The 286,092-nt window shown below is 44.3% G+C and overlaps 7 protein-coding genes and 6 long non-coding RNA genes across 96 annotated transcripts in view; 11 read left to right on the forward strand and 2 right to left on the reverse strand.

Moving 5' to 3' along the window:
* Window positions 1-6,605, forward strand: part of eeig1b (estrogen-induced osteoclastogenesis regulator 1b) — a 75,011-nt gene extending 68,406 nt beyond the window's left edge. For 3 of the 50 annotated variants that reach the window (XM_035775593.2, XM_052525308.1, XM_035775594.2), the window contains 6 exons: window positions 668-792; window positions 942-1,011; window positions 1,137-5,191; window positions 5,244-5,351; window positions 5,386-5,527; window positions 5,596-6,605. In XM_035775593.2, the coding sequence (XP_035631486.1) occupies window positions 668-792; window positions 942-1,011; window positions 1,137-1,182 (241 nt within the window). In that variant the 3' untranslated portion in view covers window positions 1,183-5,191; window positions 5,244-5,351; window positions 5,386-5,527; window positions 5,596-6,605. Of the gene's footprint in view, window positions 1-667; window positions 793-941; window positions 1,012-1,136; window positions 5,192-5,243 lie in introns of all 50 variants that reach the window. The other 47 variants (XM_052525322.1, XM_052525330.1, XM_052525314.1 and 44 more) reach the window with 47 other exon arrangements.
* Window positions 6,606-20,009: 13,404 nt separating this feature from the next.
* Window positions 20,010-44,725, forward strand: LOC118387347 (uncharacterized). Of its 7 annotated transcripts, XM_035775597.2 has the most exons (21): window positions 20,018-20,308; window positions 23,098-23,140; window positions 25,857-26,278; window positions 26,659-28,414; window positions 28,634-28,912; window positions 29,024-29,458; window positions 29,598-30,047; window positions 30,139-30,744; window positions 30,851-31,105; window positions 31,208-31,453; window positions 31,581-31,838; window positions 32,573-32,872; window positions 33,626-33,895; window positions 33,993-34,076; window positions 37,045-37,189; window positions 37,403-37,464; window positions 38,261-38,472; window positions 38,560-38,810; window positions 43,027-43,146; window positions 43,280-43,436; window positions 43,596-44,725. In XM_035775597.2, exons 3-21 carry the CDS (start codon window positions 25,909-25,911, stop codon window positions 43,922-43,924), a joined length of 6,585 nt encoding a protein of 2,194 aa, XP_035631490.1. In that variant the 5' UTR covers window positions 20,018-20,308; window positions 23,098-23,140; window positions 25,857-25,908; the 3' UTR covers window positions 43,925-44,725. The 7 variants fall into 7 exon arrangements, with proteins under 7 accessions (XP_052381266.1, XP_035631490.1, XP_035631489.1 ...); XM_035775596.2 differs by lacking the exon at window positions 23,098-23,140; XM_035775599.2 differs by lacking the exon at window positions 23,098-23,140 and having other exon boundaries at window positions 33,716-33,895.
* A 6,064-nt stretch (window positions 44,726-50,789) lies between these two features.
* On the forward strand, window positions 50,790-57,073 carry dpm2 (dolichyl-phosphate mannosyltransferase subunit 2, regulatory). 3 transcript variants are annotated; one of them, XM_035775609.2, is made up of 4 exons: window positions 50,790-51,200; window positions 52,349-52,438; window positions 53,691-53,793; window positions 55,506-57,073. In XM_035775609.2, the coding sequence occupies exons 1-4, from the start codon at window positions 51,198-51,200 to the stop codon at window positions 55,556-55,558; spliced, it is 249 nt and encodes an 82-aa protein (XP_035631502.1). In that variant the 5' UTR covers window positions 50,790-51,197; the 3' UTR covers window positions 55,559-57,073. The 3 variants fall into 3 exon arrangements, with proteins under 3 accessions (XP_035631502.1, XP_035631500.1, XP_035631501.1); XM_035775607.1 differs by lacking the exon at window positions 50,790-51,200 and adding an exon at window positions 51,212-51,513; XM_035775608.2 differs by lacking the exon at window positions 50,790-51,200 and adding an exon at window positions 51,568-52,240.
* A 136-nt stretch (window positions 57,074-57,209) lies between these two features.
* Window positions 57,210-76,458, forward strand: pip5kl1 (phosphatidylinositol-4-phosphate 5-kinase-like 1). Of its 2 annotated transcripts, XR_008142807.1 has the most exons (11): window positions 57,210-57,485; window positions 59,733-59,933; window positions 62,649-62,699; window positions 62,942-63,096; window positions 64,280-64,404; window positions 64,508-64,542; window positions 64,632-64,687; window positions 64,797-64,909; window positions 65,144-65,306; window positions 65,546-67,001; window positions 76,028-76,458. XR_008142807.1 is itself a non-coding variant. In XM_035775606.2 (10 exons), exons 1-10 carry the CDS (start codon window positions 57,471-57,473, stop codon window positions 66,006-66,008), a joined length of 1,377 nt encoding a protein of 458 aa, XP_035631499.1. In that variant the 5' UTR covers window positions 57,210-57,470; the 3' UTR covers window positions 66,009-68,077. The 2 variants fall into 2 exon arrangements, 1 of the variants encoding a protein (XP_035631499.1); XM_035775606.2 differs by lacking the exon at window positions 76,028-76,458 and having other exon boundaries at window positions 65,546-68,077.
* Window positions 76,459-79,699: 3,241 nt separating this feature from the next.
* LOC118387351 (endophilin-B2) lies at window positions 79,700-168,073 on the forward strand. Of its 9 annotated transcripts, XM_052525356.1 has the most exons (12): window positions 79,700-79,838; window positions 84,877-85,018; window positions 89,616-89,744; window positions 95,592-95,725; window positions 103,388-103,480; window positions 105,425-105,487; window positions 107,781-107,855; window positions 109,753-109,776; window positions 115,113-115,202; window positions 115,864-115,964; window positions 116,088-116,102; window positions 122,797-124,597. In XM_052525356.1, the coding sequence occupies exons 1-12, from the start codon at window positions 79,776-79,778 to the stop codon at window positions 123,113-123,115; spliced, it is 1,248 nt and encodes a 415-aa protein (XP_052381316.1). In that variant the 5' UTR covers window positions 79,700-79,775; the 3' UTR covers window positions 123,116-124,597. The 9 variants fall into 9 exon arrangements, with proteins under 9 accessions (XP_052381316.1, XP_052381318.1, XP_052381319.1 ...); XM_052525358.1 differs by lacking the exon at window positions 109,753-109,776 and having other exon boundaries at window positions 79,704-79,838; XM_052525359.1 differs by lacking the exon at window positions 107,781-107,855 and having other exon boundaries at window positions 79,705-79,838.
* LOC127931751 (uncharacterized) lies at window positions 126,401-130,113 on the forward strand. Of its 2 annotated transcripts, none has more exons than XR_008142823.1 (3): window positions 126,401-126,637; window positions 128,532-128,595; window positions 129,739-130,113. It is a non-coding gene; the product is annotated as an uncharacterized LOC127931751 (long non-coding RNA). The 2 variants fall into 2 exon arrangements; XR_008142824.1 differs by lacking the exon at window positions 129,739-130,113 and adding an exon at window positions 129,343-129,438.
* LOC127931753 (uncharacterized) lies at window positions 128,933-129,342 on the forward strand. Its single transcript, XR_008142825.1, has 3 exons — window positions 128,933-128,977; window positions 129,047-129,156; window positions 129,317-129,342. It is a non-coding gene; the product is annotated as an uncharacterized LOC127931753 (long non-coding RNA).
* LOC127931748 (uncharacterized) lies at window positions 131,672-140,228 on the forward strand. 2 transcript variants are annotated; one of them, XR_008142809.1, is made up of 5 exons: window positions 131,672-131,696; window positions 132,640-132,725; window positions 135,876-136,031; window positions 137,521-137,568; window positions 139,906-140,228. It is a non-coding gene; the product is annotated as an uncharacterized LOC127931748 (long non-coding RNA). The 2 variants fall into 2 exon arrangements; XR_008142810.1 differs by lacking the exons at window positions 131,672-131,696; window positions 132,640-132,725; window positions 135,876-136,031 and adding an exon at window positions 136,334-136,405.
* LOC127931749 (uncharacterized) lies at window positions 140,407-154,393 on the forward strand. 9 transcript variants are annotated; one of them, XR_008142811.1, is made up of 7 exons: window positions 140,407-140,581; window positions 140,934-141,031; window positions 143,569-143,676; window positions 152,504-152,591; window positions 153,022-153,065; window positions 153,152-153,257; window positions 153,917-154,393. It is a non-coding gene; the product is annotated as an uncharacterized LOC127931749 (long non-coding RNA). The 9 variants fall into 9 exon arrangements; XR_008142812.1 differs by having other exon boundaries at window positions 140,934-141,013; window positions 143,547-143,676; XR_008142813.1 differs by having other exon boundaries at window positions 140,934-140,977; window positions 143,547-143,676.
* On the forward strand, window positions 154,825-157,747 carry LOC127931750 (uncharacterized). 3 transcript variants are annotated; one of them, XR_008142821.1, is made up of 4 exons: window positions 154,825-155,005; window positions 155,048-155,101; window positions 155,150-155,269; window positions 155,314-157,747. It is a non-coding gene; the product is annotated as an uncharacterized LOC127931750 (long non-coding RNA). The 3 variants fall into 3 exon arrangements; XR_008142822.1 differs by having other exon boundaries at window positions 155,174-155,319; XR_008142820.1 differs by lacking the exon at window positions 155,314-157,747 and having other exon boundaries at window positions 155,150-155,301.
* An 11,184-nt stretch (window positions 168,074-179,257) lies between the features above and the next one.
* Window positions 179,258-181,883, reverse strand: LOC118387970 (lymphotoxin-alpha). Its single transcript, XM_035776832.2, has 4 exons — window positions 181,381-181,883; window positions 181,209-181,251; window positions 181,035-181,076; window positions 179,258-180,588 (listed from the first exon to the last, which is right to left on the reverse strand). Exons 1-4 carry the CDS (start codon window positions 181,585-181,587, stop codon window positions 180,158-180,160), a joined length of 723 nt encoding a protein of 240 aa, XP_035632725.1. The 5' UTR covers window positions 181,588-181,883; the 3' UTR covers window positions 179,258-180,157.
* Window positions 181,884-183,786: 1,903 nt separating this feature from the next.
* On the reverse strand, window positions 183,787-189,781 carry LOC127931754 (uncharacterized). The gene is made up of 2 exons (XR_008142826.1): window positions 185,438-189,781; window positions 183,787-185,224 (listed from the first exon to the last, which is right to left on the reverse strand). It is a non-coding gene; the product is annotated as an uncharacterized LOC127931754 (long non-coding RNA).
* A 26,858-nt stretch (window positions 189,782-216,639) lies between these two features.
* cdk5rap2 (CDK5 regulatory subunit associated protein 2) overlaps window positions 216,640-286,092 on the forward strand; it is a 72,741-nt gene continuing 3,288 nt past the window's right edge. For 2 of the 6 annotated variants that reach the window (XM_052525302.1, XM_052525299.1), the window contains exons 1-47: window positions 219,531-219,601; window positions 223,350-223,414; window positions 224,626-224,690; window positions 225,833-225,943; window positions 233,370-233,446; window positions 233,968-234,091; window positions 234,403-234,575; window positions 234,946-235,153; window positions 240,117-240,251; window positions 246,139-246,258; window positions 246,457-246,549; window positions 246,887-247,105; window positions 247,983-248,153; window positions 249,169-249,279; window positions 249,527-249,664; window positions 249,942-250,121; window positions 250,413-250,607; window positions 250,745-250,936; window positions 251,241-251,373; window positions 251,525-251,667; window positions 251,825-251,941; window positions 252,304-252,447; window positions 252,903-253,015; window positions 253,413-253,555; window positions 257,144-257,293; window positions 257,545-257,651; window positions 257,893-258,012; window positions 259,442-259,546; window positions 259,770-259,993; window positions 260,109-260,544; window positions 260,643-262,290; window positions 262,868-262,981; window positions 263,704-263,852; window positions 264,014-264,408; window positions 264,728-264,960; window positions 266,906-266,957; window positions 268,059-268,255; window positions 269,590-269,985; window positions 270,128-270,253; window positions 270,388-270,501; window positions 270,628-270,817; window positions 279,958-280,079; window positions 280,169-280,381; window positions 281,580-281,642; window positions 283,691-283,965; window positions 284,171-284,314; window positions 284,971-285,109. In XM_052525302.1, coding sequence (XP_052381262.1) covers window positions 219,546-219,601; window positions 223,350-223,414; window positions 224,626-224,690; window positions 225,833-225,943; window positions 233,370-233,446; window positions 233,968-234,091; window positions 234,403-234,575; window positions 234,946-235,153; window positions 240,117-240,251; window positions 246,139-246,258; window positions 246,457-246,549; window positions 246,887-247,105; window positions 247,983-248,153; window positions 249,169-249,279; window positions 249,527-249,664; window positions 249,942-250,121; window positions 250,413-250,607; window positions 250,745-250,936; window positions 251,241-251,373; window positions 251,525-251,667; window positions 251,825-251,941; window positions 252,304-252,447; window positions 252,903-253,015; window positions 253,413-253,555; window positions 257,144-257,293; window positions 257,545-257,651; window positions 257,893-258,012; window positions 259,442-259,546; window positions 259,770-259,993; window positions 260,109-260,544; window positions 260,643-262,290; window positions 262,868-262,981; window positions 263,704-263,852; window positions 264,014-264,408; window positions 264,728-264,960; window positions 266,906-266,957; window positions 268,059-268,255; window positions 269,590-269,985; window positions 270,128-270,253; window positions 270,388-270,501; window positions 270,628-270,817; window positions 279,958-280,079; window positions 280,169-280,381; window positions 281,580-281,642; window positions 283,691-283,965; window positions 284,171-284,314; window positions 284,971-285,109 — 8,938 coding nt within the window. In that variant the 5' untranslated portion in view covers window positions 219,531-219,545. Of the gene's footprint in view, window positions 216,813-219,530; window positions 219,602-221,351; window positions 221,460-223,349; window positions 223,415-224,625; window positions 224,691-225,832; window positions 225,944-233,369; window positions 233,447-233,967; window positions 234,092-234,402; window positions 234,576-234,945; window positions 235,154-240,116; window positions 240,252-246,138; window positions 246,259-246,456; window positions 246,550-246,886; window positions 247,106-247,982; window positions 248,154-249,168; window positions 249,280-249,526; window positions 249,665-249,941; window positions 250,122-250,412; window positions 250,608-250,744; window positions 250,937-251,240; window positions 251,374-251,524; window positions 251,668-251,824; window positions 251,942-252,303; window positions 252,448-252,902; window positions 253,016-253,412; window positions 253,556-257,143; window positions 257,294-257,544; window positions 257,652-257,892; window positions 258,013-259,441; window positions 259,547-259,769; window positions 259,994-260,108; window positions 260,545-260,642; window positions 262,291-262,867; window positions 262,982-263,703; window positions 263,853-264,013; window positions 264,409-264,727; window positions 264,961-266,905; window positions 266,958-268,058; window positions 268,256-269,589; window positions 269,986-270,127; window positions 270,254-270,387; window positions 270,502-270,627; window positions 270,818-279,957; window positions 280,080-280,168; window positions 280,382-281,579; window positions 281,643-283,690; window positions 283,966-284,170; window positions 284,315-284,970; window positions 285,110-286,092 lie in introns of those variants that run through there. The other 4 variants (XM_052525304.1, XM_052525300.1, XM_052525305.1 and 1 more) reach the window with 4 other exon arrangements.

The raw sequence follows: 286,092 nt of genomic DNA on the forward strand, positions 1-286,092 counted from the left end.
GCTACTTTGAAGAATCTAAAATCTATTTAGATTTGTTTAACACTTTTTGGGTTACTACATGATTCCATATGTGTTATTTCATAATGTTGATGTCTTCACTGTTATTCTACAATGTAGAAAATAGTACAAATTAAGAAATTACCCTGGAATAAGTAGGTGTGTCCAAACTTTTGACTGGTACTGTATACACACACACACACACACACACACACACACACACACACACACACACACACACACACACACACACACACACACACACACACACACACACATATATTTGTATTTCTTTGTCATGACATTTATTCCCAAAAATCTAAATTGTTGCTGGGCCAAAACCCCTGAATATAAAGAAAGGAAAAGCATGCAGACAGTAGACGCTACTCAGAAGTGCTTTATTCCTGCACCTCAACCAATGACTTTTTGGCAGTAATATATTGAACACCGTTTTGGTTGTACCGTGTCAAAAAAAGGTACACGTCAAATATGGAGACAAGTATGACCTGATTAGCATTCAATAGTTATAGCCTTGGTGAGACGTTCAGCACAATCACTGACGGCTGAGATAACAAACATCTGACCGAGGCTAACTGCATCACAGTCAACAACCTTTGAAAATAGCATCAATCAGATGTTGTCGGGTTAACCCTGTCATGTGACATGCCAGGAGGAAGAAGGACACGGTTGAGAGTCAACCCACCTGGGTGGATGATACCCGCATCGACGCCGACGACATCGTGGACAAGATTATCCAGAGCCAGAACTTTGCAGATGTCAGCAGCCATGAAGAAGGTAAGGGTAGGAAGAAGGTTGTGTTGATGGAACAGTGAGCATGACCACACAGTGATAATGTTTTGCTTCTCTCTCATCTCCTCACTGTTTTCTCCTCTACCTATTCTCTCCCTCTCTTTTTTGTCTTTAATTCTTGCTTCCATATACAGACAGCAACCTCAGATTGTTTGTCAGCAAAGATGGGACTACAGCCCTAAGTGGGTTACAACTGGGGAACAAGTGAGTTTGTGCATGCCAGAATGTCTGTGTACAGTATGTTATTACATGATCAAAAATATAATTTATGATGGTAGTGAAATAAATAAATAAATGAATCCCTTCCTCTTCTTCTGTGTTTGCTGTAGGGTGACTGCTGGCGTCTTTGAGCCAGTGGTGATCGAGAGCCACTAGCGATGAGTGTGTGTGTGTTCACACAAATGCACATACCCCTGTCTTTTGAGTTACACCACTTCAACAAACACCACTAAACTACATATGTAACCATTTAATGAGATATTGACGGTGATGGTGGTGGGAGGTGTAATTTATGAATAATCCATTCATGTAGAAAAGTTTTTATATTCATGCTTTCATCTGGGGGACCATAAGTGTAAAGTGTGCCAACTACTTGATAGAGAGAGAAATGGGAAACCATTGCACCGTGGGAGTTGTAGTGAAACACTGAAAATCAGGAAAAAGCTTGCCACACAAGTTGCGTTGGAGGCAAATGTGGCTGCCTCAAAAAGTTGGAATGTTATGATTTACCCTGTTTGTATCATTTTTGAACAACGTTTGTGTATGATAATGGTTGGGGATACATTTAGTTATTCAAATAACAAATATAAATTCAAATGAGGGGAGATTACTTTATCAAAGAAAGACTTGGTTACAAACTACTAAATAGAGAAATTGAACAGGCCATTTGAACTAGGCTTGAATGGGTGGTTTTCAATGTGAAATGTTCTATATTTGATGACCCCTTGCAATCCCCCAATTTCAGAAACCGTACCAGACCTGGGGTCAAAATTACGGTATAGCCCAAAGAACCCATGTTATACAATAAAATTATATATACATTATAGAATATATTATAAATGACAGAATGTTTTAGAATATAGGCTTATATATAATATGATCATAGATCATGTTGAAATACGGACCTCAGAAAGAGAAACGAGTGCACATATGGCTGGCCATATGCAACTGTACATACGGCATGGTCAATGATTCATCCATTACTCTAGTCTAGGTAAATGCAGGCAGGATTGGTAATCAATTACTGTGGTATAGGTAAATTCAGGAAGGATTGGTAATCAATTACTGTGGTATAGGTAAATGCAGGAAGGATTGGTAATTGATTACTGTAGTCTAGATAAATGCAGGCAGGATTGGTAATCGAGTACTGGAGTCTAGGTAAATGCAGGCAGGATTGGTAATCGATTACTGTAGACTAAGCCCTTGATCCTCTCCTCTTTACATCCGTAATGTGAGACACTATCCTCAAGCTCACCAGCTGGCTTGGTGACTATACCGTAAGTGGAAAAGTTGGAAAATCAGAGGGGGACATTTCTGTCCTTGTTGTTGTCTGTCTGTCTGTCTGTCTGTCTGTCTGTCTGTCTGTCTGTCTGTCTGTCTCAGTAGTTTTGTCCCTTGACTGTCGCTCATTTGTCCTGTATGTCAGACCCAATTATTTTTTTGTGTGTCTGTCTGTCTGTCTGTCTCAGTAGTTTTGTCCCTTGACTGTCGCTCATTTGTCCTGTATGTCAGACCCAATTATTTTTTTGTGTGTCTGTCTGTCTGTCTGTCTCAGTAGTTTTGTCCCTCGACTTTCGCTCATTTGTCCTGTATGTCAGACCCAATTATTTTGTGTCACCATGCCCATGACATCCCTCCAATTAAGTTTCTGGGAGAAAAAAAAAATCTTCTTGATCTGCAAGGAAGCCCTTTTGTATTTGTGTTCTCAACAAATCAATGCTTACAGTGAGATTCAAAAAGGAAACTCGACTGCATATTATTTCAAATATGCTTTCTCAATGCAAGCCAGGTCACTGATTTTGATTGAGTGGGGGCCCTTAAATGGTTTGGTTACTGAAGTGGGTTACTAAAGATGGCTGGCTAACTTAGTAATCCTTCTTTGTGAAATACCTTCTATGTGGGCTTGGCTCGAACTGTCCAACTGTTGCCCTTCCACTAAGCCTCAATATCACCAGTCGTTATCAAGCGTAATGAACTGACAATTGAATAAGGGCTCTAATGATAAAACTGACAGTGGTATCTGGTCATCTTCATTTAATTGAACAAGCTATTCTATTTGCAGGGGAGAAATGTAATTTTATTTCTGTCGCCCCCGGATTTTGATCCCGTTAGAAGAACATTGCATTGTGATTATGGTGTTGTCAGAGCCAATCAGAGCTAACAATGGAGGATTTTGAGTAGAAACTCCGCTCTCATCCCCAAATGACAATGGCCTCTTGTATGTGTGTTTGTGCCTGCGCATATCTTTTTTAGGGAGGGAGTGGAAAAGAGGAAATGTCCATGTGTGTGTGTGTGTACTTCTGTGTGTGTGTGTACTTCTGTGTGTGTGTCTATGTGTGTGTCTGTGTGTGTGTCTGTGTGTGTGTCTGTGTGTGTGTGTGTCTGTGCGTGTGTCTGTGTGTGTGTCTGTGCGTGTGTCTGTGCGTGTGTCTGTGTGTGTGTCTGTGTGTGTGTCTGTGTGTGTGTCTGTGCGTGTGTCTGTGTGTGTGTCTGTGTGTGTGTCTGTGCGTGTGTCTGTGTGTGTGTCTGTGTGTGTGTCTGTGTGTGTGTCTGTGTGTGTGTCTGTGTGTGTGTCTGTGCGTGTGTCTGTGTGTGTGTCTGTGTGTGTGTCTGTGCGTGTGTCTGTGCGTGTGTCTGTGCGTGTTTCTGTGCGTGTTTCTGTGTGTGTGTCTGTGTGTGTGTCTGTGCGTGTGTCTGTGTGTGTGTCTGTCTTACTTATCGCCCTTAGTCTGTTCATTTGAAATGTATTTTAAAGGAAAAGTGCAATATGGGCTTTCATCTACACACCTGTAGCTTCAACATAGCTTCCTAACAAGGATGTTGTTTTTTACAACAGACATAAGGTGTCCCAAATGGCACCTTATTCCCTACATAGTGAACTACTTTTGAACACAGCCCTGTATAGAGAATAGTGATATTTGGGACACAGACATTCACAGCATACTGAGAGTTGACATTCAGAGGCGCAGAGAAAAATGTCTCCTGACTGGCCCTTTAAAAAGTAAATTGGGCTGTGTGTGCTGTTGCAATGTGCTTTTTTGTGTGTATTTCACTCTCCACCTTGTGTCATTGTCATTGTAGATGCTGTGTGCATACTGTATGTGAAAAAAAAGAAACAATGAATGCATAAACTTTAACTTCACTGACGTGCATACACATGCATGGGGAAATGTTGACAGGTTTTCTTAGCTTCATGTGTATGTGTCAAGCTGATATGGACCATTCAACTCTATTTCATCAACTTTGATTATACAAGCCCTCTGTAACACAGTGAATCTGTATTTTAGCGTGAGCTTCTTTTACAACGAAACCAATTGATTTCTTTCATTACACTGTTACACTGTCTATCTCGTAGTAGTGTAGTCCCAAGCATTTTATTCATGGTAATGGTTATAATGGCAAACACTTGATTCATATTTGACTTGTTTTAACTTTTACCAGCTGGCTGGTTTATTTGTTCTATGCAGCAGAGATGTATTGGTAAACCTGTACCTGTGCTCTACTTTGAAACATTGAAAAATCAAGTATACAAAAAAAATATATACACTAAAGAGTTGTAATAATTGGTTATTTCTGATTCCCCTGCTACTGTTTTTATTTTTACAAGAGGGCTCATTGTATATTTCTTAAATTGTTTGGGTTCTGTTTTCCTACATTCTTGACTATTTGTAACCTGTGATTCTTCTAACAAACGAGTTGAACCAATATGTTAACATGAGGTTCTGCTGTCATGAATGGAGCGCTAAGGATTTTCTGCTGCTTATTTGAAATGTGAATTAATCAACACATCACTATGGAGGGTGAGGTTTCTCTGATGCAACACATCACTATGGAGGGTGAGGTTTCTCTGATGCAACACATCACTATGGAGGGTGAGGTTTCTCTGATGCAACACATCACTATGGAGGGTGAGGTTTCTCTGATGCAACACATCACTATGGAGGGTGAGGTTTCTCTGATGCAACACATCACTATGGAGGGTGAGGTTTCTCTGATGCAACACATCACTATGGAGGGTGAGGTTTCTCTGATGCAACACATCACTATGGAGGGTGAGGTTTCTCTGATGCAACACATCACTATGGAGGGTGAGGTTTCTCTGATGCAACACATCACTATGGAGGGTGAGGTTTCTCTGATGCAACACATCACTATGGAGGGTGAGGTTTCTCTGATGCAACACATCACTGATGCAACACATCACTATGGAGGGTGAGGTTTCTCTGATGCAACACATCACTATGGAGGGTGAGGTTTCTCTGATGCAACACATCACTATGGAGGGTGAGGTTTCTCTGATGCAACACATCACTATGGAGGGTGAGGTTTCTGATGCAACACATCACTATGGAGGGTGAGGTTTCTCTGATGCAACACATCACTATGGAGGGTGAGGTTTCTGATGCAACACATCACTATGGAGGGTGAGGTTTCTCTGATGCAACACATCACTATGGAGGGTGAGGTTTCTCTGATGCAACACATCACTATGGAGGGTGAGGTTTCTGATGCAACACATCACTATGGAGGGTGAGGTTTCTGATGCAACACATCACTATGGAGGGTGAGGTTTCTCTGATGCAACACATCACTATGGAGGGTGAGGTTTCTCTGATGCAACACATCACTATGGAGGGTGAGGTTTCTGATGCAACACATCACTATGGAGGGTGAGGTTTCTGATGCAACACATCACTATGGAGGGTGAGGTTTCTCTGATGCAACACATCACTATGGAGGGTGAGGTTTCTGATGCAACATATCATCAGATATTTGTCATCGCTTTTCAGCCACTATATCACCTACATTTTGTGGGTTGAAGAACTTGGTAGGTAAGAGGATGGCAGTCAAGACAGATTGCTCTCTGAAAGACCGAGTACTGTAAATCACTTTCATTGTTCAATCAGATATTAAAAATCAATAATTTCTTTGAATATCATCATTTGCAAACTCACATGGACCTTTCCTAAGGCTAATCAGCTCAGTAGGTAGGGGAACCAGAATTTAATGGGGACCAGATATACCATTCCTCTGTCTGAACCTTGGCTGGTATGATATTCATGATAACAGCACTTAGGTCTGGACTACTAACTTAACATAACATTTTATCTATTTCAATTATTTATCCTCTATTTCTTTTATTTTTGTTCATCTTTGTAAAGGGATTTTAAAACTATGCACACGAGTCCAAGACTCTCTGAGAGGTCCACCCAAACTCATGACCTTAAGAATTATAATATTAATAATAAGAGATGTATATGATTTAAAAAGTCAACAGTTAATGAATTTATATCAATAGACGACTATTGAAATTACTATTTTTCTGATTTTCCAGAATTATTTAGACATTTATTGTAAACACACACACAGGTATTGCTCCAAAGTTTATCTTTTTTTTTTCTCCTAAAATGCATTTATTCTATCACATTCAACTCACATGTGGAGGGATACTGTGACATGATGAATTGGAACTATATCTGTACACACATTGTAATGTTTCCTATTCAAGATGGTAAATGTCTATTTGAACAATTTAAATATTTTTGGGAAATAAAGCTGTTGTTGGGTATCTAAAAAAACTTGTTGGCTGATTTATTACACATTCATAATACAATGTACCTCTCAATTTCATATATGAGGCCATACAGTAACTCCATAATGATCATGCTGTTACTTTGACTCCATCTTGTAGTGGAATTATGTCTGAGTTACAAGTATACAGTATCTCCAAGACACAACAATCACTTACATGTGATTAAGCAATGAATCATCTAGCTGGTACCACTATCATTCACATTTACCAAGGAACATGTTGCAATAGTAATTTCAACTAAGCTTCCGGAGGACCTATAATCCTTTCACTCCCTCCTCTCTACCTTCTGTTCCTCTGTATTTTCTGCTAAAGACATTTTCTATCGCTCTAAATTTCAAGCTTCTCCCTCTAACCCTAGGAGTCTCTTTTCCACCTTCTCCTTCCTCCTTAATCATCCACATATTCTCACTACTGGTGCCCCCCAGGGCTAGGTTCTAGGTCCTCTCCTCTTCTCTCTAAACACCAAGTCACTTGGCTCCGAAATATATTCTCACATGGTGTCTCCTATCATTGGTATGCGGATGACACTCAAATACTTTTCTCCATCCCCCCTTCTGACACCCAGGTGGCGACACGACATCTCCACTTGGATGTCGGCCCACCACCTCAAGCTCAACCTCGGCAAGACGGAGCTGCTCTTCCTCCTGGGGAAGACCTTCCCGCTCTAAGACCTCTCCATCACGGTTGACTCCACGGTGTCCCCTCCCAGAGTGAAAATAACCTTGGTGTGACCCTGGACCCTGCCGTTCTCTGCAAACATTAAAGCCGTGACTTTCTCCTGCAGATACATACTCTACAACATCCGTAGAGTACGACCCTACCTAACACAGGAAGCGGCGCAGGTCCTAATCCATGCACTTGTAATTGCCCATCTGGGTTACGACAACTCACTGTTGGCTGGGCTCTTCGCATGTGCCATCAAACCCATGCAATTTATCGAGAATGTTGCAGCCCACCTGGTGTTCAGCCTTTCCAAGTTCTCCCATGTCATCTCGCTCCTCCGCACACTCCACTGGCTTCCAGTCGAAGCTTGCATCCACTACAAGACCATGGTACTTGCCTACGGAGCAGCAAGAGCAACTGCTCCTCATTACCTTCATGCTATGTTCAAACCCTACACCCCAAACTGAGTACTCTGTCCTGCTACCACTTGGCCCTCCCACCCCTATGGAAGGACAGCTCCCACTCAACCCAGTCAAAGCGCTTCGTTGTCCTGGCACCACAATGGTGGAATCAGTTCCCCCTTAAGATAGGACAGCAGAGTCCCAGCCCATCTTCTAAAAACATCTTAAACCCTACTTCTTCAAAGAGTATCTTAAATAATCCCACAGCAACCCCCCCTCGCACCCCCTCCTCACCTCACCCCCATTTTTTTAAGCAGAACATTTTTATTTTGTGAACTAACACTCGCACTTGACTCTTTTCCTTCTTACTTGCTCAATTTGCTGATAGCTATGTTGAGGAAAAATTTACTTACCATGACTGTGATATGTGGGTTACATTTTTTGACCCCTTTTTCTCGCAAATTTCATGGTATCCAATTGATAGTTACAGTCTTGTCTCATCGCTGCAACTCCCGTACGGAATCAGGAGAGGCGAAGGTCGAGAGCCGTGCGTCCTCCAAAACACAACCAAGCCGCACTGCTTCTTGACACAATGCCTGCTTAACCTGGAAGCCAGCCACACCAATGTGTCGGAGGAAACACATACCTAGCTATCTTTATATGAATGCACTAACTATAAGTCGCTCTGGATAAGAGCGTCTGCTAAACAACTTAAATGTAAAGTGTTCATGTTTAGGTGGCATGGTATTGCTCTACTATGGCTGGTTAAATCGATGCCAATTTGAAAATGCAATGTTATATTGAAAGGCGAAATTGCATTTATATTTTCATATCATTGCGCATTTAATCCGATAAACCATGGTTTGTACCTTTGCTGGCTTTTTGACTCCCCCATAAGCTATGGTGTGCAGGTACAGTATGTCTATTGCACTTTGCTGGCTCTTTGGCACTCCAATAAACTATTGTGTGCAAGTACCGCAATTGCACCACGTCAGTATACATTTATTTTCCTAGATGCTTCTCTTGTGATATTTTGTGGTTGGCCTCCCCCACATTGCCTTTACATTTCAATCGCACTGTTAAACTGAACCTCTGCGATTCAGATTGATTAGAGCCCTTCATCTCAGTTTAAGGAACTGTATTGTGGTCATCCATGGCTTCCTGTTTCACTGGGGTATAAAAATTAGGTAACACGCATGTACAATCCATTTGTCATCCATTACCACGGGGAAAGGCAAAAATCTTTCAAACAAAGAGACAAATTGTTGTTGACCTTCATAAAAATCCGGCAATGGTGTCAAGGGTGTGCGTACTGGTAGCGGAGTCAGGTGCAGGAGAGCAGAGAGTTGTGAACAGGTGCACACTTTATATAGGCAGGAGAAACCAACAGACGGACACCACTGCGTCAAAACCTCCAGCCAATTGGCAAAAGTGCAAAACGAGCAAACAGTCACAATAATTATGTTCAAACAAATAAACATACCTCGTGACAAAACACGGAATAATATGAACACCAGTCTGGTGAGTCAAACATGACACGTAACACAAACAATATCACACAAAGACATGAGGGGGAACAGAGGAATAAATACATGCAGTGTGATTGGGAAATGCAATCCAGGTGTGCAAAACAAGACAACACAAATGGATCAATGAAAAATGGAGCGGCGATGGCTCGAAAGCCGGTGACGTCGACCGCCGAAGGCCGGCAGATAAAGGAGAGGAGCCAACTCCGGCAGAAGTCGTGACAAATGGGTTACAAAACAATAGCTAAAAAACAAAATACCACTTACCACTATTAGGGCAATATGATGGCACCTCGTCTCAAACTCCTACAAAACATTGAGGTTTCTACTTTTTCTAGTGTTCTCTCATTTTCTTACTCAGTTGTTTCGTGCATTACTTCATACACCCAGGAAAAGATGTTGGAATATGAAGCACTGGGTGCTCACCGTCCACCCGGCCTTCTCGGGCTGCCTCGGAGAGAGAAAAAGGAGACACCGACAGAGTAGCAGACGTGTCGGGGTCTTAGTGAGATTAAGACGCTGGGCGACCTGTCCTTCATTACCGAGAATACTACTCGCCAATGTTCAATCATTAATTAATAAACTTGATGAACTCAGAGTGAGGATCTCCTTCCAGAGGGACATTGGATTCTGCAACATACTTCTGAGACTTGGCTTTCCTCTGAACATTCAGTGGGTTTTACAGTTTTTCTAGCGGATAGGAAGCAGGCTCTCTGGCAAGAACAAAGGCGAGGGGCTCTGCTTTATGACCAACAACGTGTGGTGCTATGGGGTTAACGCACAGGAACTTGCGAGCTTCTGCTCTCCTGACTTGGAATACTTGATTCAGAGTGTTTAATAGTCACATGTATAGGGTTGCAGGTGTGATAGCACCACAGACAGATCTCCCACCAAGTAAAATCGGGGGCCGAACCAGCGACCTCTCGGCCACCAGCCCAAGCTCCTAACTGCCAGGCCAGCAACCTCCAAGATCCCCCTCACAGTTCCCCAGAGAGCTGCTTCTCAACCATCCAAGACTCCCCCACAGTCCCCCCCCTGAAAAAACTCCCCCTCCACTCCACTCCACTCCACTCCCCGTCCCCAAACCCCACGGAAGACGTGTGTAAGTCATTCAAATGTATTAACCCTCGCACATCCTCATCGATGGGGCTGCTGTGGAGACGGTCAAAAATGTTTTTTTACATTTTTTACATTTTAGCAAATGTATTGAAAGTGAAATACAGAAATATCTTATTTACATAAGTATTCACACCCCTGAGTCAATACTTTTTAGAAGCACCTTTGGCAGCGATTACAGCTGTGAGTCTTTCTAGGTATTTCTCTAAGAGCTTCCCACACCTGGATTGTGAAACATTTGCCCATTATTCTTTTCAAAATTAATCAAGCTCTGTCAAATTGGTTGTTGATCATTGCTAGACAACCATTTTCAGGTCTTGCCATAGATTTTCAAGTAGATTTAAGTCAAAACTGTAATGTACCACTCAGGGACATTTACTGTGTTCTTGGCAAGCAACTCCAGTGTAGCTTTGGCCTTGTGTTTTAGGTTATTGTCCTGCTGAAAGGTGAATTCATCTCCCAGTGTCTGGTGGAAAGCAGACAACCAGGTTTTCCTCTAGGATTTTGCCTGTGCTTAGCTCCCTTCCGTTTCTTTTTTATCCAGAAAAGCATACCCGTAGCATGATGCAGCCACCACTATGCTTGACAATATAGAGAGCGGTACTCAGTAATGTGTTATATTTTCCCCAAAAAGTTTGTTTTACCGCATTTTTTGCAGTATTACTGTAGTGCCTTGTGGCAAACAGGAAGCATGTTTTGGAATATTTTTATTCTTTACAGTCTTCCTTCTTTTCACTTTGTGGAGTAACTACAATGTTGTTGATCCATCCTCAGTTGCTTTCTCCTATCACAGTCATTAAACACGACCAATAGGCAACCTTCTTTGCGAGGCATTGGAAAACCTCCCTGGTCTTCTCCTGGTTTTTGCCCCATGTGACGTATTTGGCTTTCCCATTTAATCTACAGTAATGGGAAGATATGACAAAAGTCCTTCCAACAAAAGCCTACATGTGTCAGCCTTCCAACCAGGGCCAGACAGCTCATTAGGCAGCCGGTTATGGCGACAGAACGAAAAGGGCGGCATTTTCAGAGCTAAACTGACCAATTTGTATTTATTTAACTTGGCAACTTAGTTAAGAACAAATTCTTATTTAAAATGACGGCCTAACCCGGCCAAACCCTAACCCGGATGACGCTGAGCCAATTGGGCGCTGCCCCAAGCTTGGCCAGTTGTGATACAGCCTGGAATTGAACCAGGGTCTGTAGTGATACCTCTAGCACTAAGATGCAGTGCCTTAGCCCGCTGCACCACTTGGGTGCCCAAGACACACTTCCAACAGCACATTAAACCTCACATAATTTTGCCCAAAAACAATGACAAATTCTCTCAACCAGTGGCATATGGGCTTTTTAGGTGAGCGCTGATGCCACCCTATGATAAGCAGTGACCACTTTGTCATAGGCAGGGATGCAATATATTTATCTTGTCCATTCCCAGTGTGCCTCTCCAGGGTGCTGTTGGAGAGACGTCACTGCTGAGCTCCACCAACATTTCGTCCAAAAATGTATCTAACATAAATAATGTAGCAGATATAGGATAAGGTAGAATGAGTATGTGGCCTTTTCTGTAGCCTACAGGCTGGAGATAAAATGTATGACAATGTAATGAGATGGAAACTTTTTAAATCCTACAGGATTCTCTGATCAAATGGCCTAACCTATATGTCGCCAAATTAAAAAAAAGATGCGCTGAAATGTTAACATATCCTAAAATTAGGACAGGTCAAAATATAATGGACAATATGGAATGGACAATCAGGCTACTCACAACTGCTGTCCAGGAGTTTCATCCCAAGGGCAACATTTTAATGATCAGTGGTTTCAAGTTTGTATCCGTACATTTTTCACGAGCTGATCATAGTGAAAAATAAAATAATTCTGCTTTTCCCGCTGTGTAAACACATTGCAAATAGGCTCAGGATAACTCTGATATTCAGACCTTAAATAGCTAAATTGATAAGTCACAGGAATCAGGACTAATAAAGTCAATGCTTCACAAACTGGTGGGCCTGTGGGCCTACCACATGAACATTGACACCAATAATCAACTAATCATGATCTTCAGTTTAGAATGCAATTAGTTTCATCAGCTGTGTTAACTAGGGATGGGGAAGTGTGACACCACACTGGAGTTGCCTATCCCTGCTGTACCTCAGTAAGCACGTCAGCTGTGTTAACTAGGGATGGGGAAAGTGTGACACCACACTGGAGTTGCCTATCCCTGCTGTACCTCAGTAAGCACGTCAGCTGTGTTAACTAGGGATGGGGAAAGTGTGACACCACACTGGAGTTGCCTATCCCTGCTGTACCTCAGTAAGCACGTCAGCTGTGTTAACTAGGGATGGGGAAAGTGTGACACCACACTGGAGTTGCCTATCCCTGCTGTACCTCAGTAAGCACGTCAGCTGTGTTAACTAGGGATGGGGGAAAGTGTGACACCACACTGGAGTTGCCTATCCCTGCTGTACCTCAGTAAGCACGTCAGCTGTGTTAACTAGGGATGGGGGAAAGTGTGACACCACACTGGAGTTGCCTATCCCTGCTGTACCTCAGTAAGCACGTCAGCTGTGTTAACTAGGGATGGGGGAAAGTGTGACACCACACTGGAGTTGCCTATCCCTGCTGTACCTCAGTAAGCACGGACCGATGCTGGTACCTTTTGGATGTCTTTTTTGGTGCAGTCCTGACCAGCCTTGATTTCCACATCCACGGAGGTTGTTTTTTGGTCCGATCTGGACCAAGTCTGAACCAATCATAGACATCTATGTTTGGTTCAGATTTTGTCCGGTCTGGACTAGCCTTGATTTGACCCAAACATTAACGTCTAGGAATTTTTTCAACTTTCATTCCGAAACAAAAACTAAACTGATTTCAACGTCTGAAAAAAACATACACCTATTTTCCCCTTTCATTCAGAACCTAAATTTAACCTAACTTTTACATCTGGAAAAAAATGCTATTTTTTTACATCTTTCAACGTAATTTTGCTTACTGGGACTATTCTTGTAGGGGCAGCAATTTTTTGGTCTAGCCTAGGGCGGCAGAACGGCCCAGTCCTGCTTCCAACCTAGTGTCACGTTCGTCGTAACAAGGAGACCAAGGCGCAGCGTGATATGAATACATCTTCTTTTAATAAACGAAGAACACTTAACTATACAAAACGAACGTGACTCTATACAACACGAGTGCTGAAACAGGCACATAGACAATAACTCACCAAATACCCAAGGAATATGGCTACCTAAATATGGTCCCCAATCAGAGACAACGATAAACAGCTGCCTCTGATTGAGAACCAATCTAGGCAACACAGACTAGAAACAACCCCATAAACATACAAGAACCCAGGACAGGACAAAAACACATCACACTCGTCACACCCTGACCTAACCAAAATAATAAAGAAAACAAAGAATATTAAGGTCAGGGAGTGACAGTAACCCATACATATATGGGAGGGTCTGGGTGGGCATCTAACCTTGGAGGTTTCGGTTCTGGACACCGCCCCCCTTCTTTACACTGAGGGCTGGGGACCGTCGCTGGAGACCCCGGGCTGGGGACCGTCGTGGGAGGTTCCGGACTGTAGCCTGTCGTGGGAGGTTCCGGACTATGGCCCATCATGGGAGGTTCCGGTCAGGGTACTGTCGCCGGACGCTCTGGACTGGGTACTGTCGCCGGACGCTCTGGACTGGCGAGGCACACTGTAGGCCTAGTGCGTGGTGCCGGCACTGGTGGTACCGGGCTGGGGACACGCACCTCATGGCGAGTGCGGGGAGGAGGAACAGGGAGTACTGGACCCTGGAAGCACACTGAAGGCCTGGTGCCGGAACTGGTGGTACCGGGCTGGGGACACGCACCTCAGGGCGAGTGTGGGGAAGAGGAACAGGGTGTACTGGACTGTGGAGGTGCACTGGAGGTCTGGAGTGTAGAGCTGACACAACCCGCCCTGGCTGAATGTTTATTTTCGCCCTGCATTTGCTGGCACAGAACGCACTGTGAAGAAACTTAACAAACTATACAAAACGAACGTGACGCTATGAAATACGAGTGCTGAAACAGGCAACTACACATGGACAATAACCCACCAAAAACCCAAGGAATATGGCTACCTAAATATGGTCCCCAATCAGAAACAACGATAAACAGCTGCCTATGATTGAGAACCAATCTAGGCAACCATAGACAAACACCTAGACTTGAAACAACCCCATAAACATACAAAAACCCTAGACAGCACAAAAACACATATATCACCCTCGTCACACCGTGACCTAACCAAAATAATAAAGAAAACAAAGAATACTATGGTCAGGGCGTGACACCTAGGCTATCTGAGATAATCTAAAGAAGTTTCAGGGCTTCCAACTTTTGACAAAGGTTTGGAGTGAGATTTGCTATGTGAATTTCATTGCTCAATGGCACAACCCCTAGACGGGGTTCTGGGTGTCCTCTCCCAGGAAAACTGTACTGTTTTAAAGCTCATTTCCTGCAATTCTACATATTCTGACATGGTTTAAGCCTATGACCAGGGTGGAAAATAAAAAAATAAAATCCAGAGGTCAGGTGTATTTAGGACGACTGTTACTTTGAGTATGCTAATATTTGTACTCTACATATTTTTTTGGGGGGTGGTTTGAAACTTCCTTCAGACAGTAATTAAATGAGCTGGGGAGACAGGAAAATGGGAGAAACAGTAGAATGCAGGGATTGATCCCTGGTGAAAAGCTGTATGTGACAGGGAGTGTTACCACTACACCAAAGCTCTGCACAAGAATGACTGATATTAACAATTGATGGCATTGGGTAACCAAATCATATTCTCCTCAATATTCAGTTGAGTTATGCCTACTAGTTGAAGATCCTTGCCATCATATTACTCTACAGAGACTAAATATTATGCATTTGTGAGTTGTGAGTCTCCCTAAAATGTTGAAAATGATATTTGATTCCTGGAGCATTTAATATCCAAAGCTTATTTCTATGACTTATTCTAAACTGTCCATGAATGGCTGAAATAATACATAGCCTCATATAATATATTTTGTAAATACATAGTAGGCATATCAGATTTTAAATATGTGAATTCACTGGCAACATTGGAAAGAAGTGGAATAATAAAACAAGTGTGGGGAATAACAGTAGTGTAGCTGACAAGCACAGTAATTACCCTATATTGTTACCCTATAGAATCCCCCATTGTTAAGAATGAGAATTGTTCCACTGATCAGACTAAATCAAGCAAGTAAATCAAGCAAAGCCCCATTTACTACCCACCACTGCAACCTGTATGCTCTCCTTGGCTGGCCCTCGCTTCATATTCATCGCCAAACCCACTGGCTCCAGGGCATCTATAAGTCTTTGCTAGGTAAACCCCCACCTTATCTCAGCTCACTGGTCACCATAGCAGCACCATAGCAGCAACCAGTTCTCTGCTGCCAATGACTGGAACGAATTGCAAAAATCACTGAAGCTGGAAACTTATATCTCCCTCTCTAACTTTAAGCATCAGCTGTCAGAGCTGCTTACCGATCACTGGACCTGTACAAAGCCAATCTGTAAATAGCACACCCAACTACCTCATCCCCATATTGTTATTTATCTTCTTGCTCTTTTGCACTCCAGTATCTCTAGTTGCATATCATCATCTGCACATCTATCACTCCAGTGTTAATGCTCAATTGTAATTATTTTGCCTCTATGGCCTATTTATTGCCTACCTCCCTACATTTGCACACACTTTGTGCAAATGTAGAAACTCCAGTTAATAGTCCTGCACCCAAAAAGACACAGAAAGAATTGTCTTTGCGCGAACTACAGGTCAACATAATCTATGCTGTCTCTGCAAAGATAAACTAAAGAGCCAATGGTCTGGAGAAAATGATACACGAAAACACTATTGTTTTTGTTGACCTCGAGACCTCTTTGACTCATGCACATGAGTATCGAAGAGCGTAAACATGCAAACACTGAAACCTCTGATAAATGCACTACACAGGATAAGACCTCCGGAGGAACATCTGGCAGAACGCCCAAAATATGTTTTTTAAATTAAAATAGGAGACAGAGACAGTCACATGTAGGAACCAAATCATGTCTATGTACAGTAGGTTTAGCTAGCAGTAAGGAACACTCTTTTGGAGCTCACTTCAGACCGGTACTTATGCATCTAAGCTTAACTGTGACCTCTCCAGCTTGCTGACAATAAAGAGTGATTCATTCGATATCGACTTTGAGTGTCCTGTGTAAGATTTTCCACAACACATTCATATGGCTGACTATAAGAATGTGCAAAAATGATAAGAAATGCTCTGGTGGTTATTGGAAATTAAATATCTCATTGTTATTGCATGATGATTTATAAAATGTGATTAAGAATATAATTTATGTTTACAGGAATTGAACTACCTCTAATGCAGAATATGGGAAATATTGGGAACTGCTAAGATTTTAAATCCGCTCAGCCTGTATTACTTATGGAAAAGGGCTTGCTGGGGTTTGAGGTAGCTGATATCTCTGAGAAAATTGTTGATATCACAGAGATTGAGCATCATGATCTTAATGATAAAGCTAAATTGAATGATTTACAGAATCAACTAGATACATTTTATGAGAAAATGGCTAGAAGAGCCTTCATAAGATCCAGAAAACAATGTCTTGAAAAAAGCGAAAAGAACAGTAGATACTTTTTTAATTTGGAAAAGAGGAGAGGGGAACTCAACACACTTCGGAAGCTTAAGATTAATGGGGTAACCTCTGAGGATAGAGAGTTGTTATCAGACTTTACCAACAAGTTTTATGAGAATCTTTACTCCTTAGATAACAGTTTGAGTGACTAATGATCTCCTTGATTCTATAGAGAATGTTAACTCGATTAGGAAAGAGTTCAGTCGGTCTTGTTGTCAAGATTTATCCATTATGGACATCCAATATGGGGTTGCTTAATTAAAAAATAACTAATTTACAGGTTGTGATAGATTAACCTCTGTATTTTACAAAACCTCTGAAGAAATAGCAACATGTTTACTTGAAACCTTTAAGCAGGCTATAAAGAAGGGAGAACTACCTGCCTCTCTGGAGGAAGGGGTTATTACTCTTATACCTAAACCAAACAAGGATCTCTTAATTATTGATAATTGCCATCCAATCACACTCCTAAATAATGACTAGAAAATTATAGCCTCAATCTTTGCGAAAAGGTTAAAGACGTGCTTGAATGATCTGGTTGATGAATTTCAATCAAAGTTATGAAAGGGCACAATACATCTAATAATCTGAGGCTGGTGTTAGATTTGGTTGAGTATTGTGATCTATTGGATGACTTCTCTGTTATCTTATTTCTGGATTTTCAGAAAGCGTTTGATACCTTAAGTCACAATTTTATCTTTGATCGTCTTACGCATTTGAAGTGTGCTAGTTTTTTGTTGATGATGCTATTAGAACTCTGTATAATGGTGGCAATAGCTGAATCAAACTCTCATGGAATATCCTCAAGGTTTAACATTTACAAAGGAATACGACAAGGTTGTCCAATTCCACCTTATATTTTTGTTAGTAGCTCAAATCTTATGCTCCTTAGTTTATCAAAGTCAATTTGAAGGCATTACATTCCAGGCCAGAGAGAACAAGATATCCCAACTGGCGGATGACACCTCACTCTCTTTGAAAAATGTGTCACAAACTAGATTAGCATTGGATATTGTGAAGCAGTTCTCCAAAATCTCAGGTTTGCTATTAAATCTTTCCAAATGTGAGATGTTTGTTCTGAAAGGAGCTGTCAATCCATCAGATTGTAACATCTCTGATAAATATACTGTAACCTACCTCAGTGTAAAGATCACCAAAAATGTTAAGGCTCTGAATGATCTTCATTTGAATCCTGTAACTGAATCTACAAATCTATCAAAAATAAATTATCCTCATGGTTAGGGAGGGATTTTATCCTAAGCTGAGGGGCTATCGATTGACACTCAAATCCACTTGTTGTACCTTAGATAGGCCATTGTACAACTTCATATGGAAAAACAAGCCACATAAGATAAAAATAGATGTTATCATCAACAGGGTTTGTGATGGCGGTCTAAATGTCTTAGACTTCAATCTCTTTTATCAGATATCAAAAGTCACCTGGGTTAAAAGGCACTTTAAAAAATCCTCGTAGTTTCTGGAATATTATACCTCATTTTGTTTTTCAGAAGCTCGGAGGGCTTAATTTTTTACTACAATGTCCCTATATTGTGGGTAAACTTCCTGTGAAATTGGCGGCTTTTCACAAGCAGGCTTTAATGTGCTGGCCTTTGCTGTATAAACACAACTTTCACCTCATAAATGATTTTATGGAATAATGGGTCAATATTACATAGAAACAAGATGTTATTTTACCGTAACTGGTTCTCGAAAAACATTGTCATTGTCAGATAATTAGTTAATATTTGTGTAAATCTATTGATGTGGAGAGAATTTATGTAAAGTTACAACTTTGAGGTTTCAAGCAGGGACAATTATACCTAGTGAGAAAATCTTTACTTCAGAATAATGCTTATTTTGGAACATCTCCTATTGTAAGTGATATCCAGGTGAATGGCATAGGTTTACTAGATAAGAAATTCAACAATTGTTTAGTAAGGGATATTTTCTACAGAAATTCTATTCCTTCTGCTATATTTTTTTGGGCATCATCGTTTGATGTAAACTGGCGCCGTGCTTGGCTCACTCCACACACATTTATGGTGACCAATAAAGTAAAGGAGATCTCCTTTAAGATTATCCATAGATTCTACTAGTGTAATAGTTTGATTTCTAAATATATACCTGATGTTAACATAGAATACAGTTTTTGTGAACTAGAAACAGAATCTATTGAACACTTACTCTGTAATTGTTTACATAGTGAGCTGTTCTGGACTGATGTAAAACTATATATTGTCAAGAAAATGCATACAACCATTGAAATATCTAAGTTTGACATATTATTTTACTACACTGATTCCACAATTGAATGTCAGTATGTGATAAATCTCTTTATTTTATTAGGAAAACACAAATCAAAATGTATGTAGAAAAAGTCCCTTTAATTTTTTTTTTATTCTGATTTGAAAAACGATTTAGAATCATTAAAACGTATACAAAAAATGTATTCACTACATGTCTATTTTTTTCACTTTTTTTTTATTTTTAAATTTCACCTTTATTTAACCAGGTAGGCTAGTTGAGAACAAGTTCTCATTTACAACTGCGACCTAGCCAAGATAAAAGAAAGCAGTGCCACACAAACAACACAGAGTTACACATGGAATAACAAACATATAGTCAATAATACAGTAGAAGAAGTCTATATACAGTGTGTGCAAATGAGGTAAGATAAGGGAGGTAAGGCAATGAATAGGCCATAGTGGCTAAATAATTACAATATAGCAATTAAACACTGGAGTGATACATGTGCAAAAGATGAGTGTGCAAGTAGAGATACTGGGGAGCAAAGGAGCTAAATAAATCAAGTAAATTTGATATGATATAATGTGGATTTGTATTATTCTTATGTTTTTGTCTTCCATATTTCTTTGTGTAATTCCTCTGTTTTTCGTGTTTTTTACGTGTTACTGTTAAATAAAAAATATACAACATTTAAAAAATGCCGCTCTAATCTTAAGGGGCGTTTCTTTAAAATACGTGGTGGCACGACTGGCCAATGACAGACCCTGATGTTAAATACAGGCGAAGATGTTCCGATTTCAGAACGATTTAGAGCACAGTTGAAAAGTTAATACGCGGACTATAATGGACTAATTAGACAAATTAAAGCAGTAATTTTCAATGCGTGAGATAAAACGTGTGTCTCCCGGCCAATGCTTGAGAGTTGGCAGCTCGGGGGAAGGCTAGGGCTACAGTAACATAACCTATACGGAGGCTATGATATCTCAAGTAGTGGCACTCATAAAAATAGCTTTACACTGAATTCTGATGACAGGACAACCTGAGCATAAAAGGTAGGCAAGATCTATCATTGATACCTAGCTAAGTTGTTTTCAGCCGATTTACAGTAATGTCAACGCCATCACTTTTATTTTATATTCCGTGAACTGATGGAGATGAAATGGTTGAACTTGGTTTGTAGTTTCATTCTAAGAGAGCAAGGGGGATTTACTTGAAAGACGTGTAGCCAAGCAACGTTACTGTTAGGGGCTCTCATTTCACTCTAATGGATTGATTTCATATCGAGGTAAATCGCGTGCATAAGAGTTTGCACTCGACTCAAAGTCCTGATATTACCAGCTAATATGTTTGACATGCCTTAATAGTGAGAAAAAACCATGGCGGTTAGTCAACCTAAAAGGGAAACTGAAAACCGGTTTGAACATTGCACGCCCGACGTTAGTTGTGGGGAAGTGGGCATGGTTTCTAACCCAGGGGCCTCTGAAAACCCGCCAAGGGCTGACAACTATCTCAAGTTTTTGTGACACAAGAGAGGAGTTGCAACATTTATCCAATAACCCCCCTCCCCCATAAAGTTATGAGTTTATTAAAAAGTAATATCGACGTCATTTTTAATTACGTAGACTAAGAAGCAAAATTCAGTTTAATGTCAAAATAATAATTATTCCAGATCATTTTCCATCAATGGATTTCGATTTGACTTGTTTTGACAGCTATGATTAAGTAAAAGGCCCTAGGAATTGTGGTATATGGCTTTTAAATCCATTTGCCAGCTCCAGGTAGGCTACACAAGTGGCACAAATTTATTTGCAATGACTCCAGTGATATCGATATTTATATCGATATTTCAATATATTTATTGTATCAAATTGTAGGTTACAGTAGCCTGCCATGGCATAGAAATTAATAGCCTACTTGATGGCCAATATATGCAAATGTAGCCTATTATTCTCCACATTTAATGTAATTTTCAATGTGGACTTTTTCCCATAACACAAGCACGCGAGGGAGTTCCATAACTTCAATTTCAAATTTCTACTCGCGATGCGCTCTAGACCTTAGAACTGAGTATAAGTAAAACCCTTTCCTTGACACTGTTATCCATGAGAAAAGTCGAAATTAGAATGCAGTTCACTTCAAACCACCTCAGAGAGAATTTATCTAACGAGCTGTAGTGCGCCTAAAGTCGTTTTCCAATGCTTTGTCACCGTTATCAGTTCTAGCGCGTTAATGTTTTATGACCATTCTAAATAGACTACCTACAACTGGTAAAAAGTTGTCACGACGTGCGTGCTGCTCTGCGACACAGCTACCTACCTCTGCTGTAGCACTCGTTCAACCAGTGCTCTCAACGCACACACACCCCTCCGGCCCTCATCCTCTCCACCATTCAATTCAAATGGCTTTATTTAAAGCAACTGAAAATGTAATAAACAAAATTGAAATAAACAATATAAAATTAACAGTAAACATTACAACCACGAGTTTCAAAGGAATAGATATATTTCAAATGTCATATTATGGCATTCACTCACCTACTTGTTCACTCACAGCCTGTTCAATTCCTGATAAGCAGCAGTAGGTCATGGTGATATATATTACTATTGTAGCTGGAAATGGCAGAAAAAAATGGATATCTACATAGGCGTACAGAGGCCCATTATCAGCAACCATCGCTCCTGTGTTTCAATGGCACATTGTGTTAACTAATCCAAGTTGAGCATTTTCAAAGGCTAATTGATCATTAGAAAACCCTTTTGCAATTATGTTAGCACAGCTGAAAAATGTTGGGCTGATTTTAAAAAAGCAATAAAACTGGCCTTTAGACTAGTTGGGTATCTGGAGCATCAACATTAGTGGGTTCGATTACAGGCTCAAAATGGACAGAAACAAATAACTTTCTTCTGAAACTCGTCAGACTATTCTTGTTCTGAGAAATGAAGGCTATTCCATGGGATAAATTGCCAAGAAACTGAAGATCTCATACAACGCTTTGTACTATTCCCTTCACATAACAACGCAAACTGGCTCTAACCAGAATAGAAAGTGAGCAAGAGATATGAGCAAGAGGACAAGTACTGAGCAAGAGGACAAGTACATTAGTGTCTAGTTTGAGAAACAGACGCCTCACAAGTCCTCAACTGGCAGCTTCATTAAATAGTACCGGCAAAACTCCGGTCTCAATGTCAAAAGTGAAGAGGCGACTCCGGGATGCTGGCCTTCTAGGCATTCTTTTAAAGGTCAATACTCAAAACTTGATTACTTGGTTTGAAGTTGCTTAGAGATTATTTGGACATGAAATTCAGAGTATGCAACCTGGGGGACATTGAATTAAATTGTGTTTTGGTTAGAAAATGCTAATGTTAATGGTTGGTGGCAGTGTCAATAAACTTTGATCAGTGCGGAGAACAAATTTGCCTGACCAGTCTGAAGTGTCTCCACTCCAATCATGAGGGGGGATTCTTTACAAACGTGCATCCAATCGCCTTAGTCCGAGACCCTTACTAAACCAAACTCCAATCTGCAGCGGGAACAAAATGAGGATCTCTCCCGGGTGATGCCACAGTTAAAATGCTTGTGATGTACAACTGCAAATCAAATTTGATTGGTCACATACACATGGTTAATAGATGTTAATGCGAGTGTAGCAAAATGTTTGTGCTTCTAGTTCCGACCATGCAGTCGGAACATATTTGCAAACAACAGCTGGTGCACGAAATCTAAGGAAGTCTCTAGATTTTGCTCGCCTGAAGTAGAGTATATTGTAATAAACTGCAGGCCACACTACTTGCCTAGAGAGTTCTCAGCTATACTTTTCGTGGCTGTTTATTTTCCACCACAGACAGATGCTGGCACTAAGACCGCTGAGACTTCAATATTCCAAGGTAAGAGGTTTTAGGTTGTAGTTAATATAGTATTTATAGGACTATTTCTCTCTATACCATTTGTATTTCATATACATTTGACTATTGGATGTTCTTATAGGCACTATAGTATTGCCAGTGTAACAGTATAGCTTCCGTCCCTCTCCTCGTCCCTAACTTGGCTCGAACCAGGAACACATTGACAACAGCCACACTCGAAGCAGCGTTACCCATGCAGAGCAAGGGGAACAACCACTCCAAGTCTCAGAGCGAGTGACGTTTGAAACGCTATTAGTGCGCACCCCACTAACTAGCTAGCCATTTCACATCGGTTACACCAGCCATTAGGCTAATAGGCTTGAAGTCATAAACAGCGCTGTGCATGCGAAGAGCTGCTGGCAAAACGCACAAAAGTGCTGTTAGAATGAATGCTTACGAGCCTGCTGCTGCCTACCATCACTCAGTCAGACTGCTCTATCAAATCATAGACTTAATTATAACATAATAACACACAGAAATACGAGCCTTTGGCATTAATATGGTCAAACTATCATTTTGAAAACAAAACTTTATTATTTCAGTGAAATACGGGACCGTTCGGTATTTTATCTAAAGGGTGGCATCCCTAAGTCTAAATATTCTTGTTACATTACACAACCTTCAATGTTATGTCATAATTATGTACAATTCGGGCAAATTAGTTCGCAATGAGCCAGGCGGCCCAAACTGTTGCATATACCCTGACTCTGCGTGCAATGAACGCAAAAAACACTAGTAATATCATCAACCATGTGTAGTTATAACTAGTGATTATGATTGATTGTTTTTTATAAGATAAGTTTAATGCAAACTAGCAACTTACCATGGCTTACTGCATTTGCATAACAGGCAGTCTCCTCGTGGAGTGCAACGAGAGGCAGGTGGTTATAGCGTTGGACTAGTTAACTGTAAGGTTGCAAGATTGGTTCCCCCGAGCTGACAAGGTTAAACTCTGTCGTTCTGCCCCTGAACAAGGCAGTTAACCCACTCTCCCTAGGCCGTCATTGAAAATAAGGATGTGTTTATAACTGACTTGCCTAGTTAAATAAAGGCATAAAAAATATTTCAAAAATCGGCCCCCAAAAATACCCATTTTCGATTGTTATGAAAATTTGATTTCGACCCTAATTAATCGGCCATTCCGATTAATCAGTCGACCTCTAATACATACAATGTCTCTATTCTCTCAAGGCTTAAATATCCTTCTGTCTCCCCGTCATCTACACTGATTGAAGTGGTTTTAACAGGTGACATCAATACGGATTCATAGGTTTCACCTGGATTCACCTGGTCAGACAATGTCATGGAAGAGTAGGTCTTCTTAACCTTTTGGGGATAGGGGGCAGCATTTTCACTTTTGGATGAATAGCGTGCCCAGAGTGAACTGCCTCTTACTCTGTCCCAGATGCTAATATATGCATATTATTATTAGTATTGGATAGAAAACACTCTGAAGTTTCTAAAACTGTTTGAATGATCTCTGTGAGTATAACAGAACTCATATGGCAGGCAAAAACCTGAGAAAAAAATCCAACCAGGAAGTGGGAAATCTGAGGTTTGTAGTTTTTCAACTCAGCCCCCATTGAAGATACAGTGGGATATTGGTTATGTTTCACTTCCCAAGGCTTCCACTAGATGTCAACAGTATTTAGAACCTATTTTGAGGATTCTACTCTTAAGGGGCTCATAAGAGCTCTTTGAGTGAGTGGTCTGGCAGAGTGCCACAGCCTCAGTCTGGCGCGCTCACGTGAAAGGTAGCTACGTTCCACTTAATTTGCATAGACAAAGGAATTGTCCGGTTGGAACATTAATGAAGTTGTATGTTAAAAACATCCTAAAGATTGATTCCATACTTAGTTTGGCATGTTTCTACGGGCTGTAACGGAACTTTTTGAACTTTTCGTCCAACGTTTGGCGCGACCTGAACACGCTTTTGGATTTGTTTACCAAATACCCTAACAAAAGAAGATATTTGGACATAACTGATGGACATTATTGAACAAATCAAACATTTATAGTGGAACTGGGATTCCTGGGAGTGCATTGATGAAGATCATCAAAGGTAAGTGAATATTTAAAATGCTATTTCTGAGTAATGTTGACTACCCAATATGGCGGGTATCTTTTTGGCAGCTTTGTTGTCTAAAGGCTGTACTCAGATTATTGCATGGTTTGCTTTCTCCGAAATCTGACACAGCGGTTGCATTAAGGAGAAGTTTATCTAAAGTTCCATGTATAATAGTTGTATCTTTATCAATGTTTATTATGAGTATTTCTGTAAATTGATGTGGCTCTCTGCACAATCACTGCATGCTTTAGAACTACTGAACGTAACGCGCCAATGTAAACTCTGATTTTTTTATATAAATATGAACTTTATCAAACAAAACATACATGTATTGTGTAACATGAAGTCCTATGAGTGTCATCTGTTGAAGATCATCAAAGGTTAGTGATTCATTTTATCTCTATTTCTGCTTTTTGTGACTACTCTCTGGCTGGGAAAATGGCTGTGTTTATCTGTGGCTTGGTGGTGACCTAACATAATCGTTTGTGGTGCTTTCGCTGTAAATCCTTTTTAAAATTAGACACTGCGGCTGGATTAACAAGGATTTTTTTTAAATGGTGTAAAATACTTGTATGCTTGAGGAATTTTAATGTAGCTTCATAATATTATGTCTGACACTGTATTTTACAGGTACGAAGGCAGACAAAGTTTACAGATATGAAGCTGTAAGGGAACCCACAACATGGCAAGCACACAGCAGTCTGCTTTTGAGTATGTCCAAAATGGCAGAGCTCTTCTTGAGGGTCACCTCCAGAAACCCTCCTTGGTCGTTGATGAGTTGCGAAAGAATAACATCTTCAGCGAAAAACAAGTTAGAGAAATTAAATCCCATAAAAAGAGGTCTGTCAAAACCAGAAAGATGCTGGACATGATTATCAAGAAAGGGGAATATGCCAGTTATGAACTGTTAAAAATATTGTACAACACAAGGAACCAAACCTTACCAAAAACAAACCCTACCCAGAATCAACCTCGCCACCCAGATTTACATCAATGGATCAGCTGCTTTTCGTTTACAGATGACCCAGATTTACAGAGTGGCCTCGTCTCTGGTACGTAACGTGGTCCAGCTGCTAGTATACGACAATAGAGTTGAGATTACAGGGTAGGTTAGCATGTCTTGGGGTATGATCTTTGACCCTCTAACTTTCACACATCATTATTCACGATTAATTCAGGATTATCCATAGTCATGGTAGCATCCACATTAATGTAGAAGTGTTTAGAAACATTCTATTCTTATTTACAATAAGTGATTCCAAAATGACACAATACATAGTTTACCATTCATTTCATTCAAATAATCTGAAACACAACCAAAACAAACTGCAAATGCATCCAACAAGTTTGTAGCATCACAAGGTTGAAGTAGTCATTGTATGGAAAATGTAAGGAAATGTTTTCTCATTATTCTTGTCTGTTTTCTCTCCAGAATCAGGGCCTTGTGAGAGGTACAAAAGGCAGCTGCGAACAAAAGCTGTTGAGTTTCTTCACGCAAAATGGGACCAGCACATGCATTTCCTCAAAGACAAGGCAAAATGCAAACCCTTTACTTACATTCCTGTCGTTTTGGACACCGACTCGAGTGAGCTGTCCAAAACTAAAAGCAAGTACAAAAAAGCACGCTCTAAGAAACTTAAGACTTACATTCCAAGAGACAAGGGAAAACTGTCCCCTGGTCACTTACTGGAAAGCAGTGAGAAAAAGATTCTACTTGTTGGTAAACCTGGCATTGGAAAGACAACTGTTGTCCAGCAAGTTTTAAATATCTGGGCAGAGAATGAGAATCCTCAAGAGAGTTACATGTTCTACTTTGATGAGCCTTCGATGAGATCAATGTCTCACTCTTCACAGCCCTCATCCTTGAGGTCTCTGCTGTTTGAAAGATACCTTAAGCCAGAGGAAGGCACAGAGGATGTGGTGCTGTGTGATATTCAAAATAATTCAGAAAATGTTATCTTTGTGTTTGATGGGATCATGGATGTGATTGGCAACCCCGTGCTAAATAACATTTTGGCAAAAGAACTTCTGTGTGATGCCAAGATTCTGACCACGTGCAGACCAGAGGCAGAAGACTGCGATTTTTTATCTGACTGGCCGTCTTACAGAGTGGAGGTCCAAGGATTCAACAATGAGTCCATCCATGCTTACTTAAAGTGGATGTTAGGCACTGAGGATGACTATGTTTGTAGTGTTGCGAGCAACGATGCACTATTCAGTCTATGCCATGTCCCAATGTACGCTTTCATAGTGACTGCTTGTATTTCATTTAGTCCCTGTGAGGCTAAAAACCACCCATGCACCATAACAGAAATGTATGTGCGGATCTTTCGTCATTGCATGAAAAGACATGGTGACCAAAATGTTGAGTATCTGGATAAGTACATTCATGACAATATGGGGAACATCAAGGTTCTAGCTATAAACTCTTTCCAAGCATTACTTGCGAAAACCGTAAACTTGACAGAAATGGATTGCAAGGACAACAGTGTTCAACATGCGTTCTTGACGTCCAGTTCAGCAAAGGAATCGTCAACTGGCCATTCGTTTGCTTTTCTCCACAACACGATGCAGGAGTTTTGGGCTGCTCTTTTTCTGTTGATGACACCTGGAAACATCACCTCCGTCCTTCAACAGTGTCAGACAGAAGAAGGAAAGTACTTGAAGTACATTGTGTCCTTCCTCTGTGGACTCTTGTCCAGTGACATTGCTGAATTGATTAACTGTGTAGTGCCAGAGGACCAGATAAGGGAAATATCTTACATATACCTTGAGAAAGTCATAGACACCTTCCTCGGGCCTGCAATACTACAGCGACATGATGAGTCCCATACCTTCCTCGGGCCTGCAATACTACAGGGACATGATGAGTCCCATACCTTCCTCGGGCCTGCAATACTACAGGGACATGATGAGTCCCATACCGACTTGGATGCTGATCTCCTCTTCGTTTGCCAGTGCTTGTATGAGCACCAGTCACCCGAAGCCTGTTCACTCCTTCTACAAAAAGTGGAGTATGAGCTTGATCTCAGTGGACAATATCTCGATCCTCAACAGTGCTGTGCTGTGTCATATGTGATCAACCAGTCCACAAACAAGAATGTCTGTCTGTACCTGATTGACTGCACTTTCTCTGATCCAGGATTGAGGCTGATTCTGGGCTCTTTGAAAAATCTTCAATGTCTCAGGTGAGTCTGTCAGTGATCGTTTCCACTATGCTTGTAGCTTTGGAAGTGCTCTCAGCTCTGGCTGGAAGAGTTTAGACAGTATATTCACACTAATTGGTAAGATATTGTATCAATACTTTAACAGATTCTGAAAGTATCACATTGACATGGTACATAACATGGTTTGAACACTATCATCTTGCCTTTAGATAATTACAGTAACATAACTTGTGTTAATAGATTGGATCCCACTACACGATGTCAGGTGTGGAAAGCTGCTCTTCACTCAGGGAACCCGAGTGACTCTGAAGGCTTGCTAAGACTGTGTGAATATGAAATTCACTTAAGGGTCATGGAGAAACAGGACCAAAAGGTATGGGAGAGAGTGGGAGAGGTCCTGAAGCACAAGAGACCAGAGAAGGTCAAACTCTGTCTACATTTGGTTGACAACTCACTGCATGCAGCTAATTCCTTGGGAAAGAGCATATTTGACCATTTGCCAAACGTTGAGGCTATCAGGTGGGTACATTAAATGTACTGGAGGGTCATTATGTAGGTTGTTTATTATGTAGCTGAGCTCAAACATCATTATGATAACTGTATAACCATTGTATAAAACCATTATTTTAGGTTTGTTGAACCTGTTGATCTGAGACGATCATTAGTGGCATGGACAATGGAGGTGAGGTCATTCCAGCAGGATATCTTGCTGCACGGGGCTCTGTACCAGATGGAGACAGGACTGAAACGGGTAGAGGACCTGCAAGCAGTGCTTTGTCTGGCTAGCACATATTCTTTAGAGGAACAGAGCAAATTCATTTTGAGTTTGTACCAACATATAGGAAAATATGAGAATGATGAAGGTGTAGCAGTTCTACCAACATTGCAGCCAGTTTTCAAGTCATTTCCTGCAGTCTGGTACATACACTTTGCTGATACGAAGGCCTCTGTCCTCCTTGATGTGATGAAACTCCAAAACGTGAAGAAACCAGTGGAGCTGTGGTGGTCAAATGATGAATGTGACATGAGCCTCATTCATTGTTTGCCTTATATTTCACAGCTAAGGCAAGTTATGTTTTGTTATTTGTCTGATTGAAACCCATTTTGTTTATGCGATTTACAGGGTAACACTTTTCATTGTCTATAGCTTTAGCATAAAGGTCCTAATGGAGTGTGGTCATTAAAAAAAGTTCTCTATGAACAGGTTCAATGACTGCATTCTGATCCAGTATGATGACACTAAAGGAACCATTGAAGGCCTTTTGAAACTATTCTGTTTTGCAAAGCAGCGTCAGCTTGAGACAGGAGAGGAGACACTGAGGATGCTGTCGACGGTATGCAGCTACTCAAACTTCCCTTTTGCGAGTGATAACAAAGACGAACAGAGTGATTTTCTGCTAGATTTATACTCCTCTGCAAAGTCGTTTGAACTTGAATTGGAGGGCCAAATTCTCCCATCATTGTTGACAGTCTTTCAGTCAGCTCAGCCTGCAGCCTGGGTCCTTGACCTCGGTACAGACAAGGCCCCCATCCTACTTGAGGTGCTGAAACTCCAAACAGAGAAGAAACCAGTTAGACTGAAGGGCTGGCTAGAAACTGATAAAAGCAAAATAGAGAGTTTTCTTCGGTGCGTACCATATATTTCACAACTGAGGTAGGTCGATGGTCAGTCCCTTTCAAACACATACAGTAGGTGATAATAGTTGTTCCACCCTTTCATGGCCTAACACATTGTTTTCTGGCAGGATTATTCCTCAAGATGAGAGTGATACAGAGGTGAAGATGCCTACACTGACTTCTGAGCAACTAAAGAGATTCTTCCTTTTGCACCTGCTTGATCATGGAGATCTGGACAACACTGAGACAGGACAGAGCTCTGTTGAGGAACTGTTGTCAGTTCTTGGGTTTGCTCATTCAGACGACTCTCCAGAAAGGTGCTTGTTTCTGTTAGATCTGTTCTCACATGGGAAAGACTATGAGACTCAAACAGGCAGAAAAGTTTGTCACGCATTACTTCCTGTTTATCGGTCAGCCCCTGCAGTCTGGTCCATAGACCTCTCGGAGAGAAAGGGCTCTCTAAGCTGTGATGACCAGTTCCAGCTGTCTCTGTGGGGTGCACTCCCTGTCGGCTCAGAATGGGATGCACAGCTAGCCTCCTCACTCCTCCAGGCCCTAGACTACACCATCACATTGTCAGGGTGGTTGCCCACTGTAACCTGCAAGGCAGTAGGTGCAGTCCTAGGCCAATCTGCCCCTGGAGAAAAACTCAACGTCAGTCTCATCCCAGATAGTATCTCATTCCAAGGAGCTGCATTACTCTTCAAACAAGTGAAAGAGTTTCACAAACTTAAGTATGATTTTGATAGTGGTATTTTAATGTAGAATGGTGGGGGTAAAAAAAAGCATTTTGATCATGATTTGCAGAATAAGTCCTCTTTTTTTTGTATTGACTTCCAGGGTAAACGAAATGTCAACAGCAAAGCTGGCCAGATTGGCAAGGTCAATGACATGCCGAAGACCAATGGTCGTTGAGGAGCTGACTCTTGTCTTGTCTAGGCCAATTCCAAAAGAAGGGGTGCAGTGTAGAGTGCTCAGTGGTTTAGCTTTACTCCTTAGAGTTTGGACTGTAAGGATCTTAAATCTGATAGACTGTCCAATCCAGGGTTTCCTTCTCACTACCTTGTTGTGTCATCAGGGTCCACTCACTATCAGGCAAGTTTCTAGATCTTCTTCACACTTGAAAAAAGATGGACTTTTGTTTTGTGAGGTGTGCTATTGTTTTGAAAGATGGATTTGTGTATGTTTCCATGACAGACTGAGTAAGGAGACTCGGCAGCAGCTGGCTGTTGTGGTGTATGAGGCTCAGGATGAGGAACTGACCAAATGCTTTCTGGAAAAGTCGGGTAGTGATCTGTCTAACTGTACACTGGACTGGGATGTGCTTCACTACCTGCTGAAGACCACCACACAACCCATCACCATCAACCCCAGGAGGAGCAGAATCAGAGACCAATACATACCTTATCTCCTCCCTTTGCTGAAGAATGTTCACTTTCAAAGGTCTGGGTGACACAAGATATTGATTTCTAGTTCATATTGAATATGTTGCATGATTCCAACAATTAAAATGTTGTTTTCCTGTTATAGTAATTATATCACTTGGTACCGTATTCCTTTGTGTCTGCAGGACAAGCTCCCACTTTGAGAGGACAGCTCTGAGAGAAATACATGAGCAACGTGCTGGTCACTTGGTGAACAGTTTAGTGAAGTCATCAGATGACTGGATCGACCTGAACAACCTGGTTTTGAACCATGATGACTGTGAAGCGCTTCGTTTTGCCCTGCACTACAGTGACGGTGTCAAACTCAACTTGTTGTTGACCATCCTTCCAAAGGAGGAAATGGAGAGCATTCTGACTCTTCTACACAGAGTCTCTGAGCTCAGGTCACTGTCCAATTGTCTATCAGCATCCCTTACCTTGAATGTGACTTTTACTTGATTGAAGTTTGTGTTTTTGGGTAGGAGCGACGTGAACAGACTACCTGGTCGCACACCCATTTGCATTATATTATGTTTTTTTGTGTTCCTTTAATTTATATGAAATGTTACAAATGGTCCTGTGGTGTTGGAATAGCGGTCTTACAGTTTCATACGTCTTGGCGGCATTTGATGCTAATTTTAGCTAGCAGGTTAGCTTAACATCACTATCAGCGCCATGAGACAAATCCCTGCCGGCCAAGCCCTCCCTAACCCGGAAGACGCTGGGCCAATTGTGCGTCGCCCCATGGACCTCCCGGTCGCGGCCGGCTGCGACGGAGCCTGGGCTCGAACCCAGAGTCTCTGGTGGCACAGTGCCTTAGAGCACTGCACCACCCGGGAGGCCCTGCTAGCAGGTTAGCTTAACATGGTTAGGGTTAGCTAACATGCTTGTAAAACGCTATGGTTGTGGTTAGCTAAAGTTCCTAATTAGCTAAGATGCTAAAGTTGTCCCCAACGCAATTCAAACATGCAACTTTCGTTTCTGTCTGAAGTAACCAGACCATTTGCAACATATCATAGGTATTGGCTGTAACCCCCACCAAAAAAAATTGTATTATCCTTTGTGTAGTCGGAGAGACCAAGCTGTAGTAGAATACTGTTCCAATGTACTTGTCCACCAATTTCTGCTTACCTTGCAGGGTCGAAAGGAAACTATTGCTGGAGCTGCTCCATACCTGTGCAGGATTGAGAAGGAGAAGAGGAGTGGCACCTGCACTCCTGACACTGCTGCATCACAAACTGGACCTCTCCTGCTCCTCTGCCATGGACCTGTTTGGGCAGGAGAAGACTGTTTTGAGCCTCAGTTTTGGAGACTGTAGGGTAATCTCCGCGGCCATCCAGGAAGCTGATGGTGACACAGAGCTGATCCTACACGACTGCCATGTTGAGGATGAAGGAATAGAGGAGCTGTTTCATGTTTTGCACAGGATTCATATGAGGTGAGATGCCTGTCTTAAGAAAGATTCCTTGTTTTAACATTTGTCTGACTACTTATAATGTCCTCTCCTGAATCCAACGTTTACTCCTGCAGTAAAATGGCAATTGCACACAACCATTCTGTGATCTTGTGAATTTTACATTTGAACATCCAGTAGGCTAATGACATTGTTTGACTTTGTCGTGGAATTTTCCTCTATTTACCAAATCATGAGAGCAAACCACACACAAGTCAGAGTTAGTTATCACAAAGTCCATCTTTAATTATATGAGCTCTATCACAACCCTGTGACTCTCAGATCAATTCAGTGTCTATCAATGAATTCTCTGAGAGTCCCTCACACATTGTTCCTGAGATCCTTTATAGCAAAGACACACACAGCCAGGCAGCATAGGCATAAATTATCATTCAGCTTTGTCTCCTAAACTATGCTCTCTTCTCAAACTCAGAACCATAAACAAATCCTCCATATCAACAGGCATATATGAAATCCATCCTATCTTGACAAGATCAGAGACACACTGACTGGCACACAGACATTGTGGAGCCAAGAGATACACGCTTGACCTCTCACCTCTCTCCGGCCCAAGCAACTTAGTCTTGACATAGAACAGATACTGCAACCCCGCCACAGTATTATACAAAAATAACATTCTGATGAGAAGTAACTTACAAACATATGATGAATATAAAACATCTTACCTATGTTACCAACCAATTCTGATTATTCCCCAACAACTTTGTTACACAATAGCTTTGGAAAACCTCTTCTGCTGCAACTCCTGCACTTGATATTTGTGGAAGATTGCGACAGGTCAGTGAGGCTTGCTTCATTACTCTCCAGAGCCCTAGAAAAGAAGGTGGACCTCAGTCATAGCCCTTTAAACTCGAGGGCCTGTTCAACACTTGCCTTGGTTCTAGAACACTCGGAAGGGCTTTCCGAGCTGGACCTCAGTGACTGCCACCTCACTGACACACAACTGGACGTGCTGCTCCCACATCTGCACAAAGTTCAAGTCCTGAAGTAAGGACAATATCAAGTGGAATGTCCATTGAACAGCAATAACTATTGCAGATTGCACTTTTAAGACCGTAAAACTACATTATGTTCTCTCTTTCAGTCTTTGCAATAATGAAATCACCGACAAAGGTGCTGTGAAACTTAACCTATACATGATCGGCAATAGCTTCACAGAAACTGTATGGTGAGTAAAACATTCTTGCTTGTTGTTGTAACATAGCAGCATTAGCTAGATAGTTAGCAACTATTAAAAAGTTGGATAGCTAGCCTGCTAACGTAACTGTTAGCTAGCTAGCTAACTTAGCATTATAGCTAGGTAGCATAGAAACCACAACAACCAAACTCTCCGAATGGCTCGGGAGGAAGGCAGAGTCATAGACAACGGTTCAGTACCGAAGTGCATCTTAATCATTTTTTGGGATGTTGATGTTTCTGTCAGAACATTCCCAGAGTGGCCCGACACTCCTCCATAGCTGATACTAAGTGATCATTTACACTTTCAGGTTGGGCTGTTTGTTTTGGATCGCTTTTGAAACCTCTGAAAATGTCCAGAGAAAGGAAATATGCAATTTGTTGACAACATAGTAGACTTATTTATTAACCTTTATGTAAATAGGGAGTCACGTTGAGAACTATTTTACAAGAGTCCTGTTTATGTATATAAATAAAACACAACAGCCCTACATACTCATTACAAATAAAACACACTATAATAAAACACATAATACACAAGATTAAACATATTTAAGAAAAGCAATCATATTCTGTAACATAAGTCTCCAATCAAAGGGGCAAAATAACTAAAAGCAGATTTTCCCAATTCTGTGGAGACCAAAGGATTTCCAGAGTTATCCATCCCTGAGACCGGGTTTGCTCATTTATACGTCTCAATGAAGTAATGTACAGAGGAAGTTTCTGCAAGACTGCTATGTAAGTAAATAAGAGTGCAGCTCTCTTCTTACAAACAGAGGTCCATCCCACATGTTTGTAAAGAATACAATTGTAATGAATTTCCTCCTCTTCTTCCGAAGAGGAGAGGCGAAACGGATCAGAGGACCAATACGCGGCGTGGTAATTGTCCATGGTTCTTTTTAATACGTTAAGGTACACATGAACAACTCACTACAAAAAAACAAGAAATGTGAAAACTCAAAACAGTCCTATCTGGTGCAAAGACAGAGACAGGAACAATCACCCACAAACACATAGTGAAACCCAGGCTACCTAAGTATGATTCTCAATCAAAGACAACTAATGACACCTGCCTCTGATTGAGAACTATACTAGGCCGAAACATAGAAATACCCAAAACATAGAAAAACAAACATAGACTGCCCACCCAACTCACGCCCTGACCATACTAACTAAATACAAAACACAGGAAATAAAGGTCAGAACGTGACAACAATGACTAGTCCTAAAACCATCTCCAGTGATAAAACGTATTGCTGAATGGAATACTGAGTCCAATGTCATCCTAGTCTATTACAGGGAGAAGCGTTGTTTGAACAATCTTCCTTCTATTTTCAGAATTGAAGCAGGATTTATTTCTATATAAAAAAACAATCGTCGATCTCCGCTCCTTTGTCAAGTTTTCAATGCGTGTTTCAATAGACAACTTGTCATCAATCCAGATACCCAAGTACTTATAGTGAGAACCCTGCTCCATTTGGAGTGCAAATATGCAAGTCCTTAAGGTCAACATTAGGAGACCTAGAGAACAGCATAAACTTGGTTTAATTTGCATTTAACACAAATGTAAGATCAGTAAGTGATTTTTGGAATGAGTCAATCATACTGAATGTCACGAATGGCCTGCTGCACTAAAGAGGCACAGGGATAAATAACTGTAATCTGCGTAAAGGTGAATGTTACAGGTGTTAACAGTATTTCCAATGTAATTTATACACAATGTGAACAACAATGACCCCAAAGTCGAACACTGGGGTACCCCTTTAAGCACTTCAAGAAATGTGGATTTAACCCAGTCTATCATAATAGCGAGGGAGGCTGTCACTAAGATAATTGAAATCACAAACGGGCATCAGTGCCAAGGTATAACACAGACAACTTACTCAATAAGATAGAATGATCGAAGTAGCACAATTCATTTTAGCATCCAAAGCATTGACAGTATCATTTACAACGGATGTGGTTACAGTAATAGTACTGTGCCCTGATCTAAATCCTGATTGATGTACATTCAAAAAAAGAACAAAGTTGCAACCTTGATATGAAAACCTTGATATGGGACGATAGTTGTCAAGATCACAACAAGCCCTTATGCAATGGCAGCACATAAGTTGATTTCCACACTTGAGGAATATTTCCTCAATAATGTTAAATTAAAGATGTGGGTTATTGAGCCCACAATGAGGGACGCTGTACACTTGAGCAGACCCTTTAGCCAAATGGTCGGCCCCTGTAGATTTATTTCATGTCGAATGCCAACAACCCATCAAGGACTTCATTGTCTGAATTGCTGAAAGGAAAAACCCTGACCGACATTTTCAAAATGATTCAGTAAAATTCCCCCATCAACATCCAGTACATTGTCATACTGAGTAGGTTTTTGAATTCTGTCAGAGCCTGCAGAAATAAAATGTTGATTTAAATTAATTAACGCTACCAGTTATCAGTAATAGGGCCAGACTCTACATTCATTTGTAAGGGAAGAGTAGAAATACCACACTTTAATGATTTCAGTTTTCTAGAATTTATATGGATTTCCAGTACATGTACAGTCAGCTAGAGTGTTAATATAATAATAGCATCTCTATTGCGTATGAATTCAGATAATTCAGGTGTGAACCAAAGGCTCGATCTATTTTGAACTCTCCGTTTTTTAAAACGGGCATGCTTATCTGAAATGTTGTTAAAAACAGTAATAAATTGATTTAGAGCCAATTCAGAATGGATCCACATTCACAAATGCGAGTGAATAAAAAAGTTATTTTCAACTCTGTTTTTCTGTTTGCAGCGGGCCTTTTCATAGGGAATGGTCAGAGACACTCTCATATTGTAACATCATCAAACGTTTGACAATAAAGGAGCTAACATTGCATCCATTCTAAAAGTTGGTTGAATTCTCTAAATCTATGGCTCTGCCTGCCTCCACAACTGTCACAATGTAGAATCATTCCTCTCCACAGGCTCTCCAGCAACATGATTACTGAGTTTGACATCTTATTGGCGGACAACCGCTACAAACTGTGGCCAGGTCATGTGGAGCCTGGGTGGCACGATCAGCGCGTTACTTCCCTGGGATCTACCGCTGTGACAAATGAGACCTCTAAAGTATTTTCAATAGTAGAGTTATTGATTTAAATTGAACAGCACAAGCTGTGTTTTCACAAAATGATTTTGGTGTAAAATAGTCCATATGACATGTTTCTCAATTATTGCCCGTGATGTGATTGCCATATAAATAACTTTTTTCAATGGATTTTTTCACTTAGACATAATGTGTTTTGCATATGCTAACCTCACTGTTGTCTTCCACTTGTGTAGAAAAAACCCCTCATTGAAGAATTTGATCCTGACAAAACACTAACAGACAAGATTACCTACAGGTAACTACTTTGGGTTTAATGATCCATTACAGCTATGTTTTTAGGCTTTGCGTATTCATGTTTTATTTCCAATCACAGCCCAAACATTGCTGAAGCAAGCCTATGTTCGGGATCAAATTTATTGGAGGTAGTGAGTTAGTGCATTTGAAATTGTCTGTCTGGTTGTATGCTGGAGGACTTCTTAGTCATGTTTGCAGTCAAAACTGAATGAATCATGCCACAAGACTGGCAGTTTCTAAATCAAGTGTTAACTCCCATGCATCCAGGACTTGCTGCAGTGCAAATCAAACACACTTCTGAAAGCATTATCTGGAAACCCACTCTTTGCAATTGCTTAAATACCAGCCTATGTTTTACCCCTGTTTACTAATCAATGGCCGTGGTCTGGGAGCTAGAATTGGATTTATGTATACCCTGCCAATGCAGATACAAAAAAAGAGTAATGAGAGCAAACTTCAATACAGAAAACTTAGCAAACAAGGCATTTGTGGTAATTAAGTGCATGGAGGCTGCCATCTTAAGGCACGTCCCTCATTGGTTACTCTTAGACTTGCCCCACATCTATTTTATTCTCCCTCCATTTCATGGGGGTGGCAGGTAGCCTAGCGGTTAGAGCGTTGGGCCAGTAAAGATTGCTAGATCGAATCCCCGAGCTAACAATGTAAAACAATCTGTCATTCTGCCCCTGAACAAGGTAGTTGATCCACTGTTCCTAGGCTGTCATTGTAAATAAGAATTCGTTCTTAACTGACTTGTCTAGTTAGATAAGAATAAAATACATCATGGTGCTCCCCAGGTTCCAGTGTGGGTCTCGTGGCAGGTTTCAGTGCAGAGCTACAGGGCTGGTTTTTGGGATGAGGGGGGCAGGAATTGTGGAGTACAGTGTGGTCCACTGGGACAGGGATATCCTTGCAAACACCAGCTATGAGCCTGCAGGCCCCCTGTTTCAACTCAGGAGTCCAGAGGGACATATGTACCAACTACATCTACCTCACTGCGAGGTTAAGGGTGAGTGAATTGTTGTTGTCTTCACCAATCTGCATTGAAACACCACACATTATGAAAAATTGGTTTCATGCATTTCATCTCTCCCAGTGTCTGCAGCTGAGAACCTTCTTGTGGCCCACATATGCAGAAAGAACAGGGAGTTCTTAATACCCAAGGTGACACACTCACACGTGATTGTAAGCATTAGTGGGCTTTCAAATTATGGAAAAGCTCGTAAAAAACAATCCAACAGCAACCGTATCCAAGGACAGGTGCTACTGTTCCTTGAGCCTGAAGCAACTCCAGAAGAGCAACGGCTCTGGGTGTTCCTGCTGCCCCGAGACATGCCGCCAGACCAGGTACGTCCAAGTCCCTGAAAATGAACTTCTCCCTTTTCAAATATTTTGTCAACTTATGAATAACTGGTTAGTTACCTGGGTCTGGTTTCCCAAAATGATCTAAATAAAGGGAAATAAAAAAATATATATATATACTTCATATTCATCATCTCCAGCACCATCCCAACATCAACATACTGTATGTGAAAATGGAGTGTTTTGTATTAAAAAAAGAGAGAAAGATTGTGCTTCCAATGACGACATCAATCAATTAGTAGGAAATGCCTACTCACTTAGAGAGGGAGGGAGGTTTAGAGATGGAGGCCATCCGTATTCTCTGATACAGAGTAGAATTAATGGTTCCTTCTATCAAGGCAAGTTGCCCAGATTCCCAGGCAGCAAAACATCCCCAAACCATCACACTACCAGCACCACCATGCTTGACCTTTGACATGAGGTTCTGACTGTGGAATGCAGTGTTTGGTGTTCTCCAGGCATAATGGGATGTCGTCCAGAAAAGTGGGCTCCAGGCCATCCGTCTGAGCTGAAGCTGGGACTTGCAGCAAGAAAATGATCCAAAACACACAATCAAGTTGACATGAAAATGGCTAAAAAGCAACATATTTGAGGGCTTGAAATGACCTAGTCAAAGTCCAGACCTAATCCCAATGGAGATGTTGAGGCAGGACTTGAAACAAGCGGTTCATGCTTGAAAACCCACAAATGTGGTAGAGTTATAGAAGTTGTGCATGGAAGAGTGGGCCAGAATTCCTCCTCAGAGATGTGAGAGACTGATCAACAACTACATGAAGTGTTTAGTTGAAGTCAATGCAGCTAACGGTTACAATTTTAATCCATCTGGGTACAAACTGTCAACATCACACGATGCACACTGACGATTATTATACATATTTTTTGCAAATATTTACTTCATAAGCTTTTCATGGTAAGGTTGAACACTTGTTGTATTTGGCACGTGACAAACATTTTTTGGTCATTGGAAACACTTATCTTCCACAAGCTTTTTTACTACAAAACAAAAACGTGCATTTTTCACATACAGTGGCAAGAAAGAGTATGTGAACCCTTTGAAAATACCTGGATTTCTGCATAAATTGGTCATAAAATGTCATTTATTTATTGAACGCACTGTGTAAACATTCACAGTGCAGGGTGGGGAAAGTATGTGAACCCTTGGATTTAATAACTGTTTGACCCTCCTTTTGCAGCAATAACCAAATGTTTTCTGTAGTTGCGGATCAGACCTGCACAACAGTCAGGAGGAATTTTGGACCATTCCTCTTTACAAAACTGTTTCAGTTCAGCAATATTCTTGGGATGTCTGGTGTGAACTGTTCTCTTGAGGTCAAGCCACAGCATCTCATTCGGGTTGAGGTCAGGACTCTGACTGGGCCACTCCAGAAGGCATATTTTCTTCTGTTCTTCTGTTCTGTTTTGTTTTGGGTCGTTGTGCATCACCCAACTTCTGTTGAGCTTCAATTGGCAGACAGATAGCCTAACATTCTCCTGCAAAATGTCTTGATAAACTTGGGAATTCATTTTTCCGTCGATGATAGCAAGCTGTCCAGGCCCAGAGGTTGCAAAGCAGCCTCAAACCATGACGCTCCTGCCACCATAGTTTACAGTTGGGATGAGGTTTTGATGGTGTGCTGTGCCTTTTTTTTCTCCACACATAGTGTTGTGTGTTCCTTCCAAACAATTCGACTGTAGTTTCTTCTGTCCACAGAATATTTTGCCAGTAGCGTGGTGGAGCACTTTTGCAAACTTCAGACGTGCAGCAATGTTTTTTTTGGACAGCAGTGGCTTCTTCTGTGGTGTCCTCCCATGAACACTATCCTTGTTAGTCTTTTACGTATCGTAGACTCGTCAACAGAGATGTTAGCATCCTCCAGAGATTTCTGTAAGTCTTTAGCTGACACTAGGATTCTTCTTAACCTCATTGAGCATTATGCGCTGTGCTCTTGCAGTCATCTTTGCAGGACGGCCACTCCTAGGGAGAGTAGCAACAGTACTGAACTTTCTCATTTATAGACAATTTGTCTTACCGTGGACTGATGAACATCAAGGCTTTTAGAGATACTTTTGTAATCCTTTCCAGCTTGATGAAAGTCAACTATTCTTAATCTTTGTTCGAGGCATGGTTCACATCAGGCAATGCTTCTTGTGAATAGCAAAATCAAATTGTGTGAGTGTTTTTATAGGGCAAGGCAGCTCTAACCAACATCTCCAATCTTGCCTCATTGATTGGACTCCAGGTTAGCTGACTCCTGACTCCAATTAGCTTTTGGAGAAGTCATTAGCCTAGGGGTTCATATACTTTTTCAAACCTACACTGCGAATGTTTAAATGAAGTATTCAATTTAGATAAGGAAAAATACAATAATTTGCGTTATTAGTTTAAACACACTATGTTTGTCTATTGTTGTGACTTAGATAAAGATTTGATGACCAATTTATGCATAAATCCAGGTAATTCCAAAGAGTTCACATACTTTTTCTTGCCACTGTATGTTGGGGTGGTGCTGGAGATGAAGTTTCCCTTTACGGCTAAAGGGAACCTTTGTAGGAGCATCGTTATATCTCTGAGCTGTTTCCCGAAACCATCGTTACTAAAGTTGCACTTGAAAACACTTGTTATTTACAGACCGCCTCAGACCACTGGTAGAACAGCTAAGTGCATCGTTAGATGCTACCCCATGTTGCGCAACATTTCTATGGGCTATGCAATTGCATAAGAAAACAGAGTTTTGATTGCCTCTTAAAAAGAGGAGTATCCCATCAGCTTTCTATAGGCTAGGCCTACACTATTTATTTATTCATCAACTTTCCTAATATTAAGCACAATGCTTCACTTTACAACAGGAGTATAGCCTACCTGGCTAGCATGGAAATGAACCACGGGAAAAGCATCCTCCATTTGCTATTTGCTATTTTTTTCTTCTGTTTTTCCCCTGTTCCAAGACAGGTGCATGATAATGGACGGCCACTTTGGCCGCAAAAGGCATGGATTTTTAGTGGGCATTATGGCCACACAAGGCAGATGCCGGCGGGAAATTTGAGGGACTGATGCTTGTCAAGTGCTTGTCAAATTGTGAACGAGAGACTGATGAAGTGTGTGCAGTGTGCAACTTTTTTCAAATCATCATTTGATTCTATCTAGGAGCTGAGCCGTCATCAGTATTGTGGAATAATTATACATTGAAGGTAAGATTTGAATGGAGAAAGCTGATCCGAGAGTAGCGCTCCCTTTCTTTCGATCCTATCAGTATCGACAAATGCTCAAACGACGCACTTAGTGACCGTTCTCTCTACGTGGTGTTTTGGGAAACACGTGACATCTCCAGCCGTTACAGGAACGTTAAAATACTTGTGAGCTTAAGGTCCTTCACTAAAGGGAAACCGGGCCCAGATCCTTACAATTTATATTAATGTGTAACTCGACTTAAAGTTACGAGTCAGTGATGCACAAAGTAAACTGCAATATCGGGCCGATTTCCGCAACAACTAAGAATGTGAATCGCGAGGCTACACTTCTCTGCTGTTCTGGTCCTGCAGATATCGGGCGTCTTCCTCTGCCCATGCGTTGCTGATGCATGCCAGATCTTACGCCTGGATAGGTATTTTACGTATCAGCTAACCACATCATGTTATAGCAATCTGGTGCCCAATGGCACGGTCGGCGACATGGAACACAACCATTGGTTGATGCATGTAACATCTGAGCAGGGAAACACGACCATCATGTTGCAGCAGTGTAAAGTGCACATGGGATATTTTTTTCTACTTCAACGTATTGGATCAACCTCATCTGCAGAATCTGCAGTTCATCCTTATGCTCGTTGCAACATCATATCGCTGAGTCTGTTTAAATTGTAACATGAGGGAGAAAAAATAGAATAACTAAGCCTTGTGAATTCCAAACCAGCGCCTTGCCTCTTGCCCCTACCAACTCACTCGGAGTTCCCTCCATTTTCAAGTGTAGCTGACAAAACTAAGAGGGTGACTTCCAGAGTGGCAAGAGGATCCAATTACGGGTCTTAGCCCCTCCCACCCTCTCTAATGTTCACTCCTTCAGCATTTGGACACTTGTGCATATGATGGAGGCGCATGTGAACGTGCAAATCGAGGGGCGAGGGGGAAGATGAAAGGCCTGGTTTGGGATTCAGCATTTCTAAACCCTATTTTATCTGTCTGAGTCAAAATATTTTTCTCACAGGTGGAAAATCAGCACAAAGAGTTCACATTCATTAAGACCAGCTCATCCTGTATGCTGACACCCACAGCCAAATATAGTGTGACTTCTGACCTCAAACAAGGCTTTCTTGTTCAACCCAAAGTAAGTGGAACAGAAAACCAGAGACATCTTGCTCATAATGTCACATGTTATTCTGCCTTCCATTAGGACTAACCATTTGTACATCTCTCGATCTCTCCTTTTCCCTCACATGTTCCATCACTTACTCTTTCAGAAATACACTTTGCACATTGCACATTGCACATACCAACACGCCACCTTTGAGGTCTTCTTGAACCGTAGTATCACAGAACTCAAAATGAAAATTCTGGAGACAAAGCTAAAGACGAGGAAACGCTGGTGTCGCCGAGTGATTCTCAACACACCACGGGGTAATCGTTTCCTTCTTACCAACCAGTCAGACAGGATATTTGCTTTATCATACACACAGATTTAATTTTAAACCTGTACTGTTATCCTACATTACATTCAATCTGATAACATGGTTATCTCATCTGTCTGCTGCATTAAATCAATTCCTGGCCACACAGGTCTCACCATATCTCCTCCCCTACTTTCATCAGATAATGCTGCTAAGATAAAAAGATTCAATGAGCAGCAGTGGATAAAGAACCTGTGTGACATACTGAGAGAACTGTCAAAGGACGAAATTAAGAAGCTTAAGTCAATGATGAGGAATAAGGAACAAAAGCCAATCCCCAAGAGTGCTCTGGAGGGACGAAAAAGCCCTGAGGAGCTTGCAGAGCTGATGGTGGAGACCTGGGGAATGCATGACTCCATCAAGGCCACCAAAGAGTTCATGGAGAGACTGCCACGCAATGACGATCGAGTGACCTCCTTGCTGCAGCCATTCTTGTAGCATTTTGGCAAAGGGTGGGAGATGATGGAAGTGTGGTGGCTACCTGCAAAAAACTATGGGAGTATGCTTTTACAAGGTCCAAAACTCAGGGAAAATCAAATCCATTGAAATTGATATAATGAACAGAGCATTTAGAGAACAAATATATTGTATTGCAGTTATCTTTAATTTTGTAAACTTTTTGGGGAAAAAATCAAGTTCAGTTGAACAATATATTTTGAGTTTTTATGTATATTTCTATATTTTAAAACTTTTTTTTAATCACTGAAATATGTACAGTATGACCAACGACAACTTTGTAGTTCAATGTATATTTATATTTGTAAACTTTTTTTTCAACCATCAGAATAATATGTAAAGTATGACCAATTACTTTTTATACCTGTTTGAATCTTGGTGTTGTCTCATCCACACATTCGGATAAAACCATGAATCTAATCCATGGCCAATTATTGTTCTACCCTTTCACTGTCATAACGGTGCAAATCTTTGCCGCAAATCCTAAAACTAGTATGTATGATTATTGCTATCCTCATTTCATCAGGAAAGACAAAAATGCCAAAACCCTCATCATTAGTGTACTTGCTGTTATTCCCTCTTAATAGTCACAGTTTGCATCACATAGTAACCAATTCTTGATATTAACCAATCGCCTACACTGTTGTGCTTGTTTTTAATTTTTTTTATTAAATGTGCTTTTCTATGCAATAAAGATTAGGGTACAAACTGAGCAATGACCTACAATATTGGTAGGCCTAAACCTAATATTTTGTTGATTAAATACATTATTTAGATTGTAAATTGCATTATTGAACTCTTCTTATACAATAAACAGCAGTCAACAGACTGCACTAGCCCAATAGCAGCTAGCGAGCTGCAATCCTGATGAGCTTCTCCTGGCTAACGTCCCTGTCCCGAAGCAAGCACCAACTAGCCTGGAGCTAGCCTATGCTAGGCCTATCTCCCCGCAAGCTGAAGAGGTCCATCAGCCACTCCTTGGGCTACAATACATATTTTGCCTGGACCCCTTTTCTTGCCGATATGGAACCCCACCGATCCATCACGACTGGACTACCGACGTAAACCGCCCAAGGGGTGTCCCCTGATGCCCATCTGCTAGCCATCTAGAGCATACTGGACTGTTAGCTGAGGTAGTCCATCAGTCGCTTTCTTGGGCTACTATATCGATTTTGACAATTGGCCTGGACACTTTTACTACACAGACCCCTGCTGATCCATCACGACTGGTTTGCCGACGTAATCCGCACAAGGGTGCTACAACAGACTTCGTCCATCGTGACATCCCTCTAAAGCCCTTCTGCTAGCCTGCTAGCCCCGGCCTGGTAGCTGTCTGAATCGCCATGGCTCCAGCCCGTCCAGCTACTCATTGGACCCTATGATCACTCGGCTACGCATGCCTCTCCCTAATGTCAATATGCCTTGTCCATTCCTGTTTTGGTTCGTGATTATTGTCTTATTTCACTGTAGAGCCTCCAGCCCTGCTTAATATGCCTCAGCTAACCCTCTTGTCCCACCTCCCACACATTCGGTGACCTCACCTAGTTTAATTGATGTCTCTAGAGACTATACCTCTCTCATCATCACTCAATGCCTAGGTTTACCTCCACTGTATTCACATCCCACCATACCTTTGTCTGTACATTATGCATTGAATCTATTCTACCGCGCCCAGAAACATGCTCCTTTTACTCTCTGTTCCGAACATACTAGACGACCAGTTCTTATAGCCCTTAGCCGTACCCTTATCCTACTCTTCTGCACCTCTGGTGATGTAGAGGTTAATCCAGGCCTTGCAGTGCCCAGCTCCTATCCCATTCCCCAGGCACTATCATTTGTTGACTTCTGTAACCAAAAAAGCCTTGGTTTCATGCATGTTAACATTAGAAGCCTCCTCCCTAAATTTGTTTTATTCACTGCTTTAGCACATTCTGCCAACCCGGATTTCCTAGCCGTGTCTGAATCCTGGCTTAGGAAGGCCACAAAAAACCCTGAAATGTACATCCCTAACTATAACATTTTACAAAAAGATAGAACTGCCAAAGGGGGCGGAGTTGCAATCTACTGCAGAGATAGCCTGCAGAGTTCTGTCTTACTATCCAGGTCTGTGCCAAAACAATTTGAGCTTCGACTTTTAAAAATCCTCCTTTCCAGAAACAAGTCTCTCACCATTGCAGCTTGCTATAGACCACCTTTTGCCTCCAGCTGTGCCCTGAACACCATATGTGAATTGATTGCCCTCATCTACCTTCAGAGCTCGCGCTGTTAGGTGACCTAAACTGGGACATGCTTAACACCCCGGCCATCCTACAATCTAAGCTTGATGCCCTCAATCTCACACAAATTATCAATGAACCCACCAGGTACCACCCCAAATCTGTAAACACAGGCACCCTCATAGATACCAACCTGCCCTCCAAATACACCTCTGCTGTCTTCTCCGTAATGGGTCTGCGGTCAAACGACCACCACTCATCACTGTCAAACGCTGCCTAAAACACTTCAACGAGCAGGCCTTTCTAATCGACCTGGCCCGGGTATCCTGGAAGGATATTGACCTCATTCTGTCAGTAGAAGATGCCTGGTTATTATTTTAAAAGTGCTTTCCTCACAATCTTAGATAGGCATGCCCCGTTCAAAAAATGTTGAACCAGGAACAGATATAACCCTTGGTTCACTCCAGACCTGACTGCCCTTGACCAGCACAAAAACATCCTGTGGCGTACGGCATTAGCATCGAATAGCCCCCGCGATATGCAACTTTTCAGGGAAGTTAGGAACCAATATACACAGTGAGTTAGGCTAGCTTCTTCAAACAGAAATTTGCATCCTGCAGCACAAACTCCAAAAAGTTCTGGGACACTGTAAAGTCCATGGAGAATAAGAGCACCTCCTCCCAGCTGCTCACTGCACTGAGGTTAGGAAACACTGTCGCCACTGATAAATTCACAATATTTGAGTATTTCAATAAGCATTTTACCATGCTCTCCACCTGGCCACCCCTAACCTGGTCAACAGCCCTGCACCCCCCACAGCATCTTGCCCAAGCCTCCCCCATTTCTCCTTCACCCAAATCCAGATTGCTGATGTTCTGAAAGAGCTGCAAAATCTGGACCCCTACAAATCAGCAGGGCTAGATAATCTGGACCCTCTCTTTCTAAAATTTGCTGCTGAAATTGTTGCAACCCCTATTATTAGCCCGTTCAACCTCTCTTTCGTATCGTCTGAGATCCCTCTTCAAAGGGGGAGACACTCTAGACCCAAACTGCTACAGACCTATATCTATCCTACTCTGCCTTTCTAAGGTCTTCGAAAGCCAAGCTAACAAACAGATCACAGTCCATTTCGAATCCTACCGTACTTTCTCCGCTATGCAATCTGGTTTCCGAGCTGGTCATGGGTGCACCTCAGCCACGGTTAAGGTCCTAAACGATATCATAACCACCATTGATAAGAGACAATACTGTGTAGCTGTATTCATCACCATGGCCAAGACTTTCGACTCTGTCAATCACCACATACTTATCGGCAGACTCAACAGCCTTGGTTTCTCAAATGACTGCCTCGCCTGGTTCACCAGATACTTCTCAGACAGAGTTCAGTGTGTCAAATCGAAGGGCCTGTTGTCCGGACCTTGTGTAGTCTCTATGGGGGTGCCACACGGTTCAATTCTCAGGCAGACTTTTTTCTCTGTATACATCAATGATGCTCTTGCTGCTGGTGATTCTCTGATCCACCTCTATGCAGATGACACCATTCTGTAGACTTCTGGCCCTTCTTTGGACACTGTGTTAACTAACCTCCAGACGAGCTTCAATGCCATACAACTCTCCTTCCGTGGCCTCCAACTGCTCTTAAATGCAAGTACCAACTAAATGCATGCTCTTCAACCGATCACTGCCCGCACCTGCCCGCCCGTCCAGCATCACTACTCTGGACGGTTCTGACTTAGAATATTTGGACAACTACAAATACCTAGGTGTTTGGGTAGACTGTAAACTCTCCTTCCAGACTCACATTAAGCATCTCCAATCCAAAATTAAATTGAATAGAATCGGCTTCCCATTTCGCAACAAGGCATCCTTCACTCATGCTGCCAAACATACCCTCGTAAAACTGACTATCCTGCCGATCCTTGACTTCGGCGATGTCATTTACAAAATAGCCTCCAACACTCTACTCAGCAAATTGTATGCAGTTGTCGTGCCTTTACTATCATTAACTGAAGACTTAGTTTTTATCAAAGATTCTCTGTAATTATTATTACGCGATTTAACTGATTAATCATGTAACTGTAATTAACTAGGAAGTCGGGGCACCAAGGAAAATATTCAGATTACAAAGTTATAATTTTCCTAATATAACTTTTCAGCTATTTTCATATCTGATCAATGAATTCTTCTTTACCTCACGTTAGTCTCATTCCAAATGTCATAAATTGTTGGTTATCTGCACGAAACCAGTCTTCACTATGAGTCATCCATACATCAATTGTCTTAAATAATTTATTTATTAACTAACTAAACAATCACAGAAGTGCACAAACAAACAAAGTAAATATGGTTACAAGAAATGATAGGGGAATGTGTCCTCGTGGGCTAAACCGGCATGGTGGCTTATTAGACAAAAGGGGAGTGGGGGTCGACTGAGATGACAACACACAGTTGATAATTATAACAATTTAAATGCTAATCCTTTGCACATGAACGCCCACTCATTCGGGAACAATTGCAATCAATATATATATTTACGCTCAGTGTGTCGTCGGGGTCTCTGTTGAAAAGTTTGTTTCTGTTGGAGAGTTTGTCCGCCCTCTCTGTCGTGGTTAGAATGGATAGTTCAGAGTGACATTCATTCATGTCGTTATGGATAGATGTTTCGGCGGTTGTCGGTCTTTGCGTTCAATGATACCGACTTCCTAGCTGCAGACTAGTAATTAATATCAGACTTGTTTTTATTCTGTCGGTATCGATAGTCTAAGAGTTTAACCACGTGGGATGGTTAAAAGATTCAGCAGTCTGGTCTCAAACATTGGCCCTCTCGTTATACAACAATTAGATGTAAGCCTCATATCTGAGGCTATTATATAAACAGCGTTATGGTAATGTGGCCGTATTGTCTCCCATGAGTTTCACAATATTGTACCAAATGGACCAGTTCGTAGCTGGATTCTTCACCGATCTTTTATACCTTCACCAGAACATAAATGTTGCTCGGACAACAAGTTCTGTGAGGTGGAAGAAATTCCTTTGTTCTCTATGAAAATTCACTCTGTCTCTATACTGTGGCCATGAGGAGATCATCTCCAGGAAGTTACGACCTCTCTCTGACCACAGCAGCCTGGGTGTAGGAGATAGGGGGATGGGGCTTGCTGTACCCAAAGAGGGCAATGTCATGACAGTCTATCACAGTGCCATCCGTTTTGTCACCAAAGCCCCATATACTACCCATCACTGCGACCTGTATGCTCTCGTTGGATGGCCCTCGCTTTATATTCAAACCCACTGGCTCCAGGTCATCTATAAGTCTTTGCTAGGTAAAGCCCCGCCTTATCTCAGCTCACTGGTCACCATTGCAGCACCCACCCGTAGCACACTCTCCATCAGGTATATTTCACTGGTCACCCCCAGAGCCAATTTCTACTTTGGCCGCCTTTCCTTCCAGTTCTCTGCTGCCAATGACTGGAACTAATTGTAAAAATCACTGAAGCTGGAGACTCATATCTCCCTCACTAACTTTAAGCACCAGCTGTCAGAGCAGCTCACAGATCACCACACCTGTACATAGCCCATCCAACTACCTCATCCCCATACGGTTATTTATTTTTGCTCCTTTGCACCCCCGTATCTCTACTTGCACATTCATCTTCTGCACATCTATCACTCCAGTGCTTAATTGCTAAATTGTAATTATTTAGCCACTATGTCCTATTTATTGCCTTACCTCCCTTATCTTACCTCATTTGCACACACAGTATATAGACTTTTTATCTATTGTTTTATTGACTGTATGTTTGTTTATTCCATGTGTAACTGTGTTTTTGTTGTTTGTGTTGCACTGCTTTGCTTTTTCTTGACCAGGTCGCAGTTGTAAATGAGAACTTGTTCTCAACTAGCCTACCTGGTTAAATAAAGATGAAATAAAAAATAAATAAAATAGGTTTGATATTGTCATTGACAAACTGAAGAACAGTAAGCCTAGCAATATATGTAGCTAGCATGTTTAATAATAAAATGATAAAATTAGAAGATAATTGACTTCAATTGTATTTATTTATGGCAAGGTGATCTGGTCTGCTTGGCTAGCGAGGAGAACCTTTGTGGTCAGTGTTGCCAACTAATTTTCAGGGGAGGTTGCTAGAGGCAGGTCGATTTGTTGCGAAATGACATGATATCATTGCGTAATAACGTAAAACTGCGTTATTACTTATACACAATAACGTTACTCAAATTGACTGGCCATCTCGGTGAAAAATATGATTTGACATTTGTTAGTTTAGATTTGTTTGTTTATCACATTTTTATTTGTAAAAGTAATAAATGCAACACATTTTATATGATCAGATATTTTTATTTTTAAACACGACACTTAATTATTGAACGATTACATTTTACTTTTCTTTTTATCTAGTAAACCTACACATTCTGAACAATTATAGTTTTAAGCAGTGTATTGGTAGTTAGTTATCATGCCTGGCTGCAAAAGTGCATTGTGAGTGACGTCAGCAGCAGACGCTCAGCTCGTGCACAGGCAGCTGCAGTCAGCCAACAATGATTTGCAATTTGCAGAAATTGCTGCTGGCTGTGCACGAGCTGAGCGCCTGCTGTTGAGGTCACAACGCACTTTTGCAGCTGGGCACGTGTATTGTGACCGAGTGTGTGACAAGAGAAAATATTGCTTGTGTAATTTAGAGGGAAAATGCGTGCATTTTAGCGTTTAAGTCACTTTTCAAAAGTTACAAATACATTTTTAAAAGTAGTTACATTTGTTGCTAGGTGCCGTTATAAAAAAAAGTTGCAAGGGTAGTCTGAAAAGTTGCTAAATCTAGCAAGAAAATTGCTAAATTGGCATCACTGTTTGTGGTAGTCTAAACAGAATCCTTGCGACGTCCAAAAGACGTGACCGCGTTGAATTTAAACGATTTGAGTAGGGTTTAGGCGAGGGTGTGGACAGACCGTTTACCTATTTTCTTCATCATCCGGGTCACGCTCGCAGTTTGCGGATGTGATTCAAACGCGGAAACAACACGTTAGAAATGGTAAAAGATAATTGCCAGGGCTACTAGCCATTTTGTAATATAACCTGTATAGTGTTACTATTTATTTTATAGCCACAAGATCATTTAAATGTCTACGGAATAGCTGATACAATTTCGTTAGGGAATCTACAGACTAAGTGAAAGCCAGAAGAGTTGCACGAACTCGCAAGCTTGCTAGATACTAACATTACTTAACTAGCTATAATCCCTCATGTCTGTATGGTAGTTACAGACAGCTAGCGATCACACTATCGTCGTTTTAATGTGTCGTGCATGGTTCATTTTATCACCCAGACGGATTATGAAAGGAAACGTAACTACCTTGCCTGACTATCCAACCAGGCTGACCTATAATGCTGTTCTTGTAATAGCTAGCCTATAGAACCCCACAGTCTCATAATACCCATAAAACCTAGCGGTCAAACAGGGAAATGGTTCCAATTTTCCACCATTCATTGTTTCCCATAGGGTATTTTAGAAACACTTAAAATAAGGGCTGTGTTTAATCTAGGCATCCCCTGGCGTGACGTTTAGATAACCATGTAAATCTCTCAGACAAGGTGATTTGTCAATATATTCAGCTCTACTTTGATTCAAAAATGCTAATTAGCATCAAAATAGACATCATGCAATGTTACAAAAAACTCCTGCATGACATCTTTAGCTGGCACCTTTGCTAACAGGTACATTTTAAAGAAATGTCATTACTACATTTAGCCAACATTAGATAGTTAATCCAGAGATTCTTACCTTTGCCTCGATTCGGCAGTCTCCAGATCATCATGGCATTTGTGGTTCATTATGATAGCCACATTAGCAGCTATTTAGCGTTTCTTTTGTTAGGGGTAAATACTGGCGAATATATTTATAAAAGTCACTTTGTCCAAGAGAGATTTACACGGTTATCAAAACATCACGCCAGGGTAAGCATACACAAAACGCAGCCCCTATATTAAGTGTTTAGAAAATTCCCTATAGGACAGGTGAACGGCTGAAAAATGATTGGAACCATTTCCCTGTTTGACTGCACACTTTTATGGGTATTATGACTCATATGGTGGTACTTTATTATTATCTCAATAATAGCGTAATACAGTATTTTCTCAGTTTAACCTCACACTCATACATTTTGTCTTAATTTCTTGCAGGCATCAGGGACAGATCGAGCAGTTGGCATGGGCCTGGTTGGCTTCAGCCTCCTATTATTTACATACTACACAATCTGGGTCATCATACTGGTAGGTCACAGGAGGTTGGTAGTACCTTAATTGGGGAGCATGGGCTCGTGGTAACGGCTGGAGTGGAATGGTATCGAACATGTGTAACTGTTTTTTTTTGTTGCACTGCATTGCTTTATCTTGGCCAGGATGCAGTTGTAAATGAGAACTTGTTCTCAACTGGCCAAATAAAGGTGAACATTTTTTTTACATGGGGGCTTGATGCCATTCCATTTGTGCCGTTCCAGACATGAGCTGTGCTCCCCTCAGCAGCCCCCTGTGTGGTAGTTATAGCCTAGCTACAGATTGTTATACCAGATAATGTGATTTAACTAAAGATTTTTTATGTCCTTTACTGGGAGTTACAGGATAGGTACTGTTTGGTGTAGAACAGAGAATTTTCGACCAACCTTTGTGATACTGGCGTCATTCTCCTGTTTCCACAAATCAACGATTAAGACAGTATTGCTAAGGTTGGTCGAAAATTCTTTGTCCTACACCAAACAGTATCTATCCTGTAACTCCCAAGTAATGGATACCAAAAATATTTGGTTAAATCACATTATCTGGTATAACAATCTGTAGCTAGGTATAGCCTAGAACTGCTTGCTATTCTGGTCCAAAATTGGTTTGTGCTGTCTTGCCAACGGGTCCATCCATTTGAATTCAATCATCTTTTGACGGCACGCCTTTTGATTAGAAAAATATTTGCCCATTGTAGAAGTGCTCAGAAAGCTACTTTTTGGGCCTGAATGCCAAAACATTAAAGAAATAAAGATGCTGAAAGTTGACCCATTTTGCATACACCACCATACCATGAGACATACATGTCTTCATCACTGGAAAAGACAAACGGTTGAGATTGATATCATTTAAAAGCATACAAACAGAGTTAGCAAACTATTTTATCATTTGAGATTTTTTAAATTTAAATTTAAAAGAACATGTTTTAACGGAAATGATCTAAAAACACCAACTCATTTGTTGTAGTTTAGGCCCTATTTTACGTCATCTAACTTTATTGTGTTGTGCCGGCCATCGGTTCAGACACAACATGCTCTTGAAAACAGGGTGGGTGTCATGTTTTAGCTGATATATTTACTAAAATGGGAATGAACTTTCAAATGGTACTAGAAAGATCGTTGGAGGTCCACACATTCGAGAATGTTGACTTTGCATTGTAATTTGCAAGTTAAATTCGTTGCCAGAAATCCAATAGAAGATTATGTATTGTTTGTGTCTACTAACTCGTGGGATATTGTACCTTTTCCAGCCCTTCGTGGACAACGATCATGTGGTCCACCAGTATTTCCTTCCACGGGAGTACTCTATCATTCTACCTGGGATTGCAGCATTGATACTGCTGCTCTGTGTAGGTGAGTTCTTGAATGCTACATTAGATGGGTTCTAATCTAGTGTTTTGCTCCCTTGCCTGTTCCCTACTCTCGGCCTGTCCATCTAAAAGGACTGGACATACATAGGATATAACGCATTCTGGTTGTTCACAAGGACCTCCCTGAGCTAGGTGCAGCTGAGGTGACCATCTGATGGTCTACAAATCACAGAACAGCCTAACTGGGCATGAACAGATCCATATGCAATACACCCAAATTGGTGAATATGTGGCACCTACAATGGTGGCCAAATATATTGGTAGCCTTGCACTTTTCTTAAATAATTCCCCATTTCTTCTAAAATAAGTTGAACTTGGAAGATAAAAAACATTGTCTCCACACGTTGTTATTGGATTGTCACATGGCAGAACCATTTTTTGGGGGGGAACTTATAAGTTTACAATGTTTAATTAAGAAAATTTAAACAAATGGCATGGACACAATTTTTGGCACCCATGAGCTAATATTTGGTTAAACATCCTTTTGCGAAGATAACAACAAAACAAAGTATTTTAGCCATCTATGAGCTTGCTATACCTTTCTACTGGGAATTTGGCCACCTTTTTTAGCTGCAAATGACTCCAATTCTTCAATGTTTTGAATGTTGCCTTCCACCAACTGCTGTTTTCAGATTTCCCCAAAGGTTTTTGATGGGATCCAGATCTGGATTCCTCGCTGGCCACTCCAGAACATTTTTGAATGCTTATTTGGTTATTGGTAAACATAGTGCTGATGTATTGCCAAATTTTGTTTCATTGGTCTACAGAACATTTCCCCAGGATTTAGGCATGTTTAGATGGGATTTTACAAAGTTCAAATGGTCTTTCTTGTCTCTTTCACCATTGGAGTCTTCCTATGTTTACCAATGACCAAATTAAGCATTCAAAGAAAAGACCAACCTCCCTACAATCAAACATGGGGGAGGTTCACTAATGCTTTGAATGCTTTGCTTTGATGCCTCTGGTACTAGGGGCCTTGAACGTGTGCAAGACATAATGAAAACAGCAGATTATCAAAGTGTTTTGGAGTGCATTGTTCAACCCAGTGTCTAAAAACTGGGTTTCTGTTGAAGGTCGTGGGTCTTCCAGCAGGACAACAACTCAAACACACATACATTTTTTTTAAGCCCCCAGGAATGGTTCAATAATAAACACTGGACTGTTCTGGAGTGGGCAGCGACTGCTCCAGATCTGAATCCCATCCAAAACCAATTTATTTTATATAAGGGAAAGGGAGATACCTAGTCAGTTGTACAACTGAATGCCTTCAAATGAAATGTGTCTTCCACATTTAACCCAACCCCTCTGAATCAGAGAGATGCAGGGGGCTGCCTTAATCAACATCCATGTCTTCGGCACCCAGTGAACAGTGGGTTAATTGCCTTGCTCAGGGGCAGAATGACTGATTTTTACCTTGTCAGCTCAGGGTATATGCCATTTGTTTACATTTTCTTAGTTAACATTCCCCTCCCAAAGAAATGTTGATTCTGCAATGTTGACAATAGAACAAAGGTGTGGAGACCAAACTTTATTTTTTAAATTCAACTTATTTTAGAAGAAATGGGGAATTAATTAAGAAAAGTGCAAGAGTGCCAATATATTTGGCCACCACTGTAGTTCAGTCTGGTCTTGATGAGAACAGTGACCTTATTCTTCTCGTTTTAAGAGTAACCACAGATATTCTCCTCTCCTCAGGTACCTTCATTGGCGTGGTCACCAGGAAGAACCGCAAGCCTAAGGTGGACTAAGAGGGATGGTGTCACAGAGACTCTGTCAGACGGGTCAGGATGTAGCGCTAGTAGTTATGCTAACAGTAGCTTCACTAGAACCTCCCTGGTCCAGCGTCTTGCCTTACATTCCGTTGGGAGAAATCAAAAATAAAGTCTGGCTTCTCTCTGATGAAAACATCTAATGACTGAAAGACATAAGACAAGACTTGAAGAGCTGCTGTATACCAACACCTATCCCTTCTCCTTATTCAGACCCACAACCTTGTGGTTGGCAATGCATGTCATCGGGCAAGTCAGAAGTCTTTTTTTTTTGGGTTGCCAAAAGATTACGATCACTTCCCTGAAAATGTAAATGAGTTCTTTACACACAAACTGCCATTTATGGCCTGCCTGTCACCTACACATAGGGAAGGAATCAGATCAGTACTGGAATTCTTTGTGTTTTGGTTGTTATCAGTAAAAACATTAATAGCAGGCTCAACTTGCCCGACTGTCATAAATGCCATAAATTGTTTGTCTTTTGTGTAAACAATGGGAATGAACCAGGATGATCAGCTTTAGGCTACTGGAATTCTTTTCAGTTTGATTTCTATATGTATTTATTTTTCATTACATGCCCATTGGGGCAAACTCAGAGCAGGCCAAACTTGTGCAACTGCTCACTTCACTTGACCCAGGCAATAGGGCAACCCTTAATGTCAATCCCTGCATGGCTGCAGATGCTATATTTATCCTTAAGGAGCATTGTCACTTTGCCAGGGATACAAAATTCAAAAGGCATGCAGGTGCATGCAGGTGCATGGCAACAATTGAACAAGATGAAGGAAAAAGGAAACTGCACACTGCTCTTGATAGTATCACCAATCTTTAATAAGCTTACACGTGAGGCCTTCTTCAGAGCTTTTTGAATTTTTTTGAAATGTGAACTCTTATGTAAACCTAGCCCCACCCACATCTGTTCCACACATCGAAGGGGATTGGGGGCAAAGGAAAAAAAGGGATGAAATCGATGTGTCAGTATTCACTTTCACTGTATGTGGTCAGCCCTAGATAAAAACCTGGCTTCATAATGTGGAGAAGAATTAGATTAGCTGATTTTGTGGAGTACTATATCAGATTCGATCAAAGTTTCACTGGCGTCCCATTTCACCACATTTTGAATGTCTTTTCAGGCACTGTTTTAAGACTTAAATATTTATTTTGAGTTCTTAGTTGCTAAGAATGACCAACGTCAATTGTTTAGTTAGTAACTGTCGTCTTCACGGACTGAAAGGGCCCAATTGATATCCAAGCATATTTATTATGTCCACACAAGCACTTGGTATTTTAAATAATCATTGTGGCAAATTAGGAAATCTGTCATTCTTTTAAATGCCATTAAGTGCTTGGCTAGTGCAAGTACAATATAACTTAGCATCTGATATGATGGACGATTTTCTAAAGTCTGTTGAGCAAAACAAGGTCTAAACATGTGGATGGTGTATAGGGTTAAAGGTCCTCTGTATTCACAAAATAAAATGTTTATATTGATAATTCTCGCACAATTCATTCAGGATTTCAATGTTTAGAATGTGGTCTATTATTGAGAATTGATTCAAATAATCATGATTTATTGTGTAGACTATACATCTACGATTTAGGTCATTTCATTGATCACATCAAACTATTCCTCGTAAAATGTGTCATATATGGCGTTTTTTATCATCTGTGTGCCCGCGTTATTTTCAGGTCACAGACATGAGCAAATGCTTTGTGAAAGGAGATTTCTGGTGCAGCTTGTTGGGGGTTCCGCGCAGTGTCATTATAGCCACATCCCCGCTTGCGCGCATTCATTGAATGAACGGATTGCTATGTCAATCGTGGATAGGAGGAATGCGCTGATCTCGGGAACTATAGAGCAGACACGGGAGGACCTGAATTAGTGGCATCGATGAGCCAAACTGAGGCAAGAATCTTCATATTTTGGAATATCTATTACTAATGTTAACGCAAATATTATTTTAATATTGAATGTTTTGTTAGGATATGCTTTTGACTATATGGACGTAGCCTACTGTAGTTTTTTAAGTCGTGCTAAATTTACCGGTAGGTATCCCATGCGCGCAATGACAGGCAGCGGATAGACGACAGAAGGATGTATCCGAATTGTGTGTGAAAAGTTTAATTTAGGCAGGAAAGAATAACACCATATTCAAACCATCCGGCCAACATTATCAGAAATGGTTGGCTGTATCACCGTTATGCGCATGCAATAACCCTTTTTAGCCTATTGTTTTATTGTATGGCTAGTCAAAATCAAATCAAATTTTATTTGTCACATACACATGGTTAGCAGATGTTAATGCGAGTGTAGCGAAATGCTTGTGCTCCTATAATATCCCATATATTATTGTATACCCTACACATGTATAGAGTATTACTATATGGCAAAAGGTGTAGGCCTACTTTATTATGCTGGTATACTGCTGTGGGTGTGGTGTCAACTCTGTTCCACTGGTCAGTGGGTCAATATAGAGCAGTGCAGATACTCAAATTGGATGGAGTCCTCTTTCAAAGATTCTGCATGTTGATAAAAACAACATATTTTGTACCCTATATTTTATCAATGGTTTATCCTTGATACATCATGATTTAACATAATAAAACTACTAATTAAATGGTTATTTTGCTAATAGATGCTTGAAGCTGGGTACTCTCCAAAACAAGGACCTCATTAGTTACAGCCACTGTGCTTGAACAGATAAAGTGCCCCTAGGGCTTGCAGGGGCGCATTGAGAGCAACAGCTTCATCTAGGCCCTAGGGACTTGAACAGACTTGTTCCTCTCCTGCGTGTTGTCAAGGAGACAGCTGGTTGATCCATGATCACTGATGGTTCATATTTACATACCCCATGTGGGGGAAGGAGGGATACACTAGCAGGGCTGGAATGGCCATCTGTCATTTTGGGAAATGCCAGATGGGCTGGTTCATTTTTAGCCCAGTGGGCCTGTCTAACTCAGATTTTTTGTGCAAAATCATCTATTAATAATGTGGGCCTCAGAGAAAATATGGCCTGGTGTAGGGGCCTTGAGGAAAATAATATAATAATAATAATAATAATATATGCCATTTAGCAGACGCTTTTATCCAAAGCGACTTACAGTCATGTGTGCATACATTCTACGTATGGGTGGTCCCGGGAATCGAACCCACTACCCTGGCGTTACAAGCGCCATGCTCTACCAACTGAGCTACAGAAGGACCACAAATTGGGCCAGTGTGGGAACCTCAAGGAAAAGAAAGGGCAGGTGTGTTAGACATGTCAGGGCTGATTTCCGGTCCCAGTCTGCCCCTGTACACTAGCCTATATTGACAGTCCTTAGTGATTTCTGGTCTCAGTCTGCCCCTGTACACTAGCCTACAGTATTTTCACAGTGATTTCTGGTTCCAGTCCGCCCCTTTACACTAGCCTATATTCACACTCCTTAATTATTTGGCTAATAATGGGGGCCTCAAGGAAAAAAATGGCCTGGTGTAGGAGCCTCGAGGAAGAAAATGGACCAGTGTAGGGGCCTTGAGGAAAAAAATGGGCCAGTGTTGGAGCCTTGAGGAAAAAAATGGGCCAGTGTTGGAGCCTCAAGGAAAAGAAGGGGCAGGTGTGCTAGAAATGTCAGGGCTGATTTCTGGTCCCAGTCTGTCCCTGTACACTAGCCTATATTCACAGTCCTTAGTGATTGCTGGTCCCAGTCCGCCCCTCTACACTAGCCTATATTCACAGTCCTTAGTTACCCTCTCCTCGCTTGTTCCTAACAGGAAAGGCTTCTGTGGTCAAATGTATGTGGCCTGTTCGATTTCACTGTCAGTTAATATCAGGCCAATAAAAGCTCTCCATTCTCTGAGGCCTATAGAGCCATTGCACTTTTGTTGCAGTGGTCACTTTCTGCATGCCACAGGCAGCCCAGGTCTCTCTACGACACAACTTATTTTCAACCTCTGGTTTGCCCAGAAATGAGTTACCTCACGTCAATCGATAGGAAGACCAACTTGCGTGGTCCAACTGGTCTTACCTGCGTAGTTGTCTTTTTTTGTAAATGGCATTACATTTTAATGGAGACAAACATCCCTTTTAGTGATGTGGCATTTTGTAGAGATGGTTGCAAGTGCTGGTGCTTGAGCACTCATTCTGGTGTGTGTGTGGCATCCCCACCCCAGATGGAGATGTCTGGGGTTCCGGCCGGGGTGACACGGAGGACTGGGACAGTGAAGAGGACGATGTGGGGGGGCCTGAGGCAGCAGTGGAAGCTACTGGGCCTGTTTGAGATTGACCAGCAGCACGAGTTCTACAGCCTCACCTCTATGATGAAGGAAGGTCTCTCTGCAGCCGTGCAGACCACCATCGACAACCCACCACCGGTGAGCACCAACCACGGGTCACATTAGGTTTGGTGCAAGTATTCTAAGTAAATTTTACTAAGCATGTTTGCACCACGTTAAAAATCTGACCTGTTTATTTCAGTGGAGGATAGAACACTTAAAACAGCTAGAACACGAGACTGTCTTCACTTACACCTTGTTTTTAATCCTTTGTGTTTAATGCCCTGTGTACAGGTATTTTACAAACGTCACACCCAGTGCAAACACGTGGTAGATTAAGATGTTTTACAAGGCTCACAAGGGATAGACAGTTTGATCTGGGCATCGTGTTGTCAGCGTGCATAACCATGTACAGTGGTCTGAAACTAGTCAAAAACATGTTTTAAATGGTCCAAACAAACAACAATATACCTGTCATATGCCATTGTCAACATTTTCATGTTTGGTTATTTACTGGATACATTTTGATTTCCTGGTAGCGGGTAACTGTTGACTCACTCCACCTCCATCAAGTTCGCCCAGAGGACCATGAGAAGGTCAACAGGGGTGGGGATGTAACATGAACAAAAGGAGCTCATCAGATAGAGCCATGCTCCATCCACCTGTATTACTCATGGCTTATGGCCCCATACAGAAGAACCCTGGGTCATGTTCATTAGGCAGCAAACGGAAGAAAATGGACTGGAACAGGGAGTGATTACCTGGACTTTTCCAATAAGAAAGGCTCAAATTGTTATGGTTCTCATAGTTTGTTAGCCGCTTGTTAGCTTACTACTAGCTACAATGGCACCTTCTCTGCAACAATTGTTTTGTTTAAGACGTATGCCCAATTTTGACTTTACATCATTGAGGCGTCTTTGGATTACAATCTGAAAACCTGCTCCCTACTATTTGCTCTGATGACTTGCCCGTGCGGATCTGAGAAGGCGTTGAGGCGTTACCATATTGCTTTCACCCAATCCGGTGGCCTCAGATCCACCAAAAGTCATCAGCACCAAGGTCAGATGGAAAGTTGCTAAGTATCCGGTTTGGAACAGAGTATTTGGCTGAGCTAGGGGAGGTGCCTATTAGTAGCTTGTGCATTTGCTTTGTTTAACTGACAAACACTGTTGTTGTCCCTACAATAGAGAAGGGGGACAAAACAGGATTATATTCGCAACCTGATCTCAGAGCATTTTGTATTATTCTGTAAGTAAAACCGAGACACCCCATTTAGTATGATATGTTACTTTTTCGTATGGCATGTATTCATTTGTGGATGTCTATCACCCATTTGGTATGATATGTTACGAATTCAATTCGTATTATATGTTACGAATATGCAAAACATACAATATGTCATGAATTCTAGATAGGTGGCTAACGTTAACTAGGCTAAGAATTAGGGTTAAATAAAAATGTAGGAGTTAGGTTAAAGTGTTACGGTTAGGGGAAGGGTTATCTAAAAGGGTTAAGGTCAGGGGAAGGGTTAGCTAACATGCAAAGTAGCTAAAAAGTAGTAAGTAGTTGAAAATTTGCTAATTAGTTAAAATGCTAAAGTTGTCTGTGATGAGATTAGAATTCTCAACCTTTGGCTTAAGTAATCATCTGTTTAATGTAACCATACCAAACATAACATAATATATCATAACATATAATATTATGGCCACCCAAGTGGCGCAGGTGTCTAAGGCAATGCATCGCAGTGCTAGAGGCGTCACTACAGACACGAGCTCGATCCCGGGCTGTATCACAACCGGCCGTGATTTGGGAGTCCCATATGGCGGTGCACAATTGGCCCAGCGTTGTCCGGGCTCGGGGACGGTTTGGCCGGAGTAGCTTTACAAGTAGGCCGTCATTGTAAATAAGAATTTGTTCTTAACTCACTTGTCTAGTTAAATAAAGGTTAAAAAACATGGACTGTCTTGGATTTACGAACAGAATAATACGAAATGCTCTGAGACCAAGCTGATATTAGAGCCAAGTGGGACTTGGATTTGGGTGTAATCATGAGAACTTATTTGCAGAAACCATTTTACATTGGCGTTTGGTTGCTGTGCCAGATCCTATGGTGCTGAATACGATTTTTATATATTTACATTTTTTTCCACACACACACACACACACACACACACACACACACACACACACACACACACACACACACACATATTCAAATGGAGCCTGCTGACTCAGCAGTGTGATACATGAATGTCCAGTCTGTTGTCTCTTACTCACGTATTATCTTACACACACACACACCCTGTTGACCCACCTCTGGTAGTGTGTTAACTCATTGTGTCGCAATGTTTAGATTTCATGAAAAGTTGAGAGGAGTTCAACAGGAAAGGTATCTGTACATTTTTGTTGTTGGACTGTCATTGCTGTTAATTGTCTTTTTTTCATATTTAAAAATGTAGCTGTGTAGAACATTCACCTTCTGTATCTCAGTTGGTAGAGCATGGCGCTTGTAACGCCAGGGTAGTGGGTTCGATTCCCGGGACCACCCATACGCAGAATGTATGCACACATGACTGTAAGTCGCTTTGGATAAAAGCGTCTGCTAAATGGCATATATTATTATTATTATATTATTCACAGAATGTTAGTAGTGAATACAACATTTAAAATAGCGAAAACATAAAACAAATGCCTTCTTTTTAGAATGTTAGATGTATCTGACCCACAGTGATTGTAGCAATGTTTATTGCTTTGCATAATTGGTATATGTTATAGGTAACCATTATTCAATTTTTTTTTATTTTTTTATCATAGGATGAATTGTCAGAAGATGATTACAGATTGGAAGTCACTCAAATACATAAGGTATGCTGATTTCCAAAAATCTCTCTACAGCAGGTAGGTATCTAAAGGTATCAGCAGGTATCTAAATAGAGCCAAGATATCGTGTGGAGTTCCTCAAGGATCTATTCTTGGGCTGGTTGTTTGACCTACATCCATGACCTTGCTGCGGTATCTATCACCTTATTTCCATTACTGTTTGCTGATGATACCAATCAGATCTGAACTCAAAATAACTCTCTCTCTCTCTGTCTCTGTGTGTGTAGGACTTTAAAATGGAGACATTTGCAGGGCCAGTGTTTGCCAGCTTGCGTCGCTCCCTGGGAATGACAGAAAAGGAGTATCAGCATTCTCTCTCCTTCGATGGCTCATACCTGCAGTTCATCAGCAACTCCAAAAGCAAGGCTGACTTCTTTCTGACGTGCGTAAGCATATTCTACTCCTCTCTTCATCTCTCCCTTTCCTGCTAGAGTATATCTCTCTCACCACACATAGACATACAGCAATAGTGAAAATATAGAAGAGTTCCTTTGTTAGTCCTATTTTGGTATTTTATTATGGATCCCCATTAGCTGCTGCAAAAGCAGCAGCTACTCTTCCTGGGGTCAACACAAAACATGAAACATAATACAGAATGACATAATACAGTACATCAATAGACAAGAACAGCTCAAGGACCGAACTATATACATTTTTTTTTAAAGGCACACGTAGCCTACATATCGATGCATAAACACAAACTATCTAGGTCAAATAGAGGAGAGATTTTGTGCCGCAAGACCCCTGCTGGCATGTCTGGTGCGATAAGTGTGTGCGTCAGAGCTGTGTATAAGTTAACTATGCAAACAATTTGGGATTTAACACAATGTTTCTTATAAAAAGAAGAAGTGATGCAGTCAGTCTCTCCTCACCTCTTAGCCAAGAGAGACTGGCATGCATAGTATTTATATCTGCCCTCTTGTTACAACTTCTAACAATGGTGAAGTTGTAGTCAAGCGCAGAGAGCAGGTAATTCAGTACGTGGATATTTTATTCCATAGACTGTGGAGCCACGACATGCAAAACACCAGGGTGCATGAAACAACCCGTCCCAAAATACAACGGACTAAAACTGTCCGGAGAAATACTGATAACACTCATACACTAGATAATACACACTGTCCTTCTGTAGCTCAGTTGGTAGAGCATGGCGCTTGTAACGCCAAGGTAGTGGGTTCGATTCCTGGGACCACCCATACGTAGAATGTATGCACACATGACTGTACGTCGCTTTGCATAAAAGCGTCTGCTAAATGGCATATATTATTATTATTATTATAACAGAAAACAAGCCCGCACAAATACCCAGCGGGCCTAGTGCCCTTAAATAGCCTACAAACAAACACTAACTCAAAACAGGTGGAACCAATTAGACCCAATTAACAGAAACAAAAGGAAAGGGAATCGATGGCAGCAAATAGGCCGGCGACGACGACCGCCGAGCGCCGCCCGAACAGGAAGAGGCACCATCTTCGGCGAGATTCGTGACACCTCTGATTACAATTAAGAGCAAAATGTGCCGCTCTGTTCTGGGCCTGATCTCTGCATCTGTCTTTCTCTTCCAGGAACAATAAGTGTTTTTTCTTGAAGACCCAGAATAAGAGAGAGGTGAAATTCCTCCTGTCCAATTTGAGAATCTACATGGAGCACCTAGAGAAGTATCCCCATTCACTACTGGTCAAGTTCTTAGGTAAGACTAACAGGATGGACTCTCATGGAAAATCTTTGTATCTGTTTTAGTTCTCTTAGCTACCATAACTTTGCATTTGACTGACTTTCGGTTTGTTTTCAAGGTGTCCACAGGATAAACATTTCCCATAGGAGGAAGGTACAGACTGACTATAGATTGTTATTCATAGGCATAGTGTGTGTAATTATCTGCAACTTTGATCATGCCTTGTCTTACCCTTTTCACAGAAGTACTTTATTGTAATGCAGAGTGTTTTTTATCCTGACGATCGAATAAATGCCAGGTAAGCCTGTTTCAGAGTTAAACCAAAAAGTCTGGAGTAGGGACTATATTACAGGCTCTGGTAGCAATACTGCTATACTGACTTTGTTCTCTGTTGTCTTTTGTTGCAGGTATGACATCAAGGGTTGTGAGGTGAGCCGGTGGACAGACCCCGCCCCTGAGGGTAGCCAGGTTATTGTTGTCCTCAAGGACTTGAACTTCAAGGGCCAGTATATCACTCTGGGTAAGAGGAACGAATCCTGTCATAGTATGTTACAGCAAGCGTTATTTCACATGTGTACCAGATGACTGACTACAATGAAAAAAATACATTACAGGTATATTGTAGTAATTGAGATAGGCCAGTCTGGTCATGCTTATAGCAGAGTAACATCCATTTTAATAACCCATATTGTTACACTGTAACAGGTAGTAAGTGGTACATGCCGTTATTTCATATATATGTTTGTGCTGATAGACCAGCAGCGGCCGTGGCTGCTCCGGCAGGTGGAGATTGACACGTCGTTCTTGCAGAGACTCAACGTGCTGGACTACAGCCTCCTGGTGGGCCATCAGCCCCTGCACCAGGACGAACGCCACCAGGGCCTCTCTTTTGCCACCCTTATCATGCGCACAAAAAAGTGGGTGGAAATTGTATTTTAAAAAATATATATTTCTTGATGTTTACCCCCTCTCCTCTTTAACCTTTTCAGATGGTTGTTGGTTTCTATTAACTCTGGTTACCCCTTCTCCGCTTTAACCTTTTCAGATGGTTGTTGGTTTCTATTGACTCTGGTTACCCCTTCTCCTCTTTAACCTTTTCAGATGGTTGTTGGTTTCTGTTGACTCTGGTTACCCCCTCTCCACTTTAACCTCTCAGGTCAGTGATCACTGGCTCAAGCCCCACCCATGCGGACATGCCCACTGTTCCAGGGGTGGTCCCAGAGGAAGACTCCAACCTGTCGGTGTCAGAGATGGATGGTGGGACAGGAAGTGGCAGCGTTGCCGAATCACGGGGAGGAAGTGACCCGGGCAGTGCCCTTTCCGGGAGAACCTGTACTGAGCAGCCGACCGGGTCGGTCACAGATTCGATGGTGCTCAGGGACTTCCAGGCCCAGAACCGCCGGCTGCTGCCCAACTTCAAGAACCCGCTACACGTCATTGATGGACCGGAGCATCGCTACTTTGTGGGCATCATTGACATCTTCACTGTCTACAGCTTCAAGAAGAGGCTGGAGCATTGGTGGAAGAGACTGCGGCACCCAGGGCAGGCCTTCTCCACCGTCAGCCCCACCTCTTACTGCCTTAGGCTCTGCCAGTGGGTACAGGACCACACCAAGTAGACTTAGAAAAAGGGGAGGATGAGGATGGTTAGTCCCAGTAGCAGACTGTCTGCCCAAGAACAAACGTTTGCATGCACACAAGTTGGACACTGACCAGAGACATGAAGCTATGCTTTTAAAGCACTATAATTTCAGATTGATCAAGGAGCAGTTACTTTCATGTTTCCACATCTCCAGACCAAAGCTAAAACAAATATAAACCATTATATACAAATATAATATTCAGCATTGCAAATTCATGGGTTTCCTTTTCATATTCTTTGTTAAGTAAACAAAGAAAAAGGTGCGACATTTATAATCAAGTGCTATGAATTAATTAGCTGATTCTCCAAAGTATAATCGTTTTTTAATTGTTGAAGTTCAATTAGCAAGTGAATGCTGAAAATCAAAATAATTGTACAAATTTGCCACCTGATATGGATTTATTTTTATTTTTACAATTGTACTTTGAAGTGTTTATACCTGTGCAATTTTGTTGTATTTTTAAAAGCTGTGTTTTCACTGTTCAACTGACCAAGTGAATATACTCTCCCGATATGACTGTGCAGTGTGTATGTATATATATACAGTGCCTTGCGAAAGTATTCGGCCCCCTTGAACTTTGCGACCTTTTGCCACATTTCAGGCTTCAAACATAAAGATATAAAACTGTATATTTTTGTGAAGAATCAACAACAAGTGGGACACAATCATGAAGTGGAACAACATTTATTGGATATTTCAAACTTTTTTAACAAATCAAAAACTGAAAAATTGGGCGTGCAAAATTATTCAGCCCCTTTACTTTCAGTGCAGCAAACTCTCTCCAGAAGTTCAGTGAGGATCTCTGAATGATCCAATGTTGACCTAAATGACTAATGATGATAAATACAATCCACCTGTGTGTAATCAAGTCTCCGTATAAATGCACCTGTCTCAGAGGTCTCAGAGTAGTCTCAGAGGTCCGTTAAAAGCACAGAGAGCATCATGAAGAACAAGGAACACACCAGGCAGGTCCGAGATACTGTTGTGAAGAAGTTTAAAGCCGGATTTGGATACAAAAAGATTTCCCAGACTTTAAACATCCCAAGGAGCACTGTGCAAGCTATAATATTGAAATGGAAGGAGTATCAGACCACTGCAAATCTACCAAGACCTGGCCATCCCTCTAAACTTTCAGCTCATACAAGGAGAAGACTGATCAGAGATGCAGCCAAGAGGCCCATGATCACTCTGGATGAACTGCAGAGATCTACAGCTGAGGTGGGAGACTCTGTCCATAGGACAACAATCAGTCGTATATTGTACAAATCTGGCCTTTATGGAAGAGTGGCAAGAAGAAAGCCATTTCTTAAATATATCCATAAAAAGTGTTGTTTAAAGTTTGCCACAAGCCACCTGGGAGACACACCAAACATGTGGAAGAAGGTGCTCTGGTCAGATGAAACCAAAATTGAACTTTTTGGCAACAATGCAAAACGTTATGTTTGGCTTAAAAGCAACACCCTGAACACACCATCCCCACTGTCAAACATGGTGGTGGCAGCATCATGGTTTCGGCCTGCTTTTCTTCAGCAGGGACAGGGTAGATGGTTAAAATTGATGGGAAGATGGATGGAGCCAAATACAGGACTATTCTGGAAGAAAACCTGATGGAGTCTGCAAAAGCCCTGAGACTGGGACGGAGATGTGTCTTCCAACAAGACAATGATCCAAAACATAAAGCAAAATCTACAATGGAATGGTTCAAAAATAAACATATCCAGGTGTTAGAATGGCCAAGTCAAAGTCCAGACCTGAATCCAATCGAGAATCTGTGGAAAGAACTGAAAACTGCTGTTCACAAATGCTCTCCATCCAACCTCACTGAGCTCGAGCTGTTTTGCAAGGAGGAATGGGAAAAAATGTCAGTCTCTCGATGTGCAAAACTGATAGAGACATACCCCAAGCGACTTACAGCTGTAAACGCAGCAAAAGGTGGCGCTACAAAGTATTAACTTAAGGGGGCTGAATAATTTTGCACGCCCAATTTTTCAGTTTTTGATTTGTTAAAAAAGTTTGAAATATCCAATAAATGTCATTCCACTTCATGATTGTGTCCCACTTGTTGTTGATTCTTCACAAAAAAATGCAGTTTTATATCTTGATGTTTGAAGACTGAAATGTGGCAAAAGGTCGCAAAGTTCAAAGGGGCCGAATACTTTCGCAAGGTACTATATATATATTGTTTTTAATTTAATAAAATGTTGTATTCTTTGTGCGGTCATGGCAAGGTCAGTATAAAGGGTTAACGTTTAAAAGTGATGACAAACGGTAGTCATAAAGGTTCTGTTCCCCTGCTCAGACATCGTTGACGCATGTCAGATCTTACAATGCCTGGATAAGTATTTTACATATCAGCTAACCACATCATATGTCATAGCAATCTGGTGCCCGACTGCACAGTCGATGACGTGGCACGCAACCATTGGTTGATGCATGCACTGTCTGAACAGGGAAACACAACCTTTATAAGACTGCCTGGTTCTTATGATGACCAACACATTTTTTTAAAGGGAAAGTTCACTTCTGGAAATTGTATCTTATTTTTGACTTACCTAGGGAAGAACCTGGACACTCTAGGTAACACCGTAGGGAACTTGAAAATACACAAATTGAACTATCAGAAGGGATATTACTCACACTGCCCAGTTTTTATGGTGAAATGTAGGCTAAAGACTTATTCTTGCTGTTAGAAAATATAACACAAATGTGCTTTAAACCTCTTGAGGTGCTCCATTCTGTACCTCACCCTCGACACCCTGTGTCAGTCAGGGAAATATGAGGATTGTTTTTCACAACTCTGTCTGGGTCTGACTGTTGTTTGAAAGTAAGGCACTGTATTTACAGGGTTTAAGTTGTCTAGAAACAGAAATATATTCTATCCATGAATAGAATTGACTTTACATCCTATTTGACTGTAAGATGTAGCATACAAAACATCCACACAAAGTTGGGGAAATAAAATACCCTGATTTGAGGACTAAGTTATGTGGTCATTTTTACAACATATTCACTAATATAAGCTACTTCGTAATGGTGTGGATGGATGACTCTAATCTACCATCTATACTCTCTCCTGGCTCAACTTGTTGACCCCTGGTAAAGTCATGTTTGTGCCTTCTGTCTATAATAGCCGTGTGCTGAAACCTTTGCTCAATGCATAAATAACTTTGAGTTAAGGTGTGTGTGAACTTTGCTTATTTGCTTACGGGCTTGTATCTAACTCTCTGAAGGTACCCTCTCTCTAAAGGTAGTTCAGTGGTTCCCAACCTTTTTTGCTTACTGTACCACCAACTGAATTTTGCTCTGCCCAGAGTACACCTAAAGTACCCCCTCAAATCCCTAGTTGGGAACCACTGCTCTTTTTTATTTTTATTTTTTCACCTTTATTTAACCAGGTAGGCTAGTTGAGAACAAGTTCTCATTTACAACTGCACCTGGCCAAGATAAAGCAAGCAGTGCGACACAAACAACAACACAGAGTTACACATGGAAAAACAAGCATACAGTCAATAATACAATAGAAAAAGTGCCTTGCGAAAGTATTCGGCCCCCTTGAACTTTGCGACCTTTTGCCACATTTCGGCCTTCAAACATAAAGATATAAAACTGCATTTTTTTAAAGAATCAACAACAAGTGGGACACAATCATGAAGTGGCGACATTTATTGGATATTTCAAACTTTTTTAACAAAGCAAAAACTGAAAAATTGGGCGTGCAAAATTATTCAGCCCCCTTAAGTTAATACTTTGTAGCGCCACCTTTTGCTGCGATTACAGCTGTAAGTCGCTTGGGGTATGCCTCTATCAGTTTTGCACATCGAGAGACTGACATTTTTTCCCATTCCTCCTTGCAAAACAGCTCGAGCTCAGTGAGGTTGGATGGAGAGTATTTGTGAACAGCAGTTTTCAGTTCTTTCCACAGATTCTCGATTGGATTCAGGTCTGGACTTTGACTTGGCCATTCTAACACCTGGATATGTTTATTTTTGAACCATTCCATTGTAGATTTTGCTTTATGTTTTGGATCTTGTTGGAAGACAAATCTCCGTCCCAGTCTCAGGTCTTTTGCAGACTCCATCAGGTTTTCTTCCAGAATGGTCCTGTATTTGGCTCCATCCATCTTCCCATCAATTTTAACCATCTTCCCTGTCCCTGCTGAAGAAAAGCAGGCCCAAACCATGATGCTGCCACCACCATGTTTGACAGTGGGGATGGTGTGTTCAGGGTGATGAGCTGTGTTGCTTTTACGCCAAACATAACGTTTTGCATTGTTGCCAAAAAGTTACATTTAGGTTTCATCTGACCAGAGCACCTTCTTCCACATGTTTGGTGTGTCTCCCAGGTGGCTTGTGGCAAACTTTAAACGACACTTTTTATGGATATCTTTAAGAAATGGCTTTCTTCTTGCCACTCTTCCATAAAGGCCAGATTTGTGCAATATACGAGTGATTGTTGTCCTATGGACAGAGTCTCCCACCTCAGCTGTAGATCTCTGCAGTTCATCCAGAGTGATCATGGGCCTCTTGGCTGCATCTCTGATCAGTCTTCTCATTGTATGAGCTGAAAGTTTAGAGGGACGGCCAGGTCTTGGTAGATTTGCAGTGGTCTGATACTCCTTCCATTTCAATATTATCGCTTGCACAGTGCTCCTTGGGATGTTTAAAGCTTGGGAAATGTTTTTGTATGCAAATCCGGCTTTAAACTTCTTCACAACAGTATCTCGGACCTGCCTGGTGTGTTCCTTGTTCTTCATGATGCTCTCTGCGCTTTTAACGGACCTCTGAGACTATCACAGTGCAGGTGCATTTATACGGAGACTTGATTACACACAGGTGGATTGTATTTATCATCATTAGTCATTTAGGTCAACATTGGATCATTCAGAGATCCTCACTGAACTTCTGGAGAGAGTTTGCTGCACTGAAAGTAAAGGGGCTGAATAATTTTGCACGCCCAATTTTTCAGTTTTTGATTTGTTACAGTGTGTGCAAATAGTTTGTTACAGTGTGTGCAAATAAGGGAGGTAAGGCAATAGTGGCAAAATAATTACAATATAGCAATTAAACACTGGAGTGATATATGATCAGAAGATGAGTGTGCAAGTAGAGATACAGGGGTGCAAAGGTGCAAAATAAAATAAATAACAGTATGGGGATGAGGAAGTTGGATGGGTTATTTACAGATGGGCTATGTACAGGTGCAGTGATCGGTGAGCTGCTCTGACAGTAGGTGCTTAAAGCTAGTGAGGGAGATATGAGTCTCCAGTTTCAGTGATTTTTGCAGTTTGTTCCAGTCATTGGCAGCAGAGAACTGGAAGGAAAGGCAGCCAAAGGAGGAATTGGCTATGGGGGTGACCAGTGAAATATACCTGCTGGAGCGTGTGCTACGTGTGGGTGCTGCTATGGTGACTAGCGAGCTGAGATAAGGCGGAGCTTTACCTAGCAAAGACTTATAGATGACCTGGAGCCAGTGGGTTTGGCGACAAATAAGTAACAAGGACCAGCCAACGAGAGCATACAGGTCGCAGTGATGGGTAGTATATGGGGCTTTGGTGACAAAACGGATGGTACTGTGATAGACTGCATCCAGTTTGCTGAGTAGAGTGTTGGAGACTATTTTGACATTGCCGAAGTCAAGGATCGTTTGGATAGTCAGTTTTACAAGGATATGTTTGGCAGCATGGGTGAAGGATGCTTTGTTGTGAAATAGGAAGCCGATTCTAGATTTAATTTTGGATTGGAGATGCTTAATGTGAGTCAGGAAGGAGAGTTTACAGTCTAACAAGACACCTAGGTATTTGTAGTTGTCCACATATTCTAAGTTAGAACCGTCCAGAGTAGTGATAATGGACGGGCGGGTGGGTGCGGGCAGCGATTGGTTGAAGAGCATGCATTTAGTTTTACTTGCATTTAAGAGCAGTTGGAGGCCACAGAAGGAGAGTTGTATGGCGTTGAAGCTCGTTTGGAGATTTGTTAACACAGTTTCCAAAGAAAGGCCAGATGTATACAGAATGGTGTCATCTGCGTAGAGGTGGATCAAAGAATCAACCGCAGCAAGAGTGACATCATTGACATATACAGAGAAAAGAGTCGGCCCGAGAATTGAACCCTGTGGCACCCCCATAGAGACTGCAAGATGTCCGGACAACAGGCCCTCCGATTTGACACACTGAACTCTATCTGAGAAGTAGTTGGTGAACCAAGCGAGGCAGTCATTAGAGAAACGAAGGCTGTTGAGTCTGCCGATAAGAATGTGGTGATTGACAGAGTCAAAAGCCTTGGCCAGGTCGATGAATACTGCTGCACAGTGTTGTCTCTTATCAATGGTGGTTATGATATTGTTTAGGACCTTGAGCGTTGCTGAGGTGCACCCATGACCAGCTCAGAAACTGGATTGCATAGTGAAGAAGGTACGGTGGGATTCTAAATGGTCGGTGATCTGTTTGTTCACTTGGCTTTTGAAGACTTTAGAAAGGCAGGGCAGGATGGTTATAGGTCTGTAACAGTTTGGGTCTAGAGTGAAGAAGTGGAGGAATCTCAGACGATACGAAAGAGTGGTTGAACAGACTAGTAATAGGGGTTGCAACAATGGCGGCAGATCATTTTAGGAAGAGATGGTCCAGATTGTCTAGCCCAGCTAATTTGTAGTGATCCAGAATTTGCAGCTCTTTCAAAACATCAGCTGTCTGGATTTGGGTGAAGGAGAATCAGGGAGGACTTGGGCTAGTTGCTGCAGGTGGTGCAGGCAGAGCTGTTGGCCGGGGATGGGATAGCCAGGTGTAAAGCATGGCCAGCCATAGAGAAATTGATAGAGGAATTCTAAATTCCTGTGTGTTTTGTAGCCAAAACCAAATTCACACTCTTATCTATTTCATGATAAGTTGTAAGTTTATCATTTGCATGAATTAGCAAGAGACCAGTCTTAAAAACAAGTTCAGCATTTATTCTTGATGAGTACTGACCCAAAATACAAAGAACATTACATTTTAAAGAGAGAACATAAAATGACGTCATCAGTTTCATACTCTCTCCCATCCTCACAATTGGCGCAGTGTATTCAGGTCTGGAGATCTTCTACTCCCCTCATAAAACTACATTCCAACCTGTCTAAAAGATATACTTTTCTCCACTAATGGAACACAAACCAAACATTCTTATCTGTCTGAAAAGCTATCTCATCTCTCCCCCTTAAACCCGCAAGGTACAGACAATTAATTTGTGTTTACTTACATTTTCAGTAACAGCTTAACCAAGAGCCCATACATTTCATATCATAACATAATATAATAGTATCAGAATAAATGGTTTTAATTGAAATGTATACATTATTAATCATTTCATCTATAATTTCCTTCAACAGAAATGCTTATTGAAATTCTTGATTATTGTGGATTTATCAGTGGTGACAGTGTTTCCTAGTCTCAGTGCAGTGGGCAGCTGGGAGGAGGTGCTCTTATTCTCCATTGATTTTACAGAGTCCCAAAACATTTTGGAATTAGTGCTGCAGGATGCAAATTTCAGTTTGAAAAAGCTAGCCTTTGCTGTCCTAACTGACTGTGTATATTGGTTCCGGAATTCCCTGAAAATGTGCATATCACGGGGACTTTGAGGAGCAACCAGACATTGCACTTGACACATTTATGAAATGGCTTATTCCAGTTACTAATAAGCATTCACCCATTAAGAAAATTACTGTAAAAACTGTTACATTCCCTTGGATTGATGTGGAATTGAAAAATGGTATGTTTGAGAGGGATGAGGCAAAAGGAATGGCAAATAAGTCCGGCTGCACAAGTGTACTGCAAATTGAGAAAAGTGACGAAACTGAATAAAAACAAAGAAGAAACTACACTATGAAACAAGGATAAATGACAAAGAATGATAGTAAAAAGCTTTGGGGCATGTTATGAATTTTTTGGGCAAAAAGGCAAACTCATTGAATTAGATAGCTCATTCATCACAAAACCTACTGATATGGCCAATTACTTTAATGATTTTTCTTTCATTGGCAAGAGTAGCAATCAGGCATTACATGCCAGCAACAAATGCTGATATTACACATCCAAGAATAACTGATCAAATTATGAAAGACAAGCATTGTAATTTTGAATTCCGTAAAGTGGGTGTGGAATATTTTTTTTGTCTATCAACAATGACAAGCCACCGGAGTCTGACAACTTGGATGGAATATTAATGAGGATAATAGCAGATGATATTGCCACTCCTATTTGCCATAATCAATCTAAGCCTACTAGAAAGTGTGTGCCCTCAGGCCTGGAGGGAAGCAAAAACAGTTCCGCTACCCAAGAATATTGAAGCCCCTTTTACTGGCTCAAATAGCCAACCAATCAGCCTGTTACCATCTCTTAGTAAACTTTTGGAAAAGAATGTGTTTGACCAAATACAATACTATTTTACTGTAAACAAAATGACAACATACTGTCAGCACACTTATAGGGAAGGACATTCAACAAGCATGACATTTACACAGAATGACTGATGATTGCCTGATGACTGATGAGAAAAATGTATGACAAAAAGACTGTGGGAGTTGTTTTGTTAGACCTAAGTGCGGCTTTTGACATTATCGATCATAGTCTACTGATGGAAAAATGTGTTATGTCTTTACACCCCCTGCTATATTGTGGATAAAGAGTTACCTGTCTAACAGAACACAGAGGGCGTTTTTTAATGGAATCCTCTCCAACATAATCCAGGTAGAGTCAGGAATTCCCCAGGGCAGCTGTCTAGGCCCCTTACTTTAAAAAAAAATCACTAATGACATGCCACTGGCCTTGCGTAAAGCCAATGTGTCTATGTATGCGGATGACTCAACACTATGCACATCAGCTACTACAGCGAGTGAAATCACTGCAGTACATAACAAAGAGCTGCAGTTAGTTTCAGAGTGGGTGGAAAGGACTAAGTTAGTCCTAAATATTTCAAAAACTAAAAGCATTGTATTTGCAACTAATCATTCACTAAATCCTAAACCTCAACTAAATCTTGTAATAAATCATGTGTAAATTGAGCAAGTTGAGGTGACTAAACTGCTTGGAGTAAATCTGGATTGTAAACTGTCATGGTCAAAACATGTTGATACTACAGTAGCTAAGATGGGGAGAAGTCTGTCCATAATAAAGCGCTACTCTGCCTTTTTAACAACACTATCAACAAGACAGGTCCTACAGGCTCTAGTTTTGTATCACCTGGACTACTGTTCAGTCTTGTGGTCAGGTGCCACAAAGAAGGACCTTAGAAAATTACAATTGGCTCAGAACAGGGCAGCACTGCTGGTCCTTACACGGAGAGCTAACATTAATAATATGCATGTAAATCTCCCATGGCTCAAAGTGGAGGAGAGATTGACTTCAACACTACTTGTTTTTGTAAGAAGTGTTGACATGCTGAATGCACAGAGGTGTCTTTTTAAAATATTAGCACAGCTCAGACACACATGCATACCACACAAGACATGCCACCAGAGGTCTTTTCAAAATCTTCAAGTCAAGAACAGACTATGAGAGGCGCACAGTACTACATAGAGCGATGACTACATGGAACTCTATTCTACAGGTACAGTGCCTTGCGAAAGTATTCGGCCCCCTTGAACTTTGCGACCTTTTGCCACATTTCAGGCTTCAAACATAAAGATATAAAACTGTATATTTTGTGAAGAATCAACAACAAGTGGGACACAATCATGAAGTGGAACGACATTTATTGGATATTTCAAACTTTTTTAACAAATCAAAAACTGAAAAATTGGGCGTGCAAAATTATTCAGCCCCTTTACTTTCAGTGCAGCAAACTCTCTCCAGAAGTTCAGTGAGGATCTCTGAATGATCCAATGTTGACCTAAATGACTAATGATGATAAATACAATCCACCTGTGTGTAATCAAGTCTCCGTATAAATGCACCTGCACTGTGATAGTCTCAGAGGTCCGTTAAAAGTGCAGAGAGCATCATGAAGAACAAGGAACACACCATGCAGGTCCGAGATACTGTTGTGAAGAAGTTTAAAGCCGGATTTGGATACAAAAAGATTCCCCAAGCTTTAAACATCCCAAGGAGCACTGTGCAAGCGATAATATTGAAATGGAAGGAGTATCAGACCACTGCAAATCTACCAAGAACTGGCCGTCCTTCTAAACTTTCAGCTCATAAAAGGAGAAGACTGATCAGAGATGCAGCCAAGAGGCCCATGATCACTCTGGATGAACTGCAGAGATCTACAGCTGAGGTGGGAGACTCTGTCCATAGGACAACAATCAGTCGTATATTGCACAAATTTGGCCTTTATGGAAGAGTGGCAAGAAGAAAGCCATTTCTTAAAGATATCCATAAAAAGTGTTGTTTAAAGTTTGCCACAAGCCACCTGGGAGACACACCAAACATGTGGAAGAAGGTGCTCTGGTCAGATGAAACCAACATGGCAACAATGCAAAACGTTATGTTTGGCGTAAAAGCAACACCCTGAACACACCATCCCCACTGTCAAACATGGTGGTGGCAGCATCATGGTTTGGGCCTGCTTTTCTTCAGCAGGGACAGGGAAGATGGTTAAAATTGATGGGAAGATGGATGTAGCCAAATACAGGACCATTCTGGAAGAAAACCTGATGGAGTCTGCAAAAGACCTGAGACTGGGATGGAGATTTGTCTTCCAACAAGACAATGATCCAAAACATAAAGCAAAATCTACAATGGAATGGTTCAAAAATAAACATATCCAGGTGTTAGAATGGCCAAGTCAAAGTCCAGACCTGAATCCAATCGAGAATCTGTGGAAAGAACTGAAAACTGCTGTTCACAAATGCTCTCCATCCAACCTCACTGAGCTCGAGCTGTTTTGCAAGTAGGAATGGGAAAAATTTCAGTCTCTCGATGTGCAAAACTGATAGAGACATACCCCAAGCGACTTACAGCTGTAATCGCAGCAAAAGGTGGTGCTACAAAGTATTAACTTAAGGGGGCTGAATAATTTTGCACGCCCAATTTTTCAGTCTTTGATTTGTTAAAAAGGTTTGAAATATCTAATAAATGTCGTTCCACTTCATGATTGTGTCCCACTTGTTGTTGATTCTTCACAAAAAAATACAGTTTTATATCTTTATGTTTGAAGCCTGAAATGTGGCAAAAGATCGCAAAGTTCAAGGGGGCCGAATACTTTCGCAAGGCACTGTAATTGATGCTAGCAGTAGAATCAGATTTAAGAAATAGATTAAAAAAATACACCTTATGGAACAGCAGGGACTGTGAAGAGACACACACACACACAGGCACAGACACATATACACATGATAAGACACACACTCTACACACATGTACACATGGATGCTGTATTGTAAATATGTGATAGTGGAGTAGTGGCCTGAGGGAACACACTAAATGTATTGGGTAAAGTGCTATGAAATGTAATGTCATGTAATGTTTTCAAATGTATATAACTGCCTTAATGTTGCTGGAACCCAAGCTAATGGGGATCCTTAATAAATACAAAATAGAAATGTAGTTAGTACAGGGCTTGAACAAAAGCCTGCATACCAAGTAGCTACCCTGGAGGATGGTTGCCACTCTTGATATACAGTAAAATATTGCAACATTACAACCAAATACTTTTTTCTTTATAAAATGATACCCTCATTCAATGAATCAGGGATCAAATGGATACATATCTAGTTAGCTATAGTTAACTAGCGAGATAACTGCTAGTTAGTCTGTTGCCTGTCATTATTTTATACCTGCTGCTGAAATGTAGTGCTCTCTCTCCTCTGGCAATGGCCCACTCCTACAGACACACACGCAATACACGCAGACACGCACTGAAGGGTCATTCTGATAATGGCTGACGTAGATTTTTAAGTGATTGGTAATATTTCAATTATCATGAATTACATGAACAAAGTCATTAAACTCATTTCCATAACTTTTCATGACCTTACAAACCCTAATTTGACCATTTGGAACAGCGCATCATGCGCATTTAGGCTGGAACATTTTCAATGTGTGCAATCTTGAACAGCCTACTGTCATGCATAGATTCACAGACTAGCGGCAAATAAACTTGAACAAAGCAGAATCAGGAAATGAATGCCCACTCTCCATTGCTATTCAATGCAGATCCCACCTTCATTCCTCTTTGGTCAACCTTTTTTGCCTCGGTGTGTGAACCTGTGCCGGCAATAGGCTACTTTGTTTTATAGAGGAGCCGGTATGACGCTCCGGACAGCTCCGGCCCAAGTCAAGCACTGGTTACGAATTCCAATTTGGTCATACTGTGTATCATTTAGTTATTTGATTGAGATTTTATGACCCCTTTAAGTATCCGCCCCAAAAATTACAAAATGATTTGATAAAAATATTGAATTTAGCCTTTACTACTATAGCCCATAGAAACACATTGTATAATACATTCATAAATGGCAAAAAAGACAGTACAAAATACATCATCATAAGGAATATGGTTTTGAAGTGTCTGTCCTATAGACCCCTTTCCAGTACACGACACTGACGTTAGGCGAGACTCTAGGCTGCAGTAAGAAAGCCATTGCCATCTGCACCCATTCAACATAGCCTAGATTTAAGTTTTTATTACTTCTAAACAAAATAACTTTTTGGTGTTCTCATATGCTTACAATGATTTTCTGATTATTGCATGAACAGTCGCTAAGATTATATTTGGTTGTGATCTTTGCAAAATAACTATTTTGGATGCAGCGGTTGTTAGCTAGAATGCTAACACTCATTGACATAGATGTAGCAAAAGCTAGCCAAAGAGACATTTTACTGGTTGAAGTTGAAGTGTTTTCTATGTATAATGCAGTTGATTTGCGATGATGACACAAACATTAAATTAAGCAGAACATTCATATGAGCCTTAAAATCCAATTATAATCCAAAAGTAGCGTGAAATGCACTCATAAGCAACATGTAAATAAAGGCTTTTTCTGCTGGCGTTTTATAAGAACTCCCCTGTGTTATTCCACCAACTTGCATGCATCCCCTCGTGCGGCAATGTTTGCAAACACAGAAAGAGGTCTATATCTAGGAGATATAAGAAAGCCCAGGAAATATATATACATTTTTTAATATATATTTTTTGGACACATATTTAACCGTTTATTTTTGTTGGTACAAAACTACTGTACCTCCATACTTCCATTTGTTTGTATGGGCTACCTTCAAACAAGTTCTGTGACACTTGTGGGGATCGTAGAATAAAACGGAGAACACCATCTTGTTATTGAGTCATTTGTTGACCGCTAGGATGCTACAGACGTTTTCGTGAGAAGACAGATTTGCGGGATGTCTCATGTTCTGACAAACACCGCTGTAGCTCAGCCACTTCCCACCGTACAGTAGATGCAGAAGGCCGACATTAGTGCATGCAATGGATTGAGCTGCAGCCCAAATTAAAAACAACTTGATATCTCTAGTTTAAACTGACAGATTTTGATGGGGATTTTTTAAATTATGTTAGTTAGATTCACGGTCAATAGACTCAAGATTTCTTAAGTTACCTTCTGTCTTCTGTAACCATACCAAACGTAACATATCACACTAATTTGAGACCAGGCTGTGCGTTTGTGTACCGCATCATCCCGGATTTACATTTACTATGATACATCTAGTCTGAGACCAGGCTGTGCGTTTGTGTACTACATCATCGCATCTGCGCGACAGGACTCCCTTTGCAGGGGACAGTAACAAGCCGAAGAAGCGTTGCACACACTGATACGATGGATTTCAATCTCAAAAAGCTTACTTCTGATGCAGGAGTCTTCTTCACTCGTGCAGTCCAGGTATTTAGCAAATGTGTTGTTTGAAATCCCATGAATATTTTTTTTGTCGTGCTCTGACCGAGGTGCGTAGTCTGTAATTATTTTATTCCGAAACGGATTGTAATGGGTCGTCTTTCTCATATAACGCTGCAAACACCAAATATAAACGGTTACTTCAAAAATATTTAAGAATAGGGAATGTTTTTCGTTTAGGTTTTTCTCACCGTTAACGCCATTGTAAGCCGATAATTCTGGTTAAGCCCTTCTCCATTATTTATGTCTGTTTTCGACCGTAGCGCCGAGGGGTGCATGTGACGGTCACCAGGATACGGGGCGGCGACTCCTCTAACCGTTACTTTACACTCCTGTCAGAGAATTGTAGGGCTAGGCTACTAGACCTGTCTGCTATACATTTCTATGCATCATGCCACTGGTTGTCATTGCAGTCCTCACTGAAAAAAGGCGACATTTTTTGTTTTATGCTGTATTGAGTGGGGACTAATAATGGTATGTGTATCAGCCAATGTCTAATTCCTCAGTCATTGGTCCTATTCTAATCATAGGATTGACCTGTCATGTTTTCCTGTCATCCGGCAGGTACTGTAGTTTAGCGATTAGAGAGGCGAGCCCGGAGGGTTGCCAGTTTGAATCCCAGGACCGAAGGGTATCAAATCCTAGATGCCATTGCCTGCAATTGTGCCCTTGACCAAGGCATTTAACCCCCCCACAACAACAGCCCCCCTCTCCAAAACCTGTATGAGTGTGTGTGCATTCGGCAATTATTCAGACCCTTTCCCTTTTTCCACGTTTTGTTACATTACAGCCTTATTCTAAATGGATTTCCCTCACCAATCTACACATAGTACCACATAATAACAAAGCAAAACATTGTTTTTTTTGTTGTTGCAAATTTATTAAAAAGAACACAGAAAAATACCTTATTTATGTGAGACTCGAAATTGAGCTCAGCTGCATCCTGTTTATTTGATCATCCTTGGTGTTTCTTCAACTTGATTGGAGTCCAACCACCTGTGGTAAATTCAATTGATTGGACATGATTTGAATAGACACACACCTGTCTATATAAGGTCCCACAGTTGACAGTGCATGTCAGAGCAAACACCAAGCCATTAGGTCGAAGGAATTGTCCGTAGAGTGCCGAGACAGAATTGTGTCGGCACAGATCTGGGGAAGCGTACCAAAACATTTATGCAGCACTGAAGGTCCCCAAGAACACAGTGACCTCCATCATTCTTAAATGGAGAAGTTTGGAACCACCAAGACTCTTCCTAGAGCTTGCCGCCTGGCCAAACTGAGCAATCGGAGGGGAGAAGGGTGACCAAGAACCTGATAGTCACTCTGATAAAGCTCCAGAGTTCCTCTGCGGAGATGGGAGAACCTTACAGAAGGTCAACCATCTGTGCAGTACTCCACCAATCAGGCCTTTTATGGTAGAGACTGAAATCACTCCTCAGTAAAAGGCACATGACCGCCGCTTGGAGTTTGCCAAAAGCCTTTTGACACCTAAAGGACTAAGACAATGAGAAAAAAGATTCTCTGATTTGATAAAACCAAGATTGAACTCTTTGGCCTGAATGCCAAGTGTCATATCTGGAGAACCTGGCACCATCTCTACGGTGAAGTGTGGTGGCAGCATTATGCTGTGGAGATGTTTTTCAGCGGCAGGGAATGGGAGACTAGTCAGGATCAAGGGAAAGATAAAAGGATTAAAGTACAGAGAGATCCTTGATGAAAACTTGCTCCAGAGCGCTCAGGACCTCAGACTGGGGTAACGGTTCACCTTCCAACAGGACAAAGACCCTAAGCACACAGCCAAGACAATGAAGGAGTGGATTTGGGACAGGTCTGTGAATGTCCTTGAGTGGCCTAGCCAGAGCCCGGACTTGAACCCAATCAAACATCTCTGGAGAGACCTGAAAATAGCTGTGCAGCGACGCTCCCCATCCAACAGCTTGATAGGATCTGCAGAAAAGAATGGGATAAACTCCCCCAAATACAGGTGTGCCAAGCTTGTAGCATTACACTCAAGGCTGTAATCGCTGCCAAAGGTGCTTCAACAAAGTACTGAGTAAAGGGTCTGAATACTTATGTAAATGTGATATTTTTTTTAACCATTTGCCAAATTTCTAAAAACATGTTTTTGCTTTGTCATTTTGGGGTATTGTGTGTAGAATGATGAGGAAAAGCAACAATTTAATATGTTTTAGAGTAAGGCTGTAACGTAACAAAATGTGGAAAAGTCAAGGTGTCTGAATACTTTCTGAATGCACTGTATATATACACTGAGTGGACAAAACATTAAGGATGGCTGCTCTTTCCATGACAGACTGACCATGTGAAATCAATAATCCCTTATTGATGTCAATTGTTAAATCCTCTTCAATCTGTCTACATGAAGGGGAGGAGACGGGTTAAAACATTTTTTTTTTTTTTAAAAGCTTGAGCGTTGTTCACGCTCAACATGTTTGTGCCAGCATCCCTGTGTGGAATGTTTTCAGCACATTACCTTGTTTAGTCCATGCACTGACGAATTGAGGCTGTTCTGGGGGCAAAATGAGGGAGAAGGGGGGTGCGCGCAACTCAACATTAGGAAGGTGTCCTTAATGTTTAGTACACTGTGTATGTGTGTCTTTCCGAGGGGTTGGGTTAAGATAAATTTCAGTTGGACCTTCTGTGCAATTTACCATTAAACTGATCCCACTGTGTAGCTCAGTTGGTAGAGCATGGCTGTTGCAGCGCCAGGGTTGTGAGTTAGATCATAAAAAAAGTTTTTTAAAAATGTGTGTTTAAATGACAACATTTTTTACAAATATTATCATTAGGCCTATCCACAACAGGACTAGTATGCTACCACTCTCAGTACTTTTTCAACTTGGAGTGGTATAAAGTAGGCCTATTTGGAATTTAGTGTTTCTCTGGCTTCTAGGAATTGGATGTTTTCACAGGGCTTACATGGCTGCCAATGGATTGAATAGCCTGCAATGTAGGTTTTCAATGGTCAAACAAGTCCACACTGTACAGGTTTTGGTAAAGCAAGTGAACAATACAGCATCATGTGATACCACGAGTATGAGAACATTTATTTTTACTGCTCTAATTACAATGGTAACCAGTTTATAATAGCAATAAGGCACTTCAGGTTTGTGGTATATGGCCAATATACCACGCTAAGAACTGTATCCAGGTACTCTTAGCCGTGGTATATTGGCCATATATTACCCCCCCCATGCCTCATTGCTTAAATATTATACCCTCCCTGTTATTGTAATGGTGGTATGATATTTCTGCTTCTGTAACTTTCTCACTTATCATTATCCATGATTCACTCAGGACTATCCATAATCATGGTAGCATCCACATTAATGTAGAAGTGTTTAGAAACATTATATTCTTATTTACAATCAAAGTGACTCCAAAATAACACTACATTATTTACCATTAATTTCTGTTAGACACAAAATAATATGTAACGAGACCAAAACAAACAGCAAATGCATCCAACAAGTTTGTAGAGTCACAAGCTTGATGTAATCATTGCATGCTAGGAATATGGGACTAAATATGGAATATGGGACTAAATATGGAATATGGGACTAAATAATAAACTTTGGACTACTTTGATACACATATAAGTGAATTGGTCCCAAATCTTTTTGTCCCCTGAAATGAAGGGACTATGTGCAAAAACGGCTGTAATTTCTAAACGTTTTGCATGATATGGGTGAAAAAACCCTCAAGTTAAAGCTGACAGTCTGTACTTCATAGTCATTGTATCATTCAAATCCAAAGTGCTGGAGTACAGAGCCAAAACAGTATGTCACTGTCACAATACTTTTAGAGCTCACTTTAGATGTCTAGAAGTAGTATCAGCTTTTTACTGTGTGAAATGCAAGGGGCAGGCTTTCTCCACCAATCAGGGACTGTGATTCAACCTAAAGTGCAGGGTCACTCGAGAGGAAACAGATGTTTCACTCCCACCAGTCACCTCTGTGGACGACCACATGTGATCCACGAACAGGAAAATATGGCCAAATATTACCATTCTGTAAGAATGGTAATCACTGAAGCATTATCCTATGTTCGGATGATTTGGATTTGGGTTACCAGTGACAGCCATTGTAACAGCCCTTTTATGCCATTTCCAGCTCCCGTCTTCACATGCCAAAAATCCCCCTGTGAGAAATAAACCTTACCGCACCAATGCAAAGAAAGAAAGTCTGATGTGGTCCTACTGTGCTGTGAGACTTGTTCTGTGGCTGATGGCAAACCACATTATGCACTTAGTTGCCCAAAAAATATAGATTTTGAAATGGCCTGATATTTTCAGCACATTATTAGGGATGTGGTTGTAGTACTTTTTAGGAGTAGATATGGCATGTATTTCAATGTACTGTGTATGAAATGGGTTAGGTGTTATATTCACGCCAGATAAGGTGGTATTTCAAGCAAAGGTACATTTATTATAGCCTCATGATAGACTTCTTCTTCTTGTTGCCATTTTGCAGTGGAGCAGAAGTGAAAGTCTTCAAATGATTGCTTAATCATGAGTCGTAACGAGGGAGCTCAAGACGTCTTGTGATGCCAGATGGAATGAGGGAGCTCAAGACGTCTTGTGATGCCGGATGGACTACCAGTGTGGCTGCTGCACAATTATAGAGCAGTCACTCAGGGAGCTTCTGCGCTCTGCTATCCTCACAGTTCTCTCTCTGTCTGTCTGTTCCGCTCCTCCCTCCCTCCACCCACACAGACACGACGTGGTGGTTGAGCTTAGGTTCATTTTGTAACTTAGCTTTGTGTTGTATTTCGAGAGGTTAGGCTTAGAGGGCCTTAGAAGTCACAAGCTGCTCGAAATGGGCCATTCACGGAAACATTTCAGAGCCAGACAGAACCGTTTCGGCTGGTCACAATTTGCCCAGCTGCCACTGACTTACAGAACAATGTTGTTTTTTTGCCAGTCATAACGTATACTGTCTTCGCCTACATTATTTAGGTGTATGTTTTTGTCAGTAAATATGATTTATTCCTTTTTGTCTCCAAGTTCACAGAAGAGAAGTTGGGCTCTGCGGAGAAGACTGAGCTCGATGCCCATTTGGAGAATCTGATCGCCCGGGCCGACTGCACGAAGAACTGGACTGAGAAGATCTTCAGGCAAACAGAGGTCTTGTTGCAGCCCAATCCAAGTAAGACCCAGTCCTAAAGCAACATATAGCTGGGTCCCAGACTTGTTTGTGCTGTCCGGTCAACTCCCATGGTCATTGCCACTGCCAAACAAGACAGCACAAACAGATCTGGGACCAGGCTGAAAGGAGCCTTCATGGTGATGCCATTCTATCTGTGTTATGGGTTCTGAGCCCTAGCTAGTGTTTTTCTTTGGCTGTGTTTTGCCTACATGCATTTGTCCAAAGAAGTTCTATTGAAGTATACAGTACTTTGTGGCATTGGTCCCTTTGAGAGAAAGAAACCTAGTATGTTAGAAAACTAACCATTGACTTTCTGACCCTCCATGCTACAGTTGACCACACTGGTAAGTCTGTCTCCACTTTCAGTATGTAGTAGTTGTAGCATCAGGAGTAGCAGCAGTAGTAGTAGTCGTAGTAGTAGCAGCAGTAGTAGTAGTCGTAGTAGCAGCAGTAGTCGTAGTAGCAGCAGCAGTAGTAGTAGTAGCAATAGTAGTAGTAGTAGTAGCAGTAGTAGCAGCAGTAGTAGCAGTAGTCATAGTAGCAGCATACTTGAGGCTCCCCACCCCATAAGACTTCCTATGGGGGTCATTTGGAATGTGTGGAATAGTTTCATTTTGGACCTAAACTCTTAACATACTGTACCCCCTCAGTGATCACAGATCTGAAGGAGCTGGATAGGTCAATGCCATGTTCTACTTTATCATATGGTTTACAACTTTTGCTTAGTCCTTTAGCATCTTTGAACTGTAAAGAGGAAGGGTTTAGGTGCTGAAATAGGACTAGGCTCTTGTACGCACATGATTGCCTATGATGGCTGGTTATAGATAGCTGATATCTCCAATTGGTCCTTCTTTTTCTGCAAAATGTCACTCCGTAAGGGACTTTCATTCTTAAGGTGTCTTTCCATGCACGGCCAAATCCAAGGCCTGTTTGGTTGCTCGGACTTCAGCGTAAATAAAACTTCAGCATAAATAGTGTCATCGATGTCAAATTCAATTGAGGTGCTGCACGACAGTTAGTTGAGTCATCTCTCGTGGACAGATTTACATTTAAGTCATTTAGCAGACGCTCTTATCCAGAGCGACTTACAAATTGGTGCATTCACCTTATGACATCCAGTGGAACAGCCACTTTACAATAGTGCATCTAAATCTTTTGGGGGGGGGGGGTGAGAAGGATTACTTATCCTATCCTAGGTATTCCTTAGAGGTGGGGTTTCAGGTGTCTCCGGAAGGTGGTGATTGACTCCGCTGTCCTGGCGTCGTGAGGGAGTTTGTTCCACCATTGGGGGGCCAGAGCAGCGAACAGTTTTGACTGGGCTGAGCGGGAACTGTACTTCCTCAGTGGTAGGGAGGCGAGCAGGCCAGAGGTGGATGAACGCAGTGCCCTTGTTTGGGTGTAGGGTCTGATCAGAGCCTGGAGGTACTGAGGTGCCGTTCCCCTCACAGCTCCGTAGGCAAGCACCATGGTCTTGTAGCGGATGCGAGCTTCAACTGGAAGCCAGTGGAGAGAGCGGAGGAGCGGGGTGACGTGAGAGAACTTGGGAAGGTTGAACACCAGACGGGCTGCGGCGTTCTGGATGAGTTGTAGGGGTTTAATGGCACAGGCAGGGAGCCCAGCCAACAGCGAGTTGCAGTAATCCAGACGGGAGATGACAAGTGCCTGGATTAGGACCTGCGCCGCTTCCTGTGTGAGGCAGGGTCGTACTCTGCGGATGTTGTAGAGCATGAACCTACAGGAACGGGCCACCGCCTTGATGTTAGTTGAGAACGACAGGGTGTTGTCCAGGATCACGCCAAGGTTCTTAGCGCTCTGGGAGGAGGACACAATGGAGTTGTCAACCGTGATGGCGAGATCATGGAACGGGCAGTCCTTCCCGGGAGGAAGAGCAGCTCCGTCTTGCCGAGGTTCAGCTTGAGGTGGTGATCCGTCATCCACACTGAAATGTCTGCCAGACATGCAGAGATGCGATTCGCCACCTGGTCATCAGAAGGGGGAAAGGAGAAGATTAATTGTGTGTCGTCTGCATAGCAATGATAGGAGAGACCATGTGAGGTTATGACAGAGCCAAGTGACTTGGTGTATAGCGAGAATAGGAGAGGGCCTAGAACAGAGCCCTGGGGGACACCAGTGGTGAGAGCGCGTGGTGAGGAGACAGATTCTCGCCACGCCACCTGGTAGGAGCGACCTGTCAGGTAGGACGCAATCCAAGCGTGGGCCGCGCCGGAGATGCCCAACTCGGAGAGGGTGGAGAGGAGGATCTGATGGTTCACAGTATCGAAGGCAGCCGATAGGTCTAGAAGGATGAGAGCAGAGGAGAGAGAGTTAGCTTTAGCAGTGCGGAGCGCCTCCGTGATACAGAGAAGAGCAGTCTCAGTTGAATGACTAGTCTTGAAACCTGACTGATTTGGATCAAGAAGGTCATTCTGAGAGAGATAGCGGTAGAGCTGGCCAAGGACGGCACGTTCAAGAGTTTTGGAGAGAAAAGAAAGAAGGGATACTGTAGTTGTTGACATCGGAGGGATCGAGTGTAGGTTTTTTCAGAAGGGGTGCAACTCTCGCTCTCTTGAAGACGGAAGGGACGTAGCCAGCGGTCAGGGATGAGTTGATGAGCGAGGTGAGGTAAGGGAGAAGGTCTCCGGAAATGGTCTGGAGAAGAGAGGAGGGGATAGGGTCAAGCGGGCAGGTTGTTGGGCGGCCGGCCGTCACAAGACGCGAGATTTCATCTGGAGAGAGAGGGGAGAAAGAGGTCAGAGCACAGGGTAGGGCAGTGTGAGCAGAACCAGCGGTGTCGTTTGACTTAGCAAACGAGGATCGGATGTCGTCGACCTTCTTTTCAAAATGGTTGACGAAGTCATCTGCAGAGAGGGAGGAGGGGGGGGAGGGGGAGGATTCAGGAGGGATGAGAAGGTGGCAAAGAGCTTCCTAGGGTTAGAGGCAGATGCTTGGAATTTAGAGTGGTAGAAAGTGGCTTTAGCAGCAGAGACAGAGGAGGAAAATGTAGAGAGGAGGGAGTGAAAGGATGCCAGGTCCGCAGGGAGGCGAGTTTTCCTCCATTTCCGCTCGGCTGCCCGGAGCCCTGTTCCGGGCAGCCCAGATTATTTGGGAAGTTACAACTTTTGCAAGAATTTGACTTCTGGGTAACCAAGATTAGTTGAAGAGACTTATGTGTTCAAATCAGATTTGGGATGGTAATGATTTTACGCAAGGTAAACTGGGGTAGGAGGGCTAATTGTGTTTAGTGCCCATCTGTGCGGAGGAGGATGGATCCAAATGGCACCCTATTTCCTACAAAGTGTACTACTTTTTACCAGAGTCCTACAGTAGACGCAGTGTACAAAACATTAGGAACACCTTCCTAATATTGAGTTGCCCTCAGAACAGCCTCAATTGTTCAGGGTATGGCCTCTACAAGGTATCAAAAGCATTCCACAGGGATGCTGGTCCAGGGTAACTACAATGCTTCCCACAGTTGTGTCAAATTGGCTGGATTCATGATACACACAGGAAACTGTTGCAAGTGTGAATCCCAGCAGCGTTGCAGCTCTTGACACACTCAAACCGGTGCGCCTGGCACCTACTACCATTACCCCATTCAAAGGCACTTAGATATTTTGTCTTGCCCATTAACCCTCTGAATGGCAGACATACAAAATACATGTCTCAAGGCTTAAAAATGGATTTAACAAGTGACATCAATAAGGGTTCATAGCTTTCACCTGGATTGATCTGGTCAGTCCATGTCATGGAAGAGTAGGTGTTCCTCATGTTTTGTACAGTCAGTGTATAGGGAATATGGTGCTATTTGGGACAAATCTGTGAAGGAACCACCAACCTCTCCCCTACCCTTATTCTCATCAAGAAGCACATACACAAAGGAGTTTGTGTCATCGTGTGTCTGTACTTGTTGATGTGCTTTTCCCATTTTGTGTGTGTGTGTGTGTGTGTGTGTGTATATCTTGTAAAAGTGTTTGTAGGGGGTAAAAAACAAGCCTTTGTTTATCTGCTAAATGTTGTGTGCAGAAAGCTGGATAGGTTCCAGAGAAGTGCCACCCCCACCATTTCACTCCCATGCTGTGTCTTCTGTAGTGCATTGATCAATGTTGCCTTTCACTTTCCAATGTCAAGCAGTATAACATCGTAGATAGGAATTGTCAAATGTTAAGTCTTATTATTCATTGTCTGTCCATATGTACGTTATTACGTTCATAACTCGTACATTATTGCTCAGTAGAGTTGTTTTGGTGTATGGTTTTAAAACTCATCGCTTTGAAAATGGAAGAGACATTTAGGTCATTTCATTGTACCTGAAGGACTTTTCTCTAGTGATAAATTATGTAGGCTAATTAATGAATGCCTCTGAAAGGGAATAGATAAAGACTGAGAAGACTGGTGATTCATGTTTTTCCAGGGGGTTGGGTTGAGGTGTTACATCATTATATTACTTGTGCTTATTTGTACCTTGAAATTGGTAGTTTTTTCTAGCATCTTTTTTTATTTATTGGGTTTTTGGCACAAAGGAAAAGCACTACATTTACTGATTGGGGTACCTAATTGCTATCTGGTGTAAACTATCTTATTCTTTACTTTTACACAGGTGCGCGTATAGAGGAGTTTTTCTATGAGAAGTTAGATAAGAAGATCCCATCCAGGACAACCAATGGAGAGCTGCTGGGACAATATATGCTGGATGCTGCTAAAGACTTTGGCCCAGGGACCCCATATGGTAGGTGGAACTAGTGGAGGTCTGGGTCTATTGCCGTTTTGTCACTAACATGCGTTTGACAGCCGCAGGAGGTGCCATAACACTCTATTCTGCTATTTGTTCTGCAACACCCTCTTGTTTTTGAAAGTCATTCTTCCTGAACCTTAGTATTCATTGAAATCTACATAATGTATTGATGCCAATGTGTCTGGGCGGGCTGGCAATGCTGCCCACACTGTACCAGGTGCTCAGCTGTCTGTGTGGTTGGCACAAAAACAAACAACATGGCAGTACCCAGTGTTCTAAATGCCATCAGCCTCCATCAGCTGCCCAGGCCTCCATTTTATTCAGAACATAATGGCCGCGTTCCAGGCCGACTATATTGCAGTCGCTTACCAGATCTCATAACGCCAGCATAGGTGTTTAGCATATCAGATATCCTCATCTGTGACATAGCAATCTGATGCCCAACTGCAATGTATGATGTGGACCATGGCCAAAGTGACTCAAGTTGTCCAGATGGGGATGCCCAACTCTATTAGAAAATGTGTTCAACCTGAACACGGCATGCGTATTCTTGCACTGAAGTGGAATCTCTTAATGGTTCTCTTTCTAGGCATATTTTTAAGGGATTTTCTCTCAATTATCTAAGTAATGGTTGGAGACATTGTACTGTATGTTAGAGTAGGGTTTCTTAAACTCTGCTCTAGGCATGTGAAATGTGGGTCGCGAGTTATGAGAATACAATATAATCACACTATTTCTTCTTCATTTGGGTCTTTGGAGTAGAGGTTGACCAATTATGATTTTTCCACACCGATACCGATGATTGGAGGACCAAAAAAAAGAGATACCGATAAATCAGCCGAATTTAAAAAAAAATATATATATATGTGTATTTGTAATAATGACAATTACAACAAACTTAATATAATACATCAAATCAATTTAGCCTCAAATAAAATGAAACATCAATTTGGTTTAAATAATGCAAAAACAAAGTGTTGCCAAAGAGAGTAAATACAGTGCCTTGCGAAAGTATTCAGCCCCCTTGAACTTTGCGACCTTTTGCCACATTTCAGGCTTCAAACATAAAGATATAAAACTAATTTTTTGTGAAGAATCAACAATAAGTGGGACACAATCATGAAGTGGAACGACATTTATTGGATATTTCAAACTTTTTTAACAAGTCAAAAACTGAAAAATTGGGCGTGCAAAATGATTCAGCCCCCTTAAGTTAATACTTTGTAGCGCCACCTTTTGCTGCGATTACAGCTGTAAGTTGCTTGGGGTATGTCTATCAGTTTTGCACATCGAGAGACTGAACTTTTTTCCCATTCCTCCATGCAAAACAGCTTGAGCTCAGTGAGGTTGGATGGAGAGCATTTGTGAACAGCAGTTTTCAGTTCTTTCCACAGATTCTCGATTGGATTCAGGTCTGGACTTTGACTTGGCCATTCTAACACCTGGATATGTTTATTTTTGAACCATTCCATTGTAGATTTTGCTTTATGTTTTGGATCATTGTCTTGTTGGAAGACAAATCTCCGTCCCAATCTCAGGTCTTTTGCAGACTCCATCAGGTTTTCTTCCAGAATGGTCCTGTATTTGGCTCCATCCATCTTCCCATCAATTTTAACCATCTTCCCTGTCCCTGCTGAAGAAAAGCAGGCCCAAACCATGATGCTGCCACCACCATGTTTGACAGTGGGGATGGTGCGTTCAGGGTGATATAGCTGTGTTGCTTTTACGCCAAACATAACGTTTTGCATTGTTGCCAAAAAGTTCAATTTTGGTTTCATCTAACCAGAGCACCTTCTTCCACATGTTTGGTGTGTCTCCCAGGTGGCTTGTGGCAAACTTTAAACAACACTTTTTATGGATATCTTTAAGAAATAGCTTTCTTCTTGCCACTCTTCCACAAAGGCCAGATTTGTGCAATATACGACTGATTGTTGTCCTATGGACAGAGTCTCCCACCACAGCTGTAGATCTTTGCAGTTCATCCAGAGTGATCATGGGCCTCTTGGCTGCATCTCTGATCAGTCTTCTCCTTGTATGAGCTGAAAGTTTAGAGGGACGGCCAGGTCTTGGTAGATTTGCAGTGGTCTGATACTCCTTCCATTTCAATATTATCGCTTGCACAGTGCTCCTTGGGATGTTTAAAGCTTGGGAAATCTTTTTGTATCCAAATCCGGCTTTAAACTTCTTCACAACAGTATCTCGGACCTGCCTGGTGTGTTCCTTGTTCTTCATGATGCTCTCTGCGCTTTTAACGGACCTCTGAGACTATCACAGTGCAGGTACATTTATACGGAGACTTGATTACACACAGGTGGATTGTATTTATCATCATTAGTCATTTAGGTCAACATTGGATCATTCAGAGATCCTCACTGAACTTCTGGAGAGAGTTTACTGCACTGAAAGTAAAGGGGCTGAATAATTTTGCACACCCAATTTTTCAGTTTTTGATTTGTTAAAAAAGTTTGAAATATCCAATAAATGTCGCTCCACTTCATGATTGTGTCCCACTTATTGTTGATTCTTCACAAAAAAAATACAGTTTTTTATCTTTATGTTTGAAGCCTGAAATGTGGCAAAAGGTTGCAAAGTTCAAGGGGGCCGAATACTTTCGCAAGGCACTGTATGTGCCATGTAAAAAAGCTAACAGTTTAAGTTCCTTGCTCAGAACATGAGAACATATGAAAGCTGGTGGTTCCTTTTAACATAAGTCTTCAATATTCCTAGGTAAGAAGTTTTAGGTTGTAGTTATTATAGGAATTATAGGACAACTTCTCTCTGTACAATTTGTATTTCATATACCTTTGACTATTGGATGTTCTTATAGGCACTTTAGTATTGCCAGTGTAACAGTATAGCTTCCGTCCCTCCTCGCCCCTACCTGGGCTCGAACCAGGAACACATCGACAACAGCCACCCTTCGAAGCGGCGTTACCCATGCAGAGCAAGGGGAACATTTACATTTTACAACTTCTCCAAGTCTCAGAGCGAGTGATGTTTGAAACGCTATTAGCGCGCATCCCGCTAACTAGCTATCCATTTCACATCGGTTACACCAGCCTAATCTCGGGAGTTGACAGGCTTGAATTCGTAAACAGCTCAATGCTTGAAGCACAGTGACGAGTTTCTGGCAAAACGCACTAAAGTGCTGTTTGAATGAATGCTTACAAGCCTGCTGCTGCCTACCACCGCTCAGTCAGACTGCTCTATCAAATCATAGACATAGTTATAACATAATAACGCACTGAAATACGAGCCTTTGGTCATTAATATGGTCGAAACCGGAAACTATCATCTCGAAAACAATACGTTTATTCTTTCAGTGAAATATGGAACCATTCCGTATTTTATCTAAAGGGTTGCATCCATAAGTCTAAATATTCCTGTTACATTGCACAACCTTCAATGTTATGTCATAATAATGTAAAATTCTGGCATATTAGGCTGCCCAAACTGTTGCATATACACTGACTCTGCGTGCAATGAATGCAAGAGAAGTGACACAATTTCACCTGGTTAATATAGCGTTGGACTAGTTAACTGTAAGGTTGCAAGATTGAATCCCCGAGCTGACAAGGTAAAAATCTGTGATTCTGCCCCTGAACAAGGCAGTTAACCCACCGTTCCTAGGCCGTCATTGAAAATAAGAACGTGTTAACTGACTTGCCTAGTTAAATAAAGGATAAAGAAAGGTGTAATAAAAAAATAAAAAAATACAGATTTCCGATTGTTATGAAAACTTGAAATCGGCCCTAATTAATCGGCCGTTCCGATTAATCGGTCGACCTCTACTTTGGAGGAGGAATTTGGTCACGGAAGGACGCTCATTTTGTAATTTGTCTCTTTAGCTGAAAATGTTTAAGAACCCCTGACAGAGCATTGTGGGCCAATATATCAATTATTATCTTTGGATGGCCAACACTCGCCAGTTATGATATAAATTCCCAAGAAATGCAGCTTGCGACTGTTTTGTCTCCCATAGACTGTGAGCCAGTGTGATAATGGATAGTTGTGTCTAGGAGTTATAGCTCTGATGCTGACTTTGATTACCTTGGAAGCTGGCGGGATACCCACTCCTCTCACAACCAGTCTGACCCTTTACACAGCGGTTTGATGATACCATGCCTCACAACTTAGCAGCTTAGCTTAGCACGCTGTGTGTGCATGTGTAGTCCCAAGAAATTCCCTCCAGCGGCAGTTTCTTACTGAAAATCACCAGTCTCTCAAAACGATTATATGTCTATCTATCCATCCATCCATCATTTATAACAGCAGTAAAGAGTGGTTATTGCAGTGAAGCACGGAGAGATGCTGAGTTGAGGGTGATGAGTTCTGACTTATAAATATACTTAATCAAGTCACTAAGGGAGAGCGGGTAATGCAGAAAGTTTACATTCTGTCAGAACATGTTATTGTTAGACATCAAGTATCCTTAGGAAAGGAGAAGGGCCACAGTCTTGCTTCAGTTGTTGGGTTGTAATTTGAAATACTTGCTACACCAGAAGTTAATGGCTTTTTGTAGGTATAATGTATACAGTGAGGCAAAAAAGTATTTAGTCAACCACCAATTGTGCAAGTTCTCCCACTTAAAAAGATGAGAGGCCTGTAATTTTCATCATAGGTACACTTCAACTATGACAGACAAAATGAGAAAAAAAAATGAATCACATTGTAGGACTTTTAATGAATTTATTTGCAAATTATGGTGGAAAATAAGTATTTGGTCAATAACAAAAGTTTATCTCAATACAATGTTATATACCCTTTGTTGGCAATGAGAGGTCAAACATTTTCTGTAAGTCTTTTCACACACTGTTGCTGGTATTTTGGCCCATTCCTCCATGCAAATCTCTAGAGCAGTGATGTTTTGGGGCTGTTGCTGGGCAACACAGACTTTCAACTCCCTCCAAAGATTTTCTATGGGGTTGAGATCAGGAGACTGGCTAGGCCACTCCAGGACCTTAAATGCTTCTTACGAAGCCACTCCTTCGTTGCCCGGGCGGTGTGTTTGGGATCATTGTCATGCTGAAAGACCCAGCCACGTTTCATCTTCAATGCCCTTGCTGATGGTAGGCTTTGTTACTTTGGTCCCAGCTCTCTGCAGTAGGAGAGTTGATATAATGCATGGCTATAATGATTTATGTAAATACCATTGTTGAATACTGTTTCCGATTGGCTTCAAGGGCATTCTAGAGTGAACATTTCATCCCTATAACATACAGTATATCATCAGGGTAGAATTCAATGGCTATTGTTCATTCTTACATGTTCTATGTTTGTGCTGCTTTTGAAAGCAAAAGTTGAATTGAAAACGTTGTTATTGACATTGTTGAATTCGACTATTGTACTGGAAGGTTTTTTTCACTGGGAGTGGAGGGGACGGAGTCTCTGACCTGGCTCGCTCCTCCTTCCACTGGGTCAATGGCTGGGCAGTTCTGATCTGATGAATTGGGCTCAGTTTCATTCTAACTCCCTGGTAATTTAGGAAACTGAACGAATGTCATGGAATTAAATGTCCCGGTCCGGTATGTCCCTTTGTCTCCTGAATGGACTGGAACTAAAAAGGAATTGGCCATATTATTAATGCCCAGTCATGTATATTCACTGTCATCAACCTACTCATCCACTTCTGTCATCAACCTACTCATCAACTTCTGTCATCAACCCTGTGTGTGTGTGTGTGTGTGTGTGTGTGTGTGTGTGTGTGTGTGTGTGTGTGTGTGTGTGTGTGTGTATGTGTGTGTGTGTGTGTGTGTGTGTGTGTGTGTGTGTGTGTGTGTGTGTGTGTGTGTGTGTGTGTGTGTGTGTGTGTGTGTGTGTGTGTGTGTGTGTGTGTGTCAGGCAGTACCCTGATCACGGTGGGGGAGTACCAGAGTAGACTGGGTGGGGCGGAGCGGGAGTTCCTCCAGACCTCGGCTATCAACTTCCTTACTCCTCTACGCAACTTCCTGGAGGGAGACTGGAGAACCATATCTGTGAGTATACTGTGAAACTCCTAGCCCCTCATCCCTAGACTCTACCCCTTAGGCACTTCAAGCTGAAGATAGGTGTAAGTGTTCGCGTAGTTAAGAACGTACTTTAGCCTACAGTGGTCATTCCCCGGGGAAATCTAATTAACATAATAATAAAACATCTCCTGTTTTAAGCTCGAGAGATGTTTTTTGACTGCGTCTCAATCAACGTCATCTGCCGATATCTTCCCCATTTGCGGTGAAAGGCAGCAGAGCTAGAGCGGTGTTTGTCAGACCATGAGACATCCCAAAAATTGGTCTTCTCACAAAATCGTATGTCGCGTCTGAACGGTTTGGGCTCACGAACACGATTGTGTTTTGCTTTAGGACGCTCACAAGACTCATCTGAGGGTTCCCGGTAGCAGTTTTAAAAATGAAGGGAAGTATGTATGGAGATAGTTTAGTGTCTAAAATAAGGGGATAAATACATGTAAAAAAAACAACATATTTTACTGATCTTATATCTCTCAGATATAGGACAGACACTTCAGACAAACTTTCTTTAGATTTTTTGGGGGGACAAAATCTGTTATTCACTGCATTTCTGTTGGCTAATAGCAGTAAGGGGTCTGATCATCTTAAACAATTCCATATGTTAGCAACCCCCCATTCCATATGTTAGCCCACCCCCCTGGCTTAGACAGGGCTTAGAGTCTAGATGGTTAAGCTCACGCCACAGCCAGCTTGAAATATTGAGGATGGACAGTGGCGTGTATTCAAGGAAGCCAGGCTTCCCCAAATATTTGACCAATAAAAAATTATATAAAATCATTTCACTTTCGTCTATCTGTGTTTTTGTACTTTTCTGTCAATTCACAATGGGCTGAATCTCACCAGAGAAATCATCCGAGCGAGAGAAACAGCGCCCCTCTGTCTCAGTATATGGAGCCCATGTATCTGATGCTGTCTGTAACAAAAGAGTATTACATGTTGGGGCCGTAGCATTTGATTGATTAATGCCAGCAAGCATTTCAAATCAAATCAGATTTTATTTGTCACATGTGCCTAAATCAACAGGTATTACACCTTACAGTGAAATGCTTACTTACAAGCCCTTAACCAACAATGCAGTTTAAAAAAATACCCCAAAAAGTAAACGATAAGGATAACAAATAATTAATGAGCAGCAGTAAATAACAATAGCGGGGCTATATACAAGGGTTACCTGTACAGAGTCAATGTGTGGGGGCACCGGTGTCGAGGTAATATGTACATGTATGCAGAGTTATTAAAGTGACGACACAGACAATAACAGAGTAGTAGCAGCGTTGAAGAGGGGGGTGGGGGTAGCAATGCAAATAGTCTGGGTAGCCATTTGATTAGAGCGAACAGTCTATGACTGGGGTGGCTGGAGTCTCTGACAATTTTCAGGGCCTTCCCCTGACACCGCCTGGTATCGAGGTCCTGGATGGCACGAGGCTTGGCTCCGGTGATGTACTGGGCCATACGCACTACCCTCAGTAGTGCCTTGCGGTCGGAGGTCGAGCAGTTGCCATACCAGGCAGTGATGCAACCCGCCAGGATGCTCTCGATGGTGCAGTTGTAAAACCTTTTGAGGATCTGAGGACCCATGCCAAATCTTTTCAGTCTCCTGAGGGGGAATAGGTTTTGTCGTGCCCTCTTCACGACTGTCTTGGTGTGCTTGGACCATGTTAGTTTGATGGTGATGTGGACGCCAAGGAACTCGAAGTTCTCAACCTGCTCCACTAGAGCCCGTCGATGAGAATGGGGCCATGCTCAGTTCTCCTTTTCCTGTAGTCCACAATCATCTCCTTTGTCTTTATCACGTTGAGGGATATGTTGTCCTTGCACCACACTGCCAGGTGTCTGACCTCCTCCCTATAGGCTGTGTCATTGTTGTCGGTGATCAGACATACCACTGTTGTGTTATCGTTAAACTTAGTGGCGGTGTTGGAGTCGTGCCTGGCCGTGCAGTCATGAGTGAACAGGGAGTACAGGAGAGGACTGAGAACGCACCCCTGAGTCACCCCCGTGTTGTTACCTACCCTTACCACTTGGGGGTGGCCCATCAGGAAGTTCAGGAGCCAGTTGCAGAGGGTCCTTAGCTTAGTGATGACCTTTGAGGGCACTAAGGTTTTGAATGCTGAGCTGTTGTCAATGAATATCATTCTCACATAGGTGTTCCTTTTGTCCAGGTGGGAAAGGGCAGTGTGGAGTGCAATAGAGATGGCATTATCTGTAGATCTGTTTGGGCGGTATGCAAATTGGAGTGGGTCTAGGGTTTCTGGGATAATTGTGTTGATGTGAGCCATGACCAGCCTTTCAAAGCAATTCATGGCTACAGACGTGAGTGCTATGGATCGGTAGTCATTTAGGCAGGTGTGGTAAACCGTGGGGTGTTGGGTTGAGCGTGCAGAGATTGACACAGAGACAGGGAGGCTTTAGTCCGAAAAACAACTTTACTTAAGACAGAAAATAAATGTATCAAAGAAATAACTTAGGTTTTGCTCGGTCTTCCCTTCTCTCCCGCGGTGTGCCATCGTGCTCCTTTTATTTAGCCTCCATGGCTGGTTGGCACTTTCCTCTAATTACCTCCGCTTAGCTGTCAGTGTCGGGGTGCCCAGCTCCCGTATTCCCAGCTGAGGGAGCCAACGTCGCCCCACATACCTCCCCTGTTACCATCCCCCGGGGTAGACCTCCTGGGATACCACCCCCCTCCCGCTCCTTAGCCCTGACTGGGAGGGAGGCATGCTCATGGCTAGGTTTGCATCCCTTCTGGATAGGGCGTCTGCATTGCCGTGCTGCGCCCCTGAAATGTGGATGACAAAGAAAGAGAATAATTTGTGTCCTTACCTCCTGCTATCCACACAAGGGGGGCATGGTCAGTAATCAGGGTGAACTTCCTCCCGAGGAGGTAATACTTGAGGGTGTCGAGGACCCACTTCATGGCGAGGCACTCCTTGAGTATTTCTTCTCCCTCGGGAGGAGCTTCTTGCTGACATACATGATTGGGTGCTCCTCGCCTTCTTGCTCTTGGGACAAAACGGCCCCTACCCCAGTGTCAGACGCGTCTGTCTGGACCAGGAGGTTTTTTGAGAAGTCCGGGGTGACAAGTACCGGGTACGAACACAGCGCATCCTTCAGGGCCTGGAACGCCACCTCTGTGTCCTCCGTCTATCGCACCGTTTGGGGTAGTTGTGCTACCGTAGTAGCCTGCTAACCCCAGGAATGATTTTATCTGCCTCTCTGTTCGGGATACCGGCCATCATTTTTTTCTTTCTTGGGTTTTCACATTTCCCCTCCCGATCTGATATCACAGGTACTCCACTTCAGCGTAGCCCAGCTTGCACTTGTGGGAGTTCGCGGTCAGACCTGCATCCCTTAGCGCATCAACCACGGCCTGTAACTTACACAGATGTGATTCCCAATTGTCACTGTGCACAATGATGTCATCCAGATAAGCCGCTGTGTACTTACTGTGCGGCCGCAGGACTCGATATCATAACCGCCATCGATAAAAGACAGTACTGTGCAGCCGTCTTCATCGACCTTGCCAAGGCTTTTGACTCTGTCAATCACCATATTCTTATCGGCAGACTCAGTAGCCTCGGTTTTTCGGATGACTGCCTTGCCTGGTTCACCAATTACTTTGCAGAAAGAGTTCAGTGTGTCAAATCGGAGGGCATGCTGTCCGGTCCTCTGGCAGTCTCTATGGGGGTGCCACAGGGTTCAATTCTCGGGCCGACTCTTTTCTCTGTGTATATCAATGATGTTGCTCTTGGTGCGGGCGATTCCCTGATCCACCTCTACGCAGACGACACCATTCTATATACTTCCGGCCCGTCCTTGGACACTGCTATCTAACCTCCAAACGAGCTTCAATGCCATACAGCACTCCAACTGCCCTTAAACGCTAGTAAAACCAAATGCATGCTTTTCAACCATTCGCTGCCTGCACCCGCACGCCTGACCAGCATCACCACCCTGGATGGTTCCGACCTTGAATATGTGGACATCTATAAGTACCTAGGTGTCTGGCTTGACTGTAAACTCTCCTTACAGACTCATATCAAACATCTCCAATCGAAAATCAAATCAAGAGTCTGCTTTCTATTCCGCAACAAAGCCTCCTTCACTCACGCCGCCAAACTTACCCTAGTAAAACTGACTATCCTACCGATCCTCGACTTCGCCGATGTCATCTACAAAATTGCTTCCAACACTCTACTCAGCAAACTGGATGCAGTTTATCACAGTGCCATCCGTTTTGTCACTAAAGCACCTTATACCACACACCACTGCGACTTGTATGCTCTAGTCAGCTGGACCTCGCTACATATTCGTCGCCAGACCCACTGGATCCAGGTCATCTACAAGTCCATGCTAGGTAAAGCTCCGCCTTATCTCTGTTCACTGGTCACGATGGCAACACCCATCCGTAGCACGCGCTCCAGCAGGTGCATCTCACTGGCCATCCCTAAAGCCAACACCTCATTTGGCCGCCTTTCATTCCAGTTCTCTGCTGCCTGTGACTGGAACGAATTGCAAAAATCGCTGAAGTTGGTGAATTATCTCCCTCACCAACTTCAAACATCTGCTATCTGAGCAGCTAACCGATCGCTGCAGCTGTACATAGTCTATCGGTAAATAGCCCACCCATTTTTACCTACCTCATCCCCATACTGTTTTTATTTATTTACTTTTCTGCTCTTTTGCACACCAATATCTCTACCTGTACATGACCATCTGATCATTTATCACTCCAGTGTTAATCTGCAAAATTGTAATTATTCGCCTACCTCCTCATGCCTTTTGCACACAATGTATAAAGACTCTCCTTTTTTTTCTACTGTGTTATTGACTTGTTAATTGTTTACTCCATGTGTAACTCTGTGTTGTCTGTTCACACTGCTATGCTTTATCTTGGCCAGGTCGCAGTTGCAAATGAGAACTTGTTCTCAACTAGCCTACCTGGTTAAATAAAGGTGAAATAAAAAGAAAATAAAAAAAGGTCTTACTCACATTGGCTGAGCGTGATCACACAGTCGTCCTGAACAGCTGATGCATGTTTCAGTGTTACTTGCCCTGAAGCGAGTATAGAAGGGATTTAGCTCGACTGGTAGGCTCGTGTCACTGGGCAGCTCTCGGCTGTGCTTCCCGTTGTAGTCTGTAATTGTTTGCAAGCCCTGCCACATCCGACAAGCGTCAGAGCCGGTGTAGTATGATTCGATCTTAGTCCTGTATTGATGCTTTGCCTGTTTGATGGTTCGTCGGCGGGCATAGCGGGATTTCTTATTAGCTTCCGCGTTAGAGTCCCGCTCCTTGAAAGTGGCAGCTCTACCCTTTAGCTCAGTGCGAATGTTGCCTGTAATCCATGGCTGCTGGTTGGGGTATGTACGTACAGTCACTGTGGGGACGATGTCATTGATGAAGCCAGTTACTGATGTGGTGTACTCCTCAATGCCATGGGAAGAATCCCGGAACATATTCCAGTCTGTGTTAGCAAAACAGTGTTATGTTGAGCCACTGGCCTCAGATGATTGAAGTTCAGTATGTAGCCTCGTAAGCTCACATTAAATAACGTTAGCTAGCTAGCGAACTCAGTTGGTTCATTGTTGCCCATACGAGGAAGTTAGGCTAGCAAGCATTTTAGCTAGGGAGCCTATGAAAACAAAAACTAAAAGCGTACTGTATGACAGGGCCATATACTGTTTTGCCTACATGAAAGAGTGGAGGATGGCATTGTCGTTCAACTAGTCTACAGTTATTCTCTAAAATAACGTTGGGAGGTAGCTTATGGTAGAGAAATGAAGATGTCTCAACGTGAGACATCTGTGTCATTGTGTTGTGACAAAACTGTACATTTTAGGGTGACCTTTTATTGTCCCCAGCACAGTGTGCCTGTGTAATGATCATGCTGTTTAATCAGCTTCTTGATATGCCACACCTGCCAGGTGGGATGGATTATCTTGGCAAAGGAGAAATGCTCACTAACAGCGATGTAACATTTGAGAGAAATAAGCTTTTTGTGCGTATGGAACATTTCTGACATCTTTTATTTCAGATCATAAAACATGGGACCAACACTTTACATATTGCATTTATATTATTGTTCAGAATCAATAGTTGTTGGGTAAACTGTCAAATATTAACTTGCTTGATCATGCTGCATGTCATATAACTATTTGCTTTGAGGTTTTCACGGGACAGATGTTGCTCTCGGGTTTGTGATGATACAAACGTATGTGTAGTTAAATTTATTCCGCTGCTGTTACTGTCTTTTTGTTGTGACGGCCTTAATGTACAGTACCAGTCAAAGGTTTGGACACACCTACTCTCATTCAAGGGATTTTCTTAATGTTTTACTATTTTCTACATTGTAGAATAATAGTGAAGACATCAAAACTATGAAATAACACATGGAATCATGTAGTAACAAACAAAGTGTCAAACAAATCAAAATATATTTTAGATTCTTCAAAGCAGCCACCCTTTGCCTTGATGACAGCTTTGCACACTCTTGGCATTCTCTCAACCAGCTTTACGAGGAAGTCACCTGGAATGCATTTCAATTAACAGGTGTGCCTTGTTAAAAGTTCATTTGTGGAATTGCAGCACAAATTGCAGCACAAATAAATGTGTCAAAGTTCAAGTAACAGACACATCTTGACATCAACTGTTCGGAGGAGACAACATAAATCAGGCCTTCATGGTCGAACTGCTGCAAAGAAACCACTACTTAAGGACTCCAATAAGAAGAAGAGACTTGCTTGGGCAAAGAAACACGAGCAATGGACATTAGACTGGTGGAAATCTGTTCTTTGGTCTGATGAGTCCAAATTTGAGGTTGTTGGTTCCAACCGCCGTGTCTATATGAGACTCAGAGTAAGTGAAAGGATGATCTCTGCATGTGTGGAGGAGGGGGTGTGATATGGCGTTGCTTTGCTGGTGACACTGACACTGATTTATTTAGAATTCAAGACACACTTAACCAGCATAGCTACCACAGAATTCTGCAGCGATACGTCATCCCATCTGGTTTGCGCTTGTGGGACTATCATTTGTTTTTCAACAGTACCCGAAACACTGCTGCATCAGATGTCCTGGCCTCCACAATCACCCGACCTCAACCCAATTGAGATGGTTTGGGATGAGTTGGACCGAGTGAAGGAAAAGGAGCCAACAACTGCTCAGCGTATGTGGGAACTCCTTCAAGACTCTTGGAAAAGCATTCCAAGTGAAGCTGGTTAAGAGAATGCCAAGAGCGTGCAAAGGTGTCATCAAGGTAAAGAAGGGTGGCAACTTTGAAGAATCTAAAATATATTTTGATTTAACACTTTTTTGGTTAATATATGATTCCATTTGTGTTATTTTATAGGCTCAAACTGTTGGAACGTTGTCAAGGAGGGCGATCACGTGCTGAGTTCAAGCCGGGCATGAGCCCAATTGGGGGGGGGGGGTGTACTCGCTAAGCAAGCAACATGACGTCTGTAATATAAGCAACATGGCAAAGGATGCCACCCAGCAATATCAGAGGGCAATGTGGAGCTGTTACCAAGTGGATACAAGTGGCTCTGGGGTAGCACAGTGGAGAAGTAGTGGGAGGAGTGGTGGTGGTCTGGTTTTGTGTCACTCACTTCCTCCTTGTCTTCCTCCCCTGTGCAGAAAGAGAGACGTCTCCTAGAGAACCGGCGGTTGGACCTGGACATCTGTAAAGCACGTGTCAAGAAAGCCAAGCAAGCCGAGGCTAAAGCAGCAGTGAGTCTTCCTCATCCTCAGACACCCCTTCCCTTATGACTGGCGGTCCCAGTTTGATTGATTTCAGGCCTGACATGGAACATACAATTCCTGACATACAGTTCTAGAGTTGATGAAAATGATTTGAGTTCTCTTGGCTCAAAGGTGATTGTAAAGCAGTTTAGTTATTCAACAGCTGCTACCTCCAATCACTGTATGCTTTTGATTAGATGCTCTGCTCTATAAGTGGAGAATGAACACAACACCGTTTAACTCACATAATACGAGCACACTGCTTGTCCTTCCCCAAAGCTTTCTTAAATGTGTTGTCAACTTAGATCAACTCCAACTGGGACATCAACAGAAATCCATAGACCATTAAGCTAGCTACACCAATAGAAATGGCCATAGGGGTGGGCAGGGGTGGAGGATTTTCATCAATGTCTAGGGGTCTACCTTTGACTCACCTTCTCTGCAAACCTTACATGGGGCATGACAATTGTCTCTCCCAAACTAACATCCCCCTTCACCCTCGCTCATTCTCTTCAGTTTTGCACGCGGAGACCAACGGTGCCCTCTGTTGACTAACTTTGGACTAACATGTGTCTCTGTTATCATTTGCGCAGTGTGAGGGAGATGTAAGTATTGACGAGTGTTGTATTTTCAGCGATCTCGCTTGCCTCTTTTTCTCCCATTTTTATTTTTTTCATTGATTGCTGTTTGGGGCATCCTCCCTCTCTTCTTTTAGACCATCCATGCACCACAACTATACAGTAGTATAGTCCCAAAGAAAAGTTGAATGGGATTGTTTCAGTAATGACACCTAGAGATGGTCATATGAGAGGTGGAACTTTTTTTTTCTAGTTGACTTCACCGAAAAAAATGTTTTGGATGGTACACTGGCGCAACAAATTTGATGATGTGGAACTGAGACTGTACATTTTTAGACTTTTGTTTTATGTGGCCTCATTGTTTCCACTACCATCTCCAAGGTCTACCCACCTCATTGTCTGGGGCCCTGAAAGCTGATTCAGGGACCTCTGGACCCTTTGAAAAATACTCCATTGTCCCCTCAGTTGGAAAGCCCTGCTCATTCCCACACTCACACATCCTGAAGACTGATGGGAGTGATGGGGGTATATCCCAGCCAGTCTGCTGTCCATTCCACAGGTACAATGGTCAGGTTTGAACAGAAGACAATGCAAAACCAAGATGTCTGCCACCATTCTAATGATACCTGAAAATTGGACCTTGACTTTGAAAATGTGCATGGCGCTTGATGCAAATAAATATTTGTGTAAGCTCTTCTAATCCATTCATGCCTCATGGTGTGGAGGTAGTATTTAATTCTCATCACTGGCTCTGCGTGACAAAAGACAAGTTACTCATGCCATCCAAGTTCTTCTTAACATCACAAAACACAAATAGGCTGCGCACCGCACTGCTACTGCACAGCCTATTTGTGTTTTGTAATCATATTCATTATGATCTACAGGGATAAACTGATCCTAGATCAGCACTCCTACTCTGAGACACTTTATGAATATAGGCCCTGAGCTGAGGCCTTCTGTATGGGAGAATGCTCATGCCCTTGAGTCGCTGCTACTGTCAGAGCCAGGTCTGTAGAACTCTGGGAGCAGCTGTATATAGCCATAATTAGCTTAGCATTATAAGGCTGCTACTGTCAACCAGGTCTGTAGAACTCTCGGAGCCTCTGTATGTAGCCATAATTAGCTTAGCATGCTAAGGCAGCTTCTGTCTGTATAGAGGACACATTGGAGCCCCCCATATTCCATGAACTGCAGCTTTGCATCTCCATCCCAGACTCCTGTGGAAACTGACCGTTTGCTTCTTCTCATTTCTTCTCCCTTTCATTCTTCTTCTTCCTCAGTGTGCTGTTTGTTGGAGCTGCTTGTTTTGATGCGATGCATGACTGTATGACTTTGTTACCCCCTCTGCCTGTAGGCCGAGCCCGATTTTCAGGAGACTAGGCCTCGAAATTATGTTCTGTCTGCGAGCGCATCTGCGGTAAGACGCCCACAGACGGAGACTCATGTTGAGAGATGCATACACACAAAAACACACAGGCTATACTCCATAGAATATGTACAATGGCGCGCGCACACAAACACACTGCATTAGATGTACAAATTCTGGTTTATTTGAGTCTTTCAACACAAGTTTAGTGCACTTCATGGCCTATGTCACAGGTTAGCTTTTCTGAATATAACTAGTCTTTGTGGATAATAACTTGGGTGAGACTGACATAGGGAATAGACAGACATGTAGAAGGAGACAGAGACTAAGCTATCCTCAACCTAATTCTCTATCAGATACAGAGGTACCATACTCTGAAATTCTTATCTTCACATTGCCCAAACCCCATCGTCCCTCAATAACTTCAAGCAAAGACTGGGGGTCAGCCTGATGAACCAAACTATTCAGTAATCTCCTCCATATAGTTAAATAAAGGTTATATATATACTGCTCAAAAAAATAAAGGGAACACTAAAATAACACATCCTAGATCTGAATGAATTAAATATTCTTATTAAATACTTTTTTCTTTATATAGTTGAATGTGCTGACAACAAAATCACACGAAAAATTATCAATGGAAATCACATTTATCAACCCATGGAGGTCTGGATTTGGAGTGACTCAAAATTTAAAGTGGAAAACCACACTACAGGCTGATCCAACTTTGATGTAATGTCCTTAAAACAAGTCAAAATGAGGCTCAGTAGTGTGTGTGGCCTCCACGTGCCTGTATGACCTCCCTACTATGCCCGGGCATGCTCCTGATGAGGTTGCGGATGGTCTCCTGAGTGATGTCCTCCCATACCTGGACTAAAGCATCCGCCAACTCCTGGACAGTCTGTGGTGCAACGTGGCGTTGGTGGATGGAGCGAGACATGATGTCCCAGATGTGCTCAATTGGATTCAGGTCTGGGGAATGGGCGGGCCAGTCCATAGCATCAATGCCTTCCTCTTGCAGGAACTGCTGACACACTCCAGCCACATGAGGTCTAGCATTGTCTTGCATTAGGAGGAACCCAGGGCCAACCGCACCAGCATATGGTCTCACAAGGGGTCTGAGGATCTCATCTCGGTACCTAATTGCAGTCAGGCTACCTCTGGCGAGCACATGGAGGGCTGTGCGGCCCTCCAAAGAACTGCCACCCCACACCATGACTGACCCACCGCCAAACCGGTCATGCTGGAGGATGTTGCAGGCAGCAGAACGTTCTCCACGGCGTCTCCAGTCTCTGTCACGTCTGTCACGTGCTCAGTGTGAACCTGCTTTCATCTGTGAAGAGCACAGGGCGCCAGTGGCGAATTTGCCAATCTTGGTATTCTCTGACAAATGCCAAACATCCTGCACGGTGTTGGGCTGTAAAGCACAACCCCCACCTGTGGACGTCGGGCCCTCATACCACCCTCGTGGAGTCTGTTTCTAACCATTTTAGCAGACACATGCACATTTGTGGCCTGCTGGATGTCATTTTGCAGGGCACTGGCAGTGCTCCTCCTGCTCCTCCTTGCACAAAGGCGGAGGTAGCGGTCCTGCTGCTGGGTTGTTGCCCTCCTACGGCCTCCTCCATGTCTCCTGATGTACTGGCCTGTCTCCTGGTAGCACCTCCATGCTCTGGACACTATGCTGACAGACACAGCAAACCTTGCCACAGCTCGCATTGATGTTCCATCCTGGATGAGCTGCACTACCTGAGCCACTTGCGTGGGTTGTAGACTCCGTCTCATGCTACCACTAGAGTGAAAGCACCGCCAGCATTCAAAAGTGACCAAAACATCAGCCAGGAAGCATAGGAACTGAGAAGTGGTCTGTGGTTACCACCTGCAGAACCACTCCTTTATTGGGGGTGTCTTGTGAATTGCCTATAATTTCCACCTGTTGTCTATTCCATTTGCACAACAGCATGTGAAATGTATTGTCAATCAGTGTTGCTTCCTAAGTGGACAGTTTGATTTCATAGAAGTGTGATTGACTTGGAGTTACATTGTGTTTGTGTTCCATTTATTTTTTTGAGCAGTGTGTATATATATTTTTTTAAATATAGCCCATCTCTCTCACTCACATCCACACAACACATCCAAACAAAACATATACTGTTTATTATTTTTTGTAATTTCTGACCAGTTAATTTGTACATTTTTGGTTAGAAGGTTTTGTCTGTTTGTTGAAACTTAACATTTTCTTTGTATATATTTTTTTGTGATATTGTTTTTATCTGTATTGTTGTCTATCACTTATTTTCTTTGGTGCAAATGAATTAAACCTTAAATTTAAACTTAAAAACAGCAAAGCAGTGGTGGCTGGGATAGTTGGGATCTGGAAGATTCCAAAGAGTCGGCCAATGTGATGGATCAGAGGAAGGTATATATAAATAGGTTTACACTGTTCATAGCATATTATCAACCATACTAGATGGGATGCAACCCCCGCCCTACACTGCTAGAAGAAATGGTGCTATACAGAACCAACAAGCGTGCCATGGCTTGCTTCATACAGATCAGTGTGGTTCAGTTGGCATAGCTTGGCACTTGCAACACCAAGGGTATTGGGTTTAATCCCTGCTGGAGCCACCCATACATAAAATGTATGCACGCATGACTGTAAGTCACTTTGGATAAAAGCGTCTGCTAAATGGCTTATTATATATGGCTATATAAAATTGCAATGAAGCACCTTTTTATTTTCAGCAGTGTAGGTACTAGCTCAATGGTACTGTGGTATAGTAGGGTGTTACTTTCCCCATCGCCTGTTCTCGATGCCCTTAGAGGGTGTGTATGTATTGGAGCCCCCCCCCTCCACAATGTGACCCTCCCCCCCTCCCCCATCGCCTCAACGCTCTGATGGAATCCAGCCAAAGTTCAGCTCCTGATTTGACTGACCACAGACTTGATGAATTAGTTCAATCATGGAGAGACCTAACTGAATGAACAATAGACTGAATGCAAATACGAAGATTTATTAAATTATAATTGGGGGATAACCCCCGGAGACAGATATCGGGATAACTGGCCAGAAGATTGCAGGTGTTAGGATCTCTTATCTACCTCATTTTTGCCACCATGCAGTGAGCCAAACAAGAATGGTACTATGTTCCACTTTCATATATCTGTTTTGCTCCTGATGTTATCACTGTCTTTGTTATCGCTACTGGTTAGGTAACTCTGTCACATTCGTCAGTCTGTATTGGAGGAGAAGGGTTTGTTCGTGCCAGTCGTGTTTATGATGAATGCCAGTGACGAAGACGTGCCTGGCCATTTTTTTTCCAGTCCAACGCGTTGGACTATATTATTTGTTTTGTCAGTTGTTGTGTCACGGTGTTGTGTGTCTTTGTCTATAATGAGAGATTCTGTCGTTGTAATTGTCAAACAGATGGTTGTGTATAGTAGGCCGTTGTTGAAAAAGCAAAAAATTTGAATCCCCTTTGACCAAAACACTGTGTGTTCACATCTTCCCACGTTTGCCCTTATTTAAAAATTGTACCTTTATTTAACTTAGGCAAGTCAGTTAAGAACAAATTCTTATTTTCAATGAGGTTGTATTTCTCCTTCGAGAATCAATTCCTTAGCTGCTTATAATTCCAGGGGCATGTTTCCCATAGAAATATAATGTAATAAATGATATTCCTATGATGGTTCAGCCACACTGATGGGAAACCTCAATAGAGCACTTCCCTGGGCTCCCTGGGCTTTGTGCCATCTGTGTACTGTCCACACAAACTACATGTCCTCCTGTCATTTTAATTCTGCTAGTCCCACAGAAATGTCATTTGGCTATACTTATCGTATCGTATAGTAGAGTAAGGAGCGGTCTAATAACATGTAATAAATACCTTGTAACAGGGCTTTTTACAGTTGATAAGTACATGCAGTTATGGAATAGCTAATTTTAACGCATGTGTCCAGTGTGAACTGCTGCCCTACATTTAAAAGTGACTCTTTACTTGCATCACATACCTAACAATGGTTTCAACAAAATAATCTGATGACTTACTCATGTTTTCAAATCATTGGCCTCTTCCAGACATGACTAGACTTTTATTGTTATAGGGGGATTCCTCCCATCTTACTACACAGCTAGTCTTTCAACATATCAATGAGTCAGAAAGGGAATGGGGCCATTGCTCCTGAGACAGACTCATGAGACTGCTCTGGGGAGAAATTATTATGTGGATGTAGAACCCCACAAGGTCTGTTGTGTGCTGTCATTGTTGGTCTGAGAATTGCTCTTATCTCCCTTGTTGTCATGCTGCTTATTCTAGCTGTGGAGTGAGGAAGTGGACAAAGTAAGTATCACTTAGTAAGATTGGTGTTCAACAACACAGACTAAAAAGGTCATAGACTGCTTTAGAGGTGTGTGTGTGTCCGTGTCCCCAGTGACCTCAAAGTATTTGGATAATGAAACATTTTTTTGGTTTGTTTTGGCTCTGTCAACTAAAACACTTTGGATTTGAAATGATACAATGACTATGAGGTTAAAGTACAGACTGTCAGCTTAAATTTGAGGGTATTATCATCCATATAGGTTTAAATGAATGGTAAATAATGTATTGGGTCATTTTGGAGTCACTTTTATTGTAAATCAGAATAGAGTGTTTAGAAACATGAATATTTTTATTTACAATAAAAGTGACTCTAATGCATTATCTACCATTGAATTAATATTGGGCACAAAATCTGAAACACAACCAAAACAAACAGCAAATGCATCCAACAAATTTGTGAAGTCACAAGCTTGATGTAGTCATTGCGTGCTATGAATATGGGTCCAAATACATAACTTTTTACTACTTTAATACACATTAGTGAATTTGTCCCAATGCGTTTCGTGTAACGCCCGTCGGAAGAAGTGGACCAAGTTGCAGCGCAGTACATGTTCATGATTCTTCATTTAATCTGAACACCAAACAAAACAACAAAAGAACGTAACGTTCTGAAGGCTACACAGAGCTAACAAAAACAACATCCCACGACCTAAGGTGGCAAAACAGCCTGCCTAAGTATGATTCCCAATCAGAGACAACGATAGACAGCTGTCCCTGATTGAGAACCATACCCGGCCAAAACATAGAAACACAAAACCTAGAAATAAAGAACAGAATGCCTACCCAAATCACACCCAGACCAAACCAAATAGAGACATAAAAAGGCTCTCTAAGGTCAGGGTGTGACATTTGGTCCCCTAAAATGGGGGGGACTATGTACAAAAAGTGCTGTAATTTCTAAACTGTTCACCTGATATGGATGAAAACACCCTCAAATTAAAGCTGGAGTACAGCCCCAAAATCTAAATAAATGTAATTGTTCCAATACTTTTGGAGCTCACTGTACATGCATGTGTGCATATACACTGAGTGTACAAAACATTAAGAACACCTGCTCTTTTCATGTCATAGACTGAATCCAGGTAAAAAACTATGGTCCCTTATTGAAGTATCTTGTTAAATCCACTTCAATCAGTAGATGAAGGGTAGGAGACAGGTTAAAGAAGGATTTTAAGCCTTGAGACGATTGATATATCGATTGATATATGGATTGTGTATGTGTGCCATTCAGAGGGTGAATGGGAAAGACAAAATATATAAGTGCCTTTGAACAGGTATATGATATTAGGTCAAATTTATTTATGAAGCCCTTCTTACATCGGCTGATGTCACAAAGTGCTGTACAGAAACCCAGCCTAAAACCCCAAACAGCAAGCAATGCAGGTGTAGAAGCATGGTGGCTAGGGAAAACTCCCTAGAAAGGCCAGAACCTAGGAAGAAACCTAGAGAGGAACCAGGTTATGAGGGGTGGCCAGTCCTCTTCTGGCTGTGCCAGTTGGAGATTATAACAGAACATGGCCAAGATGTTGAAATGTTCATAGATGACCAGCAGGGTCAAATAATAATAATCATAGTGGTTGTCGAGGGTGCAGCAGGTCAGCGCGTCAGGAGTAAATGTCAGTTCATAGCTGATCATTCAGAGTATCTCTACCGCTCCTGCTGTCTCTAGAGAGTTGAAAACAGTTGAAACTGGAGCAGCAGCACGGCCAGGTGGACTGGGAACAGCAAGGAGTCATCGTGCCAGGTAGTCCTGAGGCATGGTCCTAGGGCTCAGGTCCTCCGAGAGAGAGGGAGAGAGAGAGAGAAAGAAAGAAAGAGTATTAGAGCGAGCATACTTAAATTCACACAGGACACCCGATAAGACAGGAGAAATACTCCAGATATAACAGACTGACCCTAGTCCTCCGACACAAACTACTGCAGCATAAATACTGGAGGTTGAGACAGGAGGGGTCGGGAGACACTGTGGCCCCTGTCCGACGATACGCCCGGACAGGGCCAAACAGGCAGGATATAACCCCACCCACTTTGCCAAAGCACAGCCCCCACACCACTAGAGGGATATCTTCAACCACCAACTTACCATCCTGAGACAAGGCCGAGTGTAGCCCACACAGATCTCCGCCATGGCACAACCCGGGGGGGGGGGCACCAACCCGGACAGGAATATCACGTCAATGACTCAATCCACTCAAGTCACGCACCCCTCCTAGGGACGACATGGAAGAGCACCAGTAAGCTAGTGACTCATCCCCTGTAATAGGGTTAGAGGCAGAGAATCCCAGTGGAGAGAGGGGAACCGGCCAGGCAGAGACCGCAAGGGCGGTTCGTTGCTCCAGAGCCTTTCCGTTCACCTTCACACTCCTGGGCTAGACTACACTCAATCATAGGACCTACTGAAGAGATGAGTCTTCAATAAAGACTTAAAGGTTGAGACCGAGTCTGCGTCTTTCACATGGGTAGGCAGACCATTCCATAAAAATGGAGCTCTATAGGAGAAAGCCCTGCCTCCAGCTGTTTGCTTAGAAATTCTAGGGACAGTAAGGAGGCCTGCGTCTTGTGACCATAGCGTACATGTAAGTATGTACGGCAGGACCAAATTGGAAAGATGGGTAGGAGCAAGCCCATTTTAATGCTTTGTAGGTTAGCAGTAAACTTGAACCTTTCCTTAACAGGAAGCCAGTGTAGAGAGGCTCGCACTGGAGTAATATGATCAAATTTTTTGCTTCTAGTCAAGATTCTAGCAGCCGTGTTTATTTAGTGCTTTATACGGGTAGCCGGAAAGTAGAGCATTACAGTATTCTAACCTAGAAGTGACAAAAGCATGGATTCATTTTTCTGCATCATTTTTGCGGAGAAAGTTTCTGATTTTTGCAATGTTAGGTAGATGGGAAAAAAGCTGTCCTTGAAACAGTCTTGATATGTTCGTCAAAAGAGAGATCAGGGTCCAGAGTAATGCTGAGGTCCTTCAGTTTTATTTGAGACGACTGTACAACCATCAAGATTAATTGTCAAATTCAACAGAAGATCTTTTTGTTTCTTGGGACCTAGAACAAGCATCTCTGTTTTGCCGAGTTTAAAAGTAGAGAATTTGCAGCCATCCACTTCCTTGTGTCTAAAACACTTACAGGGAAGGCAATTCTGGGGCTTCACCATGTTTCATCGAAATGTACAGCTGTGTGTCATCTGCATAGCAGTGAAAGTTAACATTATGTTCCCGAATGACATCACCAAGAGGTAAAATATATAGTGAAAACAATAGTGGTCCTAAAATGGAACCTTGAGGAACACCGAAATGTACAGTTGATTTGTCAGAGGACAAACCATCCACAAAGACAAACTGATATCTTTCCGACAGATAAGATCTAAACCAGGCCAGAACTTGTCCGTGTAGACCAATTTGGGTTTCCAATCTCTCCAAAAGAATGTGGTCATCGATGGTATCAAAAGCAGCACTAAGGTCTAGGAGCATGAGGACAGATGCAGACCCTCAGACTGACACTATTAAAAGGTCATTTAACCTTCACAAGTGCAGTCTCGGTGCTATGATGGGGTCTAAAACCAGACTGAAGCGTTTCGTATACATTGTTTGTCTTCAGGAAGGCAGTGAGTTGCTGCGCAACAGCCTTTTCTAACCTTTTTGTAGAAGAATGGGAGATTCGATATAGGCTGATAGTTTTTTATATTTTCTGCGTCAAGGTTTGGCTTTTTCAAGAGAGGCTTTATTACATCCACTTTTAGTGAGTTTGGTACACATCCGGTGGATAGAGAGACATTTATTATGTTCAACATAGGAGGGCCAAGCACAGGAAGCAGCTCTTAAAGTAGTTTAGTTGGAATAGGGTCCAGTATGCAGCTTGAAGGTTTAGAGGCCAATTATTTTCATCAATGTGTCAAGAGATATAGTACTAAACCACTTGAGTGTCTCTCTTGATCCTAGGTCCTAGCAGAGTTGTGCAGACTCAGGACAACTGAGCTTTGGAGGAATACGCAGATTTAAAGAGTTGTCCGTAATTTGCTTTCTAATGATAATGATCTTTACCTCAAAGAAGTTCATTAATTTATCACTGCTGAAGTGAAAGCCATCCTCTCTTGGGGAATGCTGCTTTTTAGTTAGCTTTACGACAGTATCAAAAATACATTTTGGATTGTCATTACCGTTCCAATTTTCTGGAAGCTTGCTTCAGAGCTCGGGTATTTTCTGTATACCAGGGAGCTAGTTTCTTATGACAAATGTTTTTTTTGTTTTTAGCAGTGCGACTACATCTAGGGTATTACGCAAGGTTAAATTGAGTTGCTCAGTTAGGTGGTTAACTGATTTTTGTCCTCTGACGTCCTTGGGTAGACAGAGGGTGTCTGGAAGGGCATCTTGGAATCTTTGGGTTGTCCGAGAATGTATATCACGACTTTTGATGATCCTTGGTGGGGGTCTGAGCAGATTATTTGTTGTGATTGTCCGATAGTCTACTACAAGGTCCAATAAGAACTCAGTGAGGAACGCGGCAGCGTAGCCTAGTGGTTAGAGCGTTGGACTAGTAACCAAAAGGTTGCAAGTTCAAATCCCCGAGCTGACAGATCTGTTGTTCTGCCCCTGAACAAGGCACTGTTCCTAGGCTGTCATTGAAAAATAAGAATTTGTTCTTAACTGACTTGCCTAGTTAAATAAAGTTAAAATAAACACTGTATATGCCCCAGGAGGCCTGTAAACAGTAGCTATAAAAAGGTGATTGAGTAGGCTGCATACATTTCATGACTCGAAGCTCAAAATACGAAAACAGCTTTTTGGGGGGGAATTGAAATTCACCTTTGCGGGATGCGCGGGGGATATGGTCACTAGTGTAACTAGGAGGTGAGGCCTCATTTAACACAGTAAATTCATCAGGCTTAAGCCATGTTTTAGTCAGGCCAATCACATCAAGATTATGATCAGTGATTAGTTCATTGACTATAACTGCCTTGGAAGTGAGGGATCTAACATTAAGTAGCCTCATCTTGAGATGTGAGGTATCACAATACCTCCTCTGCACAGATGGGCACGAAACACAATTAGCCCTCCTACCCCAGTTTACCTTGCCTAAATCAGTCCGTCCCATATCTGATTTGAGATGTGCAAGAGATTAGCCTCTTCAACTAATCTTGGTTACCCAGAAGTAAAATTATTGTAAAAAAGTTGTCACTTCCAGTTTAATCTGTCCACGAGAGATTACTAAATTACTGATATTTGGAATGTGTCTTTAATGTTTTGTACCCTCAGTGTATGTGGGTGTTCATGTGGTCTCTCCCGTCTTCTCCTATAGGCGGAGCAGGAGCTGCGTGTGGCTCAGACAGAGTTTGACAGACAGGCCGAGGTCACCCGGCTGCTACTGGAGGGCATCAGCAGTACACACGTGAGTCCAGAGACATCACACACACACTAGTCGTGAGTCCAGAGACATCACACACACACTAGTCGTGAGTCCAGAGACATCACACACACACTAGTCGTGAGTCCAGAGACATCACACACACACTAGTCGTGAGTCCAGAGACATCACACACACACTAGTCGTGAGTCCAGAGACATCACACACACACTAGTCGTGAGTCCAGAGACATCACACACACACTAGTCGTGAGTCCAGAGACATCACACACACACTAGTCGTGAGTCCAGAGACATCACACACACACTAGTCGTGAGTCCAGAGACATCACACACACACTAGTCACGGAAAGCCCAGACCTAGGGAAACAGCACTAGGTCTGGGGAGGATGCTGGATCAGGGCTAGAGATCAGGGGTAACTCTACTCCATTAAATCAGTCAAACAAACAAAAAAGCAGGTTCTAACCAGTTCTCACAACCTATGTGTCTAAGATGGGTGAGTGATTAGATCTTTAGAGCCTAAACAGATGGGAGAAGTATTCAGCCAATTTTGCTCCAGCAAATATAAACTGTAACGTTGCGGTTTAGTAACAATCATTGTGAAAACCATTGAATGTGTGAAACCAGGCTTTTGGAAGTACAACTTGTTTCTTGTCTTTCACCCTGTCCCCCCTTTCCCTGATAGGTCAACCACCTGCGCTGCCTGCATGAGTTTGTGGAGGCCCAGGCTACATACTATGCCCAGTGTCACCAGTACATGCAGGAGCTGCAGAAAGAACTGAGCAGGTGAGCACTTTACTACGGAGGTATAGTTGGATGAATCATAACCCTTATGAGTGGGTTGAAGTGGCTTTGTTTACATACATGGGAAAATTCTTCAACATTTCCCTTTTTTCTCTCTGCTGGCAGTGCTAACAGCGATACGTAAGTAACTAGTGTTGTTGTTGATGATAGTGTTGTTTGTAGTGTTGCGTTTGTGTTTTAAGAGTGATTTGTGCGTATTTGTAAATACAGTGCCTTCAGAAAGTATTCACACCCCTTGATTTTTTTCCTACAAATTTGTTGTGTTACAGCCTGAATTTAAAATAGATTCCTTTTTGAAAAATTAGTAGTTTTTATTTATTTTTTATGCGTCACTGGCCTACATACAATACCCCCATAATGTCAACGTGGAATTATATTTTTCAACATTTTTCAAAATTAATTAAAAATGAAAAGTTGAAATGTCTTTTGTCTAAGTATTCAACCCCTTTGTTATAGCAAGCGTAAATAAGTTCAGCAGTAAAAATGGCACATAATAAATTGCATGGACACACTCTGTGTGCAATAATAGTGTTTAATATGATTTTGACTTCCTCATCTCTGTACACCACACATACAATTGTCTGGAAGGTCCCCAAGTCAAGCAGTGAATTTTAAACACAGATTTAGCCACAAAGATCAGGGAGGTTTTCCAAAGCCTCGCAATGAAGGGCACCTTTTGGTAGATGGGGGGGGATACAAAAATAAACAGACATTGAATATCCCTTTGAGCATGGTGAAGTTATTAATTACACTTTGGCTGGTGTATCAACACATCCAGTCACTACCAAGATTTTTATTTATTTATTTCACCTTTATTTAACCAGGTAGACAAGTTGAGAACAAGTTCTCATTTACAATTGTGACCTGGCCAAGATAAAGCAAAGCAGTTCGACACGTACAACGACACAGCTACACATGGAGTAAAACAAACATACAGTCAATAATACAGTAGAAAAATAAGTTTATATACAATGTGAGCAAATTAGGTGAGAAGGGAGGTAAAGGCAAAAAAAAGACCACGGTGGCAAAGTAAATACAATATAGCAAGTAAAACACTGGAATGGTAGATTTGCAGTGGAAGAATGTGCAAAGTAGAGAAATAATGGGGTGCAAAGGAGCAAAATAAATAAATACAGTAGGGGGAGAGGTAGTTAGGGCTAAATTATAGATTGGCTATGTACAGGTGCAGGAATCTGTGAGCTGCTCTGACAGCTGGTGCTTAAAGCTAGTGAGGGAGATAAGTGTTTCCAGTTTCAGAGATTTTTGTCCGATAGACCAATTCAGATAGCAGCCGATAAGACCGCTAACGATTAGTGGGCCGCAGATGGGCGCTCAGGTAACGTCGCAACAGAGGGGCCAGTTGGATAACACCCTCGGGCAGATAACGTCGGTAGTCCAGTCGTGAAGGCCCGGTGGGGCTCTGCATCGGCACACGGATAGCAGCTAGCTAGCTGCTAGATCCAGGTGTAAATGTCCAGAGCTTGGGGTTGAAATCCGGGGATATGGATAGAAAAATAGGTCCGTATGTTCTGGTCTGAGTCGCGTTGTACAAAACTGGCGATAGCTTTTCGAGCTAAAGGATAGCTGATGACCAAAAACCGTGGTTAGCTTAATACTAACGTTAGCCAGTAAACTGGCTAGCTTCTGGCTAGAAAAAGATACAGCCGTCTTTCCTATCTCCGTTGCCGGAGAGGAAGGAAACTGCTCAGGAATTTACCCATGAGGACAATGGTCACTTTAAAACAGTTAGTGTTCAATGGCTGTGATAGGAGAACTGAGGATGGCTCAACACCATTGTAGTTACTCCACAATACTAACCTAATTAACAGAGGTAAAAGAAGGAAGCCTATTCAGAATAAAAATATTCCAAAACATGCATCCTGTTTGCAACAAGGCACTAAAGTAATAATGCAAAAAATGTGGCAAATCAATTAACTTTTTGTCCTGAATACAAAGTGTTATGTTTCGGGCAAATCCAATACAACACTTTACTAAGTACCAGTGGCGGTCGGTGCCGTTTAAGATGAGGGAGGACGATCATTTTTTTAATGAGCATGGCCTTATTTCTATTACACCATATTGAATCATGGTCATTCATATTCCATTCACCCAGATCAATGTAACATCTATAGGTTTAGGCTACTACCTGTAAAAATTGGCGCCGGGAAGAAAGGGCAGCAGTTTTATGGGCGCCTAACCAATTGTGCTATTTGGTGTATTTTTTTTGCGTTATTTGTAACTTATTTTATACAAAATGTTTCTGCCACCGCATCTTATGGCAAAAAAGAGCTTATGGATATCAGGACAGCGATCACTCACCTCGGATTAGGCAAATATCTTTTCTTCAACAAGCAGGACACACAGGATGTACTTCAAACACCCGACAAGGCCAACATCCCTGTCATTGGCAAGAGTTAGAGACACGGACACAGAGCGGGGTGCCTCGTAAGGATCCGCAGATGGCTAGTGGGAAAGCTGCCGTTACCGTCATTATTACTTGGACAATAAATTAGACGAGGTACAATCACGAATATCCTACCAACGCGACATCAAACTGTAACATCTTATGTTTCATGGAATCGTGACTGAATGATGACATGAATATTCAGCTAGTGGGATATACGCTGCACCGGCAAGATGGAACAGCACACTCCAGTAAGACGAGGGGGGCGGTCTGTGCATATTTGTGAACAACAGCTGGTGCACGAAATCTAAGGAATCCACACACAGAGACGCATACAAAGCTCTCCCTCGCCCTCCATTTGGTCAATCTGACCACAATTATATCCTCCTGATTCCTGCTTACAAGCAAAAGTCAAATCAGTAAGCACCAGTGACTCGGTCTATAAAAACAAAAGTGGTCAGATGAAGCAGAAGCTAAACTACAGGACTGTTTTGCTAGCACAGACTGGAACATGTTCTGGGATTCTTCCCATGGCATTGAGGAGTACACCACATCATTCACTGGCTTCATCAATAAGTGCATCGAGGACGTTGTCCCCACAGTGACTGTACATACATACCCCAACCAGAAACCATGGATTACAGGCAACATGCGCACGGAGCTAAAGGGTAGAGCTGCTCCTTTCAAGGTGCGGGACTCTAACCCGGAAGCTAATAAGAAATCCTGCTATGCCCTCTGACAAACCATCAAACAGGCAAAGCGACAATACCGGGCTATGATTGAATCATACTACATCGGCTCTGACGCTCGTCGGATGTGGCAGGGCTTGAAAACTATTACAGACTACAAAGGGAAGCACAGCATGAGTTCCCCAGTGACACAAGCCTACCAGAGGAGCTAAATCACTTTTATACTTGCTTCGAGGCAAGTAACACTGAAACATGCATGAGAGCGTCAGCTGTTCTGGATGACTGTGGGATCACACTCTCCGTAGCTGACATGAGTAAGACCTTTAAACTGGTCAACAGTCACAAGGCCGCGGAGCCAGACGGATTACCAGGACGTGTGCTCCTGGCATGTGCTGACCAACTGGCAGGTGTCTTCACTGACATTTTCAACATGTCCCTGATTGAGTCTGTAATACCAACATGTTTCAAGCAGACCACCATAGTCCCTGTGCCCAAGAACACTAAGGTAACCTGCCTAAATCACTACCGACCCATAGCACTCATGTTTGTAGCCATGAAATGCCACTCCAATTTGCATACCGCCCAAACAGATCCACAGATGATGCAATCTCTATTGCACTCCACACTGCCCTTTCCCACCTGGACAAAAATAACACCTACGTGAGAATGCTATTCATTGACTACAGCTTAGCGTTCAACACCATAGTACCATCAAAGTTCATCACTAAGCTAAGGATCCTGGGACTAAACACCTCCCTTTGCAACTGGATCCTGAACTTCCTGACAGACCGCCCCCAGGTGGTAAGGGTAGGTTGCAACACATCCTCCACGCAGATCGACAACACTGGAGCCACTCAGGGGTGCGTGCTCAGTCCCCTCCTGTACTCCTTCTTCACCCACGACTGCGTGGCCAGGCACGACTCCAACACCATCATTAAGTTTGCAGACGAGACAGCATGTAGGGAGATCCGAGACCTGGCTGGGTGGTACCAGAATAACAACCTATCCCTCAATGTAATCAAGACAAAGGAGATGATTGTGGAATACAGATAAAGGAGGACCGAGCACGCCCCCATTCTCATCTACGGGGCTACAGTGGAGCAGGTTGATGTCCACATCACCAACAAACTAGAATGGTCCAAACACACCAAGACAGTTGTGAATAGTGCACATCAAAGCCTATTTCCCCCTCAGGAAACTCAAATGGGTCCTCAGATCCTCAAATGGTTCTACAGCTGCAACATCGAGAGCATCTGGTTGCATCACCGCCTGGAATGGCAACTGCTCGGCCTCCGACTGCAAGGCACTACAGAGGGTAGTGAGTACGGCCCAGTACATCACTGGGGCTAAGCTGCCTGCCATTCAGGACCTCTACACCAGGCGGTGTCAGAGGAGGGCCCTAGCCATCCCAGTCATAGACTGTTCTCTCTACTACCGCATGGCAAGCGGTACCGGAGCTCCAAGTCTAGGACCAAAAGGCTTCTCAACAGCTTTTACCCCCAAGTCATAAGACTCCTGAACAGGTAATCAAGTGTTTACCTGGACTATTTGCATTGTCCTGCCCCCCATCCCCTCTTTTACGCTGCTGCTACTCTGTTTATCATATATGCATAGTCACTTCAACCATACTTACATGTACATACTACGTCAATTAGCCTGACTAACCGGTGCCCCCACACTTTGGCTACCCGGATTATCTGCATTGTGTCCCGCCACCCGCCAACCCCTCTTTTACGCTACTGCTACTCTCTGTTTATCATATATGCATAGTCACTTTAACCATACCTACATGTACATACTACCTCAAATAGGCCGACAAACCAGTGCCTGTATATAGCCTTGCTACTTTTATAGCCTCGCTACTGTATATAGCCTCGTTACTGTTATTTTTCACTGTCTTTTTACTATTGTTTTTATTTCTTTACTTATCTATTGTTCACCTAATACCTTTTTTTAACTTCAAAATTGAACTGTTGGTTAGGACCTGTAAGTAAGCATTTCACTGTATGGTCTACGTCGTATTCGGCGCACGTGAAAATAAACTTTTGATTTGATATACATGATACAAAAATGTTCCCTAAACCCATCATGAGGTTGCTGAAACCTAGCCTATAAATGAAAGTTTACAACGTAGATGCACAAGTCGAGAGACATTTTTGTAATCAAGGTGACAGACATTGACACATTCAATACCGCCTTGCACAATATTGCCTGCATCTAGCTGATCTAGGGTGTAATCATTAGTCCAACAGTTGCAAACGAGAGTTTCTATTGGACACATTCAGTTATGTTTGCTTCCATTTTAGAATGGTTTTTCAACAGAATCGGGGGAGTGAATACACCCCTGATCACACGCAAACACTGTTCACTTTCATAGCAGCCATATACAAACAGCATGATCCCTTTGATCATTGGATAATTCCTACTCGCATCTACGTGCTCTCCTCTCACCTTTTCCATTCACTTGTGGACTTCAGTGCACAACACACAAACTGTCTGTGTCCAAACTTTCATATCATAATGGCTAACTGCTACACACAGCCTACATCGTTGCAATATTAGCTAAAGTTAAGTCAACATAGCTACTAGAACGAACGTGTTAGTAAACCTGTTACAATCATACAGTACAGTGTATAGTTAGCAAGCAGTTCAGCATTTACACTGGCGGGCCCCGGTGGCAATAAATTAATAAAACCAAAAGGTTACCTTGACTTGGAAGAGTTCCAATGTTGAATAATCATAGCCAGCTAGGCAACATAACCTTCATTACAAATCAGTGCGTTTTAATCAATTATTTGGTGACGTGAATATATTTAGCATAGTTTTATCTAAAATGCATAATTTCTTTTAATGTTTCACTATTTAAAATTGTATGAAATTCAATGAGGAGGAGCCTCCACTCCTGAGTACCACTCTCCTTATTTTCAAGCATAGTGGTGGCTGCATCATGTTATGGGTATGCTTGTAATCGTTAAGGACTTGGGAGTTTCTCAGGTTAAAAAATTAATTGAATGGAGATGAGCACAGGCAAAATCCTAGAGGAAAACCTGGATCAGTCTGCTTTCCACCAGACACTGGGAGATGAATTGACCTTTCAGTAGGCCAATAATCTAAAACACAAGGACAAATCTACACTGGAGTTTCTTACTAAGAAGATAGTGAATGTTCCCGAGTAGCTGAGTTACAATTTTGACTTAAATCTACTTGAAAATCTATAGCAATACCTGAAAATGGTTGTCGAGCAACAACCTACAACCAATTTGACAAAACTTGAATAATTTGTTTAAGAATAATGGCAAATGTTGCACAATCCAGGTTTGGAAAGCTCTTAGAGAAATACCCAGAAAGACTCACAGCTGTAATCGCTGCCAAAGGTGCTTCTACAAAGTATTTACACAGGGGGGTGAATACTTACGTAAATTAGATATTTCTGTATTTAATTTTCAAAACATTTGCAAAGATTTCAACAACAAAAAATGTTACTTTGCAATTATGGGGTATTGTGTACAGATGGGTAAAACAAAAAATCCTTAATCCAATTTCAATTCAGGCTGTAAAACAACAAATTGTGGAATAAGTGAAGGGGTATGAATACTTTCTGGAGGTATTGTACATTCTAAATATGTACTTGCTTGGGAAATATTATTCCTTTATCACCTTAGCACCCTAATTTATCACTTATGACCCCCTCTTCTTCCCCTCTCCCGTAACCTGACCCCAGGTACCCAAACTCTTTTGCCTCGAACGCCAACCCCTCCACCTCTGCCACATGCCCCTCCCCCGTCTCCTCTGCCACCCTGCCAGGGGTCTCACCCCCATGCCTGGCCTCCACCTCCACTCCTGGCATCGCTCGGGAGCCTTCTGGCCCACTGAAAATCCAGGATGTGCAGCAGCCTTCCACAGGCCACCGCAAGGCAAAGGTCCTGTATGACTACGACGCCCACGACACTAGTGAGCTCTCCTTACTGGCCGACGAGGTAGGAGCAGCCATGGTTCACATCTGCTATGGGGAACCATTTGGAACATGCTGTATTATGTAAAAAATATCAATTCCGTGCCACAAAATACAAACATTGCAATCTTTTGTCTACAAAATGCCAATTGGTAATGGCATGTTACAAACTGCATCCCATAATCTGGGACATTTAACAAGTTAGCCTCTGTCTCTCTTTTAGGGCTGACCCATTTATTTGGCTGGGCGATTGTTTGTTCGATAGGCTGTTGGTCGAACGACATTTCTTTAGTCGAGCAGTAGCAAAAAAACTAAAGTTTCTGATTCGCGCCTGTCTGTGTGGACTAATCCATTGTGGAGGTCTTGGGGATGGCACAGTCCATCACTCAAAGATGTGCAACTGAAATTGTATATGGTTATAAACTCTTCATGGACTGCACCAGATTGGCCAGTTATTGCCAGATTGGCCAGTTCTACCAAGGCACCTTCAAGTTCCCGGACATTTCTGGGGGGAATGGCCCTAGCCCTCACCCTCCGGTCCAGCAGGTCCCAGACGTGCTCAATGGGATTGCGATCCGGGCTCTTCGCTGGCCACGGCAGAACACTGATCTTCCTGTCTTGCAGGAAATCACACACAGAACGAGCAGTATGGCTGGTGGCATTGTCATGCTGGAGTGTCTGTCAGGATGAGCCTGCAGGAAGGGTACCACATGAGGGAGGAGGATGACTTCCCTGTAACGTACAGCGTTGAGATTGCCTGCAATGACAACAAGTTCAGTCCGATGATGCTGTGACACACCGCCCAGACCATGGCGGACCCTCCACCTCCAAATCGATCCCACTCCAGAGTACAGGCCTCGGTCTAATGCTCATTCCTTCGACGATAAACGTGAATCCGACCATCACGCCTGGTGAGACAAAGCCGCAACTCATCAGTGAAGAGCACTTTTTACCAGTCCTGTCTGGTCCAGTGACGGGGGGTTTGTGCCCATAGGCAACGCTGTTCAAATCAAATCAAATTGATTTATATAGCCATTCGTACATCAGCTGATATCTCAAAGTGCTGTACAGAAACCCAGCCTAAAACCCCAAACAGCAAGCAATGCAGGTGTAGAAGCAGGATGGCTAGGAAAAACTCCCTAGAAAGGCCAAAACCTAGGAAGAAACCAGGCTATGTGGGGTGGCCAGTCCTCTTCTGGCTGTGCCGGGTGGAGATTATTACAGAACATGGCCAAGATGTTCATAAATGACCAGCATGGTCAAATAATAATCACAGGCAGAACAGTTGAAACTGGAGCAGCAACACGGCCAGGTGGACTGGGGGCAGCAAGGAGTCATGTCAGGTAGAGGGCTCAGGTCGAGAGAGAGAGAGAGGTCGAGAGAGAGAGGTCGGTCGAGAGAGAGAGGTCGGTCGAGAGAGAGAGGTCGGTCGAGAGAGAGAGGTCGGTCGAGAGAGAGAGGTCGGTCGAGAGAGAGAGGTCGGTCGAGAGAGAGAGGTCGGTCGAGAGAGAGAGGTCGGTCGAGAGAGAGAGGTCGGTCGAGAGAGAGAGGTCGGTCGAGAGAGAGAGAGGTCGGTCGAGAGAGAGAGAGGTCGGTCGAGAGAGAGAGGTCGGTCGAGAGAGAGAGAAGGTCGGTCGAGAGAGAGAGAGGTCGGTCGAGAGAGAGAGAGGTCGGTCGAGAGAGAGAGGTCGGTCGAGAGAGAGAGAGAGAGGTCGGTCGAGAGAGAGAGAGAGGTCGGTCGAGAGAGAGAGAGAGAGGTCGGTCGAGAGAGAGAGAGAGAGGTCGGTCGAGAGAGAGAGAGAGAGAGGTCGGTCGAGAGAGAGAGAGAGAGGTCGGTCGAGAGAGAGAGAGAGGTCGGTCGAGAGAGAGAGAGAGAGGGTCGAGAGAGAGAGAGAGAGGTCGAGAGAGAGAGAGAGAGGTCGAGAGAGAGAGAGAGAGAGGTCGAGAGAGAGAGAGAGAGAGAGAGGTCGGTCGAGAGAGAGAGGAGAGAGAGAGAGAGGTCGAGAGAGAGAGAGAGAGAGAGGTCGGTCGAGAGAGAGAGAGAGAGAGAGGTCGGTCGAGAGAGAGAGAGAGGTCGGTCGAGAGAGAGAGAGAGAGTCGGTCGAGAGAGAGAGAGAGGTCGGTCGAGAGAGAGAGAGAGAGAGAGGTCGGTCGAGAGAGAGAGAGAGAGAGGTCGGTCGAGAGAGAGAGAGGAGGTCGGTCGGTCGAGAGAGAGAGGTCGGTCGGTCGAGAGAGAGAGGTCGGTAGGTCGAGAGAGAGAGAGAGGTCGAGAGAGAGAGGTCAGAGGTCGAGAGAGAGAGAGAGAGGTCGGTCGAGAGAGAGAGAGAGAGAGGTCGGTCGAGAGAGAGAGAGAGAGAGAGGTCGAGAGAGAGAGAGAGAGAGAGAGAGGGTCGAGAGAGAGAGAGAGAGAGAGAGGTCGGTCGAGAGAGAGAGAGAGAGAGAGGTCGGTCGAGAGAGAGAGAGGGGTCGGTCGAGAGAGAGAGAGGGGTCGGTCGAGAGAGAGAGAGAGAGTCGGTCGAGAGAGGTCGGTCGAGAGAGGTCGGTCGAGAGAGAGAGAGAGAGAGAGGTCGGTCGAGAGAGAGAGAGAGAGAGAGAGAGAGAGAGAGAGAGAGAGAGGTCGGTCGAGAGAGAGAGAGAGAGAGAGAGAGAGAGAGAGAGAGAGAGAGAGAGAGAGAGAGAGAGAGAGAGAGAGAGAGAGAGAGTCGAGAGAGAGAGAGAGAGAGAGAGAGAGAGAGAGGTCGAGAGAGAGAGAGGTCGGTCGAGAGAGAGAGAGAGAGAGAGAGAGGTCGGTCGAGAGAGAGAGGTCGGTCGAGAGAGAGAGGTCGGTCGGTCGAGAGAGAGAGAGAGGTCGGTCGAGAGAGAGAGAGAGAGAGGTCGGTCGAGAGAGAGAGAGAGAGAGGGTCGGTCGAGAGAGAGAGGTCGGTCGAGAGAGAGAGGTCGGTCGAGAGAGAGAGGTCGAGAGAGAGAGAGGTCGGTCGAGAGAGAGAGAGAGGTCGGTCGAGAGAGAGAGAGGTCGGTCGAGAGAGAGAGAGGTCGGTCGAGAGAGAGAGAGGTCGGTCGAGAGAGAGAGGTCGGTCGAGAGAGAGAGAGAGAGAGGTCGGTCGAGAGAGAGAGAGGGTCGGTCGAGAGAGAGAGGTCGGTCGAGAGAGAGAGAGAGAGAGGTCGGTCGAGAGAGAGAGGTAGGTCGAGAGAGAGAGGTCGGTCGAGAGAGAGAGGTCGGTCGAGAGAGAGAGAGAGAGGTCGGGTCGGTCGAGAGAGAGAGAGAGGTCGGTCGAGAGAGAGAGAGAGAGAGAGAGGTAGGTCGAGAGAGAGAGAGGTAGGTCGAGAGAGAGAGGTAGGTCGAGAGAGAGAGGTAGGTCGAGAGAGAGTAGGTCGAGAGAGAGAGGTAGGTCGAGAGAGAGAGGTAGGTCGAGAGAGAGAGGTAGGTCGAGAGAGAGAGGTAGGTCGAGAGAGAGAGGTAGGTCGAGAGAGAGAGAGAGGGTAGGTCGAGAGAGAGAGAGAGGTCGGTCGAGAGAGAGAGAGAGGTCGGTCGAGAGAGAGAGAGAGGTCGGTCGAGAGAGAGAGAGAGGTCGGTCGAGAGAGAGAGAGAGGTCGGTCGAGAGAGAGAGAGGTCGGTCGAGAGAGAGAGAGAGGTCGGTCGAGAGAGAGAGAGGTCGGTCGAGAGAGAGAGAGGTCGGTCGAGAGAGAGAGAGGTCGGTCGAGAGAGAGAGAGAGAGAGGTCGGTCGAGAGAGAGAGAGAGGTCGGTAGGTCGAGAGAGAGAGGTCGGTAGGTCGAGAGAGAGAGGTCGGTAGGTCGAGAGAGAGAGGTCGGTAGGTCGAGAGAGAGAGAGAGAGAGGTCGAGAGAGAGAGAGGTCGGTCGAGAGAGAGAGAGAGGTCGGTCGAGAGAGAGAGAGAGAGAGAGAGAGAGTCGAGAGAGAGAGAGAGAGAGAGAGAGAGGTCGAGAGAGAGAGTCGGTCGAGAGAGGTCGGTCGAGAGAGAGAGGTCGGTCGAGAGAGAGGTCGGTCGAGAGAGAGGTCGGTCGAGAGAGAGAGGTAGGTCGAGAGAGAGAGGTAGGTCGAGAGAGAGAGGTAGGTCGAGAGAGAGAGGGTCGGTCGAGAGAGAGAGAGGTCGGCGGTCGAGAGAGAGAGAGGTCGGTCGGTCGAGAGAGAGAGAGGCGGTCGGTCGAGAGAGAGAGAGAGAGAGGTCGGTCGAGAGAGAGAGAGAGAGAGAGGTCGGTCGAGAGAGAGAGAGAGAGAGAGGTCGGTCGAGAGAGAGAGAGAGAGAGGTCGGTCGAGAGAGAGAGAGAGAGAGAGGTCGGTCGAGAGAGAGAGAGAGAGAGGTAGAGAGAGAGAGAGAGAGAGAGAGGTCGGTCGAGAGAGAGAGAGAGAGAGGTCGGTCGAGAGAGAGAGGTCGGTCGAGAGAGAGAGAGGTCGGTCGAGAGAGGTCGGTCGAGAGAGAGAGAGAGAGAGGTCGGTCGAGAGAGAGAGAGAGAGGTAGAGAGAGAGAGAGAGAGGTCGGAGAGAGAGAGAGAGAGAGAGGTCGGTCGAGAGAGAGAGGTCGGTCGGTCGAGAGAGGTCGGTCGAGAGAGGTCGGTCGAGAGAGAGAGAGAGGTCGGTCGAGAGAGAGAGAGAGAGAGAGAGGTCGGTCGGTCGAGAGAGAGAGAGGTCGAGAGAGAGAGAGAGAGAGAGAGAGAGAGAGAGGTCGGTCGAGAGAGAGAGAGAGGTCGGTCGAGAGAGAGAGAGAGGTCGGTCGAGAGAGAGAGAGAGAGGTCGGTCGAGAGAGAGAGAGAGAGGTCGGTCGAGAGAGAGAGAGAGAGGGTCGGTCGAGAGAGAGAGAGAGAGAGAGGTCGGTCGAGAGAGAGAGAGAGAGGTAGAGAGAGAGAGAGAGAGAGAGAGGTCGGTCGAGAGAGAGAGAGAGTCGGTCGAGAGAGAGAGGTCGGTCGAGAGAGAGAGAGAGGTCGGTCGAGAGAGGTCGGTCGAGAGAGGTCGGTCGAGAGAGGTCGGTCGAGAGAGAGAGAGGTCGGTCGAGAGAGAGAGAGAGTCGGTCGAGAGAGAGAGAGAGAGAGAGAGTCGGTCGAGAGAGAGAGAGAGAGAGAGGTCGAGAGAGAGAGAGGTCGGTCGAGAGAGAGAGAGAGAGGTCGGTCGAGAGAGAGAGAGAGAGGTCGGTCGAGAGAGAGAGAGAGAGGTCGGTCGAGAGAGAGAGGTCGGTCGAGAGAGAGAGAGAGAGGTCGGTCGAGAGAGAGAGAGAGAGAGGTCGGTCGAGAGAGAGAGGTCGGTCGAGAGAGAGAGGTCGGTCGAGAGAGAGAGAGGTCGGTCGAGAGAGAGAGAGAGGTCGAGAGAGAGAGAGGTCGAGAGAGGTCGGTCGAGAGAGAGAGGCTCGGTCGAGAGAGAGAGAGGTCGGTCGAGAGAGAGAGAGGTCGGTCGAGAGAGAGAGAGGTCGGTCGAGAGAGAGAGAGAGAGGCCGGTCGAGAGAGAGAGAGGAGGTCGGTCGAGAGAGAGAGAGGTCGGTCGAGAGAGAGAGAGAGGTCGGTCGAGAGAGAGAGAGGTCGGTCGAGAGAGAGAGAGAGGTCGGTCGAGAGAGAGAGAGAGGTCGGTCGAGAGAGAGAGAGAGGTCGGTCGAGAGAGAGAGAGAGGTCGGTCGAGAGAGAGAGAGGGTCGGTCGAGAGAGAGAGAGAGGTCGGTCGAGAGAGAGAGAGAGGTCGGTCGGTCGAGAGAGAGAGGTCGGAAGAGAGAGAGAGAGAGGGTCGGTCGAGAGAGAGAGGTAGGTCGAGAGAGAGAGGTCGGTCGAGAGAGAGAGAGAGAGAGAGAGAGGTCGAGAGAGAGAGAGAGAGAGAGGTCGAGAGAGAGAGGTCGGTCGAGAGAGAGGTCGGTCGAGAGAGAGGTCGGTCGAGAGAGAGAGGTCGGTCGAGAGAGAGGTCGGCCGAGAGAGAGGTCGGTCGAGAGAGAGAGGTCGGTCGAGAGAGAGAGGTAGGTCGAGAGAGAGAGGTAGGTCGAGAGAGAGAGGTAGGTCGAGAGAGAGGTAGGTCGAGAGAGAGAGTAGGTCGAGAGAGAGAGGTAGGTCGAGAGAGAGAGGTAGGTCGAGAGAGAGAGGTAGGTCGAGAGAGAGAGGTAGGTCGAGAGAGAGAGGTAGGTCGAGAGAGAGAGAGAGAGGTCGAGAGAGAGAGGTAGAGAGAGAGAGGTCGGTCGAGAGAGAGAGAGAGGTCGGTCGAGAGAGAGAGAGAGGTCGAGAGAGAGAGAGAGGTCGGTCGAGAGAGAGAGAGAGATCGGTCGAGAGAGAGAGAGAGAGGTCGGTCGAGAGAGAGAGAGAGAGGTCGGGCGAGAGAGAGAGAGAGAGAGGTCGGTCGAGAGAGAGAGAGAGGTCGGTCGAGAGAGAGAGAGGTCGGTCGAGAGAGAGAGGTCGGTCGAGAGAGAGAGAGAGGTCGGTCGAGAGAGAGAGAGGTCGGTCGAGAGAGAGAGAGGGCGGTCGAGAGAGAGAGAGAGAGGGAGAGAGAGAGAGAGGTCGGGCGAGAGAGAGAGAGAGGGCGGTAGAGAGAGAGAGAGGTCGGTCGAGAGAGAGAGAGAGGTCGGTCGAGAGAGAGAGAGAGAGAGAGAGAGGTCGAGAGAGAGAGAGAGAGGTCGGTCGAGAGAGAGAGGTCGAGAGAGAGAGAGGTCGGTCGAGAGAGAGAGAGGTCGGTCGAGAGAGAGAGGTATAGGTCGGTCGAGAGAGAGAGAGGTCGGTCGAGAGAGAGAGAGGTCGGTCGAGAGAGAGAGAGAGGTCGGTCGAGAGAGAGAGAGGTCGGTCGAGAGAGAGAGGTCGGTCGAGAGAGAGAGAGAGAGAGAGAGGTCGAGAGAGAGAGAGAGAGAGAGGTCGGTCGAGAGAGAGAGAGAGGTCGGTCGAGAGAGAGAGAGGTCGGTCGAGAGAGAGAGAGGTCGGTCGAGAGAGAGAGAGGTCGGTCGAGAGAGAGAGAGGTCGGTCGAGAGAGAGAGAGGTCGGTCGAGAGAGAGAGAGGTCGGTCGAGAGAGAGAGAGAGGTCGGTCGAGAGAGAGAGAGGTCGGTCGAGAGAGAGAGAGGTCGGTCGAGAGAGAGAGAGGTCGGTCGAGAGAGAGAGAGAGAGAGGTCGAGAGAGAGAGAGAGAGAGAGGGTCGGTCGAGAGAGAGAGAGAGGTCGGCCGAGAGAGAGAGAGAGGTCGGTCGAGAGAGAGAGAGAGGTCGGTCGAGAGAGAGAGAGGTAGGTCGAGAGAGAGAGAGAGAGGTCGGTCGAGAGAGAGAGAGAGAGGTCGGTCGAGAGAGAGAGAGAGAGGTCGGTCGAGAGAGAGAGAGAGGTCGGTCGAGAGAGAGAGAGAGAGGTCGGTCGAGAGAGAGAGAGAGGCGGTCGAGAGAGAGAGAGAGGTCGGTCGAGAGAGAGAGAGAGGTCGGTCGAGAGAGAGAGAGGTCGGTCGAGAGAGAGAGAGGTCGGTCGAGAGAGAGAGAGAGTCGGCCGAGAGAGAGAGAGAGAGGTCGGTCGAGAGAGAGAGAGAGGTCGGTCGAGAGAGAGAGAGAGAGAGGTCGGTAGAGAGAGAGAGAGGTCGGAGAGAGGTCGGTCGAGAGAGAGAGAGAGAGAGAGGTCGAGAGAGAGAGAGAGAGAGAGGTCGGTCGAGAGAGAGAGAGAGAGGTCGGTCGAGAGAGAGAGAGAGAGAGGTCGGTCGAGAGAGAGAGAGAGAGGTCGGTCGAGAGAGAGAGAGAGAGAGAGGTCGAGAGAGAGAGGTAGGTCGAGAGAGAGGTAGGTCGAGAGAGAGGTAGGTCGAGAGAGAGGTAGGTCGAGAGAGAGGTAGGTCGAGAGAGAGGTAGGTCGAGAGAGAGAGGTAGGTCGAGAGAGAGAGAGAGAGGTCGAGAGAGAGAGAGAGCGGTCGAGAGAGAGAGAGGTCGGTCGAGAGAGAGAGAGGTCGGTCGAGAGAGAGAGAGGGCGGGCGAGAGAGAGAGAGGTCGGTCGAGAGAGAGAGAGGTCGGTCGAGAGAGAGAGAGGGTCGGTCGAGAGAGAGAGAGGGTCGGTCGAGAGAGAGAGGTCGGTCGAGAGAGAGAGAGGTCGGTCGAGAGAGAGAGAGGTCGGTCGAGAGAGAGAGAGGTCGGTCGAGAGAGAGAGAGGTCGGTCGAGAGAGAGAGAGGTCGGTCGAGAGAGAGAGAGGTCGGTCGAGAGAGAGAGAGAGAGAGAGGTCGAGAGAGAGAGAGAGGTCGAGAGAGAGAGAGGGCGAGAGAGAGAGAGGTCGAGAGAGAGAGAGAGAGAGGTCGAGAGAGAGAGAGAGAGAGGTCGGTCGAGAGAGAGAGAGAGAGAGGGCGAGAGAGAGAGAGAGAGGGCGAGAGAGAGAGAGAGAGGTCGGTCGAGAGAGAGAGGTCGGTCGAGAGAGAGAGGTAGGTCGAGAGAGAGAGGTAGGTCGAGAGAGAGAGGTAGGTCGAGAGAGAGAGGTAGGTCGAGAGAGAGAGAGGTAGGTCGAGAGAGAGAGAGAGAGAGAGGTCGGTCGAGAGAGAGAGAGAGAGAGAGAGGTCGAGAGAGAGAGAGAGGTCGAGAGAGAGAGAGGTCGAGAGAGAGAGAGGTCGAGAGAGAGAGGTCGAGAGAGAGAGAGAGGTCGGTCGAGAGAGAGAGAGAGAGAGGTCGGTCGAGAGAGAGAGAGGGTCGGTCGAGAGAGAGAGAGAGAGAGAGGGTCGGTCGAGAGAGAGAGAGAGAGAGAGAGAGGTCGGTCGAGAGAGAGAGGTAGGTCGAGAGAGAGAGGTAGGTCGAGAGAGAGAGGTAGGTCGAGAGAGAGTAGGTCGAGAGAGAGAGGTAGGTCGAGAGAGAGAGAGAGGTCGAGAGAGAGAGAGAGAGGTCGAGAGAGAGGTCGGTCGAGAGAGAGGTCGGTCGAGAGAGAGAGGTAGGTCGAGAGAGAGAGGTAGGTCGAGAGAGAGAGGTCGGTCGAGAGAGAGAGAGAGGTCGGTCGAGAGAGAGAGAGAGGTAGGTCGAGAGAGAGAGAGGTCGGTCGAGAGAGAGAGAGAGGTCGGTCGAGAGAGAGAGAGAGAGGGTCGGAGAGAGAGAGAGAGAGAGAGGTCGGTCGAGAGAGAGAGAGAGAGAGGTCGAGAGAGAGAGAGAGGTCGGTCGAGAGAGAGAGAGAGAGGTCGGTCGAGAGAGAGAGAGAGAGGTCGGTCGGTCGAGAGAGAGAGAGAGAGGTCGGTCGAGAGAGAGAGGTCGGTCGAGAGAGAGAGGTCGGTCGAAAGAGAGAGGTAGGTCGAGAGAGAGAGGTAGGTCGAGAGAGAGAGGTAGGTCGAGAGAGAGAGGTAGGTCGAGAGAGAGAGGTAGGTCGAGAGAGAGAGGTAGGTCGAGAGAGAGAGGTAGGTCGAGAGAGAGAGAGAGAGGTCGAGAGAGAGAGAGAGAGAGAGAGAGAGAGAGAGAGAGAGAGAGAGAGAGAGAGAGAGAGAGAGAGAGAGAGAGAGAGAGAGAGAGAGAGAGAGAGAGAGAGAGAGAGAGAGAGAGAGAGAGAGAGAGAGAGAGAGAGAGAGAGAGAGAGAGAGAGGTAGAGAGAGAGAGAGAGAGGTCGGTCGAGAGAGAGAGAGAGAGAGGTCGAGAGAGAGAGAGAGGTCGGTCGAGAGAGAGAGAGGTCGGTCGAGAGAGAGAGAGGTCGGTCGAGAGAGAGAGAGAGAGAGAGGTAGGTCGAGAGAGAGAGGTAGGTCGAGAGAGAGAGGTAGGTCGAGAGAGAGAGGTAGGTCGAGAGAGAGAGGTAGGTCGAGAGAGAGAGGTAGGTCGAGAGAGAGAGGTAGGTCGAGAGAGAGAGAGGTCGGTCGAGAGAGAGAGAGAGGTCGGTCGAGAGAGAGAGAGGTAGGTCGAGAGAGAGAGGTAGGTCGAGAGAGAGAGAGAGAGAGAGGTCGGTCGAGAGAGAGAGAGAGAGAGAGGTCGGTCGAGAGAGAGAGAGAGAGGTCGGTCGAGAGAGAGAGAGAGAGAGAGGTCGGTCGAGAGAGAGAGAGAGAGAGAGAGAGAGAGGTCGGTCGGTCGAGAGAGAGAGAGAGGTCGGTCGAGAGAGAGAGAGAGAGAGAGAGAGGTAGGTCGAGAGAGAGAGAGAGAGGTAGGTCGAGAGAGAGAGAGAGAGGTCGGTCGAGAGAGAGAGAGAGAGGTCGAGAGAGAGAGAGAGGTCGAGAGAGAGAGAGGTCGAGAGAGAGAGAGAGGGAGGTCGGTCGAGAGAGAGAGAGAGGTCGGGCGAGAGAGAGAGAGAGAGAGGTCGGGCGAGAGAGAGAGGTCGGTCGAGAGAGAGAGGGAGGTCGAGAGAGAGAGGTAGGGCGAGAGAGAGGTAGGTCGAGAGAGAGAGGTAGGTCGAGAGAGAGAGGTAGGTCGAGAGAGAGAGGTAGGTCGAGAGAGAGAGGTAGGTCGAGAGAGAGAGGTAGGTCGAGAGAGAGAGAGAGAGGTCGGTCGAGAGAGAGAGAGAGAGGTCGGTCGAGAGAGAGAGAGAGAGAGAGAGGTCGAGAGAGAGAGAGAGAGAGAGAGGTCGGTCGGTCGAGAGAGAGAGAGAGAGAGAGGTCGAGAGAGAGAGAGAGAGAGAGAGAGAGAGAGAGAGAGAGAGAGAGAGAGAGAGAGAGAGAGAGAGAGAGAGAGAGAGAGAGAGAGAGAGAGAGAGAGAGAGAGAGAGAGAGAGAGAGAGAGAGAGAGAGAGAGAGAGAGGTCGAGAGAGAGAGAGAGAGAGTCGGTCGAGAGAGAGAGAGAGAGAGAGAGAGAGAGAGGTCGGTCGAGAGAGAGAGAGAGAGAGAGAGAGAGAGAGGTCGGTCGAGAGAGAGAGAGAGAGAGGTCGAGAGAGAGAGAGAGAGAGAGGTCGAGAGAGAGAGAGAGAGAGAGAGGTCGAGAGAGAGAGAGGTCGGTCGAGAGAGAGAGGTAGGTCGAGAGAGAGAGAGAGGTCGGAGAGAGAGAGAGAGGTCGGTCGAGAGAGAGAGGTCGGTCGAGAGAGAGAGGTCGGTCGAGAGAGAGAGAGAGAGGTCGGTCGAGAGAGAGAGAGGTCGGTCGAGAGAGAGAGAGGTCGGCTCGAGAGAGAGAGAGGTCGGTCGAGAGAGAGAGAGAGGTCGGTCGAGAGAGAGAGAGGTCGGCCGAGAGAGAGAGAGGTCGGTCGAGAGAGAGAGAGAGGTCGGTCGAGAGAGAGAGGTCGAGAGAGAGAGGTCGAGAGAGAGAGAGAGAGGTCGAGAGAGGCTCGAGAGAGAGAGAGGTCGAGAGAGAGAGAGAGAGGTCGGTCGAGAGAGAGAGGTCGGTCGAGAGAGAGAGGTCGGTCGAGAGAGAGGTCGGTCGAGAGAGAGAGGTCGGTCGAGAGAGAGAGGTCGGTCGAGAGAGAGAGGTCGGTCGAGAGAGAGAGGTCGGTCGAGAGAGAGGTCGGTCGAGAGAGAGAGAGAGAGAGATAGAGAGAGAGAGATATAGAGAGAGAGATAGAGGGCGGCCCATATAGAGAGAGATATCTCGAGAGAGAGAGGTAGGTCGAGAGAGAGAGGTCGGTCGAGAGAGAGAGGTAGGTCGAGAGAGAGAGGTAGGTCGAGAGAGAGAGGTAGGTCGAGAGAGAGGTCATCGAGAGAGAGAGAGAGTAGGTCGAGAGAGAGAGAGAGGTCGAGAGAGAGAGAGAGAGGTCGGTCGAGAGAGAGAGAGAGAGAGAGAGGTCGGTCGAGAGAGAGAGAGAGAGAGGTCGAGAGAGAGAGAGAGAGAGAGAGAGGTCGGTCGAGAGAAAGAGAGAGAGAGAGGTCGGTCGAGAGAGAGAGAGAGAGGTAGAGAGAGAGAGAGAGAGAGGTCGGTCGAGAGAGAGAGAGAGGGTCGGTCGAGAGAGAGAGAGAGGTCGGTCGAGAGAGAGAGAGAGGTCGGTCGAGAGAGGTCGGTCGAGAGAGGCCGGTCGAGAGAGAGAGAGAGGTCGGCCGAGAGAGAGAGAGAGAGAGAGAGAGGTCGGTCGAGAGAGAGAGAGAGAGGTCGAGAGAGAGAGAGAGAGAGAGAGTCGGTCGAGAGAGAGAGAGAGAGGTCGGTCGAGAGAGAGAGAGAGAGGTCGGTCGAGAGAGAGAGAGAGAGGTCGGTCGAGAGAGAGAGAGAGAGGTCGGTCGAGAGAGAGAGAGAGAGGTCGGTCGAGAGAGAGAGAGAGAGAGAGGTCGGTCGAGAGAGAGAGAGAGAGGTCGGTCGAGAGAGAGAGAGGTCGGTCGAGAGAGAGAGAGGTCGGTCGAGAGAGAGAGAGCGGTCGAGAGAGAGAGGGAGGTCGAGAGAGAGAGAGAGGTCGAGAGAGAGAGAGGTCGAGAGAGAGAGGTAGGTCGAGAGAGAGAGGGAGGTCGAGAGAGAGAGAGAGGTCGGTCGAGAGAGAGAGAGGTCGGTCGAGAGAGAGAGAGGTCGGTCGAGAGAGAGAGAGGTCGGTCGAGAGAGAGAGAGAGAGGTCGGCCGAGAGAGAGAGAGAGAGAGAGGTCGGTCGAGAGAGAGAGAGAGAGGTCGGTCGAGAGAGAGAGAGAGAGGTCGGTCGAGAGAGAGAGAGAGGTCGGTCGAGAGAGAGAGGTCGGTCGAGAGAGAGAGAGAGAGTCGGTCGAGAGAGAGAGAGAGAGGTCGGTCGAGAGAGAGAGAGAGAGGTCGGTCGAGAGAGAGAGAGGTCGGTCGAGAGAGAGAGAGGTCGGTCGAGAGAGAGAGAGAGAGGTCGAGAGAGAGAGAGAGAGAGGTCGAGAGAGAGAGAGAGAGAGAGGTCGGGAGAGAGAGAGAGAGGTCGGTCGAGAGAGAGAGAGGTCGGCCGAGAGAGAGAGAGAGGTCGGTCGAGAGAGAAAGAGAGAGGTCGGTCGAGAGAGAGAGAGAGAGGTCGGTCGAGAGAGAGAGAGAGAGGTCGGTCGAGAGAGAGAGAGAGAGGGTCGGTCGAGAGAGAGAGAGAGGTCGGTCGAGAGAGAGAGAGGTCGGTCGAGAGAGAGAGGTAGGTCGAGAGAGAGAGGTAGGTCGAGAGAGAGAGGTAGGTCGAGAGAGAGAGGTCGGTCGAGAGAGAGAGAGAGGTCGGTCGAGAGAGAGAGAGGTCGGCCGAGAGAGAGAGAGGTCGGTCGAGAGAGAGAGGTCGAGAGAGAGAGAGAGGTCGGTCGAGAGAGAGAGAGAGGTCGAGAGAGAGAGAGGTCGAGAGAGAGAGAGGTCGAGAGAGAGAGGTCGGTCGAGAGAGAGAGAGGTCGGTCGAGAGAGAGAGAGAGGTCGGTCGAGAGAGAGAGAGAGGTCGGAGAGAGAGAGAGAGGTCGGTCGAGAGAGAGAGAGAGAGGTCGAGAGAGAGAGAGAGAGAGAGGTCGGTCGAGAGAGAGAGAGAGAGAGGTCGGAGAGAGAGAGAGAGAGAGAGGTCGGTCGAGAGAGAGAGAGAGAGGTCGGTCGAGAGAGAGAGAGGTCGGTCGAGAGAGAGAGAGAGGTCGGTCGAGAGAGAGAGGTCGGTCGAGAGAGAGAGAGAGGTCGAGAGAGAGAGAGAGGTCGGTCGAGAGAGAGAGAGGTCGGTCGAGAGAGAGAGAGGTCGGTCGAGAGAGAGAGAGTCGGTCGAGAGAGAGAGAGAGGTCGGTCGAGAGAGAGAGAGAGAGGTCGGTCGAGAGAGAGAGAGAGAGAGAGGTCGGGAGAGAGAGAGAGAGAGAGGTCGGTCGAGAGAGAGAGAGAGAGGTCGGTCGAGAGAGAGAGAGAGAGGTCGGCCGAGAGAGAGAGAGAGAGGTCGGTCGAGAGAGAGAGAGAGGTCGGTCGAGAGAGAGAGAGAGAGGTCGGTCGAGAGAGAGAGGAGGTCGGTCGAGAGAGAGAGAGAGAGGTCGGTCGAGAGAGAGAGAGAGGTCGGTCGAGAGAGAGAGGTCGGTCGAGAGAGAGAGGTAGGTCGAGAGAGAGAGGTAGGTCGAGAGAGAGAGGTAGGTCGAGAGAGAGAGGTAGGTCGAGAGAGAGAGAGGTCGGTCGAGAGAGAGAGGTCGGTCGAGAGAGAGAGAGGTCGGTCGAGAGAGAGAGGTCGGTCGAGAGAGAGAGGTAGGTCGAGAGAGAGAGAGAGAGAGGTCGGTCGAGAGAGAGAGAGAGGTCGGTCGAGAGAGAGAGAGAGAGAGAGGTCGGTCGAGAGAGAGAGAGAGAGAGGTCGGTCGAGAGAGAGAGGTCGGTCGAGAGAGAGAGGTAGGTCGAGAGAGAGAGAGAGGTCGGTCGAGAGAGAGAGAGAGGTCGGTCGAGAGAGAGAGAGAGAGAGGTCGGTCGAGAGAGAGAGAGAGAGAGGTCGGTCGAGAGAGAGAGAGAGAGGTCGGTCGAGAGAGAGGTCGGTCGAGAGAGAGGTAGGTCGAGAGAGAGAGAGGTCGAGAGAGAGTAGGTCGAGAGAGAGAGGTAGGTCGAGAGAGAGAGGTAGGTCGAGAGAGAGAGGTAGGTAGGTCGAGAGAGAGAGGTAGGTAGGTCGAGAGAGAGAGAGGTCGGTCGAGAGAGAGAGAGGTCGGTCGAGAGAGAGAGAGAGGTCGGCCGAGAGAGAGAGGTCGGCCGAGAGAGAGAGGTCGGTCGAGAGAGAGAGGTCGGTCGAGAGAGAGAGAGGAGGTCGAGAGAGAGAGAGAGGTCGGTCGAGAGAGAGAGAGAGAGAGTCGAGAGAGAGAGAGAGAGAGGTCGAGAGAGAGAGAGGTCGGTCGAGAGAGAGAGAGGTCGGTCGAGAGAGAGAGAGGTCGGCCGAGAGAGAGAGAGGTCGGTCGAGAGAGAGAGAGGTCGAGAGAGAGAGGTCGGTCGAGAGGTCGAGAGAGAGAGGTCGGTCGAGAGAGAGAGAGAGAGGTCGGTCGAGAGAGAGAGAGAGGTCGGTCGAGAGAGAGAGAGAGAGGTCGGTCGAGTCGAGAGAGAGAGAGAGAGAGGTCGAGAGAGAGAGAGAGAGGTCGGTCGAGAGAGAGAGGTCGGTCGAGAGAGAGGTAGGTCGAGAGAGAGAGGTAGGTCGAGAGAGAGAGGTAGGTCGAGAGAGAGAGAGAGAGGTCGGAGAGAGAGAGAGAGAGAGGGTCGGTCGAGAGAGAGAGAGAGAGAGAGAGAGGTCGGTCGAGAGAGAGAGGTCGAGAGAGAGAGAGAGGTCGGTCGAGAGAGAGAGAGAGGTCGGTCGAGAGAGAGAGGTAGGTCGAGAGAGAGAGAGAGGGTCGGTCGAGAGAGAGAGAGAGGTCGGTCGAGAGAGAGAGAGGGTCGGCCGAGAGAGAGAGAGGTCGGTCGAGAGAGAGAGAGAGAGGTCGGCCGAGAGAGAGAGAGAGAGAGAGAGGTCGAGAGAGAGAGGTAGGTCGAGACAGAGAGGTAGGTCGAGAGAGAGAGGTAGGTCGAGAGAGAGAGGTAGGTCGAGAGAGAGAGGTAGGTCGAGAGAGAGAGGTAGGTCGAGAGAGAGAGAGAGGTCGGTCGAGAGAGAGAGAGAGAGGTAGGTCGAGAGAGAGAGGTAGGTCGAGAGAGAGAGAGGTCGAGAGAGAGAGGTAGGTCGAGAGAGAGAGGTAGGTCGAGAGAGAGAGAGAGGTCGGTCGAGAGAGAGAGAGGGCGGTCGGTCGAGAGAGAGAGGTCGGTCGAGAGAGAGAGGTAGGTCGAGAGAGAGAGGTAGGTCGAGAGAGAGAGGTAGGTCGAGAGAGAGAGAGAGGTCGGTCGAGAGAGAGAGAGTAGGTCGAGAGAGAGAGGTAGGTCGAGAGAGAGAGAGGGTCGGTCGAGAGAGAGAGAGAGAGTCGGTCGAGAGAGAGAGAGAGAGTCGGTCGAGAGAGAGAGAGAGAGGTCGGTCGAGAGAGAGAGAGAGGTCGGTCGAGAGAGAGAGAGAGAGGTCGGTCGAGAGAGAGAGAGAGAGGCTCTGTCGAGAGAGAGAGAGAGAGAGAGGTCGGTCGAGAGAGAGAGAGAGGTGGTCGAGAGAGAGGTCGGTCGAGAGAGAGAGGTCGGTCGAGAGAGAGAGGTCGGTCGAGAGAGAGAGAGAGGTAGGTCGAGAGAGAGAGGTAGGTCGAGAGAGAGAGGTAGGTCGAGAGAGAGAGGTAGGTCGAGAGAGAGAGGTAGGTCGAGAGAGAGAGAGAGGGTCGGTCGAGAGAGAGAGAGAGAGGGTCGGTCGAGAGAGAGAGAGGTCGAGAGAGAGAGAGAGGTCGAGAGAGAGAGAGAGGTCGAGAGAGAGAGAGGTCGAGAGAGAGAGAGAGAGAGAGAGGTCGAGAGAGAGAGAGAGGTCGGTCGAGAGAGAGAGAGAGAGAGAGAGAGAGGTCGGGTCGAGAGAGAGAGAGAGGTCGGTCGAGAGAGAGAGGTCGGTCGAGAGAGAGAGAGAGAGGTCGGTCGAGAGAGAGAGAGAGAGGTCGGTCGAGAGAGAGAGAGAGAGAGGAGGTCAGTCGAGAGAGAGAGGTAGGTCGAGAGAGAGAGGTCAGTCGAGAGAGAGAGGTAGGTCGAGAGAGAGAGGTAGGTCGAGAGAGAGAGGTAGGTCGAGAGAGAGAGGTAGGTCGAGAGAGAGAGGTAGGTCGAGAGAGAGAGGTAGGTCGAGAGAGAGAGGTAGGTCGAGAGAGAGAGGTAGGTCGAGAGAGAGAGAGTAGGTCGAGAGAGAGAGAGGTAGGTCGAGAGAGAGAGAGGTAGGTCGAGAGAGAGAGAGGTCGGTCGAGAGAGAGAGAGAGAGAGGTCCTAGGTCGGAGAGAGAGAGAGGAGAGGTCGGTCGAGAGAGAGAGAGGTCGAGAGAGAGGTAGGTCGAGAGAGAGAGAGAGAGAGAGTCGGTCGAGAGAGAGAGAGAGAGGTCGGTCGAGAGAGAGAGAGAGAGGTCGAGAGAGAGAGAGAGAGAGAGAGAGGTCGGTCGAGAGAGAGAGAGAGAGAGAGAGAGGCCGGTCGAGAGAGAGAGAGAGAGAGAGAGAGGTAGGTCGAGAGAGAGAGAGAGAGGTCGGTCGAGAGAGAGAGAGAGGTCGGTCGAGAGAGAGAGAGAGAGAGTCGGTCGAGAGAGAGAGGTCGGTCGAGAGAGAGAGGTCGAGAGAGAGAGAGGTCGAGAGAGAGAGAGAGAGAGGTCGGTCGAAAGAGAGAGAGAGAGGTCGGTCGAGAGAGAGAGAGAGGTCGGTCGAGAGAGAGAGAGGTCGGTCGAGAGAGAGAGAGAGAGAGAGAGGTCGGTCGAGAGAGAGAGGTAGGTCGAGAGAGAGAGGTAGGTCGAGAGAGAGAGGTAGGTCGAGAGAGAGAGGTAGGTCGAGAGAGAGAGGTAGGTCGAGAGAGAGAGGTAGGTCGAGAGAGAGAGGTAGGTCGAGAGAGAGAGGTAGGTCGAGAGAGAGAGGTAGGTCGAGAGAGAGAGGTAGGTCGAGAGAGAGAGGTAGGTCGAGAGAGAGAGAGAGAGGTCGGTCGAGAGAGAGAGAGGAGGTCGGTCGAGAGAGAGAGAGAGGTCGGTCGAGAGAGAGAGAGAGAGGTCGGTCGAGAGAGAGAGAGAGAGAGAGAGAGAGAGTCGAGAGAGAGAGGTCGGTCGAGAGAGAGAGAGAGAGAGAGAGAGAGAGGTCGGTCGAGAGAGAGAGAGAGAGAGAGAGAGAGAGGTCGAGAGAGAGAGAGAGAGAGAGAGAGGTCGGTCGGTCGAGAGAGAGAGAGGTCGGTCGAGAGAGAGAGAGAGAGAGAGGTCGGTCGAGAGAGAGAGGTCGGTCGAGAGAGAGGTCGGTCGAGAGAGAGAGGTCGGTCGAGAGAGAGAGGTCGGTCGAGAGAGAGAGGTCGGTCGAGAGAGAGAGGTCGGTCGAGAGAGAGAGGTCGGTCGAGAGAGAGAGGTCGGTCGAGAGGTCGGTCGAGAGAGAGAGAGGTCGGTCGAGAGAGAGAGAGAGGTCGGTCGAGAGAGAGAGAGGTCGGTCGAGAGAGAGAGAGAGAGTCGGTCGAGAGAGAGAGAGGTCGGTCGAGAGAGAGAGAGAGGTCGAGAGAGGAGAGAGGTCGAGAGAGAGAGAGAGAGAGGTCGAGAGAGGTCGAGAGAGAGAGAGGTCGAGAGAGAGAGAGGTCGAGAGAGGTCGAGAGAGGTCGGGCGAGAGAGAGAGGTCGGTCGAGAGAGAGAGGTCGGTCGAGAGAGAGAGGTCGGTCGAGAGAGAGAGGGCGAGAGAGAGAGAGAGAGAGAGAGAGAGGGCGGTCGAGAGAGAGAGAGAGGTCGGTCGAGAGAGAGAGGTAGGTCGAGAGAGAGAGGTAGGTCGAGAGAGAGAGGTAGGTCGAGAGAGAGAGGTAGGTCGAGAGAGAGAGGTAGGTCGAGAGAGAGGTAGGTCGAGAGAGAGAGGTAGGTCGAGAGAGAGAGGTAGGTCGAGAGAGAGAGGTAGGTCGAGAGAGAGAGGTAGGTCGAGAGAGAGAGGTAGGTCGAGAGAGAGAGAGAGAGTCGGTCGAGAGAGAGAGAGAGAGGTCGGTCGAGAGAGAGAGAGAGAGGTCGGTCGAGAGAGAGAGAGAGAGAGAGAGAGGTCGGTCGAGAGAGAGAGAGAGAGAGAGAGGTCGGTCGAGAGAGAGAGAGAGAGAGAGAGAGGTCGGTCGAGAGAGAGAGAGAGAGAGAGAGAGGTCGGTCGAGAGAGAGAGAGAGAGAGAGAGGTCGGTCGAGAGAGAGAGAGAGAGAGAGAGGTCGGTCGAGAGAGAGAGGTCGGTCGAGAGAGAGAGAGGTCGGTCGAGAGAGAGAGGTCGGTCGAGAGAGAGAGATCGGTCGAGAGAGAGAGGTCGGTCGAGAGAGAGAGGTCGGTCGAGAGAGAGAGGTCGGTCGAGAGAGAGAGAGGTCGGTCGAGAGAGAGAGAGGTCGGTCGAGAGAGAGAGAGGTCGGTCGAGAGAGAGAGAGGTCGGTCGAGAGAGAGAGAGGGTCGGTCGAGAGAGAGAGAGGGTCGGTCGAGAGAGAGAGAGGTCGGTCGAGAGAGAGAGAGGTCGGTCGAGAGAGAGAGGTAGGTCGAGAGAGAGAGGTAGGTCGAGAGAGAGAGAGGTCGGTCGAGAGAGAGAGAGAGAGGTCGGTCGAGAGAGAGAGAGGTCGGCCGAGAGAGAGAGAGAGAGAGAGAGAGGTCGGTCGAGAGAGAGAGAGAGAGAGAGAGAGGTCGGTCGAGAGAGAGAGAGAGAGAGAGAGAGAGAGGCGGTCGAGAGAGAGAGAGAGAGAGAGAGAGAGGTCGGTCGAGAGAGAGAGAGAGAGAGAGAGAGAGGTCGGTCGAGAGAGAGAGAGAGAGAGAGAGAGGTCGGTCGAGAGAGAGAGGTCGGTCGAGAGAGAGAGAGGGTCGGTCGAGAGAGAGAGAGAGGTCGAGAGAGAGAGATCGGTCGAGAGAGAGAGGTCGGTCGAGAGAGAGAGGTCGGGGTCGGTCGAGAGAGAGGTCGGTCGAGAGAGAGAGAGGTCGGTCGAGAGAGAGAGAGGTCGGTCGAGAGAGAGAGAGGTCGGTCGAGAGAGAGAGAGGTCGGTCGAGAGAGAGAGAGGTCGGTCGAGAGAGAGAGAGGTCGGTCGAGAGAGAGAGAGGTCGGTCGAGAGAGAGAGAGGTCGGTCGAGAGAGAGAGGTCGGTCGAGAGAGAGAGGTCGGTCGAGAGAGAGAGGTCGGTCGAGAGAGAGAGAGAGGTCGGTCGAGAGAGAGAGGTCGGTCGAGAGAGAGGGTCGAGAGAGAGAGAGAGAGAGAGAGAGAGAGGGCGGTCGAGAGAGAGAGAGAGGGCGGTCGAGAGAGAGAGAGAGGTCGGTCGAGAGAGAGAGAGAGAGGTCGGTCGAGAGAGAGAGAGAGAGAGAGAGAGGTCGGTCGAGAGAGAGAGAGAGAGAGAGAGGTCGGTCGAGAGAGAGAGAGAGAGAGAGAGAGAGAGGTCGGTCGAGAGAGAGAGAGAGAGAGAGAGAGGTCGAGAGAGAGAGAGAGAGGGTCGAGAGAGAGAGAGAGAGAGAGAGGTCGGTCGAGAGAGAGGTCGGTCGAGAGAGAGAGGTCGGTCGGTCGAGAGAGAGAGGTCGGTCGGTCGAGAGAGAGAGAGAGAGAGGAGTCGGTCGAGAGAGAGAGAGGTCGGTCGAGAGAGAGAGGTCGGTCGAGAGAGAGGCCGGTCGAGAGAGAGAGGTAGGTCGGTCGAGAGAGAGAGAGGTCGGTCGAGAGAGAGAGAGGTCGGTCGAGAGAGAGAGAGGTCGGTCGAGAGAGAGAGGGTCGGTCGAGAGAGAGAGAGAGGTCGGTCGAGAGAGAGAGAGTCGGTCGAGAGAGAGAGAGGTCGGTCGAGAGAGAGAGAGAGAGAGAGAGAGAGAGTCGAGAGAGAGAGAGGTCGAGAGAGAGAGAGGTCGAGAGAGAGAGAGGTCGAGAGAGAGAGAGGTCGAGAGAGAGAGAGAGGTCGGTCGAGAGAGAGAGGTCGGTCGAGAGAGAGGTCGGTCGAGAGAGAGAGGTCGGTCGAGAGAGAGAGAGAGAGAGAGGAGAGTCGGTCGAGAGAGAGAGAGGTAGGTCGAGAGAGAGAGAGAGGTCGGCGAGAGAGAGAGAGAGAGAGTCGGTCGAGAGAGAGGTCGGTCGAGAGAGAGAGAGAGGTCGAGAGAGAGAGAGAGGTAGGTCGAGAGAGAGAGAGTAGGTCGAGAGAGAGAGAGGTCGGTCGAGAGAGAGAGAGAGAGAGGTCGGTCGAGAGAGCGAGGTCGGTCGAGAGAGAGAGGTCGGTCGAGAGAGAGAGAGAGGTCGGTCGAGAGAGAGAGAGAGAGAGAGAGGTCGGTCGGTCGAGAGAGAGAGGTCGGTCGGTCGAGAGAGAGAGGTCGGTCGAGAGAGAGAGAGAGGTCGGTCGAGAGAGAGAGAGAGGTAGGTCGAGAGAGAGAGGTAGGTCGAGAGAGAGAGGTAGGTCGAGAGAGAGAGGTAGGTCGAGAGAGAGAGGTAGGTCGAGAGAGAGAGGTAGGTCGAGAGAGAGAGGTCGGTCGAGAGAGAGAGAGAGAGAGGTAGGTCGAGAGAGAGAGGTCGGTCGAGAGAGAGAGAGGTCGAGAGAGAGAGAGAGAGAGGTCGGTCGAGAGAGAGAGAGAGGTAGGTCGAGAGAGAGGTAGGTCGAGAGAGAGGTCGGTCGAGAGAGAGAGAGGTAGGTCGAGAGAGAGAGGTAGGTCGAGAGAGAGAGGTAGGTCGAGAGAGAGAGAGGTAGGTCGAGAGAGAGAGAGTAGGTCGAGAGAGAGAGAGGTCGGTCGAGAGAGAGAGAGGTCGGTCGAGAGAGAGAGAGGTCGGTCGAGAGAGAGAGAGAGGTCGGTCGAGAGAGAGAGAGGCCGGTCGAGAGAGAGAGGTCGGTCGAGAGAGAGAGGTCGGCCGAGAGAGAGAGGTAGGTCGAGAGAGAGAGGTAGGTCGGTCGAGAGAGAGAGAGGTCGAGAGAGAGAGAGAGAGAGAGGTCGAGAGAGAGAGAGAGAGAGGTCGGTCGAGAGAGAGAGAGGTCGGTCGAGAGAGAGGTCGGTCGAGAGAGAGGTCGGTCGAGAGAGAGAGAGAGTCGGTCGAGAGAGAGAGAGAGGTCGGTCGAGAGAGAGAGAGGTCGAGAGAGAGGTCGGTCGAGAGAGAGAGAGAGGTCGGTCGAGAGAGAGAGAGGTCGGTCGAGAGAGAGAGAGAGGTCGGTCGAGAGAGAGGTCGGTCGAGAGAGAGAGAGGTCGAGAGAGAGAGAGAGAGGTCGAGAGAGAGAGAGAGAGAGAGGTCGGTCGAGAGAGAGGGGTCGGTCGAGAGAGAGGGGTCGGTCGAGAGAGAGAGGTCGGTCGAGAGAGAGAGGTCGGTCGAGAGAGAGAGGTCGGTCGAGAGAGAGAGGTCGGTCGAGAGAGAGAGAGGTCGGTCGAGAGAGAGAGAGAGGTCGAGAGAGAGAGAGAGGTCGAGAGAGAGAGAGAGAGGTCGGTCGGTCGAGAGAGAGGTCGGTCGGTCGAGAGAGAGAGAGAGAGAGAGAGAGAGAGAGAGAGAGAGAGAGAGGTCGAGAGAGAGAGAGAGAGAGGTCGGTCGAGAGAGAGAGGTCGAGAGAGAGAGAGAGAGAGGTCGGTCGAGAGAGGTCGGTCGAGAGAGGTCGGTCGAGAGAGGTCGGTCGAGAGAGGTCGGTCGAGAGAGGTCGGTCGAGAGAGGTCGGTCGAGAGAGGTCGGTCGAGAGAGGTCGGTCGAGAGAGAGAGGTCGAGAGAGAGAGGTCGAGAGAGAGGTCGGTCGAGAGAGAGAGAGAGAGGTCGGTCGAGAGAGAGAGAGAGAGAGAGAGTTTGAGTTTTAAATACTTTATTGGGTCTGGGGGCCCACCACACAATAAAAACTCATACAAAACCACAGTTACACATCAATTAAAAACACAACTCCAATTCCTCCTCCACAGTAACTACACACAACAGCCTCTGAATACCCCATATACTCAAAAACAGATCGATATTGTTGACAAGTTTATAATATGCAAACTCAACCCTTAGTCTCGCTGCCAACATTCCCTCCAGCATTCCCACCACATCCACAGACCCCTGTCCCCGAATACTGTTCTTTGGGTCTTCCATATCGCTAATTTTGCTGCCCCTAACAGAAAATTAAGCAACACAACTACACCCTTTGACTGAACCTGTACTTTGGCCCAAATATATACAGTTGGGAAGAGAAAACCTCTCCCAACGTTGAGAACCAATCAGTGATCAGTTGAATCATCCCAACCAACCTGGGACACAGTAAAAACAGATGTGGCAGAGATTCAGACTCAGCACAGAATGGACACCCCTCCCCAACAGTAGGGTCCAGGTGTACCAGATGCATGTTAGTGGCTATAGCTCCATGTATTATCCTCCATTGGAGGTCAGCTGTCCTCTTATCAATAGGCAGTTTATATAATGATCGCCAACAGCCTTTTGGAGAGGCACCTGGACCAAGCACATCCGCCCACCTCGTCGATTTTACCCCTTCCAGGGAAGAGGCATGGGACACCTTTACACATGTTCTGTACATGGCCTTCTTTCCCACCTCCTTGAACTCCCCAGCTCCGGGGTATCGAAGGAAAGCAGCATCCCCACGTCCTCTTCAAATGCCCCTATCGCAGCACTAACAATCAGTGCAGGGAACACATAATCCAGACCCTCCTTCCACCGATCAGAATTGGAAGTGTCAGTCACATACTGCAGATGAGGCACTGGCAACGAGTCGCAGACCTCATCGACGACCTTCCTCAGTAGGCGAGATGATCGGATCCCCGCTCTTTCTCCCAGCTCCTCCAACGATCTGCTCCTGCTCCGCATCAGATGACCCAGCTTGGTACACCCCACGCCTAACAGGCATGAACGTAGGCTAGCTGAACCCAGAACACGGGACTGGATGGCAGTGTTGTGAAAAAGAGGCTCTTCAAAAGCCACATCCCTGGTGGCGTGCAGGCCTTACGGGACTTGACAAAGACTCTCCAAGCCTGCATAACAGACTCATAAAATGGAGTCAGGCCAGTCAAATCACCCCCCTCCAGCTTTAAGAGGAAAAGATGCTTGTCTAAGCCCAAACAGCCCGCTCTCCTCATCAATGTGTAGGCTGTTTCAGCCCAGCTCGAACAGTCTCTGTACAACAATCTCTGGGCTGCTTGGAGCCGGAAAGCCATGATCCTAGAAGAAATGTCCACCAGGCCTTGCCCACCCTCGTGCAGTGGCAGGTACAGGGCTGCAGCTTTGATCCAGTGTTGTCCAGACCAGAAGAAATTGACAAGGGTCCTCTGAAGCTCTTGTATCAGACCCTTTGGTGGCTGCAAAATCATTAGCCTGTGCCACAGGGTAGAGGCAGCAAGATTATTAGCTACCAGGACCCTTCCCCTATAAGACAGCTGGGGTAGCAACCATTTCCATCTTGACAGTCTGGCACACACTTTCTCCAATACACCCTCCCAGTTCTTTTTCTGAAAGACATCAGAGCCTAGAAAAACCCCCAAAGTCTTCATCCCATCTCTGCCCCACTGAAGCCCCCTGGTAACCTTGGAGTGGACCCGCTTGAAGCCGACCTGCCCACAGCGCTTCACTCTTTCCCCAATTGACTCTAGCTGAGGAGGCCCCCTCATACACCTTTAAAGTGTTTGAGAGAACCTTAACATCCTCACCCCTGTAATAAAAACTATCACGTCATCTGCATACGCAGAGAGTGCTATCGTGGGACCCTTCATTACACCTGGCACAGAGAAACCAGTAAGCTTCGCTCTTAAAAAACAAAGCATTGGTTCAATCGCCAGACTATATAACTGCCCTGAAATTGGGCATCCCTGCCTGATGCCCCTTTGGACAGGGATGGGGCAACTTAAACCACCACCCACCTTCACCATACACGAGGCTCCAGCATACAGTAAATTCACCCATGACAGAAAAACATCCCCAAACCCAAAGGCTTTCATTGTTTTAAACAAGTACTGGTGGTCCACACGATCAAAAGCCTTCTCCTGATCTAACGAAAGTAAACCCACATTTACATCAGACAGTTTACAAATGTCTAAAACATCTCTTATTATAAACAAGTTGTCAACAATAGAGCGATCAGGTACACAGTAAGACTGGTCCTTGTGGATCAACAGTCCCAGATACTCTTTCAACCTGTTTGAGAGACATTTAGAAACAATTTTGTATTCTGCGCACAGCAAAGCAACAGGTCTCCAATTTTTTATGAGAGCCAAATCCCCTTTTTGGCAACAGTGAAAGCACCGCACGTTGACAAGATACAGGAAGAGAACCCTCATGAAAAGATTCACACAGCACTTCATAAAAATCCTCCCCAATAGACCCCAAAAGTGCTTATAGAACTCAGATGGTAAACCATCGATGCCAGGGGCTCGGCCTGATGAGAGCTGCATAACTGCTGTGGACAGCTCCTGCAGTGTAATGTCAGCATCCAATACGACTCTCTGCTCAGGTCCCAATTGAGGAAGACCATGTAACAACTGTTCAGTACACAGAGAGTCACAATCCTCCGCCTTATAGAGGACAGAGTAGAAATCCACGGCATGTTGACGCATTTCAATATCATCCGTAGTCACCTTCCCATCAGGGAGACGAAGGCAGACCATCTGTTTACGTTGTAACGTCGACTGTCCGAGGTTAAAAAAGCACTGGGAGCATCCATATCCTTGAGGAAGCGAAACGAGACCTAATCAAGGCACCCTTCACTCTTTCATGCAGAAACGACCTCAGTTCATGTCTCTTGTCCTGTAAGTTCATGACTAGTCCAGGGTCGTTCTGAGTGAGCAGCTTCAATTCAATAGACTTGATATCCTGTTCAAGGGCCTTGATAGTCTCTTTAACTTCAGTTTGAGACAGAGCAGTATACTGTTGACAAAAACTCGTATTTGGGCCTTCCCAACCTCCCACCATTGTCTCAAGGACTCAAAATTCCCTTTATAACCCTCCATTTTTCCCAAAACAACACAAACCTGTCACAAAACATGACATCATGTAACAATTTAACATTAAAATACCAGTAAGGTGATGACCTTCGTGGACAGGACATGTGAATATCAACAGAAACAACATGATGATCAGAAAATCCCACAGGAGTAATGGCACACCTTCCAACCCTACTACAGTATTGCTCAGATACATACAACCTGTCTAACCTGCTGCACTGACACGACCTTCATTAATTTTTAGCCATGTGTACTGCCTAACTTTTGCATTCCTTACTCTCCACACATCAGAAAGCTCAAACTCATTTAATAGGCCAGACAGGCAAGTGGCTGACCGCAGGTGAGGTTCTTCAGCGGTGCGATCAACAGTAAAATCCACTGTACAATTCCAGTCACCCCTAAAACCATACACCCTCTTGATCACACTGTCTTAAGGTTTCCTTTATCTGATCAAAAACAGCAATACGCTCTGTACCCTCATTAGGAGCATAAACATTCAAAAAACAAACAAAAACCCCATAACATCCACCTTGACCAATAAAGCCCGACCCTTGACAATCTCTGTTGTAGATACAACAGTCACCCCTAAGCCTGAGGAAAACAAGATTGCCACCCCAGTACTGAAATTAGTGCCATGACTGAGTACATGCTGCCCCTCCCACCACATACCCCAGTCAACCTCATTTTCCTCATCACTATGTGTCTCCTGTAGGAAAACTACATTAAGCCTTTTCTGTTTTATTACTTCTAAAACCCAAGCCCTCTTATTCCTGTCCCTTCCCCATTAATATTAAGAGAACCTACCCTTAGTACTTCCATATAGAAAAGAGAAAAGAAAAGCAGAAGAGCCCACAGAGAAACCAACAAGAAAAAAGACACCCTATGAGGCATGATCATCATCATTATTCTTTTTTCTTCTCTTAACCTGAACACGTTTCCCACCACCTTTTGCTGCTGCAACAGCAGTAATAAATTTCCTCAAGCGAAACCGCTTCTTCTCACTCAGCTGGTCTAACCCCACCGTCTTCTGTAACACCACAGCTGACCTCACAAACTTATCAACATCAAAATAATCTGCCAATTTGACAGATTTCCCAAAAGTCTGATCCAGAAACTCATTTACCTCCTCTAGATCATAAACTGAGTCCTCGCCATCAGCTGTCATATCTAACGAGATATCCATATCCTTCTCTTGATCCTCCTCAGCTGAGACCACAGACAACTGACTCCCCTCTACCTCATCCCTTTCAACACTCCCCACTTGCACCTCATCACTGTACCAAGCATCTCCTCCACTACCTGGGAGACTAGCCCCACCTGAACATCACTACTCATAGTGGGCATCTCCTCCATTAACTGGGAGCCTAGCTCCACATGAACCCCAGCACTCGTAGTGGGAATCTCCTCCACTACCTGAGAGCTTAGCTCCACATGAAAACCCTCTTGTACCTCATTACTCATAATGGACAACTCCTCCACTACCTGGGAGCCTAGCTCTACATGAACCCCAGCACTCGTAGTGGGCATCTCCTCCACTCCCTGGGAGCCTAGCTCCACATGAACCCCTCCTTTACCCCAGCACTCATACTGGGCACCTGCTCACCAGTCTGAGGAACTGGCTCTTCAGATACATCCTTACCTTCTACAACAATATTTTTCTGCTGCATAACATTACCTTCTAATACAAGTTGCAACCCCGTGCCCTCAACAAGGATAACTTGTTCCTCAGCAACAGGTGCTTGTGGCTGCTCTACCGCTGTCAGCTCACCTCTCCCTACATCAGCGGGCCCAGGCGTTACGATAACCACCTGTGCCCCTCCCTCTGCCTTCTCCCTTTTCGGGCAAGCATGTCGCTTATGACCAAACTCTCCACACTCAAAACACCGTTGATTACCCGTACTAGCATAAACCATATACAATCTGTTGTCATACTTGATTTTAAACGATAACTCTAAAGTCTGCTCCGGTGAGTCCAAAACATAAACACCTGTCGCCGAAATGACATTACCTGTTTCAACGCCGGGTGTTTGCAACCCAACGGGACAACCTTAATTGAACTGGCGAACTTCCCAAAGCGCAGTAACTCGCGCCTCCAATAGCTCATTTGGAATAAACGGTGGTACATTTGAAATCGTTACCCTTGTTGACGGGGAAAAAGCGGCGAACTTGAATAAACATTCCTTTAAGAAGTACACCATGCTCAACCATACGATCTACCAGACACTCTTCTTTAAGAAATACCACCACAGCTTTATTCATCCGAGATGCATAAGCGATATTCTCATATCCTACCTTCTCTCCTACGGCGACCAGAAACTCCTCCACCGTGACAGCAGCTTCAGTAACACACCTAAAGCCGTGCCGAAGTGACAGGGACGGCATCCCCATTCGGGCTGCCATCCCCGCCAAAATCTGGGTAATTCTGATACGCAAAACAAAACACTTAATTCTACCACACAAAAAAAATAATAACGTTAATCATGCACCAAAACAAAATGCCACCAAGAAATAGAAAACCGAAAGAAAGTTGTGAATATCTAACTCTCCACAACACACGCACTCCTTCACTCAAACAATTCCCAGCATGCACCAATCACTCCCAGCATGCAGAGAGAGAGAGAGAGAGAGAGAGGAGGGAGGTCGGTCGAGAGAGGGAGGTCGGTCGAGAGAGAGGGAGGTCGGTCGAGAGAGAGAGGGAGGTCGGTCGAGAGAGAGGAGGTCGGTCGAGAGAGAGGGAGGTCGGTCGAGAGAGAGAGAGGTCGGTCGAGAGAGAGAGAGAGGTCGGTCGAGAGAGAGAGAGGTCGGTCGAGAGAGAGAGGTCGGTCGAGAGAGAGAGGTCGGTCGAGAGAGAGAGGTCGGTCGAGAGAGAGAGGTCGGTCGAGAGAGAGAGGTCGGTCGAGAGAGAGAGAGAGGTCGGTCGAGAGAGAGAGAGGTCGAGAGAGAGAGAGAGGTCGAGAGAGAGAGAGGAGGTCGAGAGAGAGAGAGGTCGAGAGAGAGAGAGAGAGAGGGTCGAGAGAGAGGTCGGCCGAGAGAGAGAGAGAGGGTCGGTCGAGAGAGAGAGGTCGGTCGAGAGAGAGAGAGAGAGGTCGGTCGAGAGAGAGAGAGAGAGAGGTCGGTCGAGAGAGAGAGAGGGTCGGTCGAGAGAGAGAGAGGTCGGGTCGAGAGAGAGAGAGAGAGAGGTCGGTCGAGAGAGAGAGAGAGAGAGAGGTCGGTCGAGAGAGAGAGAGAGAGAGAGAGAGAGGTCGAGAGAGAGAGAGAGAGAGAGGGTCGGTCGAGAGAGAGAGGTCGGTCGAGAGAGAGAGGTCGGTCGAGAGAGAGAGAGAGAGAGAGAGAGAGGTCGGTCGAGAGAGAGAGAGAGAGAGAGAGGTCGGTCGAGAGAGAGAGGTCGGTCGGTCGAGAGAGAGAGGTCGGTCGAGAGAGAGAGAGAGGTCGGTCGAGAGAGAGAGAGAGGTCGGTCGAGAGAGAGAGAGGTCGGCCGAGAGAGAGAGAGGTCGGTCGAGAGAGAGAGAGAGAGGTCGAGAGAGAGAGAGGTCGGTCGAGAGAGAGAGAGGTCGGTCGAGAGAGAGAGAGGTCGGTCGAGAGAGAGAGAGGTCGGTCGAGAGAGAGAGAGGGTCGGTCGAGAGAGAGAGGTCGGTCGAGAGAGAGAGGTCGGTCGAGAGAGAGAGGTCGGTCGAGAGAGAGAGGAGGTCGAGAGAGAGAGGTCGGTCGAGAGAGAGAGAGGTCGGTCGGTCGAGAGAGAGAGGGTCGGTCGGTCGAGAGAGAGAGGGAGGTCGGTCGAGAGAGAGAGGTCGGTCGGTCGAGAGAGAGAGGTCGGTCGAGAGAGAGGTCGGTCGAGAGAGAGGTCGGTCGAGAGAGAGAGGTCGAGAGAGGTCGGTCGAGAGAGAGAGGTCGGCCGAGAGAGGTCGAGAGAGAGAGAGGTCGGTCGAGAGAGAGGTCGGGTCGGTCGAGAGAGAGGTCGGTCGGTCGAGAGAGAGGTCGGTCGGTCGAGAGAGAGGTCGGTCGGTCGAGAGAGAGAGGTCGGTCGAGAGAGAGAGGTCGGGTCGAGAGAGAGAGGTCGGTCGAGAGAGAGAGGTCGGTCGAGAGAGAGAGGTCGGTCGGTCGAGAGGTCGGCCGGTCGAGAGAGAGGTCGGTCGAGAGAGAGAGGTCGGTCGGTCGAGAGAGAGAGGTCGGTCGAGAGAGAGAGAGAGGTCGAGAGAGAGAGGTCGAGAGAGAGAGGTCGGTCGAGAGAGAGAGAGAGAGAGCGAGGTCGGTCGAGAGAGAGAGAGAGGTCGGTCGGTCGAGAGAGAGAGGTCGGTCGGTCGAGAGAGAGAGGTCGGTCGGTCGAGAGAGAGAGGTCGGTCGGTCGAGAGAGAGAGAGTGGGTCGGTCGAGAGAGAGAGAGAGGTCGGTCGAGAGAGAGAGAGAGAGGTCGGTCGAGAGAGAGAGAGAGGTCGGTCGAGAGAGAGAGAGAGGTCGGTCGAGAGAGAGAGAGAGGTCGGTCGAGAGAGAGAGAGAGGTCGAGAGAGAGAGGTCGGTCGAGAGAGAGAGAGAGAGAGAGAGAGAGGTCGGTCGAGAGAGAGAGAGGTAGGTCGAGAGAGAGGTAGGTCGAGAGAGAGGTAGGTCGAGAGAGAGAGAGAGGTCGAGAGAGAGAGAGAGGTCGGTCGAGAGAGAGAGAGAGATAGGTCGAGAGAGAGAGGTAGGTCGAGAGAGAGAGGTAGGTCGAGAGAGAGAGGTAGGTCGAGAGAGAGAGGTAGGTCGAGAGAGAGAGGTAGGTCGAGAGAGAGAGGTAGGTCGAGAGGTAGGTCGAGAGAGAGAGAGAGGTCGAGAGAGAGAGGTCGGTCGAGAGAGAGAGAGAGGTCGGTCGAGAGAGAGAGAGAGGTAGGGCGAGAGAGAGAGAGAGAGGTAGGTCGAGAGAGAGAGAGAGGTGGGTCGAGAGAGAGAGAGAGGTCGGTCGAGAGAGAGAGAGAGGTAGGTCGAGAGAGAGAGAGAGGTAGGTCGAGAGAGAGAGAGAGGGAGGTCGAGAGAGAGAGAGAGGTAGGTCGAGAGAGAGAGAGAGGTAGGTCGAGAGAGAGAGAGGTAGGTCGAGAGAGAGAGAGAGGTAGGTCGAGAGAGAGAGAGAGGTAGGTCGAGAGAGAGAGAGAGGTAGGTCGAGAGAGAGAGAGAGGTAGGTCGAGAGAGAGAGGTCGGTCGAGAGAGAGAGGTCGGTCGAGAGAGAGAGGTCGGTCGAGAGAGAGAGGTCGGTCGAGAGAGAGAGGTCGGTCGAGAGAGAGAGGTAGGTCGAGAGAGAGAGAGAGAGAGAGGTAGGTCGAGAGAGAGAGAGAGAGAGAGAGAGAGAGGTCGGTCGAGAGAGAGAGAGAGAGAGAGAGGTCGGTCGAGAGAGAGAGAGAGAGAGAGAGGTCGAGAGAGGTCGGTCGAGAGAGGTCGGTCGAGAGAGGTCGGTCGAGAGAGAGAGGTCGGTCGAGAGAGAGAGAGGTCGAGAGAGAGAGAGAGAGGTCGGTCGAGAGAGAGAGAGAGAGAGGGTCGGTCGGTCGAGAGAGAGAGAGGTCGGTCGGTAGAGAGAGAGAGAGGGAGGTCGGTCGAGAGAGAGGGAGGGAGGTCGGTCGAGAGAGAGAGAGGTCGGTCGAGAGAGAGAGAGAGGTCGGTCGAGAGAGAGAGAGCGGTCGAGAGAGAGAGAGAGGGCGGTCGAGAGAGAGAGAGAGAGGTCGGTCGAGAGAGAGAGAGAGGTCGGTCGAGAGAGAGAGAGAGGGTCGAGAGAGAGAGAGAGAGTCGAGAGAGAGAGAGAGAGAGGTCGAGAGAGAGAGAGAGGTAGGTCGAGAGAGAGAGAGGTCGGTCGAGAGAGAGAGAGGTAGGTCGAGAGAGAGAGAGAGGTAGGTCGAGAGAGAGAGAGAGGTAGGTCGAGAGAGAGAGAGAGGTAGGTCGAGAGAGAGAGAGAGGTAGGTCGAGAGAGAGAGAGAGGTAGGTCGAGAGAGAGAGAGAGGTAGGTCGAGAGAGAGAGGTCGGTCGAGAGAGAGAGGTCGGTCGAGAGAGAGAGGTCGGTCGAGAGAGAGAGGTCGGTCGAGAGAGAGAGGTAGGTCGAGAGAGAGAGGTAGGTCGAGAGAGAGAGGTAGGTCGAGAGAGAGAGGTAGGTCGAGAGAGAGAGGTAGGTCGAGAGAGAGAGGTAGGTCGAGAGAGAGAGGTAGGTCGAGAGAGAGAGGTCGGTCGAGAGAGAGAGAGAGAGAGGTCGGTCGAGAGAGAGAGAGAGAGAGGTCGGTCGAGAGAGAGAGAGAGAGAGAGGTCGGTCGAGAGAGAGAGAGAGAGGTCGGTCGAGAGAGAGAGAGAGAGAGGTCGGTCGAGAGAGGTCGGTCGAGAGAGGAGAGGTCGAGAGAGGGAGGTCGAGAGAGAGAGGTCGGTCGAGAGAGAGAGAGAGGGAGAGAGAGAGAGAGAGAGGGCGGTCGAGAGAGAGAGAGAGAGGTCGGTCGGTCGAGAGAGAGAGAGAGGTCGGTCGGTAGAGAGAGAGAGAGAGAGAGAGAGGGAGGTCGGTCGAGAGAGAGGGAGGTCGGTCGAGAGAGAGAGAGGTCGGTCGAGAGAGAGAGAGAGGTCGGTCGAGAGAGAGAGAGAGGTCGGTCGAGAGAGAGAGAGAGGTCGAGTCGAGAGAGAGAGAGGTCGGTCGAGAGAGAGAGAGAGGTCGAGAGAGAGGAGGTCGGTCGAGAGAGAGAGAGAGGTCGGTCGAGAGAGAGAGAGAGAGGTCGAGAGAGAGAGAGGTCGGTCGAGAGAGAGAGGTCGGCCGAGAGAGAGAGGTCGGTCGAGAGAGAGAGAGAGGTCGAGAGAGAGAGAGAGGTCGAGAGAGAGAGAGGTCGAGAGAGAGAGAGGTCGAGAGAGGTCGAGAGAGGTCGAGAGAGGTCGAGAGAGGTCGAGAGAGGTCGAGAGAGGTCGAGAGAGGTCGAGAGAGAGGTGTCGAGAGAGAGGTGTCGAGAGAGGTGTGTCGAGAGAGAGGTGTCGAGAGAGAGGTGTCGAGAGAGAGGTGTCGAGAGATAGGTGTCGAGAGAGGTCGAGACAGACAGACAGAGACAGGTCGAGACAGACAGACAGAGAGAGGTCGAGACAGACAGACAGAGAGAGGTCGAGACAGACAGACAGAGAGAGGTCGAGACAGACAGACAGAGAGAGGTCGAGACAGACAGACAGAGAGAGGTCGAGACAGACAGACAGAGAGAGGTCGAGACAGACAGACAGAGAGAGAGAGAGACAGAGAGAGAGAGAGACAGACAGAGAGAGAGACAGACAGACAGACAGAGAGAGAGAGACAGACAGACAGACAGACAGACAGACAGACAGACAGACAGACAGACAGGTCTGTCGAGACTAAAGTCACGCCGGATACTGGATAGGACAGGAGAAGTACTCCAGATATAACAAACTGACCCTAGCCCCCTGACACATAAACTACTGCAGCATAAATGCTGGAGGCTGAGACCGGAGTGGTCAGGAGACACTGTGGCCCCATCACAGCCCAGACAGGAAGATCACATCAGTGACTCAACCCACTCAAGTGACGCCCCCCTCCTTGGGACGGTACGAAAGAGCCCTAGTAAGCCAGTGACTCAGCCCCTGTAATAGGGTTAGAGGCAGAGAAACCCAGTGGAAAGAAGGGAACCGGCCAGGCAGAGACAGCAAGGGCGGTTCGTTGCTCCAGAGCCTTTGCGTTCACCTTCACACTCCTGGGCCAGACTACACTCAATCATATGACCCACTGAAGAGATGAGTCTTCAGTAAAGACTTAAATGTTGAGACCAAGTCTGCGTCTTTCACATGGGTAGGCAGACCGTTCCATAAAAATGGAGCTCTATAGGAGAAAGCCCTGCCTCCAGCTGTTTGCTTAGAAATTCTAGGGACAATTAGGAGGCCGTAGCGTACGTGTAGGTATGTACGGCAGGACCAAATCAGAGAGATAGGTAGGTGCAAGCCCATGTAATGCTTTGTAGGATAGCAGTAAAACCTTGAAATCAGCCCTTGCCTTGACAGGAAGCCAGTGTCGGGAGGCTAGCACTGGAGTAATATGATAATTTTTTTTGGTTCTAGTCAGGATTCTAGCAGTTGTTGTCAGTGATGTCTGGTGAGAACCTGCCTTACAACAGGCCTACAAGCCCTCAGTCCAGCCTCTCTCAGGCTATTGTGAACAGTCTGAGCACTGATGGAGTGATTGTGAGTTCCTGGTGTAACTCAGGCAGTTGTTGTTGACATCCTGTACCTGTCCTGTAGGTGTGATGTTCGGATTTACCGATCCTGTGCAGGTGTTGTTACACGTGGTCTGCCACTGCGAGGACGATCAGCTGTCAGTCCTGTCTCCCTGTAGCGCTGTCTTAGGCGTCTCACTGTACAGACATTGCAATTTATTGCCTTGGGCACATCTGCAGTCCTCATGTCTCCTTGCAGCATGCCTAAGGCATGTTTATGCAGATGAGCAGGGACCCTGGGCATCTTTCTTTTGGTGTTTTTCAGAGTCATTAGAAATGCCTCTTTAGTGTCCTAAGTTTTCATAACTGTGACCTTAATTGCCTCCGTCTGTAAGCTGTTAGTGTTTTAACGACCGTTCCACAGCTGCATGTTCCTTAATTGTTTATGGTTCATTGAACAAGCATGGGAAACAGTGTTCACAGATCTTCATTGTAAGTGAAGATCTGTGAAGTTATTTGGATCTTTACGAATTATCTTTGGGAGGGTTCTGAAAAAGGAAAATGTATTTTTTTGCTGAGTTTATTACAATATAAAAATGATTTTATTTTATAACAAATGTGCTTTCTCGCGTGTTGGATAGTGGTTGCTGTCCGCGGATCTGAAATACATCAGTGCGCTGTTGAATTGGCACCTTTTCCTAGACTACGTTGCTATGTGCATAATAGTAAAGTTAAGAACAATGCAGTGGAGGCAGCAGCAGAATGAGGAGACGAGAAAACTGCCATTGCTTTATTGTCTAAGAAAGGTGAGGAGAAAGGAAACTCCAATTTTAATTAGGTCTATAATCAATAGCTTAACGGTTAAATGTTCCTGGCTTTATAAATCATTCATATACAGTACTGTGCAAAAGTTTTAGGCAGGTGTGAAAAAATGCTGTAAAGTCGGAATGCTTTCAAAAATAGACATGTTAATTGATAATATTTAAAAATGAACTAAATGCAAAGTGAGTTCTTAATGACTTTCGCTGTATTTTTGGGGTCGTTGTCATGCTGCAGAATAAATTTGAGGCCACTCTGATGCCTCCCTGATGGCATTGCATGATGAATAAGTATCTGCCTGTAGTTCTCAGCATTGAGGAGACCATTAATTCTGACTAAATCCCCAACTCCATTTGCAGAAATTCAGACTTTCAAGGAACCTCCACCATTCACTGTTGAACCTCCACCATGCTTCACTGTTGAACCTCCACCATGCTTCACTGTTGAACCTCCACCATGCTTCACTGTTGCCCGCAGACACTCATTTGTGTACCGCTCTCCAGCCCTTCGGTGAACAAACTGCCTTCTGCTACAGCCAAATAATTCAATTTTGACTCATTAGTCCGGAGCACCTGCTTCCATTTTTCTGCACCCCAGTTCCTGTGTTTTTGTGCATAGTTACATTTACATTTACATTTAAGTCATTTAGCAGATGCTCTTATCCAGAGCGACTTACAAATTGGTGCATACACCTTATGACATCCAGTGGAACAGCCACTTGCATCTAAATCTTTTTTGGGGGAGAAGGGGGGTGAGAAGGATTACTTACCCTTACTTACCCTATCCTAGGTATTCCTTGAAGAGGTGGGGTTTCAGGTGTCTCCGGAAGGTGGTGATTGACTCCGCTGTCCTGGCGTCGTGAGGGAGTTTGTTCCACCATTGGGGGCCAGAGCAGCGAACAGTTTTGACTGGGCTGAGCGGGAACTGTACTTCCTCAGTGGTAGGGAGGCGAGCAGGCCAGAGGTGGATGAACGCAGTGCCCTTGTTTGGGTGTAGGGCCTGATCAGAGCCTGGAGGTACTGAGGTGCCGTTCCCTCACAGCTCCGTAGGCAAGCACCATGGTCTTGTAGCGGATGCGAGCTTCAACTGGAAGCCAGTGGAGAGAGCGGAGGAGCGGGGTGACGTGAGAGAACTTGGGAAGGTTGAACACCAGACGGGCTGCGGCGTTCTGGATGAGTTGTAGGGGTTTAATGGCACAGGCAGGGAGCCCAGCCAACAGCGAGTTGCAGTAATCAAGACGGGAGATGACAAGTGCCTGGATTAGGACCTGCGCCGCTTCCTGTGTGAGGCAGGGTCGTACTCTGCGGATGTTGTAGAGCATGAACCTACAGGAACGGGACACCGCCTTGATGTTAGTTGAGAACGTCAGGGTGTTGTCCAGGATCACGCCAAGGTTCTTAGCGCTCTGGGAGGAGGACACAATGGAGTTGTCAACCGTGATGGCGAGATCATGGAACGGGCAGTCCTTCCCCGGGAGGAAGAGGAGCTCCGTCTTGCTGAGGTTCAGCTTGAGGTGGTGATCCGTCATCCACACTGATATGTCTGCCAGACATGCAGAGATGCGATTCGCCACCTGGTCATCAGAAGGGGGAAAGGAGAAGATTAATTGTGTGTCGTCTAGTTGAGTTGCTTGGCCTCGTTGACATATAGGAGGTATGGCTTTTTGGCCGTGAGTCTTCCATTAAGGCCACTACTGACCAGATTTCTCCGGACAGTAGATGGATATACCAGAGTCCCACTGTTTTCTGCCAATTCTGAGCTGATGGCACTGCTGGACATCTTCCGATTGAAAAGGCAAGTGAGCATGATGTGTCTTTCATCTGCTGCAGTAAGTTTCCTTGGCCGACCACTGTGTCTACGGTCACAAATGTTAACTGTTTCTTTGGGATTCTTCAAAAGAGCTTGGAGTGCACATCAGGAAATCCCTGTCTGCCTTGAAATGTCTGCCTGGGAGAGACCTTGCTGATACAGTATAATGACCTTGTGTCTTGTTGCTGTACTCAGTCTTGCCATGGTGTATGACTTTTGACAGTTCACTGTCTTCATCAACCTCACCTTACTTGCTGAGTCTGGCTGTTCCTCATCTAGTATTTCATCACATACATTCATAGTTCATATATTTACACACACATACATGGAGCTCTGCATGTTCTGTCTTTTATACAAATGTCTAAATCGGCTCTAACATACCAGCCCCTAATTGTTAACTTCAGTGAAATGCATAACAATTACTTAATATTAAAAAATACAGCCAATACACAAGACATACTATACCAGAGCAGTATTACGGTTCATAGCTATAAACAAATATACAAGGTCCCATATAGGACATGTGATCTCAGTCCCAGATTTGAAGTGTTCAAGTGTTGTCAATGCAAGAGTTTGACGTCTCAAAATGCTAGAGTGCGACATCTGACAATCTGAGGTGCACGTGATTCAAAGGTGGAGCGAGCTCTGTGTTTCACTCAGCTTCCTCCAGCTCTGTGTGTGTGTTTCACTCAGCTTCCTCCAGCTCTGTGTGTGTGTTTCACTCAGCTTCCTCCAGCTCTGTGTGTGTGTTTCACTCAGCTTCCTCCAGCTCTGTGTGTGTGTTTCACTCAGCTTCCTCCAGCTCTGTGTGTGTTTCACTCAGCTTCCTCCAGCTCTGTGTGTGTGTTTCACTCAGCTTCCTCCAGCTCTGTGTGTGTGTTTCACTCAGCTTCCTCCAGCTCTGTGTGTGTGTTTCACTCAGCTTCCTCCAGCTCTGTGTGTGTGTTTCACTCAGCTTCCTCCAGCTCTGTGTGTGTTTCACTCAGCTTCCTCCAGCTCTGTGTGTGTGTTTCACTCAGCTTCCTCCAGCTCTGTGTGTGTGTTTCACTCAGCTTCCTCCAGCTCTGTGTGTGTGTTTCACTCAGCTTCCTCCAGCTCTGTGTGTGTGTTTCACTCAGCTTCCTCCAGCTCTGTGTGTGTGTTTCACTCAGCTTCCTCCAGCTATGTGTGTGTGTTTCACTCAGCTTCCTCCAGCTCTGTGTGTGTGTTTCACTCAGCTTCCTCCAGCTCTGTGTGTGTGTTTCACTCAGCTTCCTCCAGCTCTGTGTGTGTGTTTCACTCAGCTTCCTCCAGCTCTGTGTGTGTTTTCACTCAGCTTCCTCCAGCTCTGTGTGTGTGTTTCACTCAGCTTCCTCCAGCTCTGTGTGTGTGTTTCACTCAGCTTCCTCCAGCTCTGTGTGTGTGTTTCACTCAGCTTCCTCCAGCTCTGTGTGTGTGTTTCACTCAGCTTCCTCCAGCTCTGTGTGTGTGTTTCACTCAGCTTCCTCCAGCTCTGTGTGTGTGTTTCACTCAGCTTCCTCCAGCTCTGTGTGTGTGTTTCACTCAGCTTCCTCCAGCTCTGTGTGTGTGTTTCACTCAGCTTCCTCCAGCTCTGTGTGTGTGTTTCACTCAGCTTCCTCCAGCTCTGTGTGTGTGTTTCACTCAGCTTCCTCCAGCTATGTGTGTGTGTTTCACTCAGCTTCCTCCAGCTATGTGTGTGTGTTTCACTCAGCTTCCTCCAGCTATGTGTGTGTGTTTCACTCAGCTTCCTCCAGCTCTGTGTGTGTGTTTCACTCAGCTTCCTCCAGCTCTGTGTGTGTGTTTCACTCAGCTTCCTCCAGCTCTGTGTGTGTGTTTCACTCAGCTTCCTCCAGCTCTGTGTGTGTTTCACTCAGCTTCCTCCAGCTCTGTGTGTGTTTTCACTCAGCTTCCTCCAGCTCTGTGTGTGTGTTTCACTCAGCTTCCTCCAGCTCTGTGTGTGTGTTTCACTCAGCTTCCTCCAGCTCTGTGTGTGTGTTTCACTCAGCTTCCTCCAGCTCTGTGTGTGTGTTTCACTCAGCTTCCTCCAGCTCTGTGTGTGTGTTTCACTCAGCTTCCTCCAGGAGCAGATAGAGTTTATTGATAGGTCTCTGTAAGATGTTGGTCTTGGTCTTATCCATGACGCTCCGGACAAGACCTTTGGCCCCTGGCAAAACTTCCACCACACGCCCCATCAGCCAAGAGTTCCTTGGGACCATGTCATCCACAATGAGAACAAGTTTCTCTTAGTTTTGTTCCACTTGTTCCGCTCCTGCATAAGTGGAAGATGTTCCCTTATCCATCTCTTCCAGAAGAGGTCAGTGATATATTGTACTTGTTTCCATCTCCTCAGTAAGTATAAGTCTCCTTTCTGGAATAGTCCTTGTGGCAGGACTGGCTTTGCATTCAGATGAAGCAGATGGTTCGGAGTCAGGAGTTCTAGATCATTAGGGTCATTTGTTACAGTTGTGATTAGTCTGTCGTTCATGATCGCCTCAACTTCACACAAGGCTGTCTGCAAAGCCTCATCATCCAGTACTTGCTTTTTAAGGACTAGTGGATATTTTTTTTGAATAGAGGATATTTTTCACCAGTCGGATCAACCTCTCCCATACTCCCCCATGGTGGGCTACAGAGGGAGGGTTGCATGAACATTTCATTCAGTAATGCATTTTGAATATTGTTGTGATCCAGCTCTTTCAACACTTCTCCTAGCTCTCTGTTGATGTTCTGCGGTGGTCGCTGCAGCAGGGCATGACTGGCCCAGCATGCATTTCTAGTCTACTTCTGTGCTGCTCTTGCCCCTTGTTCCCGCACACTGACTCGGTACCGGTGCCCCCTGCATATAGCCTAGTTATTCTTATTATGTTACTTTTATTATTACTTTTTATTTTAGCCTACTTGGTAAATATTTTCTTCTTCTTGAACTGCAATGTTGATTAAGGGTTTGTAAGTAAGCATTTCACGGTAAAGTCTACACTTGTTGTCTTCGGTGCATGTCACAAATAATATTTGATTTGTCATGGAGTTTCGCTAAATATTTTCATATAGAAACTGATAAAACACACAGGTGCAAAATCAAGGTAACTTACAAAGATGAGGACCAAGAGCAAGAGAGGGTTTGCGGTGTGGAATCATTGTGGAATCTGAAAAGACACATCCCAGAGCATGATAGTGTACTAGGTGCATATGCTAACAGAAAGGAACAAGGTAGGTAGCTAGCTAAATATCATTGTAGCAAAGTATTTATAACCTTTAAATTAGATCTTTTTTTAGATGTTCTTTAGGCCTACCTATATATAAAGAAAAAAAATGTCATCCTATTATTAGAACAATTGAAATGGCCATCATAATTAATGTTTTGTGGAGCTCCTATGAAAATTAATTTAAAGGTATTATCATGCTGATTTAGGCCTATATTAAACGTAGGCTACATGTCTGGTTAGGCCAAATCTGTGACTTGTCTAGACTTATTTTGGCGCAAATTTAAGGTAAGCTAATAAAGCTTTAATTTGTATTTATAGAGAAGGGGAAGCAGCAGCAAATAACTTTGCAGAAGAAAGATGCATTCCAAGATTACTTTTCTGTACACAAAGCCCCAGCGCTGTTGCGGGAGAGAACAAGACAATTGGATGAGGCTTTCTTTAAAATGGTTTACTTGGACTATGAGCCCCTAACTAAGGGAGAATGGGAAGGGAAGCGGTACTTTGCAAGTGCAGCTCAACCAGGCTACACACCATGTTCCCCAGACACCCCCATGCCCTATGCCCTGCAAGAAATGGAAGCCAAGCTGAGAGACCTATTGCAACTAGGTGGTGGTTTTGTTGTGTCCACTGACATTTGGACTAGCAGAAGGGGACACAGTTTCCTGGGGGTTGTCGCTAGTTTCATTGACGGAAAATATAAAGGCCACATGGTTTTGTTGAGCTGTGAGCACATACAAGGACACCACACAGCAGAAGCCATTTACCAAAAATAAGTGTCCTGAGGAACTGGAACGTCCAACGACAAGTGATACGAGTGGTGACTGACAGTGCAGTGAGCGATGAGCAGGACTTCCAACAGCAGAACTCCACTCACATACTCTGCAGCAGGGAGGAGAGAGAGAGAGAGAGAACGGGTGCTACATACACAGTCACTCGCTGTCATTTGTTTTTAACACAGCGCAGCAAGGCTGAGCCCGGGCTGGCACAGTCAAGTCAATTGTGGTTGGATTCCCTCTAGTCATTTGTGTGTTGATTATTTTATCAAACGGTGCGCTTAAAGCATCAGACAAGCTCAGTGCATATAGTTGATTTGATTAAAACACATAGGATGTGTTTATATATGGAAAAATACAAAAGTCGACCAATCGAACAGAAGACTGGTCGACCCAGATTTTTTGGGGGTCTGGGACAGTCTTACTCTCTGTAGTGCAGTGGTTTTCAACCGGTGTGCCTTGAGAATCTCTCAGGTGTGTCACTAAACTTTTCCTAATATTGATGAAAATAAATACTCACTTATAAACATGACCTGTGGAATGCTCATGGAGGTTTGATTTGAGAGCACTAGTGCCGCTCAGATGATAGAGTTAAAAGTTGGATGTTTGCATACACCTTAGCCAAATACATTTAAACTCAATTTTTCACAATTCCTGACATTTAATCCTAGTAAAAATTCCCTATCTCAGGTCAGTTAGGATCACCACTTCATTTTAAGAATGTGAAATGTCAGAATAATAGCAGAGATTGATTTATTTCAGCTTGCATTTCTTTCATCACATTCCCAGTGGGTCAGAAGTTTACATACGCTCAATTAGTATTTGGTAGCATTGCCTTTAAATTGTTTAACTTGGGTCAAATGTGTTGGGTAGCCTTCCACAAGCTTCCCACAATAAGTTGGGTGAATTTTGGCCCATTCCTCCAGACAGAGCTGGTGTAACGGAGTCAGGTTTGTAGGCCTCCTTGCTCACACATGCTTTTTCAGTTCTGCCCACACATTTTCTATGGGATTGAGGTCAGGGCTTTGTCAGGGCCAGTCCAGTACCTTGACTTTGTTGTCCTTAAGCCATTTTGCCACAACTTTGGAAGTATGCTTGGGGTCATTGTCCATTTGGAAGACCCATTTCCGACCAAGCTTTAACTTCCTGACAGATGTCTTGAGATGTTGCTTCAATATATCCACGTAATTTTCCTCCCTCTTGAAGCCATCTATTTTGTGAAGTGCACCAGTCCCTCCTGCAGCAAAGCACCCCCACAACATGATGCTGCCACCCCTGTGCTTCACAGTTGGGATGGTGTTCTTCGGCTTGCAAGCCTCCCCTTTTTCCTCCAAACATAACAATGGTCATTATGTCCAAACAGTTCTATTTTTGTTTCATCAGACCAGAGGACATTTCTCCAAAAAGTACGATCTTTGGCCCGATGTGCAGTTGCAAACCGTAGTCTGGCTTTTTTATGGCGGTTTTGGAGCAGTGGCTTCTTCCTTGCTGAGTGGCCTTTCATGTTATGTTGATATAGGACTCATTTTACTGTGGATATAGATACTTTTGTACCTGTTTCCTCCAGCATCTTCAGAAGGTCCTTTGCTGTTTTTCTGGGATTGATTTGCACTTTTCACACCAAAGTATGTTCATCTCTAGGAGACCGAATGCGTCTCCTTGAGTGCTATGACGGCTGCGTGGTCCCATGGTATTTATACTGGTGTACAATTGTTTGTACAGATGAGCGTGGTACCTTCAGGCGTTTGGAAATTTCTCTCAAGGGTGAACGTGAACTGTGGAGGTCTACAATTTTTTTTCTGTCTTGGCTGATTTCTTTTGATTTTTCCATGATGTCAAGCAAAGATGCACTGAGTTTGAAGGTAGTCCTTGAAATACATCCACAGGTACACCTCCAATTGACTCAGGCTAATTGACATCATTTAACAGAAGCTTCTAAATCCATGATATCATTTTCTGGAATTTTCCAAGCTGTTTATTAAAGGCACAGTCAACTTAGTGTATGTAAACTTCTGACCCACTGGAATTGTGATACAGTGAATTGTAAGTGAAATAATTTGTCTGTAAACAATTGTTGGAAAATGTACTTGTCATGCACAAAGTAGATGTCCTAACCGACTTGCCAAAACTGTAGTTTGTTATCAAGACATTTTTGGAGTGTATGTACCTTAGTGTATGTAAACTTCCGACTTCAACTGTACATTGGCACATGGTTACAGTGCATCTGTATCGTTCAGTGCACTCAGACTGTTGTTAAACCCTAGCATATGGCAAAGTGGGGTGTGTAGAAATATTGCCACTAGTTATAGCTCACTGTTGAAGCTCACTGTTGAAGCTCACTGTAAACAAACACAATGCCAATAGTGCAAAGATGTCATCAAGGCAAAGGGTGGCTACTTTGAAGAATCTCAAATATAAAATATATTTTGATTTAACTATTTTTTTAGTTACTACATGATTCCATATGTGTTATTTCATAGTTTTGATCTACTCACTATTATTCTACAATGTAGAAAATAGTACAAATAAAGAAAAACCCAGGAATGAGTGTGTCCACACTTTTGACTGGTACTCTATACCCATTGATTCTTGAAGAATTTCACTTATCGATGCCTAATGAGCCTGCTCATCAGAACCTTAAATATAAGCTTGTTTTACTATTTTGTAAACAAACACTATAGCCTTAAATCCTAGTTAAAACTATAAGTGTTATATCATGGATGGTCTGTCCTTGAATCTATAGCTCTGTCCATTAGTTTGGGAGTGGTTACATTTCTCCAGCCCCATCCCTCAGCTGTTTACCAAATCTGTGGTGGGGTGTTCACTTTGTTATTGTTCGAACTGCTGATTGCCCTTTTAATGGAAATTGAATTGTTTCAATAAAACAAATTAATGTGATTTAAATTCTATAAGAACATATGAAAACCCTGAACTCGTTACAGCCCTGTCGATCTCTGTAGCATATGAGATCTAAGGAGTTGTGTGTTGGTGAGTGATTTGTTGTAAGTGTGTGCACATGAGGCCTTGCCCAGACCTGAGGGTTATACTACAAAGCAGGTTCACGCAGTGGTCTAAGGCATTGCAGTGCTAGCTGTGCCACCAGAGATTCTGGGTTCGAGCCCAGGCTCTGTCGCAGCCGGCTGCGACCGGGAGGTCCATGGGGTGATGTACAATTGGCCCAGCGTTGTTAGGGAGGGTTTGGCCGGTAGGGATATCCTTGTCTCATCGCGCACTATTGACTCCTGTGGCGGGCCGGGCGCAGTGCACGCTGACCAGGTCGCCAGGTGTACGGTGTTTCCTCTGACACATTGGTGTGGCTGGTTTCCGGGTTGTGTTTCGGAGGACGCATGGCTCTCGACCTTCGCCTCTCCCGAGTCCGTATGGGAGTTGCAGCGATGAGACAAGACTGTATCTACTACCAATTGGGGAGAAAAAAGGGGTAAAAAAATATATATATAAGGTCTAAACGGGTGTTTGTGGTTTGTGTCAATTAGACCATGCCATTTTCAAGCTTATCAAGCTAAGTAATAAAAAAGTTATTTCAGAATATTTAGGCAAGTTAGCTGGCTAACTACTTGATTCTGCTTTGTAGTATTACCCCTCTGATGTGATGCCCGCTCTGTTTCAGCTCATCACTGTCTACACAGTGCCAGGCATGGACCCAGACTGGCTCGTGGGAGAGCGGGGCAACCAGAAGGGCAAGGTGCCCGTCACCTACCTGGAGTTGCTGAGCTAGATGGACCCACGTAGGGACACACACACGTACACACACGTCCTCAAACGCACGCTCGCACACACACACGCACACATGCCTCTACTCTATTGTCTCGTGGCACAGGAGGTTGGTGGCACCTTAACTGAGGAGGACGGGCTTGTGGTAATGGCTGGAGTGGAATAAGTAGAATGGTATCAAACATGGAAAGATGCCATTCCATTTACTCCATTCCAACCATTTTTATGAGCCGTCTTCCCCTCAGCAGCCTCTGCTGTCTCATGGTGCGCAACACACTTAATTTGGTCTCTGGCCAATTCAAACGCATATGCAAAAGGATTCAAAAGCTAAATGAGTGGATATATAGCGCATCAGAAGGGGAACAGTCGTAAAAATAGTGAATAGTCTATATTCTAGCTCTATAGTTGCTCTTTTCCCACTAGCTATTTGGAATCCATTCACCTTGCACGCTCTCTTTCTTTCTCATTGAGAAATGACAGGAGCCGCTCAAATAAGGAGGCATATCTGGGTATATAGTGTATATAATAGACCGGGTTTGAACTCTCAATATATATAGTAAAGGTCCTTCTTGTTTTATTTAGTTTTTCAACCAAGCTAATTTAGTCATAGTTAGTCACCTTTACTTAGACATTTCAAAGCCATGGGGGGAAAAAAGTAAAACCGCCTGTAAAATCCCCCAGCTGTAGGCCTGTAATGCAAACATCATCCAGAGTGACGCAAATAATTATCTCTCCAAGGTGTTATTAGCCATTGGCTATCACAACATAAAAAATTAATCTTGAAAGAAATAGCTGCTGTACAGTATGCTAACAGAAGGTGACTCATATTGGCTGAGTCATAAACAGGTGATGAAAGACGAGAGGAATAGTTTAATTTAAGTTCTTATGTTTTCTGACTGGTTGCATTCTGTTTATGTACGTACTGTATTTACCTGGCTTTTATTTCTTAGGTATCACTGTTTTACTTTTTTACGAGTGTTCCCCCATCTTGCCCTATTTGTGAGGAAAAGGACAAAACCATGGTAACTTTATTAAACTAACAAAGGTTTATGCAAATCAAAGTATTGAGTTGCTCTCTCAGTGGGTTGATCCGTTGTTGATGTTTGCGTGTCATTGTTGTTTTTGTTTATCCACTCTGGTTGCTGATGTTTGTCGAGTTTCGGGTGTGTTTTACTAGCTATCAGGTCTTAATGTTTGTCTTTTTGAATTTGTAGATGTTTTGAAATGGGTGTAGTTGTATGTAATAAGTTCAGACCTGTGGTTTCCTTTCCTCCCTGATCTCCCTTTACCCCTGTGTGGGTCGCCATCTCTCCCTGAACCCCTCAACATTTCCTCCTGTCAGTGTTACCAATATGCTGTTGTATGATTATTGTATGAATGGAACTTGAAGAAAATTAACAACAGCTTGTTTAAACTGATAAAAAATAAGCACTGGATAATCTGACACATTAAAACAAAACAACTTTTCATTTATAACATTGTACAACTGAATAAAATGTTCCATTTCAACATTGTTTTTTTGTGATGATGCAGTTCCACTCCTCTCATATTTTGTGTTTATTTGATAGATGTAGGAAGGAGTGTACTGAAATAGCAGTGGACCAGAGTCAAACCCATGTTGCAGCGGAGGCAGGGGCTTAGACCGCTAGACCAACCTAGGTCACATGTAATGTTTTTGAAAGACAGAGTGGGATGATCTGTGACTCACTGTCCTGGTTTGAGGAATTAATGCAGCCACAGAGTTACACACAGACAGGGTAACACATAGGGATAGACTGATGTGAGACCTTCCGGAGACCTTCTCCCTTACCTCACCTCGCTCATCAACTCATCCCTGACCGCTGGCTACGTCCCTTCCGTCTTCAAGAGAGCGAGAGTTGCACCCCTTCTGAAAAAACCTACACTCGATCCCTCCGATGTCAACAACTACAGACCAGTATCCCTTCTTTCTTTTCTCTCCAAAACTCTTGAACGTGCCGTCCTTGGCCAGCTCTACCGCTATCTCTCTCAGAATGACCTTCTTGATCCAAATCAGTCAGGTTTCAAGACTAGTCATTCAACTGAGACTGCTCTTCTCTGCATCACGGAGGCGCTCCGCACTGCTAAAGCTAACTCTCTCTCCTCTGCTCTCATCCTTCTAGACCTATCGGCTGCCTTCGATACTGTGAACCATCAGATCCTCCTCTCCACCCTCTCCGAGTTGAGCATCTCCGGCGCGGCCCACGCTTGGATTGCGTCCTACCTGACAGGTCGCTCCTACCAGGTGGCGTGGCGAGAATCTGTCTCCTCACCACGCGCTCTCACCACTGGTATCCGCCAGGGCTCTGTTCTAGGCCCTCTCCTATTCTCGCTATACACCAAGTCACTTGGCTCTGTCATAACCTCACATGGTCTCTCCTATCATTGCTATGCAGACGACACACAATTAATCTTCTCCTTTCCCCCTTCTGATGACCAGGTGGCGAATCGCATCTCTGCATGTCTGGCAGACATATCAGTGTGGATGACGGATCACCACCTCAAGCTGAACCTCGGCAAGACGGAGCTGCTCTTCCTCCCGGGGAAGGACTGCCCGTTCCATGATCTCGCCATCACGGTTGACAACTCCATTGTGTCCTCCTCCCAGAGCGCTAAGAACCTTGGCGTGATCCTGGACAACACCCTGTCGTTCTCAACTAACATCAAGGCGGTGGCCCGTTCCTGTAGGTTCATGCTCTACAACATCCGCAGAGTACGACCCTGCCTCACACAGGAAGCGGCGCAGGTCCTAATCCAGGCACTTGTCATCTCCCGTCTGGATTACTGCAACTCGCTGTTGGCTGGGCTCCCTGCCTGTGCCATTAAACCCCTACAACTCATCCAGAACGCCGCAGCCCGTCTGGTGTTCAACCTTCCCAAGTTCTCTCCACGTCACCCCGCTCCTCCGCTCTCTCCACTGGCTTCCAGTTGAAGCTCGCATCCGCTACAAGACCATGGTGCTTGCCTACGGAGCTGTGAGGGGAACGGCACCTCAGTACCTCCAGGCTCTGATCAGGCCCTACACCCAAACAAGGGCACTGCGTTCATCCACCTCTGGCCTGCTCGCCTCCCTACCACTGAGGAAGTACAGTTCCCGCTCAGCCCAGTCAAAACTGTTCGCTGCTCTGGCCCCCCAATGGTGGAACAAACTCCCTCACGACGCCAGGACAGCGGAGTCAATCACCACCTTCCGGAGACACCTGAAACCCCACCTCTTTAAGGAATACCTAGGATAGGATAAAGTAATCCTTCTCACCCCCCCCTTAAAATATTTAGATGCACTATTGTAAAGTGGCTGTTCCACTGGATGTCATAAGGTGAATGCACCAATTTGTAAGTCGCTCTGGATAAGAGCGTCTGCTAAATGACTTAAATGTAATGTAAATGTAATGTAAATGTTTTCTGAAGGCACTCTGCAGCTACCTCACCAAATGTGGATTGTAGCTTTAAGACAACATAATTTAAAGCTTTTGGCTTTACCATAATTCCCTAGGCCAGGATTCAATCTGATCGTGTTTTGTCTGATGTGCACCTTTTTAAAGGCAATGCAATCACATTTGTGGAGACTGTGTTCACGGTAAATGCTGTATATAGCGTCTCAATCAGAAATTAGCTTTAAATATCATAGAAAACTGATCTACCACTGATCGGATTGAATCCCGGGACTGAAGTGGCCTATAGGATTGTAGTTGAATATTGATCATTTTTGGATAGAGGGTCACCGGGCATTAAATGTCACAGAAACACTTCAGTCCATAGAAAACTTCAGATTTACTCACAGACAAATCCACCAATGGTTGAAAAGAAATCCGTTTGATTGAACTTGAATGAATCCTTATGTATAAACGGAGTCTGAGCGGTTCTTATCTCTTTTTAGAACAGTAAGTTCAAAGTCCTTCCCCAGTCAGGACCTTAAAGTGACAGACCTGTTTTGCATAATTATATAAAGTACCTGTCTTGTTAGTCTAACATTCAGACCATGTGGTACAATGCGACTATTACTTAACCAATGGTCTGACAAAGCTTGGCCATAATGACCAATCGTTATGTTTGGAGGAAAAAGGGGGAGGCTTGAAAGCCGAAGAACACCATCCCAACCGTGAAGCACAGGGGTGGCAGCGTCATGTTGTGGGGGTGCTTTGCTCCAGGAAGGACTGGTGAACTTCACAAAATAGATGATATCATGAGGGAGGAAAATTGTAGATATATTGAAGCAACATCTCAAGACATCAGTCAGGAAGTTAAAGCTTGATCGCAAATGGGTCTTCCAAATGGACAATGACCCCAAGCATACTTCCAAAGTTGTGGCAAAATGGATTAAGGACAAAAAAGTAAAGGTATTGCAGTGGCCGTCACAAAGCCCTGACCTCAATCCTACAGAAAATGTGTGGGCAGAACTGAAAAAACATGTGCGAGCAGGTAGGCCTACAACCCTGACTCATTTACAACAGTTCTGTCAGGAGGAATGGGCCAAAATTCACCCTATTTATTGTGGGAAGCTTGTGGAAGGCTACCCAAAACGTTTGACCCAAGTTAAACAATTTAAAGGCAATGCTACCAAATACTAATTGAGTGTATGTAAACTTCTGACCGACTGGGAATGTGATGAAAGAAATAAAAGCTGAAATAAATCATTCTCTCTACTATTATTCTGACATTTCACATTCTTAAAATAAAGTGGTGTTCCTAACTGACCTAAGACAGGACATTTTTACTGGGATTAAATGTCAGGAATTGTGAAAAACTGAGTTTAAATGTATTTGGCTAAGGTGTATGTAAACTTCCGACTTCAACTGCAGTTCCCGAGTTCTTTAAATGGTCTGTAATTAAACCATGTTTAAAGAAACCAAACCTCAATCACCTTTCCAACATACTAGAGAAGAATGTAGCCCAGTAGATAACATTTTTTTTTTTAAAATTCAAACAGTATCTCTGAAACCTTCCAGTCTGGTTTTAGAGCATGTCACAGCACTGACACTGCACTTGTCAAGGTATTACATGATCTACTGTTGTCCTAAGACTGTGGTCATGTCTCTTTTCTCATTCTTTTAGAACTAAGTTCTCCCTTTTACACTAAATCAAATCAAATCAAATTTATTTATATAGCCCTTCGTACATCAGCTGATATCTCAAAGTGCTGTACAGAAACCCAGCCTAAAACCACAAACAGCAAACAATGCAGGTGTTAAAGCACGGTGGCTAGGAAAAACTCCCTAGAAAGGCCAAAACCTAGGAAGAAACCTAGAGAGGAACCGGGCTATGTGGGGTGGCCAGTCCTCTTCTGGCTGTGCCGGGTAGAGATTATAACAGAACATGACCAAGATGTTCAAATGTTCATAAATGACCAGCATGGTCGAATAATAATAAGGCAGAACAGTTGAAACTGGAGCAGCAGCACAGTCAGGTGGACTGGGGACAGCAAGGAGCCATCATGTCAGGTAGTCCTGGGGCACGATCCTAGGGCTCAGGTCCTCCGAGAGAGAGAAAGAAAGAGAGAATTAGAGAGAGCATATGTGGGGTGGCCAGTTCTCTTCTGGCTGTGCCGGGTGGAGATTATAACAGAACGTGGCCAAGATGTTCAAATGTTCATAAATGACCAGCATGGTTGAATAATAGTAAGGCAGAACAGTTGAAACTGGAGCAGCAGCATGGCCAGGTGGACTGGGGACAGCAAGGAGTCCTCATGTCAGGTAGTCCTGGGACATGGTCCTAGGGCCCAGGCCAGTTGAAACTGGAGCAGCAGCATGGCCAGGTGGACTGGGGACAGCAAGGAGTCATCATGTCAGGTAGTCCTGGGGCATGGTCCTAGGGCTCAGGTCCTCCGAGAGAGAGAAAGAAAGAGAGAAGGAGAGAATTAGAGAACGCACACTTAGATTCACACAGGACACCGAATAGGACAGGAGAAGTACTCCAGATATAACAAACTGACCCTAGCCCCCCGACACATAAACTACTGCAGCATAAATACTGGAGGCTGAGACTAGAACAGCTCAAGGACAGAACTACACTATTGATCATACTATTCTTATTAAGAGACCAGAAGGCTTAGTTGTTCTGCGAAGACAGGTTCTTAACTGGTTTAAATCATACCTCTATGAGCACTATTAATTAGTTCAACTGGGTAACTATGCATTGGAATATTCCAAGGTTGAATTTGACATTCCTCACGGTTCTGTGGTAGAACCCCTTTTATTTTCCTTATACATGCTACCCTGGCCTTGGCTATGTCATCCTTAAGCACAGACATATTCCACTATTAAAAACCTACAACTGCAGCCCACATTTTAACCAACTCTAAAAGGCACGAGTACATCACTCCATTTTTATCTGCACCACACTGCCAGCCTGTAAAGTATCAGTCAGATCTTTTAAATATTCATGCAATATAATCAGCCCTCATAACACCCACATATCAGCAGTGCATCACTGGCTGATGGTGTTAAAACTTGTTTTTTTCTGTCAGGTTTCCTCTCTGCGTCACTCAACAATGGAGTTCTATTTCAGAACCGCGTGTCATACCCTAGAGAGAATCCCTCTCATTCAAACTCTTTCATCATAAACATCCGTCTTTCCTCAAGATTCCAAAAAGGTCAGAGCAATTTCACTTCGCCCCCACATTACTCATGTCTGGGCTAGTCCTGCCAACCGTTGTGCAAACAAGCTAATGTACAGGCAAGAACTTCCCTGCATTCCCTTGTGGAATACTGGGGATTGAGAGAAAAAAATGTTGGCTGTAGTTCATGTGCTACAGACATGTTTTAGATTGTGTTTGGTATTTTAATTTTAATTTTATTTGGATCCCCGTAAGCTGTTGCAAAAGCAGCAGCTACTCTTCCTGGGGTCTACACAAAACATGAAACATGACATAATACAGAACATTAATAGACAAGAACAGCTCAAGGACAGAACTACATATAATAAAAAAAATTAAAAAACACAACTACTGACCCCATAACTACTGACCACAACCACACAACTTCTGACCACAACCACACAACTATTGACCACACAACCAGTGACCACACAACTACTGACCACAATTACTGACCACAACCACACAACTACACTACCGTTCAAAAGTTTGGGGTCACTTAGAAATGTCCTTGTTTTTGAAAGAAAAGCAAGTTTTTTGTCCATTCAAATAACATCAAATTGATCGGAAATACAGTGTAGACATTGTTGATGTTGTAAATGACTATTGTAGCTGGAAACGGCTGATGTTTAATGGAATATCTACATATGCGTACGGAGGCCCATTATCAGCAACCATCACTCCTGTGTTCCAATGGCACATTGTGTTAGCTAATTCAAGTTTATCCATTTAAAAGGCTAATTGATCATTAGAAAACCCGTTTGCAATTATGTTAGCACAGCTAAAAACTGTTGTCCTGATTAAAGAAGCAATAAAACTGGCCTTCTTTAGACTAGTTGAGTATCTGGGGCATCAGCATTTGTGGGTTCGATTAAAGGTTCAAAATGGAACTTTCTTCTGAAACTCATCAGTCTATTCTTGTTCTGAGAAATGAAGGGGGGACACCTCACACCCATTGTAAATCTTAAGGCAGCAGACGAATCCTTTGTCCTCTCAGTGTGGAGGATTGGAATGTTTGTGTGGGCCTATGGAGAATCTACCTCAGAACAGTAACATGCACTAAATGGACTTTGAGACAATATATTTCATTAGCCAAAATGGTGGTAATAACAATAGATGTAATATGAACATTTTTGTCATTTTTGTTATGTTATTAAATGTTAAATGACCATGTTAAAATGAAAACATTGTAACTTGAAGAGTTTTCATAAAATGTACCTGATGTTTGCATACCGTGCATTGTGTGGAAAATGTCCATATCAAAGAGAATGTTTTTGTAAAAGTGAACTGTGAAATTGAGTTGTCTAATGAGATCAAAGTACATTGTGATACAGTGCCTTGCGAAAGCATTCAGCCCCCTTGAACTTTGCAACCTTTTGCCACATTTCAGGCTTCAAACATAAAGATATAAAACTGTATATTTTTGTGAAGAATCAACAACAAGTGGGACACAATCATGAAGTGGAACGACATTTATTGGATATTTCAAACTTTTTTAACAAATCAAAAACTGAAAAATTGGGCGTGCAAAATTATATTATAAAATTATATTCTGACCCATAAGAGCGACAGTTCGGGGCAAGGTGTTAGGGCTAAACTAAGCAAAGTTAATAAATGTATCCAAGTGTGCTTTTCTCTCGTGCAATCTCTCTTTCTAAATTCCCATTTTGTGTAACAGGTATCATATTGTGTTGGCCCACTAGGGACCTGTTTCATTGTACTAAGTTCTAATCAATAGCCTAGACTGTGTGTTTGTGTATGTGTATCTTATATTATAATTTAGCTTGTTAGTAAATAAGTAACCAACTCAAATGGTGTGGTATGGAATGATTTACTCATGGAATGGTAACTCATTAAAACAAACTTTACCCATGGTGCCCCAGGCTACTGAGTTAATTTAATCACGTAATTATAAACATAGTTCATTATTTGATTAACAGCAGTCGTCACATTAATGATACCAACATTAGGTAAATAGGAAGCTTGTGTAGTAGAGCTTTGTACCAACATTACGACAGTGGTCAAGACTAAATATATGTTGTTTTCTAATTCTTCTTTTTTTAGAAATAGGTCTTGCCTCTCCCTGAACAGCAGGAAGCAGATTGTAGTCAACTTTCCTGCCAGTTCTTGACTATGGTGACACAATTTACCAGAATGCAGCAGCCACTACTCTTAAACCTTTGGGTGCCGTCTACCATAGCGCCCTTCGCTTTATCACAGGTGACAGTTTTAATACTCGTTACTGCATCCTGTATCAAAAGGTTGGTTAGTCCTCATTAAAGTCCTGTAGATCACGTCACTATTCCCTTTTTGTTTACAAAGCTCTACTACACAAGCTTCATATTTACCTATCTTCCTTGTTGAAGTATAAAAATAGGGTTGGTTAACTCTTGAGGTTCCTCAGGTCCCCAACGAATTAGGTAAATCCGTATGTAGTTTTAATGCCCCTCACTGCTGGAACAATTTGCAGGACTCATTACAATTAGATGTTCTGGTGCCACTCTGGCAGTTAAGGGTGTTAATTGAGGACCTAGTAGCTGTGGACTGTAAATGTTTTTCATAAATAATGTTGTTTTGTTTTATATTGTATTGTTGTGATCGGGACACCCTTTGGAATAAGACCATGCTCTCAATGTTGTTGTCCCCTGAATACATAAAGAATAATAAAAAAGAGCAACAATAAGACCCTGCCCGGCCGCTGAGGTTCAGAGGAATAGGAGGACGTCAAAGGGCGGTTAATGTAGTGGAGGTGAAACAATAGCGTGTTGGCTAGAGTACATCAGTGATATCACCTTCCCTGAGATCTTAAGCCAACTGTCGTACACGGCATTGAGTTGCATTGCAGTGTTATTGCAGAAAGTTGTTGGTCTAGCTTTCTCTATAGACTAATAGTCACAAGGTGCTGCTGACATTCTTAACGGTCCATATATCAAACCGTTGACGTTGTCTGTAGCGACCTAGTGTGCTGTACACCAGAGGGGAACACCCTTTTCCATGCTGGAGTAGAGACACAGGCAGACATTATAGATACAGGCAGACATACATGCCCACCAGCGTGTCTTCACCCACGCAACCCTATTATAGCCACACTGGGTTATTTTTAATAACAAGGCTCTTCATTTGCCTTTCGCGTTAATTGTTTAACACTGGGAAAGGTATGATGGTCAGATGTGAGCCATCTGTCACTTCATTTGGACAACTGTGGCTAAGTTAATTAAACAGTATTTTTCCATCACTCTACGACCATTATTAACAATCACCTCTGACGTTGTCCACTTCAACTGTTCCTTAGGGTGTAGTTAAGATTCACGTTTGGAACGGCAAGTGCTGTTTGAATTTCCATTGTACAAGTGATGTCATTAGTTCAAATTCCCTTTTGACATACAGAGTTATTATTAAAGTGAAATATACAGATAGATACAGTGGGGAGAAATACTATTTGATACACTGACGATTTTGCAGGTTTTCCCACAAAATCCAGAAAATCACATTGTATGATTTTTAAGTAATTCATTTGCATTTTATTGCATGACATAAGTATTTGATCAACTACCAACCAGTAAGAATTCCAGCTCTCACAGACCTGTTATTTTTTCTTTAAGAAGCCCTCCTATTCTCCACTCGTTACCTGTATTAACTGCACCTGTTTGAACTCGTTACCTGTATAAAATACACCTGTCCACACACTCAATCAAACAGACTCCAACCTTTCCACAATGGCCAAGACCAGAGAGCTGTGTAAGGACATCAGGGATACAATTGTAGACCTGCACAAGGCTGGGATGGGCTACAGGACAATAGGCAAGCAGCTTGGTGAGAAGGCAACAACTGTTGGCGCAATTATTAGAAAATGGAAGAAGGTCAAGATGATGGTCAATCACCCTCGGTCTGGGGCTCCATGCAAGATCTCACCTTGTGGGGCATCAATGATAATGAAGAAGGTGAGGGATCAGCCCAGAACTACACGACAGGACCTGGTCAATGACCTGAAGAGAGCTGGGACCACAGTCTCAAAGAAAACCATTAGTAACACACTACGCCGTCATGGATTAAAATTCTGCAGCGCACGCAAGGTCCTCCTGCTCAAGCCAGCGCATGTCCAGGCCCGTCTGAAGTTTGCCAATGACCATCTGGATGATCCAGAGGAGGAATGGGAGAAGGTCTTGTGGTCTGATGAGACAAAAATATAGCTTTTTGGTCTAAACTCCACTCACTGTGTTTGGAGAAAGAAGAAGGATGAGTACAACCCCAAGAACACCATCCCAACCGTGAAGCATGGAGGTGGAAACATCATTCTTTGGGGATGCTTTTCTGCAAAGGGGACAGGATGACTGCACCGTATTGAGGGGAGGATGGATGGGGCCATGTATTGCGAGATCTTGGCCAACAACCTCCTTCCCTCAGTAAGAGCATTGAAGATGGGTCGTGGCTGGGTCTTCCAGCATGACAACGACTCGAAACACAAAGCCAGGGCAACTAAGGAGTGGCTCCGTAAGAAGCACCTCAAGATCCTGGAGTGGCCTAGCCAGTCTCCAGACCTGATCCCAATAGAAAATCTTTGGAGGGAGCTGAAAGTCCGTATTGCCCAGCGACAGCCCGAAACCTGAAGGATCTGGAGAAGGTCTATATGGAGGAGTGGGCCAAAATCCCTGTGGCAGTGTTTAAAAAAAAGCACCTTTATTTAACTAGGTAGGCTAGCTGAGAACAAGTTTGAGAACAAATTTGCAACTGCGACCTGGCCAAAATAAAGCATAGCAATTCGACACATACAACAACACAGAGTTACACACGGAATAAACTAAACATAATCAATAAAACAGTAGAACAAAATAAAACAAAAAGTCTATATACAGTGAGTGAAAATGAGGTAAGATAAGGGAGTTAAAGGCAATAAATAGGCCATGGTGGCAAAGTAATTACAATATAGCAATTAAACACTGGAATGGTAGATGTGCAGAAGATGAATGTGTAAGTAGAGATACTGGGGTGCAAAGGAGCAAGATAAATAAATACTGTATGGGGATGAGGTAGGTAGATAGATGGGCTATGTACAGGTGCAGTGATATGTGAGCTGCTCTGATAGCTGGTGCTTAAAGCTAGTGAGGGAGATATGAGTCTCCAGCTTCAGGGATTTTTGCAGTTCGTTCCAGTCATTGGCATAACATAGTAAACATAAATCCGGGACACTCCAATTAGTATGTGTTATGTTTGGTAAGCTATGCATTCATTTGTGGATGTCCATCATCCATTTCATATGATATGTTATGAATTACATTTCATACATTACGTTATGAACTTGCAAAGCATATGATATGTTACGAATTCCAATTTAACGTTAGTTAGATTAAGTTTAGGCTTAGGAGATAGGTTAAGGGTTAAGGTTAGATTTGGGGAAAGGTTTAGCTAACATGTTAAGTAGTTGCAAAGTAACTAAAAAGTAGTAAGCAGTTGTTAATTAGATAAAATGATAAGGTTGTCCGTGATGAGATTCGAACACTCAACTGTTATATTCAATGGGTATATATCACTAATTTAAAAGTCCAAAAATGGATGTAGCAATAGCTTATCATGAAGGGGAGACCAGAGGGGTATACTACAAAGCAGGATAAAGGAGTTTGCCAGCTAATTTGACTAAATATTCTGATATAACTTTAAAGATAAGCTTGATGGGCATAGTCTAATTGTTTCAACAAACAAAAACACATACCGAAGTTTAGCTGTTTTAATTAACCAGAACATCTATAGTTATTTGTGGTTGCTTATCAAAGTTAGCTGGCTAACTTGTTGATCATGCTTTCTAATATACCCCTCAGTAGTTAGGTAAACCATGTGGAGTGATTAATTATGTTTAAGATCAGAGGGGAACGAGTCATCCATTTAACTGCAGAGTAGAAACATCTTTCCATTACACACATCCACTGACTAAGAAATGGAAAACTTCCAGGGATGATGACACAACCTTTTCAGGCCAGGATTCACACTTAGGAACCCACGCACAGGAAGAGTTCAATTGTCATCTATCCAACTTTCACTGCTTTGCCTCAGGTTTCTCTTTCATTCAAGGAAGAATCCCAAAGTAGAAATTTGTTATTTACAGAAATTAAATACTTTATTCACAGAAAGGTCAATATAAAGTGTTCACTTGGTAACATATTTAAAGGGATAATTCACCCAAATTACAAAAATACATTCTGCTTCCAGGCAGAATAACATACAGTAAAGGGAGTTTAATACCTTTCCCTAGGGCTACGGCCACACAAAGATCTTGTGTTAGAAAATTGCTAATTGAGCCAATGGGTTTGTATGGGAGTAATCCATTGACAGGTGATGGACAAGAGATGTGTATGCAACTCGTCTGAAAATAATTTACTTGAGTTTTTGAGGGACACAAAAATAAAAACGTCATATGTCTGTAGCGGCTGTAGCCCAAGGGTCAAATCCTACATTGACTCTTGCACAAAACTCATGCGTTAAAGAATTAGGCAACATTTTGAGTTAGGAATTGATAAAATCATAATAAGTTATTTCATTTAACAACAATTATTGATTAATCTTGATCAAGAAAGGAAATGTGTAGCAAACAGTAGATACTATGAAATGAACATATGAATACATTTATTTAACACGGCATGTCAGCTTAGCAAATTCTTATTTACAATGACGGCCTGGGAACAGTGGGTTTAACTGCCTGTTCAGGGGCAGAACAACAGATTTTTACCTTGACAGCTTGGGGATTTGATCTAGCAACCTTTCCGTTACTAGTCCAATGCCCTACCACTAGGCTACCTGCCACCCTGAAATAAGGTCAGCTTTATCAGAAGGAAAGCCTTAACTAATACCTGCATGTTACAGGAGCATTGTATCCACAAGGATTTTAAAATGTGCCTTGAAACATGCACTGGTCCTACTAAAAGTAAGCATGGAAATAAATCATATAAATCCACACAGACTGCATATTTTTGGAATAGACATGTTCTCCTTGTCTAGAGGAGAAAAGCACCAATATACATGGTAGTCTCTCTTGAACAGTCAATCAGTTCATAATTGTCTTCATTAATGGACACCCTCAGGAGGTCCCCTTCCTCCAGAGCAACCACCTGTCCCGTGTACACAGTCCTCGCTCCTCTCCTATTATCTGGTATGCTATCCTTGACTTCCATGATAGAGCAATTGTCTGGATATCTATTGGAGAATTTCAGGACTTTCAGGCTAAGAAAATGGATCTCGCCAGATACCTTGTCTTTATGCGGCATTCGAAAGTTGACCCCTACATAGACAAAGTATCGGCCTCCCTGAGGGACAACCAGAGCATTTTTCTTCTCATCATAGGTGAAATTTTGCATGTGCACCAAGCCAGTTTCCTGGTGTTCCCATTTGATGTAATCTTCAGGCACGGAGTTGCACCTTGATGATGCTGGAGGTAGGAGAAGATGGAGAGGACCAGAGGAAATATATAAACAATCGTGATTCTGGAAATATATCCACTTGATATTCAACACACAAAAAGCCAACATTCCTGACTGATGCCCTTGCACAATATTACCACAGCTCAATGTGCACACTATAGCCTAATTGCAAACTAAACAGTAAGTTTGATTAGGCATGTGAATAACACCATACCCATACACTAGGGATTTCTCAGTGATATCCAAAAAGCATGTGGTTCCTAAAAGAGAATCATAAAGGCACATCTAGGCTACATGAGATAATACAATTGTATAACAAGAAGAATTGGTATAAATCAGCAAACTTTTTTTTACAAAGTTGCAAACCCACACATCCGGTCCATTCACATGCATGCATATATATATATATATATATATATATATATATATATAAACACGCTTTACTAAGACATACTTGTCAGGTGAGCGTTTGGCTTCAGGTTCTGTCCTTGACGATCTGGTAGGAAAAAGAAAACAACGATCAGCGCATGCTTGCTTTACGCTGCTGATATACGCGCCTCTCGAGGCTTAAATCATAAAATCAAAGTAATGTACTATGGAAGACATATCATACGAAATAGTTACATACCTATAGCTTGCTGTCGTGAGTATTCTGCATGGTTGAATGAATCCTACAAACACAAGTTAATTATTAACGGTCACCCACAGTAATGAAAGTTAAAGCTCCATTAAAATCCAATGCTAAAGCTCTCCGGCATCTCTGTGCCCCGTTAAAAACATATGGATGTCGCATTGCTTACCTTCTCATTACAGTCTCTATTCACACGCTGCGTAAAGACAAATACAGCTGCACAACCCAGAACCAAGAATAACGTGACAAGACGCAAGCGACTCTCCTGTCGCTTCATTTCTTGACAGTGTTTGAGCAAAAGCACAACAGACTCTTGCTGCGCCATTGAAATCAACGTATCGTGAGGAATCTCGCTGTTCCTTGCGCACCTATCCATATCAAACCACCACTACGAAGTCTAAAGAAACGTTTTATCTTCTTATTGAAATACATCCGATTTTATAGTTCTGCTACCGCCTACGCGACTCGGCTGTCAGTGCCTTTCCCTGCACATGTGCCCCGGGAAAATCCCCAAAGTCGTGCACTAACAGACTACCTACCCCTCATGCTGCTATAAATTACCACTCTCAAATTAATTGACAGAGCTGTGGGTGTAAAGGTAGTTTATCATGCACAAATTAAGGCAGTTCAAAGTGGACAAAATATTAATTACGCTCTTTTATCTTCTATTAATGGAGAGTTTCCTGATAAAAAAATATCTGTATGCCTATGGATGCGTAGCTAGCTATGTAGCCGATCTGTCTATGGATCCTAAGCGTTTCATATACATATTAGTTCAGAGCCTAGCTATGAACCTCAGCTATCATAACCAGTTGTATCAACTTCAAAACAGTCTGAATGACATTAATGAAGTCTATTGATTGAGTCGAATGTAATATAACTTTGTGCCAAGGATGCAAGTCCTATATACACAGAGGTGTAGACTCGAGTCACAAATATGATGACTTGCAACTCAACTTTGACTTTAGCATCAATAACTCGTGACTTAACTTGGACTTGAGCCTTTTGACTCGAACTGACTTGATACCCTCCCCAAGCCCAGATATAAAAATTGATGCTATTAAAAAAAGGGTGAATTCAGATGGAGCCCTTGGAAAGATGATACCCAAAATGATTAATTTCGGATATAAAGACTACTCTGTATCAACAAAATACCGGATTGCAACTTGCAAAACATGCGCAAAGAAAATTACAGACGGAGGCGCAACAACTTCCAACTTTGGTCGACATTTGAAGCTGCACAAAGAACGGTAAGTCACGACTAATACAGCCGACAGCTATATAATGTATATCTTTCCTAGTGTAGCATGTAGGCTAAAGTAACGTTCCACACCGTCAGTCAGTGCGAGAACGTGAACATTGCACCCAAGATTAAGCCACAACTGGCTAGGCAGTTGATAAATCCTGCCTGATGTTACTGCTGTTCCTATAACCATTGACATACGTTGGCCTCCTGTAACCACACACAGAGGGGGTGTGTGTGTTAAGGTTTGGCGATTGTGTCTGGGTTGGCGCCCCACTAGGTTTCTTCCTAGGTTTTGGCCTTTCTAGGTTTCCCCCGAGGTTTCTTCCTAGGTTTTGGCCTTTCTAGGGAGTTTTTCCTAGCCACCGTGCTTCTACATCTGCATTGCTTGCTGTTTGGGGTTTTAGGCTGCGTTTCTGTACAGCACTTTGAGATTATCAGCTGATGTACGAAGGGCTATATAAATACATTTGATTTGATTTGTGTACAAGCCCACATCACCCGATTGCGCCTCTTAGCGATCCTCAATAGTCAATCACTATGGGGGTCTTTCTCATGGCTACACATGTATTTCCATGGAAATATAACGTTTATTTGGAAAGTAATATAAATGTAATATACAATTACTCTTGTTAAAAATATGAAATGGTATTACATTTGGTGAAGAGCACATTATGACTTGTTTAGGACTCAAAACTCCAAGTTTAGGATTTGAGACTTGTCGGTCTTGACTTGACTCGGACTTGCCTGTCTTGATTTGGGGCTTCACTTGATTTGGGGCTTGATTTGGGACTCGGTGTGCGAACACTTGAGACTTACTTGTGACTTGTAAAACAATGACTTGGTCCCACCTCTGTATATATATGTATGGGATCCCCACATTGTAGCCTGTACATTTAATATATTCACTGATCATGTATTCTACCTTCACCAATAAAGGTGCAGTTCAGTTATGAATGTCTTTGAGATTATTTTTCAGTCATATCCAATAACAGGAGTATCAAATTCCAGTCTTTGAATGATGCTGTGTCTGCATGTATGTATTGGAATTATGCACTTCAATAGTGTTTACCAATCTTGTTCCTGGGACATCAATGGTTACACACTGTAACTATGAAATTGACTAGAAACATGATATAACTAGTTAATGGCTTATTTGTCATTCATATATACAGAAATATAATTTAAAAAAACAGTACACTACACTTCCTATGCATCATGTAAATATTCTAAAACCAGTTAATCTCAATATCTAATTTCTTTAATCTGCAATGATCTGATAAACACAGAATTAGTGTAGTATTTAATCAAATGAGACTTAATTTCAACCAGTAGAGAATGTGAAACGCTTTATTTAAAGAAGTTAATTATCCAAGTGTATAAATACATAATACATACATTATAAATATTATAATTGTAATACAATATTATAAATACAAGTTCAATTTGTACATCAATGCACATCTGGTGTGCATTATAAAAACAGAGGAAGAAAGAGGTGGTGGTGAGGGAGGAGTAAAAGACAGAAAGGGAAAAAGGTAAGAACAGGGGAGCAGGGAAGACAGAATATAATTAATGAATCACAGTGCTATATTAATATTCTCTGTTCATCACAAGTATATAATACTGTCTCTAGTGGTGTCTCCTAACCAGCCTTGGGCTCCCAGTCGGCCCGAAGGTTATCTTAACCTCTCTTGGGTAGGGTGCAGTATTTTCAAGTCCGGATGAAAAGTGTGCCCAAAGTAAACTGCCTGTTACTCAGGACCAGAAGCTAGAATATGCATATAATTGCTAGCATTGGATAGAAAACACTCTAAAGTTTCCAAAACTGTTAAAATAATGTCTGTGAGTTTAACAGAAAACCCGAGGAGAATCCATCCGGAATGTTTTTTTTTGAGCTCAGCACTCATTGAAATGGCTGTGTATGGGAAAATCAATGGAATTACCTCCCAGATTGCAGTTCCTTCCACTAGATGTCAACAGTCTTTAGAAAGAGTTTCATGCTGGTTTTGGAAAAATGAGCCAGAAATTGTAGTTTTTCTAGGTGGCTCTCATTTTGGCTGTAGTGTTTCCAAGTGCGTGGAAGAGAGCGCGTTCTTCTGTATTTTTTCTACAGGTAAGGACAATAACGATTCTCCGTCTTAATTTTTTTTCATTTATGTACGTATTAGGGTACCTAAGGTTTGATTATGAACATTGTTTGACTTGTTTGGAAAAGTTTATTAGTAACGTTTGTGGATGAATTTGTATGCATTTTGATGGAGGGAAACTAGGTGGATTATTGACTGAAGCACGCCAGCTAAACTGAGTTTTTATGTATATAAAGAAGGAAATTATTGAACAAAATGACAATTTGTGATTTATCTGGGACCTTTTGGAGTGCCAACAGAAGAAGATCATCAAAGGTGAGGCATTTATAATAATGCTATTTCTTTCGTGGCGCACCTGCCTGGCTGAAATATGTTTTTCATGCTTTTGTAAGAGGGGCGCTGTCCTCAGATAATCGCATGGTGTGCTTTTGCTGTAAAGCCTTTCTGAAATCTGACAGTGGCTGGATTAACAAGAAGTTAAGCTTTATGTTGATATATTACACTTGTGATATTATGAAAATATTTATAATTCTGTAGTTTGAATTTCACGCTCTGCAATTTCACTGGATGTTGGCCAGGTGGGACGCTACCGTCCCACCTGCCCATAAGAAGTTTTAAGAGCGGGTGAGGTGGCGATGATGGAACTGGGGGTTGGCATCCTCTCTCACATCAAAACATACCTGCAGACAAGAGACAGATGGAGAGAGAGAGAGAGAGAGAGATCATGTTTAAGCCTTGTGCTTTTTAAAATTCTAACACTGTCAGTCATAATCATCAGGAAGTGAAATGCAAATCTGACCTTGGATCATTAACTCTGGGACAACTACATCAATCTGTATTTAAATATAAAGCATCTCTTTAATAATACTTGACCCAACCAAGTGACCTTTCACCTCTGATTATGCTGTTCCCTCTATGTAGCCAGTTCAGATGTGGGAGGGGTTCACCAACACAGCTGATATCACCTAGCAGATTTAGGGAAAAGGAAAGAGAGGGATGAATTGGAGGAAGACTTTTTGAGAAAATAATGTAGTTAAAGATACCATGTTCAACAGGAATCTGTGTGTGGCCTCACTTGGTGTCCACACTAAGTGGCTGTACTTTATATTGAAAAACATGCACAGACACACGAGGACAAAAAATATATCATGGTTATAGAAATAATGAAGTGTCTTACTATTCTCCATGATTGGCTGTCTTGCCTATTCTTTGAAGGTGGAAGGAGCCACAGTTATAAACTCAGCAAAAAAAGAAACGTCCTCTCACTGTCAACTGCGTTTATTTTCAGCAAACTTAACATGTGTAAATATTTGTATGAAGATGACAAGATTCAACAACTGAGACATAAACTAAACAAGTTCCACAGACATGTGACTAACAAAAATGGAATAATGTGTCCCTGAACAAAGGGGGGGATCAAAATCAAAAGTAACAGTCAGTATCTGGTGTGGCCACCAGCTGCATTAAGTACTGCAGTGCATCTCCTCATAGACTGCACCAGATTTGCAAGTTCTTGCTGTGAGATGTTACCCCCCTCTTCCATCTGCAAGTTCCCGGACATTTCTGGGGGAATGATCCTAGCCCTCACCCTCCAATCCAACAGGTCCCAGACGTGCTCAATGGGTTTGAGATCCGGGCTCTTCGCTGGCCATGGCAGAACACTGACATTCTGTCACGTTCGTCGTATGAAGGAGACCAAGGCGCAGCGTGGTATGCGTACATTCTCTTTATTAAAAGAATGTACACCTAACAAAATAACAAACGAAATGTGAAGCTATACAATATAGTGCTGACAGGCAAACACACATAGACAGGATCCCACACCAGAAAGTGGGAAAAAGGCCTGCCTAAATTTGATCCCCAATCAGAGACAACAATAAACAGCTGTCTCTGATTGGGAACCATATCAGGCCAACATAGATTTAAAAAAAAAAAACTAGACCTGCAAAACCCCTAGACATACAAAAACCCTAGACATACAAAAAACCCTAGAGTACCTACCCTAGTCACACCCTGACCTAACCAAAATATATAGAATACAGAGATATTTAAAGTCATGGCGTGAGACATTCTTGTCTTGCAGGAAATCAGAACAAGCAGTAGTGCAGTATACAGAACGAGCAGTATTGCTTGTGGCATTGTCATGTTGGAGGGTCATGTCAGGATGAGCCTGCAGGAAGGGTACCACATGAGGGAGGAGAATGTCTTCCTTCTAACGCAGTGTTGATTGCTGCCCGCATCAGGCGCTAAAAATAGAACTTGGTTCTATTTGTGACGCGCTGCAAGTCCCTCCTCCCCCGTCGGTTTTTAGCAGCATATACCCACGTGCCATCTCCTCATTGGTTTTTAGAGGCATATACCCATGTGGGTGATTGAAAGATTAACTTAGTTCTACACTCCAGTCCAATTGATGGTGGTAATGCACCTTAAAGTTGGTTGCCAACCGCCATATAAAGTACATAGAATAAGAAGAAGAAGCCTGAAGGGGGAGAGATTACTAGAAAAACTTGGGTAACCCTTTTATCCGTGGATTAATTGTCGAGGACCTTGTGCATTTCAGGTAAAACATCAAACCAAAGTTTATATCCCAGGACAAATTAGCTATCAACAGCAAGCAATGTTTAATAATATAATAATAATAATATATGCCATTTAGCAGACGCTTTTATCCAAAGCGACTTACAGTCATGTGTGCATACATTCTACGTATGGGTGGTCCCGGGAATCGAACCCACTACCCTGGCGTTACAAGCGCCATGCTCTACCAACTGAGCTACCACCTGTCCCCAAATTAATATAGTTGGTTCAGAGTTTGTTTTGATATTTCAACCTGCGTGTCCTGATCACATCTGGTGTGGATGGACAAAATCAACATGCGGACGTATGCATGTTACATGCTGACCACACCGCTGGCAAGCGTTGCAAAATAAATGTAGACATGCATGTTATTCAATAATTTCTTCCAAACAGTTTTTTAAATTTTTATAAACAAAAACTTTATTGGGAAAGTATAAACAAAAAACAATGGAGTAGGGTAGGTTTGGTAGAAGAGTAGAGAGTCTCTTGACCAAGACAACAGTATCACTGTCTCTTTGCAGCCTCTCATTGGCATGGATGGCACAGCCCGGATCAGACTTTGAACATGAGATCTTTGGTCCCGTGTTGTGTCCAGAAGGGTCACAGCCATGGTGTTGTAGGGGGAGGCAGTCTACTTGGATCTCTGCGTCATCTTTCGCCTCTTGCGCTTCAGCCTTCAATTTCTTCCAAACTGCTCGCGCGTCAACAAGCTGCGTAGCCAGGTTTTGAGCGCCATTCTCGTCTTTGTGTGTCAAATAAGCTTGCAGACTAATCAGGACATAAATATGACTGCACATCACATAATTTAACACGTTCATTAGTAGTTATTTCACATCGTTTACACTATCACTCGTATTTCATATGCCACAGCGATTCACCGATACCTATGCCATGATGCTGGTAAAGTTGTCTCGCACACCTGCCTGCTGTCACACTTGCGCGCAGACACACATCCCCAAGCTTTGGGACAGTGCTGGTCATACAAAAAAGCAAGCTAGCTGATGGATGCAAACAATGTTCTTCCCCAAAAATATAGCAAAAGATATAATCTAAAATCCCCTCATTTATAAAACAGTTATTTGATAAATGATGGTCAGACCCACCTAAGTGAAGCTAGACACAATAAGGATTAGCCACAATAGTGGAATTTGCAGTTCGACTTCAAAATAAAAGCCTCTCATTGAAAGTTATGCAAATTTATACAAAAAGTGCTATAATAGAATAGATCATGCTAAACGGAATGTTATATAGATGTAACAAAGTATAATAATTTGTTCATTTGACAAAAATCTGTTGAAATCACACTGTGGATGTATTAGACTTTAGAATTGCATTGGAGACCAACGGTACATATTTCACTGTGCAGTCTTACCTATGGATTGTGGATCAATGACGCAGGCATCAGTCTACTCAGTGACACCCACAGAACATTAGCTTTTTAGCTCTTATTGCGGGACTCTGAAACCACTGTGAAATGAGCCACATTTATTGTACCAGTCAACCTACAATGTGCATTGAACACTATTCCAGAGGAAAAACAATACAATGTGTATGTTTTGGAGTCTGATAACTCTGAGGGGGACTTTGGGGAAAAAGCACTTGGGTACTGAGTAGACTGATACCCCATTTCATTGATCTCCAACCCTAAGGTAAGGCGGTACAGTGCAATATGAATGTCAATATGCACAATAGGCTGACTGGGGAAGTGATTTCCCATAAAGTGCTGAAATAAGAGCTAAAACGGTAATATTTGCATAAACTCTTCACAATTGTGTTCTGTGGGTGTCACCGAATAGACTGATACCCCATTTAATTTCTCCACAATAAATATGGCATGATTCCACCACTTGTAACCATTTGTGTCACTTTTTTTTTTTATTTTCAGGGAAAATTCCACTACTAGAATATTGTTTCTCATGGTCTGAGAGTCCATTAGGTGCCTTTTCGCAAACTCCAAACAAGCTGACATGTGCCTTTTACTGAGGAGTGGCTTCCGTCTGGCCACTGTCCCATAAAGGTCTGATTGGTGGAGTGCTGCAGAGATGGTTGTCCTTCTGGAAGGTCCTCCCATCTCCGCAGAGGAACTCTGGAGCTCTGTCAATGTGACCATTGGGTTCTTGGTCACCTCCCTGACCAAGGCCCTTCTCCCCTAATTGCTCAGTTTGGCTGGACAGCCAGCTCTAGGAAGAGTCTTGGTGGTTCCAAACTTCTTCTATGTAAGAATGATGAAGACCACCATGTTCTTGGGGACCTTCGATGCTACATACATTTTTTGGTACCCTTCCCCAGATCTCTGCCTCACAATCCTGTCTCGGACCTCTACAAGCAATTCCTTCGATCTCATGGCTTGTTACATTTTATTTTTTTATTGAATATATAAAATATACAATCTACTTGCAGTGAAGCCGCTCAACATCTACGCTCAACATCTACATCACATTAGTCATGTAACAGACTCCCATCCAGAGCGACACACAGAAGCAACCAGGGTCAACACCCAGCTCAAGGGCATGTCGACAATCTCCCACAAAGTCAAAAACAGGGACCCCCCCGAACCAGCGACCCATCAGTCACCGGCCCAAGCTCCCAACCGCCGGGCCACCAGCCCTCCAAGTCCAACCCCCCCCCCCCCAAGGCTGTAATGTAACAAAGTGGATAAAGGGGGGTCCATGTTGTTTTCTCTTTGAAAATAATGTGTGTGAAACATTGTTGCATTTAAAGTAGGGATGCACGATATAAATTGGTGAACATATCGGAATCGGACAATATTAGCCAAAAATGCAAACATCGGTATCGGCCGATGTCTAGTTTAACGCCGATGTGGAAAACCAATGTCAAAGCTGACGTGCATACCTACATAACGTAGGTACAGTGGGGCAAAAAAATATTTAGTCAGCCACCAATTGTGCAAGTTCTCCCACTTAAAAAGATGAGAGAGGTCTGTAATTTTCATCATAGGTACACTTCAACTATGACAGACAAAATTAGAAAAAAAAATCCAGAAAATCACATTGTAGGATTTTTTATGAATTTATTTGCAAATTATGTTGGAAAATAAGTATTTGGTCACCTACAAACAAGCAAGATTTCTGGCTCTCACAGTAACTTCTTCTTTAAGAGGCTCCTCTATCCTCCACTCGTTACCTGTATTAATGGCACCTGTTTGAACTTGTTTTCAGTATAAAAGACACCTGTCCACAACCTCAAACAGTCACACTCCAAACTCCACTATGGCCAAGACCAAAGAGCTGTCAAAGGACACCAGAAACAAAATTGTAGACCTGCACCAGGCTGGGAAGACTGAATCCGAAATAGGTAAGCAGCTTGGTTTGAAGAAATCAAATGTGGGAGCAATTATTAGGAAATGGAAGACATACAAAACCACTGATAATCTCCCTCAATCTGGGGCTCCACGCAAGATCTCACCCCGTGGGGTCAAAATGATCACAAGAACGGTGAGCAAAAATCCCAGAACCACATGGGGGGACCTAGTGAATGACCTGCAGAGAGCTGGGACCAAAGTAACAAAGCCTACCATCAGTAACACACTACGCCGCCAGGGACTCAAATCCTGCAGTGCCAGACGTGTCCCCCTGGTTAAGCCAGTACATGTCCAGGCCAGTCTGAAGTTTGCTAGAGAGCATTTGGATGATCCAGAAGAAAATTGGGAGAATGTCATATGGTCAGATGAAATCAAAATAAAACTTTTTGGTAAAAACTCAACTCGTCGTGTTTGGAGGACGAAGAATGCTGAGTTGCATCCAAAGAACACCATACCTACTGTGAAGCATGGGGATGGAAACATCATGCTTTGGGGCTGTTTTTCTGCAAAGGGACCAGGACGACTGATCCGTGTAAAGGAAAGAATGAATGTGGCCAGGTATCGTGAGATTTTGAGTGAAAACCTCCTCCCATCAGCAAGGGCATTGAAGATGAAACGTGGCTGGGTCTTTCAGCATGACAATGATCCCAAACACACCGCCCAGGTAACGAAGGAGTGGCTTCGGAAGAAGCATTTCAAGGTCCTGGAGTGGCCTAGCCAGTCTCCAGATCTCAACCCCATTGAAAATCTTTGGAGGGTGTTGAACGTCCGTGTTGCCCAGCAACAGCCCCAAAACATCACTGCTCTAGAGGAGATCTGCATGGAGGAATGGGCCAAAATACCAGCAACAGTGTGTGAAAACCTTGTGAAGACTTACAGAAAACGTTTGACCTCTGTCATTGCCAACAAAGGGTATATAACAAAGTATTGAGAAACATTTTTGTTATTGACCAAATACTTATTTTCCACCATAATTTGCAAATAAATTCATTAAAAATCCTACAATGTGATTTTCTGGAGAAAAAAAATCTCATTTTGTCTGTCATAGTTGAAGTGTACCTATGATGAAAATTACAGGCCTCTCTCATCTTTTTAAGTGGGAGAACATGCACAATTGGTGGCTGACTAAATACTTTTTTGCTCCACTGTACATACGTAATGACGCCACATAAAACTTTGTGCTATATGTGCAACTAGCCCACAATTTCTGCTGTGTGGATCAAGCAGTCAACAAGTCAAGCAGTAATTTAAAAGAGTAACAACATTTCAGCGAGTCAACTCAGAGGCGAAACCCATTAAAGCCAAGGTAATGGAATTCATTGCAAGCAAACACCGGTCACGAACAATGTGTTTACAATACCGAAGTTGGTAATAAAGCATCATTTGTTCGACTGCAACTTCTGGGGTAGTTAGCTTTAGCTTGGTACCTAGCTAACACCAATACAACCAGCCTGAAAACAATGACCAGTAGAAACTGCAGTCATTTTCCTTTTTCTTAGCAATGATTTAGGAATCTTTGTGAGTCAGTATTAGCTATTAGCCATTTGTTATTCGCCTATTGAAATTGCTCTTCAGTTCATGAAAATAAATAGCTAGCCAGCTACTTAAAAACTGTTGCCCAAAGCTAACGTTATAAGCAACCAGCTAGCTTCATCTGGCTAGTGAGGCTCGACCGGACCGGGTTATGTGTTGTGAAGCTAGCCACAATAAGAATTAGGAACAATAGTGGAATTTGTGGTTTGTCTTCAAAATAAAAGTATGTCACTGTCAGCTTAATGTCTCTCTCTAATGTCAATATGCCTTGTATACTATTGTTTAGGGTAGTTATCATTGTTTTATTTTACTGCAGAGCCTCTAGTCCCACTCAACTTGCCTCAGATAGCTCTTTTGTTCCAACTCCCACATATACGGTGACCTCACCTAGCATAACTTGTGCCTCCAGAGATGCAAGCTCTCTTATCATCACTCAATGCCTATGTTTACCTCCACTGTACCCACACCCTACCATACCCATCTGTAAATTATGCCCTGAATCTATCCTACCACGCCCAGAAATCTGATCCTTTTATTCTCTGTCCCCAATGCACTAGATGACCAGTTTTGATAGCCTTTAGCCGTACCCTCATCCTACTCCTCCTCTGTTCCTCAGGTGATGGAGAGGTTAACCCAGGCCCTGTGTGTCCCCAGGCGCTCTCATTTGTTGATGTCTGTAACCGTAAAAGCCTTGATTTCATGCATGTTAACATCAGAAGCCTCCACCCTAAGTTTGTTTTACTCACTGCTTTAGCACACTCCGCCAACCTTGATGTCCTTGCCATGTCTGAATCCTGGCTTAAGAAGGCAACCAAAAATTTGGAGATTTCCATCCCCAACTACATTTTCCGTCAAGATAGAACTGCCAAAGGGGGAGGAGTTGCAATCTACTGCAATTCTGTCATACTTTCCAGGTCTATGCCCAAACAGTTCGAGCTTCTAATTAAAAAAATTAATCTCTCCAGAAATAAGTCTCTCACTGTTGCCGCCTTTTATAGACCCCACTCAGCTCCCAGCTGTGCCCTGGACACCATATGTGAATTGATTGCCCCCCATCTATCTTCAGAGTTCGTTATGTTTGGTGACCTTAACTGGGGTATGCTTAACACCCCGGCCATCCTACAATCTAAGCTAGATGCCCTCAATCTCACACAAATGATCAAGGAACCCACCAGGTACAACCCTAAATCCGCAAACATGGGCACCCTCATAGATATTATCCTGACCAACTTGCCCTCCAAATACACCTCTGCTGTTTTCAATCAGGATCTCAGCGGTCACTGCCTCATTCCCTGCATCCGTTATGGGTCCGCAGTCAAATGACCAGCCCTCATCACTGTCAAACGCTCCCCGAAACACTTCTGCGAGCAGGCCTTTCTAATCGACCTGGCCCGGGTATCCTGGAAGGATATTGACCTCATCCTGTCTGTAGAGGATGCCTGGTTGTTCTTCAAAAATAATTTCCTCACCATCTTAAATAAGCATGCCCCTTTCAAAAAATGTAGAACTAAGAACAGATATAGCCCTTGGTTCACTCCAGACCTGTCTGACCAAAAAACAGCACAAAAACATCCTGTGGCGTACTGCACTAGCATGGAATAGTCCCCACGATATGCAACTTTTCAGGGAAGTCAGGAACCAATACACACAGTCAGTTAGGAAAGCAAAGGCTAGCTTTTTCAAACAGAAATTTGCATCCTGAAGCTCTCACTCCAAAAGGTTTTGAGACACTGTAAAGTACATGGAGAATAAGAGCACCTCCTCCCAGCTGCCCACTGCACTGAGGCTAGGAAACACTGTCACTACCGATAAATCCATGATAATCGAGAATTTCAATAAGCATTTCTACGACTGGCCATGCTTTCCTCCTGGCTACCCCAACCCTGGCCAACAGCTCCGCAACCCCTGCAGCTATTTTCCCAAGCCTCCCCAGCTTCTCCTTCACCCAAATCAGGATAGCAGATGTTCTGAAAGAGCTGCAAAACCTGGACATGTACAAATCAGCTGGGCAAGACAATCTGGACCCTCTCTTTCTAAAATTATCCGCCGCTATTTTTGCAACCCCTATTACTAGTCTGTTCAACCTCTCTTTCATATCGTCCGAGATTCCGAAAGAGTGGAAAGCTGCCGCGGTCATTCTCCTCTTCAAGGGGGGTGACACTCTAAACCCAAACTGTTACAAACCTATATCCTTCCTGCCCTGCCTTTCTAAAGTCTTCAAAAGCCATGTTAATAAACAGATCACTGACCATTTCGAATCCCACCATACCTTCTCCGCTGTTCAATTCGGTTTCCGAGCCGGTCATGGGTGTACCTCAGCCACGCTCAAGGTGCTAAACGATATCATATAACCACCATCGATAAAAGACAGTACTGTGCAGCTGTCTTCATTGACCTGGCCAAGGCTTTCGACTATGTCAATCACCGTATTCTTATCGGCAGACTCAACAGCCTTGGTTTCTCAAATGACTGCCTCGCCTGGTTCACCAACTACTTCTCAGATAGAGTTCAGTGTGTCAAATCGGAGGGCCTGTTGTCCGAACCTCTGGCAGTCTCTATGGGGGTACCACAGGGTTCAATTCTCGGGATGACTATTTTCTCTGTATATATCAATGATGTTGCTCTTGAGGTGGATCAATGAATCACCCGCAGCTACTCAGACGACACCATTCTGTATACATCTGGCCTTTCTTTGGACACTGTGTTAATAACAAACCTCCAATCAAGCTTCAATGCCATACAATACTCCTTCAGTGGCCTCCAACTGCTCTTAAACGCTAGTAAAACTAAATGCATGCTTTTCAACCAATCGCTGCCCGCACCCACCCACACCCGCATCACTACTCTGGATGGTTCTGACTTAGAATATGTGGACAACTACAAATACCTAGGTGTCTGGCGAGACTGTAAACTCTCCTTCCAGACTCATATTAAGCATCTCCAATCCAAAACTAAATCTAGAATCGGCTTCCTATTTCGCAACAAAGCCTCCTTCACTCACGCTGCCAAACATACCCTCGAAGAAACTGACAATCCTACCGATCCTCGACTTCGGCGATGTCATTTACAAGATAGCCTCCAACACTCGACTCAGCAAAAATCGCTGAAGTTGGAGACCTATCTCACTCACTAACTTTAAGCATCAGCTATCTGAGCAGCTTACCGATCGCTGCAGCTATACACAGCCAAACTGTAAATATTCCATCCAACTACCTACCTCATCCCCATATTGTTTTTATTTACTTTTTTTGCTCTTTTGTATACCAGTATTTCTTCTTGCACATCATCATCTGCACATCTATCACTCCCGTGTTAATTTGCTAAATTGTAATTACTTCGCTACGATGGCCTATTTATTGCCTTACGCCATTTGGACACACTGTATATAGATTTTTTTATTGTGCTATTGACTGTACTTTTGTTTATCCCACGTGTAACTCTGTGTTTACGTTTTTTGTCGCACTGCTTTGCTTTATCTTGGCCAGGTCGCAGTTGTAAATGAGAAATTGTTCTCAACTGACCTACCTGATTAAATAAAGGTGAAATAAATAAAAAACTAAAAGTGATGCAAATGAATACAAAGAGTTGAATTGTGCCATACTTTTATTTTGAAGGCTAACTGCAAAGTCCACTATTGTGGCTAATTCTTATTGTGGCTAGCTTCACATAGATGGGTCCGACCATTAATCAAATAAGAACTGTCTTATAAATTATTTTAGATGACACCTAGCTATATAGTTAGCTAGCTAACTATATAGCTACTGAAACAGATTGTCGTTTTGCTGTTTTTAGCTTTTTTTACTGATCAGCACTGTAGCTGCACGAGACAACTTTACCAGCATCATAGTATACATATCGATGAATAATTGTGACATATGAAATATGAGTGCTAGTGTAATCAATGTGTAGTAACTACGCAAAAAATGAATGAACGCATTAAATTATTATGTGACGTGTAGTCATATTCAGGTCCTGATTGGTTAACAAGCTTATTTGACACGTCAAATAGTGTTAAATAGCATATTTTTTGACACGCAAAGACCCAAACGGCGTTCCATAGCAAAGACCCAAACAGCGTTCCATAGCAAAGACCCAAACGGCGTTCCATAGCAAAGACCCAAACGGCGTTCCATAGCAAAGACCCAAACGGCGTTCCATAGCAAAGACCCAAACGGCGTTCCATAGCAAAGACCCAAACGGCGTTCCATAGCAAAGACCCAAACGGCGTTCCATAGCAAAGACCCAAACGGCGTTCCATAGCAAAGACCCAAACGGCGTTCCATAGCAAAGACCCAAACGGCGTTCCATAGCAAAGACCCAAACGGCGTTCCATAGTAAAGACCCAAACGGCGTTCCATAGCAAAGACCCAAACGGCGTTCCATAGCAAAGCCCCAAACGGCGTTCCATAGCAAAGACCCAAACGGCGTTCCATAGCAAAGACCCAAACGGCGTTCCATAGCAAAGCCCCAAACGGCATTCCATAGCAAAGCCCCAAACAGCGTTCCATAGAAATCCTGGTTGAGAATTAAACGAATGAAAAATGATCAACAAAACAGCACATCATGTAAGTGACAGAAATAGGTTTTGAATATGTTTTACTGGTAATGGGGACATATGTAAATGCCAACAAAATAACTTTTTGGTCAGTGTGGTGTTTGTGTGTGTGTAACCTTTATTTAATTTAAGAACAAATTCCTATTCACAATGACGGCCAACCCTGCCAAACCCGGACGACGCTGGGCCAATTGTGCGCCGCCTTATGGCACTCCCAATCACGGTCGGATGTGATACAGCCAGAATTCGAACCAGGGACTGTAGTAAATCCTCTTGCACCGAGATGCAGTGCCATAGAGCGCTGCGCCACTCGCTCGGGAGCCATCACACACACACACACACACACACACACACACACACACACACACACACACACACACACACACACACACACACACACACACACACACACACACACTCTTCGACTTCCGACTTAATAATAATAATAATATATGCCATTTAGCAGACGCTTTTATCCAAAGCGACTTACAGTCATGTGTGCATACATTCTACGTATTCTGCGCATCGCACCGACGATCATACCACGCTCAAAGTCACTTAGGTCACTCATTATGCCAATTTTAGCATTCGATCGAACAGTAACGGAATACCTCAATGCCTGTCTGCCTGCTTAAAATACCAAGCCCTGGCCACGTGACCCACTGTCTGTAGAAGTGATCCATTTTAGTGAACGGGGTAGTGTACCTAATAAACTGTCTGGTGAGTGTACACTTCGATTAATTTTTTAAACTGCTACCGGGTGAGTCTTCAGAGGAGTCTTGTGAGGTATGTGGGCATCTCAGAGCAAATCATGTATGTTTTCGTTCGAGTCTCATCTTTCCATAGAGGGGTCATAATAGGGATGTCTCATGGTTTGACTTCAACTGTATATTGTGTGGCGTACAGCAGGTCACCAGGGGGAGACTCGTGGAGGCCTGGTGACAGACGGAGTATACATCACCATGTGATGGCTCCATCTGCTGGACATCCCAGCACTAATTGGGGCTGATTGGGGAGTTTGTGAGTAATCAAGGGCTGATTGTTCACCAGCTATACAAGCCCCATAAAGCTGCCAGAAGGGCAGCACACAGGAGAGGACTGGGGGAAGTGAGGTGACTTCCATGTAGTTGGAGACGGTTACCCGAGCTAAGACGAGGGAGTTTAGTTTGTGTGCCCGACAGGATACAGCAAGACCTGGAGCCTAGGAGACGGTATACCGGAGAGGGTCTCATGGGGGAGACCTATCCTTTAAACACCCTTGAAACCGAGGTAATCAAACTCTGTCCATGTCTGATCTGTGTGAACGTCTTGACCAAACCCCCTGGTCTGCCACAAGTGGTGGAGAATGAGGGCACTCTGATAACGTGGTCAGATCAGGGTTGACATTTACACAGCATCAGCATGGACGCGTTGATAGCTCAGTTCGTCCGGGTCCAACAAGCACAACAGGCGGTTCAGGAACGAAAACTGGAGGAACAGCGATTACAAAACATCCGCCTCATTGAGGAAGTCAGGAAGCTGCAAGGAGGAGCGTCTCCTGAGGGTCTCATGGGGGAGACCTATCCTTTTCTTTTTGATTTAATAAACACCCTTGAAACCGAGCTAATCATACTCTGTCCATGTCTGATCTGTGTAAACGTCTTGACCAAACCCCCTGGCCTGTCACAATATCAAATCAAATCAAATGTATTTATATAGCCCTTCGTACATCAGCTGATATCTCAAAGTGCTGTACAGAAACCCAGCCTAAAACCCCAAACAGCAAGCATTGCAGGTGTAGAAGCACGGTGGCTAGGAAAAACTCCCTAGAAAGGCCAAAACCTAGGAAGAAACCTAGAGAGGAACCAGGCTATGTGGGGTGGCCAGTCCTCTTCTGGCTGTGCCGGGTGGAGATTATAACAGAACATGGCCAAGATGTTAAAATGTTCATAAATGACCAGCATGGTCGAATAATAACAAGGCAGAACAGTTGAAACTGGAGCAGCAGCATGGCCAGGTGGACTGGGGACAGCAAGGAGTCATCATGTCAGGTAGTCCTGGGGCACGGTCCTAGGGCTCAGGTCCTCCGAGAGAGAGAAAGAAAGAAAGAGAGAATTAGAGAGAGCATATGTGGGGTGGCCCGTCCTCTTCTGGCTGTGCCGGGTGGAGATTATAACAGAACATGGCCAAGATGTTCAAATGTTCATAAATGACCAGCATGGTCGAATAATAGTAAGGCAGAACAGTTGAAACTGGAGCAGCAGCATGGCCAGGTGGACTGGGGACAGCAAGGAGTCATCATGTCAGGTAGTCCTGGGGCATGGTCCTAGGGCTCAGGTCAGTTGAAACTGGAGCAGCAGCATGGCCAGGTGGACTGGGGACAGCAAGGAGTCATCATGTCAGGTAGTCCTGGGGCATGGTCCTAGGGCTCAGGTCCTCCGAGAGAGAGAAAGAAAGAAGGAGAGAATTAGAGAACGCACACTTAGATTCACACAGGACACCGAATTAGGACAGGAGGGGTACTCCAGATATAACAAACTGACCCTAGCCCCCCGACACAAACTACTGCAGCATAAATACTGGAGGCTGAGACAGGAGGGGTCAGGAGACACTGTGGCTCCATCCGAGGACACCCTGGGACAGGGCCAAACAGGAAGGATATAACCCCACCCACTTCGCCAAAGCACAGCCCCCACACCACTAGAGGGATATCTTCAACCACCAACTTACCATCCTGAGACAAGGCTGAGTATAGCCCACAAAGATCTCCGCCACGGCACAGCCCAAATGGGGGGCGCCAACCCAGACAGGATGACCACAACAGTGAATCAACCCACTCAGGTGACGCACCCCCTGCAGGGACGGCATGAGAGAGCCCCAGTAAGCCAGTGACTCAGCCCCTGTAATAGGGTTAGAGGCAGAGAATCCCAGTGGAAAGAGGGGAACCGGCCAGGCAGAGACCGCAAGGGCGGTTCGTTGCTCCAGAGCCTTTCCGTTCACCCTCCCACTCCTGGGCCAGACTACACTCAATCATATGACCCACTGAAGAGATGAGTCTTCAGTAAAGACTTAAAGGTTGAGACCGAGTTTGCTTCTCTGACATGGGTAGGCAGACCATTCCATAAAAACGGAGCCCTATAGGAGAAAGCCCTGCCTCCAGCTGTTTGCTTAGACATTCTAGGGACAATTAGGAGGCCTGCGTCTTGTGACCGTAGCGTACGTGTAGGTATGTACGGCAGGACCAAATCAGAGAGATAGGTAGGAGCAAGCCCATGTAATGCTTTGTAGGTTAGCAGTAAAACCTTAAAATCAGCCCTTGCTTTGACAGGAAGCCAGTGTAGAGAGGCTAGCACTGGAGTAATATGATCCATTTTTTTTTTGGTTCTAGTCAGGATTCTAGCAGCCGTATTTAGCACTAACTGAAGTTTATTTAGTGCTTTATCCGGGTAGCCGGAAAGTAGAGCATTGCAGTAGTCTAACCTAGAAGTGACAAAAGCATGGATTAATTTTTCTGCATCATTTTTGGACAGAAAGTTTCTGATTTTTGCAATATTACGTAGATGGAAAAAAGCTGTCCTCGAAATGGTCTTGATATGTTCTTCAAAAGAGAGATCAGGGTCCAGAGTAACGCAGAGGTCCTTCACAGTTTTATTTGAGACGACTGTACAACCATTAAGATTAATTGTCAGATTCAACAGAAGATCTCTTTGTTTCTTGGGACCTAGAACAAGCATCTCTGTTTTGTCCGAGTTTAATAGTAGAAAGTTTGCAGCCATCCACTTCCTTATGTCTGAAACGCATGCTTCTAGCGAGGGCAATTTTGGGGCTTCACCATGTTTCATTGAAATGTACAGCTGTGTGTCATCCGCATAGCAGTGAAAGTTAACATTATGTTTTCGAATAACATCCCCAAGAGGTAAAATGTATAGTGAAAACAATAGTGGTCCTAAAACGGAACCTTGAGGAACACCGAAATTGACAGTTGATTTGTCAGAGGACAAACCATTCACAGAGACAAACTGATATCTTTCCGACAGATAAGATCTGAACCAGGCCAGAACATGTCCGTGTAGACCAATTTGGGTTTCCAATCTCTCCAAAAGAATGTGGTGATCGATGGTATCAAAAGCAGCACTAAGGTCTAGGAGCATATATATATATATACACACCGTTGAAGTCAGAAGTTTACATACACCTTAGCCAAATACTTTTAAACTCAGTTTTTCACAATTCCTGACATTTAATCCTAGTATAAATTCCATGTCTTAGGTCAGTTAGGATCACCACTATATGTTACAAATGTGAAATGTGAGAATAATAGAGTGATTATTTCATCTTTTATTTCTTTCATTACATTCCCAGTGGGTCAGAAGTTTACATACCCTCAATTACTATTTGGTAGCATTGCCTTTAAATTGTTTAACTTCGGTCAAATGTTTCAGGTAGCCTTCCACAAGCTTCCCACAATAAATTGGGTGAATTTTGGCCCATTCCTCCAGGCAGAGCTGGTGTAACTGAGGCAGATTTGTAGGCCTCCTTGCTCAAACACACTTTTTCAGTTCTGCCCACAAATTTGATATAGGATTGAGGTTAGGGCTTTGTTATGGCCACTCCCATACCTTGACTTTGTTGTCCTTAAGCCATTTTGTATGGCTTAAGTATGTTGAGACGTTGCTTCAACATATCCGCATAATTTTCCTTTTTGTGAAGTGCACCATTCCCTCCTGCAGCAAAGCATCCCCACAACATGATGCTGCCACCCCCGTGCTTCATGGTTGGCATGGTGTTCTTCGGCTTGCAAGCCTCCCCCGTTTTCTTCCAAACATAACGGTGGTCATTATGGCCAAACAGTTCTATTTTTGTTTCATCAGACCAGAGGACATTTCTCCAAAAAGTACGATCTTTGTCCCCATGTGCAGTTGCAAACCGTAATCTGGCTTTTTTATGGTGGTTTTGGAGCATTGGCTCCTTCCTTGCTGAGCGGCATTTCAGGTTATGTCGATATAGGATTTGTTTTACTGTGGATATAGATACTTTTGTACCTGTTTCCTCCAGCATCTTCACAAGGTCCTGTTGTTCTGGGATTGATTTGCACATTTTGCGCCAAAATACGTTCATCTCTAGGAGACAGAACGCGTCTCCTTCCTGAGCGGTATGACGGCTCCATGGTCCCATAGTGTTTATACTTGCGTACTATTGTTTGTACAGATGAACACAGTCCCTTCAGGCGTTTGGAAATTGCTCCCAAAGATGAACCACACTTTTTTTCTGAGGTCTTGGCTGATTTCTTTGAATTTGAAGGCAGGCCTTGAAATACATCCACAGGTACACCTACAATTGATTCCAATGATTTAAATTAGCCTATGAGAAGCTTCTAAAGTCATGACATCAATTTCTGGAATTTTCCAAGCTGTTAGGGCTGCAATCCCGTTAACGGGATGATATGACAACAGTCAGTGAAAGTGCAGGGCGCCAAATTCAAAACAACAGAAAGCTCATAATTACAATTCCTCAAACATACATGTATCTTATACCGTTTTAAAGGTAATCTTGTTGTTAATCCCACCACAGTGTCCAATTTCACATAGGCTTTACAGCGAAAGCACCACAAACGATTATGTTAGGTCACCATCAACCCAAAGAAAAACTCAGTCATTTTTCCAGCCAAAGAGAGGAGTCACAAAAAGCACAAATAGAGATCAAATGAATCACTAACCTTTGATGATCTTCATCAGATGACACGCATAGGACTTCATGTAACACAATACATGTATGTTTTGTTTGATAAAGTTCATATTTATATAAAAAGATCGGAGTTTACATTGGCGTTATGTTCACTAGTTCCAAAAACATCCAGTGATTTTGCATAGCCACATCGATTCAACAGAAATAATCATCATAAATGTAGATGATAATACAAGTTATACACATGAAATTATAGATATACCTCTCCTTAATGCAACTGCTGTGTCAGATTTAAAAAAAAACTTTACAGAAAAAGCAAACCATGCAATATTCTGAGACTGCGCTCAGAAAAATAATAAAATTAGCCGCCATGTTGGAGTCAACAGAAACCAGAAAACACATTATAAATATTCCCTTATCTTTGATGATCTTCATCAGAATGCACTCCCAGGAATCGCAGTTCCACAATAAATGCTTGATTTGTTCGATAATATCCGTTATTTTTCTCCAAGTAGCTACTTTTGTTAGCGCGTTAGGTACACATATCCAAACGCTCGTGCAGGTCGAGCATTACTTCGGACAAAAACTTCAAAAAGTTATATTACAGGTCGAAGAAACATTTCAAACTAGGTATAGAATCAATCATTAGGATGTTTTTTTATCATAAATCTTCAATAAGGTTCCAACCAGAGAATTCCTTTGTGTCTAGAGAAGCAATGAAATGCGGGTCGATATCATGTGGAATGCGCGTGACCAGGAAATGGCTGTTGTCATATCATCCCGTTAACGGACATGCTCAATGGGATTGAGATCCAGGCTCTTCGCTGGCCATGGCAGAACACTGACATTCCGGTCTTTTCAGGAAATCACGTACAGAATGAGCAGTATGGCTGGTGGCATATATATATATAAGTATATATATAAGTATACATATATAAAGTATATATAAGTATATATATGCATATATAAGTATATATAAATATATATAAGTATATATAAATATATATAAATATATATAAGTATATATATATATAAGTATATATATATATATATATAAGTATACATACACACGTATATATATATATACACACATATATACATATATATATATATATATATATATATATATATGTATGTATATATATATATAATCACTGAGCGGTCACGCTGGGTCTCCCTCAAGACTAGCAAGGGAAGCTCAGTCTTCTGCCCCAGCCACTCCCAGGACCACCAATGGAGACATTAGGACCTGATTTGCAGTGGTGGAAAAAGTACTCAATTGTCATACTTGAGTAAAAGTAAAGATACCTTAATAGAAAATTACTCAAGTAAAAGTGAAAGTGACCTTATAAAATACTACTTGAGTAAAAGTCTAAAAGTATTTGGTTTTAAATATACTTAAAAATGGAAAGTAAATGGAATTGCTAAAATGTACTTAAGTATCAAAAGTAAAAGTATAAACCATTTCAAAATCCTTGTATTAAGCAAAACAGATGGCATCATTTAAAAAAACATTTTTATTGGCAGATAGCCAGGGGCACACTCCAACACTCAGACATCATTTACAAACAAATAATTTGTGTTTAGTGAGTCCGCCAGATCAGAGGCAGTAGGGATGTGTGTGAATTGGATAATTTTCCTTTCAAAATGTAATGAGTACTTTTGGGTGTCAGCAAAAATGTATGGAGTAAAAAGTACATTATTTTATTTAGGAGTGTAGTGGAGAAAAAGTAAAAGTTTGCAAAAATATAATTAGTAAAGTACAGAAACCCCCCAAAACGACTTAAGCAGTACTTTCAAGTATTTTTACACCACTGCTTATTTGGGTACACACAAGAGAGCAAGCACAACAGCAACACATAACAAAACAAAACTGTCTCCATACTTCAAAACTGATCCTACTGAAGCTATGTCAAATGTCATAGGAATGAAAAGGTGTCAGGGTTGTTTGGAGCTAGGTTGAGCAGGCAGAGTGAAGTAGAGAACAAACACAAAGGCAATTTTCAAAAATGTAATAAATATAAGACAGGGTTTCCATTAGTTTCAGAATGTACTTGTCCTACCCTGGGGCGGCAGGGTAGCCTAGTGGTTAGAGCGTTGGACTAGTAACCGGAAGGTTGCGAGTTCAAACCCCCGAGCTGAAAAGGTACTACCCCTGAACAGGCAGTTAACCTACTGTTCCCAGGACGTCATTGAAAATAAGAATGACTTGCCTGGTTAAATAAAGGTAAAATAATTTGTATTTATTTCAGTTACAGTGGCCATTCTGGCTCAGGAACACATTTGAAAGCCATGAAAGTTAAAAATGAATAATCTCTCTCTCTCTCTGATTTGGTCCTGCGGTACATACCTACACGTACGCTACGGTCACAAGACGCAGGCCTCCTAATTGTCCCTAGAATTTCTGTAGGCAAGGCTTTCTCCTATAGAGCTCCATTGTTATGGAACGGTCTGCCTACCCATGTGAGAGATGCAAACTCGGTCTCAACCTTTAAGTCTTTACTGAAGACTCATCTCTTCAGTGGGTCATATGATTGAGTGTAGTCTGGCCCAGGAGTGTGAAGGTGAATGGAAAGGCTCTGGAGCAACGAACCGCCCTTGCTGTCTCTGCCTGGCCGGTTCCCCTCTTTCCACTGTGATTCTCTGCCTCTAACCCTATTACAGGGGCTGAGTCACTGGCTTACCGGTGCTCTTTCATGCCATCCTTTCCTCTCTAGGTTTCTTCCTAGGGTTTGGCCTTTCTAGGGAGTTTTTCCTAGCCAAAGTGCTTCAACACCTGCATTGCTTGCTGTTTGGGGTTTTAGGCTGGGTTTCTGTACAGCACTTTGAGATACCAGCTGATGTACAAAGGGCTATATAAATACATGTGATTTTAATCAACAAACAAATAAAAAAATACACAATGGCTGCGTTTGAAACACATAAAAGACACACTCTCCTACACTTACCCGTACCTTATGCCCTTGGGGGAATCCCCGCAGCAATCTTTGACGTCGGTCCAAACAATTAGCCAAGCAAGGGAAGTTGGCAACGATAGCCACTCAGCCCTCGTTTGTGATCAAGTGTGTGAGTGTGCAATTCTGTTCATTCCGGGGCCTTAATAAAACCAACATCAACATACAAGTGTAAGTAAAAACAAATGTAAATAAGTTTGAAATTGTTCTACTAATGCACATGACGACAAAAACACGTATCTTAAAAGTAATTATGTTTTTGTTTAGCTAGCACATACAACTTTCCCTGCTATCACACTTGTACATTGTGATTTTCAATTTACCTGATATAGTCGGATGGTTAACACTTGATGTCTGCACACGCATTGTCTTCTAGCCAAGATATGAAATATATTAAATTGACTGTAGCGCATATAATACACACAAAACAGCTACTGGTGGTTCCATGATGACTGAAAACACAACCGTGGGACGAACGAGTGCCAAATTTCCAGGCAAGAGTGATCCATTTCAAATGAATTCCTTCTTCCCTCGCCCTGTAAGTGTCAACTCATCAAACGTCATGATATGTCATTAGAAGTACTTAACTTGAGGGCTGAGGATGTGTCTTTTACATGTTTGGAATGCAGTCATTGAGGAACAGGATGTGGTGCCCAGCTCGTAGACAACCATTTTCTTTTAACTGTTTCACAATCCTCAGTAGCCACATACTCTCCCCTAAATACTGCAACATGCTCTCTACCAACGTGACTCCACCATGTCTCTGGACTGCATATTTTCCTGTGGGCTGCTGCCTAGAACACATAAAGAGGGGGATTTAAATACGCACATCAAAGTCACATGATCAGTTCAATTACCCAAGAGGTTACTGTCTTGACAATGAGGGCAATTAGTCACACCCATGACACAGTTCCTTTTTTGTATGTATGGATGACCACCACCATCATAAGTATGCTGATAACTCTGTTGGATTCTGAGTTAAACTTGGAACATTGCTATCCTAGAGACTGGTATCTACATCGGAAGTTAATGGTTATCTGTAGGAGCCAGATGGCTTTGGAATGTGCTGGGTGGATGGGAGGAAGTCACAGGATTGCTGTAGGGGATATGGGTGGACATCTGTGGATTAGGAAAATTAGGGTTTGTTGTCAGATCCCCTTAAGGGAGAAATTATGGTTTATTACCCAATTACTTCGTCTTCCTGTTGAACCATAATAGATGTAAGGATTGGAGAGAAAGAGGAGTTCCTAAATTGAAGTATACATACTTGTGGTGGTGGAAACATGTTTTGTCTAATGCAGCTGTATTGATCCTCTGGGAAGAATACACTTGGTTAAGCTTTCATAATGTCCGTTGACTGTTTTACTCTGAGAATTAGAACCGTTGGAGCTGCGAGCTGGGCTCACCACGATTTGTAGTCAAACCAGAGAGTCCAGATCAGTGGAGCAGGAGCTGGCAACATACAAGGTAGGCACAGTTCCTACACATGTTTCCACTCATTTTGACATCTTGGGGAGATGAGAATCGTAGGCTGAACAATTATAGGATGCTGACCTAGAGAGCCTGAGTTTATTCGGTAGGCCCATTTTGTAACGACCGTTTGTAAATATCTGGTATAGGGTAGGTTTCATAAGGATAGGTCCCGAGTGGAGGTTTTCCTCTGCGAGATCCAGGTAAAAAACAGGTGTAGGGTGGGTTCCTTCAAGGATAGATCCCGAGTGGAGGTTTTCCTCTGCGAGATCCAGGAGTGACAATACAGTGCAGGGTAGTTCCGTATTAGGATAGGTCCCTAGTGGGGGTATTCCCCTGCGAGATCTATAAAAGGGGCAAAAATCCCAGCTGCAGTGAGTTTTGTAAAACGAGAGTTCCAGAAGCTAGTGAGTTTTAGGAAGACGAGAGTTCTAGAAGCTAGTGAGGTTTAGGAAGACGAGAGTTCTAGAAGCTAGTGAGTTTTAGGAAGACGAGAGTTCTAGAAGCTAGTGAGTTTTAGGAAGACGAGAGTTCTAGAAGCTAGTGAGGTTTAGGAAGACGAGAGTTCTAGAAGCTAGTGAGTTTTAGGAAGACGAGAGTTCTAGAAGCTAGTGAGTTAAAAAAATCTATAAAAAATAAGGAAAAATTAAATATTCAAACACTGTTTGAGTTACGTGTAGTAGCAATATGGAGAGAGGTCGGTTTATCCCTATGGGGAGGGGGAACCATGAAAGATTATGTGAAAATAGGAAGACAAGTGTGAATAATTTTGGTAATGTGGGTTATCAACAACAGTGATATGAGGCGCTGTACTGGATTAAGACATTAAGTCAACCGTATTCTCCAGTAATACATTTGCAGACACTATAGAATAGGTTCTAATACAAGGTATTAAGTGCCGTGACCAATTAATAGGCACAAATACCATAACCATTCTCTGGGGAAGTGGGTAGCGCTACCTTGGAAAATAGTGTCATGTTCTGACCTTAGTTCCTTTGTTTTGTCTTTTGTTTTAGTATGGTCAGGGCGTGAGTTGGGTGGGTTGTCTACGTTAGTTTGTCTATGATTTTCTATTTCTGTGTTTGGCCTGGTATGGTTCTCAATCAGAGGCAGCTGTCAACCGTTGTCCCTGATTGAGAACCATATTTAGGTAGCCTGTTTTCCGTTGTGTTTTGTGGGTGGTTATTTTCTGTTTAGTGTTGTACCTTACAGGACTGTTCGTTGGTTGTTTATTGTTTTGTTTTCAGTGTTCATTAAAATATTTAAATGATGAACACTTACCACGCTGCGCATTGGTCCTCCTCTCCTTCCCCAGACAACAAGCGTTACAGAACCACCCACCACAAAATGACCAAGCAGCGTGGCAACGGGCAGCAGCCACGATCGCAGGACTCCTGGACATGGGAGCGAGATCTGGACTATGTCACTACTTGGGAGGAGATAGACAGCTGGTCGGTCGACCCAGGGAGAGTGCCGGAGCCCGTCTGGGATTCTCTGGAGCAGTGTGAGGAGGGATACCGGCGAATGGAGTCAGCACGGCGGCGTGGAAGGAAGCCCGAGAGGCAGCCCCAAAAATGTATTGGGGGGGGGGGCACACGGGGAGTGTGGTGAAGTCAGGTAGGAGACCTGCGCCAACTTCCCGTGCTTACCGGAGAGAGAGAGGGACCGGGCAGGCACCGTGTTATGCGGTGGAGCGCACGGTGTCTCCGGTGCGTGTGCATAGCCCGGTGCGGTACATTCCAGCTCCTCGTATCTGCCGGGCTAGAGTGGGCATCGAGCCAGGTGCCATGAAGCCGGCTCTATGTATCTGGTCTCCAGTGCGTCTCCTCGGGCCGGTGTACATAGCACCAGCCTTACGCATGGTGTCCCCGGTTCGCCAGCACAGCCCAGTGCGGGCTATTCCACCTCGCCGCACTGCCTGGCTACGGGGAGCATTCAACCAGGTAAGGTTGGGCAGGCTCAGTGCTCAAGAGCTCCAGTGCGCCTTCACGGTCCGGTCTGTCCGGTGCCACCTCCATGTACAAGCCCTCCGGTGGCAGCCCCACGCACCAGGCTGTCTCTCCGTCTTCTCCCTACAGGTGCCCCTGCCTGTCCAGTGCCGTCAGAGCCTTCCTCCTCTCCAGCGCTGCCAGAGACTCCCGTCTGTCCTGAGCTGCCAGAGTCTCCCCGTCTGTCCTGAGCTGCCAGAGCCGCCAGTCTTTCCTGAGCTGCCAGAGCCGCCAGTCTGTCCTGAGCTGCCAGAGCCGCCAGTCTGTCCTGAGCTGCCAGAGCCGCCAGTCTGTCCGGAGCTGCCAGAGCCGCCAGTCAGCCAGGAGCTGCCAGAGCCGCCAGTCAGCCAGGAGCTGCCAGAGCCGCCAGTCAGCCAGGAGCTGCCAGAGCCGTCAGTCAGCCAGGAGCTGCCAGAGCCGTCAGTCAGCCAGGAGCTGCCAGAGCTGCCTGTCACGGCGGCGATGCCAGAATCGCCCTTCACTCCGGGGCTGCCATAGTCTCCCACCTGTCCGGTGCTCTCAGCTTTCGCTGCCTCCAGCTCAGCCTTGGGGCGGTGATATTCTCCAGCCTGTGCCCATGGTCCCTTGCCTCCCAGAATCTCCTCCCAAGTCCATGAGTCCTGCAATCGCTGCTGCTGCCCGTTACCACGCTGCTTGGTCCTTTTGTGGTGGGTGTTTCTGTAACGAACCTCAACCTCCTCTTCTGAGGAGGAGAAGCGAGAAGGATCGGAGGACCAAAACGCAGCGTGGTAAGTGTCCATATTGATTTATTCAAAAAACACAACGGAACACTGGAACAAAATAATAAACGTGAAGAAACGAAACAGTCCTGTGTGGCGACAAACACTGACACGGAAGACAAACACCCACAACCCAAAACTGAAACCCAGGCTACCTAAGTATGATTCTCAATCAGGGACAACAATTGACAGCTGCCTCTGCTTGAGAACCATACTAGGCCGACCTCAAAAACCAACATAGAAAAACAAACAGACTGCCCACCCAACTCACGCCCTGACCATATAAACAAAGACAAAACAAAGGAACTAAGGTCAGAACGTGACAGGGCGGTATTCGTGGACCTTTCTACCTACTTATTGATTTGTTTCTGACCATATGGGCAGGCAGCAGCAGCCCCACACCAGGCCAGGCAGTTCAGCCAGAGAGAGCAAACAAACGCACCAATCGGGCCCCACACGTGGGTCCGTTCAAACGGTTCGACCAGAGCAAATGCAAGCCCCCTCCTCTAAACACCCAACTCCAGCAAGGTCTACCTGCCTCTTCATACTTAGTCCTTACAAATGCACCTATACATTTACATTTAACAACCCCCAAAAGTCAAGCATGAATGCAATTTACTGAATTCAAAAGCTTACTGGATTTTTAGGAATTTAAAGAGAGACCTATGTGACGCCTTTCCCCCGCTGAGAAAGAATCCCTGAAGCAATTTACAAAACCATTTTCAACTATGCAACATTTAAACTATTACCTGCTATAGTTGAGTGGCCACCTGTTTGCGAGATTGTCCGGAGAAACTATCATCAGCCAGGACCAGCACTGTCCAAGGTCCCTGCAGTTCCTGGTTAAGCTCGCCAAATTTTATTTTTTAATTTGACCTTTATTTAACTAGGCAAGTCAGTTAAGAACAAATTCTTATTTTCAATGATGGCCTAGGAACAGTGGGTTAACTGCCTGTTCAGGGGCAGAACGACAGATTTGTACCTTGTCAGCTCGGGGAGTTGAACTTGCAACCTTTTGGTTATTAGTCCAACGCTGGTTATTAGTCCAAAGAGTACATTAACCAAGACCATACGTACATTTATGACAGCTGGACGTACTATGGTCAGCAGGATACAGGAAGAAAGATGGAAGCAAGATAACTGATGACTAACACGTAAAACATAAGCATGCAGTGCATACATTATTTTTTAGAACATGGAAAGAGTTCTACCATCATTATAACCTAACCAAAAGCAGATATGGGCGTTAGTGGGAGTGAACGAGCAAGCTCTGAGATGAGAAGAAAATAATGGAGAAAAGTCAAGGGAAGCTATTTTCATATATAGAGGGAGGGGTTTAACACTTTTTTGGTTAATAGAAGTGCCTGTTCCCAGTACCTGATTCCATGTGTTATTTCATAGTTTTGATGTCTTCCCTATTATTCTACAATGTAGAAAATAGTACAAATAAAGAAAAACCCTTGGATGAGTAGGTGTGTCCAAACTTTTGACTGGTACTGTATATATATTTACCAAAAGATATATGTGGGATTGGAAAGCCACAATCTACAGTATCTGCGATATTAAAGGTGATCTACAACCAAGGATAAAAAATGTCATACATTCCCCACTTCTCTTCCTTCTGCGGAATCTTGCGCCCTGTCTCCTGCTTTTTCCTCTGACTCACTTCCTCTGAATGTCTTAGTCACTGGCTGTTGTAGATGGAATGATAACACTTACCCCAAAACATAATTAACAGAACAGATAGTCGGCTACGGTTGAGTTTCCAAAGCTGGACCTTCGTCAAGATCCCCTACACCCAGAGAGTAGGGAGGAACCTACTAGCATTTGTGACTCATCCGGGGAATAATCCATTCCATAACGCCTTTTGGTCTCAGTTCGGTTCCCAGATATTTCCAGAAAATAATATCCATCATCCTTGGAGGGGTCCCTGGACTGGCGGTCTACTTGGACAACATTGCCATCCATTATGAACGTCTGTAAGCATTCTTCGCTCAGTGCGCACGCAAAACACTGAGAAGTGCCTGATCGAGTTTGTCATGTTCCGTCTGTCAGCCTACAAGCAATGGCGGCCCACTAATTTTAATTAGATGGAAAAGTGGCTTGTGCTTAACTGAGCAAGGCGAGAGGAGCATGGTGAACACAGTGTGCATTAAGTTGGTAACAGAGGGTGAGGGGTAGCCTGGGTACCCGTCTGTTTTGAATTATCAATCCACTCCTTAATAGCAGAAACAGACTGGTACCCAGGCTAGGAAGAGGGAGGGAAAATCATATACTTACAGTTGAAGTCAGAAGTTTACATACATCTTAGCCAAATACATTTAAACTCAGTTTTTCACAATTCCTGACATTTAATCCTAGTAAACATTCCCTGTTCTAGGTCACTTAGGATCACCACTTTATTTTAAGAATGTGAAATGTCAGAATAATAGAGAATGATTTATTTCAGCTTTTATTTCTTTCATCACATTCCCAGTGGGTCAGAAATTTACATACACCCAATTAGTATTTGGTAGCATTGCCTTTAAATTGTTTAACTTGGGTCAAATGTTTTGGGTAGCCTTCCACAAGCTTCCCACAATAAGTTGGGTGAATTTTGGCCCATTCCTCCTGACAGAGCTGGTGTAACTGAGTCAGGTTTGTAGGCCTCCTTGCTCTGCACACACTTTTTCAGTTCTGCCCACAAATGTTCTATAGGACTGAGGTTAAGGCTTTGTGATGGCCACTCCAATACCTTGACTTTTTTGTCCTTAAGCCATTTTGCCACAACTTTGGAAGTATGCTTGGGGTCATTGTCCATTTGGAAGACCCATTTGCGACCAAGCTTTGACTTCCTGACTGATGTCTTGAGATGTTGCTTCAATATATCCACATCATTTTCCTTCCTCTTGATGCCATCCATTTTGTGAAGTGCACCAGTCCCTCCTGCAGCAAAGCACCCCCACAACATGATGCTTCCACACCCGTGCTTCACGGTTGGGATGGTGTTCTTCGGCTTGCAAGCGTCCCCCTTTTTCCTCCAAACATAATGATGGTCATTATGGCCAAACAGTTCTATTTTTGTTTCATCAGACCAGAGGACATTTCTCAAAAAAGTACGATCTTTGTCCCCATGTGCAGTTGCAAACCGTAGTCTGTTTTTTTATGGCGGTTTTGGAGCAGTGGCTTCTTCCTTGCTGAGCGGCCTTTCAGGTTATGTCACTATAAGACTTGTTTTACTGTGGATATAGATACTTTTGTACCCGTTTCCTCCAGCATCTTCACAAGGTCCTTTGCGGTCGTTCTGGGATTGATTTGCTCTTTTCGTACCAAAGTACGCTAATCTCTAGGAGACAGAACACGACTCCTTCCTGAGCGGTATGACGACTGTGTGGTCCCATGGTGTTTATACTTGCATACTATTGTTTGTACAGATGAACGTGGTACCTTCAGGTGTTTGGAAATTGCTCCCAAGGATGATCCTGACTTGTGGAGGTCTACAATGTTTTCTGAGGTCTTGGCTGATTTATTTTAATTTTCCCATGATGTCAAGCAAAGGGGTACTGAGTTTGAAGGTAGGCTTTGAAATACATCCACAGGTACAGCTCCAATTGACTCAAATTATGTCAATTAGCCTATCAGAAGCTTCTAAAGCCATGACATCATTTTCTGGAATTTTCCAAGCTGTATAAAGGCAGTCAACTTAGTGTATGTAAACTTCTGACCCACTGGAATTGTGATACAGTGAATTTTTTTGTGAAACAATCTGCCTGTAAACAATAGTTGGAAAAACTACTTGTGTCATGCACAAAGTAGATGTCCTAACCGACTTGCCAAAACTGTAGTTTGTTAACAAGAAATTTGTGGAGTGGTTGAAAAATTAGTTTTAATGACTCCAACCGAAATGTATGTAAACTTCTGTCTTCAACTGTAAATAGGAGATAGATTTTTTTATTTTATTTAACCTTTATTTAACTAGGCAAGTCAGTTAAGAACAAATACTTATTTACAATGACGGCCTACCCCGGCCAAACCCTAACCTGGACGACGCTGGGACAATTGTGCTCCGCCCTATGGGACTCCCAATCACAGCCGGTTGTGATACAGCCTGGAATCTAACCAGGGTCTGTAGTGACGCCTCTACCACTGAGATGCAGTGCCTTAGACTGCTGGGCCACTTGGGAGCCCATGTAGAAGTGTCTTGGTCGTTCCAAACTTCTTCCATTTAAGAATGATGGATGCCACTGTGTACTTGGAGACCTTCAATGCTGCAGAAATGTTCTGGTACCCTTCCCCCAATCTGTGCCTTGACACAATCCTATCTCGGAGCTCTGCGGAATTTGACAATTCCTTCGACCTCACGGCTTGGTTTTTGCTCTGACATGCACTGTCAACTATGGGACCTTATATAGACAGGTGTGTGCCTTTCCAAATCATGTCCAATCAATTGAATTTACCACAGGTGGACTCCAAACAAGTTGTAGAAACATCTCAAGGAGGATCAATGGAGCTCAATATCGAGTCTCATAACAAAGGGTCTGAATACTTATTTAAATAAGGTATTTCTGTGTTTTATTTTTAATAAATTAGCACATTTTCTAAACACCTGTTTTCACTTTGTCATTATCAGTACTGTGTGCAGATTGAGGAAAAACATATTTTTTTGTCAATTTCAGAATAAGGCTGTAATGTAACAAAGTGGAAAAAGTCAAGGGGTTTGAATACTTTCCGAATGCACTGTATAACACACAGTGCGACCGAATGCGGACCTGGGACAAAATGAGTTAAGACACCCCTGCTTTAGGGTTTAATTCATGAATGATCGACTGTTGTATTTGAATCACCTGAGTAATATAATGATCAAGAAATGTGGAACGGCTTGGTCCCTTGAACCTGTTGCTTCTTTGGGGCGGCAGGTAGCCTAGTGGTTAGAGTGTTGGGCCAGTAACTGAAAGGTTGCAAGATCGAATCTCCGAGCTGACAAGGTAAAAATCTGTCGTTCTGCCACTGAACAAGGCAGTTAACCCACTGTTCCTAGGCCATCATTGAAAATAAGAATGGGTTCTTAACTGACTTGCCTAGTTAAATAAAGGTACATTAAGAATGTATTCAATTCCTAGAACTGGCCACCCGGCCAAACTGAGCAATCGGGGGAGAAGGGCCTTAGTCAGGGAGGTGACCAAGAACCTGATGGTCACTCTGACAGAGCTCCAGAGTTCCTCTGAGAAGGGAGAACCTTCCAGAAGGACAACCATCTCTGCAGCACTCCACTAATCAGTAAAAGGCACATGACAGCCCACTTGGAGTTTGCCAAAAGGCACCTAAAGACTCTCAGACCATGAGAAACAAGATCCTCTGGTCTGATGAAACCAATATTGAACTATTTGGCCTGAATGCCAAGCATCACGTCTAGAGGAAACCTGGCACCATCCCTACGGTGAAGCATGGTGGTGGTATTATCATACTGTGTGGATGTTCTTCAGCGGCTGGAACTGGGAGACTCGTCATGATTGAGGGAAAGGTAAACAGAGCAAAGTACAAAGATCCTTGATGAAAACCTCCTCCAGAGCACTCAGGACCTCAGCCTGGGGTGAAGCTCCAACAGAACAATGATCCTAAGCACACAGCCAAGACAACGCAGGAGTGGCTTCGGGACAAGTCTCTGAATGTCCTTGAGGGGCCCAGCCAGAGCCCGGAACATCTCTGGAGAGACCTCAAATTGCTGTGTAGCGACACTCCCCCTCCAACCTGACAGAGCTTGAGAAGATCTGCAGAGAAGAATGGGAGAAACTCCCCAAATAATATAGGCGTGCCAAGGTTGTAGCGTCATACCCAATAAGACTTGAGGCTATAATCACTTTCAAAGGTGCTTCAACAAAATCCTGACTATCGGGTCTGAATACTTATGTAAATGTGCAAAGTTTTTTAAAATGTTCAATTCATTTGCAAAAATGTCTAAACCTGTTTTTTGCTTTGTCATTATGGGGTATTGTGTGTAGATTGATGAGGGGGAAAAAACAATTTCATAAATGTTTTAATAAGGCTGTAACGTAACAAAATGTGGAAAAAGTAAAGGGGTCTTTCCGAATGCACTTTATATCCACTCCATCAAAAATAGTACTCTATCCATAGGGGATTTTTTAAAAGCTCCCTGAATGTCTAGTATAATTTCTACAGTTTCAATTTGGTTTTAGTCATTTTACACAGGCAGTATGTTGGACACCCCTGCCCTAAAGTGACCTGATTGACCAAGTCCACTAAGATCACTGCTGAAGTACCAGTAACCTAGCAGTCCACATTTTGTTTCATGTATTCCAGAACTAATGGACTTGACGATTTGGTGATCATTAGAATCAGGTTTGCTTTGTATCTGTAATTAAAGAAGCAAGAATTCCCATCAGTGGTTCTCAATCCGGGTCCTAGGGATCCAAAGGGGTGCACATTTTTGTGTTTGCCCTAGCAAACACACCTGATTCAAAAATCCTGATGAGGTGTGTAGTGCGAGGGCAAAAACAAAAATGTGCACCCCTTTGGGTCCCGAGAACCAGGTTTGAAAACCACTGCCATAGATGGTCAGCAGAGGGTGCTATGAACCCAGGTAAAACCATCATGACCAAACTCCCCCACTCATGCCAGGCAACCTCCATAGTCATCTATAATCTGTGGAGGCATCAAATGTCACAACATTAGAATATGAGATTAGTAAAACCTAAAATGTGAATATTTTGAGTAAATTTAGCTACCACAAGGGAAATAGACCAATATTTTAAAACTGTTTGATATAACACTACCTACCACATGACATGTTTTGTAAGGGAGCAGACGACAAAGCCATAAGCTTTATTTCACTGGTGGTGTCATTATGAAAAAGTGTCCATCCATGGTCAAATATAATGTAAGCAATAATTGTTAACTCATTCTTTTTCTTAGTTTTAAAATAAAAACAATGGTTTCATTTTCCGAGTATTTGCGTACCTAACAACTAGGCCAGCTTCATACACACACTACATTTTTCCATGAGCCTCCCCACCAATCATTAGGAAAAGTGTATTTATTTTGACCAATCGGACACTGCGCGCCTGCTTTTGGGCTCCACCCTAGAATTTCCAAGGTTGCACACTTGGTGGCATTGGGGTGTATTCATTACACCTATTCTGTTGCAAAAGTTCTGCAACAGAAAACGTTTACTCCAAACTAAAACGTTTTACGACGAAAACCAGAGTTTCTATTGGACAAATTCAAGTACGTCCCTCATCGGTTCGTTTGGTTATTTAAAATGTTAAACGGCTTCCGTTGCAAGACATAATTAATACACCCATAATGACGTTAAATCAAAATGGCGGTAGTAACGGCTGCTTTGAATTTTATACCCGCTTCATGTTGAGGTTTACTCGTAAATATTGATATAAATTAAAAGGGAATACCATTTCAGGATGGATTCCGTCGTCGGAGATGATCAGACGCTTCCCTTTGACATCAATGGAAGGTACGCGATTTGCTTGCCAATAACGTCAAATCTACCTCGCTAGCATTTCTAGCTAACGTCATTCAACTAAAGTTAGTTCAAAATTGGTGTTGATAAAACGTTATTAGCTTACTATGGTTAAAGCTACCTAGCTCAAGTGGTCTGTGGTATTTGTTTGACTGGTAAGACCATCGGGCTGCAAATAGGTTTACATCAATAAAATCTAGCGTTAGTTTCCCACGTATTTTAACTCCTCACTTGACTTTGCACAGGCTAGCTAACGTGTTTCCGTTAACTTAGTGGTTACAAATCTTATGGTATCTGGTTGCCAACTGGTTATCTGGCTAGTAACGCTAGTTAGCCTCGGTTGTTGCCACTCTTAACATCCATTCAAACCAAATATTCTAAACAATACTACTAAATAGCTAGTCAAATTACCACCCGGACTGCCTGCTGACAATGCACACAGGAATCTGACACCCCAACATGTGCATACTGACGACTCACAACATACGATGCTGCTACGGTCTTATCTTTCCTGTTACCTAATCACTTTACATAGCTAGCTACCTCAATTTTTACTTCGTTATTCCTCGTGTCATTTATTTTTAACTGCATTGTTGGAAATGGACCCGCAAGTAAGCATTTCACTAATGGTCTACACCTGTTGTCTGCTATTAATAGCTAGTTAATGTTAACTAACTTAACAACCAACAAGGTAGTTGATTATTGTGAATTCGCATAACTAACCGACGTTCCTATGCTGTCCCTTGACAAGTCACGTTCATCTGTAGTGATGAGATCCAATACGTCTCCTCTGACGCGAATGTAGAATTAAATTCAATTAGAACTTACTCTACCTGTTGTCCGCTAATTTGGACTTTTTGTGGGTTTAAATTAGACAACATATCCACAGGAAACTATTTTTAAAACGAGTTAAACACTGGTCTCTGTGTGTGGCTATCACGATTTGTTTGCTAATCACCTGAAGCACGTGCACAAGACGGAAGACGATGCACGCGCACTAACCAGTGTTTTCCCGTTCCATGTGCTGTGGTGCACCGCCAAGGCAAAATAATTGCCGCCACGCAGCAATAATTGAAAAAATTGAACATTAAAAAATATTTCTGCTTAGGCGCAACTTTTCCTGGTCAAATAAAACTACTAATTCATAGAAAAATCGGAAAACCCCATAGTAGAATAGATGATCTTATTTACCCGAATCGGCGTGTGTGTTCTATGCAAGATAAATATTCCTCTCGTTGCCTATTCTAGTTATGTGAGCCATAGGGAGGAAAACATGGATTCTGACACAGTCAATGCACAACAGTTCTTGCAATCGTCAGAACAGCAGTTTTAATGGCCTTTGTTAAAAAAAGGGATTCCAGCTTTCGATTCTTACTTTATTTTTCAACTCCCAAATCTGCACGAACTGAACCATTTTAAACTGAGTTTTTAGCAGTGGCATGGTTATGCACTATACAGCTTTGCAATTAGCAGTAAGTGCATAGGGGATAATGGGGCTAAATGTAACACATGTCAATTGTTGGGTAACTTGGGGTACAATGCCACTCTACCTCAAAATAACTTGTATGAAACATAATATTTTTAGTTGATCGTGAGTAGTGGCAACCAGGGAAAGTGTTGGGGGGGTGTCATATTGGCCGAGCCAATAAGAATGAGTTTTTCCCCACAAAGGGCTTTATTACAGACAGAAATATTAGAATATCAGATTATCCGGCAGGTGATGAAGCCAGATGTGGAGGTCCTGGGCTGGTGTGGTTACATGTGGTCTGTGGTTGAGGCTGGTTGGACATATTGACAAATTCTCTAAAATGACTTTGGAGGCAGCTTATGTTAGAAAAACACTGTATTCTCTGGCAACAGCTTTGGTGGACATTCCTGCATATCAATTGTGTTTACATCCCTGTTAGTGTGCATTTCTCCTTTGCCAAGATAGTGCATCCACCTGACAAGAAGCTGATTAAACAGCATGATCATCACACAAGTGCACAATAAAAGGCCACAAAAATGTGTAGTTGTGTCACACAACACAGATGTCTCAAGTAGAGGTTGACCGATTTATGATTTTTCAATGCCGATACCGAGTTTTGGAGGACCAAAAAAGCAGATGCCGATAAATCGGCCAATTTTTTAAAATGTATTTATTTGTAATAATGATAGTTACAACAATACTGACTGAACACTTATTTTGTCATTTAAAAATAATTTGTTGAATTTTAACCCTCCGATACACAACCTAACCAAGCCGCACTGCTTCTTAACACAGCGCTCATCCAACCCAGAAGCCAGCCGCACCAATGTGTCGGAGGAAACACCGTGCACCTGGCAACCTTGGTTAGCGTGCACTGCACCCGGGCCCGCCACAGGAGTTGCTGGTGCGCGATGAGACAAGGATATCCCTACCGGCCAAGCCTTCCCTAACCCGGACGACGCTAGGCCAATTGTGCGTCGCCCCACGGATCTCCCGGTCGCGGCCGGTTGCGACAGAGCCTCTGGTGGCACAGCTGGCGCTGCAGTACAGCGCCCTTAACCACTGCGCCACCCGGGAGGCCCCGTGAACACTTATTTTAACTTAATATAATACATCAATAAAATCAATTTAGCCTCAAATAAATAATGAAACATGTTCAATTTGTTTTAAATAATGCAAAAACAAAGTGTTGGAGAAGAAAGTTAAAGTGCAATATGTGCCATGTAAAAAAACTAACGTTTAAGTTCCTTGCTCAGAACATGAGAACATATGAAAGCTGGTGGTTCCTTTTAACATCAGTCTTCAATATTCCCAGGTAAGAAGTTTTACGTTGTTATAGGACTATTTCTCTCTCTATCATTTGTATTTCATATACCTTTGACTATTGAATGTTCTCATAGGCACTTTAGTATTGCCAGTGTAACAGTCCCTCTCCTCGCTCCTACCTGGGCTCAAACCAGGAACACATCGACAACAGCCACCCTCGAAGCATCGTTACCTATCGCTCCACAAAAGCCGCGGCCCTTGCAGAGCAAGGGGAACAACTACTTCAAGGTCTCAGAGCGAGTGACGTCACCGATTGAACCGCTATTAGCGTGCACCCCGCTAATTAGCTAGCCATTTCACATCGGTTACAACAGCCTAATCTCGGGAGTTGATAGGCTTGAAGTCATAAACACTGCAATGCTTGAAGCACAGCGAAGAGCTGCTGGCAAATGCACGAAAGTGCTGTTTGAATGAATGTTTATGAGCCTGCTGCTGCCTACCACCGCTCAGACTGCTCTATCAGATATCAAATCATAGACTTAGTTATAACATAATAACACACAGAATTACAAGCCATAGGTCATTAATATGGTCGAATCCGGAAATTATAATTTAAAAAATAAAACGTTTATTCTTTCAGTGAAATACGGAACCGTTCCGTATTTTATCTAACGGGTGGCATCCCTAAGGCTAAATTTTTCTGTTACATTGCACAACCTTCAATGTTATGTCATAATTATGTGCAATTCTGGCAAATTAATTACGGTCTTTGTTCGGAATAAATGGTCTTCACACAGTTTGCAACGAGCCCAAACTGCTGCATATACCCTGACTGCTTGCACGGAACGCAAGAGAAGTGACAAAATTTCCCTAGTTATAGGAAATTCATGTTGGCAGGCAATATTTACTAAATATGCAGGTTTAAAAATATATACTTGTGTATTGATTTTAAAGAAAGGCATTGATGTTTATGGTTAGGTACACATTGGTGCAACGACAGTGCCTTTTTTTGCGAATGCGCTTGTTAAATCATCACTAGTTTGGCGAAGTAGGCTGTGATGCGAAATTAAATGGCACCTCATCGATTCTATGCAACGCAATGCAGGACAAGCTAGATGAACTAGTAATATTATCAACCATGTGTATTAAACTAGTGATTATGTTAAGATTGATTTTTTTTATTTTTATAAGATAAGTTTAATGCTAGCTAGTAACTTACCTTGGCTTCTTGCTGCACTCGGTAACAGGCAGTCAGCCTGCCATACAGTCTCCTCGTGGAGTGCAATGTAATCGCCCGCAATCTGTGTCCTAAAATGGCGATTACGATTGTTATGAAAACTTGATATCGGGCCGAAATAATCGGCCATTCCGATTAATCGGTCGACCTCTAGTTTCAAGTTTTGAGGGAGTGTGCAATTGGCATGCTGACTGCAGAATTCTACACCAGAGCTATTATATTATAGTCAACATTCTGGCTTGGGTAGAGAACATTTCCAAACAAATGTATGACGTTAACCTCCGACTGTTACAAGCGATATCAGTCTGTCAGGCAAACTAGCCCATTTGTTCTTTCATATTTAGCTCCACTAGCTAGCTCTATTGAGTACAGTTGGTCATGGATTTACTGGCAAGGTCATGTGGTTTATTGCTGTCTGCGCTTGTGATACTAGTCTATTTTTAAACACTACGGATGATGACTTTACATGTGGCTGAGTCGTTCCCTGTCACAACAAATCAGCAAAGTCCTCCCCTCTAATAATTTTCTGAGAGTCCACGTGAAAAGCGGAAACCACGCATGTGTTTGTGAAATTGCTTCTTCCTTGCAACTATGTAATGTTTAGGCTAGCCAATATGGATATTTTTTCTTCCTGTATGCTTGCCATGAAGTGAGTCACCATCTAATATTGGTAGGTGAGCCTCTCATTTTACCCCATTGTAAGCTAGAGAGAGTCTAGTTGTAGATTAACCTACTTTTGTTTTAGTTGTAATTTGTTGGACATATTGCTATCCTTAGACTCCTGGCCAAGGTTAAAATAGTAGCTGCGTGAGTGTCGATGTGTTCCAGAGAATTGTTTAACTATGTATCCCACCAATAAATAAGGTGGGTGCGTGTGTTGAATGGGATCATCCAGGTGGTAAGTCTCCACAGTAGTTCAAGACATAAGCAACAGGAGTGGTGTAAATTACTTCATTCTGAAACCTGACTCGCTTAAATCAGCCATTAAAAAGTGCAATTTGGTTACTTCAGAGCGAAGATCTCTACAACTATTCTTACTCGTTATGTAATATTAAGCTTTGTAACTGGTATTGGAATGCTAAACAGGAAAATGAAAATGTACAAAGAGGAAGTCGATGTTTACTGGCCACCTCATTCCGGCTCATAGTACGCTGAGTTAAAGAGTTGGCATGTGTCAAGTCATTGGTACTGTTACTCTTCAATGCTTTGTTTTCATAGACACTGAGCTATAACTGTGTACATGTCACACACACCTATCACACAGTGAACAAGACGACATCATAGCTATATCCTATGCCAGCCCGTTAGTCCTCCTACTTTTGGTAAGCACTGACTTTGTGGTTAAATCGTGCTCAGTGACAGGCAAAGGCTGGGTCTGTCTGTGTGGTGATGCCTGCCAGTGTTGTCAAATCAAAACTGAACCATCCTGTTAATATCTGGGTCTGTTCTCTGCTGTGGTGTTGTCCCTGAGTTGTTTGCGTCATTGCTGTTTGTGAGTGCCGTGTGGTTAATACTTGTAATTTGTCTGTCTTATTCAAACCTGTTGACAAGTATTATACAATCTTGCTCCTGGGCAGTAGGCACCCAGGATGAGTAGACCATACCACTGCTGTGGACATGAGTTTTTGCTGGGCTCTGGGATCAGTGCCACTGCCAGGGAAAGAGAGGGAAGGAAGTCATACAGAGCTGGTCATATTGTTAGAGCCAAAAGTCAGGGCAGCTTAAATGGCTGAGAGAGTGTAGACACGTTAACAGTGGATTAGACATGGTTTCTCTCTCCAAATTGTTGGGTAATATTCGCTTGGGTTAGGAAGGCCTGAGAGATGTTGGTGCCGATTGTAGGGGCAGCTATCTAATATTGGTTAGTTGTGAGCTTAGCTTAGTGGTAGCAAAGCTTCCCCATCACTGGCTTTGACAGCACTGTTTTCATCGCAGTCTTGTTATTTCCCCAATGTCATCAGCATTGTCCAGATGTGTGCATTGTGTTGTGTGTCTGACTGTGTGACTCCACTGTGTTCCCTTCTTGTCTGAGCGATGTTTGGCTGAGCAGGTCCACAGTAGCTGTTTGTTTAGCAATGAAAGCCCTCTTAAGTCTGTACCCTGTGCTCTGGACCTGAGAGTCAGCCTGCCATTGGCACATGGTCTTCTCCAGTCCAGTCTACTCTGCGTGGCACACTGATGAATAACCTAAACAGTGACCTGGGAGAGAAAAGCATTGCACTGTCATAATGAATCACAAGAACCAGAAACTAATTCTCCTGCTATTTATGGAGCTTCCTTAGGGGCTAGGGAACAGGTGAGCCAAGCATGAGTAATGCCTAAACTACATCAGGACATTTTTTTGTATTTTTATTTTTTTATCTTTTTGCAGTGCATTTGATTGCACAATTTTGCATTGGCTGTGCTAGAGAGGAGGTTTCCTGTAGTTTTGATTGTGGTATTGACTGATACTTTGGCTGTGTGTTACAGCCTATTACCTACAATGTTCAGTTCACATGTTGGATCCAGACTCAGATTGGCTGTTTGTTTCTTTCCCTAATGGATTCATTTTTGTCTCCAGCTGTAGCATGTCCAAACTCCCAGACTCCATAGACGTCGGGGATTTCTCCATGGACAACATGACAGGTACAGTACGTGTTTCCGTGTGCTCCTCTAGGGTACCACTACCTAGGTTACCTACCCTTGAGTGTTGTGACTTTGAGAGTGAGAGAATACTACCCCTAAATGGTTTCACCATCTGCTTGATTTTGTATGGAGTTATTTTCTGTTGAACAAACAATCACAGAGTATGTGCAGAGCAACTGCTTTTACAATCAATAGATTTACTGACTCCAGGTACGAATCTGCATTTTCTTTTTTGCCAGCTGATCCAGACACCTTTTTAGCAGGGCTTTCCGTCAGGCTCAGCTGTGCTAAACTTCTAGGTAACCAGACACCTGAGACAATTATAGCGTCTTTGCAGCCTGTAGCTGACACGCCACCGGGACTCCAAGCTGCAGACTGTACTCTCCCCTGGGACTGGGGGCGGGGACGCTTAACTACCCAACTGAATATGAGATTGAACATGTCCGCTGGTCATTTTTGAGAAGCAAAATAAACTGTAAAACTGAAGAGTGATAGTTCCCATGTTAAGCAGTGGGGCTGTGATCAGGTTATTAGTGTAGTATAAAAATGTGCTGTTGATTTATTTAGTGTTATATGAGCAGTGGTGGAGTCTGTCAGTCTGTGGTTGGCTTGGCTCACTGGAGTGCTAAACGGTGCAGCTTTCCAAGATAACACTCAGTCTATTTCACCTCTGATCTGTGTGTGTGTGTGTGTGTGTGTGTGTGTGCTTATCATCACTATGATTTACCCTGGTGTTTTTCAGAATAAAATCTTGGTACTGTACCAAAGGTTTTAAGATGAACTATGTCATTATCATATGAATAGAACGGGCTTGAAAGCTCTAACCCTGGCAACTGACTGGCAAATTCATGAAAACACTTGCAATGTCTGCCTGGTATTGTGACTCAATAATTTCCAGGGTATTTTGGAATGTTCTGTCAACTGATTGTTAATGTAGAATATTAATTCAAATTATGCTAACTGATATCGCTCATGCAGTGGAATGTATTTTTTGTAATGTAAAGTTAAGCTGACTCAACAAATTACAGCACAGGGTGCACTTCCTTCCTCCTTGTACTTCATGGCATGAGTACACTCAAAATGGCTGCCAGTTCACCCATTATGCCATCATTGACTTGAACGTAGACAACCTTTCTATTCATTCTTATTTCTATGGTAATTACTGTATGTGAACTGAACTAATGTCAATTCTCCTGCTTGTTCTTTTACAGCCCCTACGTTTCCAGATAAGATGTCCCCCGTCAAGACCGCTCTCACCCTAAAAGACTACGAGAATGTGAGGAATTTTCATCACTTCAATCCCTATTATGGAGATGTTTTCTGCCTTACCTGACAAGGCCTCCAACCACTGTAGATACAATTTCAAGAGGGCTGTTCATGTGTCAGGATCCCAAATGGCTCAGCGGTCTAAGGCACTGCATCTAAGTGCTAGTGGTGTCACTACAGACCCTGGTTCAATTACAGGCTGTATCACAACTGGCTGTAATTGGGAGTCCCAAAGGGTGGCGCACAATTGGCCCAGCATCTTTAAGGTTTGGCCGGTGAAGGCCGTCTTTGTAAATAAGAATTTGCTCTTAACTGACTTGCCAAGTTAAATAAAAAGGATCCTCTTGAGACTCTAACCAGCATTGTCTCAAACTAGTTATTTATCCTAATATGTTCCATTTAAAATGGTAATCATTTCATGGTAAACCATTGAATGGAAATACAGACCACTGCAGCATGCATTGTAGGCCTTATCCCAGTATCAGCGACAGACATGTCGGATATTATGGTTTTTAATAAGCCTGATCCAGTGTTTAGCCAAACCAAGGAGAAGACGACAACCACTTAGCCTTGTTCCAAGCATGGGGGGGGGGGGGCTACAGTAGGGGAAGCCTGCTGAAATTCAGTGCTTTACTCCGATTTCTCTTTTCTCCCTATGCTTGATGATTAGATGTTGGTAGAGTGGTCATCTGGACTCCATCTCCTGCTCCAGATGTGTGCAGTTAAAGGCCCTGTAGCACAGTGATGCACAGTCTGCCGAAGCTGAATACCTCTCCCCTTTCCCAGACCACAAAAACTGTCTCAAACATGGCTTATTACACTACCCCCACCCCCCGTCCTCTTTCTCTCTTTCTGTCTCTGTGTGTGTGCTTCTCTACTGGACCATGTGAAATGACTGCTTTTTCTCCGGGGATAAATTGCTCAGCTGCTATGTTATTTTGACCTCATTTACTGTATTTGCAGTAGCCTTGTTATAGACTGTATAGGCAGTTATACATAGGATGGTTATAGAATGGTCTGATTTTCAAGAAGGTAGTAGCTTTAATGGCCATAACTTTTAGTTTTCATTGTTCGTCAGTGTCTCCTTTTCTAATCAAATGAAGTCCGAGGTTACATAAGTCTATATTTATTTTCTTCTCCTTCTATTCTCAGCAAATCATGACTCTGAAGAAGGAGAACTTCAACCTGAAGCTGCGTATTTACTTCATGGAGGAGCGCATGCAGCAGAAATGCGACGACTCCACAGAGGACATATACAAAACGGTGTGTGTGTGTGTAGAGGGGTGTGTGGTCATGTGTTACGTCATTCACACCCGTCAGTGCCATGATAATGTAATATGTGACTCATATAATATAATATGTCATTCATAATTAGGAACAATGACCACATGGCCCCAGCAGCCATGAATACAACAGGCCATTGTTCCACCTAGGGCTGTGCGGTATACTGTATTTTATTATCAAATCAAATGTATTTATATATAGCCGTTCTTACATCAGCTGATAGCTCAAAGTGCTGTACAGAAACCCAGCCTAAATCCCCAAACAGCAAGCAATGCAGGTGTAGAAGCACGGTGGCTAGGAAAAACTCCCTAGAAAGGCCAAAACCTAGGAAGAAACCTAGAGAGGAACCAGGCTATGTGGGGTGGCCAGTCCTCTTCTGGCTGTGCTGGGTGGAGATTATAACAGAACATGGCCAAGATGTTCAAATGTTCATAAATGACCAGCATGGTCGTATAATAATAAGGCTGAACAGTTGAAACTGGAGCAGCAGCACGGTCAGGTGGACTGGGGACAGCAAGGAGTCATCATGTCAGGTAGTCCTGGGGCATCAAATCAAATCAAATCAAATTTTATTTGTCACATACACATGGTTAGCAGATGTTAAATGCGAGTGTAGCGAAATGCTTGTGCTTCTAGTTCCGACAAATGCAGTGATAACCAACAAGTAATATAACTAACAATTCCAAAACTACTGTCTTATACACAGTGTAAGGGGATAAGGAACATGTACATAAGGATATATGAATGAGTGATGGTACAGAGCATCATACAGTAGATGGTATCGAGTACAGTATATACATATGAGATGAGTGTGTAGACAAAGTAAACAAAGTGGCATAGTTAAAGTGGCTAGTGATACATGTGTTACATAAGGATGCAGTCGATGATGTACAGTATATACATATGCATATGAGATGAATAATGTAGGGTAAGTAACATTATATAAGGTAGCATTGTTTAAAGTGGCTAGTGATATATTTACATAATTCCCATCAATTCCCATTATTAAAATGGCTGGAGTTGGGTCAGTGTCAATGACAGTGTGTTGGCAGCAGCCACTCAATGTTAGTGGTGGCTGTTTAACAGTCTGATGGCCTTGAGATAGAAGCTGTTTTTCAGTCTCTCGGTCCCAGCTTTGATGCACCTGTACTGACCTCGCCTTCTGGATGATAGCGGGGTGAACAGGCAGTGGTTCGGGTGGTTGATGTCCTTGATGATCTTTATGGCCTTCCTGTAACAACGGGTGGTGTAGGTGTCCTGGAGGGCAGGTAGTTTGCCCCGGTGATGCGTTGTGCAGTCCTCACTACCCTCTGGAGAGCCTTACGGTTGAGGGCGGAGCAGTTGCCGTACCAGGCGGTGATACAGCCCGCCAGGATGCTCTCGATTGTGCATCTGTAGAAGTTTGTGAGTGCTTTTGGTGACAAGCCGAATTTCTTCAGCCTCCTGAGGTTGAATAGGCGCTGCTGCGCCTTCTTCACGACGCTGTCAGTGTGAGTGGACCAATTCAGTTTGTCTGTGATGTGTATGCCGAGGAACTTAAAACTAGCTACCCTCTCCACTACTGTTCCATCGATGTGCATAGGGGGGTGTTCCCTCTGCTGTTTCCTGAAGTCCACAATCATCTCCTTAGGCATGGTCCTAGGGCTCAGGTCCTCCGAGAGAAAGAAAGAAAGAGAGAAGGAGAGAATTAGAGAACGCACACTTAGATTCACACAGGACACCGAATAGGACAGGAGAAGTACTCCAGATATAACAAACTGACCCTAGCCCCCCGAGACACATACTACTGCAGCATAAATACTGGAGGCTGAGCCAGGAGGGGTCAGGAGACACTGTGGCCCCATCCGAGGACACCACCGGACAGGGCCAAACAGGGAGGATATAACCCCACCCACTTTGCCAAAGCACAGCCCCCATACCACTAGAGGGATAACTTCAACCACCAACTTACCATCCTGAGACAAGGCTGAGTATAGCCCACAAAGATCTCCGCCATGGCACAACCCAAGGGGGGGCGCCAACCCAGACAGGATGACCACATCGGTGAATCAACCCACTCAGGTGACGCACCCCTTCCAGGGACGGCATGAGAGAGCCCCAGTAAGCCAGTGACTCAGCCCCTGTAATAGGGTTAGAGGCAGAGAATCCCAGTGGAAAGAGGGGAACCGGCCAGGCAGAGACAGCAAGGGCGGTTCGTTGCTCCAGAGCCTTTCTGTTCACCTTCCCACTCCTGGGCCAGACTACACTCAATCATATGACCCACTGAAGAGATGAGTCTTCAGTAAAGACTTAAAGGTTGAGACCGAGTTTGCGTCTCTGACATGGGTAGGCAGACCGTTCCATAACAATGGAGCTCTATAGGAGAAAGCCCTGCCTCCAGCTGTTTGCTTAGAAATTCTAGGGACAATTAGGAGGCCTGTGTCGTAAAACCTTGAAATCAGCCCTTGCTTTGACGGGAAGCCAGTGTAGAGAGGCTAGCACTGGAGTAATATGATCAAATATTTTTTTTCTAGTCAGGATTCTAGCAGCCGTATTTAGCACCAACTGAAGTTTAATTAGTGCTTTATCCGGGTAGCCGGAAAGTAGAGCATTGCAGTAGTCTAACCTAGAAGTGACAAAAGCATGGGTTAATTTTTCTGCATCATTTTTGGACGGAAAGTTGATTTTTGCAATGTGCAATATTACGTAGATGGAAGAAAGCTGTCCTTGAAATGGTCTTGATATGTTCTTCAAAAGAGAGATCAGGGTCCAGAGTAACGCCGAGGTCCTTCACAGTTTAATTTGAGACGACTGTACAACCATTAAGATTAATTGTCAGATTCAACAGAAGATCTCTTTGTTTCTTGGGACCTAGAACAAGCATCTCTGTTTTGTCCGAATTTAAAAATAGAAAGTTTGCAGCCATCCACTTCCTTATGTCTGAAACACATGCTTCTAGCAAGGGCAATTTTGGGGCTTCACCATGTGTCATTGAAATGTACAGCTGTGTGTCATCCGCATAGCAGTGAAAGTTAACATTATGTTTTCGAATAACATCCCCAAGAGGTAAAATATATAGTGAAAACAATAGTGGTCCTAAAACGGAACCTTGAGGAACACTGAAATTTACAGTTGATTTGTCAGAGGACAAAACCATTCACAGAGACAAACTGATTTCTTTCCGACAGATAAGATCTAAACCAGGCCAGAACTTGTCCGTGTAGACCAATTTGGGTTTCCAATCTCTCCAAAAGAATGTGGTGATCGATGGTATCAAAAGCAGCACTAAGGTCTAGGAGCACGAGGACAGATGCAGAGCCTCGGTCCGATGCCATTAAAATGTAATTTACCACCTTCACAAGTGCCGTCTCAGTGCTATGATGGGGTCTAAAACCAGACTGAAGCATTTCGTATACATTGTTTGTCTTCAGGAAGGCAGTGAGTTGCTGCGCAACAGCCTTTTGTAAATTTTTTGAGAGGAATGGAAGATTCGATATAGGCTGATAGTTTTTTTATATTTTCTGGGTCAAGGTTTGGCTTTTTCAAGAGAGGCTTTATTACTGCCACTTTTAGTGAGTTTGGTACACATCTGGTGGATAGAGAGACGTTTATTATGTTCAACATAGGAGGGCCAAGCACAGGAAGCAGCTCTTTCAGTAGTTTAGTTGGAATAGGGTCCAGTATGCAGCTTGAAGGTTTAGAGGCCATGATTATTTTCATCATTGTGTCAAGAGATATAGTACTAAAACACTTGAGCGTCTCTCTTGATCCTAGGTCCTGGGAGAGTTGTGCAGACTCAGGACAACTGAGCTTTGAAGGAATACGCAGATTTAAAGAGCAGTCCGTAATTTGCTTTCTAATAATCATAATCTTTTCCTCAAAGAAGTTCATGAATTTATCACTGCTAAAGTGAAAGTCATCCTCTCTTGGGGAATGCTGCTTTTTAGTTTGCTTTGCGACAGTATGAAAAAGGAATTTCGGATTGTTCTTATTTTCCTCAATTAAGTTAGAAAAATAGGATGATCGAGCAGCAGTAAGGGCTCTTCGGTACTGCACGGTACCGTCTTTCCAAGCTAGTTGGAAGACTTCCAGTTTGGTGTGGCGCCATTTCCGTTCCAATTTTCTGGAAGCTTGCTTCAGATCTCGGGTATTTTCTGTGTACCAGGGAGCTAGTTTCTTTTGAGAAATGTTTTTAGTTTTTAGGGGTGCAACTGCATCTAGGGTATTGCGCAAGGTTACATTGAGTTCCTCAGTTAGGTGGTTAACTGATTTTTGTCCTCTGGCGTCCTTGGGTAGACAGAGGGAATCTGGAAGGACATCAAGGAATCTTTGTGTTGTCTGTGAATTTATAGCATGACTTTTGATGTTCCTTGGTTGGGGTCTGAGCAGATTATTTGTTGCAATTGCAAACGTAATAAAAGAGTGGTCCGATAGTCTAGGATTATGAGGAAAAACATTAAGATCCACAACATTTATTCCATGGGACAAAACTAGGTCCAGCGTATGACTGTGACTGTGAGTGGGTCCAGAGACATGTTGGACAAAACCCATTGAGTCGATGATGGCTCCGAAAGCCTTTTGGAGTGGGTCTGTGGACTTTTCCATGTGAATATTAAAGTCACCAAAGATTAGAATGTTATCTGCTATAGCTACAAGGTCCGATAGGAATTCAGAGAACTCAGTGAGGAACGCTGTATATGGCCCAGGAGGCCTGTAAACAGTCGCTATAAAAAGTGATTGAGTAGACTGCATAGATTTCATGACTAGAAGCTCAAAAGACGAAAACGTCTTATATTATATACCGGTCTTGATGTATGGACTGGTTTGAGTTTTTACTTTACCCTCTATAATGGTATGTCAATGTTTGGTTTGTTAAATGTGATCTGGAACTTAACAAATCTGGTTATTTGGTCAATTTTTTTGGTTTACTCTGTTTGATACTTTAGTCATCTCTCTCTCTCCTCCTGCATGCCACTAAACACACCAAGCCATTCCCCCTGTTACTCAAGGAGAGATTAGTTGCTCGACCACGGAGTTACAAGCACTTTCTTCCTGTTCACTCTGCATGGTCAGGTGGATGCAACAAGATGTCGGTGACATGCTGCTTTCCACAAGCATTCTAGAATTACACTATTAGTTTATTTTACTGTCTGCAAACTACTGTCTGCTAGTTAGTCTTAGCAAGTTGTTGCTAAAATAATTTGTTAGCCGCTAATGCTAATCACTAGTTAGCTGGCTATTTAGCATGATAAATGTAATACGAGTCAGCAAACCTAGCTAGCTAATACTGCCTGGTACCAATGCTGGTGTAGGCCTAGATAAGCATGTTTGTGCAACGGTATCTTATCAGAGGAATCGGTGAAGCATGAATATTGTGGCTAGCTAGCTACATGAAGTAAGAAAACAACATGTAATGTAACATCTAATTAGGGCCCCATGGAAACACTGACTCAAATCGAGCTTTATTTCTACAGCACATTTCAAACATGGAATGTGCTTTACAGGAAAAACTAAACAATAAAAACAAAAGCTGAAATATTTACTACACAACAAACATAAGATAAAACAACTAAAGAACAACACAAACTAAACAACTAAAGTTCCCTAAGGAAAAGCTCTCTTTAATATATCCACGGTGTCTGCCCCCCCCAGGTTCTCTAACAGGCTATTCCAGAGGCTGGGGCATAAAGGCTGCCTTGCCATGCCTCTTGGTCCTAGACTTTGTGCCAGAGGACTTGAGGGACCTACTGGGTACATCACTTAAAAGCATGTCTGACATGTATTGGTGTGCACAATTGTGGATTGTTTAAAAAAAATGATAGAATAATCTCCAAATGAATTCTTAAACTCATAGGCAGCCCGTGCAGAGACCTTAAAATCGGTGTAATGTGTGCCCTTTGTCTGGTCCTGGTCAGTACCTGTGCTTAAGCATTCTGAATGTTTTGCAGTTGACCAATGGCTTTCTTGGGCAGACCAGACAGGAGAGCATACAGTAGTCAAGCCTGCTTGTAATCAAAGCATGGCAGTGTTTCAGGTGTTAAAAAGCTATTTTGGTCACATTCCTAATGTGTAATTAAAAATTTAGTTCAGGATCTAAAATAATTTTTTAACATGGTGTTTTATCTTTATTGCCTGTGAATTCAAATGTGCAGCTAGATTCACGCTCTCTGATCAACACTGGTTCCTACCCTGTCAATAATTCCTCCGTGATATATTCATTTGTTGTCGTGTCAAACAACAATGTATTCAAGGTGCTGCCCAACAGTGGAGGCTGCTGAAGGACGGGTGGCTGCTTTTTCTCCGGGGATATGAATAGAGTCATGAATAATTGCTGGAACGGAGCAAATGGAATGGCATCAAACACAAGGAAACTATGTGTCTTGACATATTTGATACCATTCCACTTACCAAAAGGCTTTCCTCTCCAATTAAAGTGCCACCAACCTCCTGTGCTGCCCACTATATTTCATCTATAGAATTAGAATAGTCATTATATATCATAACTCCAACAGTTCACAAATGAACTAGGCCTAGATTTTTTTGCTTCATCATAATGCGTGGCACAGTGTCGAAATGATAATAAAAGTGCAGGAAAATGCTGGCCATTACTTTTGTTTGGAGTTGGATTGATCAGTATAAGTGGAGGAAGCCTATAATGTGTGTGTTGCCACCCTGGGGTCATGAACTACTTGGAAAGCATATTTTAGAACTTTTTTTATTATTCCAAAACATAAAATGTCGTCAAAAATGTGAAAAATATTGACATGATATTTTGTCCATATCTTCCAGCCCTAGTTCCACCTAAAAACACAGCTAATCCCCACCAGAGTTTGGTCTGAGATCAGTGGGCTAAATGTAAGACACCAGGTTCTCCAAAGGATTTTTAAACAAGGTGGTGCTGCTGCTGCGTACGGCAGTGGGAGACCCACAAGGTGGAGCAGTGCCACTCTTACATTCTTTGGAGAGAACCCTACGACATGGTAGATGAGTATTTAGTAAAGTAGTGAGACTAGCCCACTGATCTCAGACCAGTTTCACTACTTTACTAAATGCACAACTGACATATCTCACATTTAGTCTACTGATCTCAGAGACAAGTCTGTTGTCTTCGTCATAGAAAAATATTGTCTTATTTTATTTCTGTATTCTATTTTTACGATGATCCGCCTGCAATTGAGTACACACCTACTCATTGTTACGATATGAACACATAGCTTCCAGTGCCAAAGCGAATTACATTGTTGAAGTATGCAGTTGAGGACCATACTCAACATATTCTCAGACCATACTTGGAGTGCTTTAGGAACCACTCCAAACAAAATACAATGCAGGAATGAGCTATTTGAGCTAAGCTACGGTGTGCCAGGTTTTTATGTAAAATATCTGTGTTAAAGTGAATGGAATTTGACTGAATGATTGTCCTCAGAACATTGAGCTGAAGGTGGAGGTGGAGTCTATGAAGAGAGATCTGGCAGAGAAGCATGAGCTACTGGTGTCTGCATCGTGAGTACAGCCTGCTGATACTGTTTGAGTACTGACTACTGATGCTATCGCTGTGAGTACCGACTACTGACGCCATCGGTCTGCGAGTACCGACTGCGGCTGACGCCATCGGTCTGCGAGTACCGACTGCGGCTGACGCCATCGGTCTGCGAGTACAGACTGCGGCTGACGCCATCGGTCTGCGAGTACAGACTGCGGCTGACGCCATCGGTCTGCGAGTACAGACTGCGGCTGACGCCATCGGTCTGCGAGTACAGACTGCGGCTGACGCCATCGGTCTGCGAGTACAGACTGCGGCTGACGCCATCGGTCATCAATAGTCCTGACTCACTTTTCACTATTTGATTAATCACTAGTTCATTAGTTGGTAAACATTGACTGTCATTGATCCAAGTGTGTGTTAGGGGGCCAGTTGTGTATTTTTGCCCTTTACTTGTCAAATAACTTTAGTTTATTCTGTCAAATATTGAAAATCCAAATAATAAATAAATAAACTTTGATCACTCCTGTCTTGTTATCAGGAAAGCGTTGGAGAGCCTGGCAGGTAGAGAGTCTGGTGACTCCCTGCGTGTGAGAGAGCGAGCCCACAGGGAGATGGATGCACTCCGAGACACTCTCAACAAGCGCATCGCTGAGCTGGAGCAGGTGAGCACTGGGCTACGGCATTACTGCACTAATATGAACACTGAATACAGAGCACCTTAATTTGGGAGGACGGGCTTGTGGTAATGGCGGAACCAGCTGAATGAATGGTATCAAATATATCAAACACATGGTTTCCATTTGCTCCGTTCCAGCCATTATGATGAGCCGTCCTCCCCTCAGCAGCTTCCACTGGTCTTACCATGTGTCTAAGAGACTTTAGTCAAAGTTAGGTGGTAATGCAAAGGCACATTATTGGGAAAGGTCAGTGACTAGTCTTGGAACATTCCCATCAATTTTCTCTTCCATGTCAGGGTCTGAGAGCAGCCGAGAAGGAAGTCGACAAGATGGCCGCCATTGCTGAGCAGGAGAAGGTGAGAAGCATTGGTATGGAGAAGCAGCTCTTGACCCTGGGCCCGTCGGGAACCTTCACCCCCATCCATGTTCCCAGCCACGACCTGCAGCAGGCTCTACAGGAGAAAAACGGGTAAGGATAGATACAAAGGGGTTTTTCAACAAAGTGTAAAACCTAGGCTGTGTCCGAAATGGCTCCCTATACGGTGCCGTTCAAAAGTAGTTCACTATATAGGGTTCCATTTCAATTGCAGCCCATGTACTTTTAATTTAATATCTGCTGTGATATTCTACACTGACACAAACATGTTGATCATGGAGAAATTAGATGATTATGTAGCTCTGATGTACTCTGTCTCTTCCATTTCACCTGCCTTGAGTATACTAATACTTTTTTGTTATCCAATGGCACCTAAATGTAAGAACAATATGTCTTTTGTTTATAATGGGGATAAATGTTTTGATAATGTAAACATAACGTAGCCTACTTTTTGTCCCTCCAGTGTCATAGATCAACTGAGGATATCTGTGATGAACCAGGAAGCTGTGATCCAACAACTACAAAGTACTGGCAGAGACCAGGGGACGGACACACCAACCACAGAGCACACCCTACAGCTCTCTGCTCTCATTGGCCAGAAAGACCAGGAACTGCAGACTCTGAGGGCTGAGCTGGGCCGTGAGAAGGACAGGACGGAGAAGGACCATCAGGTGTTTTTTTTCTTCTTGATTTCTGTCGCCATATTGCCTAACGCATATCAGCTTAATATCTCAATCTACCAACTTTACCCTCTTACATCATGTGATGGCAGACCACCCCGGAATCTATGATTCCTTCCCATCCAGTATTGCCTAGGCTCCTTCTCGACCGTATTGGAGGAAAAAGCCCAAGGTCCATTCCCTCCTGCTCCAGTGCATTTTGAGAACAAAGTGAGGAGAGAGAGAGTGCCAGGAATCAAGAAAATATGTATTGAGAAGGAGCCAGACTCAGAACGAGTGCCTAAGGGGGTATGAGCCGGTTGAGGTTGTTTCTGGATGGGGCCATGGGGAAGATCTAAATAATGCATACCCTTCGCATCTTCTTCCTCATTGGATGAGAAAGCCAGTGGTCCCTCCCCTCTGACCTTTTCCTCCAATGGGTTTTGAGGAGGGGGAGAGAGGAGACTGTCTCCACGTCCTATCTTCCAATAGTGTCTGACAGTGCATACACTAATGCGTATTAGACTTCTCTGACCTCTGAGTGTCCAACTAGAGTGTACTTGCTTGTGATTGTCTGTTTTGTTGGGTTGTATGACACTCCTTTTGTTGTCTAATTCTGTGGCGGCTCTTTTATTTAGTGACAGGTCACGGTGTGCCCACCAGGCATTAGCTACCCTCTCTTAGCTGTCTCCTGCATTCATGTAATTCAAGTGTACGCACAGCGGAATGACACACATGTCCTCTGGCCATATCTCTCTGTGTGCGACATGGAACAGACACAATCTGTCAGACGGTTTGACTCTGAATCTGCTCCATGAGAGGAAATGCATTCTGAAATTGTCTATTGTGTTGCCCTTTTTACGTCTGTATACCTCCTCTTATGTTCTTTACAGTGCTGTTGGTTTCTGTTGGTTTCTCTGTCTGTTCTGCTTTGTTGTGGCAGGCAAGAGCTTTGTGGTTTATAGAAGTTGCCATCAACAGAGGAAGCTGACGTCATTGGTTCCCCAGGGAGAGAAGTAGAGTTGTTAGATGTCTGTTCTATTCTTCTCAACCATCTGCAAGCTAACACTATAATCTACTGCTAGAATCTGTCTACTTTATTAACCTAAATGATGTAAAATGATTGGGATGTATGGTTGTCTTAACTAGCTACAATAAGTTGAATGCACTGACTGTCAGTCGCGCTGGATAAGAGCGTCTGCTAAATGACCTAAATCAAATGTTATTTGTTGCATACTCATGTTTAGCAGATGTTATTGCGAGTGTAATTAGATGCTTGTGTTCCTAGCTCCAACAGTGCAGTAATATCTAACAATACATAATATGCACAAATCCAAAGTAAAATAATGGAATTAAGAAATATTAGGATGCGCAATGTTGGAATCCGGAGATTAAGTGTGATGTATTGTCAGTATGGGGATAGAATATATACTATATCTGAAGAATACGTGGATAGTGTATGTACAGCAATGGTTGAATAGTATGGACTTGACTACTGCCGGGTAAAACAGTATGTGAACGTTGTTAAAGTGACCAGTGTTCCACATCTATGTACATGGGGCCTCTAAGATGCATGGATGAGTAACCGGGTGGCATCTGAATACATTTTTTCCCCCCTCATTAGCCTAGGTGTGTGGAAAGACCAATATTGTACATTTATGAGGAGGAAATTAGTCCTGATAAAGCTTTCCTGTTTCACTGACTCACCCAATGATGCACAGCTCACTCAACGGTGATGGCTGATGCGCTCGTGCCAGGAGCCTCTCTCTTATTTTTTACTTTGTAAACAATACTGTTCGGGCCTATTTGCAAGTTGATACCATATTTGTTAGCCTACAGACAGATTAGTCTTCTTCTTTCCATTTGCTTTCCAACCAGTGTTTTCCCACGATTGCATATGAAATATTGCGAAAGGCCTGTTTTGGCTGCATGCCGTTCGCTGACAGATTTGCCTTGCGTTCCCAGCTGTAGGCATGTCTTGTGATTGGACGACACACCATCCACAGCTAGGCTATGAAGAAGAAAAGCTATTGATCCTCTGTGGCTAAATTATAGGCCTACTCCTGATGTAGTATTCCAAATTATTACATTTCTTTTCCCGAACGGAAAGCAGTAATTCTATAACTTTTGACAATTGTATTTCAATTTATCAGAGGAGTTGCGGCACCTGCATCACCCTTCCCGCCGCTCTGATTCTATAAGGAAATGGATGAAGTGCAACGCTGGAGAGATCAGTTGCGGGCTCATGTCTATTAGAGCGGAGAGAGATCCTAGAAAGTTAATATCATTCTAGACTACAATGTTGTGCAAACCATAAACCTGGGTCAGCCCAACACTAATCAGGTGTTGGAATGTGAAAATAATTGATATTCTATTTTTTTTAGGGAGCGGGAGAATTACAGAGGAGGCTAAATTGAATGACCTGTGATTAGAATTTTTACATTGCATATGGTGAATAGTTTTTCGTGCCATGAGAGGTACCGCCTCCTGGCAAATGGGTTGCGGAACGAAACAGTCCAAAATTGAGAGGTGCCAGATCCAGTTCCGTCAGGATCCGGCTCAAATTTAAGCACTGTTGATAGCAGATCAAAAGATGGAGTTCATCTGCAAGATGGACAAATATAGTATTATTATTTTGTCCTGTCAGACAGTAGGGGAAGCTGTCAGTGCCCATTTTTCCTCTGTTCTCTTGGCCCAGGTTTCTGTGTTAATACAGGATTAGTATCCCGGCAGGAGAGAGTTGCCCTTAGGGTTATTTATGGACTAACTTTATATTAAAAACCACAACCCCTATAGCTTTATATTGGATTCTGTCTGGGCTGTCTGTCAGATTACATGGTGTGAAAGGGGTAAAGCTGGGTAAAAGGAGTCCAGTCTCTGGGTTGTTAGGTCAGTAGTGTGTATCAGAGAGCCACACACACGTAGAGGTCTTAAGGGGCCAGGCAGTTCATCACTGTAGCTCTATCATGTTTTCTGAGGTGAGGCAGGTGGTGGCATTGAGGACCAGGTGAGGCCATCTCTTAATCTTAAATCAGATTTACCTTAGCCTTGCCAAGGAGACCAACACACCTTAACCAGCCCCTGGTCAATGTCACCTCACCTGTGTAGATTTAGAGCCCGCCCAGGCCCTGCTGTCCTTGTTGGGGCAGCCAGGATGAGTAGATAGTCCTGGGTTCAGATGGGGCTGGATTACGAGGCCAGCAGTCAGCCGTAACACAGGAGATCACCGCGGGTCCAGTCCAGGGGATTTGGTCTGATTGAATGTGTGGGACAGCGGAGGAGGGATTAGAAGATGGGGCTTAACGCTTACGCTGCTCTCACCAGGAAGAGCTTTGTCAGTCTCTCCTCTTCAATCAGAGCGGGAGAGTCTGCTGTATGCCATGGCTGGCAGACTGACGACCATGGGAAAGCAGAGAGTTTTTTGTGTTTAGGATCTGTAAGTGTTGGACTGAACTGTGAGCTTACTGCACTGTTCCTGTCACAGAAATGGAGAGAGTATTTTCTCTGTGCCATGGCTGGCAAGCTGACTACTGCGGGAGATAGGCTCTGTGTATAAATGCTTCAATCTGAGTGCGTTTCTCTGTTGGACTGAACCATCATCTCTAGTCATCACCATGAAGGACCCATGCCGCGTATGCAGATTACGCCTCATTGGCAGCCAGTGCCGCTGGATCTTCAACCCGTCAGGCAAACGGCAGCTTCAGGTCATCCTGTCCCACGTGCTGGGGCGCCTGGTCGACCGCGACCCCGACGGCCAAGCATCAGAGTTCCTGTGCGGCAAGTGCGTGTTCACGCTGGAGCGCATAGTGCAGTGCGACGTACAGATCGGCAGGCTGCAGGAGGAGCATGCTGCCCAAGTGCAGCGGTTGCAGCAGGAAAGAGAGAATCTGAAGCAGTGTGTGGCCCACGTCTATGGACGCCACAACCCCCTGCCGGAGAGGCCCGACGTGGGGGAGGTGAGCACCATTATGACCCCCCTCTGGAGGTCCTCTGAAGGTGGAAGTTCCGATGAGTGCGGGGGAGATCAGTTTACGTCAGAAGGGCAGAGGAAGGAAGATGGAGGGGATGGGCGGGTGAGGTGCTCTGTGAGTATGGACCTCCTGGGTGGTCCAGTGGGAGCCGCAGGTCGGTCAAGCTCAACCCACAGGAGGGTGCAGTCTGGTGGGGATCCCTGCCCGGAGAAGAACTCTGGGCTCCGCTCTCGGAGCATGATGTACCAGGACCTGGTCTACCGCAAAGGCACCCTCTCATCCCCCAGTTCCAGGTTCCGCTCAGCTTCGCTTCAGTCCCTGAACCCAGACCACCCTCATCAGACAGAAACCCTGGGCCCCCTGTCACAGAGACCCTGCAGAGAGTCAAAGATATCAGTGAGGGAATGCTCTCCTTCAGTGGGCCATACTACCACCAGAAACCAGAGAGGGCATTCCCCAGCCCAGCCTCCCATCTCCGACCTGCTGCAGCTGCTGCGCTCCATCCCCAGACGACCAATCCCAGGGACCCCCGGGAGCCGCATCCCCGTTCTGCGGATGAAGCCCATGGTGGGACAGCCACTCCCCCCTGGAGCCCGACGCAGACGGAGAGAGGCTGAGTGGAAGTCGCTCCAGGACCTCACAGAGGAGTTTAATGATGGTTACATTCCTCTCAGAGCTGAGGTAGTCCAGTCCTCTCACCTCAGACCGATCCTCTGTAGAGAACTTGGAAGGCCATGGAAATGTAGCTTTAGACTGAATTTGGATAATTATTTGACTAAAAATTATCTACCAGTTGTGAGGTTGGATATCGTCGCAGTAAAAGGATCAATTTTTGTTGATAATGGGAAATAAAGTATACGTGAATAAATGTATCAATAAAAGGGATTCACAGGTGTTCTCTGCCCCTGTGGCAGTTTTCCCTTCCCCTTTGATGTCCTATTTTCCTTTCTTAGCCAACTCATTCTCTTTGACTAATTTCCCAGAATTCTGTTTCCCTTCCCCAGGGTTTCACTGAGCAGCTGAATGAGGTGAGCAGGCTGGAGACAGCCCAGAGGCAGCTGAATGAGGAGATGAACCAGTTCAGAGCAATGAACCAGAACCTCTCCAAGACCCTTGAGGACATCCAGAATAACAACAAGGTGATTTGGGGGGAGGGAAGAAAATGGGTAGCAAATAGTTTTTGTTATTTGATATATATATATATTTATTAGAGGTCGATCAATTAATCGGAATATCCTATTTTAATTAGGGCCGATTTCAAGTTTTCATAACAAACTGATTTTGCCGTTTTAAAATATTTTTTACACCTTTAATTAACTAGGCAAGTCAGTTAAGAACACATTCTTATTTTCAATGACAGCCTAGGAATGGTGGGTTAACTGCCTTGTTCAGGGGCAGAACGACAGATTTTTACCTTGTAAGCTCGGGGATTCGATCTTGCAAACATACGGTTAACTAGTCCAACGCTCTAACCACTTGCCTTACATTGCACTCCACGAGGAGCCTGCCTGTTGCGCGAATGCCGTAAGAAGCCAAGGTAAGTTGCTAGCTAGCATTAAACTTATCTTTATAAAAAAATCAATCAATCATAATCACTAGTTAACTACACATGGTTGATGATATTACTAGTTTATCTAGCGTGTCCTGCGTTGCATATAATCGATGCAGTGCGCATTTGCGAAAAATAACTGTCGTTGCTCCAATGTGTACCTAACCATAAACATCAGTGCCTTTCTTAAAATCAATACAAAAGTATATATTTTTAAACCTGCATATTTAGTTAATATTGCCTGCTAACATGAATTTCTTTTAACTAGGTAAATTGTGTCACTTCTCTTGCAATAGAATCAAGGTATATGCAGCAGGTTGGGCCGCCTGGCTCGTTGCGAACTGTGTGAAGACTATTTCTTCCTAAAAAAGACAGCCAACTTTGCTAAACGGGGGAGGATTTAACAAAAGCGCATTTGCGAAAAAAGTACAATCGTTGCACGACTGTACCTAACCATAAACATCAATGCCTTTCTTAAAATCAATACACAGAAGTATATATTTTTAATCCTGCATATTTAGCTAAAAGAAATCCAGGTTTGCAGGCAATATTAACCTGGTGAAATTGTGTCACTTCTCTTGCGTTCATTGCACGCAGAGTCAGGGTATATGCAACAGTTTCGGCCGCCTGGCTAGTTGCGAACATAACATTGAAGGTTGTACAATGTAGCAGCAGTGTTTAGACTTAGGGATGCCACCCGTTAGATAAAATACAGAACGGTTCCGTATTTCACTGAAATAATAAACGTTTTGTTTTCGAAATGATAGTTTACGGATTCGACCATTGTATTTCTGTGTGTTATTATAATTATAATTAAGTCTATGATTTGATAGAGCAGTCTGAGCGGTGGTAGGCACCAGCAGGCTCGTAAGCATTCATTCAAACGGCACTTTCGTGCGTTTTCCAGCAGCTCTTCGCTGTGCTTCAAGAATTGCGCTGTTTATGACTTCAAGCCTAACAACTCCCGAGATTAGGCTGGTGTAACCGATGTGAAATGGCTAGCTAGTCAGCGTTGTCCGCGCTAATAGCGTTTCAAACGTCATTCGCTCTGAGACTTGGAGTAATTGTTCCCCTTGCTCTGCATGGGTAACGCTGCTATGAGGGTGGCTGTTGTCGATGTGTTCCTGGTTCGAGGAACAGGTAGGGTTGAGGAGAGGGACGGAAGCTAAACTGTTACACTGGCAATACTAAAGTGCCTATAAGAACATCCAATAGTCAAAGGTTAATGAAATACAAGTGGTATAGAGAGAAATAGTCCTATAATAACTACAACCTAAAACTTCTTACCTGGGAATATTGAAGACTCATGTTAAAAGGAACCACCAGCTTTCATATGTTCTCATGTTCTGAGCAAGGAACTAAAACGTTAGCCTTTTTACATGGCACATATTGCACTTTCTTCTCCAACACTTTGTTTTTGCATTATTTAAACCAAATTGAACATGTTTAATTGAACATGTTTCATTATTTATTTGAGGCTAAATTGATTTTATTGATGTATTATATTAAGTTAAAATAAGTTAATTCAGTTTTGTTGTAATTGTCATTATTATAAATAAATAAAATTGTCAGTTTTTTTTTTTTTAATCGGTATCGGCTTTTTTTGGTCCTCCAATAATCACTATCGGCGTTGAAAAATCATAATCGGTCGACCTCATATATATATATATATATATATATATATTACAGTGCCTTGCGAAAGTATTCGGCCCCCTTGAACTTTGCGACCTTTTGCCACATTTCAGGCTTCAAACATAAAGATATAAAACACATTTTTTGTGAAGAATCAACAATAAGTGGGACACAATCGTGAAGTGGAACGACATTTATTGGATATTGCAAACTTTTTTAACAAATCAAAAACTGAAAAATTGGGCGTGCAAAATGATTCAGCCCCCTTAAGTTAATACTTCGTAGCGCCACCTTTTGCTGCGATTACAGCTGTAAGTCGCTTGGTATGTCTCTATCAGTTTTGCACATCGAGAGACTGACATTTTTTCCCATTCCTCCTTGCAAAACAGCTCGAGCTCAGTGAGGTTGGATGGAGAGCATTTGTGAACAGCAGTTTTCAGTTCTTTCCACAGATTCTCGATTGGATTCAGGTCTGGACTTTGACTTGGCCATTCTAACACCTGGATATGTTTATTTTTGAACCATTCCATTGTAGATTTTGCTTTATGTTTTGGATCATTGTCTTGTTGGAAGACAAATCTCCGTCCCAGTCTCAGGTCTTTTGCAAACTCCCATCAGGTTTTCTTCCAGAATGGTCCTGTATTTGGCTCCATCCATCTTCCCATCAATTTTAACCATCTTCCCTGACCCTGCTGAAGAAAAGCAGGCCCAAACCATGATGCTGCCACCACCATGTTTGACAGTGGGGATGGTGTGTTCAGGGTGATGAGCTGTGTTGCTTTTACGCCAAACATAACGTTTTGCATTGTTGCCAAAAAGTTCCATTTTGGTTTCATCTGACCAGAGCACCTTCTTCCACATGTTTGGTGTGTCTCCCAGGTGGCTTGTGGCAAACTTTAAACGACACTTTTTATGGATATCTTTAAGAAATGGCTTTCTTCTTGCCACTCTTCCATAAAGGCCAGATGTGTGCAATAAACGACTGATTGTTGTCCTATGGACAGAGTCTCCCACCTCAGCTGTAGATCTCTGCAGTTCATCCAGAGTGATCACGGGCCTCTTGGCTGCATCTCTGATCAGTCTTCTCCTTGTATGAGCTGAAAGTTTAGAGGGCCGGCCAGGTCTTGGTAGATTTGCAGTGGTCTGATACTCCTTCCATTTCAATATTATCGCTTGCACAGTGCTCCTTTGGATGTTTAAAGCTTGGGAAATGTTTTTGTATCCAAATCCGGCTTTAAACTTCTTCACAACAGTATCTCGGACCTGCCTGGTGTGTTCCTTGTTCTTCATGATGCTCTCTGTGCTTTTAACGGACCTCTGAGACTATCACAGTGCAGGTGCATTTATACAGAGACTTGATTACACACAGGTGGATTGTATTTATCATCATTAGTCATTTAGGTCAACATTGGATCATTCAGAGATCCTCACTGAACTTCTGGGGAGAGTTTGCTACACTGAAAGTAAAGGGGCTGAATAATGTTGCACGCCCAATTTTTCAGTTTTTGATTTGTTAAAGTTTGCAATATCCAATAAATGTTGTTCCACTTCATGATTGTGTCCCACTTATTGTTGATTCTTCACAAAAAAATTGTTTTATATCTTTGTTTGAAGCCTGAAATGTGGCAAAAGGTCGCAAAGTTCAAGGGGGCCGAATACTTTCGCAAGGCACTGTATGCATGTATGTATATATATGTGTGTGTGTGTGTGTGTGTGTGTGTGTGTGTGTGTACTGCTCAAAAAAATAAAGGGAACACTAAAATAACACATCCTAGATCTGAATGAATGAAATATTCTTATTGAATACTTTTTTCTTTACATAGTTGAATGTGCTGACAACAAAATCACACAAAAATTATCAATGGAAATCATATTTATCAACCCATGGAGGTCTGGATTTGGAGTCACACTCAAAATTAAAGTGGAAAACTACACTACAGGCTGATCCAATTTTTGATGTAATGTCCTTAAAACAAGTCAAAATGAGGCTCAGTAGTGTGTGTGTGTGTGTGTGTTGCCTCCACGTGCCTGTATGACCTCCCTACAATGCCTGGGCTTGCTCCTGATGAGGTGGCGGATGGTCTCCTGAGGGATCTCCTCCCTGACCTGGACTAAAGCATCCGCCAACTCCTGGACTGTCTGTGGTGCAACGTGGCGTTGGTGGATTGAGCGAGACATAATGTCCCAGATGTGCTTAATTGGGGAATGGGTGGGCCAGTCCATAGCATCAATGCCTTCCTCTTGCAGGAACTGCTGACACACTCCAGCCACATGAGATCTAGCATTGTCTTGCATTAGGAGGAACCCAGGGCCAACCGCACCAGCATATGGTCTCACAAGGGGTCTGAGGATCTCATCTCGGTACCTAATGGCAGTCAGGCTACCTCTGGCGAGCACATGGAGGGCTGTGCGGCCCCCCCAAAGAAATGCCACACCACACCATGACTGACCCACCGCCAAACCGGTCATGCTGGAGGATGTTGCAGGCAGCAGAACGTTCTCCACGGCGTCTCCAGACTCTGTCACGTCTGTCACGTGCTCAGTATGAACCTGCTTTCATCTGTGAAGAGCACAGGGCGCCAGTGGCGAATTTGCCAATCTTGGTGTTCTCTGGCAAATGCCAAATGCCTGCATGGTGTTGGGCTGTAAAACACAACCCCCACCTGTGGACGTCGGGCCCTCAGACCACCCTCATGGAGTCTGTTTCTGACCGTTTGAGCAGACACATGCACATTTGTGGCCTGCTGGAGGTCATTTTGCAGGGCTCTGGCAGTGCTCCTCCTTGCACAAAGGCGGAGGTAGCGGTCCTGCTGCTGGGTTGTTGCCCTCCTCCACGTCTCCTGATGTACGGCCTGTCTCCTGGTCGCGCCTCCATGCTCTGGACACTACGCTGACAGACACAGCAAACCTTCTTGCCACAGCTCGCATTGATGTTCCATCCTGGATGAGCTGCACTACCTGAGCCACTTGTGTGGGATGTAGACTCCGTCTCATGCTACCACTAGAGTGAAAGCACCGCCAGCATTCAAAAGTGACCAAAACATCAGCCAGGGAACTGAGAAGTGGTCTGTGGTCACCACCTGCAGAACCACTCCTTTATTGCTAATTGCCTATAATTTCCACCTGTTGTCTATTCCATTTGCACAACAGCATGTGAAATGTATTGTCAATCAGTGTTGCTTCCTAAGTGGACAGTTTGATTTCACAGAAGTGTGATTGTCTTGGAGTTACATTGTGGTGTTTAAGTGTTCCCTTTATTTTTTTGAGCAGTGTGTGTATATATATCTACACACACAGTACGAGTCAAATGTTTGGACTCCCCTACGCATTCCAGGGTTTTTCTTAATTTTTTAAAATATTTTTTACAGTGTAGAATAATAGTGAAAATATACATACATACCGGTAAATGTTTTCACCATGGAATTTTCACTATTTTGAAATGAATACAGCTAGGCTATCCTTTCATGTTCTACAGAAATGGCTATGGGGTAGGAGCACATATTTTAGGGTGGATTCAAAATGTACCATTTTGATTAATCGAACACGTTGGAGGAAGATGAATTTACTGTCTCTTGTTTTGGCTACTTAATTATATGCAGTTCAGCAGATGCTTTTATCTAAAGGGACTGTCAGTCATGTGTGCATACATTTTACATATGAGTGGCCCTGGGAATCAAACCCAGAATCTTGGCGAAGCAAGTGCCATTCTCTCACGACCTTAGCTATAGAGGACAGCAAGTGCCATTCTCTCACGACCTTAGCTATAGAGGACAGCAAGTGCCATTCTCTCACGACCTTCGCTATAGAGGACCACAAGTGACCACTTGTTATTTAATTTTGAACAGGTACTGTCTGGTAAGTTGGAGGAGACTGAGAACGAGCTGGGCTCGGAGAAGAAAAACGCTCTGAAACGAGACAAAACCATCCAGGGACTCAGTCTGGTGCTCAAAGAAAAGGAAAAAGAGGTGCAGTTGATTAGATAATATTCACACTGTAATAAATGTTGATATGGATGATAACCTCATCTGATAAAATACCACTGTAACCAACTATTGTTGCCCACTAAAAAATATATCGCCTCATATACTATGCCATCTCTGTGCTGCGCAGACTGAGGGCTTATGTGACATTGTCACACCAACACGTCTGTCTCTGTGTTCCAGATTGAAGAGCTGTGCCATGAGATTGAGGACAGGGACGAGGCATTAGCCAAAGCCAGGGAGGCAGCGCACAAAGCCCAGCTCCAGAAATACCAGGCAAGTCAGATCAGACACAGCATTGGCTGCGTTCCAGGCCCAATACATCAGTCGTGCTGCATGCATCAACCAATGTGCTACGTCATTCACTGCGCAGTCGGGCATGGAAGTGCTATGTCATGTGATGTTATTCGCGAAACACCGTTTAAGGTATTGTGAAATCTGGCAGGCAGCTGCAGTGTGTGTATCTACTCTGCTTTAGGGCTGTAATGTCTATCTGCGTGTTTGCCAGAGGTCACATCAATACAGACTTCTGGGTTGCATACACATGCACTCAAAATACAAAAATAAGTCTCCTGCTTCTCTAACTCTATCCATATTCATGCTTTCCCCCCAGGGTGCGGAAGAGCACCAGTCTCTGCTGATGGAGAAGCAGGCGGAGCTGTCCCAGCTCCAGGGCGAGCACCACACCAAGCGGCTGGAGGCGCAGAAGCTGCAGCGCTCCCTGGGCAGGAGGGAGCAGGAGCTGGCTGATCTGCAGCAGGCCAAGGAGCAGCTGGAGCAGGAGCTAGAGGAGCTGCAGCAGCAGAGGAAGAAGGGGGACAAAGCTCTTAATGTAAGGCCACAGGAGGAATATCTATTGTTTTCCTGGGAATTGCCAGGGACCTAACGATATGGTATTATCACGATACTTAGGTGCTGATAATATATCTATTGTGTTTCTCAAGATGTTTGTGATTTGAAACTGATTTTATTGTGATTTGTAGCAGTGTGTAAATATTAACAAATAATTGAAGGAAATTAAGAAGTGTATTAGAATGCTGGAAGTGAGTGTTGGAATTCAACAAATAACTTTGCAAATGGCAACCGTTGGTCGAGTACCAGAGTTAGAGGCTACAAAATAGGATTTAGATTCCTATGCAATGTTCTACAAATAAGACCACTGTCAGTTTTGTCCTATTATTTTTGTTGTACGTTTGGTTGAACAGTATAAAGCAATGCAATCAGAATGGAGAAAGCCCATTTAATAAAAACATTTTAGGATTCATTTTTTGCCATCCTAGGGTCATGCACTACTACATGAAGCATATTTAGAACTTTTGTTATTTTCAGAAGTGTCAAAAATGAGAATGAGAAAATACTGTGATATGATATTTTCGCCATATTGCCCAGTCCTACTTCGTTGTGTGGAAAAGCTTTGATATGGGCAAGCTGGGAGCAGGTATAGAAGCTGTCCTATTTAACCCATTCTGTAGGTTTACTATGGCTGCTTGTTTTACTACCATGTAACTATGTGGTTTTACCTGCGCATAATAGAAGGCAGAATATATTCCCCAAAGCCATCCATTTTCCCTAAAGTTGAGGGTAACTTATTTTCTGGGCTTTTGCTAAACCACATGACCCAACCAGGAATGAACTCTTGACCCTTTTTGGTTGAAAAGACGTATTTTCAATGTATTGTGCTTACTGGGTAAACTATCTACGCCATGCAGGAGATGCAGAACCAGCTAAAGAAGCTTAACGGGGAGCTGGGTGAGAGGGAAAGCAGTCTGGAGCAGCAGTACCAGGAGCAGCTGGAGCAGACAAAGAGGAGGCTGCAGAGTCACGAGGTCACCATCCAGCGCCTTACCACCTGCCTGGCCGACAAGGAGCAGCAGCTACAGGTAGATAGTCTGAGAGCTCGAGAAACTAAAAGTGAAACCATAGAAATATAATCTGTAGAAGGTGGTTTAGAGTATCAAACACTAGCATTTTAGTGAGGCCTGTTTTATATATTCCTTTTCTATGGAACTAGGTAAATATGGTGTACTAGCACCATACTAGCAATTCTGTGAAGGGAGTAGTACACAGCGTTGTATGAGATCTTCAGTTTCTTGGCATTTTCTCGCAAGGAATAGTCTTCATTTCTCAGAACTAGAATAGACTGACGAGTTTCAGAAATATTTTGTTTCTGGCCATTTTGAGCCTGTAATCGAACCCAGAAATGCTGATGCTCCAGATACTCAACTAGTCTAAAAAATGCCAGTTTTATTACTTTTTTTAATCAGCACAGCAGTTTTCAGCTGTGCTAACATAATTCAGCTGTGCTAACATAATTCAGCTGTGCTAACATAATTCAGCTGTGCTAACATAATTCAGCTGTGCTAACATAATTCAGCTGTGCTAACATAATGCAAAAGGGTTTTCTAATGATCAATTATCCTTTTAAAATGCTAAACTTGGATTAGCTAACACAATGTACCATTGGAACACAGAAGTGATGGTTGCTGATAATGGGCCTCTGTACGCCTATGTACATATTCCATTAAAAAATCTGCAGTTTTCAGCTACAAGAATCATTTACAACATTAACAATCTCTACACTGTATTTCTGATCAAGTTGATGGTATTTTAATGGTAAAAAAATGTGCTTTTCTTTCAAAACAAGGACATTTTTAAGTGACCCCAAACTTCTGAACGGTAGTGTGTATATATGAAAATGTATGCGCTCTACTATAAGTCACTGGATAAGAGGTGTCTGCTAAATGACTAAAATGTAAAAATGTAGCACGGGAACTGGGAAAAACTGTTTGTTCTTTTTTTCTTTCTGTCCCTCTATTCGATCTTGTTCTTTCTCTTGCTGTTGCTTTTTTCCCTCTTTTCTCTGTCTGCCTCTTCTCTCTATTCTCCCTCTATCAGGAGTACATGAACATGATGAGAGACATGGAGCAGAGCAGAAGTCCTGAGGAAAGTGACACTATGCTTTCAAAGCTGCGAGAACGACTGAAAGAAAAAGAAAAGGCTCTGGAGGTGGGCTTTCTATCAATGTTTGAAATGTAAAATATTTCTCGCTCTCTCTCAGATCAATTGCTTTATTGGCATGATGTAAAAATGTACATATTGCCAAAGTGTACTTTGGAAATGGAATGATTTAATGAACAACGTCATTAAAAATGAAGATTGTCACGAACAAGATGTCGATCTTTCTCTCTCGCTCTGATGAACATTGTATGCCTTTGGTCTTTTAATTTCAATATTCCGTATGGCTCCTCCACAGCAAGCGCTGGATGAGAAGTTTTCAGCTCTAGAAGAGAAAGACAACGAGATCCACCAGCTGCGTCTGTCACTCAGGGAGAAGGAGAGGGACCTGGAGAGACTCAACAACCTGCTGTCTCACAATGAGGACACCATCAACGTAAGGGACCATGATCACCCCACCAGCATTGGAGTCAATTCCATTTCAATTCAGTCAGTTTAGTTAGTCAACAAAAATGTCAACTCCTCCAATTTCCCTCATTGAGGAGAATTTAATTTTCAATTTACTTACTAAATTGACTGAATTGAAATGGAATTGACACCAACCCTGCATATCATATTGAATTAAGTCACACACTACCTCCTATATGGAGTTGTTGCAAGGACTGCTAGGGTAAACATCATGTTGGTCTCTCACTCTCCATTGCTCCCTGCAGAGTTTTGACGCGTTGATCAAGGAGAAGGACGTGGAGCTGCAGCACCTTGCCAACACTATGAAGAACTTGCAGCGTGCCAAGCAGGATGTGGAGGACAACCTGAACCGAGCCTGCAGGGAGAAGGACTCCATCATCAGTCAGCTGCAGCTGTCCCTGGAGGGCAAGACCAAGGACATGGAGGTAGGAAGACTCATAAGGAGAAAGTAAATCCCATGTATTACTAGCTGACACTCACAAAATATTACCTGAACTTAAAGACTCTAACACAGGCATCAATACTCACAAAACAGTGACATCATTCACCAAACACGCTGTCGTTCAATGATATATTGATTTGATATAATATTGACCTAGTATATCTTGCAAAAGAGGTTAATCCCAGAAGGATAAAGTTGGATAAGTAAACATTGACAAATAACAAATCTCTTTTTCTTTTGTTCGGTCTTCCTCTGACTCTGTCTGTGTGTGTAGGCGATGGCAAGTGCCCTGCTGAGCCAGTCCCAGTCTCAGGCCCGTGACCTTGCAGAGCAGATGGGTCAGAGGTTAAAGGTGGCAGAGGCCATGCTGGTGGACGCGGTCAAGGCCCGTGAGAGGCTGGTGGCGGACAACGAGAGCGCCGTGGAGGGCCTGCTGGCCACAATCGGCAGCAAGGACCAGCTTCTCAAGGTACACACATGCACACTGGAGGCATTTTTACTGGTTGATTTATTGTGATGAGAAAGTCTCTGTCTAACAACATCCACACTCGCATTCTATTTGTCTTAGTGTTAGTGTTTATGATCTCATGTTTTCTCTCCCTCCAGGAGTCAGCGGAGCACTATAACAGGACACTGTCTGAGCGCATCCAGGAGATCGAGGAGCTGAGGCGACAGCTGTGTACCCGGCAGCAGCAGCTGGCCTCCGCTGAGAAACTTAGTTCCACTGCAACACAGGAGGGTTACCTGGAGATGGCCAAGCTCAGGGCCCTGCTGACCGAGAAGGAATCCATCATCATTGTGAGTTTGGACAGAGTTATTTGGATAGGTGCAGAGTACACTACTATTTTGTGTTTTTGATAGTTTAGGATTTAAATCATGGCTGGCTACAATATGTGCAGCATTTTGCTCCTGCCCAGCTCTAACGCACCTCACAAGTAAAAAAGAAAAAAAAGAAGGAAAAAAATATAGTTTTGTTAATGTTGGGCTTGAACAAAACCTGCACATTGGCCATCCTTGATTTGTCTTGGTAGAACAACATTGAATAAAGTTAATGGCAAGGTTATGAGAGCCGGTGTGTTTAGCTTTTGATTTCCTCTGCCAGAAACTTCTGGAGCGCGGCCGGGAGAGGGACCAGTTCCTGGCTGAGTTGAGGCAGAAGGAACCTGCACCGTCCCAGGTGCTGGAGCTCAGACAGACAATCCAGTTGCTGCAGGAGAGACTGGAGGAGAGGGAAGGTGAGAGGCTTTACCTCTTAAAGCTGCAAGCTGTGCTGAACATTTTGACATACCAATGAACAAAACCGCAGTTGGCCGAAGTACAAACTGTCTTTGTCCACCAACACCCTGACCCCACTAATGTCCTCTACTGGTTTTGTTCCCTCTGTAGGTGACCTCTCCAAGAGGAACAACAACGAAGACAGCATGGAGAAGGTCCCTCTCATCAAGAAGACAGTGGTCATCCTGAAGAAGGAGTTGGCTCAGAAGACTGAGGCTCTCAACAAGTCTCTGAAGAGGGAGAATGAGCTCAAGGTGAGAACAGTCATACTGCAGCTGATTCAAATCCCTGAGCCGGCAAGGTGGGGAAAAAATCTGCCGTTCTGCCCTTGAGCAAGGCAGTTAACCACCAACAACAACTGCTTCCCGGGCGCCGATGACATGGGTGTCCCATTGTTCTCCTGTGTTCCAGATGTCCCTGGCTGATCTCCAGTCAGTGTTGTCTGAGCTGGAGGGGCGTATCGAGGGCCAGGCGGCCAGCATAGACTCCCTCACCACCACCCTGGAGACCAAGGACGAGATTATAAACGTGAGTGGATGGCCAGTGGTCTCCTCACACACGGCTACTAATCTACACAGACACTCATATACACGCACTCAAGCAGACTCAGGAGGTTACCTGGTGCCATCTGGTTTCATAGGTAGCTTGCACAGAGTTAACCTGGCTGTCCTTGAACTGATTTTGGCCATCACCACCTGTACTACCTCTTGAGCATGGCTCAGTTATAAATAATATATTGCAGTCATTGTAAATTCCAAAAGGAAATTAACACATCTGAGCAATACTTTCACTTCAATACATTCATTTTTTAAAACTCCTTCGAGGGCACTTTTTTCATTTGCTATAACTAGTTTGACGTCAGAGTCTCTCTGCTTTGTATATGCTGACAGGACCTCCACCAGCGTCTGGGACAGAGAGGGGACAGTCAGACCAAGGAGCCCCAGGATCAGGCTGCTGAAGCCGGGGTGGCGCACTCGCTCCCTGGCCTCCCTCAGCGGGAGAGGACCATCATCGGTGGTGACAGCCAACAAGAGGTAGCACCACGCAAAAGCAAGCCCTGCCTGAAACGTATTTATGAGCTGTAGTGTGCCATCTATCTTCAGAAGAATGGCCATGTCTGAATGTACCATAGTCGAGTGTTACATCAAAAATCAATAAAGTCACAACCTTTTGTGATGTCGGGTTTAATTGTGTGAAAATAAAGTGTTCAACACAAAGTCACAATTTAAAAAAGGCAAACTCTTTGGTCTGCATGTCAAAAACAGTCCAGCATGAGAATAAACCCACCGTGACCTGGGTCCTGTTCATTAGGCACCAAAACTGACTGACACATGGCGGGACTACCTGGACCTGTCCAATAACGATCACTAATTTTCCATTTCGAAACGTTTTAAAACGACTCCCATTGCATGCACAATGAATATGACCCTTGTATAGCAACTGATTGAGTGGCATCTGACCTTTGACCTGTGCCCCCCTCCCTCCCCAGGTCCTGCCCTTGTTGGCTGACCTGCAGGTGGAGCACCGCTCTTTGAACCGTGCCCTGAGGGCCGAGCAGCAGCTCTACTCCAGCTTGGTTCGCACCGTCAAAGAACAGGACAGGTATCTGGACGATTATTACAGATTGGATTAAATCCACATATTGCCATGTAATTGAAATAGCCTTACCAAAGTCCTTTTTATATGCTTTGTTTGGTGTGGCATTTAAAGGGGTTTCTTTTGTTGTTGCAAAACCCGGTGTCTCCATAGACAGATATTGTCTACTGGTACACCGTGTACATAGCCACGTTATCGTTACTCATTGTGTCACTCATTTATTCCTCATGTTGTTATTTTTCTATTATAAAAAAAAAAAAAAACTATCGTTGAGAAGGGTCCACAAGTAAGAATTTCACTGTTAGTCTACACCTGTTTACGAAGCATGTGACACATACAATTCGATTTGTCTACTTGTGTGTGTATATGTGGAATATTAATTCATACATTGTGTGTTTTGCAGTGCCCAGCGTCTTCACTCCCTCCAGATGGAGCTGACAGCGGTGACACTCCTCAGACAGCAGCTGGAAGAAGGGATCCGGAGCAACGAGGAGCTCAGAGAAGACCTGGAAAGAGAGCTCGCCAGAACCAAGCTCTCAAAAGAAGGTGCAGTAGTAGTACACAGAAGAGGAGGGGGAGACTAGAGAGATGGAACTAAGAAGGGCACAGAGGAGGGGGAGACTAGAGAGAGGAAGGGCACAGAGGAGGGGGAGACTAGAGAGAGGAAGGGCACAGAGGAGGGGGAGACTAGAGAGAGGAAGGGCACAGAGGAGGGGGAGACTAGAGAGAGGAAGGGCACAGAGGAGGGGGAGACTAGAGAGAGGAAGGGCACAGAGGAGGGGGAGACTAGAGAGAGGAAGGGCACAGAGGAGGGGGGAGACAAGGGAGGAAAGAATGAGAGGGAGGAGGGGGTTCTGATCCTTTGTTTCCTGAACTAAACAGCTGGCTGAAGCTGAAGGAACAATGTCTATATTGAGTTGAGGAAGTTGAGACCAACTATATTATTTAAAATGTTCAACACTAACATTTTATTCATAGTATAACTTCCTATTAAAGTACCATCTTAGAAAGAGAGAGAGAGGCACACACATGCATGCTATCAACCATGGTCAGTTTGGTCGCTACATGTTCTAACACTGCCTGGTGTTGCCACGCCTGCTGTCCACCTGGTCATTTTTTTCATCTGTTTGCTGTCTTCTGTTCACTGTCATCTTCATCATTAGCATCCTCTCCATCTGCATGTCTAAAACAAGACCGCAATGGCCTATGTTTTTTTTCTCTAATATGTTAATGTCCCCACTGGCACCTCCTATAAACTCATCCTCTCACCTGGAAAGTCATTTCCTTTGTCCTGGTTGAGCTACTCTGCACAATAAAACATAATGCATGTGTTTCTGTCCGTCTGTCTTCCTCACTTACAGCTTACCTTTACTCATTTGCTTATCTTCTACTTTTGATTTTGTTTATCCATTAAAAATCTGTCTGTCTCGTTGCATTACTTCACTCGCATATCGCATGAAATCATTGTCACTTATCCAATGTCTGCTCTATTAGAAACATAGCAGTTAGTACCCACACACTCTTATCAAGCCATCTGTAAGCTGTTTCAATTACAGCCTACAGGGTTGGGGCAGTTACAGAGCAAACCTCTCTGTGGCTGCTTCCCTGTTCTCTACCCTTCTTCCAAAGTGTGCACTTGCTTGAGAAGCGTGCATTCGTTTCAAGCATATTACCCAAGTTGTTTACAAAACATAAACAGGTCGATAAAATCACCCTACATGCTGAACTGAATTCAACGACATAGAGTGATGGAATGTCACTGTTTAGTAGTGCAAGGCTTCAGTGGCTGCAGTGTTAGGACACATATCAACATAGAACCTTGATTGATGAGGCCAGGTGCCAGTGAGAGAGCTCTGTATAGGTGTGACTGTCTGAACCTGATTTATTTATTTATGTGCGTGCACCCATCTGCCTTCCAGTTCATACCATTCCTCCCCTATAAAGAGAGCCAGCTATATAAATATAGGCAAGATGCCTTGGGCTCGTATTCAATGCTGCTTGGTAGAGGGAATTGCTCTTTTATATTGGCTTTATATTTATACGGGGCGGCAGGTAGCCTAGTGGTTAGAGCGTTGGCTCAGTAACCGAAAGGCTGCTAGATCGAATCCCCAAGCTGACAAGGTAAAAATCTGTCATTCTACCCATGAACAAGGCAGTTAACCCACTGTTCCTAGGCGTTATTGTAAATAAGAATTTGTTCTTAACTGACATGCCTAGTTAAATATAAAGTGCAATCAATGGTCATGCTGTTTAATCAGCTTCTTGATATGCCACACCTGTCAGATGGATGGATTATATTGGCAAAGGAGAAATGCTCACTAACAGCAATGTAAACACACTTGTGCTCAATTTGAGATAAATAAGCTTTTTGTGCATATGGAACATTTCTGGGATCTTTTATTTCAGCTTATGAAACATGGGACCAACACTTTACTTATTTCGTTTATATTTTTGTTCAGTATAGGAAACATTTTATTTTGTCCATTATTTATATTTTATACCACAGTAGTGTTGAATAATTTCTTATTGGCTAGAAGGGCATTCTAGAATGGAAATTATATTGGGACACCTTGCAATCATGACATGATATGCACCTACACATGCAGACCGTACTTGCTATAAAGTTACAGAAAGCTAAAGCGACAACTACACAAACTGAAATTGGATACATTGTAAGAGTGACTTGTACATACACTGAATGTACAAAACATTTAGAACACCTGCTCTGTCCATGAGACTGAACAGGTAAATACAGGTTTTTCACCTGGATGATCCTTTTCTTGATGTTAAATCCACTTTAAGTCAGTGTAGATGAAGGGGAGGAGACGGGTTAAAGAAGGGTGTTCAAGCCTTTAGACATGGATTGTGTGTGTGCCATTCAGAGGGTGAATGGGCAAGACCAAATATTTAAGTGCCTTTGAACAGGGTATGTTAGTAGGTACCAGTTGACCGGTTTGTGTCAAAAACGGCAACGCTGCTGTGCTTTTCACGCTCAACAGTTTTCTGTGTGTATCAAGAATGGTCCACCACCCAAAGGACATCCAGGCAACTTGACACAAATGTGGGAAGCGTCAGAGTCAACATGGGCCAGCATCCCTGTGGAACGCTCCGACATCTTGTAGAGTCTATGTTCTGAGGGCAAAAGGGAGGGGTGCAACTCAATATTAGGAAGGTGTTCCTAATGTTAGATATTCACTGAGTATTCCAATCTAGGTGGTTGAATTCAGTACCGCATGTAGAATGATTTGAATGAACCTGTGTGTATAATAGAATGTAAACAACATGGGTGCACTTGACGCGTTATTCCATGGACTCTTTCCTTATGTAACTCTACATGCAGTGACCCAAACCCCAGGCTGTTTGTTGAGTGTTGATATTTCTGTTCTATGCATAGTTCACCTGTGCATAAGGTTTTTATTCATGCTCGATTATGTGATCTTGATAAACACAAACTAAATATACACTTCCAAACGTAACATAGGAACTGGAAAGGGCAGAAGCTAATGTGTGTTGCTCCCAGAGGTGATCTTAAATGAAGTGTGGTGACCCAACATACAAGAGGAACCGAAGCTTTACTAAAGATCACATTTTGGAGTAGCAAACAGTGAGCATATTTCTTACTTTTTCAAGTGTTTCACCCCACCTTTCTGAGAGTAGATTCAGTAGATAGTGTTTTATTCATCTTGTCTTGGTCTCTCGAACTAGGAATCATGGGTTGGTGGGTTTCAGCCAGTCACTCTTTGCAGTTAAATAAAGACTTGGTTATGGTTAGAAATAGGACTTTTAGTGGACCAAGAACATTCACATTGCTTTAAGATGGGACACATTGTAAAAACATCTGCGGTGTATTCATTAGCACACATCGTAGAAAAATGTTTTAAGATGTTGTAAAGTCCAGGCAGTCTGCCTGTTTTAGTCCTTATTCTTCCGTTTGGTACCTAAACACCCTTAGCAGAGTTGCCAACTACCGGATGTATCCGGTTTACATGAATACAGCTAATTCAACCTTGCTTCCTTTTCCACCTAAAACTGGGTGTGGGAACTCTGCTCAGTCGTTTTCTTTTACGCCTGCTACGTTAGTGCCTAAAGAACACCCTGGTCCTCCGTCTCTCTAACCCAATCATGTCTCTGCAGGGCGCGAGGGCCAGGTCCACGTTGACCCCAGGGAGCTGCAGAGTGTCAGGCATCAGCTGGAGGACACCCAGCGCTGGAACGCCTCCCTGCAGGCCCGCCTCGGAGTCATCAAGAACCGCGGGGGAGGGGTGGGTGCCACCAATGACACCGGTGAGAACCAGAATACTGTGCTATCGCATCATCACAAGCCCTGACGATGTCTCAGCACATTGACAAGGACAGTAGAGCCGGGATGGGAAACTCGAGGAGAAGCTTGAAATGCAGGGTCTCTTTAGAGTGCACAACCCTTGGTGTTAGTCAGTCACAGACTTAAATGAGTGTTCCTTTTAAATATAAAGTGGCGCATACCTGAAGTTAAAGTGCAGTCTGTATATTGGTAGTAAGTAACTCCTCTGTTCCAGCTGACACCCTGGGTAGTTTCATGGCCGACCAGACGTCCTACATGAGTATCTGTGTAGGAGAGGGGGAGGGCCTGGACCATCTGTCTGTAGAGGAGCTCCGACAGAAGGTCAACTTTTACTTCACTGCATTATACTTCATATGTCATATTTGATTCGTACTTAATGTTATTTTATTTATACATTATCATACCTCTTTCCTTTAAATAATGTATTTTTATTCTGGCATCGAGCCGACGAGCTAAACTGGAGGGAAACAGTTTTTATTGTTTCTAAGTATCCAATGCTAGTGGTTAATGCAAGGTGTACATCACTACTGATGAGTTGCTAACGTCATTGTATCTCCTGTAGGTGATGGAGCTGCAGGACTATGTCAGTAAACTGATGGCTGTGAATGAGGACCTGCAGAGGACGCTTTCATTGACTGAGGGCTCAGACCACAATCTATCACAAAGCAGCTCTGGGAAAGAGGTATGTCCAATTTCAAATCAACCCATTTGACAGTCACCTTCTTGAACAGACCCGTATGTTTGCTTCTATTTGCTGGGTGTGGCAAGGTGTGGCTTGAAGAAATGAGTGACTTATTTAAAGGGCCATACTGACAGCGTTCCCCAAACCCTACCCATTTTTTTACTGGTTGTTCAGTACAGCACCGTTTCCATTCAATTGAACGTTCCAGAATGTAAAAACCTACTGAATGCAGACCAGAAGTAGTGCTTCCTGATGCTCTGGACACAGCTTTAAAGTGCGAGAAACAAATAAACATTTTGCTGTGAGACCATGAGTTTCATTTTAAGAGCACTGTGCGACTATGAAAAAAATCTAAGAGATACACACGAGTGCAGATTCATTAGCGTCATGGTTGTACCATTTACTACAGCGAAATCGTCTGGCTTCTAGCCCAACCAGATCAAAATTACTCACCCACATTTCAGTGGGACGCTGGGATCACATTTTACATTCAAAAACCATTTCGTGGGCCGTTCAAAAAGTACTTGCGTGTCGAGCCTCTCTATCATTTGTTTACACTTTGTTCAAGCATGTTAGCCCTTTAACTAACTAGCTAATAACCAGGTAACTTCAGCAGTATATCCAAACATCTGCTGACACAGAAGGAAAGGAACGGGGATATCTTCTTCAGGAGATCAATGATCACAGCAATGAATGAACTACAGATCTCTTGCATGTCTTCATCACAAACCTGACATTTTTAAAGAGACTGTTTAAAATGTTCAAAGTAATGCATCTCAATGGGAAAATAGTGCTTTGTAGAAATCTAATATTCCACAAATGACTAAATTCATTGACCGGTATTCGGATCAACATTTTAGCTTATATAATAAACATATTTACAGCATTACATATTAGTTTCTAGGGCAATATGTGCTTTAAAAGCAGCTAGAATGCACCCAGGCCCAATACAGGCTGTATCTCAATCAATAAATATATTCTGGTGCTCCTACATTTCATGTGGCACATTTTAATTTAGAACCCTGGGCACAGCTTCATTCTAATCCTCCCCCCTAACCTCTTACTGATCTAACCTTTGACCCTGAACCCTCACTGATGTATGTTAGTTTGTTCTGTCTCCTTACCAAACACTTTTACATCTGCAGTACTGTATCCTATATCTGTTTTACCTCTTAACTAATGCATTATGTCTCTGTAGTATACAGCATTTACCATCTCTTTCCACCCCTCCTAACTCCGTCCCTGTTCTTTCTTATGTGTCCCATGAAACAGTCTTTTCTTACCCCATGCCACATTAAGACACGTCGCTGTCACGCCATTCTGCCTTTGCTGTGGTGCCGTGTTGTCTTATGAATTCTGTTCCCTCATTGCATTTTTTTTTCCGTTACAAAGCCATGTGTCACATACGCCTCCCATCCCATTACTATAGCAGCATCTAGAGCGGAGACAGGAGAAAAAGTCGCCGCACAGTGACAGAGTCCACAGTGACTCTGGCCAGGACAGAGGGAGCCAGACGGACAGTGGCCTTGGACAGGTAGGCAGGGCTGATTAAAGATGGGTGATAAGGAAAATACATGTTGAGTTATTTTATGCATCCTAAAGAACCATAGCAATTAGAGCACATTAAATATGTGTTGTGGGTATGTTTTTCCTAATCTGAGGAGTTCCTTGGAATTTTGACGTGAGAAAGTATACATTGAGCATTGTGCACCATACCACGTACAGTACTTCTCAAACACTGAAAAATTCCCTTTCAGGTGGTAGATGGAAGGCTGAATGACGGCCACCAATCTGCTGATGTGACTGTGAGCAATACCCTGGCCCAGATCCAGAGAGGGATATGGCCTGCCTGGTCTTCCAAAGCCACCAGTGAGAGCCAGTCACAGAGCAGCCAGCAGGGAGAGGTGGAGAGGGACAGAAACTGGGAGCAGCTTTGTTCTCTTCTGTCTGACTGTGGGGCCTTATCAGTCAACCACCTCAGGTGAGTCACCTTCATCTTCTATCTAATTCCTGTGCTTTAAGGGGGGTGGATACATTTTCATAAGGAGGAGGAGGAAAGCGATTGTGCTTTTCCACTAATAATTATGTGTGTTTAGGGAGGAGCTACAGAGGTTGCGGTCAGAGAATGTGGACCTGAGGGGTCAATTAAAGGAGGAGAAATCCAAGGAGTCCAAGGAGAGCGCCGACACCTTGGGCGACATCGGCGACGCACAGGGCGACCTCCGCAAGACATTGGAGAGGCTGAGGTCAGAGGCAAAAGGTCACCGCAAGATTATCCAGTTGCTGAAGGAGCAGCTGGAGAGGACTGAAGAGGTGGTGGACGTAGAGACCCTGTCGGATAGTCAGCCGGGCATGATGATGACGATGACCCAGGAGATGGAGAGGCTGCGTTTGGAGCAGGAGGGAGGAGCTCATGGTAGAGAGAAACTGCTTGAAGGAGAAGAGAGGGGGAAAGCACAGGGTCATGCCACACAGGGGAACAGCCACACACAGCCTGCCAAGGGACATTCATATCGCATAGCAAGACATGGGGTAAGTACTGGCATTGAAATGAGAAAGAAACATGAAGTAAAGAGGAGACTTGCACACATTTTAATATTCCTGCTCTGCTGTTTGTTTCTGTATTGCAGGCTGGTGTCAAATCTCGCCTGCCCATCCCCGTGAGACACAACAAAACAGACACTGCTGGCAGCAGGGAGTCGGTAAACCAGGCGTCAGACGAGGTCTCCTCTCAGATGTTCAGAGAAGTACTACATCAACTAGGCCTGGAAGACCACCATGACCAGCAAACGTCAGACTCTGACTCCCACAGCTCTCCTAGAGCCACCCAGCACTGCAGCCCAGGCTCTAACCATAGCAGCACCACTAGGGGGACTATCAGACAGGGCCTGGAGACTGAGTTCCTCCGAGCTCAGGCCCCCACCGATGCCGAACTCCTATCCCAGTTGGAGCTCCTCCACCAGGAGTGCCAGGACAAGGAGCAGCTGATAGACCGTCTGGAGGAGCAGATGGCCGAGTGGGACGAACTTCAAGCCCAGCTCCGGGAGAAAGACCGGCTCAACTGTCATTATATGGAAGCCCTGCAGGCCGCCGAGTCCACCATCACTTATCTTACAGCCTGCAATCTGGACAGAAACAGCCAGGGTGGAGTACTAGGCTCTGGTTCAGAGTACAAACTCCAGAGACAATGCATTGAGCTCCATAAAGCCCTTGAGGAGAAAGAGAGACTCAATACCCAGCTGGTGGAGTGCCTCAACATGGTCGAGGTGGCCATTGCCTCACTCCCCGGCACCTCGTCATCCGCCAACGCCCTGGACGGTCATTTGGACCCCCAGGAGCTGTGCGCGAGGCTGGAGGCGGCCTTACGGCAGGTCAGTGCTTCTCTTGACCCTCTGGTCCTGAAAACCTCAGTTCCAGGGCCTTCGGGGTACCCCCTGGGCCTCAACGCGGAGCTGCAGCAGCAAGCGGACTCCCTGCAGGAGGCGCTGTGGGAGCAGAGCCGGCTGAACGTCGAGCTGCAGGAGAGGCTGAGGTCAGCTGAGGAGGCTGTCGCAGCACAGCAGGGCACTGCCAACATTGCCCCCGCAGGCCTGGAGGGAAATTACGGCAGGCAGCCAGAAGAAGACCTGAATGAGATTCCGAGAGGGAATGAAACAAAGGAACAGAGAGGTTGGGGAAAACATCATGGAAGAAGCAAGTTTGCGTCCGATGTGAAGAGCAGCCTAGGATCTGAGCAGGTTGCCAAGCATCTCTCCGAGTGTCTCAGAGCAGCCGAGTCGGCCATAGGCTCACTCACAGCTCACTGTACCAACACGAGCACTAGCACCTCTACCACGACCAGAGCAGCTCAAACCAGCTCTGACTTACAACATCAGCTAGACAGACTACAGAGAACTCTACAGGAGAGAGAAGCATTGGACGACCTGGGCTCCACTGAACCCACCCACCAACAGACCAGTGAGAACCCCACACGACACACCACCCCTGGGGCTGAAACCCCCTCTCCCTTAGAGCTCCACCATAACATCTGCCTCCTCCAGAAGGCCTTCTACGACCTGCAGGAGGAGAGGGGACGCAGGGAGAGGGAAGCCAAGACGGTGGAGCCTGGAGCTTGGGTACCACCACAAGATGTCCAGGCCCAGCTGGAAAGCCTTCAGAAGGCTTTGAAGGAGAGGAAGAGGGCCTGTAAGAGCCTGGAGGAGAAGCTGGCCATGGCTCAGTCCATCATAGCTCTGCAGAACTCCTCCAAGAAGACCAGTCATGTAGCAACACAGAGAGGTAAGGGAACAATAATTGAGGTGAAATTGTTGATAAGATTCATACATACATTTAAAAATGACATACCTTCCTACTATTTCTTATATGGCCCTTCGAGCCGGATCTGTTGGCTACTTTGTTTTTCAAGATTCATTTAAAGCACAGATCTAGACAGAACAACACAACGTCAGGAATTTGGAATCAGCTTTTTGTTTGAAAATGTTTGTCTTGACATACGTTCTTAGAGGAATGTGTGCAACCTGCACTTTGCTGAGCTGTGTTTTTATAAATGCGCATAGACCTCTATTGCAAGAAGTGCATGTACTGGTGTGTCGAGCATGACAGCCAAGCCTTCTCCGTTACTGTTATTGATGCACTAAAGGGAGCTTTGCATAGCATGACAATGAATGACAGTGACTGGCTCTGTGTAGAATTAAACTACTGCCTGTGTGATTCAATTGTTACATCAAATGTTAACGTTTGACGACACAATCCAAATGCAATGATGACATCACACCCTCGGCATCTGATCAAGCCGAAAGGGAGAGAATCTGAACCTTCTCTTGTTAATCCCTGCCTGCCTGGGTGTTGCCTCTAGCGCCCCCTCTGGAGCAGGAAGACAAGGGCGTGCAGGTGGACCTGCAAGACCTGGGTTACGAAACCAGTGGCAAGAGTGAGGCCGAGGTGGATAGGGAGGAGAGCAGTAGCACAGGTAGACGACCATGTCTGTCTGTCGAGTGGACACTAATAATCACAGTGGTGGAGTGGCGTCTGCTGCATGAGGAATGAAAACACTGGGCTGTAAGACTGTTTGATAATAACACCACTGTGCTTTTCTGGTCTGATAGTCACACATCGTCCGGGTGCGTTCTCGATAGTCTAAAGTGGCTTCCTTTCCTCTCCTTCATCTGCTCTGACATAAAAAGGACTGGACAGGTGAAAGCAGCTCCCGGGCATCCGCCATTTTTCTCTAGCCTGTGTTTTCAGGTCAGTGCAGATAGAGGTAAGGAGAAAAGGAGAGGAAGCAACTTTAGACTATTGAGACTCAGCCCTAAAGACTGCATGGGGAATGAACACTGGGCTGGAACATTGTGGTGGTAACACCACTGTGTTGTATGGGTCTGATAGTCACACCTTCTCCTATGTGGTTTAACCAGGGCACTGACTTGTACAGCACACCTGTGTCTCTGCCTGTCTGTCTCTCGCTGCCTGTCTCTCTCCTGCATGTGTGCACTCTGGTTGTTGTACTCTGGAATGGTTTGCTCAATGGGACACTAACTCCTCCTTATTTGACCACGGTCAACTGTAAAACATCAGCACAAAACCGACCCTCTCTCACATTGTACCATCTTCGTCAGACTTGCTTGTTTTAGGTATATACTATAGACCCCTGTTTGATCCTTTTGTGTGTGTGGTTGGCGATGATCCCTCCAGATATGCAGCTTGTCCCTGGCAGTGCTAACAGCAGCCTACCCTGCCTGCTGAAGCAGGACCAGGAGGAGCCCTCGTTCTCCTCCACAGAGAACCTTGACACGGCCTCCAGTGCCTCCTACCCCAGCTCCCCCACTCTCAGCTCCCCCAAGGTACTGCCACCCTTATTGGACATTGTCCTCGTCCTGTGTTTTGGTTTGATTGTATTGTCTCTCTTAATCCCTCACCTTTGTGCTTTCTCTTTATCCTCCCTCACTTTTGTGCTTTCTTGTTCTATCTCTCTTTCTCCTCCCCATCCCTCATCTCTCACTAGGTGAGTCTGAAGAGCCTCCAGACGTTTGACTCCTACGGTCTGTGTGAAGACCCAGCCCAGCTCCAGGCCCAGGTGAGGGAGCTGAAGACCCAGCAAGAGAGCCAACACCAGGTCATCCTCCACCTGCAGACCATGCTACGCCGCCGCGCCTCCCTGTCCAGTGAACTGTTGACCGCCACATCTGACTCCCACACTGCCACGGGAGGTCACACGGGCTCCGAGAGGGGGGAAGAGGGTGGGAAGGAGGAGAGGAGCCTGGAGGGAGAGGGGGAGGTGACGAAGGAGAAGATGAAGAGTATGAGCATGGAGCTGGAGAGGGAGAGGAGCGTGAACAGGAGTATGAGCGAGCAGCTGTTGCAGGCCCAGCAGCGGAGTCGATCAGCCTCACCTGCCAGGTTGCTAAGTAGTTGTTTCTTAACTTTCTTCATTATAAAGTACTACGGATGTTTTTTTTACAGGGTAAAAAGTTTAACTCTGAATGACTCTTCAGTTTCCTCTGTATTTCATTGTATTATTATGGACCCAAATTAATGTCTGTTTAGGTTTATTTTTTATTTTATTTTTTTCACCTTCATTTAACCAAAGAGCCCTGGGGTCTAATTTGTGGGGTCAGCTCTGCAGTGTATTTGTTTAGAAATTTCGCTATTGTCATCACCACTAAACCTCTCTGTTTGGTTAAAAAGTATTTTTAATAATCTCATCTGTTCTCTATAGGATCGACTCCCTGGTCCAGTCGCAGGCGAGGGAACTGTCCCAGCTGCGTCGTCAGATCCAGGAGAGCCGGGGCCTGGGGGCACTTCATCGGATGCAGCTGGAGGAGCTGTCGCAGGCCTTCGAGGAGCTGCTACAGGCCAGCGACGTGGACTACTACGTGGGAGAGGTGTTCCGAGAGCAGCTGGACAAGAGCCTGGGCGTCCTGGAGAGGCTAGAGGGCCGGCTGGAGAAAGGTAAGCACAACAAAGATTGTATGTAGACATTGATGATAGTAATAAAATTTTAAAAGCAGCTATACAAACATGTACTAAGGACTCTTAAAGAGCATATGGCCTCTACAGAATGGAGTCTATTGAGACTGTTCTGCTCCATTCACCTACCCATTCTGAAATTGTATATACTTTCATAACTTACTCACCAATGCAGAGATGCGATGTTGGGATTGCGAACATCTGTGAGGGTCTCATTTTCCTAAAATGAAATATCAAAGTTGCACTACTTTTGTAGTGTAATAAACGTTCTAGCCAAACCACACATCATCCAATACCAGAAACCCCACACACAGGCCTCTCACCACTTGGCAAGCACGAGAATACAGGCCTCTCACCACTTGGCAAGCACGATAATACAGGCCTCTCACCACTTGGCAAGCACGAGAATACAGGCCTCTCACCACTTGGCAAGCACGAGAATACAGGCCTCTCACCACTTGGCAAGCACGAGAATACAGGCCTCTCACCACTTGGCAAGCACGAGAATACAGGCCTCTCACCACTTGGCAAGCACGAGAATACAGGCCTCTCACCACTTGGCAAGCACGAGAATACAGGCCTCTCACCACTTGGCAAGCACGAGAATACAGGCCTCTCACCGCTTGGCAAGCACGAGAATACAGGCCTCTCACCGCTTGGCAAGCACGAGAATACAGGCCTCTCACCACTTGGCAAGCACGAGAATACAGGCCTCTCACCACTTGGCAAGCACGAGAATACAGGCCTCTCACCACTTGGCAAGCACGAGAATACAGGCCTCTCACCGCTTGGCAAGCACGAGAATACAGGCCTCTCACCGCTTGGCAAGCACGAGAATACAGGTTAGGGCTGGGCTGGGCGATGTGGGCAAAATATTATATCACTGTATTTAAAAACAAACAACAACAAAAAACGTTATGCTGATATTTTACGGTACTTGAGTAAAAGTTAAGATATGTTAATAGAAAATGACTCAAGTAAAAGTGAAAGTCACCCAGTAAAAAACTAGAGTAAAATACAAAGTATTTGGTTTTAAATATGCTTAAGTATTAAAAGTAAAAGTATAAATAATTTCAAATTCCTTATGGTCTACACACCATCACTGGTATTATCAGGCTGTATTAGCTAGCTACGTTTGCTCTTACTCAGTACATTTATTAGCTAGCTGTTAGCATTAGAGGCTAACAAGATTTAGGGCAACTTAGTTAAGAAAAGACAAAAACTGATAGTGTCATTCTAGAACACTAGTGGATTTATATTAAGAAGCGAAGTGAAAACAGCATTGTTGCATGTGCTGCATTGACCATGCAGACTGAACGCAAGTGTGAAAGGGGGCATGGCTAGGTCTGTGTGGAAAGTGGCACGGAGAGAAGGAGCGGCGCAAGATGACTCCAGGAGCCAAGTAAACTATACAAATGGACATTACACTTGGCATATCACGTTTAACAAACCAAACATTCAAATACCGGTATAGAAGGTAAAGTAAAAACCCAAACCGCCCAGCCCTAACGGACGGTCCAAAATGTTGTCAAGTGTAAGGTGGCTTCTGAATAGCAGCTGTGTTAGTTAAATAAACAAAGCTATTTTAAAGAAGCAATCTGCAATTGCTAGTGCTACATACATTTTTAAAAATGTAATTATATTTACACATTGATTGTTGAAGAATATAACTTAGAACTGGCTCATGAGCTTAGTTTAACTGTCGTACCCCATCAGAACCAAAAATATGAGCTTGTTTTACTCCCATTGTTTGTAAATGAACACTATTTAGCTAAAACTATCATTTAGATATCATGGGGGGGTGTAATCACCATAAGGACACAGCACATAGTCTACCTGAAGAGGTTAGGAGGGGACTGAAATAGAAGAGTGAGGTGTGATAGACTGAAAGAGACAAGCCTTTCACCATCCCTCTCCCTGTCTCTAGGAGACGCTCAACTGGATAACGAGGACGGGGCAGCACTGGAGCTGGCGCAAAGGTGTGTGTGTGTGTGTGTGTGTGTGTGTGTGTCTCCCTTCCTCCTGTACCACACAAAAACCCTCCATCACTAACTTTTTATGTGAGATGTATGTTTTCCAGCCAACCAAGTTCTATTGACCTTCTTAGACAGTTATTTTTTTTATTTGACCTTTATTTAACTAGGCAAGTCAGTTAAGAACAAATTCTTATTTTCAATAACGGCCGAGGAACAGTGGGTTGTTCAGGGGCAGAACGACAGATTTTTACCTTCAGCTCGGGGATTCCATCTTGCAACCTTTCAGTTACTAGTCCAACACTCTAACCACTAGGCTACCTGCCTCCCCAAGAGAGTCCAACGTTTCTTCTACCACAGCTGCTTAAAACACTCATATTTCACGGACACCCATAGGCCTACAGCTGTCTTACTCAACAGTGTGTGGTTGTGTCAACATTTAAAGGAATATTGTCTCTTAACATTATTACTGGACAGCCACACCGTGCTCAATCAGGAGTTGCAGTACCTGCGCACCCAGGGCGAAAGTGACGCTACCAGGCTGCAGCAGGGGATAGACTACTTGCGGCTGCAGCTAGAGGGCAAGAGGGAGCTGCTGCAGCAGCAGGTCTGCTTTCTGGGCCAACAGAACCAGAGTTTGGCCGAGTGTGCCAGGGAGCAGCTACATTTGTGAGTGGCCGGTCACCAAGAGAGATTCTGCGAGGTTGGAAGCATGAGTTTGCTCTGAACTCTTCTTGACTCATGACTCTTTCGAAATGTCTTCCTTCAGCTGGTAATTTATTTTGGAATGTTTCGAAACCTGTCAAAATAGACCCTTTCTAGATGGTAGGCGTTTTGCTCTTGGTATGTTGTGTTTTGGGTCCTCTGTGTGTTTTTTTCTGAGTTTGCTGTTCTTGTAGCTGTTCTCTCGACAGACATCTACAGTCATGTGAAAGAAACACTTTTCTCTGCGGCATTCACCCCCGTCTTTCTGACGGATTTTTAAGTGTTTTTTTCCCGCTATTTTGGACTTTGTTTCAGACTACTTCAGACTGTGGAAGCGGCCTCCCCCCGTGGCCTTATAACCTGCTGTAACTCACCCGCTCTCTCTCTTATTTCCTCTGTCAGGCTGTCTAAAGAGTTACAGGAGAAGACCCGTCTGGTCCAGAGTCTACAGATTCAGCTGCGAGGCCAAACTCCTAGCAGCCACCACAGCTCAGACTCAGACCTGTCGGACAGGGTCTCTAACCAGGCCACAGCCTCCTACCACAACAGCCCCACCCTGCCAGCCTGTAGCAAACTCCATGGCAACCAGGCCTATCATGGTAAGAGATCATCAAGCTACTAGTTATGACATGCTGAACAGACAAAATAACTTAATGCTGTTGTATTATGCCACGTATAGCTGAAAACCCAGACAGTTTTCAGTTTGTCATCAAGGTTGTATGAAATTGACAATTTCAAGAGTTGTCAGTTGTTCAGAGACTTGCTATCGGGTGCAGGGAAGCAGGGAAAAGTCCATGCTAAAGAGAAGCCACTCTTTGAATGTCACCCAGGTCCGGTCACTGTCCCCGAGTCTCTCCTTCTTCTATGTTTTTTGCCAGGGTCTCATTCAGTACACAATGGAAAACATTTAAAAACTTTGTTGCAATGGAAAATGAAAATGAGCACTACTAGTCCCTCCAGTTTCAGATAGTTTTCTTCCATTCGGTGCCTAATGAATACGAACCAGGTGTGGTATGTGAGTAGTGCAGTGTTAAGCTATTCTGGGCTGGTGCCGGATTAACTTTTAGCTCTCCATTAAATATGGATATTGTTCCCCTCTGGCGGCCCAGCCGGGTCCGTGGCGTTGAGATTGCCTTTGAATCCCAGTCAGTCTAATGGTACTTATTTTCCACTCAGGCCCATTGTGGACCAGTCAGGGATTTCGAAAGGACAAAGAGGGCCAAGTCAAGGGCAGTACGGGTGTCTGGTTACACCCATTACTGTTTTCTCCCGCCTCCATCCCCTCCCCTCTCTCTCCACTTAAATCTGCATTATTTAGTAGTACCACCTATCTATCTGGTTTAATCTTCAAATTGTGTTTCGCTTTGAGTGTGGACAACGAGGGATATTACAAAGATAGATGATGGGTTGTGGGAGGACAGAGGAGAGGAGTGCTACTGAAGAACTCTCTTTTAGCTTAGTCCTGCGGCACTGCAGATGCTAGCGTGTTGCAGTTTTTTACTCATAGGGCTCCTGAGTGTTGGGCGAAGTGTTCATAGGCGAGGCTAACTTAGCGGAGGCTCATTTGGTGACGAGTTTGCTGTGCATGGAGACTAAGCTAACAGGGAGCATTCTATAGTATTAGTTTGAAGAGGCTAGGCTAACCATCAGAGCTGTCATTTAGCCAGTCAGTGTAGGTAGCAAGGCCAACTCTGATACCATGGATGTAAAGGAGGAGAAAGTGGAACCAAATGACATAATTCGAGGACGGTGGAAAATGGCACTTGATGCTACCAAAGATGAATGCATGGGTACATAGGGATATTGTGTGGACTGACATTATACTTTTTCTCTCTGGGATTTTGTTTGAGAAATGTTTAGGCTACATCGCACAATGAAAATGTTGTAAACAACTTGTTCAAATTTCCTCTAATCCTATACTTCATCCATCAAGGAATGAAAGAGTCCAACGGGAGCTCAACGTCGGCTCCAGAGTCTGCAGCCCAGCAGGATGGGGGCGTGGCTAAGGATGGGGGTGTGTCTGGCCCTGGGGTAGTTTCTGGACATAAATGGAGAGCCAGGCAGCTCCAGGGCCTGCAGAGGGAGAATGGGCGCCTGGTGGAGCAGCTGAGGAGCAGCGAGGAGCTTAACGCCACGCTGCGCTGCGAGCTGGACCTCCACCGCTCTATCCTGGTCCAGGGGATCTCCACACCACTACACACCCAGGGAGAGGGGCTGGGGCAGAGCCAGGGACAGGCTGGGGGGTCACCACAGAACAGGGAGGACCAGAGGGGAGAGGGACACCCAGCTTCACAGCAGGACACTGCCCAGCTATGCAGCATGAACCCAGGTACAGAGCCGGGAGTGGGTGGTGATCGTCACGTCTGAATGGGGATTTTAGGCCTGTAGTTGTTCCTAATGGTATGCTCATTGGATCTTGTCCTCACAAGGTTAGAAAACTGTGTGTGTATTTTGACTGACATTGTTGTCAGACCTGTTAGCAGAACACCTGTTGGAGATCAGAGCCCTGAGACAGCGTCTGGAGGAGACCATCTACAACAATGACCGGCTCAGAGAACAGCTGGAGAGAAGACTGGGTGAGGTGGAGAGAGACCCAGGTACACACACCTCTACCTCGCTCTCTCTATGTTCATATTTGCATAGAGTCACACTGACTGGCTGAGATGGATATACAATGGATACACACGGAGTATATTGTGTTTGACTTCCTCCTCAATAATGAACTTTGCAGCCACCAACATCTTCATCCACGGTACGGAGGAGCAGGGCCAGCTGACCAGTGAGCTGCGGTTCCTCTGGGGACAGAACCAGGCTCTGAAGGAGCAGCTCAACCTGGGTTCGAGAGGTAAAAAAAAAAAAAAAATGAGTAGCCGCTTTTCCCACATACTAGTGTGTTTGGAGGGAGAATAATAGCCCATTTTGTTGTCTATCCTATTAATATTTTATTGAAATATTATTATGATCTCTCCAGACAAGCAGAAGGAGAACGAGAAGCTGCGTGAGGCGCTGGCCAGACGGACGGCCAAGCTGGAGCAGAGCAGGAAGGAGTGTGAGGTCCTGAGACAGGAACACACACGTCTTCAGGACCGCCTGGACAGGAGCATCCTGGAACACACACACCTCCAGGACACACTGCACTACAGCCGCCAGGAGATCCACAGGTAATATACAGAAACACACACACAGGACACGCATGTTTGTAGTGATTCATATGTTGATGATGTAAAGAATGTTTCCTGGTCTGTGGTGTGTAATTTTATTTAACCTTAATTTAACCAGGCAAGTCAGTTAAAGTCAGTTAAAATTCTTAATTACAATGACGGCCAACCAAAAAGCTTTCTGCGGGGACGGGGCCTGGGATTAAAATAAATAAATACATGCAATATAAATGTAGGACAAAACACACATCACAACAAGAGAGACAACACTACATAAAGAGAGACCTAAGACTACAACATAGCAAGGCAGCAGCACATGACAACACAGCATGGTAGCAACATAACAACAACTTTGTAGCAACACAACATGGTAGTAGCACAAAACATGGTAGTAGCAACACAACATGGTAGTAGCAACACAACATGGTAGTAGCACAAAACATGGTACAGACAACAGAACAAAGGGCAAGAAGGTAGAGACAACAATACATGACACAATGAGGAGCAACCAGAAGCAGCACTTTACACATTTATGAAATTGCTTATTCCCGTTACTAATAAGCAAACACCCATTAAGAACATGACTGTTAAATCCCATTGGATTGATGAGGAATTGAAAGATTGTAAGGTTGAGAGGGATGAGATAAAGGGTATGTCAAATAGGTCTGGCAGCCCAACTGATTGGAAAATGTGCTGCAAATTTAAGAAATAGCGTGACTAAACTAAATAAATATAAACTATACTATGAAACAAAGATCAATTATATAAAGAATGATAGTAAAAAGCTACGGGCACCTTAAATGAAATCTTCGGGGGAAAATCCAACTCGGCTCCATCGTTCATTGAATCAGCTCATTCATCAAAGCCCACTGATATTGCCAACTACTTCAATGATTTTTTTCATTGGCAAGATAAGCAAACTTAGGGGTGACATGCCAGCAACAAACACAGACACTACACATCCAAGTATATCAGATTATAAGTATTACCAAATTATGAAAGATAAGAATTGTACTTTTGAATTCTGTAAAGTCAGTGTGGAAGAGGTGAAAAAATTATTGTTGTCTATCAACAATGACAAGCCACCGGGGTCTGACAATCTGGATGGAAAATTACTGAGTATAATAACAGATGATATTGCCACTCCTATTTGCCACATCACCAATTTAAGCCTACTAGAAAGTGTGTGCCCTCAGGCCTGGAGGGAAGTTAGTCATTCCGCTACCCAAGAATGGTAAGCCACATTTACTGGCTCAAATAGCCAACCACTCAGCCTGTTACCAACCCTTAGTAAACTTCTGGATTATTTTTGGGACCATGCTATTTCACAGTAAACAAATTGACAACAGACGTTCAGCACGCTTATAGGGAAGGACACTCGACGAGCACAGCACTTACACAAATGACTAATGATTGGCTGAGAGAAATTGATGATAAAATTGTGGGGGCTGTTAGATTTCAGTGCAGCTTTTGACATTATCGATCATAGTCTGCTGCTGGAAAAATGTATGTGTTATGGCTTTACCCCCCCTGCTATAATGTGGATAAAGAGTTCCTGGTCTAACAGAACACATAGGGTGTTGTTTAATGGAAGCCTATCAAATATAATCCATTTAGAATCAGGAATTCCCCAGGTTATCTGTTTAGGCCCCTTTGCTTTTTCAATTTTTACAAACAACATGCCACTGACTTTCAGTAAAGCCAGAGTGTCTATGTATGCGGATGACTCAACACTATACACGTCAGCTACCACAGTTACTGAAATGACTGCAACACTTAAAGAGCTGCAGTTAGTTTCAGAGTGGGTGCCAAGGAGTTCGCTCTAAATATTTCTAAAACTAAAAGCATTGTATTTGGAACAAAACACTCACGAAACCCTAAACCTCAACTAAAACGTATAATAAATAAATAAATAATGTGGAAATTGAGCAAGTTGAGATGACTAAACTGCTTGGAGTAACCCTAGATTGTAAACTGCCATGGTCAAAACATATTGATTCAGTTGTAGCGAAGTTTGGGAAAAGTCTGTCCATAATAAAGCGATACTCTGCCTTAACAACACTATCAACAAGGCACGTCCTACAGGCCCTAGTTTTGTCGCACCTTGACTACTGTTCATTCGTGTGGTCAGGTGCCACTAAAAAAGAACTTAAGAAAATTGCAATTGGATATACACAAAGAGCTAATATTAATAATATGCATGTCAAAAGATGTGTTTGGGATGGACTCTACCTTTCTTAAAAACTACAAAGAGTCACTCATTGGCCCCATTACTAAGGTCACCAACACATCTATTGGTCTCGGTGTGTTTCCAAGGGTATGGAAGTCGGCCATAATAACGGCCATCTCTAAATCAGGCGACCCTGCTGACGTGAGTAACTACAGGCCCATTAGTATACTACCTGTGGTGTCAAAGGTTGTTGAAAAGTGTGTAGCAGAACAACTGATTGCCCACCTCAACAACAGCCCCTTCACATTACACTCCATGCAGTTTGGCTTCAGAGCGAAACACTCCACAGAAACGGCCAACTGCTTTCTTCTGGAAAATGTGAAGTCCAAGATGGACAAAGGGGGTGCTGTTGGGGCTGTGTTTCTGGACCTAAGGAAGGCTTTTGATACTGTTAACCATGAGATTCTCATCACAAAATTGTCCAAGTTCAACTTTTCCCCTGATGCCTTGAGAGGGATGAAATCATACCTTGAAGGCAGAACTCAGTGTGTCAGAGTGAGCAATGAGCTGTCGCCCACTCGTAGCTATGATGTGGGCGTGCCCCAAGGGTCAATACTGGGGCCCCTCCTGTTCAGCCTGTACATTAATGATCTGCCTTCTGTCTGTACTGGGTCTGAAGTTCAAATGTATGCAGATGATACAGCGATATATGTGCATGCACTGAGCAAACAACAAGCTGCACAAGAACTCACTACTGTAATTGTCCAGGTTACAAAGTGGCTCAGTGACTCGTGTTTGCATCTCAATGTGAAAAAAACTGTTTGCATGTTCTTCACAAAGAGGGCAACAGATGTCTATGTGTCAGGGGAGAAGCTCCAGGTGGTATCCGATTTTAAGTACCTTGGCATCATACTTGATTCCAACCTCTCTTTTAAAAAGCATGTGAAAAAGGTAATTCAAATAACTAAATTCAATCTAGCTAATTTCCGATTTATACTAAATTGTTTGACTACAGAGGTAGCAAAACTGTACTTCAAATCTATGATACTCCCCCACTTAACATACTGCTTGACTAGTTGGGCCCAAGCTTGCTGTACAACATTAAAACCTATTCAGTCTGTCTACAAACAGGCTCTCAAAGTGCTTGATAGGATGCCGAATAGCCATCATCATTGTCACATCCTTAGAAAGCATGAGCTCTTGAGTTGGGAAAATCTTGTGCAATACACCGACGCATGTCTTGTATTCAAGATCCTTAATGGCCTGGCTCCCCCTCCACTCAATATTTTTGTTAAACAGAAAACCCAGACATATGGCAGCAGATCCACAAGGTCTGCCATGAGAGGTGACTGTATAGTTCCCCTAAGGAAAAGCACCTTTAGTACATCTGCATTCTCTGTGAGAGCTTCCCATGTCTGGAATACACTGCCATCAGACACACATAACTGCACCACATATCACACTTTCACAAAATGCTTGAAGACATGGCTAAAGGTCAATCAGATTTGTGAACATGGTCCCTAGCTGTGTGTTGCCGCTTTCCATGTTGTCTTTTGTCTGTAGCTTGTGAGGTGTGGAAACACTTTGTTGCTTTTATGAATTTTGTCTTGCTGCTTTTTGTTCTGTTGCTGTCTGTATGCTACGTCTTGCTTGTCCTATGTTGCTCTGTCTGTATGCTATGTCTTGCTTGTCCTATGTTGCTCTGTCTGTATGCTATGTCTTGCTTGTCCTATGTTGCTATGTCTTGCTTGTTCTATGGTGCTATTGTCTATATTGTAATTGTTTTTAATAACCTGCCCAGGGACATGCGGTTGAAAATTAGCCGGCTGGCTAAAACCGTCACTTTTACTGAAACATTGATTAATGTGCACTGTCCCTGTAAAAATAAAATAAAATAAACTAAAACAATCTCTCTTGGCTCAAAGTGGAGGAGAGTGACTTCATCACTACTTGTATTTATGAGAGGTATTGCATGTGTTGGTGTTTGATACTGGAGAGGGAATGCAAATCAACGACGCTGGACAGAGTGGAATCAGGTGTATCAAAAAGGCGGTTTATTGAGTCAAAGATATCTTGTTCTACATCGTGCACAGACCTAAGCAATGCGACTCTGTGAAGAGTCAGAATAATTAGGCTACCTCGCCAGAGTTTACAACAGAATGTATACACAGAATAATGTAGGTGGAGTCTCGTCGTGTTGGTCTTCTGACTGGTCCTGAAGAGTTGGAGGCGGGCCTGTTCTAGCCATTGGTGCAGAGCAGAGTCCTCTGCTGTTGGCACCCGACCAGTAGAGGGGGGTAGAGTGTGAGTGTACAGTGCTTCATGAGATGTTTGTGTGTCAAGGAATGAAAGATAGGGGAAACTAGCAGTGTCTGCTTTAGGCGCAGGTGTTTCCTGTTTATACAGGAGTGCATGAAGGGTTCAATGTCAGTGAGATAGTTTGGCACTCTAAACTCGTTAGTGTTGCAGGATGCTCTTTGTAGTTTTACAGGGGAGTATATTTGCGTGATGGCAGCTGTGTGTCCTTCGGATAATCATGTTATTGCACACAGGCTCTAGACTTGACTGAGGGCACTGCGCCCAGAGTTATCTGAGGGCATCCGGTTTAACCAGAGCTTTGGTCTGCTAGTAATGCTTGATATTAGATTATTTATATAACACATGTTGAATGCATCGAGCTGTCTGTCTAAACTACTGGCACACAGCTCGGACACCCATGAATACCCCAGAAGACATGCAATCTTCACAGTCCCAAAGTCCAGAACAGACTATGGGACTATGGGAGGCACACAGTACTACATCAAGTAACTGACGCAAGTAGTAACATTTGATTAAAAAAAATATATAATATATATATATATATATATATATATATATATATAGAAATAAAACGATTTAAAAAAAACACCTGATGGAACAGCGGGGACTGTGAAGCAACACAAACATAGGCACAGACGCATGCATACACACACACACGATAACATACGCACTATATACACACATATATAGTGTGTATATAGAGCTGACAAGGTACAAATCTGTCGTTCTGCCCCTGAACAAGGCAGTTAACCCACAGTTCCTAGGCAGTCATTGAAAATAAGAATTTGTTCTTAACTGACTTGCCTAGTTAAATAAAGGTTAAAAAAAAATATTAAAAAAAATACACATGGATTTAGTACTGTAGTGGTGGAGTAGGGCCTGAGGGCACACAGTATGTTGTGAATGTATTGTAATATTTTTAAAATTGTATGAGCTGCCTTAATTTTGCTGGAACCCAGGAAGAGTAGCTGCTGCTTTGACAGCAGCTAATGGGTATCCATAATAAATACAAATACAAACTCCTAAATACATACACACAGGATGCATAAACACACACTCACACAGGGAACACCATACTAAACATACACACACAAACCCCAGGTGGAAAGGGAGAGGAGAGGTGATACTGTTGTGGAGAAGTAGACTCCTGGTATTGGGTGTCATCCTCACTCAACTGTGTCACTGGGAGACCAAGGTCATGGGTCACCAAGGTCATGTAAGCCAGGTATTTCCAAACTGGGGTATGCATTTTTTCTTCACATTTTTCAAACAGTACATTTATATTTTCCAACAGGGCTATACATTTGGGTGAGTTTGTTTTTCTTCGCCTGTGTACCCTCGTTTCACTGCCAATTTCTTTTGTTTTATATACCATCTACAGTTCAGCTAAATAACAAAAAAAATGTCAAATACAGGTACCCTAGTCAAATAATTAACATCCAATCACATTAACTGTTACTCTCTCGCGGGAAACTTTCGATCTTGCGCAGACATTTATAAACTAAACATGACCATTTGAAAAAAATAAGCCACAGAAGTTTTTTGAGCGAGAATAAAGACGACTTTCGAGTAGTAAGTCATGTATAAAAGCAACAGATACCATTAATGAGAAGGGCCTAGAAGTATCTTATATGGTGAGCTACCGAGTGGCTAGGACAGGCAAGCCCCATACTATTGTGGAGGACCTAATTCTTCCTGCTGCCGCGGATATGGCTGGGACAATGCTGGGGGAAAAGGCCCAAAAAAAACTATACAGACAATGCCTTCATCAAACACTTTCACGACGCATCGGTGACGTATAAGGAGATGTTTTGAAACAATTACTGCTTCGCATACAAGCCAGTGAATTATATGCGTTACAGCTGGACGAGTCAACAGACGTGGCGGGCCTGGCACAGCTCCTGGTATATGTCTGTTATAGTTATGGAGGGTCAATTAAGGAAGACATCCTCTTCTGGAAACCAGGACAACATGAGAGGATATTTTTTAAAGAGTGGATTCTCGGCCCTCACTAGCATGAACACTAAATACAGGCACCGACTGTGTGGAAAATGATTAGATTGCGACTCCAATACAACCCAACATTGCAGAGTGCATCCTTTCAAGCACAATTATTGATGAACAAATAAGGTTTTAAATGTAAGATGGCTAAATAAAGAGCAAGATTATTGATTATTATTTGTGCCCTGGTCCTATAAGAGCTCTTTGTCACTTCCCACGAGCCGGTTGGTAACAAAAACTCATTCTTATGTTTAATAAATGTATTGTATAGTGTGCGTGTGGCAGGCTTACAATGATGGCAAAAACAATATTTGAGTGTGCTGACCCTGGTGCATTTCAGTTCATTTCTATTGGGCACAAAATTATCTAGAGGGAGTACGTAGCTGGAGGTTAAATGTTTGAAGGGGTATGGGACTATAAAAAGTTTGGGAACCACAGATGTAAGGGATTCCACATTAGTGTGTTTGTGTTCTCAGGTTGCAGAGTATAATGGTGTTGTCAGTAATGATGATGTGTAATGTGTTGGTTATGGTAATGATGAACGTACAATGTCATGACATTGGTTAATTTGTGTACTTTCAAGTTGAATGGCAAGATTGAAGTGCTGATTTTGTCAGTGTATACTGTGACTGGTCTCTGTGTCCGCTAATGCAGTGTAGATTAGAGGTCGACCGATTATGATTTTTCAACGCCGATACCGATTTATTCGGAGGACCATAAAAAGCCAATACTGATTAATCGGACAATTTTTGTTGTTGTTGTAATAATGACAATTACAACAATACTGAATATAATACATCAATAAAATCAATTTAGCCTCAAATAATTAATGAAACATGTTCAATTTGATTAAAATAATGCAAAAACAAAGTGTTGAAGAAAGTAAAGTGCAATATGTGCCATGTAAAAAGGCTAACGTTTTAGTTCCTTGCTCAGAACATGTGAACATATGAAAGCTGGTGGTTCCTTTTAATTAACATGAGTCTTCAATATTCCCAGGTAAGAAGTTTTAGGTTGCAGTTATTATAGGACTATTTCTCTATACGATTTGTATTTCATATACCTTTGACTATTGGATGTTCTTATAGGCACTTTAGTATTGCCAGTGTAACAGTATAGCTTCCGTCCCTCTCCTCGCTCCTACCTGGGTTCGAACCAGGAACACCTCAACAACAGCCACCCTCGAAGCAGCGTTACCCATGCAGAGCAAGGGGAACAACTACTCCAAGTCTCAGAGCGAGTGACGTTTGAAACGCTATTAGCTCACACCCGCTAACTAGCTAGCCATTTCACATCGGTTACACCAGCCTAATCTCGGGAGTTGATAGGCTTGAAGTCATAAACAGTGCAATGCTTGAAGCACAGCGAAGAGCTGCTGGAAAACGCACGAAAGTGCTGTTTGAATGAATGCTTACGAGCCTGCCGGTGCCTACCATCACTCATGTTTAAAAATATATACTTCTGTGTATTGATTTTAAGAAAGGCATTGATGTTTATGGTTAGGTACAGTCGTGCAATGATTGTACTTTTTTCACAAATGCGCTTTTGTTAAATCATCCCCCGTTTGGCGAAGTTGGATGTCTTTGTTAGAAAGAAATGGTCTTCATGCAACGAGCCAGGCAGCCCAAACTGCTGCATATACCCTGACTCTGTTGCAAGAGAAGTGACATTTTGACATTCATGTTAGCAGGCAATATTAACTAAATATGCAGGTTTAAAAATATATACTTGTGTATTAATTTTAAGAAAGGCATTGATGTTTATGGTTAGGTACACGTTGGAGCAACGACAGTCCTTTTTCGCGAATACGCACCGCATCGACTATATGCAACACAGGACACGCCAGATAAACTAGTAATATCAACCATGTGTAGTTAACTAGTGATTATGATTGATTGTTTTTTATAAGATAAGTTTAATGCTAGCTAGCAACTACCCTTGGCTTCTTGTTGCATTCGCGTAACAGGCAGGCTCCTCGTGGAGTGCAATGTAATCAGGTGGTTAGAGCATTGGACTAGTTAACCGTAAGGTTGCAAAATTGAATCCCCGAGCTGACAAGGTAAAAATCTGTCGTTCTGCCCCTGAACAAGGCAGTTAACCCACCGTTCCTAGGCCATTGAAAATAAGAATGTGTTCTTAACTGACTTGCCTAGTTAAATAAAGGTGTAAAAAAAATAATTTATCATTTTTTTTGTCCAAATTGGTGTCTAAAAATACCGATTTCCGGTTTTTATGAAAACTTGAAATCGGCCCTAATTAATCAGCCATTCCGATTAATCGATCGACCTCTAGTGTAGATGTGACGTGTTACAGTCACTGGTGCAGAGTAGGGTTGCTACTGGGGTGGCAGATAGCCTAGTGGTTAGAGCGTTGGGCCAGTAACCGAACCGTTGCTGGATCGAATCCCGAGCTGACAAGGTAAAAATCTATCTTTCTGACCCGGAGCAAGGTAGTTAACTCACTGTTCCCCAGGCGTTGAAGATGTGGATGTCGATTATGGCAGCCCCCCGCAGCTCTGATTCGGGGGGGTTGGGTTAAATACGGAAGACACATTTCAGTTGTACAACTGACTAGGTATCCCCAATTCACTATACTGTGTGTCATGGTGTGTGCAACTTGCTTGTATACCCGTCCTAAGCGTGTGTTCCTCTAGGTTGCAGTGTGAGGTGAAGATGCAGAGACAGCAGCTGTCAGACAGTCAACACCTCCTCCAGTCTCTACGTGTGGAGCTGCAGGTCTACGAACAGATCAAAACTGGGACACACAAGCACACAGGTAGTGTCCTACAAGCACACAGGTAGTGTCCTACAAGCGCACGCACACACACACCTGTCGCTAAGTTGTTTCTGACATTCCCCCTCTAGAGTCCAGTGGTACAGCCCAACAGTCTGGTTCAGGGTCTGGGACGAACCAAGTGGACCTGGGGGAGCTGCTGTCAGAGATCCGTCACCTGAGGCTGCAGCTGGAGAGGAGCATCCAGACCAACACGTCCCTGAGGCAGAAACTGGAGGAACAGCTGCTCAGAGGTCCCAACCGCCCAGATACCATCAATATCAACTATCTACTGGCTACTTCAGGTACAGTGAGCTCCAGAAGTATTGGGACAGTGACATCATTTTTGTTGTTTTGGCTCTGTACTCAGCACTTTGGATTTGAAATGAAACCATGACTGAGGTTAAAGTGCAGACTGTCAGCTTTAATTTGAGGGTATTTTTTTTATCCATATCAAGAGAACTCTTTAAGAAAGAACAGCACTTTTTCTAGATGTGCCCAATATAAATGTTTGTCAGAGAAATTAATGATAAATTATGTATTGTGTCATTTTGGATTCACTTGTATTGTAAATAAGAATATAACACTTCTACATTAATATGAATGCTATCATGATTAAGGATAATTATATCCTTAATTATTATATTCTTGTGACTCCAAAATCATACAAGCCAAAGATCACCATGCTCAATGCCAAGTGTCGGCTGGAGTGGTGTAAAGCTCGCCGCAATTGGACTCTGGAGCAGTGGAAACTGGAGTGATGAATCGCGCTTCACCATCTGGCAGTCCGACAGATGAATCTGGGTTTGGCGTATGCCAGGAGAATGCTACCTGCACCAATGCATAGTGCCAACTGTAATGATTGATGGGAGGAATAATGGTCGGGCTGTTTTTAATGGTTCGGGCTAGGCCCCTTAGTTCCAGTGAAGGGAAATCTTAATGACATTCTAGATGATTCGGTGCTTCCAACTTTGTGGCAACAGTTTGGGGAAGGCCCTTACTTGTTTCAACAGGACAATGCCCCCGTGCACAAAGCGAGATCCATACACAAATGGTTTGTTGCAATCGGTGTGGAAGAACTTGACTGGCCTGCACACAGCCCTGACCTCAACCCCATCAAACACCTATGGGATGAATTGGAACAACAACTGCGAGCCAGGCCAAATCGGTCAACATCAGTGACTGACCTCACTAATGTCCCAGTAGCATTGTTCCAACATCTAGTGGAAAGCCTTCCCAGAAGAGTGGAGGCTGTTATAGCAGCATAGGGGGGACCAGGTCCTTATTAATGCCAATGATTTTGGAAGGAGATGTTCGAGGGGCAGGTTCCCACATACTTTGGGTCATGTAGTGTATGTAATATAGAGGTAGAAATCCATACACACTATCATGTACTACCCACGTCAGGTAGGATATATATGTACTCGCTCTCTCACTGAAAGCATGCACACCCATATTCAAAGTCCCGTGGCATAAACATTTGTCCTATGTTGTGAGTTCCAGAGGTTACAGGCAGGTCTCCTGGTTGTGAAGGCTGTGATCCTCCCCGCCACTCCTCCTCTCACGGTGAGAACCCAGAGCACATCCAATCCACATTGTATTGTATGTTACTGGCCTGTAGGTTCACCACAACAAATGTCACATTTGTATGTCAATAAGTTAGAGGTGAGTAACTGTGTACAACATCAATGTACGTCTGTGTCAGTTGTCAGTCATTAACGGTGTGTGTGTGTATATATATATATAAGAACACACACACACACACACACCGTTAATGACTGACAACTGACACAGACGTACATTGATGTTGTACACAGTTACTCACCTCTAACTTATTGACATACAAATGTGACATTTGTATATGTATGTATGCATGCATGCATGCATGCATGCATGCATGCATACATACATACATACATACATACACACACACACAGTGGGGAGAACAAGTATTTGATACACTGCCGATTTTGCAAGTTTTCCTACTTACAAAGCATGTAGAGGTAATATAATTTAATAATATAATTTTTATTATAGGTACACTTCAACTGTGAGAGACGGAATCTAAAACAAAAATCCAGAAAATCACATTATATGATTTTTTTAAAGTAATTCATTTGCATTTTATTGCATGACATAAGTATTTGATACATCAGAAAAGCAGAACTTAATATTTGGTACAGAAACCTTTGTTTGCAATTACAGAGATCATACGTTTCCTGTAGTTCTTGACCAGGTTTGCACACACTGCAGCAGGGATTTTGGCCCACTCCTCCATACAGACCTTCTCCAGATCCTTCAGGTTTCGGGGCTGTCGCTGGGCAATACGGACTTTCAGCTCCCTCCAAAGATTTTCTATTGGGATCAGGTCTGGAGACTGGCTAGGCCACTCCAGGACCTTGAGATGCTTCTTACGGAGCCACTCCTTAGTTGCCCTGGCTGTGTGTTTCGGGTCGTTGTCATGCTGGAAGACTCAGCCACAACCCATCTTCAATGCTCTTACTGAGAGGAGGAGGTTGTTGGCCAAGATCTCGCGATACATGGCCCCATCCATCCTCCCCTCAATACGGTGCAGTCGTCCTGTCCCCTTTGCAGAAAAGCATCCCCAAAGAATGATGTTTCCACCTCTATGCTTCACGGTTAGGATGGTGTTCTTGGGGTTGTACTCATCCTTCTTCTTCCTCCAAACACGGCGAGTGGAGTTTAGACCAAAAAGTTATATTTTTGTCTCATCAGACAACATGACCTTCTCCCATTCCTCCTCTGGATCATCCAGATGGTCATTGGCAAACTTCAGACGGGCCTGGACATGCGCTGGCTTGAGCAGGGGGACCTTGCGTGCGCTGCAGGATTTTAATCCATGACGACGTAGAGTGTTACTAATGGTTTTCTTTGAGACTGTGGTCCCAGCTCTCTTCGGGTCATTGACCAGGTCCTGCCGTGGAGTTCTGGGCTAATCCCTCACCTTCCTCATGATCATTGATGCCCCACGAGGTGAGATCTTGCATGGAGCCCCAGACCGAGGGTGATTGACCGTCAACTTGAACTTCTTCCATTTTCTAATAATTGCGCCAACAGTTGTTGCCTTCTCACCAAGCTGCTTGCCTATTGTCCTGTAGCCCATCCCAGCCTTGTGCAGGTCTACAATTTTATCCCTGATGTCCTTACACAGCTCTCTGGTCTTGGCCATTGTGGAGAGGTTGGAGTCTGTTTGATTGAGTGTGTGGACAGGTGTCTTTTATACAGGTAACGAGTTCAAACAGTTGCAGTTAATACAGGTAACCGGCGGGCTTCTTAAAGAAAAAAATAACAGGTCTGTGAGAGATGGAATTCTTACTGGTTGGTAGGTAAAATGCTAATTGATTACTTAAATCATACAATGTGATTTTTCTGAATTTTTAGTTTTTGATTTGTTAAAAGTTTGAAATATCCAATAAATGTCGTTCCACTTCATGATTGTGTCCCACTTGTTGTTGATTCTTCACAAAAAAATAGTTTTATATCTTTATGTTTGAAGCCTGAAATGTGGCAAAAGGTCGCAAAGTTCAAGGGGGCCGAATACTTTCGCAAGGCACTGTATATGTATGTATATTTATTTGTGTGTTCTCTGCCAGATCTGAAGTGTCAAGCCCAGTCGGAGATGGACGCTGTGTCACAGTGTAGTAACAGTTCTGGGGACAGTATCTCTGGCTCTGCTCCCCCTCCATCCCGCTTGGTGCCCGGCCACCGCCTGTGGGCCAACCGCCAAGGGCGCCACATCCTGGGTCTTATCGAGGACCACAATGCCCTGCGGAAGCAGATCTCCGAGGGAAGGAGGCTCACCCGCACCATGGACACACACCTGCAGGAGTGTGTCTGCACACTCAGCCAGCAGGGGACTGACAACAGGGTAAATACAACAGTCTCTTATGAGCACATTCCCTTGTTTAATACATGTCAGACTTTCCTGTTTCCTGCTCAGGTGAAGTCCAGCCAACTACCTTTAGTATTTGAAAATCATTCATACAATAAATTGCTGTAATAATTCATTACATTTCCTATGTGTTCATTATGAGTGTTCGAATGTTGAGCCAGTGTTCTGTGTTATTGTCCAGGTGGTGGAGCAGAGTCACCTGAAGGCTCTGTCCAGCAGTGTGAACACTATGCAGCAGGTCCTGGAGGAGGCTGGCCAGCTGCTCAAACTGGTCTGGAGGGTATCCCTGCCCTCTGGCACTGTGACCGCAACCAGCAACCAGCAGGTACACACACACACACACACACACACACAATTGCTCACTCTCTCTCACACACACCAGTTATACACACACCCTCACAACTCAGTCTTCTGTGCACACACAAACAAGACTCTACATAAGTACACACATTTTTCCCACAAATAGATATTATAGATATTGATACTATCCACACAAAGTCTATACACACAAACATGTAATTAGAATGATGCAATATGTGTGGAAAGGGGAGATGTCAAAGGTTAAAAAGTAAACTTTTTAAAATTTTACCTTTATTTAACCAGGCAAGTCAGTTAAGAACGTATTTTCAATGACAGCCTGGGAACAGGTTAACTGCCTGGTCAGGGGCAGAACGACAGATTTGTACCTTGTCAGCTCGGGGGTTTGAACTCGCAACCTTCCGGTTACTAGTCCAACGCTCCAACCACTAGGCTACGCTGCCGCCCCACATTAGTGGAGACACCTTATCAGTTAAGGAGACTGCATGCATAACGTTTGCTGGCGCTACACTTTTGCCAACTATGTGTCTCAGTCGTGTTTACGTTTGACTGATTGTGACGTCATACTCCATACTAATTGGGGGTACTGATAAGACCAGTGTAAATGTTGTGGGTGACTCATGAAGTAACAATTATTCCTCCCTCCACCCTTCCCTCTCCCAGGATGAGCTGTTGAAGAATGAGATAGCTAGTCTGAAGAGCCGTCTGTCCCAGCAGGAGCGGATGCTGAGCGGTGCAGTCAAACGGCTGCGGACCACCAACCAGCTCAAAGAGGGCATGGAGAGGGTCATTATTGACCAGCGTAAGAACTCACTTCACCTCACATGCTTGAGAATCAATGCAACACTTTCATATTATACTAAAGCAAATATAAACAATTTCAAAGATTTTACTGAGTTTGTTCATATAAGGAAATCAGTCAATTGAAATAAATGTATTAAAGGCCCTCATCTATGGATTCACATGACTGGGAATACAGATGTGCATCTGTGGGTCAGATACCTTAAAAGGGGGAAAAAAGTAGGGGCGTGGATCAGAAAACCAGTCCGTATCTGGTGTGACCACCATTTGCCTCATTCAGTGCGACACATCTCCTTCGCATAAAGTTAATCAGGCTGTTTACTGTGGCCCGTGGAATGTTGTCCCACTCCTCTTCAATCGCTGTGCGAAGTTGCTGGAACTGGAAAACGCTGTCTTACACGTCAATTGAGAGCATCCCAAACATGCTCAGTGGTGACATGTCTGGTGAATATGCAGACCATGGAAGAACTGGGACATTTTCAGCTTCCAGGAATTGTGTACAGATCCTTGCAACATGGTGCCGTGCATTATCATGCTGAAACATGAGGTGCTGACGGCGGATGAATGGCACGACAATGGGCCTCAGGATCTCATCACGGTATCTCTGCATTGAAATGCAATTGTGTTGTCTGTAGCTTATGCCTGCCCATACCATAACCCCACCGCCACCATGGGGCACTCTGTTCACAACGTTCACATCAGCAAACCGCTCGCCCACACATGCCATCTGCCCAGTAGTTGAAACCAGGATTCAATGAAAAGCATACTTCTCCTGCGTGCCAGTGGCCGTCAAAGGTGAGCATTTGCCCACTGAAGTTGGTTAGGACTGAGGACGACAAGCACGCAGATGAGCTTCCCTGAAGCTCTTTGGTTGTGCAAACCCAGTTTCGTCAGCTATCCAGGTGACTGGTCTCAAGACTATCCCGCAGGTGAAGAAGCCGGATGTGGAGGTCCTGGGCTGGCGTTGTTACACGTGGTCTGCGG

This window comes from Oncorhynchus keta, chromosome 9, assembly GCF_023373465.1.
Source record: "Oncorhynchus keta strain PuntledgeMale-10-30-2019 chromosome 9, Oket_V2, whole genome shotgun sequence".
In the NCBI taxonomy this organism is placed as follows: Eukaryota; Metazoa; Chordata; class Actinopteri; order Salmoniformes; family Salmonidae; genus Oncorhynchus; species Oncorhynchus keta.

Bases quoted from the DNA above. Each gene is read 5' to 3' on its own strand.
- LOC118387347 (XM_035775597.2), top strand. From the start codon at position 25,909: ATGGCAAGCACACAGCAGTCTGCTTTTGAGTATGTCCAAAATGGCAGA. The intron at 31,454-31,580 runs GTCTGGGTGACA...TTGTGTCTGCAG, and splicing joins AAGAATGTTCACTTTCAAAG to GACAAGCTCCCACTTTGAGA. The intron at 33,896-33,992 runs GTAAGGACAATA...TCTCTCTTTCAG, and splicing joins CACAAAGTTCAAGTCCTGAA to TCTTTGCAATAATGAAATCA.
- dpm2 (XM_035775607.1), top strand. From the start codon at position 51,463: ATGTGTCGTGCATGGTTCATTTTATCACCCAGACGGATTATGAAAGGA. The intron at 51,514-52,348 runs GTAACTACCTTG...AATTTCTTGCAG, and splicing joins GACGGATTATGAAAGGAAAC to GCATCAGGGACAGATCGAGC. The intron at 52,439-53,690 runs GTAGGTCACAGG...TACCTTTTCCAG, and splicing joins CAATCTGGGTCATCATACTG to CCCTTCGTGGACAACGATCA.
- pip5kl1 (XM_035775606.2), top strand. The intron at 63,097-64,279 runs GTGCGTAAGCAT...TTTCTCTTCCAG, and splicing joins AAGGCTGACTTCTTTCTGAC to GAACAATAAGTGTTTTTTCT. The intron at 64,910-65,143 runs GTAAGAGGAACG...TTGTGCTGATAG, and splicing joins GGGCCAGTATATCACTCTGG to ACCAGCAGCGGCCGTGGCTG.
- LOC118387351 (XM_052525356.1), top strand. From the start codon at position 79,776: ATGGATTTCAATCTCAAAAAGCTTACTTCTGATGCAGGAGTCTTCTTC. The intron at 79,839-84,876 runs GTATTTAGCAAA...TTTGTCTCCAAG, and splicing joins TCTTCACTCGTGCAGTCCAG to TTCACAGAAGAGAAGTTGGG. The intron at 103,481-105,424 runs GTGAGTCTTCCT...CTCTGCCTGTAG, and splicing joins AAGCCGAGGCTAAAGCAGCA to GCCGAGCCCGATTTTCAGGA.
- LOC118387970 (XM_035776832.2), bottom strand. From the start codon at position 181,587: ATGGATAGGTGCGCAAGGAACAGCGAGATTCCTCACGATACGTTGATT. The intron at 181,252-181,380 runs GTAAGCAATGCG...TTGTGTTTGTAG, and splicing joins ATAGAGACTGTAATGAGAAG to GATTCATTCAACCATGCAGA. The intron at 181,077-181,208 runs GTATGTAACTAT...TTTTCCTACCAG, and splicing joins CTCACGACAGCAAGCTATAG to ATCGTCAAGGACAGAACCTG.